At 45.4% G+C, this 283409-nt stretch overlaps 17 protein-coding genes and 1 non-coding gene across 32 annotated transcripts in view; 4 read left to right on the top strand and 14 right to left on the bottom strand.

Annotated features, from left to right (window-relative positions):
- LOC125745864 (gelsolin-like) overlaps positions 1–11080 on the bottom strand; it is a 15644-nt gene extending 4564 nt beyond the window's left edge. Inside the window, exons 1-11 of one of the 2 annotated variants that reach the window (XM_049019102.1) lie at positions 10926–11080; positions 4175–4372; positions 3760–3914; positions 3474–3635; positions 3133–3282; positions 2837–2926; positions 2495–2627; positions 1749–2053; positions 1217–1350; positions 661–751; positions 104–130 (exon numbers count right to left, since the gene is read on the bottom strand). In XM_049019102.1, the coding sequence (XP_048875059.1) occupies positions 104–130; positions 661–751; positions 1217–1350; positions 1749–2053; positions 2495–2627; positions 2837–2926; positions 3133–3282; positions 3474–3635; positions 3760–3914; positions 4175–4367 (1440 nt within the window). In that variant the 5' untranslated portion in view covers positions 4368–4372; positions 10926–11080. The remainder of the gene's footprint in view (positions 1–103; positions 131–660; positions 752–1216; positions 1351–1748; positions 2054–2494; positions 2628–2836; positions 2927–3132; positions 3283–3473; positions 3636–3759; positions 3915–4174; positions 4373–10925) is intronic. The other variant, XM_049019103.1, reaches the window with a different exon arrangement.
- A 6846-nt stretch (positions 11081–17926) lies between these two features.
- LOC125745663 (ras-related protein Rab-14-like) lies at positions 17927–32330 on the top strand. The gene is made up of 8 exons (XM_049018707.1): positions 17927–18081; positions 24721–24779; positions 25293–25346; positions 25932–26109; positions 27334–27400; positions 27927–28014; positions 28141–28171; positions 28256–32330. The coding sequence occupies exons 2-8, from the start codon at positions 24728–24730 to the stop codon at positions 28431–28433; spliced, it is 648 nt and encodes a 215-aa protein (XP_048874664.1). The 5' UTR covers positions 17927–18081; positions 24721–24727; the 3' UTR covers positions 28434–32330.
- Positions 32331–33197: 867 nt separating this feature from the next.
- abl1 (c-abl oncogene 1, non-receptor tyrosine kinase) lies at positions 33198–58506 on the bottom strand. Of its 2 annotated transcripts, none has more exons than XM_049018704.1 (11): positions 56478–58506; positions 42446–42610; positions 40611–40906; positions 39228–39500; positions 38931–39015; positions 38300–38477; positions 37730–37914; positions 37216–37368; positions 36851–36940; positions 36355–36471; positions 33198–36216 (listed from the first exon to the last, which is right to left on the bottom strand). In XM_049018704.1, exons 1-11 carry the CDS (start codon positions 56608–56610, stop codon positions 34631–34633), a joined length of 3261 nt encoding a protein of 1086 aa, XP_048874661.1. In that variant the 5' UTR covers positions 56611–58506; the 3' UTR covers positions 33198–34630. The 2 variants fall into 2 exon arrangements, with proteins under 2 accessions (XP_048874661.1, XP_048874662.1); XM_049018705.1 differs by lacking the exon at positions 56478–58506 and adding an exon at positions 46380–47132.
- Positions 58507–59862: 1356 nt separating this feature from the next.
- Positions 59863–64219, bottom strand: exosc2 (exosome component 2). The gene is given in 10 exon segments (XM_049021149.1): positions 59863–60347; positions 60746–60874; positions 61345–61491; positions 61493–61522; positions 61807–61875; positions 62332–62397; positions 62971–63060; positions 63144–63189; positions 63424–63525; positions 64058–64219. Coding segments are annotated over 10 exon segments (879 nt in total). The 5' UTR covers positions 64177–64219; the 3' UTR covers positions 59863–60266.
- A 407-nt stretch (positions 64220–64626) lies between these two features.
- Positions 64627–70044, bottom strand: LOC125746418 (PR domain zinc finger protein 12-like). Its single transcript, XM_049020358.1, has 5 exons — positions 69619–70044; positions 67502–67692; positions 67218–67373; positions 66477–66585; positions 64627–65750 (listed from the first exon to the last, which is right to left on the bottom strand). Exons 1-5 carry the CDS (start codon positions 69836–69838, stop codon positions 65299–65301), a joined length of 1128 nt encoding a protein of 375 aa, XP_048876315.1. The 5' UTR covers positions 69839–70044; the 3' UTR covers positions 64627–65298.
- A 3250-nt stretch (positions 70045–73294) lies between these two features.
- Positions 73295–92168, bottom strand: fubp3 (far upstream element (FUSE) binding protein 3). 4 transcript variants are annotated; one of them, XM_049019751.1, is made up of 20 exons: positions 91946–92168; positions 87574–87685; positions 84966–84999; positions 84611–84660; positions 84137–84208; positions 83950–84007; positions 83425–83587; positions 82823–82921; positions 82156–82254; positions 81969–82071; positions 81620–81720; positions 80217–80333; positions 79773–79914; positions 78494–78654; positions 77576–77649; positions 77384–77460; positions 77008–77076; positions 76256–76327; positions 74806–74936; positions 73295–74641 (listed from the first exon to the last, which is right to left on the bottom strand). In XM_049019751.1, exons 1-20 carry the CDS (start codon positions 92042–92044, stop codon positions 74633–74635), a joined length of 1842 nt encoding a protein of 613 aa, XP_048875708.1. In that variant the 5' UTR covers positions 92045–92168; the 3' UTR covers positions 73295–74632. The 4 variants fall into 4 exon arrangements, with proteins under 4 accessions (XP_048875708.1, XP_048875709.1, XP_048875710.1 ...); XM_049019752.1 differs by lacking the exon at positions 77008–77076; XM_049019753.1 differs by lacking the exon at positions 80217–80333 and having other exon boundaries at positions 91946–92166.
- An 11857-nt stretch (positions 92169–104025) lies between these two features.
- ass1 (argininosuccinate synthase 1) lies at positions 104026–121000 on the bottom strand. Its single transcript, XM_049020613.1, has 15 exons — positions 120842–121000; positions 119362–119471; positions 117383–117451; positions 117099–117287; positions 116702–116758; positions 116469–116543; positions 115555–115625; positions 115276–115306; positions 113181–113271; positions 111021–111105; positions 110652–110716; positions 108956–109087; positions 106915–107071; positions 104402–104467; positions 104026–104264 (listed from the first exon to the last, which is right to left on the bottom strand). Exons 2-15 carry the CDS (start codon positions 119461–119463, stop codon positions 104216–104218), a joined length of 1239 nt encoding a protein of 412 aa, XP_048876570.1. The 5' UTR covers positions 119464–119471; positions 120842–121000; the 3' UTR covers positions 104026–104215.
- Positions 121001–125630: 4630 nt separating this feature from the next.
- Positions 125631–138429, bottom strand: surf4 (surfeit 4). Its single transcript, XM_049020335.1, has 7 exons — positions 137957–138429; positions 137235–137574; positions 130539–130725; positions 129629–129705; positions 129488–129531; positions 127976–128162; positions 125631–127043 (listed from the first exon to the last, which is right to left on the bottom strand). The coding sequence occupies exons 2-7, from the start codon at positions 137280–137282 to the stop codon at positions 126777–126779; spliced, it is 810 nt and encodes a 269-aa protein (XP_048876292.1). The 5' UTR covers positions 137283–137574; positions 137957–138429; the 3' UTR covers positions 125631–126776.
- A 76-nt stretch (positions 138430–138505) lies between these two features.
- Positions 138506–143235, bottom strand: LOC125746398 (putative POM121-like protein 1-like). The gene is made up of 2 exons (XM_049020334.1): positions 142585–143235; positions 138506–141025 (listed from the first exon to the last, which is right to left on the bottom strand). The coding sequence occupies exon 2, from the start codon at positions 140930–140932 to the stop codon at positions 139103–139105; it is 1830 nt and encodes a 609-aa protein (XP_048876291.1). The 5' UTR covers positions 140933–141025; positions 142585–143235; the 3' UTR covers positions 138506–139102.
- An 88-nt stretch (positions 143236–143323) lies between these two features.
- Positions 143324–145535, bottom strand: surf2 (surfeit 2). The gene is made up of 6 exons (XM_049020336.1): positions 145254–145535; positions 144854–145005; positions 144597–144700; positions 144026–144208; positions 143708–143838; positions 143324–143454 (listed from the first exon to the last, which is right to left on the bottom strand). Exons 1-6 carry the CDS (start codon positions 145374–145376, stop codon positions 143380–143382), a joined length of 768 nt encoding a protein of 255 aa, XP_048876293.1. The 5' UTR covers positions 145377–145535; the 3' UTR covers positions 143324–143379.
- Positions 145536–145824: 289 nt separating this feature from the next.
- Positions 145825–147383, top strand: bbln (bublin coiled coil protein). 2 transcript variants are annotated; one of them, XM_049020981.1, is made up of 2 exons: positions 145825–146356; positions 146701–147383. In XM_049020981.1, exons 1-2 carry the CDS (start codon positions 146284–146286, stop codon positions 146964–146966), a joined length of 339 nt encoding a protein of 112 aa, XP_048876938.1. In that variant the 5' UTR covers positions 145825–146283; the 3' UTR covers positions 146967–147383. The 2 variants fall into 2 exon arrangements, with proteins under 2 accessions (XP_048876938.1, XP_048876939.1); XM_049020982.1 differs by having other exon boundaries at positions 145829–146356; positions 146734–147383.
- Positions 147384–147778: 395 nt separating this feature from the next.
- ciz1a (cdkn1a interacting zinc finger protein 1a) lies at positions 147779–160570 on the bottom strand. Its single transcript, XM_049020318.1, has 16 exons — positions 159114–160570; positions 158626–158772; positions 158215–158354; positions 156518–156684; positions 154774–154876; positions 154452–154539; positions 153346–153455; positions 153037–153107; positions 152523–152729; positions 152304–152434; positions 151644–151704; positions 151188–151301; positions 150525–150638; positions 150296–150374; positions 150035–150156; positions 147779–149391 (listed from the first exon to the last, which is right to left on the bottom strand). Exons 2-16 carry the CDS (start codon positions 158745–158747, stop codon positions 149212–149214), a joined length of 1809 nt encoding a protein of 602 aa, XP_048876275.1. The 5' UTR covers positions 158748–158772; positions 159114–160570; the 3' UTR covers positions 147779–149211.
- A 966-nt stretch (positions 160571–161536) lies between these two features.
- On the bottom strand, positions 161537–161609 carry trnat-ugu (transfer RNA threonine (anticodon UGU)). Its single transcript has one exon. It is a non-coding gene; the product is annotated as a tRNA-Thr (tRNA).
- A 998-nt stretch (positions 161610–162607) lies between these two features.
- On the top strand, positions 162608–218879 carry dnm1a (dynamin 1a). 2 transcript variants are annotated; one of them, XM_049019116.1, is made up of 22 exons: positions 162608–163072; positions 181739–181812; positions 182679–182828; positions 182935–183138; positions 183529–183627; positions 184441–184601; positions 184807–184949; positions 185090–185225; positions 186197–186264; positions 190350–190488; positions 194154–194240; positions 194344–194414; positions 194941–194992; positions 195478–195489; positions 197344–197457; positions 209735–209844; positions 210574–210682; positions 210959–210979; positions 211590–211757; positions 212360–212601; positions 213247–213450; positions 217404–218879. In XM_049019116.1, exons 1-22 carry the CDS (start codon positions 162912–162914, stop codon positions 217462–217464), a joined length of 2586 nt encoding a protein of 861 aa, XP_048875073.1. In that variant the 5' UTR covers positions 162608–162911; the 3' UTR covers positions 217465–218879. The 2 variants fall into 2 exon arrangements, with proteins under 2 accessions (XP_048875073.1, XP_048875072.1); XM_049019115.1 differs by lacking the exons at positions 190350–190488; positions 210959–210979 and adding exons at positions 188994–189132; positions 210830–210841 and having other exon boundaries at positions 210574–210685.
- Positions 218880–219815: 936 nt separating this feature from the next.
- On the bottom strand, positions 219816–235671 carry golga2 (golgin A2). Of its 6 annotated transcripts, none has more exons than XM_049019107.1 (27): positions 235572–235671; positions 233382–233498; positions 232839–232919; positions 232372–232515; positions 232012–232061; positions 231695–231758; positions 231443–231505; positions 230369–230449; positions 229594–229632; positions 229308–229370; positions 228898–228991; positions 228580–228686; positions 228280–228338; positions 228021–228162; positions 227821–227910; positions 227601–227708; positions 227266–227353; positions 226928–227064; positions 226310–226528; positions 225431–225544; positions 224854–225078; positions 224291–224390; positions 223945–224199; positions 223565–223735; positions 222943–223049; positions 222438–222609; positions 219816–221989 (listed from the first exon to the last, which is right to left on the bottom strand). In XM_049019107.1, the coding sequence occupies exons 1-27, from the start codon at positions 235617–235619 to the stop codon at positions 221727–221729; spliced, it is 3201 nt and encodes a 1066-aa protein (XP_048875064.1). In that variant the 5' UTR covers positions 235620–235671; the 3' UTR covers positions 219816–221726. The 6 variants fall into 6 exon arrangements, with proteins under 6 accessions (XP_048875064.1, XP_048875065.1, XP_048875067.1 ...); XM_049019108.1 differs by lacking the exon at positions 235572–235671 and adding an exon at positions 234334–235539; XM_049019110.1 differs by lacking the exon at positions 230369–230449.
- Positions 235672–236532: 861 nt separating this feature from the next.
- haus4 (HAUS augmin-like complex, subunit 4) lies at positions 236533–241618 on the bottom strand. Its single transcript, XM_049019114.1, has 9 exons — positions 241473–241618; positions 240965–241104; positions 240417–240548; positions 240054–240194; positions 239784–239880; positions 239542–239687; positions 238030–238160; positions 237837–237905; positions 236533–237287 (listed from the first exon to the last, which is right to left on the bottom strand). Exons 1-9 carry the CDS (start codon positions 241537–241539, stop codon positions 237104–237106), a joined length of 1107 nt encoding a protein of 368 aa, XP_048875071.1. The 5' UTR covers positions 241540–241618; the 3' UTR covers positions 236533–237103.
- A 199-nt stretch (positions 241619–241817) lies between these two features.
- On the top strand, positions 241818–248965 carry LOC125746487 (endoplasmic reticulum chaperone BiP-like). Its single transcript, XM_049020511.1, has 9 exons — positions 241818–242992; positions 243453–243600; positions 244186–244417; positions 244536–244673; positions 245200–245312; positions 245969–246359; positions 246605–246842; positions 246991–247155; positions 247372–248965. The coding sequence occupies exons 2-9, from the start codon at positions 243476–243478 to the stop codon at positions 247935–247937; spliced, it is 1968 nt and encodes a 655-aa protein (XP_048876468.1). The 5' UTR covers positions 241818–242992; positions 243453–243475; the 3' UTR covers positions 247938–248965.
- rabepk (Rab9 effector protein with kelch motifs) lies at positions 248933–254404 on the bottom strand. Of its 3 annotated transcripts, none has more exons than XM_049020514.1 (8): positions 254342–254404; positions 253185–253246; positions 252909–253063; positions 252312–252467; positions 251636–251797; positions 251335–251484; positions 250817–250966; positions 248933–249675 (listed from the first exon to the last, which is right to left on the bottom strand). In XM_049020514.1, the coding sequence occupies exons 2-8, from the start codon at positions 253235–253237 to the stop codon at positions 249452–249454; spliced, it is 1050 nt and encodes a 349-aa protein (XP_048876471.1). In that variant the 5' UTR covers positions 253238–253246; positions 254342–254404; the 3' UTR covers positions 248933–249451. The 3 variants fall into 3 exon arrangements, with proteins under 3 accessions (XP_048876471.1, XP_048876470.1, XP_048876469.1); XM_049020513.1 differs by lacking the exon at positions 254342–254404 and adding an exon at positions 253584–253769 and having other exon boundaries at positions 253185–253346; XM_049020512.1 differs by lacking the exon at positions 254342–254404 and adding an exon at positions 253584–253768.
- Positions 254405–283409: the final 29005 nt, after the last annotated feature.

Below are 283409 nucleotides of genomic sequence, written 5' to 3'. Positions count from 1 at the left end.
GGAGGCTTTCCTACTTGAGACAAAAATTGGTGGACAGGGGGAGGGAGGGGCTGTGTATGAAGACCTGAGAGACAGCGACTCATCTGGGGGTTTGAGAAAATACCTGTGTGGTAATGGAAGCACCAGCAACCTGAGACAAGGAACAGAGAACTAGGAGATGGAGAAGGACAGGGAAGCAGAAGGCTGAGGATGGAGGAAGAGTTAAAGGGAACAGAGTCCCTGAAGACCCCAGACACCGACAGAGAAAAGACCGATGCTCTGAAGCAGAACCGGGACATTCATACCGAGGCACTTTGGAACATGGGAGCGGCCGTCAAAGGTCCCCACCCCCAATGCTTCCCAACCCGGTCTTCAGGGACCTCCCCAGCTCCCTACCGGTGCAAAAATGTGGATTGTCCGGGGGGGGTCCCTGATGACCGCGCTGGGAAACAATGCCCTAAACATCTGACACTAAGAGTCTCAGTTATTGGCTAGTGGAGCAGCTTCTAATTGTCCAACAGGACAAGCACTGTTTCAATACCAAAAATGAGTAGTATGCTGTCTTAACCGTTAAACCTAAAGATTTAATGGCGGTAAGACATCTGAATTGCGTCAGTAGTACTGGGCTAATGTAAATCAAGCCAAATTCCCCCCCCACCCAACAGCCTACACATAAATTACCTGGACTGGTCCCCCACCAAGCTCGTCATCCAGCTGAGTAGCAAGGAGAGCAGACACTCCGATTTCATCCTGTGTGGAGTCCATTCCTTGCCTGAGAAAGACAGAGATATATTCTTTTTACCCATGAAGATACTGACCTAATTCTTGTACTCATCCTACACTGTTTCCCAATGGAAAATGTAACAGACATGCAGCTGGTGTGGTTTTACGATTCGTGTTGGAAAAAATTACCAAGGAGGACTTTTGGTTTGAACAGTGCATGCACTACAAATGCCTTGGGAGGGATTTCTAACCATTATTTAACGTGTCATATAAATATATTGTTCGAGATGAAAGTACGTCTGACATTTGAAGAATACAAATATTTGAAGTTTAAAAGAGATTTAAAAACACACTGTACTCTCCAGACAACCGACAGACAGTGGTCTGACAGTCTTTCTTTTGTAATACTGAAGGTGACCATTAAATTCATGCCTCCGTTTTAGCCAGTCTACATAACTGCTGCTGTCCTGGTTTTTATATGGCTTCCAGGTGGGGGGTGTGGCCTAGCCCCTACCAAATGTAGATGATCTGTCCTTGGCGGCCTCCATGCTGGTAGTTGTACAGGATAATGTAACTATCTCCCCCATAGAATTGTCCGTAGGTGGAAGGGTCCACGGGCACCTTGTCCCCCCCTTCGACACGCCAGATCTGTGGAAAAAACGTTGAGCGGGTTACTAGAGGGCATTACTGCCACATGATTTTAATTTATTTAATTGCTTTGGTGGAAATTTCAAAATCTAGCTTTCTTACAACCAGACTAATTTCTCCTCGTCCTATAATAATGCAGGGGTTCCAAATCCGTTCTTGGTGCACCTTTAATTAGTGAATTCCATCACTTTTATGTGTGATATTCATAATGAACTGTATAGATAATTAAGTAATGGGGGTACCTACCCCAGGGGACTGAAATCCGGCAGAGACAGGGCATGCCAGAAGCTGGGCCTGATACCCTGATGTACTGACCATCACAAAGATGGAAGGAATTCTCACTGCTGGTCCCTTGTAAGCATACCGGCGGCTAAGCACCTCAGTGGCATCTTATTTACCTGCTTCTGGCCACTACCGTCGTCCACCATTCCGTGCTGGGCAGCCATGGCGTGGGACTCGTGCAAGGTGGCAGCGTCGAATGGCACCTTTTCGATCTTAGCGATGCTGTTGGACACGTAGGCCATGCCCAGGCCCACCGTCTGGTCCACATCACGCCAGTTCTTGAAGAACTGCTTGAACAGAGGTGTCTCCCCGTTCTCAGGCAGAACCTGCACATGGGTTTGCTTGGAGTAGCCCATCTTCTTGATGAACTCGTCGGCAGCCTTCAGTGCTGCCTTCCTCTCCTCCATGTCGGCCTTCATGCCTGAGCATGGACATCGTCATCAACAACAGAGCCGGAAAACAAACACTAAGCATTTTGGAGCAGGTAGCGTCCAAGATGACGCCTCCATCCTGGCCAGTGATATACATGACCAACCTTGGAGCTTGTCTCTGAAGGCCTAAGTGTATTGAGGACCCTGAGGAGCATTTAGGGTGCTAAAGACATCAGTCTAACCATTTGAAGAACTAGCCTGTTCTTTCTTCTAGCTTTGCTGTACTTCCAAACCATCTCCTTAGTTATCAGAGTACAGACTTTAAGACCAAACGCATTTGTGTCTTCAATGGGCATTGTTGAGGGTGTTTTTCTTATATACATCACAACTGGCATATACGTTTTGCCATGGCAACCATAACAACAAGCAAGACTCCCTGCTGATCACCTAACAAACGAACAATTTTAGTCCTCCAATGACTGTACACTGACCTTTCCAGATAAAAATCTTGCCATTAGAACCATGATCAAGAATAAAGCAGTCACTGGATTCCAGAACACTCTGAGAGAACGGGTTCTCTGATGCAACCATGGCAATGGTCATTTCCCCAGTAGTGTCAGACACCTGGGGGGGTTAAAGGAAAATCACACAATAATGGAGGTAATTGGCCAGTTACTCCAAATTAATACAATGGAAGGCCAGACACTGATGTAATATCTAAAAACTTCAAGCAGTTTAACTAGAATATGGCTGTTTCACAGCCTATTTGTTGATGGTGAGATGTAAAATCAATTCTGCTTCCAGTTTTAGCCCTTCATCCTCTGATCTCGCACCTTGTATAGTTTTGCCAACTTCCTGTTAGACGCATCTGCTTTGATGTCATCAGAGGCTCCTTCGGGAAGGTTCGGCTTTGGTCCCAGAACCTACAGCCGTCCAAAATTAATATGAATGTAAAACTCATCAGGAACATCACCAATGTGGACCCTTCATGCTGGGCTTTAGAACTCAAACAGCTTTAAAATTGTTTTGACGAGATACATGTGTCATTGCTTTGTGGGCTGAACGTCATTCCCTAAACTACTCCAAGCAAACTTCAGGAAGAGCATTCACTCCAGTGCCCTGGACCTACCTCGAGTATCCTCTCTCTCTCCATCCCCTCATCGCACACGTACACCCGAGCACGCCCACTGCGCTCGTTATCACGAATACCCTTGGCGACCTGCGTAGCTTTCAGCTTCTCGAAGCGGTTGCTTTGGGAGCCACACCACTGGAAAATGTCCTGTTGATGCAACAGATCAATATGAGCCTTTAGCTGAACACGGAGAAGTAAGAATGAGGACGATTTGGAGAGTCTTTATGCAAATGACCCTCTGTACAGCTTTACAATGTATGACGACTTTGAAAAACCGTGTGATATCCCTCTACTCTCCTAAACTCCAGAAGGACCCTGTTCATCTGATGTCCACTCACATTGCCGAGGTCCAGGATGAAGCAATCTCCCTGGTTAAAACTGTCCCAGCTGACGGGGACCTCTGTTGCCCTGACGACACGACGACCTTTCACCTGCAGCAAACGCTGGACAGTAACCTCATTGGTGACGACGTGCTTGAACCCTGAAGCCACGCCCCCTTCCTAAGCCAATGAGAGCAAAAGAAGGGTTGTTTCTTTTGTGTTTTACCTTGACAACAACAATACAGGCCACAGAGGCATTTTGTTTAGACTGGATGCCATGGTGCTAGGAGCTAAATCATCGTACCATGTACTTCAGACCAGACTTAAAGTATCCCAGGAAGGCATTGGACTCATGACCCTGGACTTCACGGTACTGAATGGGTTTGCCACCGAGGTAATCATCCATCTGCACGGTGAAAATGGCTGCAGCTCCACTTTCATCCTGTGAGCAAAAATCACCTGCAGCCAGAATACAGTTTTAGTTTAAGACGTGCTACACAATTCTGTTTCTGCTTGTAATGGAACAATATTACGCTGTCACGTTTAAGCCTGCCCGTACTATTCCTCAGTCTCTGCAAAATATTTCATGGGCAAAAGAAAAGATAAAACAAAGAAAAATTATCCGGTATAACTGGTAAGGAGAATGCTGAGCTGTCATGTGACTTGAGACGACTGACAGTCCAGTCTCCACTTTCTTACCCAGAATACCCCAGTCTTACCCAGCCAGAAGTGCAGGTCGTACTGCAGGTTCCCAGAACGCTGCTTGATGGTGTTCAGGATAATGTACGCATCGCCCGTGTAGAAGCCCCCGTACAGGTTCTCGGGCACCGGCACCAGGTCCAGCTTCTCGATCCTCCACACCTGGAGGCCAGGCTGTTTGCCGGCCCGCTCGAACTCGGGATGGTACACCATGGTGCCTGGAAGAAGGAGCGTTCGGAAGACATGTTAGGAGACATTACTTCAACATACAGGAGCACCCCCGTTAGCAGATTATAGCTCGGCGCTTTTTTACAGTAATGCCAATCTCTGATTTTCATTAATGACACTTTATTGATCCCTGCGGGGAAATTCTCCCTTTTGCCTACTCCATCGTGCTCTCTGTGACACACATGTTGAAGTTGGGGGCTGAGGCTTAGAACACCGAACCACACGTTATGTATGCTATGCAGCTGTAACGTCCCAGAACCAGCTGTGAATTTTTAAAGAAACAGCATTTAAATCAATCTGCTGTCTAAGCTCATACTCAGAGGGTGCAAAACAATCATGATCCGTAGGGGAACCGTCATAAGTAATATTTTAATGCATGCAGTGTATTCGCAATTAGCTGGTAGTTCTGGCCATCCCAGTCATGCTGCAGCACACAGCTTGTTGGGGCTGGTTTTGGAATGTTAACGGGCCAGGGAACATTAACATAGCAAGAGGCCCCTGGGCTATTTGAGGAAGCGATGGTAAAAGTTGTTGACCGAGGTGGGTCCCGACGGGTTAATTTGCCGGGTGTGGGGGTTGGTGTGAATGGGCTCTGAATCAGATTAAATTGCTGGTTCAAACCAGGATACGGCATTTTACTATTCAGTATAGAACAGTCCCATAAAGTACAGGACGGGTGACTTTAAGTATAAAATTTCAGTTAAGGTCCCTTTTTAACAGGAGCCCCTGGGCTTAAGCCCAGGTAAACCTGTGCACTAAAGCGCCCCAGTTAACAGATAATACAAGAATAATCTAGGAAGGAAGTGAAGAAAATCTATAATTTCTCCACTTGTATTAATTTTGCATTGCAAACTTTAGTTAGTAGTCCAGTGCTGCACGGCACAGCAATTGCGTGTGAAATGCGCATTTATGGGGACTGGGTGCGGATCGCGAGGAATCGGAGACCATCAGCTCGAGATTCGTCTAGCAGCATCTCTCAACTGTCTGACAGGATGCCCTCAAGGTCCGCAGGCTGGGGGATTAAGCGCGGGGGCAGTTCCGGTTCAGGTGGCAGTATCTCTCTGTTACATCGCTGTCACCTGAAAGCCTCCAGCGGGCTGCTGTATCGCTTTAATCCCACGATTCTCGGGAGACCGGTTAATCTGTCTATTAACAATAGCGACGTGCCATTCATCTGTCTTTATGAGATGCAACGTTGCCAGAAGGGATGAAAATCGACAATCGCTGCATTTAAAGCAAAGGAACTCAAAGGTACTACAGCAGAAATATGTAAAAAAAACGTATTATATGAGAGTGGACGGTGAGTAAATGTTTACATACGCAAACTATTCCTTGTGCGCCCTCAGCAAATACTACTAAGAAGGTAACGTTGCAGATGTGATATGCTATTACATTTACATTTTTAGCCGAGGTTTTCGTCCAAAGAGACAAATAACACAAGTGAAGCAAATAACATTCATGTTGTCACTGAGTCGACCAGACATAAATGCAGCTAGGCCGAGCATACAGTAAATGCCCAGGTGCGAGTGTAAGCAGTGTGGCAGCTACACAAGTACACATAACTATTAACAAAGCAAAAATAAACCACTCAATGACCAGAAGTGCAACGTGAGACGTTTTACAGTGGTGATCATGTCATTTTCTGCAGGTGATCCTGGTTATAAAGGACTGGTTGTCTTAGGTGAGCACCAGTAAACAGCCTCCTCCAGTTCCACACCTCCCAGTCCCCACGTAGAGACAGCGGACACCTGCAGCCCCACTGCTCTCCAGCCCTCTGAAGCTTATGTTAAATCTACTTTACCCTGCAAAACTAAATTAAAATTAAAAAGACGATACAGGCCTTCGCAGTGGGATGTGGTTTTACATACGCAAACAGCATTCCTGGCATCTCTGATCTACAGTGCCAGGATCACAAAAGCACATCAAAGACCCAGCACTACTCCAAGGCCAAAGGATTTGCATAACAAGCATCATCTGCATAGGAATTGGAAAAGAACCCGCCCATGCCAGCCAAACCCTTTCCATGAGGATTTCCTGCAAACGCCCAGGCTTTTGCTGGATGTCTCACAGTATCTGACTCTGGGAAAAAAAAAACATGCCAGTGATTCATCCAGGGGGAAATCAGTAGGACGGCCCCCGATTGGATAAATGTGTCACGTGATCTAATAGTACACTGCAAAGCACTGGTAATTTGCAAAGCACTGGTAAACTGGTAACAGGATTGAGATACCATTTATTTATCAAAGTTTAGATCCTTTAAAATTTCCTCTAAATGTTTGAGATAGTGGAATTATAATTAACTGGCCGATTAAGACTAATAGTCATACGTGACGCTGCCACCACACCCATCATGCAGTTAACAAGTGACCCAGATCTGGATGGCCTGTCTTCACTCCTGGTATAAATAAGCCAGGTCACATGTCTGCAGCAGGCCGGCCCACTGTAGGATGGAAAAACAGGGCCGAGCTTCAGTACCCTTGGTGATTCAGGCAGCGAAGGCCTCTGCAGGGTGACTCAGCCTTGCCGACATCCACAAAACCCCTCCCCCACCCCCCCCCAGCTGTCGGGCAGAGTATACTGAGAAGGGCTGCTCTTCCCTTTTTTCAGGCCTGAAAAAAACAACTGTACCACAACCACCCAGTCCAGTTTGGGCCAGTGACAGCTGGGGAAGCATGATGATGATAATGATGATAATGATGATGATGATGACGGAAATCCACTGCTACATGTAGAACATCATTTGGATCCTATTGCCCAATTCTGTGCGATGCTGAATGAGTTTAAGTCACTACATGACTTTTTTATTAAACAATGACGGTGTTCAGAAAGAAATATCTGCAGGGTGCAATTAAATTATTTTCCTGCAGAACATTATTAACTCAAAAGACACCTCCAGATATGTTACAGAGATTCCTCCCAGGGGTGTATTGTTCTTGCTGGAACTTGATTGGTTCTGCAGTGGTGGGAGGGGCGCAGACCCAGAGCACAGACCCAGGCCTGTTTGAACGCAGCGCCCGTACGGTTCGGCAGACAGCTGTCCATTTTTCAGGCTGCAGACTTTATCTCAACTCGGAGATTATTCCGAAATCACGCGGCCCCCCGAGACTGAAATGACTGTGGAAACTAGGAAGCAGTGGCTGGCAAACCAAAGCAGCCAGCGTTCCCTGTGTATACAGCCACTGTTTATGCCTACACCATACAATAATGTTCTGTAAAGCCAGCCTTCAGGCATTCCTATTTAAAGCAACTTAGCACAGCTTGTAATATTGGACTGAGCCCTTTCACACAGCTGGGTATTTGCTGAAGCAACAGTTTGTAACCTGCAAACGGTTCCGGAAAGAGTCCCCTTTATGAAAATAACAGGAAAAAAACAACACAGGTCTCGCTGTGTGGTGATGTGAGTGTACCATGGTGAAAAACAGGGCACTGTCAACTGTTTAACTGGTCTCCATGGATCTGCACCCCCCCCACCCTATTTCATTTTTGAATGAGTCACCCATCCTGTAAAATACCCCCCGCCACCCAGCCTTGCACCCTGGAGGCTCTCTTGTCTCTCAAACAGTCTCCTAAAAGGGCAAATTGCTTTATTCCTCAACCTGGTGCATTCTAAGCATTCTTTCGATGGTAACCACCTTGTCCTGTTGTCTCTGAATTACTTTATGACTTTGCAAACATTGGAGTGGATTTCTAACGCCATACTGGGCCTTAACACACTAGTGAACATGGAAATGAGGTCAAAGTCTAACCAGGAACTAATGTATTGTAGTCATGCTGTCGTTTGTGGGACAAAACCACGCCTGACAGGGCAAAATTGCATTAATTCTGAGTTCATTTGCTATTCTCTGAAAAAACGCCCACAATAAAAGGAAAAGTCCGCAATAAGTTTAACGGTTCCGTTTGCATGCTATAAAACTATTTTAAGCTCTTCTAGTTTGGCAGCTGTGCGGATTCGTAATATAACCGCCCCACGTTAAAAACCCAAAAAGTGTTATTGAGTGCCAAAAAACCACCATCATACCCCGAAAGCCCGTGTGACCACACCCATGGACTTCAGCTCCCCAACGGAGCCTAAGGCAGCAAGCAGACTACGCCCACAGCTGAGGAATGACCCATCACAGTGCTACATTCAGACCACTTAATGAATCACATCGATGCATCATTTTGTCCAAAGGGGAAGGGTGGTATGCCCTTATTTAGAAGGCGCAATCAGGGACCAACATACTTACAAATGCACTGAAGCAGACAGTTACTGCTATTGACCTATTACTATTATTAAGTTAATGGTATTGGTCAGTGCACGACTACAGCAGCCGTCCTGACTGAGCAAATGCATCAACTGAAACCCAGAGACACAATGTTTAATCCAAAGGACTTGATTTAATGTTGACTGAAAGTCCACAGACTTAGTCTGGATAATTTCTCTAGCTGATTATCAAGCCTACCAACACAAATTCAGAATACATACATATATGTAACCTTTATAGATCACATTTCATTCATTACACATCATTTACACTCATAAAACAACTGCTTAGCATGTCTCATTGCACACATGAGAAACATGGAAAATGTTAATGTATCCGGCATCTCTCATACATCCACTCACAGCTGCAAAGACACCATTTTCAACACAAGCCTTTCTCTTCATAGCATTTAACCACCAATGGATACCCACTGTCATAGTTCTCTTTTTTTGGGGGGGGGGGGGGAGGAGGCAAGTCCACTTTTTCCCTTCCACAAAACCCAGCTTTGATCCCTCTGTTAAAATACATCTACAGATGATTTTCAGTCACAACGGAGGACGTCCAGCCTGTTATGGAATGTGTAGACTTTCTCAGTTATGTTGATGTTTGGATGTGTGTGTGTGTGTGTGTGTGTGTGTGTGTGTGTGTGTGTGTGTGTGTGTGTGTGTGTGTGTGTGTATGCTTTTGATTGCATTTCCTTTTAAGCGTACAGTGAAGTCTTTTGTGTGGCAACCAAGAGCCTCATCCTGTTTGCACTCACTGCAAACAGCTCTAAACAAATCGCAAACAGTCCATTAAAATAAAGTACAAATCTGTGCGCTATGGAAGTGGCTCTTCATGTAGACGCGCATCAAGGCATGAATGGTGTGCTGGGTCTACAGGCTAGGACATGAGCACTGTAATGCAGTGAGTAGCAGAAATGTTAGTGCTGACTGACTCTGAGCAACTTGTGTCCTTCAAGGCCTGTACAAGGGCTTTAGAGTTTCATGGGACACAAATAACCGCCTCTGACTGTCATCGTTATCGGCACTTTCTGAACACTGCAGCGCGACAGACTGACATATTTAGAACAGGACTTGTGTTTTGAATTTGTGTATTTCCATGGTGATTAGTAGTGTTTGTGCGCAGACAGGATATGTGGTTACTGCATGTGGAACGTCACAGATAACACAAGGAACTTTTAATGCATTTCACAATGGCCTTTTTAACGTTTAGCTTAATTTCCTCTCAGTCCAGACACCCTGAGGTGGCTGGTACCTGCATCGATAATGTTACTTCTGAGTCCATTTTAGCTTGTTGTAATTACGCATCACGCTCGGTAATATGACCGCAGCATTTATGTTTGTTCACTGGTGTTACTGGCTGCATAACTCATCGTTTATTTATGCATTTTTTTTACCTGCTCACAGTAACTCGATCTGCTAAACAGGATTCTCTTTTTACACAAGCTCTCTGATTATCCGAGGTGGTGCAGTTGTGATTTTTGTCATTTTTTTCCTGTGTTAAACTACTTCATCCTGTCAGGCAATACCAAAATGTGAGCAGGCCACACCTATGGAAAGCAGGCATGGCGATCGCCCAGAGGGTCATACGATGCAGGTAGACAATACCGCTAAAGGAATCATTTTAGTTTAAAAATAAATAATAATAATAATAATAATAAAATCGAAGTTGATTATATATGAACTAAGGAACTGATATGGAATCAGTTCAGCTGGAGTAAAATATCACCTGTCCATAACTTATTATGTTGAACGACATTTATATTTTTCTTAAACTACATTACCCTTAACTGACGATGATGAACTTTCCAGCCTAACAGTGATGTTCAGGTCTGAGACAGTCTATATATGGTAACGTTCACAGAATCTTTACAATTTGCTCAATAGTTTGTATCACTTTGAGTGTTTATTCTATTTATTTATTTTAGAAAAGTTACCTACGTATCACAACCATTTCAACATGGCATATTCTCACAAAAATGACAATGAAATTAGAAAAGAGTCCGCTAGTGGCTATAAGAATAAGACAATGTGCTATTCATTGGAGTATACGTCAACGGGGACACTTTGAAAAAAAATGATATAAACGCATTTTAATTATATTAACTTAAAAGTTGTAACAGATTTCGGCATCAGATAACCACAGAAAATACAGCTTCGTCGTTCTTGCAGCATGAAACTAGCGCACCGCAAATTGTGATTGAACTGATCATGCGCATTTTGCTCGTTTTTACACCCCTGGATCCATAAAACCCTAAATCGATGGTGTTACAGCTTGAAAGGGAAATTTTCTTTACCTGATGCTGAATAAGTGGAATATGTGTGAGGCTGCAACGCAGGATTTGCTTCGCTAAGAGATTTCCGCCGTGCAACAGTACGTGGCTTCTTCGCAGCAGTTTATATGCTCGGACTGGGCGACTCCCTGAGCCCAACACACTGAACACCGGCTGGAAACCCCTCCCCCTGAATTAAGAGAAAGCCTGCCGTTGGGGCTATTTCTATCTGGGCGTTTATGATTAAATACTAAGATTATTTACTTTACAGCTTAGATCGATCCTTCCAATCATAGCGCATAAATTGGTGTTACTCTAAACTTTTGGATTTAACCGAAACTATTTACACGAGAGGTGGGATTTCAGGAGCGACATTAACAAAACTTTGTTAACTTTTGAAACTTTGTAAACTTTTTGCATGCATTCGATGTTTCTCATGGAAATGTCTTTTAGGCTTTCGCCATTACATTCGACGGTAATAATATCCCTGTTTGATTTCTGGAATTACTTTAGTAAAGCTAAACACTAAAGTAGGAATGTTCAAAATAACAAATTCAGAATCTATATACCCTTTCTAAAACATAATTCATAACGAGCAATCATAGTTTATGATAAGTTTGTTATTATCATAGTTTGTGAGTTTATGGTAAGTGTAACGATAAGTTAAAAATAATTTAATAAAAGCCGATACCACGCAAAATCCAGTGTACACTTTAGACATAACAAACTTCAGGTGCTTGTCATCATCTTTGCTCTGTCAGATACCCAGTAATTTAATCTGGGCGTTGGCACTTCGTTTTGTTTGGCCTGTTATGCTTTTCTATAGCCAGATAAATCGTGAGGTCGCTGAAGCGGCGACATAGGCTATTGCATCTTGATGTGACGTAATACAGTAGAATTCCCTATTTGGTTCAGGTTGCCGTGCGCTCTGTATTATGAGATCTCATCACTTACTGTTGTTAACTTATAGTGTATTCATAATTAATACCTATAATTACCTATTAATTACAGTGTCCACTGCGTAAGAAATGCACTTTAACCACCAGAACAATTTGGGAAGTTTGAGATAAAAGACATGGTTCTGCACTCCATAGTTGCACTGAACTTCCCGCACCTGTGGACTTCCCGTTAGGTGGGGCTATTATCCTGTGACATATATGGTCATATGGAGCTATATGGCAACATAAATGCTGCTGACTGGATGTCTTCTTTTGCTTGGTTATCGTACGATTTTGTGTAAACTGTAGACACTGTAGTGAATGAAAACACCAGGAGGGCGGCTGTTTTTCAGATGCTGAAACCGCCCAGCGTAGCTGCATTTAAGCCTAGTCAGTCCCTCATTGGTTTCAAGATAAGATAAAACTTTATTGATCCCACACTGGCGAAATTAATGTGTTACAACAGCCAAACAGGAAAAAAATGCAAGAGAAAAAAAAATCCAATAGGAATAGAAATAATCATGATTCTGTGATGGGAGAAATTAACACAAAATCAAACTGCGCAATATCTTCAAGAGTATTTGCAAATGCCCACATCAACAGAGCGCATGCGTACACGTCCTCTGACGCCACCGTGGTGCGCATTCATGTCTATATTTTGCTAAGCTGCGCTGCGGGGAAGATGAGCACAGCCAATACATATCATATACCAACAACAAATATGCACTATTTGTATTCTGTTCAGACATTGTAAAGAGCGCAGATGAGCATAGTCTACCTAAAACAAACAGTAGACACTCTGGAAATGAATCTATATATTGTTCTGTTAATGTGTTTGACTGATTTTATTTGCTGCTAATGTTGAATGGGGAATTACACTAAGACTTAACCAAAATGCTTATTTTCTTGAAATGGTTCTTGAATTCAGAAAAGAAATAAAAATGGGCACTGAAATGAGATCGTCCTTGTGATATAATTAAGAAACACACAAAGTAGGGATGCACCGATTCCACTTTTTCTGTCCCAGTACTAATACCGATACCTGGATTTTGGGTATCGGCTGATACGAAATACCAATCCAATACCAGTGTTTAATGAACAAGCTGTAGGCTTTTCCCTCACTGTGTGGAACAGACTGTGGTCATTCTTTTATGTGTAAGTCAACATCAGGCTTAACTAAAACCTTAAACAAAGCTTAAAAAAATAAAGTAAAACTAACTGTGACACACACACACACACACACACACACACACACACACACACACACACACACACACACACACACACACACACACACACACACACACACACACACACACACACACACACACACACACACACACACACACACACACACACACATATATATATATAGGGGCGGCATGGTGGTGCAGTGGTTAGCACTGTCGCCTCACACCTCTGGGACCCAGGTTCGAGCCTCTGCCTGGGTCACATGTGTGTGGAGTCTGCATGTTCTCCCCATGTCGTCGTGGGGTTTCCTCCCACAGTTCAAAAACATGCTGAGGCTAATTGGAGTTGCTAAATTGCCCGTAGGTGTGCATGTGTGAGTGAATGGTGTGTGAGTGTGCCCTGCGATGGGCTGGCCCCCCATCCTGGGTTGTTCCCTGCCTCGTGCCCATTGCTTCCGGGATAGGCTCCGGACCCCCCGCGACCCAGTAGGATGAGTGGTTTGGAAAATGGATGGATATATATATATATATATACACACACACAAGTGTAGTCATATCTTTTTGGGGACCGCTTATTCATTTATATGGGAAAAATGACTATGACAACCTTAACCCCTACCCAGCCCTAATCATAACCATAAGTAATCAAACAAAATACAAGAGTTTTTGCATTTGCATTCTTAGTTTTTTCATTGCAGTCATGGATTTCTATAAAATAGAGTTTTCCCATATGGGGACACTCAGTTACACTCACAGATGGAATGGTGGAAAGAAATGAATCTGCACATGAAAGTTCATGTGATTGTATCTCAATGATTATAATATCAGATCAAACGGATAAAAGAGTTGGCAGTATGGGCACACTGCTGGCCCCATGTCAGTAGGGTGTGGGAACCTCCCGGGCCTGGATACATGTGGCGGTACGATGCAAAAGTAAGTCATACAGCCGGTGTATCCTCTCTTGCGGCAAGTCGGCCCACAGCTGTTGTAACTGGCCCTCGAGATCTTGCAGATTGGCACTGGGTCTGAGTTGACGTCTGAGCTGATCCCACACGTGCGATTGGATCGGGGGACCTGGCTGGCCACGGGAGGACCTCAACGTGATGCAGGCGGTCCATAGACACACTGTGTGGACGGGTGTTGTTTAGTTGAAAGGGTGCTGTCTCAGGAGGGGTAAGACATGCAGACGCAGGATGTCACTGACGTAGCGCTGTGCCATCAGGGTCCCCTGAATCACTACCAGAGATGACCTGAAGTCATACCCTATGACTCCCCACACCATGATGTCATACCCTATGGCTCCCTACACCATGATGTCATACCCTATGACTCCCCACGCCATGATGTCATACCCTATGGCTCCCTACGCCATGATGTCATACCCTATGGCTCCCCACACCATGATGTCACACCCTATGGCTCCCCATACCATGATGTCATACCCTATGGCTCCCCACGCCATGATGTCATACCCTATGGCTCCCCACGCCATGATGTCATACACTATGGCTCCCCACACCATGATGCCAGGAGAAACGCCAGTGTGTCTTCCCACAACATTGGCAGGATTGGTCCTCTAACCTTGGCGTATAACCAAGATTCATCCCTGAACATGATACGACGCCACTTGTCATCAGTCCAGGCCTCCTGGTTACTGCACAGCACCAAACACAGCCGTCTCTGTGCTGGTGTTACCGGCAGCCTGCACATGGAACGGTGAACCGGTAGTCTGGCTGATGTCAGTTGTCGAGACACGGTGCGTCTTTAGATATTTGATCAAATTGCTTGTGTTAAATGACATGCTGTCCCCTCCTCTTTTTGACACTTTAGCAGAACAGAGCCCTTTCTATAAAATAGAGTTTTCCCATATGGGGACCAGGAACACACACACACTCAGTTACACAGATGGAATGGTGGAAATGAAATGAATCTGCACATGAAAGTTCATGTGATTGTATCGCAATGATTATAATATCAGATCAAATGGACGAAAGAGTTGGCAGTATGGGCACACTGCTGGTCCCATGTCAGTAGGGTGTGGGAACCCCCCGGGAGATCTGCTTTACGTCTATTGTCGTCCCTTAATTTAAACTATATTGCCAAAAGTATTGGGACACCAACCTTTACACACACATGATCTTTAATGACATCCCATTCTTAATACATAGAATTTAATATGCAGCTGGCCCAAATTTTGCAGCTATAACAGCTTCAAGTCTTCTGGGAAAACTGTCTGCAAAGTTTAGGGGTGTGTTTATGGGATTTTTTGACCATTCTGCAATGAGGGCTTGGTTAGGGGTTAAGGATGCCACTGTTGGGATTAGGAATGTACAGTCCCCACAGAAGATATAAATACAAATCAATCAATCAATCAATCAATCAATCAATCAATCAGTCTGTCTGTCTGTCTGTCTGTCTGTCTGTCTATCTATCTATCTATCTATCTATCTATCTATCTATCTATCTATCTATCTATCTATCTATCTATCTATCTATCTATCTATCTATCTATCTATCTATCTATCTATCTATCTCCTTTTGAACGGCTCTCGGAAAGAAACGAGACCATAAGATCCGGCTCCTTCGAAGGTCGTTATTCCCGTCACTATTTTGTAAAGCAGTTTCTCAGAAAACACGTTTTTAATGCTTCTGAAATAATGGATGCGTATCTTTCTTCATTAGTAGTACTTTGAAGAAATCCAGAAATCCCAAACTTATGCACATTTTCAGCAAAAATCTCATCAAGTTGCATCGTAAATGTAGAAAAGACTGCTACAGAATCTAGCATCTCTACTGACACTGTAATTAATTAATTACACAACGAAATTCTGTTAGACACTTTATCCAAAGCAGTATAATAAGCATTATAAGGTGCACGTCGTAGACAGGAAAATACTCTGACAATTGTCCGTTTCCAAAGTTGATCGTGTTGTTAACTTCAACAGAAATACACAGTTTTTTTTTTGTTTATTTCGTTAAACCGTAATACCAACATAATCAGCATTGGATATGGCACGTAGCTGGTCATTTCATAGAACTCAGATAAATTGAAAGCTCGGTCTGTTTTATTGTCACTTAAACATCACCACATACAAGCTTTCTTTTAAGTTGAACACACCAGCAAAAGCCGGCTGATTCTGGAAAAACCACAAGAACTATTGAGCTTTTTATTCTCTGGTGAAAAATACCTAGAACTAATGGACCATACTGCTATCATTGTCATGTCAATGGAACGCTGCCAAAAGTCCCATTGAAATGGAAGTGCTAAACGGCTGGCTTTTAGGCTGTCCATATATATCATTGAAACGCCAACAAAAGCCCCTTGATTACAGTATCTGTGTTTTTGTTTTATAACAAAACTTTTGGTTTTATAATTCAGTGATGGCCAATCAAAATGAAATGACATTATTTCATTCTGTACTTGTACGAGGATGTTATCAACCACGGACGATGCCTTCACTCAGCTTATGACATTTGTGTACAAACATACATCCCAGCAACACTTTCACGCTGTGTGTACGTACGTACCCTTTTGGAAACTGCACCGCTATGTCAGTGGGGAGCCCATTCATTCAGCTCTGCATGTCTGTCATCTCTAGCACTGGCTATCTGTAGGGGTGCCACTTCTGGTGGAGTTTTAACCTAAAGGTGCTTTTTTGCAAATGCGGCCGGTATCAGGGTGGATGTTTCCTCATCCGTTGCTGTTCTTGGTTGACAACTTTCTTGGCATCGACGTTTCCTGTGTTTAAATTTTTTTATTATTATTTTTTTTATTATTAAACGATTCTGGGTTTTAAGTGCAAGGTCCGGGTGCTGATGATTGAAGTGTGCTGCAATGTCTCGGCGGCTTAGTTTACCTGCATTTATCTATCCTGTCGCCTGCTGACAGCGACATCACTGTTATCCTTGCAAATGTCAAAAACATTTTAATTCAAACCATATAAAGCAAATTTGATGTATCAATGTTCATAACCAATAAATATCTAAAAGCAGATCTTACCATTGAATGTCTTTTTAAATTGAAAACACGTCAGTGATCACATGATCCCCTTTCCATTTGGGATTATTGAGCCGAAGATGGCCGCCTGCAAGATGGCTGAAGGTGTTCATACATAGTTCACTTGAATACTCATCGATCTGATTCAGAATGGTATTGGTCACGTCCACCCAACATCACTCTTAAAATGTTTGAGTGGCTATAAACATTTGACCCACTCTGATTAATAAAATTAATGTTCATAGTCTTAATTTAGATATGGTCAGCTTTCAATTAACTTAAAAGCATCCTACAGCAACATAACCCATTTGTGATTTTTATCAGTTAGAGAGATATGATATTTCATAGCACAGTAATTAGTTACTGTCTATATACTTTTGTTTATTTTCCGCTAAGTGATCGGCCCACAAATTAATCTTAATAGTAAAGTTAAATTATGGCGCCATCTATTGACTAGTAATAGTGATTTCATAACATTGTAATAAAACAGATACCGCATTTGGAATTTAGAGCATTATAGTAATCATAGAAATGTGATATTTTTTTACAAGAATAAAATAGATTTTTTAAATTGACGTAATTAAGGGTCCCCATGTTTTAACTGCTTTTGCAAGATAATGAATAACATTTCAAAGGCATGTATTTTTAGGGTACTGCCAGGTATGTTCTGTGCGTAGTGGTGATTGAGAAAATTTCGTTTAAAGTGTATCCTGCCCTGGGTTATGAGGAAGACACCAAGCCAGTCATTTTCCGCATGTGCACGTCTGCCATATAAGCGTCCAGCCGATTGCTTTCATTATTTTATGATAAAAAAATAGGAGCCTTCTGACAGCGATCCGTAGCTGTAACGGGTGCGCGCACGGCGCTGAATGAGCGCGCGGCGCATCGCCCCTTTGTCCCAGAAGCCCACTGCGCGCTACGGAGGAAACCCTGTTAGCGCAGGCCGCCATCTTGGACAGTCAGACGGTACAGCTTAGGGTAACCTGCCGACCCGTCACTGAGCCGGAGACCAATTAATATTCAAACAAACAACCCAAGAAACCCCCCTAACAACGGTAAGCATATCAACACAAATAACAACGAGTGTGTGTAGCGAAGTGTCCGTGCTTCGCTGACGAGATTTGAGGAACTGCCGACACACTGTACCTGTTAGCCTGCTGGGTATTATTAGCTAGCTAGCTAGGTGCGTCGGAGCCAGAGGAGATTCTCCAGCTGTTGGAACAGGGGTTCATTTGTATTGTCTAAAGATAAAACTAAGGATGTTTGGGCTGGCTATAACCAAAATCATAAGCATGTCCTAATTTAGCTTATCAACTGAGGACCTACGGGAATGTAAACGTTCGAAAACAGTGTATTAGTGTTTTCTTCCCCCCCCAACTGACGGCCAGCCAGCTAGAATGACTTAAACAAGATGAGTTTGACAAGCATGGTGCTTAAAAGAGAGCTTTCATCGCAGTCGTCCCTGTAGGATTCCTGCAGCAGGCCCCCGACGCGGGTTAGCTAGCCGGCCGCCGATGATGGAGAGATCAGTGGCCGTTGGGGTCCCCGCTTCCCGGTGTCACGTGAACCGTCAACGCCCGATATTTTTTTTCGTACGTCGTGCTCATTATATGTTGTTATTCATTGATACTGATGTATTGCGTTTTCTTGGAAGCAGCGGTTACTCCGGTCACTGACACTTCCTGTTCAGCCCAGCAAACCGGTATCACCTGGGCTGTACGTATGCGGTGGGTTGCTTTAAATAGTGCTGGGTTGTTATTGTCGCTGCCTTAAGCCCCCCGCAGTTTTTATTTGTTCATTTTTGTTTTATATTGTCTGTCTGAATTATCGTGACATTTTTATGAAATGACAGCTTTTATTCCAGTCTTGGGTTTTTTGATGTCCTGGTAATGCGGCCTGTTTAGACAAACCGTCGTTCTTTTTCGTCATCCATTGGTGGTAAATTGTTTTTTTCTTTTAAGTTTACATGCTTGTTTGTATGATTTTAATTCCCTGCTGTGGGTAATTCACCCAGGTAGGTAGATAAATAACACGAGCCAGTTGGCTAGGGCGATCGGATGGATACGTTACGTGAGCCATTGATGTATGCAGGCCTTTCTTGTGTCGGATATAGTAAAATACGGTTAAACTACCCTTTATGTCGACTTAACGAAGCGCACCAAGCTGCCGTTTCCTCGTACTCAGTATTTAGCATAACGTTATACTCGTCCGTTTAAAGCGATTTTAGCGTGAGATTTATTAAAAGTGTTTTTGGTAGAGGTGTGTGTTAATACTGCAGGGGTGCCTTTATAAAATGTCATTTTCTTTGACTAAGTGCGTCAGCTAAACGGTGGATCGCGGATAGTTTTAGATGTAGAAATAAGATAAGGCTCAGAAGCCAGACAGGGAGGTTGTAATTCCTGGATCCTTCCAGAAATGTGATTATAAATCCTCAAATGATGTGATTAAAGTAATTCAGGAATAAAACATTTCAGTTTTGAGTTTGTTGTCCTTATCCTTAATTGGTCATAGCTGAAACTTTTGTTACATATTAGTCTAATAGACATGTTTGGCCTACTGCAGAGGCGATCCTACTGCCAGTTTTTTTCCATACATGTTATAATTCGGTTCGGGACAGTTTCCCTGCCTGTAAAGCATGTTGACTTCCAAGTGACAGTCAGAGGTGGCATTGATGACTACTTAAATGTTTAACTTAAGGTGGATGGAGAATGAATAGTAGATGGCTTGATTAAGAAACTTTTCTTCCTAAGCACTGGAGATACAGGTTAACTGTTCTTGTGTACCAAGGTTAATTTTTACCTTTGTTTAACTCTCGCGGGTTGTAAGAAAATTAATTAGGTATAATCATATTCAGAATGATGGCTTTAGCCTTTAGCACGTATCAGAGTACAGATGGTGGTCCTAGTTGCCCTCTCTTACAGTTTACACTGGTCATGTTCACTTGACGTGACGCTGCAGTATGTTGAGGTTAAACTTAATCTCAGGTCATGCATGCTAAACGTTTATTGAACTTCTAAGTTATCGGGATGTGCTAATTGTATAGGCACATAGGGACAGGAGGCTGAGGCTTAAACCACCAAAATCACATACCCTTCCACACACATCCCCCAAAAGGCGTGTGCAGATCACTTCAGGAATGGGGAAGCTGTTTTGCCCAATGACTCTGTAGGCATCATGTGCACCTCATGTGATGGTTGGTCTTGCGGGAGATTGTGGTGGAGGTTGGCGGGGATTGGTGCTAGTGGGACCCAATTATTGACGCTCATCTGTAGTGGTCACCCCCCCCCCCCCCCCCAATGCGTTATTGTAGCTGGGGATGCAATTCTGAATATGAAGGGCCATAGTTTTGAGTCATAATTCTGGAGACCTACTAGATATGCTCATTTTTTTTGCATCCCGATCAGTCAGTCCTTATTGGGCTGTTGAAATGTAGAATCTCATTTGTTGAGGAACTCAAGTTCAAGCAATGGTATAAACCTCTTCCTTTGATTTTCTGTGACTGTGCAGTCCATATTGAATATTGACTGCATATTGAATTTAGCTGAGATTAACCCAGAAATAAAAAGGCCGTTCCATTGTAGTGGTCTGTTTGGTGTCACATCCACAATGCTGGAATTGCCCGTGTAATATTAACAAGCCTTGTTAATATTAGCAATATTAACAAGTTTCAGTGTATGTCCATACATAAACTGTCATTAAGATTAAAGACTGAGAAGTGCAGCAGGCTTTCGTGACACTGTTAAATCCTTCGGTGCATATACGCCAGAGGTCTTGGGGAAAGTTTAAGAACGCCATTTACTTCTTACACACAAATTTGAAGCATGTTTTTGACTTCCAATCAAAAGGTGGCTTGAATCAAGAGGGTAAATAAGTGCGCTGATTGTATGAATGGCCTACATTAGAAAATAGTGGGATGAAACTCTGTTGGCATGGCTTGTATTTGGAGTAATTTAGGGTTCATGTGCCCAATAGCGGTTCGCCACCTCATGATCCAGTGCAACTTGATGCAAATTTCTTTTACTGTGTGTTACATGTTAGTCGCACCTCAGCCAATCCGTACTTGGAGACTTGTAAGTATAACAGATGTAACGGGGGGAGGAATGAGTCAATACCAGTGATTTGCCATGTGTATATTTAAAATCGTGCTGTAGTTGTTTTTTGGTGCACTTTTATTAATGACTGTCTTCCCAGAAGAAACCAGCAGTTGTTCCACTTGAGACACTCAGGCTTGCGTCAAAGGCATTAGTGTTATGTAGACACTCACCTGCTTACAGCACCCACTCCCCAGCGGTGGCCCTTCTGCAGATAGTGTTTGAGTAGATCGCGAAGCTTGGAGTACTACTTTATGTTAAAGTTATGGCTCTTTATTGCCACCCACAGGCATAACCGATGAAACGATGGACAAGTTCTGACGCCTCGGGGATGAGGTGTGTGAGGGTGAGGCTTTGAAGTAAATGAATCTCACACCAATAAGCATGCAAACCAAGATGACAGGTTACAGCAGTGTGAATTTTGTATCTTTCAACCTGGATGCAGTCGACTACTGGTTATATATTAAGAAGAATACACATGCACAAATTAAATGTGTGTTGTAGAGGACTTGGCATTTCACTATGACACACATTCATATTAATACATGCCAAACTATCCCTGCATCCACCCCTTGTGAAATGACACATTTGCTTGAGACTTAGTGTGGAATTTCTAGTGTGTGCTACATGTATTTAGATGAGTGCAATGAAGGTAGCCCTGCTGGCTGGTGACCATATTATTTGCACATATTATTTCTTTCAGAAGGAGGGCTCATTCATAGTGTGTTTCTTTGAGAATCCAGGTCGTCCCTGCTGTGCGTGGGTAGTGCCTTCTATGTAGATATACAATTCCAGTTTCTATGAAGGGAAAAAAATGCATCTTTATTTCTGATGTTACTGATCTGTAGAAGTAGGTAATGGCAAGTCTGCCATTGATTGTGTGGCATATTTACTTACTCTGGTTAGGGCTGGTTCATGCTTATTGTGGATGTGGACACACCACAGTGTGTACTGTAATGCCGGACCGTCCGCGTTCTTGGATGTTCACACTTTTCTTGCCAACACGCTAGGCAACCACGCCAGGGCTGGGGTGGCACTGAGGGCAAAGCATTTATGAAGTATGATGTGGATGTAATTTAAAAAATAAGTATTTTACTAAAACCTATCGTGCATTATTTACTTACAGTACATTGACAGGTTTAAAAAAATGCAAGCATATTTTATTTTAGTGTGTAGCCATCTGGGAGTCTATAATCCTGTAGCGAGAAGTCATGTAAATTATGGTATGTTTGAACTTCATCAGCCAGCTTTAATTCAAATCCACTAGCCATGTTTGCCGAACAGAGACGGTCGAAAAGGTGTTTATATAGTCTTTGGTCTGATCTCTTTTCTGACTTCCTGCTACATTTCCCCTGGTCTATGAATGATTGAGGCATGTTTGCATCACAGGACGGACCGTCCCGGTTGTTTTGATTTTCAAGTGGTGTGTGTCATCATAACCACCATATGCGCTTTGGCACATTCGCTTCAATAGTTAGTAAAGATGTACTCATTGTATTGGCCAAATATCAGTACTGGCTGGTACAGCAAAAATCGGCCATCAGCCGATGATTAAAAATGAGCCTGTATTTACCGCCAATATATGGTGACCCATATAGTTTTGCACTAAAGGTGCACTGATTCAATGTTCGGATCAGTATTGGTGGCGATCCAGACCTATTTGATTGGCTGTACGTGACCAATCCACGTCCGATAATTACTTATTTATTTTTCTGCAGTCTATAAAAAGATAGCTCCTATCTTGTGTTAAATCTGTCGCACGACAGCTCTTTCCCATTTTAGATGTGTTTTCATGGTCTTTCTGCCAATAAGTGAATGTGAGCGCACTGATTTCCACCTACTGTGATGTCATGCGCATATCTTTTGCAGTACAAGGAACATAAGAATATCAGATAAGCGGGTAACAATCTGGAAGTATTTTACCCATTTAACAACAACTAGTAGCACGGCGATTTGCAATCTCTGTAAAAGCCAAAGTTTTGAGAGGTGGGAGTGTTTAGTGGAAAATCCCACTAAACAAAGCGCACGCAATCGTGCGAGAACGTCAGTAATATGAAGCAAAGGGTGTATGATTTGGGAGTCGCTAGCTTGGGCCGTTTTGAACACTCATTGCAGCTGTTGCCAGCGGCAGAAAAATTGCGGGGAATTTTAAGCATTTGCCACTTGCTTATCCTCGCTTGAAAGATATTCGAATTGAACTGCAAAATGCCACAAAAACACTTAAAACAAGATGTACAAATGAAGTGGAACAGTACTTGGTGACATACAGTACATACAGATGAGAAACAATACATGTTTCTAGTAGCCTAATTCAATATTTTTGGCATACATTTTCTCATCTGTATTTACTAGTTTAAAAATATTTAATATAAATATTATATTAAAATATGAAGGTAAAAGAGCTCTTGTATTGGTATCGGCAATTGTGTATCGGAAATGGATTTGAACTGAATAAATGTGGATCGGCTCACCCCTACTGTACACACCTGTGTACTAAACAGTTAGAAAAAATGTCTGCTGTGTGAAATTTTACAAAAATGTTACGAGTAGGATCTACTAATAGACACAAATTTGATTGCTCACCTTAAGGTGAGACAGTAAAGAATATGAAGAGTTTCTGAAAAACAAATCCATTCCAATAATGAAGGCTGCAGTACTGCTGAATAATGCTAGTGTGTCGGTAACGCAAGCATTTGATAACAAAAGAAAATTCTGTGCAGACAGTGCAAAATCTTAAGATATTACTCTGGAAAATTACGGAGTTGATCGCACTTGATGGTCAGCCCTTCTTTGTTATGTTATAAATATACAAGATGTATACAGTTATAAAAAACTGGCAATAGGACTCTAGGACTGTTGTATTTTGGTGGAGTGTCCCTTTAAACTTATTTAAGCATAATCTCTCAATCTTTTTTTTTTTTTTAATAATCGGTATCGGCTGGAAATTTCTTTATCGTTTCATCCCTAATAGTAATTATAACCCAGCCCTTAGGGGTATACATGGACTGAAGTATACAGTAAACCAGTTTCAGAGCTGAATCAGTTTGCCTCTCTGAATGTGCTTAAACACAGATCAGCCATTATGTAGATTACAGCAATTGATCAAGTTCTCACTTCAGTAGGTGCTTTTAAGCTGGTTGCCCTCCCTTGGATTTATTTGAATTGAGTTGAGTTGACTCAGCCTCTTGTGAGATCCTATCTTTTATCCTGCAGTTCGGTAGGACTGTCACTTTGCAGTTGTTATCTCCAGGACGTTGCAGAGGGCCCTTGGCTGCTGTGAAGATCCTTGTGATTGGGAAGCACCAGCATGTGAAACATTCAGCCATGTATGCTGGGTTACGTTCCAGCACATGCCGGAGGTTCCCGGGATCCAATTGGCGCCTCATGTCGGGCTGCAGAAGATGCAGAAATGAATTAATCAAGCGAGAATGAGCACCTCCTGATTTATCAGAGGTGCCTGACAGGCGGCCCATCTTCGGCTTACATTTTTAGCTCCCCTGTTGCTGGGATGACGACATGGCAGCCTGCACTCAGTCCTCTTGCTGGGGGTTTGCCTCAGTGCCATGGTTACTCATGCCTGTCTTCCTGATCTGCCTTTTTCAGAGCCACAATGGCCACTGCACCTTACAACTATTCCTACATCTTCAAATACATCATCATTGGTAAGTGACTGTTTTTCTTTGAAACAACTAATGGGGGGTGGGATGTTCAATTTGTCTGGCATTTTCTGTTCTCTAAAGATCGTTCTTCTGATTGACTGGCACATTCTTTGATATCATTAGTTTTCCATTAGAGGATGTTGTGTTCTCGATGCTGAGATGCTCTTGGTTTTCTATACCCACTGTTGTGGAATATTTATTTATATGTTTTTAAAGCTGTGGGCTTGGGGGATGTAGTCCCTGATACCCCAGATGTGGTGCACTTTCCTCCAGATGAGTCAGCTGTGACGACGTGTCTGATGTTGGGTCAGAGCTGGCAGGCTGCTCTCATCCATTTTTAATCCCTGATTCCACCCCCCTCATCTGCCCTCTGAAGTTTCTCTGGGATGTTCTGCCCTTACCCGTACTAAGCCTGTCCTAGGTTTTGTTTCCCTTTTGGTACCATTAAGGCTAAATTTTGAATTTCTCTTATGGTTTAATGCTCTGCCTAATATAGTTGTTTCTTTCTCCCTGCAGGGGACATGGGAGTAGGGAAATCATGTTTGCTTCACCAGTTCACAGAAAAGAAGTGTAAGTAGGGTTAGAAAGGTGCCTGTATGTTATTTAGGAATGCTGGTCCATCCTTGTAGTATTTCATGGCTAATGTTGAGGGCCAAGGGGGATGCAGTGCGTGCTGTGGAAGGTACACTGGCATTGTTTTTCGGACGCAGAATAGTGTCCACGGTGAGCCTGTGATTTTCCAAGCGCACAGTAAGCCATTCATTGAGAGACCCGTTGAGTACAGAGTCTGGACACGGGGCGGCTCTCACAAACGGGAGCTTTTGTTTGCCCCGCCCCTTTTGTTTACAGCGGGACTCGGACGGCGATGATGCGATGCGGGTGTGGGGGGAGGCAGGGTGGTGTGGGTGCTGGACAGTGGGTGGCAGTGAGGGTACAGAGGACTGGCCCCAAGTCCAGAGCAGTTTTAATGGCAGCAGTCAGTGCTGGAAAGTTCTTTAATTTATTGGGGTGATTTGCTAAAGAAGGTTAGCCGCCTGCTCCAGAATCTTCAGCACTATGGCCTTAAATGCAAGTTATAAGTCTTGCTATAGGTCTTAATCACTATGATGACTTCCGACGAGCTGAGTGATCACTGATTGGTTCCCCCTCCCCCAGTTATGGCGGACTGCCCCCACACGATTGGGGTGGAGTTCGGGACACGGATAATCGAGGTGAGCGGCCAGAAGATCAAGCTGCAGATCTGGGACACAGCAGGCCAAGAGCGCTTCAGGGCCGTCACACGCAGCTACTACCGTGGGGCCGCCGGGGCCCTCATGGTCTATGACATCACCAGGTGAGGAGCCACGGGGGCTGCTTGGTAAGAATTTCAGCCCAACCTCTCGCAGCTCAGCTCAGTGTTCCTGTGTCACATGCTTGGCAGGTAAGGCAAGCGTGGAGTAAATTGTGCATACAAAGGAATGTTTTATTAGCTGATTTTTAGCTTCCCTACGATGTCTCTCAGATGATAACTTGGTCTCCATACCTCCTCATGGTGAGGTGTGAGCTCTCCTGAAGGGTGCGATGTACTAGATGGACAGGAGATAGATGGCTGGCAGGCAGTATGGTTTCTTCAGCTTCCTGGCCAGTTTAGGTTTGCAGATAGTTTGAGCGTCATGGTGGGCTGGGTGCTACACAGCTAGAATGAGAATAGAGCACAGATCTTTTGTCAGGTTTTTAGATCAGTGTTCTGTCATGAATATGAACACAGTATGCTTTTTGTGATAAAAGGAATCGGGACATTCATCAAACTTTGTATTGAGTGTCCCAAATAAAGTACAGTGGCCCTTTCGTAGACTTTAACCAAACTTTAGGTATGTGATTTTTCGCTCCTGGTGTATTAGAAGTGCAGCATTGAGCATGTCACATGATAGCGATCTCCCTAGTTACAGGAATGTAGCTCATGAGTAATGTCTGAACAGATACCATTCTTGATGTTTTGGGTCTCCGCTGGCCCAGTATCAGGTCACCATCACTGAATTGGTCTCAGCACAATTACTTCAGCCCACTAATACAGATGAATAATTGTTGAATGGATGAATGTCACATTTATGTAGCGCTTTTCAAGACACGCAAAGTACTTTACAGAACCAGTGGGGAGTCACTGCAGCCACCCCAACTGTACAGCACCCGCCTGGATGCTGTGACGGCAGCAATTCTGTGCCAGTACTCTCACCACATGGCAGCTAAGGTGGTGAAGGGGCAGGAGAGAATTCACCCATTAGATACTGATTGTGAAGCTCTTCTTATTTTGACTGCAGAAGGCTGTATTCGGCAGCCTGCGTGACGCAACGAAAAGCTAACGCTAAATGCTCGAGGTAGTGCGCGTTGGAGGTGAGTGGTCCAGTTAAGCGGGATGATTTGACATTTTCTAGTTTTAGCAGGACGAATGGGTGGAAGAGTATGGGAGACTTGTCTGTCACACTCAACAAGCAGCCATTGACCAGGTCTCAGCCCGTTTTGGCATTCAGGTTTTTTCCAATATGCTGTCATACCAACAAGTTTCTCTCTGTCCCTATAGGAGAAGCACATACAACCACCTCAGCAGCTGGCTGACTGACGCAAGGAACCTGACCAACCCTAACACTGTGAGTAAAGCCCCACTACACTGCATCATTTGTGGTCTCTTAGCCATGTTCGACTGTCCCCCCCAGGACTGGACCTACAAATATGATTATGCTTTAGTTACATATGCCATCATGGCTCCATGCTGGCCTCTTATTACATTTTCCCACTTGCATTAGTGAGCCGATAACTTTGCTGAGAGGCTTTAGCTGTGTAGTCCGTGACGCTCGCTGATCTGCTGGTGTTCTGCCTGAGTGAGATCTGCCACACGTCCAGCGTTTCCTACATGTCACAGCCTGTTTGCATACTTCTTGCTGATCTTCATTTAAATGTCATTCATCCCGTGAGCATAATTATAATGACTTGGAGCCCAAGTTGCCTTTAAAACATCTCTTCTAGCACTGAGAATACAGCCTCCCAACTCGGAAGTCTTTCTCGAAGGGTCGTATCGTATGACTTAGCATTAATGCTGGGTTGACATGCCTTTGACATGCCCACGCTTGCCGTGAAGTAAAAGCTCCCTGTCTGACCAGTGGGTGCCCCCTACAGGTGATCATTCTCATAGGCAACAAAGCTGACCTGGAGGCCCAGAGGGACGTCACATATGAGGAGGCGAAACAATTTGCTGAAGAAAATGGTGAGAAAATGGTCCTTCATGGGAAGAGCCAACTTCTGTTGAATGATGGTTATAGTTGACACTTTAGGATGGGAAGAGGACAGAGATTGTTGGTAGAGTCACATGTCGTCGTTTTCATTCTTACAGGTCTGTTGTTCCTGGAAGCCAGTGCAAAAACGTAAGTTCCCTGAAGTATATCCCTGAACCCCCTAAAATATTGCACGTGTACCCTGGAAATGACTCTTTCCGCCCCTCCTCACAGAGGCGAGAACGTGGAAGATGCATTCTTGGAGGCCGCCAAGAAGATCTACCAGAACATCCAGGATGGAAGCCTGGACCTCAATGCTGCTGAATCAGGGGTGCAGCACAAGCCCTCTGCCCCCCAGGGTGGGCGGCTAACCAGCGAACCACAGCCCCCTAAGGAGGGGTGCGGGTGCTAATGACCACCTGTCCCCCCAAGCCACCCTACCCCAATCTCACTCAGACCCTGCTATCATGCCCAACCCCCCCTTCCCCTTGCCCAAGTGCGCCTCTGCCTGCCCAGTCCCTGCTGAACAACATAAGCTGTGCTGGAGGGGGGCATGGAGTTTAAAAGAACACAAGGGATGGGCCTTGAGCTTGTGAGCTGTCCATTTTCCACTTTGCACCCCCCTCCCCCCCATTGCTGCCTCTCCTGCCTTTTGTCCATCAGTCCTCCTCCTGTTCTCTACACCTGCACCTTCATGCAGACCATCTACTCATGATACCCTGCTCCATCTGTCATATCCAAGGGACCCAAGTCCCAGACAAAGGAATGGACACAGTACCATTCAGGAACAGAAAAGAATTAAACCCTTTTTTATTTTTCATTTTATAGTTATTGTATGTATATAAATATCGGTACCTTCATGAAATTTGAACGAAGCCCCGTGAAGTAGATGGATGCTCAGTCTGACACCCTATCAATGTCTGCATCACCCATGCATGGTTTAATCTAGGACTTTTTAGGTTAAATGTGTATGATTCTACTTTGCTGTTTCAAAGACTTTTAGCTGGCGGTAGAGAACAGGTAAAGATGTGAGGTGTGACACGTGCAGGTACCCCCCCCCCCAGCCTCCTAGAGGGCACCATTCAGAGGTGGAATGGGGTGAGAGGACTTTCAGGTTCCATTAACGGGATGTGTGATAAATCTGCTCCCACCTTTCTAAATGTAGAAAGATCCAATAGATCCTGTCGAGGTACAAAGACAGGCTCAAACTCTCCACACTGGCAGGTCAGCAGAATTTCCAGTGAGCATTGCCACTTGCCCGTCTGTGTACTGGGTAAATCTGAGGAATAGTTGCAGGCACTTGAGTGGGGGAACTCTTTTCCTTCCCTGTCTACTATAAAAATCATCTTCACTATTTGTTATACTGTACTGTCTTTCATCTGTCCACAAAACCCCTGTCCATATCAATTTTTTGTTTCCTGCAAATTTTCATTTGTTGCCTTACTATCATTAAGATTAATATTAACATCTGATGCTACTCTTTGCTTGCTCTTCATACTGGTGTTCGACACATTTGTTAAGACTTTAAAAATGTTTTTTGTTCTTTATATTTTTATTGGGTATTGGACTTCGGTGGAAGTGGATCCTGTGTGTAAAAAACAAAAAAAGGGGGAGGGGGCTGTTGCAACCGTGGGAGGGATTTAAAGGCGAGAGATTCGAGAAACGAGTTTGAGCTGTAAACAGATGCTGCTGTCTTATAGGCTTGTACATTAATGAGGCAAAGTGTACTCTACCAAGCAAAGCAGGCCATTCGCAATTTATGTACCATAGAAATTAACAGATTGGGCTGCCTGTATATATATCGCTAAATATCTGTAGCAGCTATGACCCATGGATTGTTATGGATAGTGTGTGGGGGAGGGGGGGGATACAGGTGACATGAATGAGATGCTTGTAATTCCCACGTTGTGAAAACAATGGTTTCCATTGGTAAACTAATATGGTCAGGAGTCCTTTGTGAGAGTGCACACTTGCCTCACAAGTGACATCTTGTGGCCGTTTTGATTATTTTCTCCAACACTTCTGGTTTCTCCTTGGAGTCCTATTTGTAAAATGGAGGCCGAATCGAAAGCTCTGAAACCCCTCCGACCCATTTTTTTAAATCCCACATGTAGAAATCTGTATGGAGGGCCCTGTGTTGCAGACCAGTGACAGTTACAAAGGACTCAGGGTCAGGTGGATGGCATACTGTAAGCGGAGTGAGGTCAGGGGATCACATGTCCCAGGTCCTCACCGTCTAGGTGACCAAGTCTGGCTCTCTGCTTGTGACTTTAAGAAAAAAGTAAATATGTATAAATTTTGAAGGTATTGTGCTAACCTTTAAAATGCATTCTGCGTGTATATGATTTTAAATTGTTGACATTTTGATTTTAATAATAATAAAATGTCTAGAAAAAATGTTAATAGATTTTGTACAGTGTGGCTTCATTCTCATGTTGCCCTTTTAGAATGCAGAAAGTGCTCTGAATTATTATTGTCCATCCCAACTTGGTGGAATATATTGTCATGATATTTTAAGTCTTTCTCTAGTCCCCCCCCCCCCTTCCAACACTTTATCCTATTATATCTTTTAACCCTGCGCACTCTCCTTACCTGGATTTTGTGGAAAACAGCTTGAGCACTTTAAGGCAGAACTCAGAAAGTTGACAGTTTTGGTTGAGTTTTGTTCCATATTTTAGGGGAATTATAACTTGTAAGCAGTTTTTCTTTTCAGTCCGCGGCTGGTTTTGGTAAATGTAGTGTTTGTGCAGATTTCGGTGTTTCTTGGAAAGATCCTCCAGGTCACATATCTGCTGGGGAGGCATTTCTTATATCTTGTCCAAAGCACGTGGTTGCTGCTTTGAGGTCAAATGGAAGGGCTGGTGTGCAGGAAAGCTTACTTGGATTTTCCTGCTTCCTCTTTCAGCAAAGTAATCTGGCCGTTAGATGGGTTTGCTTGTTCTGGTAGCGCGGTGAGCGAGGCTGTGCCTAAGCCTTATTCCTTATTTTTAGTTCCGTGCAGTTTGGTTTCATTTTCCCTGTGCTCATTCTGTAAAGAATGCCCTCGATTCTGGACTGTGGGAGGGAGCCCTAAGAGATCTCAGCTGCACCATTAAGGCTAACTTACACAAAGGGGTTGGAAATATCGCTCTCTGATACCCAGAGGTTTTCAAACTCCATTTATTTAGCTATTGATTTGGTCTTTTGAAATGCTATGTGACTGGCCCAATTTACTATTTTGGTCATTCCATATTGTGGGAAGTAGGATTTGGTTATCTTTGTGGGTATGAAAGCTAAGAGTCCATTAACCGTTCTTCAGAGTGACTGCTTACAGCACACACATGGGAACTTCACTTTCCGTGGGCCTCGGTTTATAAATTTTTTTTTAAGCAGCTTTTTTAAAAAAAAAAACAATAGGTGAGATTCTTATGTTACTTGAAACGAATGAGGCCCAAGGTGTGGTTTTGCACACACACTGAAGCCCTTGACAACTGGAGTTCCCCCCGACCCTTCTGTTGGTGTTACACCACAAAGACATTGTTCTAAAAAGTGTTTGGTTTAGTATAGAACCTTACATGACCCGGTCCTGAGAAGAGGGTTATCTGCTGGCCAGTTCTTGGCTCAGAGGTGATGATCATTAGTGTATAATTAAATATGCTGAACTTGGGACTGTATCAGTGACCCTGATTTACAGTTTTGTGGCCTTGATCCTCTAGAACTACTGCAACCATTGCTTTGGCGTAAAAAAGCAAGTGTCTAGTCTTCCAGAAACTTGTATTGTATGTGACACCATTGGAAAGTGTCAGGGAGGGGAAACAGGGGGATGGTGTCCTGCTGGCTCTGGAGTAGGGATCAGTCAGACTGGTACTTCACCACGTTGTTTGAGGAGACAGCAGATGACTAATGAAGCATCTGAAGCATAGCATTCGGTGAGCTACACTAATCAGTCCTGGGTCAATGGTAACCCAAAGACTGAATGTTTGTCCGGTCTCTAGTCTCGCGAAGCATGGTTTATTAAAAAGGCCACATTCGGTGAGTCTTCTGACCAGAGGAATGCCAGCGCAGATCTGGTTAGGAAAACACTGAATTTTGTCATCTTTTGAACATTTTGTTTAAAGACAAACACAAAATGTAACATCTGAAGTTACTTTACATATAGTTGAATCTTAAGTTTAATGTTTTATTATGGCATCTGTAATGTCATGACACACCCATGATCTGCTATAAAACACAAATTGATAAATATTGTCTTAACTTACCCATTCAGTCATTGTATTTCCATGGACTGCCATGCTATTGGTCTATTTATAAATAAAGTATGTGTACTGTACATAGAGAATTCCATGGCTCTTTAATGTTCTAAACCTTTGTTTAATCATGCCTTTGTCTCAATATCCTTTCACCCTTTGCTGGATTTGGTTTCAGTAATTTAATGAATTTCACAATTCTTTACCCTTATCTCCATTTTATAGCAGGGTCACAAAAGCATCACAGTAGAATTTGGTAGTTTTTCATTCAGTAAAAAAGCTTCATCTAACTTGTGGAAATTGCAAGAAATGGCTCCATTACAGTCAGTGTTTCCCCTACCTTCAGCAATCAAGAATCTGCAGATTACAAGAATCTAATAAACTAATGAAAGTTTCATGTCATCTAATAACCTTTCTGCTGGTAATTTTAGTGTAGGAAGATGAAATTGCAAACCTGTTCAAACCATATTGAATTTGAAATTAGTTTCCTCACCGTTTAAGCATTTGTACTACATGGATCATATTAAATCAAATAGGTTGAGACAGGATCAGACCAGGTTGTTCAAGCCAGCGCAGGCAATTTAAACCGTAGTGGTGTGTTCATGAAAGACTTGGTTTTCCATATGCATTTTCTGTACATTCAGCTACAAAATTAAAATTTTCTTGCACTGCAGTAGGAAGCAAATGTTAGGAAACAAACAGTTAAACCAGTGAGTATCAGTTGCACTGACAGTACAGAGTTTGCAACTGGAGCAGAGACTAACAGTGCACTGAAACCTATACTGGGTAAAGGTGGTGGCAGGACAGCAGGCCAGTTCCTTGGTTGTCAGGGGGTAGAAAACAAATACAGTATTAATATGATCAAGCGTTTGTTATACCTGCAATACAATTTGAAAGATTTTAATGAAATCGGTAATTAGCAAAATAATAAAAGCACCACCACTCAGTCATCACAATTACTCTGTATTTTATCAACCAAAAAATTGCACCGGGGTTATAGAGAAGAAGAGAGGAAGGTATGTACAAGGAGGAGCGCCAAAACGCCAAGTTAGTGTTCTGAAATGGTGACACCATTAGGATGCAAGTCAAATACAGTGGCATGATGTACAAAAAAGTACCGTGTTACAAAGTACAGGCATCGCAGTCAGAAAGGGCAAGAGCGATGGCCAAGAGAACTCCAATACTGAAGTCTATGAACAGTAAATTAAAAATAAACCATATCCTGACAGGCTGGATGCAAAGTGGCACGTAGGTTTGGTATACCTTTTTTTTTGCTTAACTGTCCATCTCCTCCATGTGTAACCAACCCTCTGGCTTAACAAGTAGCCAGTGGTGTAGGTTGCTTTTTTGGTTTATCTAAAGTATAGTCTTTAAAAATGGCTCGCCAACCACCTGGGAATTTCTAACAAACGCCTGTGATGTCATCATTAGGAAGCTCCTGAGAATTCTGTGAGAATTTAAAAAAAATAATAATAATAATAAAAAAAAGCTGTCCAGAAAGATATCTGTAAATGACCACAGTTCTTTTAAGACATCAAAAATGTCAAATTATATGCTAATGCACTGCAGAATTCCCCAAGACTTCTGGGCACAAGTGTTTGATAGGAACAGGCAAGCAGACAGACCTTGTATATATCATAGACCTAATGGCTTTTACTGAATAAACATGTAGTGCAAAGCCATGTTACTCGGCTTGTCTATGCGGTCTCTGCTTTTGGGTTTATGGTTTTAAGGCACGGATACGAAAAAGTCCCACTGTTCCAGATTGGCCCCTGCTCCCCGACGCTGCCCACCTCCGTAAGCACACAAGCCTGGCTGTGAGCAATCATGTGATCATCACCGTGCCGTGAAACAAAAGGTCATTCTGTTTAGCTTAATGAGATGAGACTCCTCTGCCCTGACAGGCTCTTAGCCCGATTCCAAGCTGAGAACAGACCCCGCTGACACTCGAGGGGATGGCTGAGTAAACTGAAATAAAGCAAAAAATGAAAGCAAAAAGCACATTGATCTCTGTTCTGTAACCCTTCACATTCCCCACCGAAATCTCGGCACTATCAAATGGGCCAGAACAACATTTGGACAAACTGGAGTTTGTACCGCTCTCCCTTATACCGTATATAAAAACATCTGTATTGTGGGAATAGAAGACACTTTAAAATATTAAAAACCACAATTTCAGGTGAGGCAGACTCCAATGTTTTTTCAGAAAGATAAGTTAGTGTTTTGGCTTTTCTTACTGCGCAAAGCTGGGGATCCTTTAAAGGATTTCTCGCATTGCTTAGCACTTTTTGTTTTTTCTGGCCTGGGGTACAGATGGGGCTCCACCCCCATCATGCTACGAAGTGCTCCCTGATCACGGTCTGGAACAGCAGCACCTTTGTCGCTAACTCTGGACAATGTCACTTATCTCTTTAACGGAGGACAGCAGCTTGGTAAAGTCCTGCTGTGCGGCAGCACCCCCAGTGGTGGCCGGACAGACCTGCAGCTCGCGGAGACTGCTCTCCAGCTTGGTGACGGCCTCGCGGAAAGCGAATTTGCTCCTCATCTGCTGGATGGAGTCCACGTAGCTGGCACAGTGCTTGGACAGATTTTTGCCGGCCTCTAACACGGCACTGTGGCTGCTCGTCTGCTCGGAGTTCCGGTCGATGGCGGCCCGGAGTTGCTCCATTCCCTCCAGCACCATCTCCCGGGTGGCAGCTGAGTTGGAGTGCCGCTCCAGGGGCTGCCAGGCCTTGCGCAGAGGTCGTCGGGGTGTCACAAGGGGGGGAAAGGTGGCAGACACACCCTGCTCACTGCTAGAGGGTCCCGAAGACAAGCAGGGTGGAGACACTGAGGAAGATGGCTTTGGGGATGGCAGCTTCGATGTCCCACCCAGACTGACTTTCTTGCTGCCCTCTTGTGCCAGGGGAGACCTGCCCTGTTCACAGGTGCTGGGGGTGGGAGAGTGAGGGTCAAGGCCCTGTGAGAATGGTTTAGCCTTGGCATCGGGCACAGTGTCCTGGGAAGGGCTCCAGGCGACTTTTGCAGACTTTGCAGCAGGAGGCGGTGGAGGCGCTGGCTTGAACTTCTGTAATTTACCCTTCTCCTTGTGCTGACGTCGCAACCGGCACTCCTCACCTGCTGCCCCTAGGGCAGGAAAAACATTGGGCTTTAGCAGCTCTGCTTGGAGGGCGCTGGTCCTGGAGACCTCACCCTGACTAGGTAGTCGGCGGAGCAGTTTAGGGGTCAGGGTTAGGGGGCTGGAGCCTGGGCTTGACTCGGGGTCCCTGAAGACCTCGTCCGACATGTCCTCTGTCTTTTTGGGCAATCGCGGCGGGGGAGTGAGGGTGCCGAGGCGGGGGGCACCCTCTTGTTTATGTTCCATGGATTTCTTCTGTGGCAGGGCGGGCCGGTCGCGGCAGCCACCAAAGGAGCCTGAGGGGAACTGACGTGCTTCCAGTTTGCGAGGCAAGGTGACTGACTTTCTGTCCATGTGGTGAAAGCCAGGGTGCATGCTGGAGGCTGAGGAGGAACGCAGGAATCGCTTGGAGTTGGACAGGAGGTCATCCTCAACTGGGTGCACAGTGGGTGCCTTGCCACTGGCAGCAGGGGAAGCAGGTGCACCTTTCTTCCAGGAGTGCACCGGGAGGAGCCCGGAGGGAGCTGGGTAGGCGGCCGCCCCGTTGGCTAAGCCTCCCGCACCATTGTTGGCACTCAGGAATTTGGCGGGGTCAACGCCAGGGATGCCATCGCTGAAAAGAGAGCCGTTGTTGAACTCCTCTCCACGCATCTCTGACTCCCGAAAGGAGCTGCTTCTCTTGGGGGGAGCCGGAGCAGTCTTCTTCTTCTTCTTGATGAGGTTGAAGAGGCTGGTCCGTGATCGGTCCTTGTCTTTAGGCACCAGGCGATCATCCTCATTCAGGTTGCCGTCAGACAGCCTTTCCTTGCCAGGCAGCACTGGAGATGCGGCCATGCTGGATTCCGGTGGATCTACGGCAGGCAGGAAACCAAACCATGCTTACCCAGTCTGTTATTTTTAATGTCAGATTAATAATGATTTTACATAAACCAATTCCCACTACCGGACTGGTATCTCCCATGCCAAATTAACAGGGACCCTGGTCTCACCTGGACTGTCTCCATCTCGGTCCATGTTCTTGCGCAGGGTTCTGGTCTTGGTCGGCAGCTCTGGGGCCTGCTGAACCGAGCTCGGCTCTGCCTTCTTCCCCAGCTCCTTCTCCACCTCTGCCGGGGGTGGGGAGACAGGAACCAAACCCATGAAGAAATCCGGTTAGGCTGAGAGCAACAATTTCCACTGACTGAGGTCAACTACAGGGGGACGCAGCCTGCAACCCATTCAGCACTAGCCAGTAGTGGTTTGCCTCACCAATCCTGGGACCAACTCCCCGCTGCTGTCAAACATTAATGTCTATATAACGTCATCTATGGTTTTATTTATGTTATTTATGTTATATTCCCAATTTTTGCGAATCAGATTCCCCTCGATTGAGCTAAGAGCTTCTGCTTGGGAGCCTAAAATCATGGGACAGGACCGGCCCAAGAATGAAACCAGATCAGATCACTGACACTAAAGTGCGTGTGTGAGAACGGAGGCGAAACACACCATCGGAAATGCTGGACTCCTGGAACATGGTTTCAAATGCTTGGTGGGTCTCAGCAAACGATGGTCGCTCTGCGGGATCCCACTTCCAGCCTTAATGAAGGGGAGAAAGCCAGCAGATGGTAACAGGGAATGACATCTCCAAAAGGGGGACACTTCAGAGGTATTGGGAAATTGCAGGTAGCGCACACACACACACACACACACACACACACACACACACACACACACACACAGCAGACAATATTACCAAATAAGCCAGTTCATCAACATGACAAGAGACAGGAAATTAATCTCGTGGATCAGAGATACAGCACAGAAACGGGGGGACACAGTCCTTCATGAATGAAGAGGCCTCCAGTACTCACAGGCTCTCATGAGCTGGTAGACCTTCTCCGGACATCCCTCTGGTCTGTCCATGCGATAGTCCTTCTCCAGCAGCTCGTACACCTGGGACAGGTCGATCCCCGGGTAGGGCGACATGCCGTAGGTGGCGATCTCCCACAGCAGTACACCAAACGCTGCCAGACAGAAGGCGGGATTAAGCAGCAGCTTCACACTGGGCCATCATCACTTCTTCTACCTCAAACCTGACACTGCAAACCCCCCAATTTTCTACTTTTTCAGAGTTCTACTTCCCCAGACGACACCCAAACCCACTCAAGACAAGCATAAACTCACACCATCAAATTTCCATTTAGAGACCAACTTTCCCATCTTCTTATCAAAACATACATCATGGTGGTCTGACTAAAGCACTAAATAACATTACTAGGGCTATGTTTTCATCAAAAGCCTAAAAGATTCACAGTATGAAATTCCAGTTGTTTCTCTGTGAGACAGCACATCAGGGAGTATCATTCTGGGTCAAGCGGCTCTCACCCCACACATCGGACTTGATGGAGAACTTGTTGTAGGCCAGACTCTCCGGGGCGGTCCATTTGATGGGGAACTTGGCACCGGCGTGGGCTGTGTATGTATCCCCGGTCATTAACCGGCTCAGCCCAAAGTCTGCCACCTTCACGAGGTGGTTCTCCCCCACCAGGCAGTTCCGGGCGGCTAAGTCTCTGGGGAAGGGGACGCAGCAGGCAGCCCAGGTTAGCGCAGGACCCATATGAAAATGAGGCTAATGAACAAAAATTGGAGGTTCTTGCCACATACAAAATACTAGAATCAGCTAAAATTATCTGAATATAAAACATATGGAGTGTTCCACAAAACTGGTGAAATCCAGTTTTAAGTACTGTTCACGTAAGGAGTATTCAACTGGGAGAATATTATGATTTCAGAAAGCAAGCTTGTTTCAACAGCCGAAGGATGGGTCCGATTTTTTTGAAGACTACCTTCAGATACCTCAGGACAAGGCCACGCTCCAGGTCCCCCTAGAAAAGAACGCGCACACGCACATGCACATGCACACACACAGTAGACGAAGTGAGCAGGCAACCTCACCTGTGGATGAAGTTCTTCTTCTCCAGGTACTCCATGGCGGAGGAGATCTGGGTGGCCATGTAGAGCAGCACCACGGCATTGACCTCCTCTCGGTTACACTCACGCAGGTAGTCCAGCAGATTCCCATGGGTCATGAACTCCGTGATGATGTAAAAGGGGGGCTCTCGCGTGCACACGCCTGCAGGGACACGTGAGAGTGTCGTGTATTAACATGCAGTCGGGCAGTGAAATGGGCCGCATACCACAATGGAGAATGAAGTAATGAGCAGAGGTTACAAATACAGGTCAAATGAGTGAAACCTCGGGAATGAGGCCGCATGCTTGTGGTAAGAACCGCCTTTAGATGTATGGGTGTTTCCAGGGTATGTACAACAAACAGAGAAAACATATAGGACTGCCCTAGCTTATTACTCTTCCACAGAAGACAGTGAGGGCACATAGAATGACAGAGTAATAGCAATGCCTTTCTTACTAGGAGCAACATAAACCCCCCCCCCCCAACACATTCCACTGATGATTTTGTTCATTTCAACCCTAAATGAACACCAGCAAAGTTCCAAAGCTGTTGTTATTCCTTCCGAAACAGGTTAAGGGATGCCAGCAATGCACACACACACACCAACACACTCACCCAGCAGCTGCACCAGGTTGGGGTGCTTAATCTCTTTCATGACCGTGGCCTCCTTCAGGAACTCCTCCACCTCCATCGTGTCCTCCTGTGAGCAAGCGGACAGTGCAGAGGAGACTGTTAGCCAGAGCCGTCCAACAGACTCCAGCTATACTGAGCAGCCAGGCGGGTGCTCTCCTACTTTAGTCATTATCTGCTCTAAGTTTGCACCTCAGCATAATATCCATACTGCCTGTAATTACAGGTGCAGAATACTAGCAGTTTTCGTACATCGAGCAATTTCACCCAGGCAGAAGGTACCTTGAGGGTCTTGACAGCCACGGTGAGGCTGTACTTCTTCCAGACACCTTCATAGACCTCCCCGTACTGCCCCCCTCCCAACTTGTGCTTCATGGTGATGTCAGTGCGCTCCATCTCCCACTTGTCGTAGTTGGGCGACACTCCGTAGATGGTGGGCTTGTTGCGCTTTGGGGCGGGGTAGTGCAGCGTGGTGATCAGCCCATCAGCCACCGTGGAGTGGTGGTGCACCAGCTCAGCAAGCGTGTTGAAGCGGCTCTCCGACGATACATACAGCTGGCAGGGGAGCAGCGAGGAGCAGTGACAGGTAAATATCAGGGGAACGCTACCACGCAGGGAGAGATCTACCATCTCGCCACCCCAACTCTGCTCCTCACAATCTTACCTGCAGAGGCACAGACAGGCAGCAGCTTACGGTTCCCCCAGATCCACTGGGAGGTCAGACCAGAATATCCCATCTAACGACACAATGGGCCTTAAGACATTAACGAGGCTGCACTGCAATTGGGGCTGCATGACATCACATCAAAATTATATGATGCATGCGCAATAATCACCAGGGCTTTAGATAATGTGTAAGCATTTGTCCGGACCCCCACTTTTTGGTACCATATGGACATTAACTTTTAGTAAATAGATTGGTAGTAGGATTAAAATTATTAATGAGAAGTGAATCGTGACACTGGAATCTTAGTGATCTGTATAAATTCAGCGTATCCTTATTTTTTATTAAATTCGGTTAACGGAGCACGCCACATGCTACCGTTTTAGTAAATCATGGAAGAAAGAGATATTGTGGATAAACATCAGCGGTGTGATGGTGCGTTTTGCAGTTTAAAGTCTGACACGTTTATTAAAAGGATATGCCAAATTTATGCAGATTAACTTAATACTTTAGGCATACTTCTAATTGGCAAAAAAAATTGTAGTAAATGCCCATATATTATCGGAAAAACCGAACAAATGTTTACACCTGTCATCGGAAACCCTGGTGATTATATGGCATGCACCATATAATCTGGATGTGATACATTGCAGCCCTAACTACAATTAATCAAGACCTAAACAAGGTTTCAATACAATTACAACCCCCTACCCCATTCCCCAACAAGCCTCCTCCTTAATGTGTGCCAGGCATCCTCAGCCCCAGGTCTTTTTAATCGGGGCTAGAGGGCCCCTTAAAGATCTCCCACACTAAACCATAGCGCACCCCCCCATCCCCCACAGTCCTGCCCAGCATCACACCGGCCTATGTGCATTTAGAAGGACAGAACTTTCATTCTAAGAAGTATGAGTTCTCTTTGACAGCAGGTAAGGATGGTAACTGGGGGGTGCTGCCACGTTCCCTGTTGGACTTATCGTGTCTTTACGAGATACGACACCCACCTTGCCGTTGGAGGCCGTGTTGATCCGGTAGTGGTAGACGCGGCCCTCGTAGCGCAGCGAGATGGACCTCTGACCTGGGCTGCTCTCGCTCTCACGCACCAGGAAGCTGCCGTTGATGCCGCTGCTCAGCAGGTACTCGGCTGCGTTGCGCGACACCGGCCCGTGGTACCAGCTGTGCTTCTCCAGGCTGTTGACGGGCGTGATGTAATTGCTGGGCACCCAGCCCTGCCCGTTCTTGGTCTGCGCCTCGCACCACTCGCCATTGTGGTTGTATCCCAGCACCCGGAGCTTCTCTCCTGCAGGAGGGCATGGAGTCGATCACGACACACAGCGACTCCCATGTTAGTCCCAGTGCTTTGCGTTGTGGGTAATATGAGAATATTTAACTCGTCTATTAAGTACATTAATTTCAAATAAATTATTTGTAATACTGCTATAAAATTTTTGGCAAGCATGAGAAGCATTAAAATATTTTAAATTTTAAACAAAAAATACTTTTGCCTGTTTAGGATATTGGCTTAGCCACTCAAACTATTACAGAATTAAAACAAAACATATTGCTGAGGACTTCCAAGGGTATGGTACTTGCACTAGATGTCTGTGAGAAATGCTTCACCAGTTCTCCTTCACATCCCATTAGCACGAATACCCAGGCATGTGTAGCCCCGACTTCATGCATAGCTAGATTCAACCCACCAAGCCTTTCCAGGCTCAGCTTAAAAACATATATCTTTAAAAACATCCCCTAGATTGGAACAAGAGCTCTGCTGTTATCAAGGCTGCAGCGCTATATTCAGTTGGAGATACAGTGAAGGTGATATGGACACATTCACAGCACGCGACAGACATGCAGCAGCTTGTTTACAAGGAGGTGCCTCTCACACCATGACACTTAAATAGACCCCATTTCGCATATTAGTTTGACATATTCCTGGAAGCTGACAGGTGTCTCACACTTCAGCATGTGATAGAGCATAGTACCACTGTAGTGTGGTAATAATTTGGAACCAGCAACTTGCCCGTTTACCCCGATTCTGTTCCGACTAAGGCAGTAACAGTACACATATTAGTTGTGTAAGATTCAGTAAATCATTTTCAGTTCAGCATATGCAAAGAAACGAATACAATTATTGGCAAGAGTGAAACTTAAATTCACAAGCACATGTTCAACGGGAAAACATTACGCTAATTGTAGCTGTAAGCTGGTTACAGCTAGTGCTGGTTACAGTCAGTCATAATTGGCAGTTTGGGAACATTTTGGTTTCCCAGTTAATTACACCAGCACTAGAGAGATAACAGTTGATAAGACCAAGACTGTCTGCCGGCTCTGTTATACCGAACTCAGATGTGCTGCTGAAATCCAATATGCAAACATTTGAGAATGTTGAGAATTGTATGGCTGGAGCAGGGCTGAAACCGCCACTGGCGTTTAAGGCATTTTTGCCAGGAAATTCAGACAGGGCTAATAAATAAATAAATAGATAAATAGACTAAGGCTATAAGGATACTAGATATGTGACCATACTCCGTAGTAGAGAACACAGGATTTAGTTCATTATGATTATGTTTCATTTTTGATTTTTTAAAATTCATCTTATTTTTACAATGTGCAAATAAGTGTTTCATAGGTTTCATTATTCAGGCACATCAACAGGCGCGCTGCTGGTTTACAATGACTCCTAAATGTGTTTGCAGTTTTAATAATAATTCCAAAAGAAATTCTGTTATCCATGCTGCACTGAAATTGCACTGCGAACCCAAAAGCGAGGTTTGTTCCGAATTGTGAATTTTGAGAACCGTTAAACTCCTCGATCTGACACACAGTTTGTTCCTACCTTTAGTGATGCTCAAGGTGTTGTCCCCGCTCGCCACAAAGTCGTACAGTGCAACGAACAGGTTGGGGTCGTTTTCACTGGGCCCTGCCAACAGGTTCTCCTTGGAGTTCCAGCGGGCAGCTTCCGTAAGCCCTGGCGGCTCGAAATCGGGTCGCTGGAGAGCTTCTGTGCATGGGAACAGTGGTAAACTTTCACTCGCATACGAACACATAGACATTAAAAACCTTGCATGAATCACAAGAGAAACATCTCAAAATGTGTCCAAAATACCCCCTGAAGAGAGCACTGCAATCTAGGTTGCCAGGGGTCCAGAGCCATCAGCGGACACTATGCTTCTGCTGTAACAGAACCCCCATGGAAACATCAGGAGACCTCATGGCTGGATTGCCTACGGTTTATTTTTCATGCGACAAGGCCAGGTGGCACAGAGCCAGACAGCAAGGGGCCTAAGCCCCAAGGAAGCACAGTGCCCTTGTTATTGTCATCCTGCTTAAATTTTTGGCATACGAGGGTGCTCAGCTTCCACTCACTCTCCAGGACAATCTGCATGGACAGGCAGGAAGGAAGAGGCAGTAAACCTTTGTGATAACAGCACAGGAAAGACTGGAGCTGATCTAGTTAGCAACCTGATGCTTCAGGCTAATTTGTATGGCAGGAATTTCTGGCATTAATGTGGTTTGGGTACAAAACTCAAAAGCTCCATTTTACTGGCTTGGTAATAATTGCCCAGTTAGGTCCCTGCTGGTCATGGTAAATTCAGTATAGGGGTTCATTAAAGGGACTGGGAAACCAATGCAACTGGTAAGCCGTAACAAGACTGAGTGTGTGGTATTCTTCAAAAGGGAAAGAGTATCTTGGAGCACAGAGCACTTACAGATGTTGCAGTGAAGTCGTGAACCTCCTGGTTTCATGTAGCACTGTGCAAATCTGAAGGCAGCAGTGCTTCTTTAGAAACCGTCACCAGATCCAGTGAGTTTCCTCATGCCACCAAATGCACTGACTAGAGATGCGAGAGCGAGAGCAGCCTGGGTCAGAGGTCCATCTCGCTGCGCTACGAGGGCCGCGTCTACCACTACCGCATCAACACAGCCTCCAACGGCTAGAGACTGTATCAGCGAACTACTGCTAATCAGCCGATTTACCGGTGATAATTCCCTTTAAAATGGTGACCCATATTGCTGTCTGATGTGTGGAATTATTTTAACGTTAGCGAAAACGACATTAGAAATGCATTTTGCAAACACTGCTCTGGTAAAATTCCATGAGGATGACCGATCAACATTTCAACAGAACAAATTGCACAAATCACCTTAACTGCTCACATTGAAAAGTATGAAGAGTTTGACAAACAGATCCATTCCAGTAAAGAAGGCCACTGAATAATTCCAGTCAGTCAGTAACACCAGCGTTCAACAGTGTGAAATCAAGATATTATTTGGAAAATTACGGATACTTGATGATCAGTTCTCTGTTTTAAACGTTATGGATATATAAGATGCATACAGTTATAAAATGCAGTGCTCTGAGACTGTTACTGTATTTAGCTGGAGTGTCCCCTTAAACGTATTTAAGCAGAATCTCCCAAATTAGTAGCTGTGACAGTCTTCGAAATAATTGGCTATTGGTACCAGCCAGAAATATCCTTATTGGTGCATCACTAACACTGACCCAGTCTGGTCACGCACTACACCCCTGCCGATGTCACCGATAACTGGGGGGGGGTTGGGCAAAACTTGCTCTCTGGGACTCCATCCGCCTGTGACCACGAAGCCCAAGCCTATTCACCATGAAGTCAAAGCACTGTGTGGGCCAGCGGTGTGGTCCAGCCTCACGCCGCAGCGGCAACACACTGCTACACAGTCCCACATGAGCAGCCCGCGTTTCACAGCAATTCATACTAGAAATGTAGTCTCACACATACCTTCAGTGCCTGCTGGAAGCGGTACACCCAGACCATCAGAGAAAATGATTCAACAGATGACTTGCCACCCCCCGCCCCCCCGGATGTGTGCCAGGTGAGACAGTCAAGCCGTCCCAGACCCAGTGCCGTTTTCCACATCGGCCTGCCAAGGTAATACGGTGGTCCCAGTGCCACCAAAGCCACGAGATGAGAAGCCCATCTGACAGCATTTGGCAGACACATGGGAGTGAGGATAGTTGATGCTTTGCATTTTACATCTTTTTATAAGCTTATTGTGGGCGAAGGAACCATATGAGCACCACTATATAATTACTGCACAGACATCAAGTCGCTAATGTACTATGACGCAAATCCCCTCCTTCTTCAGTCATACATTTATCTCCCGAGGTTTCACTCCATAAGAGAAACTTCTTAGAATTTACTCTTGTTATCTGATTAATTATGGCAGCGAAGACTTGGCAGAAGGCTCGAACCTCTCAACGCAGCCCCCTACTGCGGTGAAATTACAAACACAAAAAATGCTGAATGAAAAATGAGAATCCCCCCCTCTCCTTTTTTTATTTAGCTGTTGTGAATTGCCCAGTGAGGAATATTAACATGCCAAAAACAGGCTTTTGAGCGGGAAAAGGGGGAGAGTGAAGCAAAGAGGGGTGAAGTGAGGCAACAGGGCATGGCAGTGACATCACCACGTGAGTCTCAGCAGGCCACATGCGTTTCACCACCTTTAGCTGTTTGGTCAACATCGGCAGCACCGGGAGAGATACTACAGGCCAGACACATGCCAATCACATCGATAAACACTACGATAACACAAAGTATTGGGTAAGACTGTTACATTACCCGATTACTTTGTGCCCACCTAGATGTAAGACAACTACAGCAGACGGACTGAAGTCAGATCAAGGATGTGACTCACATTCCATGGAAAAGCCCCATGGACTAGTCAGTTCCAGAACTTCCAGGATGAAGCCTCCTAAGAGCTCATTACAATTTACTTGATCTTCCATATCAGTTCCAGATATGACAAACCACTGGTTACTTGGAAAAATGATAGAGATTTGTTTTCCAAAAGATAACAGTCAAAAGTAGAAAGATAAAAAAGTCTAAGTAGAAGATGTGAGGCACCAAGCGGAATGAAAGATTAAAATAAATTCTACAGTAAAAAAGTAAAACATTATTAACATGACAGAAGTGTGAATCGGAGGTTAAACCACGCAGGCAGCCTTTAATGTTTTTAAAACATGAATAAGCAAAGTTTTGTTTGTTTTTTTTAAATGAATGAACAGCCCTGAGCTCATGACACGCTCACTGGTGTGTTATCTCCAGAGCACCCCTCTCTCACTCCAGCGGGCACATTCCACTTCATCCACTAGACCCGGCATCAGTCACCAAATGGGCCGCGTCGGGCACGAGCCCTGGGCACCGCCAGCGTTTTACGACGGAAAGCAAGGAATAATGGCTACATCTCTTACAGACTTCCCAGCTTGACTGGTTAACTCCAGAGGACCGTTTCACAGAGCACACTCTAAGCTGCGGTTTCATTTGGCCCTTCAAGTACTGGAAAGTAACAGCCAAGTCCTGGGCAGTATCTGTTCGCCTCTGATGGCAGGTTTCGTTATGCAATGCTTGGTACTCAGTCAGCCTCTGGCAAGGCCACCATTATAAATCAATTACTCTAGCCATTCATTATGTTCTCACAGACATTTATGCTATAACTCACAGAAGCCTCTCTGCCACTGCTGTCATGGCAGTCAGCAGCAGAAAGCAGGCATTAATTCTAGTGGCGTCCCCAAGTTGTACTCCACACCCCCCCCCCCACAAAACCCATCTTTGTTCCCCTTTCTTTCAGAAAACCCCAGTTGTACACAAACTCGCCAAGGGGACCCCACTAAGGGGGGGGGGGCACATCTGTCGAGCCTGCAGCTGCCAGTGCGCCCGTCGCTGCCACCTGCTTCCCAAAGCTGACACCTCCCGCCACATGCCTCCTGACCCCCCCACCAACCAAACCTTTACCTTCCAGGCAGGAGCTGGAAGAAGGGGGGAGCTCCTTCTTCGATTTGCACCCCACCAACTTGAGGCAGATCTCCAGCATTCTCATCTGTTTTATCTCGCTCCCGCTCCTGTGACCGTCCCGTTGGCTGCCTGCTTGCTCACTAGCGTCCCTCTCACCGTCACTCCTGCTCAAGGTCACTATTTCCACAGGTTTAGTAAAAATCAGCTGAATGAATTCAATGTCACTGAATTCAAATCAAAAAAGCTGAAAGAGGTTAAATCTGGAGTTTGCTGCTCTCCTCCACTTTCTCTCACTACTTCTCACAGAGACTCAAACCGGGCTCCTTTTCGGTCTACAAACTTCCAACTGCACGCGGTTCCAACATCACTCTCCGGACAGGAGGGGGAGAGGAGGAAGCACAAAGGCAACGGGGGTCTCAGACTCGGGGGCTCGGCATGGTTCAGTCCATTTCCCCGAGTGAATTCGCACCGCGTCCCTGAGCCGGAGAAACTGAAATGAGCTCAACCTTGTCAGCAGCTGCCTACAAAGGGGCCCTTTCACAAGCTGCCCGCTGGGCTGAGTGACATCAGCAGGCTGGTCCCGCCCCCACAGAGACACACTCGCGCCTGCACTCACTCACACACACACACACGAGCAAGCACATGCAGGAAGAGTGCTTACAAACGCCACAAACAACTTTCAGAGTCTGAATAAGCATCCAGTTACTCAAAAAATTTGAAAAAAAAATTAAATCAGACCCAGGTTAAGAGTCCCCCCCCCCCCACAAACACACACACACACACACACACACACACACACACACAGCTTGTCAGTTATATCATCACGGCCACCTCTCCAATGCCTTGGGGTTTTGAAACATGACACCCAGAACATGTGAGCAGGGGCTCTTCACATTATTTGTAAGAGGTGCTTGCAGATCTGACAGGCACCGCCCACTGGGCATCAACAGGCGCTCCTGCGTCACGCTGTAGATATCTGAAGTGGGCTCAGCATTGACTGTTTTGAATATTATTAACAGGACTAACAATGATTATCACCTAAATAATGTCTGGCCCTCTCTATCACATAAACTGTTTGCATCAGACAGCGAGGTCTGACCTGACTGACGACATGGTCTAATGACTGAAAAAAGGCTACTGCAAGAGGATTGAGGTACTGGACTTTCGTTGCCCTGGTAACAGATGGTAGCCGAGCATCAACTGAAAGTCACGGCACACTGACATCACCGGGGCAGAACTGCCCAGGCTGGGGACTCCAGACTGGCTGGAACCTGGGTCTCGGCTGTCTACAGAGGTGCGAGGATGGCCGAGCTGGAAATTCCACTCGCTGGGGGGGGGGGGGAGGGCGGGGGGGGTGGATGGTGCGATACACTTCACTTAAGTGCAAAATAGAAGAGCAAGACTTAGGGCAGCACAGCCACAAAGAAAGTGGGTTGTATATACCAGTAGGCTGCAGGTTTGAGTTCCTGCAGGGATGCAGCTCGTATTGCAACGTGCAAGAGAGACAATGCACCAGATCCATGTCAAAGCATCTTGAGAAAAACTAAGTGAGAGGTTTGAACATCTGAAGGAACAACAAACAACTGCATCCCCCAGAGATATGACAATAACCCATTAATTAAAATTCTTCTTGTCTAGCCTCATTCACACCAGAATAGATTTTATGTCCCCTGAAACCACATGGATTTTCATATGGAGCAGAATGATGTCAATTCTTTCTTTCTTTTTTTTTTTTTTTTAAAAAAAGGAAAAAAATATTTCAAGACTCAGGGGTACTAAAAATAGTTGAAAATCATACCTAAATATTCAAACGTTATTTGTGATGATGTCAGTAAGGGGAAGTAAGAGTGAATTAAGCATTTCAACAGAAGCCCAAACCTTTAATCCTACAACACGTTTGCCATCAGCCTTCTCCCATTCACCTGACTGTACCCACAGTTTGGTACATGCCCAGCTGACAGCCCTCCTCTCTGCAGGGTGATACGCAGAGCTCAGAGTCTAACCTGCAACCTAGGATGTGAATAAAAACCTGCATCTTCTGGACCGTATCTAAGCAACTGCATTTAGTGTGGCACAGCAGAGGGGATGAACCCCACTGCAGGACACATTTTATGGTCAGTGATTCATTATAGAGGCCACAAAACCCACTTTAAGACCGAAAATATGCTTATACACATTTAAAAGACAACTGGAACACGGCCACAGTGATCTAATCCCTCAACACATGTGCCTGTGGCGAGACAGAAAAAGATTGTTATATGTTTATTCTATACATCGCTACAATAAATCATTTGCCCATTTTTTTTGTGCTAAAATATAAATAGAGAAGGACAGTTCCCATCACAGCCCAATGGCGGACACACCACGACCACACTGCGGAAGACAACAGCCTCGCATACAACTGCGACCGAGAAACCAAACCGTATCCTTCATCCCCCAGAAGCACCGTGCAATGCAGTCCGAAGGGGGGGGGGGAAGCATGTTACTCTACAATGACCTCATCGCAGAATCACTCTTTGTGATTTATACAACCCCATGCGCAGGATCTTAAAGGTTAGCTGACGTATACGGGATCCATTTAGGATCATTCCTTCCGCCTGATCTTCCTTAAGATTCCACAGAAAAGCAAGCCTAAACACTAACATCCCCCCCAGCAGAACGATGGGCTTGAGTTCGGAACCAAAACCCTCAAGGCAAAACAGCTAAAACAACCCACTTCACAGCTTAACATAAAACCATTAGCAACTCGACAGACTTTGCTTTAGGTCTCCACCAGCATCTGACGTACTGGGAACAGAGCTGCTGCCACCTGGCCCCAATCACCCAGAGCATTCGGGGTCATGGACACCAAAACCACACAGTGCATCAGTCAGTGGGAATGTGAGTAGATCTCAGGGGGTAAATGTGTGGGGCGCTGATGGCCCTTGGTTAGTAACATTTCTGCAGTGCTGCTCTGGATGCCTGCAATACTGTGGAGATCTGGCCTGGTTCTCTCCTTCCGCAATGACTCTTAGGGGCTTTAGCGTTTACGCCAACTTTCAAAAGCGTCTAGCAAACTCACGGCAGACTAAGCCTATATTATTTGTCCAGAGAAACAAGAACATTTGCCTCTTAAAACCTATTCCACACTAATCTGTTCTGCAACGAACCCCCATTACACCAGCACCTCTGACACTACACCCCCCTCCCAGCCCAACCCAGCCCAGCGGGCCCTGGGAGACGAAACCCAACACCCAATAACAATGTCAAAAACGTCAGGCTGGCTGGCACGGCGCCCACCGGCTGCAGCAAGGGGAATAACGGGTATTGGACTGATTCCAGCAAAGGGCTCTGACCGATTGCAGCCCCATGACAGCTGCAAGGCGTGTGGGGGTCATTTTACTAAAGCCACGCGACAGAGTTTACAGAGACAAAAGAGGAAAGGAGCCCATGGGGGGCATAAAATAATGTAAGTAAATAAATGTGCTCCAGTGCAACAATCGCTGAACTTCCTGACAAACAAGCCCCACCATGCTCTTGCAGCCTATAGACTGTGATGGGTGTAGCTAAAGCCCAAGTGACTCTCGAACACAGAACAGGCCTCCGAGGCCCTTGGAAACGGAGCATTCGGCGTACGGTCGGTGCCTGGTGTCGTCGACCTCCCAGCAGGAAACCAGCTTCCTTCTAAGCACAAAGGTCATAGTCCCGGCCGTGCTAAACGCTTCACTAGCGGCTCTTCCCGTAAGCAATGACACAGAACTTCCCCGTTCTAGTGAGGGATCACGCAAAACAGATATGACAAGAGATGCAGGACATTGCTTAGTCACAGAAACAGCAGCCCCGGGATGCCATGGAACAAAGTGCCAAGTTGTGGCAGGACAGTTGTACAGTTATAACAAGTTACTCAAGTTTTATTGCTTTATGTGGGGGGGGGGGTAGAATCTGTAACAATTTAAGCAAATAAATTCAGTGTTCTCAAACTGCTCCACCTGGGGGTGGCAGGAAGCTGGATCCCACAACGTCTCCACTTCCGAATGAGCCAAAACAACTTTCCTCATTTCCCAGTGGTGGTGGGGGGAGGGATGGTGACCTAAGACCATCAACAGAGCCAAACCAAACTGATCCCAAAGAGCATCACTTGTGTTTGTGCAAGATTAATCGCCCTGGAAAGAAACTCAAATTAAAAACAAAAATCGCCTGTGTGTGGGCAAGGGGAGCGAGACGTACAGATCACACATCCCACGGAGGCCGCTTCTGGAAACCTGAGACTCGGCACATCTGAACTTAGGGAACCAATTATCTTGGTCAAAGCTGTTTTTTTATGTGTCTGACTCACATAAATGCTGGAGCTAAACTATACCATATTCGAAAGTGTACGGGGGGGGGGGGGGGCAGGCTGCTGTTCTGACTGCCTTGTAAACAAACTGGCACGGCAGCTTAAATGTTTCCTAGAGGAATTACAAAGAACTGCAAGGAGCACTTTTACCACATATAAACATAAATCTGTGTGGACATGCGTTTGTGTGTGTGTGGCGGGGGGTGGTAGTGGATGCTGTTCTTATTAAAACACAAACTCATACAGATACAGATCACCCCACTCTGAAAGCACTGATTTTTTTTTTGGCCCAACAGGTGTGCAGTTACTCAGAACAGTGTTTTGCCACTGCAGCGATGGAGCTAAAAATCCTAGAAACCCAGGTGACGTCAACACTGCGGTGCAAAACATCACGAAAATGCCGATTGGGATAATGTCCTACACGTTTCACAGCTCAGCTGAGGAATGGGTACCATTATTACAATATTGGAATTAAAAGGAGGGGTGCGTGCAAACACACACACACACACACACACACACACACACACACACACACACACACACACACACACACACACACACACACACACACACACACACACACACACACACACACACACACACGGGATTCCTAAACCCTCACAGCCCATACGGACAGTCGGCTGGAAGCCACCGCCTGTGACTGGGTGGAATTTAACAGCAGATAAAGGCTGTAGAAAAACAGCAGCTGCGTGCCCGTCATGCCAAGGAGGGCTTCGTCGGAGGGGAGCGCTGCTGTGGCGAGGAGCCCTCTATGTGTTCCTACCCAGTAAACGGGGGGGTGGGGACATGCAGCTGTGGCATTCTGACCCTTTGTTATGTCAGTGGCCCAGCCACGTCTCACAGTCACAATTCAAGGACAGCAGGCACTCAGCCACATCTCAGCCATCAAATTCATACAGAAAGGCCTAACTGGCAAATAAATCAGACAGATTGAACGACACAATGGACCGGCATCCCATTTAGGGGTGCCCCATGCTGACTGGGATTGGCTTAATACTCCAACCACAACTGCGCAGGACAAATGATTGGAAGATGGATGAATGGATTGACGAAAGAACACACAAAGCAGGGCACATGTTCAGTTTGAGCTGAATCAGAACTGTCTGAAATTCATACCAATGGCACACATTTTTAAACCTTTATCCATGATCCAGTAAAGAGCCACTTGTTACTATCTATCACCTAGTGTGAATGTTAGTGCAGTGAGGCCAGTGAGATGGCCAAGCAACAAATCGCAAGTCAAGCTTGTTGTCACCACATGACCCTTGTATGTATATGTACATGTGTGCGTGGAGCATCTACTTATTTGTGCACTGTCATGAACAGGCATGTACAGCAGTGTTTCCAAATCGGGGTCTTGGGGACCCACAGAAAGTCCACGTGGACTTTTTGGCAGGGAGCTCGGAGGACGCAAAAACATGGACCCACTGTGGGTCCCTGAAGACCAGATTGGAAAACACTGGTTGTACAGGGATGAGAATAAGGGCCACACACATGCAAACAGCAGGACTACATGCCTGACAGAGTAAGAGAGAGGGTATGGAGCAGCAGCTATCTGAAAAGGGAATTCTTAGAGGATAACATTCCTGTCTGCATTACTCTAGCTTGCCCAGAACTCCTTGGCCTCCCCACCAACCACAGAACCAGCAGCATTAATAAGGCAGCAATTCTCTACCAGGAATTGACAACACCACAACAGCAAGCCCAGCTGCTTCACCATAGTGATAGACAATAGTGACAATGCTGAAAATGAGCCAATCCCTTCTCCGTCTGCTATAGAGTAAGTTGTGAAGATGAACACTACGCACAGGCCAAGCAAACCCAGACAGGCGGACGACATCATTAAAAGGACAGTCAGCCAAAGTCAAAAATCAGCCAAGCGGCAAAACTTGCAAGGTATTGCGGGAGACGTCAGCAGCAGTCCCCTTCCAGGTGGTCGAGTTCCCGAAACCACACTGGCTCGCTGTGTGGCAGGAAAACCAAGTGCGGCGTGAGAGACACGCCACCCGGAATGTGACATGCTCAGAAGCTTGCATTGCCAGAAAAATAAACAAAAAGAAACCAGAAGACATGATTCCATAGTGGTTATTATTAGGGGGGGAATCTCATACTGTGGAAGGACATGTAACCCACAAAAAAGGAGGAAGGAAAGGGCAATGGTACACAAAACAAAATCAGTCATGAGAGGTCAGTACCAACAGTGAATCCAAGACACACATCAAGCCCCACTGGTCTCAAGTCAGCAGATGTCTTAAGCAGCTCTATGCAAGTGTCAATAATACTAATAATGGGGGGTTGAAACAAGAGCAGCACTGAAATCGATGCCTTGAGGCGTTATGCATTTACAGCATGCCTAGCACGTGGTGGTATTTTACACTGTTAGACAGATACTCACTGGCCTCAAGCCAGTGAGTGTGTGAGTGCCTTGCTGGAGGACGCACGTGTGCACACCACACATGCACACACACACGCACGCACGCACGCAAATGCCTTGAGCAATCAGAAATTACAAGTCAAACCAGAGGAGGAGCCAGCAGCCAGTCTGATGAGCAGCCAGTTACAAACCTGACAATGCAAAAAAAGGCACCTGCCCCCAACCTCCCCGTGGGGGGTGGGGGGAGAGGGGATGGAGTGTCTAGACTATGCAGATTCCAGGAGTTCCAGCCAACAACTTAAACTCCAGGTGCATGACCCCCCCCCCCCCCCCCCACACACACACACACACACACACATTCAGCAGGTGTCAATCAATAACTCAGGGCTTCTGCATGGTGACATGAGGACCTTAAATTCACAGTCAGATGAATAATTTAACCAAAAAGCAGCCTGCAAGCTTCTGTTAAAACACTGCCAGACAGCTCAAACTTGTGGTCATACTAGCTTTTCATGAGCGGTAAAATACAGCGTCTCCGCCACAGACCTCCCGATTTTGTTTTAAAGTAAGGTGAGAAGGCAGAACTGTGAGAGCTTAGCCCATCCCATTCATTCCACAGACCTCCCGAAAGACCAAAAGGCCAAGGACCCCACACTCCCCAAGGACAGAACCCACCATTTGCCGTACTGGACACTGCAGAGCATTCTCATAGGGGATCCCACCCAGAGAGACAACAAATCACAAGACCAGGAGGTCAAAGAGTGCTGACATGATATGTATAACCCACCCATCCATCTATACCTATATGTCTACATGTATGTCTACCTATATATATGTCTATCTATAGCAATATGCCTGTCCATCCATCCATCCATCCATCCATCATTTATGTAGCCATGCCTCAGGGCATATAAATTGATCAAAACAGTAAAGGGAAAGCACTCAAAATATGCTTCCTGAGGGCTTCCCTTTCCCCTCACTATCTCTAAGTTGAGGACAGATGGTCCAGATCCCAGCACAGGCCACCAGACACCGGAATGGAAGCCGAGCCACTATGACATCTACACTTGGTGTACTGCCGTACACTGGCTGACCAAAGCTGAATGGCAGGGCTCCTCAAAGGGCCCTCGATTCCAAATCCAGGCCTTGTTTTCAGGTCTCCCAGGTAGTTCAATAATTACTGATTCTGATTGGGTACAGAGATTTGTAGACACCTGGCTCACAGATAAAGGAAGGCTGGGAAATCAGCAGTGCTTGGCCCTTGAATACCGTGATCTGAAAGCCCTGCTGTATGGGAAGGGGAAAAAAATACATGAACTGATGCTATTATACTGAAAGGTTTCAGAAAAATACAAAGCTAGCTACAGAAAACAGAGAAATGTATTCTGACTATGCAGGTAGTGCCAGACCAAAAGCTCCATTTTAAGGAAATACATGCTATAAATGAGGAACCATCCTCTGTATCAGGGCATTCTGCAAAAACAAGGTACTTCCTCCAAAACCACTGCACAGAGCATGAGCTGTTCTAACCTTTGACCGCAGCACACACTGTTTCTGGGTATCTGCTAGCCTCCAAAGAGAAGTTACAGTGCTGGACAGCATGTTACAAGAAGCCTTGGAAGGGGAAAAGGGGCAGAGTCCTGCCAAGTGACAAGAGTAGTCTAAATGTTACTGGACCGAATAGACAGCACCAGAGCTCTGACACCCTTCATAGCTGCCCAACCAGCTATGAAGTTACTGTTTAATTAAAAGCTGAAAGAGGTTGAGAGTTAGGCTACCTGAAACCTGCCACCCCCCACACTCTGCACACTGAAAAAAAGCAGCACAGAGAACCGAGGACACCTCAGGGTGTTCTCGCAAAGATGGAACAGGCAAGAACATGGCTGATAGAACAAAAGCCTACAGGAATCAAACTGGAATACCACTGCAGGAGAAAGCTGCAGAAAGTCCACCCACATCCCTGAGCCAAGCCACTATCGCGCAAACAAGAGTCTATGAGCCACCTTCCTGTTTGGAGATTGGCAGAGAGGGACAACACTTCCTGACAAACATTCCTGGGAGCCCCAATCACATGGCTGCTTTTCTCTCTTTCAGGTAAGTCAGCACGCCTGCGAAGGGCGGCCAAGGAGCTCCCGGCCTTTCATAAGCAGTGTGCTTGATCAGAGAGATCGTGCAGGCCCTGCAAACAGAGGCACATGGGCAGGTCTCTACTTGCCCTTTGCTGGCTTTTTTCCACCCCAGCTCCTCTCCCCGCCAGTGGAGCTCAGAACTGGATGAGTGAGAAGCATCGTGCAAGCAGCTGCAGATGCCAGGGGAGAACTGGGAATGGTTGGGGGTGGGGAGGTTCATGAATTAGAGATCCGAAATTACTCTCTCTCTCCTCCTCCTTTCTCTTTGTCTCACACCCCCACTCTAACACCCCTGGATCAGCAGATGGCCTACCCCCCCAACCCATGCCCCAACATCCATGCTCTGTTCTTAGACACATACAATGATAATGTACATGTAACAAAACCAGAAAACATCACTTCCAAAAATATTAGCTGTCACACCCGACAGGTTCACACTTGACCCACGTATACAGAGCCGAGGGTTAGAGAGATGAAGCAATTTAGATTAAGAAATTATGCTCAAGAGTACCAAAGCTGGACCTCATTTTGGCCAAGAACCAGCAACAACTTCTGGCAGTGAAGCTCCTTAACCATTGCTCTACTGACCAGCCTTGTACCGGTTTTGGGGTTGACAATGAGTTTTAATTTGTACCAACAGCTATATGTTTGTGGCTAATTTGAGGGAAGTTGAGATATAGTCAACAGTACATAATTTAAAAACCAAACAAACTTACTTGACTGTATAAAAGTGTGTTTTGTGCCAACTAAGCATGCCTTTTCTTGTACCCTAACGTCTGCTGCTGCTTTTAGCTTAATTAATCTGCTTCTCTGTTAGCACACAGACCAATGACAGACTGAAACCACCAGTGGGGCTCATTCTAAAACAAGACCCCAGAAAGAGCAAAGCCCTCCCAACAGAAACCAGTGCAAAGTGCCTCCCCAAATCCTGCAGTCTTGTAAAACAGCTGGTGGCTACCGAACTGCCATGTACCCTGTCACATACTGGCAGGAATTTCGTAAACACATACACTGGACAAGTTGCAGCAAGAACAGAGGGCATACTGAACCGTTATCTGGGGCCAGAAAACATCAGAACTATGACTCCATTGACAACTGGCTATTTCCTAACAGCAAATTAAAGGTCAGACTTTATGAAGTTGTTGTATGAGACTTAAACCACCCACATATAAAATCTCACTAAGTTTGGACCTAGACTGCATGAACCAAAAAACAGCAAACAGGTCCAGCATATAGAGCTCAGAGGGTTGGGTTCTTACCGTGTACAGCGAAGACGTTGCAGGGAGGGGCCCCATGGCGCTGCGGCTCCCGCCTAACTACCTTGATGAAGGGCAGTGCTGCCAGACTGGGCCTCCGCTGCTCACTGACAAACTTCCCCGGCTGCTGCCCCATAAAGGCTGGAGGCCGGGATTGCGCCGTAAGCGCTCGCTACTGCGGTGGGTGTCTCCCTGGTTGGATGTTGGGGACTTTGGCACCGAGCAGTCCTCTGCGTGGTGATTCAACTCTTGCTTTTGCTGGTGCACTCCACAGGCGTTGCCCAAACTAGACCAAAGATCCAATAAAGCCAGACTCTGGTGCGGCTGGGAGGCCTGAAATCCAGGTCATCAAGGAGCCACTCTGTTCTACCGGTCATCGACTGCTGTGACTGTCCGGCGCCCTACCTGTATAGTGCCCAGTTTCATTCATGTGTTCTAATGCATAGAAATGAATATCTTCACAGTACAAGTGTGTTCAGAGTAAAATTCAGGATGCTGCAAGTACAAGCTTATGTTTTGGCTGTTATACTTTGGTTGCAGATCCACACATAAGGCCACTTGATTTAAACAAAAAAGTGTAATCAGTTTTGCACCATATTGGGTTGGTTAAAAGGAAAGGATTTAACATAAATCATGATCCAATTACAATCAGCAGTTTTCCAGAACAAAGCAAGGTCCTAGAGATACCTAATCTAGTGTGACAGGTGATTCTAGTAAGACTATAATTTCTAATGATAGTGTTAAAAACAAGTTTAGGGCAATAATCCACAAGTCATTTAAAAAAATGGTCTTACCTAAACGTGATCACGGTGTAACTACATTAAAACCATCTTAGCAGCCAAAAGCCAAAACTTAAATAAAACGGAATGACGAGCATTTCAGCAAGGCACCCAGGTCATAATAAATAGACATATTTAAAAGGCAATGACACGATCCATGGCTGTGCATAGATTTCTCTTAATTACAATAAATGATATTTCACATTAGTGGATTTCAGTAATAAATAGGCTTTTGAATGCTACACCGTACATACATAATAGTGGTCATTAATATCTAGTTATCACCTCTCAGTTGGCTCATTACTAGTTTTATGTCAGTATTAATGAGACAGCAGAAAGAAGTAAAGTGACTGCCGATGACGAGAATCAAAATTACACCATTTTCCCATGTAATGCTTTTCTGACTCCTGCAAAAACACACTTTAAAAGCTGTTGACTACAAAGTCAATCCCATACTTGATGTACAGTCACATTCCCGATCAACGTTTAACCATTCTGATTCCAAATTCACTCCCATATAATCCAGTTTAGCTAAGGTTAAATATCCAATCAACGGGAAATTGAGAAGTTCATTCCTTGTGTACTGTCATGAAGGTTCAGCTGGTTATCGAGGCGACCCAACTGCGGAGCGACACACCCAAGAACGCAGCTCTTAGCGCGGGGACTGAAGCGTATACCAGCGTGCAACAGCGCATGGTAAGAAGTCCAGCGGGCTCCTCGCGCTGCGGCGCGTGGCTTTTATTCAACGACCGACTTTATAGGGGTCGCGCAGTAGCTTCGCATCCACCGACGAGAAGGGAGTCCGGACAGGCTGCTGTGTGGACGACACGACATCAGTCGACAGTCTCCGACATACCAACCTCCTATCCAGCTAGGCTCGACCCTCCTCTTTCCGTGTCCGCTTTTTGCCCTCCCACTCCCCGACCCCAGTGGTGGTCGCTCCCTCGAGCTCCACGCGTAGCTACAAACACCAGGGCTCCTCTTCCTAAAGTAGACGACACAAAACGCCTCTTCCGAGTCCACCAGTGTCCTGTCAGTCAAATGTCGCGGTTCCCCTGCCGCCTCAGGCGCTTTACTGACTCTCAGCCTTTACAACGTTGTGCTTTCCGACGTATTTCCTTGTCTGTCCATTTAAAATAAGACCATTCGAATTTTAATCAAATTCGAATCAAAGCCGCCATATTTCCGTACGAAGGGTGGTTTACCAAATCATGGGGGTGCACACGTTTGACGTCAGCACGCAAATGCATGTTGCGTACGCGCGTCTGCGCATTTCGGGCTGAGGGTTTTTAAACGACAGCGGGGTGTATTCCATGCAGAGCTGAATCGTACATATGATCTATTTACCGATAGGTACCTTTTTAGATTGTAATCCAAAGGATAATCAAATCCTTAAAAAAAAAAACCGGCAACATGCATTGTTGTTTTAAAAATTGTCTTAAAGCACACTGACAAAAAATCAGTGTTTTAAAGTTGTACTTTTTTTAATAACAACGGAAGAATATTGGAGGATGAATAAAATTTTACATTTCATACGAAAGTATAGCACACATAGGCTGTAAGGAGGCGATCAGGTTCCTGGCAGTGTGGCGTTACTGTCAATAAGACCAAGCTTTTGGTCATCGATTTATAGAAGTAGGAGTCAAACCATGCTCTCATCCCTGCCACACAGTGGAGAGTGTCAGTAACTTCAAGTTTCTGGGAGGTGCCATCACAGACAAACTTGCACGGACACAGCACACATCAGCAGTGCAGAAGGTATGCCAATGTCCCCTTCATCAGACACCTGAAAAAGGTCCACAGGTCACCAGCAACCCTCACCAACCAGTACAGATGCACATTGGAATCCATAATCACTAGAATTATTATGCTATGGTATTGCAGCTGCTCAGCTCAGGACCACAGGGCACTGGGGAAGACCTCTCAGGTCATCACTAGTACTCGCCTGCCTTCACTGCAGGGCATTTTCACCACATGCCTTCCCAGAAAAGGGAGGGAGCCTTATCAAAGACCCCAGTCACCCTGTGCAGCCATTTTCTCCCTCCTCCCTTCTGGAAAATGGCACAGAAACATCACCATTCGAACCAAATGGTTCCAGGAACGGTTTCTACCCACAAGCCAAGAGTTACTAACCATATGAAAAAGGTACTACAGAATTAGCACTGGTCCTATGCACAGTGCCATCTCCCCTCTCATTTGCTATTTATTTGTGATTGTTGTGTTATTTATTGTTTAATGTTCACCGTTACTTTCTGTTCCTGTTGTCACTGATGCTGCAATTTGTTATCCTTTAATGTACTGCAAACTGATTGGGGGGGGGGGGGGTATGAGAGTAAACATTTCACTGCAATAAGTACTTCAGACGAAATTTTACTTCAGATACTGGAAACCGTACAGTTCAAGGGGGAGGGAAGACATGACTTTGGTCAGAGTGCTTCGCCATACCATCATTTTGAAAGAAGTTCATTGGATAAATCCCGTATCAAACAGGAAAACCCAGTAAAAGAAAAAGGTAGAGCCCAGCAACCTCCTTAAGGTCACTTTTTCTTAAATCAGATTAGTAACAGTAGTAACATATGGTACAAGTGTGACAATAAAATATGACCAGGTGCTGTGATGGTTTACTTTATTTTAAATTCTGACAACAAAAATGTTACTGTACAGTTTTTTTCTTCTTTTAAAAAAGGGTCCTGCTATCACTTTTGTAAACATACCTAAGTAGAATTACCACACAATTATTCATCTTGGAATTATTTACATAGGTTAAGTAATTATTTAGGATGGCACTCAGCTTGATCCACTCATTAGGTTTCAGTCACTGGGGCAGAACCAGTAGATGCAGCTTCAGGTAACCCACCTCAAGGTATTTACCTGCAGAGGTAACTGATGCCCCCGCACCCACCCCTCAAAGAAAGTGAGACAACTGCTGTCCACTGAGTGATGGAGCTCAGTACAAACCAAAATCAGGGGCCTGGGAGGATTATGTCACCATGCACCCATGATTCATTGCTCTCTACCCAGCCTGTTCAACAAGCCGCTGTCGTGTAATCATCACGACTTCCTCCATCACCTCTGGTTTCAAAAGGTCCTTGATCTGCAAAAATGAACAAATATTGAAATATATAATGAGTATGTCAAGTCACAGCGAAGAATTCGGATACTACAAATTATACATTGGTCATGTCAATGATACTTATAAATTTAAAATAATGCAGCATTAACACAATAGGGAAACTCCTGATTTTTTTCCTCCAATGTTTAAGGTGAATGAGGTGGTAAAGGTGGGTATATACTGGTATATGGGGTATACCCGCCTCTAAAAAAGGAATTTACTGTATGCCCATCTAAAAATTGGCAGACATGTATCAGCCAGTGAAGTGTTTACTTTACGGTATAATACATATATATACCCAACTACCAGGACACTACACCGCTGAAGGTAGCATATACTATATGAGAGCTGAAAACATACTTAGAAGAACGGCACATCACCTCATGTGGTCGGGAAGACTCATAGCAGTAGAGCACGCTGGTGTCATACAGCATGACCTTATGGGTGACCAGAGCTAGGATGCAGTTCCTCAGCCTGGAGATCACCTCCCTGTCAGACAGAGAGACAGGCTGGGGGAGCAGGAGAGGTGAAGGGGAAGAACCAAGGTCAGAAAGGAGCAGCAGACAGGAGCAGGTAGAAGGAAAACAAGAGGAAAAGTGATCAGAATGCAGCTCTCCACAAATGTACATTTCTTGGACATTTTATGGAAACTTAACTGAACGACACAGTGTGTACTTGTACATTTCTGGGGAAGTGAAGAGATGCATTCTGAGAAGTGATGACATCTCCCAGCATTGAGAATAATGTACCTCAGCTTTATTTTAGATAAGAAAAAAACACCAGCTTGTAATGTCCTCTTGCATCACTGAACCCAGGGGTGAATAGCAAAGTTCCAGAAAGTAAAAATCCAGACCAAGGTTTTGTTTCGACCAACCAGTTGAGCGTAAAGAGTCACAGTCACAGAGCACTCAACTGGTTGGTTGAAACAAAAGTGTGGATTTTTGAACTCAACTAGATTTCATTCCGCCGGAGCCCATACCTCCATGCTAGTGTGGAACCCGCCTGCCTCGTCATCCTGCTGACCTGGGGTAGGGTACAGCCATATGTAACCATTGTTACCCAGAATGATGGAGGCACCGCAGGGAAGGTTGTGGAAGTGAGTCTTCTGTCTTTTCACCAAAGAGGGGGGACACCTGCACCAGCACTCCCTGGCCCAACTGGAGTGGAGCACCAGAGAGACAGAACACAGGGGGGCTCAGCGATTAGCCATGGAAAACACTGGGCTTAAAGGTCAAAGGTCGTTTGTCCAGAGCCCACTTAGGAACTACCATAGTCTAAAGCAAAGCACGCAACCTCAATTCCTTTCGTAAAACACACTCTAATTAAAGGCTAATTGTCCATTTAATGCAGGTTATATTTTCCAAGCAAATATGATGTATAAACATGCATAATGCGCAATATTTATAAAAATAGGTGGTTAGGTAGAAAAGCTGAAAGTCACCTTTCCGTATTTAAGACTGCGAGTGTGGAGAGAGAGAGCTCCATCAGAAAATACAGACTGGACCTCTGCCTACGATGGATGCAGTCAAAGAAAAAACACGAAGGACAAACTGCATTTAAGCCTTTAACATATCTAGTGGTGGTTTTGCCTCAAATACCTGCATTGATTGCAGCAGATTTGAAAGTGCAAACAATCTGCCAATAAGCAACAACATAAAAAGGTACTGCAGACTTCACCGGTGTTTCTCAAACCGGTTCTCTGGGGCCCTCAGACAGTTCATGTTTTTGCTCCCTCTCGGAGCAAAAATGTGGACAGTCTGGCACGGAGCTGGGAGAGTGTAAAAACGTGGACCGTCTGGAGGCCCCCCCAAGCAGTGGGTTGAGAAATACTTGTCTAAACTGCTGTCAGAATGGCAGGTTAAAATCAAAAAGGGGGTGCGATTTTTAATTCCTGCAGTATCTCAGTACCGCAAGTTTTTTTTTTGATGAATCACTATTTCTTGGCTGTCAGTCATTCAGAGGATACACTGATGAGGTCGCCCTCCTGGAGATAGTCCCTCATGGCCAGCTCATCTTCTGCACACCTCCTCCTCTGATGGCCACACAAAGTGAGAGCTTATCACCACACATGCCTCTGAGGGATTCGCAGTAAGCGACATGCTAAAACACAGTCTCAACCCCACTCAACAACAAAAAAATATTATCCCCGGTGCATAAAAAAAAACCCAAAATCCCAGACAGCAAACCTACACAAGAGATAAATTAACACCCCGCGATGATGAATCTGCAGGTTTTCACAAAATCTTAGCCTTAAGAGACCACAGTTTCATGGAACACAGTAAGACACGGTCGCCGTTTATTGACATCATTCTGACGGCGGCTTTCTGTCATCTTCTACTCCAAAACTTTCCCAAGTAATTAAGTAATACGTATACTCAATATTGCCCCCTACCCCCCTGGAGTATAAATAACAATTTACAGCATGAATGACAAGACTTGCCAGTCACAGTCATACCAAGTCAACTTGTGGCCATTATATATATTCAAATTAGTAATTAGTAGTGTAGTGTGACAAGTCATATTGTAAAGAGCAGTAAATATGGTCAAAATATGCAGATGGGGGCTTAAGCAGCCATATTCTTCAGCTTGTCAGTGCAGTGCTCACCAGCTCACCCCCAGGCAGATTTACGGAGGACAGCAGAAGCACCGAGTCCAGGCGTGAGTTGGTCTCCACCTTCCAGCGTTTCTGCTGTACCTGCAACACAAAACACGCAAAAAGTTAAGCAGCCGCATGGCTATAACCCCTGGCAAAGCCTCCGCTGGCCTGCTGGTACCTACCTCTGTGATCCTTCCAACCACCACGTCTCCAACTTCACCATAGAACCTAAGAAGCAAAAACAACTTAAGACCTCTCGAGCATCGATGATTTTTGGGTGTTGGATGAATAATTTGTTGTTTACAATCAATATACATATAACCTGCAATAATGCACTGAAGAGCTATGCTTCTTAAAATACAACAAATCAACATAAGAACCATATTCGTTGTGCATAAAACTCAAAATAAACCTTGATGCACAGACCGATTTATATTAAAAAAAATTACTCCACTGACTCACCTGGTCTTTAAAGGACGTACACAGATGAGCTTGTTGACCCTCTCCACTTCCCCAGCCACCGAGGCCGTTAGCTTTTCTTCATCCATATATGTGCCATGGCCCCTGAAAATGTATGCTTCCGTAATGAGGTCACATACCATGCGACACGAGGTGCGACCTATTGGCATTTCTGTAATACCCAATGGGCTAGTCCAAGTTTTTAAACCCTATAACCACCAGTAAATTTTATGTAAAAATTCAACCCAGTAATTTTCGTGTGCAGATCGAAAACGGTTATGTGCATCATGCAATATGAGAAAACATCACAAATGCGATGACTGGTAACCAATCAACAAAACAAAAAAACGAACCGCTATTATTTATTTACAGTATTATTTATATTGCACACGTGCTTGGGATTTAGCTTAACTTATACCATAGTCAGTGTAGGCTACGTAACCAAAAAAGCTAGTAAAAATTTCGTCAAACAACTGAATGTAAAAAACATACAAAAGATAGTACAAAGGAATTTTAAGTGATACTGGACAAATAATAACAGAAAGCAACTAGTTATCACTGTAATCCAAAATCATTATTTAGACCCCAGCTTTGACTTAACGGATAATTAACTACTCAACTAAAAATGGAATTTTACCGCATGAAGCCAGTATCAGATGTGATAACATCTCCAGGAACAACGAGACGTTTTTCATTTGACTCCGATACCGTTTCTTGTTTCCTGAAAACGGGTAATCGCATCAAACCGGCAGCCATGCTTTCTCCTGTCGCTCGCGCCTATAGATACGGTCGCCGTTTAATGACGTCACTACAACATTTTTTTTTGACGGCCACTTCCTATCTTGCTCTACTCCCAAACTTTCTCGAGTAATAATAGGTATACTCAATATTGCCCCCTACCCCACTGGAGGATAACAGAAAATTTACAGCACGAATTGTCACATTAAGCCATCGTGGATAAGTTATCTTGTAGCCATTGTATATATTGAAATTAGTGATTATTCTTAAAATATACGGTATTCTTAATCTCAGAGTGACTTTTGCACACAACAACAATAATTGTTGAAGAAATCATTATAATTCAGACAAGGGACAAGGAAAATGTAAGTGTTTTGGTCAAAATATTTACATATCAATGAAATATTGTTGAGAAACCTTCCTATGAGTAAATGGTTTGATTTCAAATGATATATCAACACAAAAAGATTTTTGTAATAATGTATTTAAAATACAAGGTAGTACAGTTATTTTATAATTGCATACCATCATATAAAACAAAATGTTTCTAAGTGATCATGTACACGTATTTACAGTGTTAAAGTGACTACACAGAACCTGTCAAAGCAAAGCACACAGAAACTGCATTCTTTCCCTGAGCAGGACAGGACATAAAGGGGCTCGTGGAGTCTCAGAGAAAACATTCAAATGGTTTCAAATAGGTCTTTTTATATGGTTTAACTAGTTAGTTGCTTTTGAGGGTGCATTGCCCTCCCAGTTGAACTACCGTTGCATTGCTCGTTGTAGCAGATGACACCGATTGATAAGTCTGTGGATGGGAAGTGCAGACCAGTTTATGCTGGCTCAGACCAGGCCTGGCCCACCCAATCACAAGCTTGGCTCAACCCCAAATACCCCCAACCTTGGCCCCTTCGGTGAATGCTGTAGCCCACACTACAACTTTGAGCTGGAACCAGGCCCAGCTTAGACTCTGACTGACTGTAGCCAGAGTCTGACTCCTTGAGTCTCCCCGTTACAACATTGATGATCAGATGCACACCTGAGATGAAACTCAGAGAAGGGTTATAGGCTTACACACTTCAATGTGCATCAGCGTGTGTGTGTGTGTGCGTGTGTGTGTGTGTATTCATGTGTCCTTCTTCACAATGCCATGGGGGGAGATCCCGAGGTGGTCACATGAGGCACAAAGGCTGTTGCTGAGAGGGTTAGGCTCTTTGTCGTCGTGGTGACTGTTGCCACAGCGACCGTTGGCTCCGGCCGGTGCCTGGCGCTCTTCTGGTGTGCCCGCAGGCCCGCTAACTGGGAGTATGCACTCTGGCAAACATGGCACTGGTACGGGCGCTCCCCTGTGTGCAGGCGCACGTGGTTGCGCAGGGTAGAGGACTGACTGAAACGGCGCCCACAGAAGCGGCAGACGAACGGCTTGTCCAGTGTGTGGATGCGCATGTGTGAGCGCAGGTTGCTGCGCGAGTTGAAGCCCCGTCGGCAGATGACGCAGCGCATGCGACCAACCATCACTGATGAAGGAGGAGAGGAAGAGGAGGAGCGGGGGGAGGTGGACGGTGCAAATCCATCACTTGTGTGGGTGTCATCTGTGCAGAAGGAAAGGAGTCATATTGTGTTCGCAACCTAGTGTTGAGCACATAAACCAACAGCTGACGTTCATAATTAAAGATCTACACTAGAGGCCAAAATTGTGGAAAGACTTCCAATTTATAGAGACTGCAGAACTTTATTCAACTGTTGCTTCACTTACTTATTTAATCGCCCAATGTATCATATTTATAACATCCTTTGATTGTTCATGAACATTACTGCTGATATTCGTGTAGTACTTTTAAAGCATAATGCCAGAAATGCTGGGTGTTTCCATAATTCTGGCCACTAATGAAATTTTGTTAAAACAGACATTCTTAAAAATGCCTGCAAAAGCAACTGTCCAACATTTCCACTTCCTCCTAGGAAGCCCTACAGTACCGACAGAGACTTTATTGATAATAGGTTTGAAATAAATATGGATCTCTGGCGATGGGCTGGCCCCCCCGTCCTGGGTTGTTCCCTGCCTTGTGCCCGTAGCTTCCGGGATAGGCTCCGGATGTCCCGCAACCCAGTAGGATAAGCGGTTTGGAAAATGGATGGATGGATAAATATGGATCTCTGCCTCAGATGAGGGAACTGTCCCAAATGAGGCATTTAAGCATTAATAGAACCGGCAACAAAGCAAATTTTGTCCACTTAATGGATCCAACAGCAGTCATTTCAGCCGAATCATCTCCGCACCCAAAACCCCTTTGCCCCAGCGACAGGAAGTGACTCACCCATCTTATTCCCCCTTTCGTCCTGCGGTGCAGGAACCCCGGGAATTCCCAGGAATGTATTGTGGGAGCTCCCGTACCAAACCAGCAGCTCCTGGTCGGGTGGGATGGTCTGGTGTCACAAACAGGAAATAAAATGCACAAAATGACATAACATAACAAAACACGACATGCACTGCACTCCACAAAATGCAGATAGATGGAGAATGATCTAGACATAAAGGATTACATAAATAAATCATTATACCTTACAGACTTAATCTGCATCTAATCTGCCAACTCCAGTTATGTATAGATATAAAGGATTAATGCAAAATCAATTCAATTCAATTCAATTCATTTTTATATAGCGCCTATCATAAGAGTCACCCCAGGGCATTTGACAAGTGTGTGTGGCCGTCCATTGTTAAATCATTCATACAAAATGAAATGGAAAGAAGGAGAAAGGAGAGAGGGAGAGAAAGAAAGCTAGAAGACAATAGAAGCAAATGACAGAGCACATCAGACGACACTCAATGCACCAGTCTAGAAAATGGCCTTAGCTGAGTTTGGGACTATAAGACAAAGGCAACAAACAGGGCTGTTCTAAGGCACAGATGACAATGATCAATTCAGCCATTCGGACAGCCCAGTTCTAACTGTATGGTGCAGAAGGTTCTGCATGTTCTGCTGGCCATGAGGATGTTTCACCGTGCTCATAGGGGAGGAGCAGAATCAGGCAGGAAGTCAGCAGGGTCCTCTCACCTCCACAGCCCTGTAGAAGATGCTGCCCCCAACCTGCACCACCTCCAGGTTCTGCTCCTGCTCGTTGCGAGCGCACTTGATATACGTCATCCAGCCTCGGTGGTCCTCCTGGCTGGCATCAATGAAGCAGCGCACAGTTCCGTCGTCATTGAAAACCTGCAAGCACAAGAAACTCAAATGTTAACACAGTCCCATCTGAATTTTTGAGGAATGTTCCTGAATGGCTCCTACAAGTCAAATAGGTCTTTAATGTCAATTTTAATGTCAATTTTATTGGGGCCCACCTCCCACATGAGGTTGTTATTCTTGTACAGATCTACATGCTCGGGTGCAATGATCCTGCCGGTAAATGGACCCATCTCCGTCCCGGCCTTGATCCACGTCTTTGAGAACATCCCAAGTCCCTCGCCGGGAATGGAGCTCTGGGCGATGACGACCTCGCTGGGTAGCACCAGGCTGGATAGCTTCTGAACTTCTGTCATCAAACAGGCAGTGTCTCAGAACACAGATTTGTATTGCATTTCTATTCGGGGACAGGAGTATTTTGGCCCATCTTTTGCAGGCTTTGTAGAAGGGGACAATCCGTCAAATGAGCTGCAGGTCTGAAGACTTATTTCCCCCAAAAATCATATTATTATTATGTATTGAATGCATAAAATAAATTAATACATGAATATATAGGCCTAATGCAAATCTAATAATAATAAGCTGGCCGTGAAGAATATATAGCAAGAAAATATTCTGAAGACATATTAAGATTTACAGATTGGCGTTGTGGCTATATGCACATTACATGAAATAGTCTGCATACTTGCAGTGAAAAATCACTGTATTCTGAGAAAATGCATGCTACCTGATGCATAGGATAATTAGGCTAATAATTATTTCAGATATTACAGGGTGAAAAGGGGTGAAATATTAATTAATTGGGGAAATATGCCACAATAAAACCCTTCAATTTATTGGATTATTTTCAACGACAAAATCATTCATTTGAAGAAATTTAGCAATTTTAGGCCAGTTAACAAAACCAAAAGCTAGGCTATTTCTATCAAACAAGACAACTAGACCGCAATACCCCAGGTTAAAAATTCAGTATATTTTGTTGCAGTTTTTTTTTCTCAAATATAAAATATTGTCCGTCTTCTCTACGGGTATATAAAGGAGTTTGAAAGTAAACGTTTTAAGCTGGAAAAAATGCAAATTTCTTATTTAGGTAACGAAAAACTATATCTTTACAGCATGTTAATTCGATTAAATGGATTAAGTGAATTTGATTGTTCTGATGGATAAAACGCTTGGAATGCATTTGACACTAAAGAAACGCTTACTCTCCTTTTATGTCAAAATCAAAGAAATTTTATTTTTTTGGGGGCCGGGGGGGGGAGTAGGCACAATGACTGGCTAAATGGCCCACTGTTACTCATGGTCCAGCAATTTGCCACGCTTTAGATGTGATATTCATTAAACTCATCTGGGAAGAGCGGTCAATTCTAAATTCATTATCTCTTTAAGAACTTAGTAGCAATAAATTCGGACTGATTGAAATGCGTGCTTGTTTAAAAAGCCTGAGTTTGTCTTACAAAAAAAATGGATGGGAGATTAGTTACTTGACATGGCGTGAATGGAAAAAGAATTAGTCTTCATGGCATATTAGCTAAGGAACAGCAATCTTTCAAAGCCGAAGAAAGCGAATAACGGAGGAGCCCCATATCTGCCAATAAAGAGAAAAAGAGCGTCCGGAGATTGATGAATGAGAGATAAAGCCAGGCACATCTTAAAGAAAGGGAACTTTTTTTCAGCTTAAATCGAATATTTCTTAGGTCAAGCGCAAAGTTAACCAAATGAATTTAATACCCGTCCTCAGTGAGTCAGCAGCATTTACACGCCTAACAAGCGTCTAAATGCAAGGTTGCAATGCGCTTAAAACGGGTTAATAGAGCAAAGGGGTGGAAATGAATGGGCCAAGTGAGAAAATAATGCAACACTAAACTGAGGGAAAATCCCGGTGTTCTGGGAAAATACATGTTATCTGCAAGTTTGTCGGTGCCACTTTTGCTAAATTTGGCAGTTCAGATTTTAACAACATTGACAGTACATCATATGTTAAGACCTTTTAAGAAGACTTAAAAATTACACAATTTTAATACGCAGTCACACATAGACGTCATTATCCAAATATACCAGAATATTAATATTTGCCCTCTACTCATTTAACTGGAAATCTTAACTTAAATTTTCTATATAGATTATTAATTGAAGGCTACTTGTCAATTACCAGTTAGAAACCATAGAACTCAGGAAATCATAGAACGATATCAGCTTTTAGTCATGTTTAAAAAAATACATAGACTAACTTAAAATAATTTAAATATTTAATGGTTAATTTCTTTTTACTCACCTCCCGAGAAAGACTGTGCGAGGACTTCCGCGGTGAAGGCAGTTTTTCCACTGAGCGCACCGGTCTTTGCCCCGCAGAGATGCTCCCCAAGAACGTTTCTCCATCGGCCGTAAAGGAAGCTGTGCAGGATGTCCGACGTAATAATTTCAGACAGCGAGAAACTCTGCGCTTTAAATCCAGACTTCAGCACCAGAGCGTCAGCGGGAAATACCGAGCCCATAATGAAACTTCTTCACACAAGACCGAGATATATTATATTGAAATAAGTCGCGAAGGCTACTGGTGTTTTTTTTTCCCTCAAGATGTTTTGCGTTCGAAAGTTTGTTAATATAAAGTAAATAACGATGCCGATAAAAATAAATTTCCGGCGATTACAACTGATATGTTTTCACTTTCTCTACTCCTCGTATGCAGATGTATGAAGCGCTAGTGGTTATCAATGTCTATTCTCCTTTCTGAAGTTCTTCAAGAAAACTACACGTCCTTTTTGAGAAAGCATCCTTTTGTATGCGATGTATGGGGGGGGGGGGGGGGGGGGGGGGGAGGAGGAGGGAGAGGGAGGGAGAAAGAGAGAGAGAAAATTTGAGAATTTCATTTGGACACTCGAAATAAACCAATGAAGAGCACAGGACACATAGACATGGACGGGATGATCAGCAGCATATTTCAGAAATGACACACAAGAAATGTTTAAGAGCTTATTACGTGCTGTTTGGGAATTATTGCACATACTATACTATACTATATGTTCTCTTTACCGCAAAAATAATAACGATTATGATAACAAGAAACAGTGGTTTATTATATTTTAATACAGGCCAAAGCAATAAATAACTTTAATATATGCAATCTTAATTGGTCTATTAAATCTAATAATTTTAAATATATTTGAAAAATCGGGGATCTACAAACTGATTCACGAAATCAATACTTTGGCACTTTTGATTGATTATTAATCCACCACCAACCATCCAAAACGAAACTAAATGAATATGCAAGAAAATAGCAGCATATTGCAGAAGGAACAAAATCGTGATCCAAATCGAATTCGTATCATTTGGTAAGTTATCTGGAAATTATCCTTATAGCCAAATTTTACGCAAACAAGAAAAATACCCGACTACTAAAAGCGGATAATACGGAAACGAATTTTAACAAGCAAATTTACACAAAATTCAAGCTGGATAAACTAATATGCCAAAACTAGGACGTTTTTTTTCCCAGTTCCAGCATTTGTTCAACTCTGTAAATTACTGCAAACTTTTTTTAATCCGACTTTACCATGAATCCAGTCAGTCATTATATATATATATATTTATACTTGATTATAATGTCGACTTGATTATAATAACTGGTATAAAAATGAACAGATTCAAATTTCTGGTCCGAAAAAGTCGTTTAGACAGAACTTACCTTCTCATCCTCTTGAGGTCGTGATCGGATGTTAATATTAAACTTTCAGTAGGCCTATAGTGTGACATTGTTACGTGTTTAGATGGACTGTCTTTCAATGGCTGTAATTCTTCACAATTTTCTACGGTATATTTTTCCAGGGTGACGAAGTTGGACAAAACGGGCACTTTCCCAGTTCTTCCAACAGTGAAAACATCTTTATTCCATCCCGCGCTCGCGGGTTTCCTATTCAGAGCTCTCCGAAATAATGTCAGGCAAGATAAAAGTTCCTGCAAATCAATCTGTCACGGTGTTTTCAAGGGCAATTTGACATCCATGCACTTCTCTCTTTCAAACTATAAGACGGGATGGGTCGAGAATCGGGACAGCACCGAGGTGCAAATATGGGGTACAAAAACTTAACAGAGGACAGGAAAGTGACAGACCGCATTAACGAAGATAACAGGCCACGCCAGCAACGTACCACTTAATCAGAATATTCATTTTCAGAGGATTCCCTAGTGTAGTGTTTCACTATACAGTCTACTTAGAGCTGCGTTGACCAATGTGCATAATTTCTCTCAGGTGGATAGAGATCATTCAGTTTTACGTACGAACGTAAACTCGTCCTTGCTTGTGCAAAGTATGAACGGATTAACGTAAACCAGCCACAGGTAAAAGGCTATTTCTATGGTCATATTTCGCGTGTAAAAACAATAGTAAGATAATTTGATAAGAACACATATGCTCAAATAACCAAGTGCTGTTCCATGCATATGATATACCCTATACAGTATAGCATCTTTAAATTTACACACATTGTGTATATATATCACACTTATGCAAATTAGATTTATTCCAAAAAGTAAACGAGTAGCCTAATTATATTACATAAATAATTAATGCATTAAAAGTATCAATGTATGCCTATTTATTGTATTAATTAAAATCAAGAAAATAAGGCTATGGAGATCGTAGTCATGTTTCGTAAAAAAAAAAAAAAAAAAAAAAAAAAAAAAGACATTAACCCATATGTCCCATTTTAACAAACTGACACTAAGCAGAGAATTTGCATGTCCAGAAATGTGAAAATACTGAAATTCGTGTCATCTTCCAAAATAATGCTCCCTTTAAAAAAAAAAAGCCCGAAAAAAATCCGAAATTCCTAAACACGAAGGCATTTTGACAAGCATCTTTTAAAAATATCACTTTGAATATCGATTTTCACATTCATTCATTTCCACGCACTGCAAGAATTTTGCGGATCAAAAGCTGATTTATTCACGCTACTTGGTTTTTAAACAAGCGTGAAATTACATGATTTACAAGCTAAGAGAAACGTAACATTACTGTGCATTTTAAGTGGCGTGCATCCCTCCCCCCATAAAGACGTAGTGCAAAGATGACAGGCAGTCGTATTACACACGAGTACAGGGTCAGTATACCCCCCTCCCCCCAATTAGTGGTCTATTAAAGGCCCAGTCAGGGTTACTTTGTAATTTTACACTAATGTATAATCCAGATTGTGTTCGTGTTCAGCTGTATTCTTTTAAAACGTTTTGACGACATTGCTTACACAATTACTGTAATAACGCGCCCCAAATAACCTAACGGATAAGTTTCACAACTGCCTCCATATTCGCTTGAAACTTCAGCGTAAAACGAACCATTAGCGTAAACAATGAATGGTCCCGTGAAACCATTAAAAAATTGTTACGGATTAAATGAGCAAGGGGAGAGAAAAACTGTAGACAAGTAGCTCTCACTTAATGGGATCTGACGTCAACGGGACAGACTGGTGCACGGCCACCCACTGATCACCGCATATTACACGTATACACAAGGTACAATAGTACTGGCTAGTCAAAGAGAACGACACTATGAAATAGTAGGGACAGACATAACTTCGTATTTAGACTGTAACCGTCTATCCGACTATCGTGCCATATCGAGGTTCTGGAAATAAGCATCTTGAACACGACATTCAAGTTCATTTTTCATTGTAGACGTCAGGATTTAATCGAGTGCACAGAAGATATGAAATTCCAAGAGGTGCAGCTTACCGCTTAACATTAGAAAAATAAACTTGTTTTCGCCACAAGACGGAAGTTAAAAGTATGCAGTTTCTGTATACATAACAAATAAAGCGGCACATTCTATACGTTTGCCGTTTCATGGCAAGTCCAGAAACCAGAAGATATTTTTCAGACAGAGATGCTCCAGGAAGGTAAACTAGGGGCGAAAGGGGGGGCATGGCGGGAAAATCATTTAAACAAAAAAAAACTACTTTTGACTTTTTAATACACATCTGTACACATGAGAAAAACTAAAATTAAACATTTTGAAATTATAATATCCCTTTTCATTAAGTAATGCAGTTAATACTAGATTCATTTCATAACTAATCATACATATATTAGATCACACGGTAGAAAGAAATATTTAAAAACTTATTAGCATCGAACTTTGAATCAGTGTAATGGTTGGGGCTCCAGGGATTCTGGCTGGTAGGAAATAAGACAACTTTGATCTTAATACTTAGAATATAAAAAAGCTATTAATTATTACACAGGTAGATTTCAGAGGCCTAGCAGTTTTGAATAGTCAAAGCACAGAGCATACATAAAACCAAGACATTATAGCCATAGCAAGATGCAACATCAGATTTCAAATTACACATTCACAATTTAAACATTTTTCAGTATGAAAACAGAATAGGGATAGTTTATGAAACCAACAAACTCTGATTTAATTATACATTTAAATAAAGTATTTAGTCAAGTATGAGCATACTTACATAGTTTAACAAGATAGCAAAAGGCAACTCGCAATATAGCCAAATACCCTCCCACTCCCAATATCAGACCATAGTAAAAAAAAAAATTATCCAATACATTTTCAAATACTTAAAAAAAAAAAAAAATCTAAGAACTACAAGTTAAACGCCCATCAAAATATTAGAATCCATCTTTGTTTCAAATAGAATGAAATGAGACATTGCACCTTATTTAAACCAGAGTACAACAGACAAAACGCATTAAATTAGAAACTGACCGCTATGTCAACACAACTGGTATTTTGTAACAAAATACATTTCCTGTAACGAAATATCACAGTTTCATTTCACTGAATTAAAATGTGTTATGTAAAAGAAACAAAAAAAAAAATAATTTTACACATTCTTAAAACATCAGTTCTTTCATGACAAAAAAAAAAAAACCCAAGACCTATTCAAGACTGCTAAGCCTATATAATCACGATTTTTATTGCAACAGAACTAGAAAAAATAGATTATATTGCGATTTGTTGAAATGTTACAACTCCGGGGTACATTTTGGTTGTTTTTTTTTCCCATTTTAATAAAGAAATTTAAAAAAAAAAGGAGTCCAAAATGGACCCCAGATATTGTCCATTCAAAATAATGATGTACACAAGTATTTAGTAATTAAACGTTCCTGATTTAGAAATATTTTAATCGTTTAAGTCATCCTACAGCTAGTGTTTCTCACTAAAAATAAAGTCTTCAAGGCATCGCAAATCTAGAAACCTCCATTACAAAAGGTTTTTCTCGGTTTTTTCTTATCCTCTTGATTCCAAAATCTTCAACTAAAAGGACTCCAATCTAATGTTCCTGGAAGAAAAGTCGGAGCAGCAAATTAAAGGAAAAAAGGACACACAACTAATAGACTAATAATGTCTTCAATCAGAGTGGAAGAATGCCTATTGCAGAGGGTTGGGTGGGGCAATGAGGGGGCAACCATCAGTTTGGGGGGAGAGCTCAGCACACGGTCATACCTGAAGACCTGGAGCCAGTCCCTGCTGTGCACCTTGCCCATAGTACCCGCCCTGCTGTCTGTAGTATTCAACCCAGGCAGCGCTGTAGTCAGGGGTCGAACTCTGCTGGGAGGTGGGGCCAGTTACCTGACCTGCAGATGGCAGCAATGGAGGGCGTCAACCCCAAACCCCAAGACGAAAGGTAAACAGGCTCGCATCTTGGAATTTATGTAGCTCCTGGCCACTTATGTGGTGTTAAAAGCAGCACAAACAGGAACTGGGACATTAACGCTAAATAAGCATGGGAGACGCAAAACGTTTGTGGGTTAAACTTCACACACAATTCCACATGAAACTACACAGTCACACCACAAAAGGAGGATAAGCAGGTTGTTTTGTCAGTTATTTGTTAGTCACCGGGGGGGCAATCAAATCAGTCAAAATGGGAACCAGTCTTTTATCTATATTTTATTTATATAAGCCGTGACACGCTCATGATTATTAAATCTGGCCTGCAGATCGATCTTTCATTTAAAAAGAAAAGATGTAACGCTATCCTGCTAATAAATGCTAGCAAGTTTCACTTCCAGCACCAATGAATTAGACAAAAAGTATACTGGTGGGTGACCAAATATGCAAGCAAAAAAAAAATATTAATTGATGCATTAAAATGTACAAAAATAATTCCATTTCGCTCAATTTTCTCTTTACATGCACTTCCATGCAACTTCCACGTTAGGGCCGGTCCTTGTGGCTAACCAATCAGCAAGCCATCACTGCCTCCGCACTAGTTCATGTTTGAACAAAAAGTACCTCGCCTGCAGCAGGTACTAAATCGTTCTGGATTTGAAGAACTACAAAAATCGGACAGAGTTCCTGCAGTCTGAACGGTCCCTGGTTTTGGAAAAAGGTTCTGGTTCCAAAAAAATGTTTTGGCAGTGTGAAAGCACGGACTATGGTGCAATGGGATCAGCTGCTGTTTACAGGCTTTCCTGACCAGGGGTGTGTTATCCATACAATGGACATTCACACTGAACTAACAAGGTACAATGCCTCATTAAACTAGAATCTGAAGTATGATACTTTCCCAAAGCTGTTGTAGCCTGCTTGTACTACTGTAGTTTGAACCTGCATAGCTCAAGCTACAACGTTTCCAATTCCGCAATACGGTGAGGAATACTAAACAGTTGTATTTGCCCACGCAGTCTTTCACAGAGTGGTGAACCTCTCCCCATCTTCGCTGCAGTGACTCTGCCTCTCTGGGGGGCTGTATTAAACTAAATAGTTGCGAGATATTCAACAAATGTGTTTTGTTTTGGCATCACACTACTTTTCCAGTCTTTTGTCACTCCTGTTCTCACTTTTTTAAAACGTGTTGTAGGCATCAAATTCAAACTGAAAAATGTTTCCATTTTCAAAACCATTTAGAGCTGAGCCCCTACTGGACCAGGGCTGAGAACAGTGTACCTACTCTGTTTCTTGTAGTACTCCTCCCATGCCTTGCTGTAGTCGGGGCCTGTGGTCTGGGCTTGGCTTTGCTGACCTGGAGGCAGAGGCACAAGTCAAGCCGACTGCTCACACAAATGCCAGGTGCCTCTCTCCTCATTACATTAGCCGCTACCGGCACACAGCATAGCCACTTCACAGGACAGACCACATACCCGACCCAACACTACAAACAAAAAGGTGATTTTTTGGGAGAGAAAGACAGACTCAAATGGACCATTAGCTTAGAGTGGACATCTGAAGGCAGATCAATCAATCACCAGTGTTGGGGAAGTTACTTGCAAAAGTAATCCATTACAGAGAGAGGCAGAAAGGACAAATCCAGACCAGGGTTTTGTTTCAACAAACCAGCTGAGAATTAAGAATCATAGTCAAAGAGTACTTGACTGGTTTGTCTGGATTTGTACTTTCTGTTCCTGAACTTTCCACCCCTCTCTGTAATGGATTATTTTTGCGAGCAACTTCCCCAACACTGTCAAACACTCACTGGGAAGTTGTCTTTCAGGTGCATCACAACCGACATTGACGCCAAGACATGCGAAATATTGCAGATAAAGCAAGCAATGTACAATTTGGTTTGAGAATAGAGCAACCTGGGATATCGTAATATGGAACCACAAACGGATCACTAAACTGAAAATGTTAAGACCAATAAAATGGCTGTTAGAGACCAAGGCAGTGGCAAGTATGTTTGTGCCCGGCCCACAAGGCACTTACCGAGCTTTTTGTAATACTGCTCCCATGCTTTGGAATAGTCGATCTGTCCAGCCTGAGATCCATTGGGACCTGCAAGCAGACATGGTGCACTGCATGTAAACAGTCTGCGTGAGGAGTGATGCATTCACTGCCTTCTCACTGCCTTGTCTGGCTCAAAATAAATCCCACGAAACTGTAGGCCTTGATCTCTTCATAGCATCATCCACTAGCAAAGTTGCCCACTGCACAGTCTCTACATGTGTGAGTTACAGGTGATATTCCCAGTGTTGCCCCATTGTCAAACCAATGATGGTTAAAGCCTCAAGCTTCCCTCTCCAAATCAATCCCTAGAGCCCCAAACCTGCAAACCCCCACCATGGCTCAGCAGAATACTTACTGGGATCCTGTTGCCCCTGTGGCTGCCACGTCTGATACGTTGCCCCCCATCCTCCTGTCATGAACGTCTGTGGGCCGCTGGCCAAGAGGAGGAAGGGGACTCAAGTGAGACAAGCACCACCGTCACGTTTTAAAGGGAGCGGGACAAGAACAACCAATTCCTTCAGTAGTAAAGGGGAACACTGCTACTTACTTTTGGTGAGTGGTGGCTGGACCTTGGGTGAAAGGGCTAAGTCCAAAGCTACTGCTGCTCCCCAGGCCTGTGCCCTGAACATAAGAGGAGATTTAAATGACAAAGGAGTTGGCTGTGGGGTGATACTCCAACCTGTACACCTATATCTGCAAACCAAGTCACAAAATTAACCTGCTTGTAGTTTTTGATCCATTTTTCAAATATCAACGAAAAGCAACCAAGGCTAAGAACCAAAATCACATACGGGTTTCTGCCGGTTCTAAAACAAAATCCTTCGTCACAACTGATGGGTACTGAGCCACAGAGATTGATGGCACAATAACGTACTCATGAGTAAGGTTGGGCGATATCATACTAATATTATATCGTGCATGTGCAATAATCTTCAGGCCTTCAGACAATGGGCAAAACATTTGGCCGGACACCACCTTTAAGGTACCATGCGGACATTTATTTACAACTACAGTTTAAGATAAATTGGTAGCATGGTTAAAATGTCACAAAACGTGATCAGGTTGGGTGTCACAAAACGTGATCAGTATAAACTTGGCGTATCTTTATTAAAAGATGCACTTGAAGTGGCAGCGAAGAAAGGAACAGCTCAGCAGCTATGACATCTTGTAAAAGAGGAGATCTTGTGGATAAACAAGGTAAAAAGGTGTCGGCGTTGTGGCAGTACTGTTTGCAGTTTAAACATAAGATTAAAGATTAAACAGAAGAATATGCCATAGAATACTGAAAAGCTGTTGCCCAGCCAAATATTCTGCCTGTCGCCTGAAGCCCTGGTGATTTCTGCCCACGCGCAATATAATAATCGACGCGATATCGCCCAGCCGTACTCATGTGTACCAGTTTAACTCGCTAACATTCTTCAGGTCCTTTAAACGCGTGTCCCTGCACCCTGGCTGCCGCCTTTACCCCAATCTTCTCGTCAATCAACTGCCGAGCCATCCCGATCTGCTGTGGGGTGCCCCTGATGGAGAAGATACGGTGGTTGGGGTCAGTGTTGGGTGGCGGGTTCCTCTGCAACTCCACGTGGGCTCCAGACTGCTGGTTGATGTTCTTGATGGTTTCCCCACCTGCCGGTCGCGATTCAGCCACGCAGTGAGCAGGGGAGAGAAGTGACGTCTCCATTAGATCACGGAAATTCACTCGGCGTCAGACATGGACAACTCCGGGCGCCTGTTCTCTTGGAACAACTTTACATGTGAGAGCATTCATCAGAAGTACTGGGTACGTGATCACAACTCTAGCCTGAAAACTGAAACCCAGTCCATTACCACATGAATACATGAATGTACAGTACTTTACAGTACTTATGCACAAAGGAGTGAGTATAGTGACCTAGATCCAGGTCAAGGGATTTCACCACACAGGCACATGCAGATGACGCAATTAAAATGTAAATCACACACAGCAATGGTATGACGGTACGACAGCGTCACCTGAGACATTTCACACCCAGGCACAAGGCTGTGAAAGGTGATGTTGCCACCATGCATACCTCTGAGGTTAGTGACAACTGGTTTGGTCATGAGAACCAGCACACAATAGACTCAGGCCAGAAAGAACACCCCTGCTTGTTTTTGCTTGCAGCGTCTGTTAGGAGCCTTTGATTTCATATATGTGACCTGTTAAGTCCGGGACTCCTTACTCATCTTAAAAGAGCATCAGACAAACAAAGTCGAGTTCCATCCCAACACAAGAGAGGGGGGAGAAAGCAGCACTATTACCATTACTCAAGTAGAAAAACATATGGAGGTGGAGAGGCTTAGGTAAGGTTTAAAAGCTTTTCCATGTGACAGGACTGAGCCCTCGCTCATCGGAAGCGGTGGAGGGAGGAATGACTTCGGAGCTGCACTGCATTTTAAATAACAAGGCTGGTCCTGCTGAGAAGCACCATGACCACAGGCTTATATAGGCAAGATGGGTTGCTGAGTGGCCCAGAATCTCCTCTGACGCCACCGATCGTTTGCACAATGTGAATGAGTGAGTGAGAGAGAGAATCTGTCCTTATATTTCTCTCATGAAAGCCAAAGTTCCACTCTAGCGCAAAAGCTTCAGAAAATTTAGAAAATATATATATTCGTGACACTCAAACTCTGACCACTGCCTACCGATTCACTTGTACTAAATCACAATAATATGGGAGGTATATGAGAACGTTACTTGGAGACGATAGGACATGCTGACTTACCTTTACCTATCACTAGGCCACACTTGTCAGCAGGTATTGTGTAAGTGACTTCCTGCAGGCCGCCGGGCGACGCCATGTTCCACTCGCCACGGCCTCGACCTCTGCTCCTGAGGCCGACCGGCCCGCCAAAGCCGTCACGTTCCTGCCGGAAGAAACGCTTGCGGTCACTGGGGCACGAGACCCCGAAGCCACCTCCCCCAAAGAGGAGCACAGAAGTGAAACCGAAACTGAAAACAGCAGAACACACACCAGTGGCTGAACCCATAACTGGACAGGAAGAGTCTGGTGCAGGAATGCCCACCTTCCCAGTGAAGAGCTACACCTCCATGGCCAGAGTGGCAGTGCGTGACAAACCGAAACCATTTGGGGAGGTGGGCGGAGGGGAAGAAAAACGTGTCACTGAGAAAAAGGTGGCGACCGAGACTCCTGCACGTGCCGAGGTACCTGTTGGAGGAGCTCTCCACTCAGCAGCAGGGACAGGGGGTCAGGTGCCTTGGGCTGTGGCGGGGTCAGAGTCACCCCACCCAGCAGCCACCCCATCAGCGAATGAGCCAAGGAAGGCTGCATAAGTGACAAGGCTTACATATCAAAAAAAGATGGGCGGGGCTCAGGTCACTAAGCGACAAGAAGTGGGGCTTAGACACAGGTTACTGGAGGCTCGTCAGATCCCTGTTCAGCAGGAAGTACAGTGAGCGCGCAACCACAAATAGCCAGACAAGCTACACTCTACACTATTTGAACCAAATAAGCACTACACAAACATGAAAGTTACAAAGGATTACTCCTCCCATGTGTGTGTGTTAATCTTGGGTAACACTTTACGTTAACTACCATCATAATGTACTTATTATGCATTTATAAGCAGCATGCAAGTTAACCATAATGTCAAAGCACTGCGTTTATAATACATTCAAAGAAAGGTCATGACAGCTGTAATGTACATTAATAATCAATCATGTTTGTTGTTAATGTATATTAAAGTTGCTCGGATGTTAGGGTACATTTACATGCTGCTTATGAATGTTCTCTAAGTGAATTCCGAAGATGCACTGCATGTTCTATGAATGCATTATAAAGACATTATATAAAAGGTGCAGTTAATGTTAAACATTACCTAATCCTGTTTGGGCGCTCACTGCAACCAAGAGTGCACTTTTATTGCACAATGCTTAATTCTGTCATAATGCAGGTTAAGTACCTGAAGGAGAACGTTAGGTCAGGAACCAGACTGCAGCACTAATCTCTGAAGGACTTGACCTTGGGAAGTCTTGGGAATCCCAACATTAAATCCAATTTAAAACGGGCCGACGAAGGACACTTCCTTTAGAGCCGTCTAAGCATGAATTTGCGGAGAGCTACAGAGGACTCCTTTTGCATCATAACGCTACAAAGCACCAGCTGATTTCAAGGCCGAGGATTTTCATTTCTTGACGAGGGATGACGAACCTTGAAATCCCACGTCTTGGCCGTGTTCAGACGCTGCTCGTTTCAGACCAGTTAAATCCAGGGGGACGGTGGCTGAAACAAGTCAGCCATTTGACCGTCTCACAGGGGTCAGTGAGATTAACCAGCTACCATGCCAGGACGTGAATAAACAGGCTGGTGAAGCGCGACACGCCCGGCGAGCGGCGGGTGACCGGGGAGGAGGAGGCAGAGCTTACAGATGTGTGACGCCACGAGAAGCCGGCAAAGCGCCGTTACACTCACTGTAATGGCTTTCCTGAAGACTCAAGCGTACCAAAATGAGAAGCATGTTCTCTGACATGTTGGATACGAGGGGCGAAGCTGTGAAACGGGAGGTCCCGGGCTGGTTGGTTATTTTGAACGCCCCCCTCCCCCAACCTTACCTGTGCAGTGTGGACGAGCTCATTGATGAGGTGGACTGCGTGCTGGCACCTTTCCGGCTGGCCCATCACCTGAGCAACTCTGTCAGGGCTGATGCCATCATCTGTGTGTTTAGGGGGGGGGGGGGAGATTCAACACCAAACTGTGGATTGACTTCAAAGCTGTGCCAGTATGTAGGGAACCTCTACAGAAGATCTATTTTAGAGAGACTCCCATTCTGTCAAGGTCAACTTCCCTGAACCAACAACCACCTGGTTCAATTCCAGTAACTACACTAGTACAGCTAGTGCATGCTCTGCTTAACGATACTGGAAATTGAGTGTCAAACCACAAAGCGCATCATCTGCCTACCTGGCTTGAACTGAATCCGGACTCCTGCATCGTTCTGAATCTTCTTGATCATTTCGCCATTCCTCCCGATGACAATCCCCACAGCGAACCTGGGCACCGCTACCTGTGTGTGGAGAGGAGGCTGACATGTTTGCTATTCTGCAAGGCTTTCTAACATGTGATGAGAGGAAGAGGAGGGAAGGCTCACATCCAAGCTGCTTCCTCCCAGCCTGGCCCCGAAGTCGCCCCTGCCACTGCGAAAGTCCCCCTGGTCCTTGATGATCTCCACCACCAGCTCTCGCGCTTGCTGCACATGACAGGGAACAAGACTAGGCATCAACTCCACTGCCCCCCCCATCTCCGGTGATGGATTTGTCAAGATGGGAGCCACAGCTGGGGCTAAAACTCTAACTTGTTTTAGTCTTTGGTTCACAAGCAGCCTAACTTCCAGCCTAACCCACGACTTAATTCCACAAGGAGTTCCCACTTGCGTCTTCGTAACGGCCGCTTAGACACAATGTCCCGTCATGCGAAGGTCTCTGCCTCCAAGTACCCAGATAACGTCAGTGCTCAAGAGCAGCGTGGTGCCAGGGACCATCTGCTGTATCCACCACATGCCAAGCCAGAATATACCTCCATTCTGTCCTTCATACAATATCTACGCTTGCATAAGTGTTCGTTCCAGCCAACATTAGGTCACAAATCACAAAATACTTGGACTGACATCAATTAGCTCTTCATAGCTTCTGATTGCATCAACACAAGCTTAGAATGTAGCTTAGCAACCTCGGCTTAGCATTAATGTCAGTTGCCATTCCTGAACTCAATCTGAAAGAGAGGAACGCGAGGACTGTGTGACAGCGCGTGTCACTCACCTGCACTTTGAAAGGATCCCCGGTGATTCTCAGCGGCTTGTCCGCGCCCGTCGGCATGGGACCGTCCTGGATCATGATCATCTTCACTCCCGTCCTCTCCTGCGAGGAGACGGATGCCATCAGCACACGCGCATGCTGGCCCACTGCAGCCCGCATGCTGGCCCGCAACTCAATACAGCTCTTAAGCCACTTGAAAAGGCGCTAAAATGCAGCGTTCTTTTTCGTGCGTGTACCTGCTGAGCACTACTGCCCCAAAGCATTTAAGGATCCAGCAGAGGAAGGCAGACAATGCAATCGTAACAGCGGAGAGACTGCAGGGGGAAGTTTCTGGCTTTTGACAACACATTGAGGAGATTACTAAGGTTGCCTCGAGAAGAATTGTTCCATTTCACTCTAGCGTAAATCTACCACATGATCAATTATCGCTAGTTCAGGGGAAGCTACGATAGAGACAGGTGGAGCTCAAAGCTGTAGTTTGCTTTGGAGCAGTGTTCCTCAACTCAGTGCTTGGGGAACCCCACATATTTGTTCCCTCCCAGCCCCTCCCAACACACAGGTTATCCACTGGCGCCTGGATGTTCACGTAAAGAGTGGCCATTAACCTGGAGGTGCTTGATGGTGTCCCCTCCCTTCCCGATGACCAGGCCCACTTTGCTGGCTGGTATGAGGATCTCCTGGACGGCACTGGCGCCCTCCAGCTCACTGTGGAAGCCGGGTCCGTTCCGGCAGCGGTCCACAATCTGGCTCAACAGCCGCTTTGCATGTCTGGTGGGCAATGAGGGGAGGAATGAAACGCTGTTTAAAGATGCTGATGACTGAGAAGCACGGGAAGGCATGGCTTTAAAACGAGGCTTTACAATCAGAGCAGCTGAACTTCAAATTTACCCTCAAAAGGGAACGAAATACTGGATGTGCGGCCAAAAAGCCATTTTTAAGACTGAAACCGGCACTAGTGGAAGGAGAAAGGCTGACAAAGCAAGTCTGTGAACAGTTCCATCTACTGACTTAAAGGGGGAAGCTGATACCATCTGTATATCTGTGTAGTGCCTTGAGATTATCTGAGACCACGGTGCATTTGCTCATTCGCAGGTTCTGCTCATGCCCAAGCGCATCACCAGTGTACTTACTCAATGTTCTCGGGGCTTCCCGTCAGCGTGCAGGGCCGGTCCATCATACCGGCACTGTCTAAGGACGGACATGGCGAATGACACGTTAGGACAAGGTCTGCACCACCAGCAAGACTACATGTGAAAATGCACCAGAATAAAATCAAGGGATTAGGCAGGGGCGCAGGACCGCAGATGCGTATTTTACCTGCTGCAATCTGAATCTTGCAGCCGGATTCTAGCTGAATCCGTGTAATCTGCTCTCCTCCACGGCCAATAACTGCAGGAACAGCATGAGAAAGATGAGTGGAAAAACCTAATAGCAGCTTAGAGCAGGGCTACTAGAGAAGGCCTAAAGAATGGCTGCGGGACATCTACCCTAACTGTGCACCACAGAACCAGAGCATGGAACGCTGACTAGCTCCACCAAAGCTGCTACATCAACCTACCCTGAACTGATGAGATGGCAGTAAGATGTTTAAAGTCAGCAGCGCAATCTCCAGATGTGAGCAAGGTGGAGAGCATCTAGCAGTGCGAGCTTAACACTGCCTACCTGACCTCTACACTAAAGAGCAGACTTCCCCTTGAGCTTACTGGAGAACCACAGCCAGTAAAAAAAAAAAAAACACACTGAATACCCAAACCACAGCAATTTAATGTAGTAAAATTACTATACACTTACTGAATCCAACCATCTTATCAGGCACTTTGAAGTCCTCTGTCACAATAGCCCTAACGGGGGGGAAACAAACAAATTACAGGTCAAATCCAAACCCAGGCATCATACAACGTATTTGAATGCTACTACTCAGAACCTAACATTACAGAAAATACGGCGATCAGGCTGAAAGTTAGGGTAGAGGCCCAAAAGACCCCCACCCCCCCTCTCCGAAAAAACAAACATACTCCTCAGTAAGAATGGCTGGCAACTGAACCATCTTATTTCAGTTTGACGAGCCTGAGCAGTACTATACTACATACAGTAATTGATGAATGAATTTAGACCCCGAGTAAGAACATAAACAAGCGAGGCTCACCTTTGATGTACCATTGCACCCAATTGGCCTCCCACTGTAGAGCGCAGAATAGAGGAAGCATTATTAGCGAACATGCCAACATATACATACAGACAAAGTAGCATATATGCAACATTACTGTTCATAATGGTTCATGCTTAAGGTGCCAAAAATGCAAATGGTCTGCAAAAAAAGAGAGTATCCTGAGCATGTCACCCTAGAGGATGAATTCTCCCAATCCAAATTGGGGGCGTAAGTAAACATTTATGTATTTCCAAAAAACCGGTGCCACGACAAATGTTTACACCCATCATCTAAAGCCGAGATGATTGAGTTTGCGCTATGCAAGTGCAATTTGATATCTTGCAGCCCTACTTGCAAGTCACGACCAGTCTGACATACAGATTAGTCCTTAATGGGTTACAGCCCCAGATGTTAAGGCCCACATTCAGAGATTCACGTCTAAACACAAGGCATGTATGTCCATAATTTCTTACACAACATCTAGCCCAGGGCAAGGACCATGTGCAAAGACCTTGTTCTCTGCCCTCCTCTAAAACCACAGGCCCTCCATGATGTATTCATACTCTTCCCCAAGTCCAATTAGTCTGTTCCTCATTGGGATTGATAAACTGGTGCTACACCATGAGTAATTTCCCCAGAGCAAGATCATGCAAGCCAAATAGCACCTAAAGTACGACGCAGAGAGCACAGAAATAAAGCCACCTTGACCGTTTTAGATCAATGCCAGCAACGAATTTAGCCCATCTAAGGAAGATGATTAGCCCTTTATATAACATCACATAACAGGCAACAGTCCAAGTCATATGCCAAATCTGATTGCACATCACAGCATTTCCATGAAGTCTGTTCTGCAAGACCTCCCTGGTGCAGCTTTAAATGCGGGCCTGTTGATCTGATTCAGCAAAGAGGCTGACAAATTAAGAGATTTTTACTGACTTTTTCAAACATTTTGAAACTGAAAAACATGCCAGAGAAAAAGGAATACACCAAGTGCCAGATTACAGGTCCATAAAGCTCTGTACTGAAACACTGACATCTGCCACAACTGAAGCAAGTGTCTTCGATCTCAGCTCCTCCTCAAAAACAGCTATATTCCACAATTAATGATTTTTCCAAAGACTGAACGGCCTTCATAGACCATTTAACAGTTCTACAAACATTTGATAAGTTACCAGTTAGTCAAGCTTCCCGGAGCTCAACAATAGTACCGAGCCAATATTAAATGCACTTTTTTGGCAGACAACTTACTTCAGCAGCAGCAATTTAATGTGCACAAATTCATTAGCCATTAGTGAAGGGCTTTGCTACAAAGGTGCCTGAATATTATCAGCGGCATGAAAACCAAGAAGTGATCGCAGTCAAAGCTGGATTACGCAACTGGCTAACACACCAATAAACCAGTCGACATCTAAGCCCTGCTGCTAATCTTATCTAAAAGATCGCAATATGCTCCAATGCCCTCATTGTCTCTTATTAAAAATAATTGCAACACACGTGGAATATTATCGACTGACTCGGTCTCACTCAAGGCTGCTGGAATGGTTTCAGACAGACAAACACTTGAGGACCTGCCAAGTGCCCCTAGCAGGGGAACGGCACGCAGCTCATGCATTACAGCAGAAGGAGCACTCATTCTACACAGCACAGCAAAGGAACAGGGCCAACCTCCCTTTTGTACGTTCATTTCTTCTGCCCCAGTGACAACTCAGTTCTTTTGGAGCCTAAAAAACCATGCCTGACCCCAAGAGCTGGGGCAATTTGTACTCAAACCAAACAGCAGAGTCATTTTTAAGCCTGTGCCCAACACAACCCATCGACACTCTACAGCGATCATCTCTGTATTGCTTAATAGCTGTTTAAAAAATAAATTTAACACCACTGCAGTTGTTCAACCAGTACAATTATTCAATCACCATATGGAGGTGCCAAATGCTGAAATATCCACGAATAATACATAAAAAAAATACTAAGATAATAATTAAGTACCCTGAGGAGGACATCACTAGAGTCCCACCTGTAGATAGAAGTTAAATTCATGTTATAAGAATACGGTCTGACAGCTAAACAGTCTGACCAGAACTCAACTCAGATGATGTCGATCAAGCAAGGTTCTGGTCTTGCTCCAAGACTTTGTCAGGAATCACGATATCCATAAAAATTTTCCGCTGAGTTAACCCTAGCAGCATAATAAGGAACACACTGTCCCGGACAGGCAAAGCGAAAGATAGGAGAAGGCTACTGGCTCTGGTCCAGACACTCAGACTCAATCCTCCAGCAAATCCTGACAATTACAGTGACAATCATGGGCCAAAGAGCACTTGGCACAATCCTGAGAAAATAAAAGGGAAACCATTCCCAGTAACATGGCAGTACAGCACCAGTCCCACACAGTATAAAACAGGGCACAAGTGCGCGCACACAAAGATCAACTTGAGAAAAATTTACGTAGACACTGGAGTATCCAAGACAACCACACAAGCACGGCAAGGACAGAAGAACTAAACAAAAAAGCTTGGGGTGGGATTTAAACCTATAACCCAATGGCTGTTTTGACTCATTTTACATGTGCCACTATTTTAAATATCTCAAAAACAAAGTGACTTACCTCCCTCCTCCAAGGTTCGCTTCTGTCCTCCATAGCCATACAGGGAAGGATCTACGACTGGCGAGGAGTTGTTTAAGTGGGTCATCTGGTCACCTCCCATTTTAGCGGCAATCTAGAGGAGTATAGAAGAAATGCCTGAGTCCAGAAGGATACAGACTGCTGGTGTTCCTGTTGGAGGACGGGATCTTGAGGGCTTTCATGGACTTGCAGACACTTGTGGGTTCCCCTGAATTGGTGCTACAGCAACCCCATTTTGACGTGAAAACCCATTTGTAGATACTGCTCCCCAATTACGACTTGATACACTGAGAAGGAAAGCATGCGTATAAAAATTAGCACAGGAAATGAGCACAAAGCCTAGCTAACCCTAGATCTCTCTTCCATAACAGTCAAGCAATGGCGGAAGCCAAGTTACTCACTTTTGCTGATGGCTGATAGTCCAGTAAACCTGCACAGAGCAAACCAGCTCACCCGAGCAACCCCCCCCAAACCCCCGACACACAAACACCAAAGAAACAACCCTTTTGCCCCAATCCATTTTGAAGTATACTGTTACAGAAAATTACAGGCAATTGAGAGCTCCCCCTGGTTATAAAAAACTATTCTGAAGTATTAAAAACACAAGGCAACCAACAAGAGGCTTCCGGTACCCGGGGGCAAGTTTACTTCAGCGTTCCCGGCATGTGAATGACGAAAAATGCTGGAAAGGGGCTCCTCGGTTGGGATCTTATCTCTGTATGGAAATGCTGGATAGAAGTGGCACATGAGGAGGAGGGGGTGGGGGGCACAATTGGGATAGAGGAGGGAGCTCCTCCTCTTCCCTGGAGCGAAACCTCCTTCCTTGGGAATGCACAAATGGAATGCCGACAATGCGCGAGAGTCGATAAATCAAAACAAGGAGGGGAGCGATGGACGCGAGCGGGCGGGAATTCTCTAAAACAACCAGGAAGTACGCCTGGCCCGCAAAACAGGAAGAGGGACGCAAACCCATCAGCTGCAGTAAGGGAGACTACACCTGAAGAAGGTCAGGGATGCTTTAACATGTCATTGGTACAATACCTGACAAGCATAAAACTGCCATATGCTGTATTACAAGGAAACCGTGGACAATTCAACCTAGTTCTATATGGAGAAGCCGGAAACTTTTCTGCAAGTATTTACGCACCAATGAGAAATGTCATGATTACTGAACCTCTTCAGCACATCATGAAGGTAGTGACTCTAAATGAGACTAAGTGCAACCTTTACGAAATTCGTTATTTAAAAAAAGCATTTCCAGCTCAACACATGGATTTTATGACCATAATAAAAACACTATTACCAGGCTACGGGAAAGAGGACAGCTATTAAAAATCACCCAGAAAATAAGCTGTATCATGGTTAGAGCAGTTGTCCCCGCAGCCCTGAACATGACATTTATAAGCATGCATGCTCAGTCATACCCTGACCACTGCAGTAATCCCCACATCAAGTGCCCTCCCTCCACGACGCTGACAAAAAGTGAACATTTAATCTCGTCCTCTCGTCTGAAAGAAGCAACGCAAACAGGGGAGAGGAGTGGCAGAGCTCAGCATTAAGTAAACCAATAAATACCAGAGTAAATGCCTCATACAGAGAGAACAACACAGGGGATTGTTAGCAAAAACCATGCCACAGGGGGGCCGAGTCCAACGAGACCACTGATTTGCAGTGCCATACCCAACAACACTATCATGACGAGGATCAACTTCAACGTTTAAGCCTGAAACGCGCGCAAATTGTACAGGCACATTACAACCGCTTGGTTTAGGTAATCCAAACAGCTTGTTTCCTCTATTGCCCTAACTGCTAAAGGCAGTAGTTGACCTGAGAGGGGGTATCCATGCAGATCTTCCCAACTCTGGAAGCCCCTTATAATCCCTGTTCAGAGTAGGTTAAATTAGTGTGATTTGGGCAATAATTAGCTCAATTTAGTGCTGTTCGGAAGGCCGGAACTCTGGACAATTCTGCCCGCTAGGAACTACTTACAGATTGTCAAATATTTGTTTCTAAAATTGTCTCCGTGGAAAATTGTCTCGTGAATCTGGTGCCATGAGTATGGCAAACAGGAGTCTCACCCCTGCAATTCTGTGATCAGGGCAACGCGAGAATCACAATATCAAAAATTAAAAGTTTTGCGGCAGAAATATTTACTACAGATTTATCCCTCAACTATTTTCCACGATATCATTGGCTAATGGAGGAAAACATCTGCTTCAGGGGGCAATATGTACCACAGTATGTTGAAGTAACTGGTTTGTGGCACATGTCTGGATTCACACCCCCTTTTCTGTGGCAATATAATCTGCTTGGCCTTGTACCAGAACAGTATGTTAGACTGACAGCTTAAGCTTGTTTTGTTCCCCCCCCTCCTTGAATCTCAACCATGAAAAGAATCGAGAATTGAGACAGAACGCTATAGCCCCTACAACTTACGCACAGGGAGGAGGGGACAATCACCAGACGCTCGGTCAGACACAGACAATCAAGGATCACGTTGTTGCATCAGAATTTCAGCGTGACTTCGATAAGATGTAAATCGAGTACGGCGAAAACCAGTTCTACTGGAAATGTCAGTGCATGCAGTGTAAAGCAAGCCAAGCAGTGTAAAGCTGGCCTGTTCTACCAAACCCAGACTGCAGGGTGCCAATACAGACAGAAAACTTTTGTGTCTGTGCCCACAATAGGCAATGGCCGAGGAGAATATTTAAAATCTCACCCTCTCCAGCGACAAAATCCACAAGAATAGCAAACGCTGTATATAAGCGGCATTTCCCCTGCCCCCATATGGACTCCTAATTGGCAGCATGGACACACATGGCATTGTCAAGCAGCCAACAGAGTATCTGATGTAAGGAACAGTATCTAAATCCTCCTTCCTACGTGTTGCAACAGCTTTGCAAACAAAACATTCAGAGGGCTCTCATCTTAATGCCATCGAGTCAGTAACGATCGGATTAATGCTTTATATAGTTTGGCAACAGTCTGACAGCATCCACAAACGTACCCTTGGCACGTGAACCATTTTTAACTTACTTTAGCGCATACGGCTGGTTTACGGTGGGCTGCCGCCTAAAATATGAACAAACCGTATAACACCCCCCCCCCCCCCCCGCAAAAAAAAAAACTGCATTTGGGAAATTTACAACACACGGAACGGCATGTGAATCAAACATTTAGGTTGTTCACTCCAACTTGCAGACTGCATGATCTTCAGCGCTGGTTTACGAGGAAAGAAAAGAAATCAGAGCTGTTTTGATGGCGAATTTACGAGGTAGGGCAACAGCCTGTCGGCCCCTTTACTTTGTAGATGAGATTCCGAGGGTGGGGGTGGGGGAGTGGAATTCAGGAACTTCCCTTCCTTGACAAGGTTAGGAAATTAGGATGGGGGGTCGGGGAGATATCACACTGCCATTTTGGAGAAACAGCCGCCGTTTGCCATTTTGCCAGCGTCGAATTATGCGCCCATGTGAGAGCAATCTCGCAATCGGGCTCCGAGGACGGGCGCCGGCCGGCCTCCGCCCGGACGTCCCCATAAGCCGTGTGCGGGTCGCAGGCAAACTGCTGGACACGCTGCAGTTAAAATATAACAACCAAACGTGTGTAGGTGCTGCAAAATTGGAAGCCACTTCGAGGTGTTAAAGCTGAGCCCAAAACCCGGATTGAGGGAGGATTTAACCCCGGGCCGAGCCGGCCCAGACCCCCCCCCCCCCATATCACCCAAACTCTCAAAGACTTCAACAGCTTAGAGCGGCTGTTTTTTTATATTTAACTAAACGAAAAACAAACACGCTGCCGTGTATTAAAGCAGCTTGTTCTCCAAACGCGACGCCCTGTTAAGTAGGATTTCAGATCCGTTTTTCAAATTTATTTGAAACGCAGTGAGAGGAGCGAGGGGAGATTATACGGCGGCAAACAAGCTGGAGCGGCGTGCAGGACAGATTTAAACTGTTTTGCGAGACAGCCCAGATATGCAGCTACCCCGTTGGCTACACGGAGCGAAGCTACAGGCAGCGCTCACAACTTCTGGGGCTTAAATAACAACAGGTTGCCGTTTGTTGCTCGGGCTCCGGTCAACGAAAGTTGATCCACTTCGGCGAGCTGAAAGTTCGAGTTCAGCATTAAGCGCAGTAACGTTATAACTGTGATTTTTTTTGGCACGCGGCTCCTGTGTCTCCCCGCACTGCCATGCGATATTAAATCTGAACCTTGTGCATGTGTGTCGAGTGTTTTCGGCGAGGGGGGAGGGGGGGTGCTGGTTAAAAGTAGTCTCCCCCCCTCCTCTTTCACAAGGGCCTAGGTCGCTTAAGTCCCATCGGAATTCAACGGGAATCCCTTCCCGTGTTCGCGTTACCTGTCGGGCTCTGTGCAAGGCGTCGGCGAACCCGTCTGCTTTCATCCCAGGCTGAGCCACCGAGGCCTGTCCCTGCACCAGCTCCGCCATCGTCATCATCCCTACAGCAGCTCTCGGCAGCACACCGCGGAGGGGAGGGGGGAAGCCTCGCAGCAAGCGAGCAGATCGAGAGAAACAACACGCGCCGACCCCAGGAACCGGAAACCGATCACGCGCGCATAAAAACTCGCGGAAACACCGCGAGAGCTATACCTGTGCGTCTATAGCACGCTTCCGAAATTCACGTGACCCCGGGCGAATGGGCGGGACATAAAGCGGAAGAAGAAAAGTTAAATGCCCCTTACACCTTCTCTCAACTAAGTAGACTTAAAGTGCCTGACTTAAATATTATGGTTGTGTTCCTTTTATGTTTAAATGCTTGCTTGTGTATTTCACGCAAGAAGCAATGCCAATTATCAAATTAATGAAACTTTATTTGTGGTGTATGTATATAAACAGCATGTAGGGAATATGGAAATATATGTCACGTTGGTATTACATGCATTTGTGTATCAAGTGAATTACAAATACGGTGGAAAATAAACTCCAAACAATGTTTTTCCTTTCCAGTCAACACTTTTACGTTGCCTATAATGCAGTCATTGGCGTCACTCGCATCTACTGAAAAGAAATGCTGGATGTAAGACAGGCTACAATTGGGAATGTGAGTGACAATCACAACAGTATATAACGTCATTTTCTTTTTATGCGACAAATGAACTTGATTGTTTTCAGTACATCAGAGATCCTTAATTTGACAAGTCCATAATGGCTGCTAATTTCATTTTCGCTCCAGTTGACTGTGCTCGTTAATTTGGAAATCGATAAGCATTTCCATTTGGACTATTGACATTTGCGCTGATTCTTGAATAATAGCGTAGGGACAGTGAACAAGAGAAAATGATTAAATATTAAAGCGCCGGAGCGTTTTTAACTTTTCCCACATGTGGAAACATGTATATCCCTCTACATCTGGTGAAAGGCTGTTGTTGGGAGGATAGTTCATTCAACACGTTAAACTGCTCACCAATTTCTGGTCAATTTATGCAAAATAGTTAAAGACTCTGGAACCTTCCCAGACGTGATATTCTAGCTGTGAAATACTTTTTCACATGTGTTTATATTCTGCTGAGAAAGAATCCAAAATGCTTCATAATTTAATGGGTTCAATAAGTACCTGAAAGGTTTGCCGAATATCTAATGCGTGTTTTTCTTTTTTTGCATCAGAATCAAGCTCATTACAGGTAGAATATTGCAAGTGATAAAATATTGGAAGTCCCAGTAAGTCAATGAAGAAGTTACCTGTGAATTAGGATATTTCATCATTCTGTGCTTTTCAAGTTGCCTGTACAAAATCATCTTGGGATCTTAGGGTGTCTTGTTTGATGGGTCATGTGTGGGTCATAGACTACTCAAGAGTCCAACTAGACAGTTTTGGCACAGAGAGAAGTAGGATCAACATGATCAGCAACAACAAGGCTGTTGCCCTGCAGATTAGAATGGAATAGAATGCCTTTTATTGTCACTTTACATGTGTACAATAAGATTAAAAGCAGTTCCTCCATTGCAAACATGTATGTAGAACACACAACAACCAATAAACAAATAGTGCAAGAAGTTCTGCGGCGCTATATACATAGCAGCCTCCTCACCAAATTCATTTAGTGTAACGCACAGGGCCGCTACATTCAACAAGGACTTTTGATAAAAGTGCATCGTTTTCATGTTATCAAAATGTTTTGCTACAATGTCAGTATCGTTTAGTTTGTCACTAATGCAGTCTTCTATCCAAATGACAACATTTTGTAATTGCAGTAAAACCTCTACTTATTGATCTGTCTTCAATATCAAATATCCAGGGAGCTTGCATATTTTACAATTTACAAAATGTTTATTTTATATTATAAACATTTTTATGTGCATTTGAGATCTCATGGTTGCGTTAGCTGGCAACGCCAAGCCAAGTCTACACTGAGTTTTATCTCCTCCGAACATAAGAAAGTAACTAAATATGAAGATTGGTTTGGATACTTTTGTGTGTCTGTTGTAAGTGGATCCACAGAGACATTTTGTTTCCAGCCCTCATACCCCAAGGCCTTTTATGCACCCACCCCCGAAAAATAGAATGAAATTAAGAGAAATATAAAGAAGGTTACCATTACCGTAGTCATGCTGACACCTCTTAATGAAGATCTCCAGTGTAGCATGACTGGAATGTAATCTGGCACGTTATTGCTAACATGTGCCATATAGTCTACGCCGACTGTGGCAAAAGGGTGAGCAGGGATGTCAAATCTTCGGCATCAAAGGCCGCACTGGGTGTGAGTCTGCAGTGGGGAGCTGTTATGAATGCAAGTTCAAATGTCCCTTGTGGATGCACCGGCAGAGGGGCTATGCAAAGCAGGTGTAGGTTTCTGGAGGACTGCCAAGATACTCTTTGCTATGATCAAGATTGCAGGGCAAAGTTGGGGGGTGGGGTGGGGTGGTGAATTGTTAATTGTGGCAGCACTGAAAGCGTTTACCGTTTGGGCTTAAAACAGCACCGCCCCGCCAGGTTCACTCCTGCAAGACACCCGCAGGGATGCAGAAATTCGAACCCCAAAATCTGCATTTGAAAATTATTTTTTTCTCATGTCCAGTACTGTGCCATGTGACTGCCTGTCTGATCACCTGGCAACAGTCCAGAGAGAGATTTAATGCAGGATAGCAGGAAGTGAATTTCACAAAGCATTGTAGTGTGTTATGTACATTTGAATATTGTACGATATACCTTATAGCGCAGGAAAAGTGCCATGTTAAAATCTAGTTCATTAATCTCTTTAACTGGTTTTATTACTCCATGTTATGAATATCAATCCATTTAGTAGAGATTTGAGTGTCGTTTTATTAGTCAATAGGTGAAATATGAGGAAAAGGGATCAAGGATTTTTATTTCTCACTGTGCAAGTGTCATGCACCACCCGTTTGGCCTCAGACAGCAATCTCTGATAAATGTTCATGAACCGTACCGTTTGATGCTGACTGTTAGGGTGCCCAACATGGCCATTTTTCATTGGACATTCATTCATTCATTATGACCCAATCCCCTTTCTGTAAAGCCCCAATCCAGTGAGGTTTAAATGCTACCACTAATTGCATATTTATATCCAATTAAGACACCTGTGAATAAATAGCAATTAAGCCACTTAACTTTGACGAGAATTTTAATTTCAGCATTAAAAAAAAGTCTGTAGAAAATTTTATCAAACCTGGCATAGTCTCTGAATCATGCTAAGGCTGAATTATAATCTCACCTTATTCAATGAAAAGAAACCGCCCACTGGTCAGGAGCTGGTCTTTCTAAGTCTGTACAAACAAATGACAGTGGGATGCAGGACGCATCAGCAGGACAGCGGCACTCCAGCAGTAGGCAGGGCGACCCCCAGTGTTTCCCAATCTGGTCCTCAGAGACCCACAGACAGTCAACATTTTTGCTCCCCCCCAGTTCCCGTAGAGAGAAACAACCGGGACTGTCTGGCAGGGAGCTGGGAGGGAGCAAAAACATGGATCATCTTCTGGGTCCCTGAGGACCGGATTGGGAAATATTAGTTCAGACTGTTTTGTGCTTAACGTTTCTTCTTCAATCGGTGTTCATCAGAATTTTGTTAGTAAGTTTTTCTTAAAGTTTTGATGCAGGCAGTTAAAAACACATGCACACACACACACACACACACATACACACACATGCACGGTCCATGTATTCATAACATTATAGGGACTCCCCATTCCTTTCTATGGGCATAACCCTAATCACAAATGTGATAATCTTAGCCCCTACCCAGCCATAACCTTAACCATAAGTAACCAAACAAAATACAAGTGTTTGCATTTTTAGTTTTTGATTGTAGTCACAGATTTTTATGAAATTGAATTTGCCCTTGTGGCAACTGAAAAAATAATCCAAAAAACGTCAAAATAACAGGTTTTTATCATATTGTGGGAACATTTGGTCCCCAAAATGTAATATATATAACCCCCCCTCCCCTGCCACCCCCCCCCACACACAGCTACTCCTTGCATTAACAAAAGGAAGGAAGCAATTGTTAAGGCAAATCACTAAGTGCAGTTTATAACTCGTTCACCAAGCACTCTCTTCTATGACCATTTTTCTTCCTTTCATGAATGTCTCTGTATTTTTACAGATTCAATTACACTGCACCCTGCTGTGAAAATGAAGGATGTTTTTGACCATTTTCCTCCAACGAAACACCACCGATTCCCCCCCCCACCCCCACTCCCTGCCAATAGCACCTACTCCACTTTTTTCTTCCTCAGCATCTCCTCAAAGCCAAATAGGCCCAGATTGCTGAGTGACTGTCAGCAGAGGGGGGGGGGTACACATTCAGTCCATGAAATGGGCTGTTTACCAGCCCCCCGTGTTGGAGGTGGAGGTGAGCACACTCCTCCGCCGCCTTTTGTCCACAGCATTGTGCTTGCGCCTCCTGATCGCACTGTTCAGTGAGCTGCTTGAGTGACAGGACCCAATGGCTGGTAATCTGTGCCGAAACGTATCGCGGGGGAATACCTGCCAGTTTTGTGAGTGTCGTCGGCAGTTTTGTTCAAATCAAACTCTTTCACTTTTTGTTCTTGATTATTAGTATTATTATTAATTTGGTTCTTGAAACACCCAGAGCATGCAGCTTGCCATCTGAGCAGCGGAGAAGGTCATTGGCTCCCATCTCACCACCAATGATTCACTATACACTCCAAGAACAAAAAGCTGACTATTAAACTATTGCCCATCTGCACTTCTTTCTATATTTATGTTTATTTGCAATAGGTAATTTCTTTCTGCTTATCTATATAACTTATCCTCTTTAGGTTTGGTCTGTGTTTCTGGGTTGATTTGGGTGAAATACAGCATGCATGCATGCATATTTGACTTATAAATATTTTTTAAACGCCAGCCATAAAATTAAACGTCACTGGTAGGCAATGCAGCTTAGGATCTGAGTTGAGATATTTGCCGTTGTGCTGTTGTGTGGGGGTCGCCTTTCGTGGATGTAAACAGGCCACGCTTTGGCATTGCTATTGCTATGGGTGATAATGCAGTCCAAGCTGCAATTAAAAAGGTAATTTATAAATGACAAATGCTTTCCTTCTCATTTCTAGAATAATGGCAGGTTGTGTTTGCCTGCTCTAGTCTTACTGTTACCTTGGCATTCCCTTTAATTGCCACTGTCATTTGCTTTGGGCGTAATTACATTTAGAATACACAGAAAATCCACTCTCACTTGAAGCTATTGTTCCCCATTTATGAATCTATGCCTGCTTTCAGTTTTTGGTGGTTCAACCTGTTCCACAGTCGTCCCTTCTTTGTGTCCATCTTTGTATCCCATTCCCCATGCCGGTCCGTCCCTCGTTGATGCCCTGATGGTCATTAGGCCGTGTGTGTGCTCTCTCACAGGTCTTCTTACACACGAACAGAAGTGCAGCGTTCATTTTGGTTTACAGGGTGAAAAATGGTTTCATTGTCTGCGGAGCCCCATCTGTGGCCACCAGTGTTTTTATGATCATTAACATTGAAGTCATTTTGTTTCATCTCAATAGGGCGGAAAAAAAATATAGAGCCGAATTTAGCATAGAGGTGAACCGAAGGACATCGTCTGTGTCACATGACTGTGTTTTGATTTGAAGAGGTGTTCAAGATCCACTTACCCATCTGGCAGTTTCCCCATCATAATACCACTTGCCTAATCCCAATTTGACGTGAGGAAGCTGGCTCAGTCATCCCCTTCATTAATGCAAGGCTTTCAAAATTAGAGAAAATTATATCTTAAAAATCTTGTGTTTATGAAAAAACAAGAAAAACTAGAAAGGAAGAAGCCACAACAACCAACTGATACTTGCAACTGTGTGCTCCCTCCCCAATACACATACCTTCAAAAAAATAAAACAATGAATCTGAACATCCTGTAGCTAATAGTACCCCCGCCAGCACCTATGGTCAAACAAAAGCCCAGGAGATCCTGTAGGCATATTGACTCCTTACGGCTAGTATCCACAACCCTCCTGTTCAAAAATAACTGTGATTCATACTTGTTTTGTTTAATAATGCTGTATTGTAATTGTATAATTACAGAATAGTAAGTAGCACAGTAGTGATACTGGTAAACATGTATATGTTTGTGTGATTCTTCTCCATGAATGCTCCTCTTCTTTCCATTCTTTTTCTATGATTCTTTCATGCTTCTGGCTGACACCTGTTTGTCAAGTGTGACTGGGCACTTGACTGGCAAATGCAAACTTTTCCTAACGATTCTGTGCAACCCCTTGTCTGGGCCTCCAGTATCCTGGGGCCTAAATCCATCTCTGTGTCTGTCAGTCTTGCAGCTGAGTCAGTTCCCTGGTTTTCATGACCTTGACGTGATTCTGTTAATTTAAGTCCATTCTTTAGATGGCACGTAATAGTGAAAAGAAGCACATGATCCTGGGCTTGGACAGCGAATGAAACTGACAGCTGAGCAAACGGAACATGCTTAAGAACTTCTGGAGGTTGGGGCACACATGGAAGTAATGAGCTCTCCAGCCCTCGTCACCTGATTCTCCTTTCTGGGAAGGCCACGCTCCCACTTCTCACCTTCTCTTTGTGAATTTAGTTCACAAGCATCTAAAATTGATCAAGTTTAGTAATAATTTCTCAGTATTTGGTCTTACATGCAATTCTGACATCAGGCAAGTCAAAACTCATGCATGGACATCAACCTCTTCTTCAAAGGCGCATCTTCCGAAGAATAAATATAACTTCAGTGTGTCAGGATTTGTGCAAACCTTCGCCTTGACCCTATGGCTTTTTTCGGCACTTGCAAGCTGCTCCAAGCACAAGCCGAAAAACATAATCAGGATGCTTTGCGAACGAACTCATGGGATCTCCCCAGGGACTAAGGGCAAGTAGAGGTTCCCACTGAAGACGTTACATCTATTGACAAAGACGTGCAGGATCTGCATTAGTGTTACCCTTGAGAGTCAAGAGGGCTGGTTTTGTTACCCGTCCAGTGCCCAAGATCGTCCATTGGCCGCTGGAGAAATAAGCCTCCTTGGAGGTAGGGGTTAATGAGTGTGTGTGGAAGCAGGCAAGGGGGTGCCTTGTATTCCTGGGAAAGAGGATTTTTTAATAAGAGAAGGTAAGAACTGTGTAAACGAAGAGGGAGTAATCGGGGTTAAGCTGCTGTGCCTTTGCCAGCATGACTGTAGTGGGATGAGGTTGGTCAGGCAGTAGTGTGACCTTACATACCTGCCAACACTCCCCATCTCCCTGGGTTTTGCATAAAAGCACCCGGGGGGGGGCCAACTGGCAAACCATTGGGGATCATCGGGGACCCCTCCCCATCTATCTCCACAAATCCCATCAGTTAGCAAGTGCTTTCGTCAGGGAGTCCCCCCCCCCCCCCCCCCCACCATCCTCACCGAAATCTCATTATTTTTCGCAACCTGGTCATAGCAGGCCAAATGACCAAAGCTGCTGCCCCCCTCCCCCACATAGGAATGAATTTATATTATTTTGGCTTCCAAACTTCTCCACAACATCCTGTGAGTTGATAAGTTCAGCCATTCCCCATATAGCATCCTCCTTCATCTTCATTTCAAAGCCATCTATTAAAAGCATTCACCTCTCTAATCTCTCTGTTCCTGTCAGTGGTCTTTTTTTCTTTTTTACATCCTCAGCTGACTTTAAGTGATTCCTTGGCCAGAGCCATTTTCCATCTTTTCCCCGTTGCATTTTTGGCGGTCATACAGCGGTTAAGAATGAGGTTTTTAGTCCCTGAACCAGTGCATTTGGAGTTTACATGACCTCGTCGCATCTGTTCGGGTTCCCACACACAATACATGCACAAATCAGTTTTGGCAAAGTGACGTTTCTCACAGAGCACTTTTCCATCGCACCAGGTTCCGTTCATTTAATACAGTACTTTCAGTACGTTCCCTTTTCCATTGACTTCCGGTGTATTCATACCAAAAGTTCCAGTACCTAAAGTACCAAACCAACCACGGCACTTTTTTGGTACTTCAGTACTTTGGAGAGGAACTTGCAAACGAAGCAAATAGCCTGCTTCTTAAACACAGGCTTGGAAAAGTTACAAACCCAGAAAACAATGATAAACAAAGTAAAAAAAATAAAGAAAAATAATAATGGATGCGTGGACAAATGAAGAGACCCAAGCTTTAACTGCGATCTGGTTGGAAGAACAGATGACATCAGGATGGTATGACAAAAACAAAGTATTCTGTATAATATCCTAGGGCAGCATGTTATTGGGAAATTTTCCGATATCACAAAGTGATTTTGCTGCAACAAATATTGGGGTGTTTATAAAGCAAAAAAGTAGTTGCACATAAATTTGTCATAAACCCGTCTAGGAGTGATTTAAACAGCAAGGATGACAATGATTATGATTGTGATTGTCTCTGAGGACGCATGCAGAGCTCTTGCAAAAGCAGTGGAGGTAAACATTAAACTGATTAAAAAATGTAGGTCTACTTGATAATCTTGAAAAGTATAATCATTTAAATGGCAAAGTAAAATTAACAAACTTTAAACCCCTGCACTGTAATTTCCATAAAGAATCTTAATCTGATCTTAATCTGACTAGCGATGTTACATGCATGTGCATAATGTGCGATGTTTGATATTAATGTACTGTAATGTACTGTAGCTATTTTTCAAATTCAGTACAAAATACTCTGCCTCACCTTGTGATGTCATTTAACGCCAATACCAGTTTTTACGCCAGTGGAAAACCAACACCTTGAAGTACCGTACTTTTGGTACTTTGTGGAAGTACTATACAGTATCTCGTGCGGTGGAAAAACGCCCATAGCACGGACCCTGTGTTAGACTGGCATCCTGCCTAAGATGCCTGCTGCTCTATAGCTTGTTCTTCTCTAGGCCCCAGGTTCACCTTGACCCTCTACTGGATAAGTGGTTATGGAAGATTGATTGATGTACTTGTAAAATATTTAAGATCTCTCATAGGGAAACCAAGAAATTGATAAATATTGGTGATCATGCTTTCTGTTTGCCAGCTTTGGGAGCCAAATTGATTTTTCCATGTTAGAAGCAATACAACAGCCCCAGGTTGCTATGTCGAGTTAAGTCAACAGACCCAAGTCTAGAGGCCTCAGTGACAGGCGAAGGTTTGACATGACGGCCAGAGAAAATGCCGGAAAGTACTCACCGCACCGTATGGCCGCTGAGCCGTTCCATCTGATGCGGCTTTGCGGGCCCCACTGTACGAAATGATAAGAGGGAATCGATCGCTTGTGATCCCATGGGGTGAGACTGACAAGTGCCTCGGTGTGCTTAGTGTAGCAGCCTACTGTGTAAATTGATGTAACAGGAAGGGGGGGAGTACATTAAACCCGCTGAGATGGGGAACATCAGGCAGGAGGCAAAATATTTCCACGTTTCCATCAATATTTAATCCCTGGAACAGAGCCCCGGCTTTGACTGTAATGGCCTCCCATCTGTTTACGGAGCCTGAGGAGAGGCCTTTGACCCCACCGTGCAGGGGATGATGTCTTGCCGGCGGCTGAGAGCCTCTCTCGCAGCCCGTGTCATCCGCGATAAACCGCATCAATCTGACGTCTGTCTCTACCTGTGGAAAAAACGATCCCATCAACACTGAGGATAGTGAGTTAGTAACATATTCCTCAGTTCTGGAGCCATTAACAATCCGAGCGCGCCGGAGTTAACCCTTCGCCCTCCAGGAGGCCGGCAGGGACTGAAAAGGCCGTCGGAAGCAACAAAGGATGCAGACAAAGCCTTCAGTGTTCTCCTACAATGGCACTACCGTCAGATCCATCGGCCTCTTTATACCAGGCTAGGTGCCTGTGACGTTCACCACAGAGGTTATGAAAATGGATGCTGAAAAACCTCTGGAAAGACCCTGTAGTAAAAACTATGCATTTCTGAAGAATGGATTCCTTCAGTCAGTCCTGGTCCACATGAAGCAGCAGAACATCTTCCTCTGTTAGCATCGCACTTTTTAAAGCATATATCAGAAAGCCAGATGTAATCACCTGTGCACCAACAATGTCTCCAAGCAAAAAGGGCCAAGCAATTGTGCCTTTTCAAGAGCTGGATGGATTGTCAGAAACTGGGGAATTGTCTCTGGGGGTGACAAAGGTGCCTCAAAAGATTCAATTCAGCAACAGCGGCGATATCTAATCCGCTTCCTGTGTCATTAGACCCCTTGCAGAGCCTCAGGTGAGATCGCTAACGAGGGATAATTGCCGTGGCTCAAGGATTGTTAATTCTCCATTTGTGTGACACTGGTGTGAAACGTGGGAGCCTGGGTAACTCTCCCAGCCCAGTACCCATCATGCCTTGCTCTGTTTTGCAACTACTGCACTTTTCAGAACATTTTTGGTGATTTTCCCCAAAGTGAGGTGATTACACACAACCTGCTGTGGACTACGGTGTACGGGGGATGGGGGGCAGATTGTAAATGAATGGGTGCACAGAGATGCCTGGAAGGTAAAAAAGCAATTCGGGTATGGGGGGGGCTATTGGAGAAACTGAAATGATGGGGCTGATGTACCGCTGAGTGCAGTCGTTACCAGCAGGGAGTGGCTTATTTTATCCTGGGGGGTATCGCTGACTCTCCAGCCACCATAAAACGTTACCACACAGTCCAAAAAGGGTTTTGGAAAAGCCCAAACAAGCAGCAGTACAATAGAACAACAACAACAAAATAGACTCTTAAAAAGAACCTAAATGAGAATCATTTATTTAAATCAATTTCCTATTTGTGAAATGTGCTACTTCGTATTTCTGTTCTCCAGGCAAAACACGAAGGATAAATGAAGACAGGAGCCTGCATAACATTTTGATTTGTGATTTAAATGTCTGCTTGAAACAAGTAGAACTAAGAAACAAAATAAACAGAAGAGCAAATGTATCGGTGCAAGACGGAGAATGTGCATGTGTCCCGAGAGACTCACGGTCAGGTGACAGGCTACAGTCAGGTGACAGGCTACAGTCAGGTGACAGGCCACGGTCAGGTGTCAGGCCACGGTCAGGTGACAGGCTACAGTCAGGTAACAGGCCATGGTCAGGTGACAGGCTACAGACAGACAGGCTATTCATCCTCTTCACCTGAGCGTTTTTATCAGTCATATAAGATGTGCTTTTATTCCTATGCATAGGTGCCCCAGTGCACATCCTGTTGTTTCAGGTCTCCCATTAGCATCGGACGCTCACGATAACAGGGAAGGAGTAAATGGTGACACTTGCCGCTCCAGGTTTCCACTCTAACCCTAACCCTGTGCCACAGTGCAGGCTGTCAGGGAGACGCTGTTATTCATCTCATTGCACTGGTAGACTATGTTTCAACAGTGGGCATTTGCTGCAGAGCATCGACAGAGTCCGAACCGTCCAATAACTTTCACTGGGGCTCCTTGTTGCAGATGGCTAATGTGAGACAGCAGCAATCGAAGCCGAGTGCTCTCTGCAAGCCACACTTTTTTGCCGATGCCGATCAAACCGTTAACTTGTGACAATGAGGTCACAGACTCTGGCGTCTCCGTCTCAATGACGGGTTGTTTCTCAGTACCAAGAATGCAAAGATTGTACTCGTGGTCTTGGCAAGAGTGGCGTCGCTAACTTGCCTTCCAAGAATGTACTTGGGCCACAATGAATCATGGGATTGGTTTCATTCGGAGAGGATGCAACTGTTGTAATATGGTAATAATAATGATATATGGGATGGGGCAAGAACAACATCTGGGGATTTTTACCATCCTCTGTACTTCTGTTCTTGAGTATTGGAACTGGCCTTTGGCAATGGAAGGTGATGTGAAATGGGTGCACATATGGTCAAGTATGCATATTGAGAAACACCCAAAGACTCAACAAGTAAGGGTGGAGCCAAGGACCATGTCCACACCCATAAATTTAACTGGTCCTTGATGGCCACCCCAATCAAAATCTTCTTCAAACACCCCTGTTAACAAAAGATATTCAGCTGAGGAAATAAATCAAACCAAAGAATACAATGAGATTTATTAGACCACTAATTCCTTTATTCCGTAAGATCCTTGACAACATTATACTACTACAGCGTAGCAACCAGAGGCAGGGTGAGGATGACAGGAAAGTGGGTAGCAGGGCTTGGCAGGTTCCTGGCACATGGTGGCATGAGGTGACAGTCACATGGGGCAGCATGAGGACTCTGACCCCACACTGACCTTTCAGTCCGTGGAGTCAGTCTGACTCTGCAGCCTGTTGTACTCCTTCAGCCTGGGGCAAGAGAGAGAGCATCCATCAGATTACCTTTTACTAGCACCTTCTCAAGTCAAGTCAAATCAAGATAAGACTATACTGTCTCCTTAGCTCCTCTCCATCACATCTCACAGCCCCTTGGGGGGGGCACTCACCTGACGGCGTTGATCTTGATGAATCCCGAAGCATCGCAAGGGTCATAATTTCCTTGGATGTCCATGCTGTTATGGGAGGGAACAAAAAAGCACAGCTAAGCACAGTAACGTCCACTGTGTTCTGTACAATCAGAATAGTAGCATGAGTGACACAATTGTAAGACTGATATTAAAGCAAACGCACTCACCACATCTGCACTAAACATACAGAGCGAGGATTCCCAGCCTTCTCTCCACTGTCAGGATTCTACCAGTTAACTTCCAAAAATAAGCTATATATTTTCAAACTGCACCTTTTTTTCAGACTGCCAGCACCCCGCCCCCCCTCCCCCCAACAAGTTCACCGCAAGCTCCTCATTCCGCCTGCCCCTGTATGCCATACAACGTAGCCCCTTACATGGGGCATTCGAAGAACTCTACCGATCATTAAGAGAAATACACACAACAACTTTATTCATATAGCTACATATCAATAGTTAAATTACAAATGAATATCCATCATGGTACCCCAGCCTCATGTCCTCTGCTGTATGGGCTCCTAGGCCCAGGATAAGTAGTGAGAAGATGAATGGATTGATGGAGGGATTGATGGATGGATGGATGGTTGGATGATGGATGAATTGATATATGGATGGATGGACAGATGGACGGACGGACGGATAGATTGATTGATGTGTAGACTTGATACACTGAAGGCTATCCAATACAAAGAAATTCTTTTGAGCTCTGTAAAACCTGATGTCATCAGTGTAACCTTACACAGATGCTTAAGGTTAAAGGAAATGCTGTGAACAATGGATAAAGACCCATGATGTCTGACCCCAAGACGGTGACAGAACGAGGCAGAGGTAGTGCCTAAGTAACGTGGTTTGTAAGAGTAGGTGAGCAGTTATCATCCCGCTGATGTCCACTCCCCTTCGCCGTCGGCTGCTATGGTATTATGAATAATAAATACATTTGCATATGATAAGTAAGTGTGATTGGCATCCCGATCTCACAAGGAACCTCTGCTTGGCCTTTCGGGGCTCTCTAACAGGGTCCCACTGCACTTATTGACTAACCACGTTTGCCATAAATCACGCTTGATGGGGACGGATCCTCTGACATCACCTGTGCTCTTGGTGAGGGATTAAGCAGCTCTCTCAAGATGTTTACACAGCACGGTTATATGGCGAACATCAGCAGAGTTAGGTATATCGCTGCTTTAGTTATGCTGTATCAATTATTCACAACGGAGAAGGGAGTTAATCTGCCCGTGTGCCGGCAGTGGGGGATGTGGGGAAATCTCAGCATGATCATTTTGGTTACAAACAGCAACCTTGAACTGAAGCTAATTGCAAATGATTGTAAAACACAAATCATGCTCACAGAGTCATGTCTTTGACGTCTTCCTTTCATGTGAACATTTTTAAGGCTCTATGAAAATCCAGAGTTTCACCTCTTGCCCCTCTGTTTGCTGATGGGGGAGTCACCACAAGGTCTATGTTGAGTGTGACATCATTGTTTTTTGATACCACTCTCCATAACATTGCTATCTACCACACTTGCAATATCAGAATCAGAATCAGAAAAAAACTTTATTGATCCCTAGAGAGAAATTGCGTAATATCTCATCCAGTACCAATGTGATTTCTGATTGTGGCCTTCCTGTGATCCTGGGGATTCTTCTTGATTCCATCTTCTCTAACTCCCAAACATTACAGGAGGACCAGATTATGGAATCAGCTACACACTACATTCTGACATTCATGGGTAATGGGATGAAAAGCATCTACTTGGACTGATGCTAAAGACTAAAGGCACCATAGCCTAGAGTCAGTTGTGGTTCTTTGTCTGTGTGGGTTATGAGTAAATACACACACACACAGACACACACAAACATATATATGTAAAGGTTTATGGGTGTCGTGATTGGGATTATGGTTTTGCCCATAGAAATGAATGGACAGTCCCCACAAAGATATGAATACAAATGTGTGTGTGAGTGAGGGGGGGTCATCATGTACATTTATGAATGAGTGTGAAATATGCCACAGCTAAGTGGGCATCACCCTCCCTGGAGGCCTGGCGGACTCTCCATCATAATGGAACTCTTCCCAGTACCCATCTGTTCACTTGCCCCCCCTCCCCTCCCCCCAAGTTCCCTAAAATGCTGCCCTTAGGATGTCTCCGCTCAGTTGGACTGCTGCAACTCAACACCCAAAGTCCCACTGAGCCCAAGTGTTTGAGCTGAGGGGGGGGGGGGGGGCTTTCATCTGTGCAAACGTTAACCGATGTGAAGAAGGTCCTTCCCACGGCTTCCTCAGCTTTACCCTTGGCTGTGAATGTCACACGGTAAACATGGGACAGACTGGCCATTAGCGCAGCCATTCTCACACTGTCCTTCCCAGTGACTCAACCCCTGACTCCACCCCGAGGGTGAAATTGGTCCGTGCCTGAATGGGGTCATTGTGCAGAGACTCCATCAACGTTAACGTTTAGAGAATAAACGTGCACACAAGACGATCCCCCACCTGACGAGCTCCTCGTTGTACAGTGACTTGGGGGACTCCCTGCCCAGGATGTACACCTGCCCCTTGAAGACCGAGAGCTGCACCTTCCCTTCCACGTTCTCCTGGGACTTGGCGATGCACTGGCGGACAAACTCACACTCTGGACTGTACCAAAAACCTGAAGAGGGAAGGGGGGGGTGCAGTTCACATGATATATCCAAAGGTCTAAAATTTCATATTGATTTATACATTTAGCCGTTTTGCCTAAAGATCTGTACAAAAAAGGAAAGTTTGAGGTCAGTGAGTAGGGTCACCGTGGAGCAGTTGGGGATTAAGGCCTTGAATGAGGGCCCTATGTTGACAAGACCTCCCTGCCAAGGCATTGAAACCCATGCCAGAGGCACAGACCCCCCCCAGCCCAATCACCTATGCCATCTATCTGTGATTTAGGCAGAGCGCCACAGAGACCACTGTGATGCCCCCACATCTGCCCCACGGTAAAGTGGAGTATCACATTCCTCTTTTTTTCCTGTCTGATATTTGCTCTGAGGGAACTGGGAGGCCTGCAGGCCAGAGCATCAAATAATAATTCAGTGGATGTTTGTGTGTAGAATTCCGGAATTTTCCCCATAATGTGGAACGCCAACAGCTTGGGTGCGTGCATCTGATTTTCCGAGAAAAATCCCGCACAGACATTCCCAGGGAGCACCTTGCCCACTCTGGCAACCCCAAGAGAAACACCAGCTACGGTCTTAATTGTTATAGTTAACGACTAATGAGGTTAATCCACGACCCCTACGCAGTCTTCATCCTTCGCCTGACCCCCCCACGGCGGCTCGCACCTTTCCAGCCCCCGAGTCCCATGTGGGCCTAATTGCGGCGACCCCCGTAAGGAGTACCTAACAGAAGAAACCTCATTACAAATGTGGGAGGGGGAGGGGACCCAGCCACCCTCCAAACAAAGGGATGGGGACACCTGAGCCGGGCCACCGCGGTGGGGGGGCCATTTCTGGAGGTGGGGGGGTGGGGGTGCCGAGTATCAGCTGGTGGCAGCTCTGAGAGCGGCCCACTTAGAGGTGGGCCTGGCTGGTACTGCGAGCTTCGCTTTAATGAACGTAATGAGCGAAGGCAGGAGGCCGTATTTCGGGCAGACAAAGCATCTGACTCCCTGAGTCCCATTACGCAGCTGGGCTCACACGCCTGCCCGCTGACCTACAGACCTCGCAAACAGGAGTAAACACTCTGCGCCGCGCGGGGAAAGGACCCTCGTGCAACTTTCTGGCTCAAAATCACATTGGTCCTGTGACCAAACCAAATGCCCCTCTAGTCAACAAGCCCTGATGAATCTGAAAATCCCATTAATTTCTCAGATCGATTCCCTCCACCCATCGCGGGATTCCCACAGGGTGGTTTTCTGCTACCCATCTCATCGAGGCATTCCCCGCCTGGTCTGCCCTACTCTGGTCTCTGAGAAAAGACCGCAAATCAGCAGTGAAGTCAAACACCATCGTGGGGTCACACCTCAAGACAGCAAACCTCTATAGCAGTGGAGCCCAATCTGGTCCTCTGGGACCTGCAGACAATCCACGTTTTTGCTCCCTCGCAGCTCCCGCAAAAATGTGGACTGTCCTGGGAGCTGGGAGGGAGCAAAAATGTGGATTGTCTGTGGGTCCCCGAAGACCGGGCTGGGAAACACTGATCTATAAGATGGCACGAGCTGCGATTAAGACTCAGAGCAAGCAGGATGTGGCTCATCCCAGCATCATGTAACTACCAGGGAGCCAACATAGGGGATGAAGCTCAGATTTACTTAGAAGGTACAGAAACTTCCAACTTCCAAAGAGGACAATAACATATAACAAGAAATATCTGAAATCATGGGTGTAGCAAGGAATTCTGTACCCACTGATAAAATATCACCTTCAGTTCATTCTGTTGACTAAGGTTCTTCTCGGTAGGTCGTTAGTCTTTAATTCTGAGCCCCTTTGAGTCCAAGGCCCAGGAAAACCACCCCCCCAAAAAAAAAATTTATGACCGTGTGCACAGCATGCTTTCAACCTACCGTTGTAAATAAGCTCTGACAGCTTGACCCCCAGGCCCTGCTTGATCTTGCGAACCTCCCGGTCCATGGTGAAAGTCTCGATGTCCAGGTGAGCGTGGAACAGGATGGTGCCTCCAGGAGTTTCATAGATGCCTGAATGAAGAGGAAATTAAGAAATGCAGAGAATAATAGAGAGCTCAGGCCACACAAGACCACACATGTGAATGTTGGGGGCTGAAAAGTCTAGTTGTAGTGAAGGAGGCCTGAGATCCAAGGGAAAGGTCAGAGCAGTGTTTCCCAAGCCAGGGCTCGGGGACCCCCAGATGGGCCACGTTTATGCTCCCTAATGTGAGTTGGGAGGGAGCAAAAACATGGACTGTCTTGGGGGGGGTCCCTGAGGACTTGGTTGATAAACACTGAGTAAGAGTGTTCAATGAATCATTTTGTAGGATAACAGACACAAATCATAGTCATGGAATCATGGCTCAGATGAGAGCAAGGTCAGAAAAAATCCAGAGAATTATGCAAAGCAGGATCAGAAGATGGGTGAGATTGTAGATGCAGGTAGTAATCAAAGAGAATCCCTAGGAGTCAACATGATTCAGCAAGGAGCAAACTCAGTACATCACAAAGGTTATAATTCAATGAGGTTCTCATATTACCCTTAGTCTAAAGATGGGGCATTCTGCAGGTTTTGTGTTCAGAAATGTGGAGGGGAGGGGGTAAGAGGCATGTGTGACATCAGCATTGCCTCAGAGTATAGAGAGCACAGGACTCAGAATGCAGATACCAGAGATTTTCATCAAATCAAATTACATCTCGTAAATAATGAAAATGGCACATAATTGTTCTATTCGTGGAAAATGGTAACAGGTTAAATGACAGAAGGCAATCTGTATCTACTCAGGTGGGAAACCCAGCACAAATGTCCCTGGTAACTGCAATTTGGATAACTTTACCTGGTTAAATCCCTGCCTTGTGAATGTGGGCCCTGTGAATCCCTGCCCTGTGGATGTGGGCCCTGTGAATCCCTGCCCTGTGGATGGGGGCCCCGTGAATCCCTGCCCTATGGATGGGGGCTGCGTGAATCCCTGCCCTGTGGATGGGGGCCCCGTGAATCCCTGCCCTGTGGATAGGGGCCCCGTGAATCCCTGCCCTGTGGATGGGGGCCCCGTGAATCCCTGCCCTGTGGATAGGGGCCCCGTGAATCCCTGCCCTGTGGATGGGGGCCCCGTGAATCCCTGCCCTGTGGATGGGGGCCCCGTGAATCCCTGCCCTGTGGATAGGGGCCCCGTGAATCCCTGCCCTGTGGATGGGGGCCCCGTGAATCCCTGCCCTGTGGATGGGGGCCCCGTGAATCCCTGCCCTGTGGATGGGGGCCGCGTGAATCCCTGCCCTGTGGATGGGGGCCCCGTGAATCCCTGCCCTGTGGATGGGGGCCCCGTGAATCCCTGCCCTGTGGATGGGGGCCCCGTGAATCCCTGCCCTGTGGATGGGGGCCACGTGAATCCCTGCCCTGTGGATGGGGGCCCCGTGAATCCCTGCCCTGTGGATGGGGGCCGTGTGAATCCCTGCTCTGTGGATGGGGGCCCCGTGAATCCCTGCCCTGTGGATGGGGGCCCCGTGAATCCCTGCTCTGTGGATGGGGGCCCCGTGAATCCCTGCCCTGTGGATGGGGGCCCCGTGAATCCCTGCCCTGTGCCTTGTGTCTCCTTACCCCGGGACTTCATGCCGATGAAACGGTTCTCCACTATATCGATGCGGCCGACGCCATGTCTCCCGCTGCACAGAACCACAGAAGGTGTATAATCATGCCCATGGAGACACGACCCCCCTTAGCTCACTGCTGCGCCAGACCCACCTTAATCACATGGCCTGTCACCTGTCTCCTGGGGGACAGTTAGTTTTGTCCTAACAGCACAAGAACTGCAAAAGCAATTACTCGGCTCAAGGCAGAACAGACTGATACTGAAGACAAACAGTCTGCACAACAACACAGCTAAATATTCCGCTGCAGTCATTGGGCTTCAGTACTGCTTTTGGACAGAAATATTGCGCCTCCTTGTGGAGGGGAGGGTCAATTTACCCAATCTCATTGAGGTATGTGAAAATCTGCAGGGCTGTGTCCACTGACTTCCCCTCCTTCAGATGAGTCACCTTGACTGGGACACCTGTGGACGAGACAAGATGGTGATGGAGACGGAATCTACCCCATTTTATTCACTTCACATTACATTTATCCATTTAAACAAATGAGAATCCATGTTTTTGTTCCTGGAGCTGACAGATAGCAAAAATGTGGACTCGGAGGGAGCAAAAACCGACTGTGGGTCCCTGAGGACTGGAATGGGAAACATTGATCTAGGGACATTCAGAGTGCTGAGGATATATATCTGCTCGCCAGGGTTTGTCAACAGTCCTAAAATGCCCACCATTGGTCATAGAAAGTGTCCAGAGGAAGGAATGGGGAGCAGACAGAAGTGCAGATGAATTAAAAAAAACTTGTCGCCCCCTTCTGGATTAAGCCTGTAAAATAATTCCTAGGTCGATCTCTTTGTCACCCCCACCCTCCCACTTGACTCATCTCAAATTTTCTCTGTTCTGTGTTTCCCGCTCAAGCTACAGGAATTCATGGGCCTATCCCTCGGGTAAGAGTGACAGTGTGAGAGTTCAGGGCTCGTTGGCAGGACGAGTGAAAAGCTCTTGGGAAAGAAGGACACAGAAAAGAATCTTTGTCTATAATAAATCTATTAATCCGTGTCTCATCGGCGGTTAGCGATGGTCGGCTCGAGAAGTTTTCATCGCCTTTCTTTACCCGACGAAATGCAAACGATGTAAAGAACAGCTAACACAGTAAGCCAAAAAAAAAAACGTGAGAATTCTCATGATCTGTCCTCGGCGTGTTAATAATCTGATTAAAACTCTGTATAAAGAATGTGTCGAAGGGAGCTCCATTATCGGGATGCCGTGTCCCTCCCCGGGTTCGAGGATTTGGGGCGGCCCTTTCTTCGGTTCGAGATGGGGGGAGCCACACAAAGGGGCAGCGGACACAGTTGTAGGAAAAATTACGCCATTATGTTTCCCTGCCCACCCCCCAATTAATGCAAAATGCCGGAGAGAAAAGGAGGGAAAAAGTTCCATGGAAAAGTAAAACTGTCGGAAAAAAAAGGGGAGAGAGAAAAGAATAATGTGTCTCAACTGTGGACTGAAGGAACAGGGCGAAAAGAAGTTAAAAATTAAAGGTGCACATCTGTGGGATTCCAGGCTTTCAGATCAGCTTTAAAAAATTACTTCCCCACTCCGACATTGAAGGGGATGAGAAAACATAAGACACATTTTAAAAATATATAAAAGGAGCATATTCTCTAGGATTCGAGCCTTTCACTTCAACACAAAAGCAGGCAACTTATGCATGCAAATACTTTCACCCCCCTGCCCCCACCCCTGCCCCTGAGCCCCCCACTGCCCACCCAAAATACACAATGGGCCAATTATAAATGCAATAAAAATCATAGCTTCACTTGTCAGTTTAATTAGTATCTCTGCCTTTAATGGGGAAATGAGGTGAGGCACTGACTGAATGGAGGAACACAGGCATCTTACAGATCATTTGGGTTGTTTAACTCTGGTTCTTGTTGTGGTTCTTGTTGTGGTTCTTGGTAGTATAACAAGGTTTTTTATTATTAATACATACACAGTCATCTGTCAACTGATGTCCTTTTGAGTAATGTCTGACTGTACTTACGTCCCATAAGAGCCTGATTAAAATTTATCAAGAGACGTCTGAAGCATAAGTAGTTAACGTTAGCAGACGAATTTTACCATGTGTGTGGTATGCGGCAAGAACCAAAACAAACCGGCTTCACTGCCACTATAGAGGTTTGGTTAAATGTGTGTGATATTATATTTTCTGTTGTGCTGTATATTTGATATCTGCCCTATAATGATCGAGATTGAACATAGCCTGCATGTAAGTCGATGGATACCTGTAGCTGTAACGGTAAAATGCTGACATACCAAAACATGCGACTGTGACTGGCAAGTTGCTGAACAGCTTGAAGAAATCATCGGATTTATCAGTGCATTACTATTGGCTGCTCAGTGTCCTGCCCACTGCAACATCACTGCAATCTCAGCACGATAAACCCACTTATGGGATTGGCCTTCAGTCATCAGTGAGGTACTTGCCATCCAATAATATCTAGATAATAAGGAGACAGTGAAGAGGATATATAGGGATGCTCACCTTTGCTGAACTCGATCTCCAGCATGTCTGGAGTGTTGGGAGAATCTTGTGGGTTCTTGGTCATCATGAAGAGATCAGAGGGGGCGTGATTCTGCAAGACACAAGTGTAGATGTTACAGATGTTATAGATGTTACAGATGTTACAGATGTTACAGATACCTGGCTGAGGTTCACTAGGCAGGAGGAATGTTGTGTTTCGGAGACAGTCTCTGATCACCAAGGATCACCAGATCAATAACAATAGATCCAATAGATCCAGCCAGCCTGTATTTCTCTATGCATGCATCTCCTTTTGTTAAGTGTGTTTCACAGAAACCTTTAGATACAGTATTGTGCAGTAGTCTTAGGCAGTCAAAGAAAATGTTTAAGGCTGTTTATCGGGGTAGTAAATGCAATAAAAATATTCAAATAGGACAGTAGCACAATAAAAACTGGCTAATAAAAGCCAACAAAAATTAGGTCTGTTCTCCAGAAAGGTTACTACTGTGATATCCTTTTAAGTAGCAGTTGGATACAGGTTTTCCCACACAGCCATTCCATGTATTTGTTAAAGTTCACCACCAGCTCAATTAATTCATTTACTTAGTTAAATAACTCAATGAGGTACTCATTAGCCAAACATGACTGTAGGAGACTTTCTGGAATGGCTAAGCTGACACACTTTGACAGACATAATGTCATAGTTTTACACCGACATGAAGATCACTACACGGTACTGTACCCCTGGAGTCATGCTACATATTAATGCTTTGGGACTGCACAGACATACAGGCATGCAGAGGGATTGGGAATGTGCAAATATGAAAAAGAAGGGTCATTGGTGTGTGGGGGCAGAACTCATACCAATAATGTTCAGGTCTGACCTCACTTTCGGGAGAAGCCAATAAGCGGCATCCTTTCACATGCACTGCCGGAGCCTTCAGGCTTTTCAATAAATGGTAAAATAAGTGAGGGATCCCATTGCCTGTTTCCACTCCCTTCATAGCAATATCTGTATGACAGCAATGGAAACCTAAATCACAGAACTCAGCAGGCTGGATGGCGACATCTCACAGATGAACAAGGGCTTTTTAAAAGTTATAAGGCATAATGTCTCTAAATAATATTCAGCTTATTTGTTGGCTTAAAATAAATTCCAGGTGCATTTTTTACTACCATAATTCTTGAGGAATTAGTCATTATAATATTTTTATTATAGTGTGACACTGATCTAATATATCACGACTTAAAAAAATTGGTTTAGACTCCTGAAGGTATATTGCTACCGGGGGTTACATTTGTCTACAAATACGCTGGGGTGTTAACACATTAACACAACAGGGGGGCAGTTCTTCATGCGCAGCCCGGGCATGACCACAGCAACAATGGGAGGGGGGCATGCTGGGGGTCCGGGGCCAGCTGACCGGCCGGCCCCAGCCCTGCAAGCAAACTCCCATGAAATCGCTAATTACCAGAGCCGACCCTGATAGACCAGTGCCTGTCTGTCCCGACTTCTTCCCAGGGGATGTGTGAGTGAGAATGAGAGACAAAAAGGGTGAGGAAGAGGGACAGGCCGCTACCAGGCTAGCTTATCTGGAGACTTAAGGGGCAACTCGGGCGTCACTGCGTGACCTTTGACCCCCAGGGATCCCCCTCTCTCAGAGTGCAGGAATGTGTCCAGACAGTCTGGACAATGGCTCTTAGGGTCTTTGAAGCGAATCATGCAGCTCCTGATTCTTTTCTCTGGGTATCATCCAGTGAATTTAATTTTTTCTACTCAGAAATACATGAAACGATAAACAAATGAAATCTCCTAAAGCCAATTAATAGCGAACTATATGAAGTACTGGTTTTGTACCTTAATTAGTTCAACTTCATCCACGCCTAGATTCCAAGGTTTATCATCTTTACTATTTTGCATTAATTATTATGAACTATTTCACTGAATCCCTCACCGTAAATCAACACTCTACAGTCCACCTCACCGCACCATGTCACAGAAGACAAAAACCGTTTCCTGTACCCAGTGCCCACAACCCACAAACGGCAGACTCCTGTTCTCTGTGTCAAGTTACTGCGAGCCACAGGTTCTGCCAGTACATCTACAGACCCGTACCTTTGGGTTCTCCAGGATCCCGGACTCATAGCTGCGGTAAAAGAGAAAATAATGTCAGCATTACAGCAATAACATGTATGAAGACACAGGCACAGCACAAGGGGCTCGAACCGCTAATCTGTTAAGGCGTAAAAGGCTGCAAACCTGCAAACATGTACGACTGAAATGCAGTCCAGTTCAACAGTGTGATAATTACCATAAAAATGATCATTATTATTATTATTATTATAGCCATTGACACATTAGTTGGTGCTTTATGTTACTGAGGGTGGAGCCCACCTGATGTGCATCAGGTTGGCATCCATGCTCCACGGGGCCTTGGGGGTGACAGGGACAGGAATGCCATTTTTCTGCAAGGTGAAGTGTGTATTGGGGGGGGGGGGGGTGTTAGAGATACAAAGTAAAGCAGTGGCTAAAAATGCAAGCGAATATAATGATAAGCTGATTAATTTTGGACAAAGAAACTCCTAGTCACAGATAGGATATGTTGCACTGTGTTGCACTGTGTTGCACTGTGTTGCACTGTGTTGCACTGTGTTACACTGTGTTACACTCAGACAGGTGACTAGCCACACAGATCTTTCTGAGACGGGAAATATCCAAGCTCACTGTGAACCTGAAGCCTTGCTTCACGAAGCAGGATTTTTTGATTAGCCAGATAACTTGTCGGATTTAAGGCAGTCTGGTATAAATGTAAGGGAACGAAGATAAAGTCCATTTAAAGTCGGGTACCGTACATTCATCAAGTTATCTGGCTGAGCAAGAAATCCTGCTTCATGAAACAGACCCCTGGACTGGAAAACAAGGAAAACAGATGGACAGACAGACAGACAGACAGACAGACAGATACATGGGTGGAAAAAGCGACAAGCTCGAGACAAGTCCAATGCATGTTTGACTAGTAATATATTATAGCTGCCAACAGCTGGTACCAAAGAAGTATTCTCAGTCATCACAAAACATGACAGCAAAAAAAATCAGGTACATAGAAACATTATGAGCGCCATCCAGTGGAGAAATAACATATATACCATGAGCATAACACTTAATGCTGTATTCAGCCATGAGTCGGCGTGTTACAGCTTAACATGGCTTTCATCCCCAAAAACCCACAAACAGATGTGAACACATTGGGGGGGGGGGGGGAGCAGTGCAATGGTCTCGGGAGGATGGGCGGGGGGGGGGGGGATTACCTGCGCATACTCCATCAGGTCCTTCCTGCCTTTGAAGCGATTGTAGAACTCCGGGATCCTCCAGGGGGCGATGATCTGGCCATGAGCAAGGCAAAGGCAATAAGGCAATAGCTCAAATGTAAATTTGCCTTCTTCTGTACTTCTGTTTCCAATTATGCCCCCCCTCCCCTCCCCTCCCCTCCCGGGACACTTATTCAGGCTGCACAATTCATTACTATTGAGGAGTAATCTACCTGTATGGCTGGATAAACGGCGTAGTAAGTCAGTTCAAATCGAATCTGATCGTTGCCCTGTGGGAGAAGAGGACATGATTAGTAGACCAGCGATTTCTTACCATCGGCAAGTTAAATTAAACTTTTCTAAACAGGCTGAATGAAAGAAAATTCCTACAAAATGCCTATCGGTAGTATGCACTTATGTTTGTTTACGCTACAGTGTGTCATAAATCTTATGCAATTTCCACAAACCCTCTGCTTTGTCTCCACCTACTGGTCTACTTAAACTATTGCATAATATCTATGTGTTAGTTTTGCAGGTCATAGACAGTAATCAACTGGATTTATTCTACTAATGACCATAAAAAGCATATATGCATGATCCATGAAAAGAGCAAGGGGGCTGTCGGGGTACCTTTCCCGTGGCACCGTGGGAGACGAATTGCGCCCCCTCCTGTTTGGCGATTTGAACCTGCCGCTGAGCGATGCAGGGCCGGGCGATGGATGTCCCCAGAAGATAGCGATCCTCATAGATGGCGTTGGCTTGGACAGACATCCAGATAAACGCTGTAACGAACTCCTCCCGGAGATCCTCAATGAACACCTGCGATGGGGGAATTCGGAGGGGCGGAGCTTAAGGCGCTACAATATTCCCCACCCCCTCTGCAGTACAAGATACGCTACTATACTGGGCCATACCTTTTTTGCTCCAAGAGCCTCTGCCTTCTTCCGTGCCGCCTCGAAGTCCTCATCCTGACCAATGTTGGCCTGTGGAGCAATAAAACCCAATTACTGTACAAATCTGTCTACCCACATAGTTATATTCAAAGCTCAATTGTCCAGATGCAAGTACAAGTGCAAACATCAGAGCAGTGATCACACATAGTGTTAATGAGTAAATGTTCCAGACAGGAAACATACTGCACTCAGCACTGCCATCCTGGAAAGGACAAGCAGTTAGAAAATGGATGGATGGATGAACATTGAAGGCTATGCGATCCAGTGAAGTTTTCCAAAGTTCTGTAGAACTGCTGTAATCATGCAAGAAAAACAAGAAAGCAAGACTCGATTCCATGACATAAAATGTAAAAAACAAAATTAAATTAATCAGATTTTAAGAACAAAAATGTGGGTTATTAGGTCCTTTGGGAAAAAAAATGCTCCTATCCCAGCCAAGGTCCAAGCAGTCGGTCCACATTTTTGTGCATCCCCCCCACTGCCCCCCCGCCAAATGCTGTACACTGACATTGGGGATCCATGTATATAATGTCAGTTCATGACTCACAGACAAGATTAAGAAATCAAAGAGTTGCTACTAAAGTCACTGCAACTACTCAAGGTTTGTTAATCATTCAAATATGTTCAATTTCCGTTTCCTGTTCTGTTATCAAAATTTCAACGAGCTCCACAATAAAAGCAAATACAGCTGAATCCCTCACTGGCACATGGGGGTGGGAAGACAGGATTATTGCATATGCTACCCCCCCCTGATGCGGACAGCTGAGGTCCAGAGAGTACAAATCCAGACCAAGATTTCCTTTAGCCAACCAGTTGAGTCTCTGTGACTGTGACTCTTTATAGTCAACTGGTTGGTTGAAACAAAATCCTGGTCTGGATTTTTACTTGGATCCGAACGATCCACCTCTGTACTCTGCCTACATTTACCGTAAAGATGAACATTTTTGTCTGTTATTTCCTGCTGAGAGCATCACCACTGTCTGCTGGCCACTCAGTAAAAATCTTAAGGGAGAACATAATTATACTAATCTTTACGGATTTAGAGTACAAAGCATTTCTAGGTAAAAAGAATTAGTCAGATTACTAGGGGTAGGAAGGTCTCATATTTATTACAAACACCCCCCCCACTTGGATTTATACTTCTGAAATTTAGAATTTTGCCAAGTGGTAAGGGGGTGGCTGGCCTGGAGGGGGTCAGGGGTCCCCCTTGGTATATTTTAGTGAGCAGGGGTATATTCTAGGGCCCCTGTAAAGTGTTAGGGCCACTGAACCTGCCAGGGTATCCCTGCCCCTGCGAGACCCCTGGTGGCCAGTGGCTGCAACACGGACTTAAAACAGCCAGAGATGGACCCACCTCTCTTTTTACCTGAATTTGTCTGGGCTTCCTCTCGCTTTCTTTGAAACAAGGGAGCTTCAAATAACGGCTGTGGCAACCGGCCATAGTGCCCAAGGGGACAGGAGGCGTGCTCACACAAGCCTAAGCCAGCAGTCGTAGCGCCTCCCATCCTGCGCCACCAGCGCCAGCCAGTGCACTCGGGTGTGCACGCAGAGAGAGCGTACTCTTCACAGTGCAGCCATGCACCGTACCCTAGCATTCCGCAATTCCCTGTAACACTTTCTTTGACAGTCTGCACTGTTTTAGTTGTTTATGTTCTAAATGTCTGTTTTACTCTTTAAATGTAACCATGCTATGTCCTTAGGGGAGGAGGGAGGGAGGGAGACAGAGATAGAGGGAGAGAGGGAGAGAAAGAATCTATCTATCTATCTATCTATCTATCTATCTATCTATCTATCTATCTATCTATCTATCTATCTATCTATCTGTCTATCTGTCTGTCTGTCTGTCTGTCTGTCTGTCTGTCTGTCTGTCTGTCCCGTCTCTCAATGTTGATGCGGGAGGGACAAAATGTGGCTGCAACCCAGACTCTCTTGCCTCTTACCAGGTAAGCGATGACATCATATCCTTGCTCCTTCAGCCAGACCAGGATACAGGAAGTGTCCAGTCCACCGCTGTAAGCCAGAACTACGGTGCCTTTTGACATGATGTGAGCTGATGGGAAATTGCCAGGCATGGCAGGTGGCGGGGGGGGGGGGGGGGGGGGTTTAAGGCACACAGGGGTGGGGAGACAGGATCATTACATAATCTTCTCCACCTACATTTACTGTAAAGATGAATATTTTTGTCTGTTATTTCCTGCTGAGAGTGTCACCACTCTGGCCACTCAAGGCCCAACATAATTTTGACTAATCTTTACTGATTTAGGGTACATGGCATTCATGGGTACATGGCATTCATGGGTACATAGCATTCATGGGTACATAGCATTCATGGGTAAAAAGAATTCATCAGATCAGTAGAGGTTGGAAGGGAGTCTCATATTTATTACAAACACTATTAATGCCTACTGATATGATCAATGGTATATTTATGCATTTTAAAGAGCAACAAATGTGTATTATCCATAGATTTTCAACTCAGATTACATCAGAAATGCCTTCTTGTGATGCCAGAGGATTACATTTTATAGCTTGTTCTTTTTCTCTGAACTGCAACATTCCTTTTCTTATGTGAAATATTTTGTCGTCGTAAAAATAACATTTTGAATCATCCTGTATGGAACTGGACTCACCCTAACCCTAAGCTTTCATCTGTTATTTCCTGCTGAGAGCATCACCACTGTCTGTTGGCCACTCAGTAAAAATCTCACGGGCATCATAATTTTGATTATTCTTTACTGATTCAGAGTACAAAAATACTGTAAATCAGTCAACAGCATGGAACATTCCAGAGAACATTTTGATCAAAATGCAATTTTTACCACAGACTTGGTCAATGCTGGTTTGGGATTAAAATTTGGCCTAGGAGTTTGGGGTCCCACACGGCCAGACGGTAAATTTTACCATCCTGCATATCCATCAGCTCACTGGGAAAATACCTGGCATCTACCAGACAACCAGTCCAGCCCTGAACATAGTATTTAAAATCATTATTTTATTTTTCTTAATCAAAACATTTTGCCACAGACATGTTTGTTGATAAAATCTGGATGCAACACATTAGCTTAACTTGCATTTTCCTTAAAAATACAAACGCTTTTCACAAACCCATGCTACCAGTCCATTCAGTTGGGGTTTATTAAATTTATTAAATAAGGTACATTTACTTGTGTGATTGCACAGGAGATTATGTATGGCTATCACAGAGCAGATTATTCTTTTAACTGATACCAAAGCCGATAACTGATAAAACAGAGGTCTAAACTCGCATCAGTTATCGCATGATGAATGTCAGATACATATCAGTGCTCAATGACTGATAAATAGCTAACCAGATGACACCAGGCAGGCGATAATCATTTAGTCTAACATGCTTCACAGGTATAGATCCAAAAATCTGTTATTTAAAAAATGATATCTTACCTTAGAGGTATTTTTTATATATATAATTGCAGATGTTGCACCTGAGAAATGGCTACAAGGCTGATTTGCACTGGGGATAAAAGGAGTGAACAGAGCAATCTTTGAGACAACCACCTCGATCCTCGGCGAGTTTGCAATTGGGCAACAGGTTGCAGTAACAAATTTCCTAGTTTTGGCTTTTCCTTGCCAGTGGGGCGTTGCTCCCTGTAAGGTGTTGTCAGTGCATTCTTTGGTTATAATCATTCACTGCAGTGAGTGTAATACATTATCTTGGAGATCCAAAGGGTACTGTATTGCAGTCTTTGTAATGAAGGAAAATTGGTCTACAAACCACATATGTTTAACTTAATAGTACCTTGATAGTGGTAGTTTTATGTAGTTTTATGAGTTCACCTATGATTATTGCAGGATTGCCAAGTCTCAGGCATCTCACGAGACACTCACGTTTTCAGACTCACACACTCATACAAGAACTTAAAATTTGAAAATCTCACTCCAGCCAGCCGGTCAAAGTCGGCAACACTGACTGATCACGCATTAATTGCGGCTGTTACATACGGCGGATTATGAACAGCGGCACTGTTCTCGGTCCACTTGTTGTCTAAGCTGTGGCATCTTTCCAGTAATCAACAGACTGATTTGTGGATCCACGGACTGCCGCTTTTAAAACCCTAACCTGGAAAAATACCCTTTGTTATAACGGCACAACGACAAGATTCGTTGGCTTGTTGGAATGTCACTCGTCTTACCTGTTACCCAATTTATCAGTGACCATGATACCAAGACACAGTTCTGATGACATGAGGACATTATTCCCCCCTCCCCCCCCAATCTTGATATTCAGTTTCAGCTTGAATAATTTATCACTGGTACAAAAATAAATAAACAAACATAAATATAGTCCAACAGCCAGAAATATTTAGTTTAATATAGTTGACTTAAAATTCCTCACTTACTGCATAAACACATACCACGAGTGATAGTTTTAACAACAGTTATGATTATTTTAAATAATGAAGCTTGACGGGAAGCTGCCCGCCCATTTCGCTGGCAACGCATTAGAAGCAGAGGAACCTGTTGAGTGAGCACTGACAGCCGGACCAGCAGGCACAGGAGGAAGAGCACTGCAACAGGGACTTTCCCTACCTAAGGTGAGGAAAGTAGGCACTGCTTCCGAGGGGGCCATTTCTGGAATGAAAGCGGGTTTATTGCGCAATCTCACACCAGTATAAACTGGTCAATCTCCTTTCTAAAATCTGATTAGATTTAGATTAGATTATAAAATCTGAGCGTCACTCAGTCACCATGGCAACTAATGCTCTGAATTTAATTTACAAATGCATAGGTTTAGCTGACAGAAATGTGGGTTTGCCGGGCAGGACTGCAGTTGCAGAGTTTGATTTGGCGAAATCATTTTTTTTTCAAGAGATGGTCGACATAGCAGTGAATTTAACCTCCGGTTAGACATCATCCGCCGGCAAATATATTTGCGAAAGGTACCGTTTCACATCCAAGGCTGAATGACACTGAATCACTGCGTCATGTGAAGAGTAGCCAATAGCAGCATTTTCCTTTAGCGGCGTTTTTTCAGCCATGGTGGCAGTGGGGGCCTTGATTAATTTAATAATGTTTCCCTGGGATCAGTAAAGTTTAATTTACATACAATGAGTGATAGTTTTAACCACAGTTATGATTATTTAAAATTCTTAACTTAAGTTGAAATTATTATGAATTATCATTATTATTATTATTATTATTATTCTTGTTATTATTATTATTGTCACGGAACGCGGTCGGGCGAAGCGGCGATCGTGCGAATCGGCAGGCAGGAACGAGCAGACAAGACGAATTCAGGGCTGACAAGGGGTTTATTAAGAGATCCGGGGCAGGGAACATAGAACGGCAACTGACATCAATGACAGACAAGGCAAACAGGTAAGACCAGGACTTAAATAAGACAGGACCAAGCAAAGTAAATGGACAAAGCTGGAGACGATCAGGAAAGCACACGTGGGTAATCAGGGGGCGTGGTACACACGAGGAGCGGACGGAGCGGGCGTCACAACTCACAATTATTATTATTAATATTATTATTAAATTTTGAGAAACCTACACTGGACACTATGAAATGTAATGTCCTTTGATGTAACCAATATTTTCCGTCTGATCCATCCATCCATCCATCCATCCATCCATCCATTGTCTGGTTGAATGACAAGAATTAGGTTTTTGTTCTATTACGGAAACTGAACCACTTCCAACCCCGTTTTCCCGTACTCAGTCTCACCTTAAAAGTAAAATTACCTGGCTGCAATTTCCAATCACCAGGTGTCAAACCACATTTCAGTGTTTTTATGTATTATTGTCACGGTGGCGAGGCATGGTGCAGGGCGAGGAAGTGAGGGTGATGATCCAAAGATCCACATTGTACTACACCAAGAACAATTAACAAAGAACTAAAGAACAATCAGGAACAGAAGTAACTAGAGGGCAAACTTAAGACCAGGAAATCAAAGTAAAATGTAACTAACACGGGTTAAACACAAAACCAGTAATTACTAATAACAGACCCATGACCAGAGGCTTAACAGTTTCTGAGCCACGTGCTCAACCCACTCAGCTATGCTGTGCTCCAGGGAGCAAGGAGAACACGCGAGGGTTGAAGGACTATACGTGTTGATTGTGCTGAACTGGACATCCATCCATCCATTTTCCAAACCGCTTATCCTACTGGGTCGCGGGGGGTCCGGAGCCTATCCCGGAGGCAATGGGCACGAGGCAGGGAAAAACCCAGGATGGGGGGGCAGCCCATCGCAGGGCACACTCACACACCATTCACTCACACATGCACACCTACGGGCAATTTAGCGACTCCAATTAGCCTTAGCATGTTTTTGGACTGTGGGGGGAAACCGGAGTACCCGGAGGAAACCCCACGACGACATGGGGAGAACATGCAAACTCCACACACGTGACCCAGGCGGAGACTTGAACCCGGGTCCCAGAGGTGTGAGGCAACAGTGCTAACCACTGCACCACCATGCCACCCCCTCAGTTAAGAATCATTCATCTTAAAAAATGTCAGTGCTCATAAAAACTCACCTTTAACAGTTAATCTTTTTAAAAGATTAATGTGCTCCACCTGGAGATCACACTTTCCTATTTGCTTCTCCGAATGTGTATAGTTCCTTAACAGACAACCGATTTTTTAATTCAATGAGGTGGTGTTATTGCACATTCAGGCTGCCTGCTATAAAGCGTGCATTCCACCAGATGGCGCTGCGTAACGTACCGAAACAAGCAACGCAATTCCATTTGATATATTTAGCTTTTCATTAAGTGGAAATTATATAACAATACAAGGCAAGAAATACATCACATACAAGTTCTTACAAGAAACCAGGACCACCAGGACTCTAAAGACTTGGACTTTTGTCTTCTTACAAAGATATTCAGAGTCTTACACCCCTTTCCAGCAACATCATGTTCTCCCACTAAGTCCACTGACTTCATAGGAAGAGTCACCTGAGACCATGTCGCTGCTGAGTGCACCTCTTGATGCGGTCAACATCCCCTCCGTAGACAGACACACTGCTGAGGGCTGTGCCCAGAGGTCATTAAATGCCCAGACAGTGGTTTTTATCTTGGACACTTGTAAGCACAGACACTCAGACTCTTCACACATTCGCTCAAGAGCCCGGATCAGAGCCTCCATTGACTCTGTGAAGGTCACAGCATCGTTGGCAAAGTCAAGACCAGCGAATCTTTCATCATCAACACGCCCCTAAGCTGCTGCACCTCACAACCCTACCCAATATCCAGTCCATACAAGCATTAAACAGAGTAGGAGCAAGAACACACCTCTGACATACCCCAGAATCAACTGGGAAGAACGCATAGGTTCTGCATCCACTCTGCACAGCACTCACAGTACCAGTGTACAGGCCGGCCATGACGTCCGGCAACTTCAGGGGCATCCCACAGAGTCTCATTCATGGATGTTCCATAAGGGAGCTTGATCAACCGAAATTTGAACACTTTTTGAAAATTGACAAAAAAAAAAAAAACTCATGTTTATATTCATGTTTGTGCCCGACGAAATGCCTCAGTTCCAGGATACAGTCGATGGCATGCCAGGATGCCAGTCATAAAACCAGACTGCTCTGGTTACTGATAGGCAAGCAAGTGATCGTAGATCTTATTGAAGATGACCCTAGCAAGGACCTTACCCGTCACCGAGAGCAGAGTTACCCGACTGTAGTCGGCACAATGCAGGCGATCACCCTTCCCTTTTCAGATAGCGACAAGAAGTTCCATTTTCCAGTAAGTTGGGAAGACACGCATCTCCAAAATGGAAGCGAAGATTGCTTGCAATGCCAGGAGGACAGCCTTACCACCAGCCTGAAGAAGTTCACCCCAAATTACCAGGTTACTTTAATAATATCACGATACTCGCATTGGACCGACCTGGTGGGTTTATTACATGTTATTCTGAAACCTTGCTCTACTTAATTAACATTACCCAGCGTTGTCCTTTACACTGCCGAGAATAGTTCATTAACAGTCTTAAGCATGGAAGTACCCGCTGGTTGTGGATAATCACCAGCCACACTCTGTATTTCACGTGGTGCTCAATAATGTTGAGGTTGTCTTTTATACAACTGCTTTGATTGACAAGTGTTCCACTCACTGAACTCCAATAGAACATCAAGTGATGTATCCAAAAGCCTGTACACACAGGCCAAGCGCGACTGGAGGAGGTCAAGAAATCAACGAGAAAGGAAAAACACTGGTTTGCCATTTTTATTTTGATTTTTTTCCTCATTTGCAAAAAAATAAGCTTCTGAAAAAATCTATACACTTAGGTTTTTTCTTATCTAAACTGTTATACAGAGCAAAAACACTGGGAAACACAAAATTCAGAAGACCACATACTACCTCTCCTGTTCTGCATGATACTGTAGACGGTAAATGATTTCAAACACTGTAAATTAAAAAAAAAAAAAAAACCACAAAGGACAGTATAATTCTTGAAAGATTATATACTGAACCGACAAGAAGCTACATCTGTAACTGGCAAAAAAAAAAAAAAAAAAAATCACATTCTCATAAGCCAATCAAGTTTTGATTAAACTCCATTTAAGTATGACGAGTGAAGTACACATAGCCCGCCCCCCTCCGTTGCCTGGTACTATGGAAACGGGGGCGGAGCTTTGAGAATGAGCCGAGACTACGAGGGAATAGGAGTAATCGACACATCGTGGGGTGGACGACCCATTGCCTTGCAGCAGAGAACATCTCTGTCACACACGGGGCAAAGATGTACCTTGTGATTAGAGACATTCCAACATTATTATCAGCTACCCTTCTATCCTCCTGTCAACCACACAAGAACAAATGTTCTTCATTTTAAAGAGGATTTACATGAACAGCAGAACAGGTACATATAGGAAGGAGTATAGAGAGAAGTATACCTTCCCTCTACAGAAACTCTGAAAGTTTCTACCGACTACTGCAGAAATGTATACTCAATGTCTATAGTTGCTTCACCCACTGCATCCTGTAGAGGGCATCATCATCAGTATTGACTCCTGGAGATGTGAACTAAGAACTTCAGTCTTAGTTCTGATACACAAGTCATTCTTGGCATCTCATAGGGTTTGTGCAAGTGTGTGTATATGTATATAAATATGTATAGGTATATATATATATATATATTATATACAATTGCACACAAATTCAATGTATAAAAAAAATATATAAGCTGTGACAATCTTATCTAATAAAACCAAATAAAAATTAGGCATAAAGAAAACCTTGAAACTATTATAAAAAAAAAAAAAAAAAAAGACAGTAGCTGGTCAAACGATGCCGGAGGAGTCTTCATGGAACGCAGAGGTTCTGTTGTCCCCAGGAAGGCAGGTGTGGATTTGGCTCACCACTCTTTCTTCTTCTCGTCCATGGACACGCCACCTGGTCCCAGTGCCACCACCAGCAGCAGGCCCCCGATGACGGAGGTGGTCTGGAAGAAGTCGTATTTGAGGAAGTCGTGCATGGGCCTGTAGGCCGGCACCGTCCAGAAGGCGTTGAAGTAGACGTTGATGGCGAAGAGCCACACCACCAGCGTGAGGGCGGCCAACTTGGTCTTGAAGCCGATGGCCACCAGGATAATCAGGGCTGTACCCACCATGTTCTGTAGGATCTGGGGGACGTGTGAGGGGGGTGGGTGGACATAGGTAGGCGCTTCTTTAGAAAGATTAAAGGCATTAGGGGAAATCGAAAGCGACATTTCCACGTTAGTCAATGCGAATGCTGAAGACACAGACTGCATCACCAAAGACACCTTCATTAAGTACAATCTGTAACGTAGTCTGTCCAATAAGCCCAAACGAAACGATATACACTCAGTCTGCACTTTAATAGGTTCTTCTATCAAGTACAAGGTAGGATTCCCTTTTTGTCTCAAGATTCGCTTCAAGGGTCGATGAGCCGTTCAGAGATGCCTTTCCTCACAACACTGCGGTTATTTCAATGCCTCCTGTCACCTTTAACGAGTCTGCCCATTCTCTCCGCCTTCTCTTATGAATGCGGTGTTTTTAAGCCACAGAATTTCCACTGACTGGATGCTGTATTTTTTATATATATCTAACCATTTTCCCTAAACTCTGTGGTGCATCAAGATCCCAGTATGGTAGCTGTTTCTGAGATCTGTAGCCAGCAATCATTCCACGTTTAAAATAACTGGGATCACGTGTCTTAGCCTTGCTAATGCTCAGCTGCGCAGTAACTAAATCGCTTGTGTGCTGCACGTATTCAGTTGCAGACACATGATTCACTGTTTGGAGAAGCTAGCCGTTTGTGTTAAAAAGCAGGTGCACCTAATAAACTCAGTATATATTGGTAAACAAAAATAAAACAGAAATAACAGCTTAATATATCTGCTGTAGCAGAAAATAGAATGAAGTTTAGGGAGCCCTGAGCGGGTGGGATTATTGGGCAAGCGCTGCCAATCAGAGACCAGTTCTGATGATTGACAGCACACATTAATCCCACCCAAAGTGGCTGTCAATGCCTCATTGTTCCTGCCTTCTGTAAATGAAGCCCTAGTCTTTGAGGGTAGTATGAGGTACTTACGGAGAAGAAGCTGGCGTCTAAGTGCAGCAAGGTCATGAACATGAGCACTAGGAGAACACGGCCCCCCAGCTGCATGTACTGCTTGGGGGAGCTCTCGCCCATGGAGGGCACTCCCGCAAACATGCTCTTGCCCTCCGAGCGCGACTCCGCAAGCAGCAGTAGAAGCCCACCACCAAGGGCCAGGTTCCTGAAGAGTGACATGGTATAGAGTTAGAAGACAACTGCAACACAGAACACCAACTAGTTAAGGGGGCGTATAGGGCATTCCCAGCATTATGGATGTGCAAAGACAATGCCTCGGAGCATGGACAAGTTTAGTATCAAGGAGGCGATTCGAGGGGGGGGTACCATCCTAAATGTTAGCAAAATTTTTTAAATGCATCACCCTCCACTCCCCAGTAGAGGGAGCACTGCCTGTGTTGTAATCGGTTAGTGCTAGAGCTGGGCAGTATGAGCAAAAATGTATATCACGGTATATAGGTTAAGTTGTATCGGTTTCACGGTATACAGCGGTATTTTTTAAAAATGTTTACCACATTTTACAGGACACATTATTGTTTTACGTTTTTGCGGTGTTCCCACATTAACTATATTATTATTAGCCATTGCGCCTATCCGCTACCTTAATGATAACATACGGCTAAAGTGTTTGTTAGCCAATTGCTTATAGATAAACGGCTAATGTTAAGGTATGCGCCGGCCAAGTTAACATTTAAATTAACAGGGGCTGCACAAGTGTGTGCACACGTGCGTGGACGTGCGCCTATGCTGTAGTGGTGCTGCGTGAAGTGTGGCGAATGAGGTGGAAACCGCACTGCTGGTATCAATAATGGTGAAAATGAGTATCTAATCAGATACTAATCGATATAAAAAATTAGTATCTGAGAATTGATACTATGGCGTCAGCTATATCTTCCATTTCTGATCTTTCGCGGTTATTTTTAGCAGTGCAGCACAGAAAAAGATCCCCCCTTAAACAGTTTCCAGCTGTGCCACTTTCTGAACTTTGTGTAGGCTATTTCAACCGGTATTATATCCTGAATTTGTGAGGAGAAAATGGCATGAAAGAGAGGGAAAACAATTTAAAAAATTTCCAATCATTGCAGGTTTTTTCCCCTCATGTAATTAGATGTACAGAGTCCTTTGGAAGGTGTACATTTTGCTTGTATGTGTATGTGGAATGGCTGTGTGTGGCCAGGGGCGTGCCCCCCCCCTCCCGATAATAACAATCAAATCACCTACTTTTAGCATCAGTGCGTCAATTCGAATCTCTTTTCATACAAACTCGTCAGTCAAACATACAAAAACATAATATATTAAGTTTACGTCAGAAACGCATAGCATTTTGAGTTATGGATGACGCCAAATGGACCTTTGCAAGGGATTGCTCTGTAGGTAAAGTCTAATTTCATATTTGTCTTAAGAAGCTTAGTTTCCATGTTGTAGAAAAGCAGATACCTGTAGGACCAAAAAGAACTTATCCCTAACCTGGAAAAGAATCACAAGACTCACCTCATCAAGAATTTAAGATCCCATAAAATGCTGTAGGCAACAGTCTAAAAGGAGAAAAATGACACAATAAACACTTTTCTTAGCTAAAAACATACGGGGAGAATGGCTGGAAGCACACAGAGCACTGAAGTCTGGACTTACCTGTAGAGCTATGATCCCAAACAGCCCAAAGCAGGCATACTGTACAAAATTCCTACTGAGAACCAGGACGCAGCCACCTGTCAGTGAGAAAGGTTCAGCTCAGTTACACCGTCACTCTCAAGGGTTAATGCACAAATACCACAGCAATGAAGAGCCAATGCAACTTCCTGTTAATGTTGGCCAGTTCTCAAGGCGACAATAATATGACTCGAAGGTCATTGAAGTAAAAGAGCTGGATTTATGAGCGAAAGGCTCAAAACTATTTTTCTGGGTACTTTCATCAAAAAAAATCGTTTCGCTAATGAGTGATGTTAGGCACCACAGTGACTGTCCTCGCAAACTGGTTTGGGTCCAGCGTAGTCTCAACCCACCAGCCCTTCCAGCAGGTTAATGAAAGAGCAGAGAAGATTGCTAGGACCACTCCGGCGGACATCTACAAAGGCTGCTGTATCTAGAAGATGATCAAGGAGCCACTGCACCTCGCCCCCAAAACCTCTTTGCTCCACTGCCAAGTAGTAGGAGGTTCGGCCTCAAAGCCAAAACAGTGAGGCTTAAAAACAGCTGTATAGGATGAATGGGCCCTTCGGACAAGTTAAAAGAACTAATAAAAGGACTAACAACCCTGAACTCATAGCTCAGAAACCACAACCATGCATTTATTGCACATTCTGCTTCCATGACAAATATTATCCATTTACAAAACTGGGCTCCTGAATCTGGAGCGATGCAGGTGAAGCATTTTCTTGAAAGGTACCACAGCAGGGCATCTTCTGGGATTTACACCCACAACCACATGTCCTTGACAACTACATTAATGCCCCACAGCAAAGTGTAACATCTTGTCAACTTGAGGAGGAGAGCTTTTTTCGGGGCAATCTTCTCCCCAAGCCATCTCCCGACCCCACCTCACCTAGCTGGCCCAAGAGGTTCAGGAGCACGAAGCACGTAGCCAGGAAGTAGCCGCAGTTCCAGGTGCTCTCGATGTAGTCTCTCTGCTCGTTCCACTGGAACCACATGCGGATGCCATCTTCAAGGAAGGTACTGATAAGGCAGAGGCGTGCCAGGTGGGGCAGGTACTGCTTCGTCACACGCAGGAACTGAAAGGACAGGAAGCTTGATGCTCAAATCTGATAAATCGGCTTCTGGAGTCGATGCAACAACCAGACTCGCATGAGGTGCAATGATAAATGCCTGTTGATAAATGTTTAGTTAATCCAACGTTTTACCCTTTCACCTCAGGCACTTTTCGTGAAATCAGACTAGTTTGGACAATTACATTTGTACCAGAGTATCTAGAGGAATCCCCACAACGACATGGACGGCAACATGCAAAATCCACACACATGGAATCATGGCAGAAACTCGAACCCTGGTCCCAGAGGTGTGAGGCAGCAGTGCTAACCACTGCGCCACCGTGCCACTCCTAATATATTTGCATATAGCTAAAGGACAATCTTCCCCTCACAACCGAGCTCTCTGCATGTGATGCGAATGCTCTCTCGCTGCCCTTGCGTTTCCCTCAAATATTAGCATCAACAAGCAAGTCGTGTAAGGGAAGACATTAGCGTGAGGCCCTACCATGGTCTGCTGACGTTTACAGAACGTTCCCGCAAGAACTTAACGAACAGATGGATGAACACCGAGGTTACTCACGTGAAAGGCAGCCATGGGGAACAAATATGAAATTATGTTCAGGCAGTTCGAGCTATGAGCCAAGACTACCTTTGCTTGTGGTAGCTCCTGAGCTCCTGCTCCAATACTGCTTCCACTTGTACCTGGGCTTTCACTGGAAGCTCAGCCTAGCTAGTTGACTGCTTGATGGCATGAATGTTTGCGATGTGATATTTACCTCACTTTCGCATCGCTTTTGACAAAGGCGTCTGCTGAATGTAAATGCAATGCAAATGTTTCTGCTACTTCCTGCAAAAGGCACTTAGTCCTAAAGCTTGAATTCAGAACCTCAACCTTGACATTGATACGAATGAGCCTGAACCAAACGAATCATCACAGAATCATGCATGCATGCGAGTCTGATGCTGGATTCGGATCAGACGTAAGACAAGCGCTCAGCGTTGAAAAGTACCCAATCACTGTTCACAGTGCACGGCGATTTAAGCTTTCATTTGATTTTTGCTCTCAAGGCCTTTTGGCTGCTAAGGAAACACAGCACTTTGATCAGACAGACCACGTTATCAGAGAGAAATATTAATGAATGCATGATGCATCTTATCTGTCAGAACTAGCTTTGATAAAGCAACGAATTCAATGACAAATACCCTAGATGGGTCCTAGATGTTTGCATTTTAAAACCGTTACATCATCCAGTGAAGGACAGACAAGAGGCACAAAAAAAAAAAAAACATTTCAAGGACATCAAGGACATTGTGGCTAAGAGCATATGAACTTTTGTAAAGCTAAAATATCAAATGCAACCATTTGAAAAATGACAGTCATGCATCCCTTAATGAAGAAGATACGTTCTGAGATACGAGTTGTTTTGTCATTGTGCAAGAGTATATTAAAAGTACAGTATAGTACATACATAAACCAGTGACAAATATCACTATCAAGTATTATGCACTGTACCATAACCATTCGTACTATACTTTTATAAGACTGGCAGCACAGTAGGTTTGTTTACACCAGCATCTCCACAAACTGTGAGATATCCACGGCGCTGTTAAGGCTACAACGTCGCTAGGCGATAGTAGAGCTGCAAAATCCCTAGAATCTGATGAGACCATGTCGTAGATCTAGTGCATCGATGACCAAAACGTCAATATGCAGCACAAGACTGCATTCAAAATGTGAAATCAGAAATAATGTCCTACAGACAATTCCCAAAGCCAAAGAGCCTGCATGAAGGTGCATCATATGGCAACAAAGCACTTATGTGGGACAGTGGAGGACAGGCAGGTAGCACCTAATTCTATTCCGGCTATTTATGACCAAAAACCTTGGGAGAGTTTTAATGGACTGTTGCTAAGATACGCATGGGCGTCTGTCCACACCGGGGCTGCTTCAAGAGCCACTTTCCATAACAGAAGCCTTGTTTTTGACGTCAAGTATATTGATTATTGATAAAAAAGTTTCTGATGCAGAAATATGGAGATGCATGTTAAAGATAATCATTGATGCATTAAATGTAATCAAGGTACAAAAATAATTCCATCTGCTCAATTTTTGCTACACTACTTCTATCCCTTTTTCCCGCACTTCTGTGTAACTTCCAAGTTAGCGCCGGTGATCTCGGTCAACCAATCAGCAAGTCAAATGCAATAAGCCCCATTCCAGCAGTTTGTGTTCAAAAGAAAAGTACCAAGGCCAGAGTAGAGACCAAAAACATGTTCTGGAACTACGTACAACAAACTACAATCAGATAGAAATCCTGCAGCGGGAACCAGCTGGAAGTTGTTGGTTCTTGGGAAAAAAAAAGTCCTAGTTCTAGAAAAAAGTTCCTGTGGTGCAAAAGCACCTATTCTTCCAACTGACACCCAGAGCCTGTTCCCTGGCATCAGTGGAAAATGCAACCATGGTATGGCAGAGTGACAACACATATGGAAGTTACATTAATTAAAAGTGCATCTATAGAGTTGACACACGTTAAAAATGGTAGCCACACGCAAGAAGGTATGACAAAAGTACAATTTTGTGCTTGGCCCAGATCATATGCTGTATTTAAAGCAGGCCTAATCTAAATTTAAATCCAATTTATTTTCTGCCGTTTCAGATCCAAACTCATCATTCCCTGATATTTAGGTCAAGAACATTTTCTGGAAGCAAACACTGAACAAGTTTTTAAATCATTAGAGACGACCTGTTTTAAGAATAGTGGTTAACTGGGATAGAACTACTAACCCCACTGCCACATAAACTCAAGCTAGTCCACACACAGAAAGCTTCATTTGGAACTGGCCCCACCCACCAAATCCACCACATCAGCATTGCCAAGCCTCGGCAACCAATCAGAGCTCAAGAAACTCCATGTGAATGGGATTGCAGGAGACCAGTTAGAGTGCACCTGAGCTGCTGCAAGTTTATGCACGTGTTCATAAAAGTTAGTGTGCCCTAGCATAGATCCAGTCGTAGATCAGCAACATGCTCATTTTCATTTAGTCACAGCATTCCGTGAAAAACACCCATTAGCTGTTTTTATATCAGGTCAAAGGATATTGAATTACATTTTAAAGCAAATTTCCTTTTTCTCTTTGTTTATGTGGAGCTGAGGAAGGATATCACTACTTCTGTTTACTAGTCTGTGACAAAGTTTGATTAACCTCCACCCTAAGCCTCACCTCCCCCTTCATAAGAAAGGCATCTTCTTACTATCAAGTTTTTAATCTTATAATCAGTTTTCTGAGTGTTTTAATGAACACACCCATGTAAAGTGCCTTGAGGCGACACTGTTGTGAAAGGCGCTATACGAAAATGAATTGGGTTGAACTTAGCTGTATACTGTTACAATAAGCATACAAGTACAGACCTCTTTTAAATGTCACTTCTGGACATAACCGACATTAGCCCCTGTTTTTAGCACTTTGTTTCAGTGCTGCTCCTAAAATCACAAAATAAATTTTACAAATCTCTACATGAGGCAGGAGTGGACAAAATAGATACGACTGGTGAAAAGGGGCAGGGGATAGATCTCAATCTCTGATATCGACAGCATAGAGAAAGAAGAGAAATTGCGAAGCATCCCACACAACTGTTGTGAAAATGTTGCGATCAGATTCCCAGATGAAAAAGGCACCAGTATTTTACGATGCTGCTTAGCGTCCCCATAGAAACAATGTGCCTCATTTGCTTCTAAACCAAGACAAACAGAGAAGGTAAACAGAAAATGGCCATCCCTGGACTGTGCCTTCACAACACTGCGGACTTTCCTCCCTTCATGGCAATAAGTCAATAACCGCAGGTGGGGTAGGGCAGGGATCCGCGATTACATCACAGCGTGAGCCCCAAAATGTACAGCAGGAAGATTAAGACCTTCATTCACACACAAGGGTATGGGCGTCTGAGTTTTTGCACACAATCTTATCCATGCACTTGGGAGGGTAACCTAAACTGAAGTATACGACCTCTGTCCCCATATAGAGCAGGAAAAGTGTAGAAGGGATACAGTTACGTCCACAGAGGCACAGCTGATTCAAAACACAGGGAACACAAAATGTGTCAGATTTTTACATACAGGCTGTATTTTTCATCCCTGGAAGGATTGAGAGAGAAAACTTAGCATTATATACTGAACAAAAATATAAACGCAACACTCTTGTTTCTGCTCCCATTTTTCATGAGATGGACTTAAAGACCTACAATTCATTCCAGATACACAATATTACCATTTCTCTCAAACATTTCTCACAAATCAGTCTAAATGTGTGATAGTGAGCAATTCTGCTTTGCTGAGATAATCCATCCCACCTCACAGGTGTGCCACATCAAGATGCTGATCTGACATCATGGGTAGTGCACAGGTGTACCTTATACTGCCCACAATAAAAGGCCACCCTGGAATGTGCAGTTTTTTGCTTTATTGGGGGTCTGGGGTCAGAACCGGTCAGTATCTGGTGTGACCACCATTTGCCTCATGCAATGCAACACATCTTCTTCGCATAGAGTTTATCAGATTGTCAATTGTGGCCTGTGGAATGTTGGTCCACTCCTCTTCAATGGCTGTGCGAAGTTGTTGGATATTAGTGGGAACTGGTACACGCTGTCGTATACGCCGGTGAAGCACATCCCAAACATGCTCAACGGGTGACATGTCCGGTGAGTATGCTGGCCATGCAAGAACTGGGACATTTTCAGCTTCCAAGAACTGTGTACAGATCCTTGCAACATGGGGCCGTGCATTATCTGTCTGAGTGGCTGGTCTCAGACGATCTTGGAGGTGAACCTGCTGGATGTGGAGGTCCTGGGCTGGTGTGGTTACACGTGGTCTGCGGTTGTGAGGCCGGTTGGATGTACTGCCATATTCTCTGAAACGCCTTTGGAGACGGCTTAAGGTTGAGAAATGAACATTCAATGCACGAGCAACAGATCTGGTTGACATTCCTGCTGTCAGCATGCCAATTGCACGCTCCCTCAATGCTTGTGGCATCTGTGGCATTTTGCTGTGAGACAAAACTGCACATTCCAGGGTGGCCTTTTATTGTGGGCAGTATAAGGTACACCTGTGCACTACCCATGATGTCAGATCAGCATCTTGATGTGGCACACCTGTGAGGTGGGATGGATTATCTCAGCAAAGCAGAAGTGCTCACTATCACACATTTAGACTGATTTGTGAGAAATGTTTGAGAGAAATGGTAATATTGTGTATCTGGAATGAATTGTAGATCTTTAAGTCCATCTCATGAAAAATGGGAGCAAAAACAAAAGTGTTGCGTTTATATTTTTGTTCAGTGTACTTAATTTGATCATAGGGCCATGGTGACTAAAACCTGGATTGGTAATGCCGGGAAAGGCATGAGTTCCACCTGTGGCATTAGAAAGAGGTTCTCCATGAAGAGGTTCTCCAGAGCTTCAAGCACACACAAGACCCATACTGTTGGCAATATAATGTCAACATATTGTTGATGTGTAAATTAGCTCTGCATCAAATGCCTGAGAAGTTAATTCTGTCAATGCAGAAAGGTATCAAGGATCTTTAAAAATCTTTACCTGAGCATGGAGCAATCACTGGATTAAGACAAACCTTGGAATGAGATTACTTAATTACACCAATACCTGCCAATTACTTTGTTTCATTGCGCTCTTGTTGTGCCTCTATATGCACTTTGCGTGCACAAAACAAGTCTGTGACAACAAAATTTCCCAAAGAGCATTTTCTTTAGGTACTGCACTTTAAAGATCAATGTCAGAGCAAGGCAGCAAGCAAGGCATGCAAGTCCCTCTGAAGTAAAAGGTAATTTTTGAGAGGAAAAAGAATCTTGCTGCTTGTCGATCTGCATTATCTGTACTTCACATCACAGAAATACGTCTGGTTATACTGTCACAGTTAGGAATTCATTCGATGATGATTAAAGCAAATAATCTGTTACCTAGTTAAATTTCCATTATGCACGACGAAAAAAAACGCGAGATATTTTCCGGTGAACTAAGAAGCCCAATCAGTCTCTGGACTAAAACTTTTCACCCCCTCAAGTAGCGGTTCTGCTAAGCATGCTGGTCAGGAGACAAGGACATTGATCGGATTACCAGTTATTTACCCATCTAGCACAAATCTTCAGATTACCATTCAGCTCTGTAAAGCTGCCAGCCATGTTAATATTTTACTCAACAGGTATACTGGGATTTTTATAGCTAGCTGCTGATTTATTTTAATTAGAAATCGCCCCATAACAAGTGTTAGATTCAAACAAAAAGGCGCAATGAAATGAAGTTAAAGCTTGTCGAGCGTCAGGCTGCGTCGCCCGGCGCCCAGCTGAGAGAGCGTCGTGCTCAGGGGCTAACAGATGCCAACTGGGCAGTACGGCTCTCCCGCTAAGGCCCGGTTAATCACCCCCAGCCGCGGCCACCCCCCCGTACCGGCTTCCCGAGCCCCTGCCACACTCCCGCTCCCGTCTCCCCCCTCAGCAGCCTGTCAGACCCCCCACGCCTTTACCTGGTCGGCCACGTCTTCGGCGGCGCTCATTAAAACGTCCTGCCCCATCGCTTGCAGTCGGCGTCACGCTTCCACCCCGTGCGGCGTCTCTCTGGACTCTTCACCCCCGCCCCAGTACCAGTATTTAGTCTCCGGAGCTCGGACTGTCTACGCTGGAAAGGCCGCCTCCGTCCCACAATGCTCCGCGCCCACAGCCCCGCGTCTCGCGGCTGCCGCTTGCCACGTGTACCGAGCCGGAGGGGTCACTCCCCATGGCTGGGCATCGGCTGAGTGTCTCTCCGTCTTCGGCGTTAGTAAGTCGGCGGTCGGCTGAGAGCTGACAGCAGCAGATTTATGTCCCCTAATACAGCCAGGGGCCACGAAACGAAAAGTAAATCAAATCAATGCGATTAAGACACATAATTTACACATTATCTGAATATAATCGATACTGTATTTGTAAAAAGTAATATAATTTGAACCGAAATATCAGTCTGGCTGTATATTTCATGTTTTTCAAATACGTAAGAACAGTATTATAGGGTTGGAAAAGCAGGACAGTAAAAATCGTAAGTGACGACTGTCCTTTGTTTTGCCTGATTTTTATTCCAAATAACTTTTATATATAGTATTGCTTCTACCGTGATTTTTAAAACTAATAATAGACTCGTGTCCAATACAGAAGCAAAAAGTATTGCCATTTAAGATGCCATCGTACACAGCTTTCTCTACCATTAGCTTACCAGGATTTCTATGTTTGTGTCCGTATGTTCTTTTCGTTTTGGTGAAATGCATGTTCGCGGCAGGGGAAGGTTTGCTGCACTTAGACGTCAATGTCGTAGATTAGCCAATAGACACGAACCAGGTACACGCGAATATAAAAATATAACCATTAATACGCTATTTACCATGACATTGATTTCACCTTTCCTCGATACTGACACATATCGTTACCCATTAATGACTTTTTTTGGTGGCCGATATTGTACGTTCTACCGACTTGTATACTCGAATTCATATGTCGAACCTTTCGCTGTTCGTTTTCACTACTGGTGTAAAACTAATGTTCAAAGTTACGCTTAAGCCATGATTAAACTGTACGGCAAAAAGCATCCTACTTAGGAGGGCAATGCATCAGTGGGCACACATTCAGCCCTCCCCTTCGGTAACAAGCAAGTTCACACCTTCTGATTGGCGGACACAGTGGACCACAGGAAGCAGGCTGTTGATAATGAGCTATAAATTAAATGCCATGGATTCTACCTTTATGATGAGTTTATATATACATAAAGTATAAAAATGCACAATTTATTAAACACGAAATATTGAAGAGGTTCTCCAATTAGGAGTCCAGCAGGAACAAGTGGTACCAGTTAAGAGTCAAACATGAATCACAGAAGAGTTATCAGTAACCAAAGGAAACATTCAACCTGAGAACATCTTTTGTTGGACTGTGTTAGCCAATGAGGGCCATAAACATACATTTAACCCACAATCAACGACTTAGAATGACATCACCTTTTTCAGAATGGGCATTCCAGTATCCTCAATGCCCTTCATTATAAATATTTAAAAAAACATCCATTTGTCTTTAAATAACAGGAGTTGACACCAGAGTGCTTTTTAGCAGTAATTAGAGGTCATTTATGCTGTATTTCTGTAACTACATAAACTGCCGCAGATGTACATGTACACATTCAAAGATTTCAATCTTTTGTCAATTTTAAACCAACTGCCTTTTCTGAAGGCTGGTACACTTAGACGGGACATCCAAAAACTAAATGTGAATGTACAGCCAGTTACAAAAGTTATGTAACAGAAGTGTTTTAACAGAATTTCTGGATTCAGTTGTAAATTTGATTCCCTCGCCTCCCCCAGTCAAGATTTTTTCATGTGTTCTGAGGTGCACATGGTACTTCCTGCTTGCACCGGTCCTCGGTGGATGTGGTGCCCGTACCGACCTCCACGGTCTGACAGACCACGTAAGGAAGGTCTGCTACTGTCGCTTTCAGGGAATCGGTGTAGTTGGTCTTGGCCATCCAGACCTGCCTCCGGATGGCTACCGACCCCGCCATGACCCTGCCAGAGAGCTCAGCCTGGTGGGAGGACAGCTGGAAGGCAAACTGACCAATCAGCTTCAGCTCGTTGAGAATGGTCACGAGTCGCTCGGAGGGAGCATCCTCAGAGACTTCCTGCAAGAGATGCTTCTGGTAGTCCGAGAGGTATCGCAAGTAGTTGGCAGTCCTGACCAGCATTCCAGCAGTCTGGTACATGCTCTCTGCTTGGGTCTCAGTGAAGCTCCAGCCCTTAGCTGGCGGTGTTGCCTCCCTGTTTTCTGTGGGCTCCACGGCCTGGAAGATGGCTGCCATGAAACGTCCAACTTGGGGCATGCGGTCGTAAGCCGGGGCTTGGTTCTCGTGCAGCCGGTACATCTTGCAGAATAGCTCCCTGAAGGGCCGCGAGCTGGCAGGGTTGGACCACGTGCTCTGGACCAGGCTCTCGAACTCGGGAACCATGGTGGGACACGGGGAGGTAGGGTTGGCCAGTGTGCCAGGGAACTCGATGCTGAGGTACTTGGCGGCACGGGCGATGAGAGCCTGAAGCTCAGCAGCTGCGAGAACATCCTGCCTAGAGATGGGTTCCTCAGGCAGGTGGGACGCACCTGCATCCCCAGTGGGGCCCTCTGCCTTCCAGCCAGTTGAGATGGAAGCAGGTTCCTCCTCCTGTTTCACCACTGCGTGAAGGATTGGTTCCATGGTTGGTCCCACTGCACGCACGTTATGCCGCTCCTCTGGCTCGTCCCGCTGCCCCTCGATTGTTGGAGGGGATTCAGATACTGACTGTGGGGTTTGGCTGGGGGTGGCGATAGGGAGTAGTGGTGTTGGCTCAGAGGCCCTGGTCTCCAGAGCCTCAATACGCTTCTCCAGGAGGGTCCACTGTGCCTCAGCAGCCTGCTGCTGGGCTTCCAGCTTCTGCTGCACCATCCCCAGTAGCCGCCTGACCTTGGACTCTGTCCGAGGAGCTTTCCGTGACCTCCCCTCTTGGAACGAGGCATCCGAGGAACTCCAACACGACGAGCTGAACGAGGAGGAGGAAGAGGAGGAGGACGAAGGCGATCGTCTGCGACAGCGCCTGCGACTCCGCTTCGAATACTTGGATCGCCGCGAGTGGCACGTGGAGTGCTTCCGTTTGTGGGAGCGGTGTGTTCCTGCAAGAGTACTGGGCTGTCCCAGAGGAAGGGGCAGGTCAGCAGACTGCTGATTGGCCAGCGGAGACACATGGGCACCTTTCTGGACAGTGGGATTGGAGTCAGCTTGTGAGGTGGGAGGGGACAGGATGGTGAGCATCACTGGAAGAGTGGAGGACTGCACGGTCGTAGCGGGTAGAGGCGCCAAATGAGGCAAGACCGGACCGGGTTCTTTCATGGTTTTTGATTCGCTGAGGGTGGCTGGGGTGGTGTCCGCCTTGGATGCCGATTGGGCAGCTTGGCATTTCTTCTGCTGGTTCTCACGGTGCAATAACTCTTGCACCTTGGTGAGCCGGTTGATGCACGTGCTCCAGTCCATCATGGCGCAGTGTGGGCACTTGCCATATTCCAGCACGGCCTCCTTGGCATGCTGTATGCCCAGGCAGTGCAAGCAGCGTTCATGAGTGTCTTTGGATGGGATCTTGTGCTTGTGGCAGGGGCACCACATGAACTTTGGGGAGGAGGTCGCCATGCCGTGCCGAGGATGGCGACCTGGTCTTAGGAGTCACTCTTGGGTTGCCTTCAGTTTAGGGGCTACCGGACAGAGTAGAGACTGCAGTTTCTCCTACAAGAAAACGGCAGAATTGCTTTGAAAAGGTGTCTGCAATGATAGTGAACATCAAATCATAAGGCTGCATATTTTCCATATAACTAGATATTCATTCATACTACAATCGCACTCCAGGAACAAATGCAAGATTCAGTTAAAATTCAGTTAATCCTTTAATATGATTATGCCAGTAAAACCACACGAAAACCTCACAAACATCTGACCCTGGTTCCACAACGATTGTTCTGCAATAATTTCATCGTACCGAGTACCTATGGCCATATGAAAACTTTGAAACCTTGGAATTTCTCAGCGAAATCCTGAGCAAGCTTGACTCTTCACCCTGAGTGTGGGAGCAGTTCAGTGTTTCTGAGTTATTTTGACTGCGTCTTCTCTTAGGATACACCCTGCGCCTGTCCCATTTCCAGTGGGACTCATACTAAGGAAAGGCAAGACCATGGTGAAGCACAACAAAGAGATATGTAGACGCAAGACTGTGAGCTTAGCACTAGGTTTCACAAGGCTCACAACACTAGGAATGGGCACTGGAGATGAGCCAAGCTTGAGAGAAGTTGTCAACCAAGTGAAAACACTGTACTTCAGCTTCCCAGACCAAATAAAACTCAGTGATTATCAGTGTGATAATGCGACTCGGAACCACCACCAAGGTAGAGTTTTCAAAGGGCTATACAAGCAGGTACAGAAAGTGGATGGAGAGACAGACAGACAGATGGATGAATGTAACGGTCTAACCTGCCCTCTGCTGAGCATCTCTGTGATAGCAGGACAAGTGAATGTGCTAGTATTTTTTTCTCCAAAAAAATACTTATATTTTTTGGAGGGAAAAAAACAACCGTGTGTGTGTGAAATATGGGGGTAAAAATGACAGCAGGGGAGTCGAGCGTAGCTATTCTGTGATCTGGCATGTCTTTTAATCTACAAACGATCATTCCAATTGAATTTATTATTACCGTCAATAAAGTCTAAACAACAAAAGTAAACCGTTGTGAACAAACGCATTACATTACACTGAAAACAGGCGTTGTGCTGGAAAATGCCATGCGTTCTCATTCTCTCTCTGTTGGAAAGCGATTACTTTGGCTTATAATCATCAGTAACAAGGTTGCATATATATTTTATTCATAATTATTAATTTAACATCCAGCCAAACGCGGAGAAGAAATTAAAGGTTCGGGTAGCCTAAAACTAGAATTTCAGCTGATTATTTCTTCGGATTGCACGACGCTGTCCATTCACGTTCTGTTTATACATCATAGGATTCGTTAATTATGTATCATACATCATTAAATTATAGTGTTGGCAAGAACATTTTTTTCTGATAAGAACAGTAATACAGATATTCATGCATTGTTGATTTTACATATATGGTTACTTAATCAAAACGGATATTAAAAAGAAACGGTCCCTTTGTGCTCTCGCCTCTTAATACCAACTGATTGCAAAACACAAAATCTACTATAGTAAAGCATGCTGCTGTTGGTTTGTCGTTCCATGTCGCGGTGTTATACGATCCCTTCGCGGTACAAATGCAGGGTGATTACATATGATCTTACCTTTTTTAGACCTTATTATTTATGTGCTCTCTGTAGCACTTTGTTTATTCGTCCCGGTCGCGTCCTCCGCCTCCTGTCCGCAGCGTTCAATTCGCACCTCGCATTTCCTGGTGCGCTCCACCACAGCGTAGAAATCCCAAAAAGAACTAGATCAGTAGCAAGAGTAGCTCGACTGAAACTAGTTTTTAAACGTAATACTACTGGATTTTACAGAGGATTTCTACCGTTTAATGAGTACAGTTAAAACGAAGAAGCTTGCGTCCTAAGCTTTTCCTGAAAATGGTTATTAAGCAAATATATTTCACTTATTTTGCCTGAGCGAAAAACAGTTCCATTGTTTCAACTCTAGTTCCTGCATAAAATCTATGAATCACCCAGAGTTCCTAAAGATGACGAATGATGCATAGATGTTGGTTCATACCGCCGCCTACTGCAAAGGAGTACTAATAGAAGAGCCACGCTACTCCGATCGTTGGGTACAGCATGTCCTATGTATGGTGAAATTTCTTCCAGAGAATCCATCAAGGCACATACACTCACTCACATACTAAAGGCAACTTAGGAACAACCAGTCTCTGGAGTGCAGGAGAAAAGTGAGCAAACGCATCAACCTGACTTATGAAGTTATTTTCCAGAGTGATCTACTGGATCTATGTGGACTAAAATACATGCATTATGACACTATGATGCACTAATCATTTTTCATTGTACATGTCCAATTTACACTAATATCCAACTTTAGTGATAAATCATATTAATTTATTAGAAAAACAACAAGCTTTTTTTTTTTTAAACTCAAACAATTTTATTGTTGCGGTTTCGTTTCTTGTTCTTGCTCTTGAATTTCTTCTTAAAACCTGAAGCCTGTCCCTGTAATAAAGAAAACAAAACCTTTAAGCTGGCAAGTTCAGAGTCACGTACTTGATGCCTACAGCCACCATTTAAACTGTCATTCATAATCCCAGTAAGACAGTGCCTTTCTCTTAGGATCAATACATCAATAATAACTAGCATAAATTAAGATCATAAACAAAAAAAAAACCAAAACAAATCAGCTGTCCAGATCTTAAGCTCCTCCGATCCCCAAACAAAAATGACCGATGAGCATGACTCAGAGGCTGACCTTTTTTCGCTTCTCAGACACTGGTTTGTCCACCTCCATTGGCGAAGCCTCTTGATCCTCATCAACCGTCTGAAAGCCGTCATCGCCATCCCTCTCCACCTCACACTGCTTTTTCAAGGTGAACATGGACGCTGTAGACACGCAAAGCGCCGGAATGAAGTTGCCGTCACAGGTGCACATTAACTGATTTTACTGTTCTTATATCATGCATTTAAACTATGACCATAATCAGATATGTAGTGCATGATCAACACTGCATTTCATAGAGTTTTCTGCAATAAGTCACACACAGTACATTCCGGATGAGCTGGTACTGACAAGGATAGAGGTCACTCAAGCTGTCCTCTGATTCGCTGCCATCTTCTTCATTGGAACTGGGCGCCCACACTTCATTCCCTCGCCTAGAGCTGGCCTGCCTGCCTTCTCTTCTACCTTCTTTAGGCTTCTTGTGTTTCAGGCTTGCAGGCACAAATTCTATACCTTTTTCCTTGCATTCATTATCTAGAAAAGGGGATAGGTTTGGTTGGTACATTCCAAACTGGAAAAAAACAAGCAAGATTTTTGCATGTGATTATGACTGGACAAAGACTGCACCATATTAATTCAAAGAATAAAAATATTTTATTGTCCTTTTAAAATTTAAAATGATGTACAACTTCAATTATCTTGTTTTTCGTAGGGGAATGCCTTCATCATTTACTCTAAACAGAGGAATGGAAACATAAAATTTAAATGTTCGGCCACAATTAAAGAACAGAATAAGAGAACCCCACAGGGGACAGTCTTTGTAAAATAATACTTTTATTGTAACTGGTTGCCTAGTACTTGACAACTTTTTGGGACAGAGGAGCAGGTTATTCTGGGATGGAAAGCAGAAGACCATACTGACATTGCCGCAGAGCCCGTTGGTAACGCTTCCCGTTGACGTGCCTCAAAACATGGTGAGGCATCCGACCGATATGGCGGAGAGTCAACTTGCAGAAGAGCTGATTGCTGTGAATGGGATAAAAGTCCATTTTAAAACAAATTTAAACAACAAACGCAAATGCTGTACACATTTGGTTATATCGTCCTGGTCATAAATAAAAAAGTATATCTGAGTCAGTCACGATATACAGGACACCTTGCTTCTCACAGCGTACTCACGGTTGCTTGGTGCTCGGCACCACATGTGGCTCATATTCACTGTAGTTAAAATTTGCCCGAGTGCAGAGCTTTTCGTACTTCTTTCCGGAGGCAAACTTATGGAGCTCTGCTACATTTAGAGGGATTTCGTGACCATTAAGTGTACATTTTATCTGAGGAAATAAAGAAGTTCACATGGCACCGTCAAAAGAAAAGATTTCGATATCACGAGGGGGGGGGGGGGGAAATCTGCTGCATTAATTACAACTATGACAATTCAAAAGATTGATCGATGTAGTTATTTAGGAATCATGTAAAAAGCGTGGCAGAAAACTCTGATCGTCTAATATAATAATAGCGTTCTTCTATAATTTAAGACACGAGCAGATGGCATAGAATAAATCACTGTGGTCTCACGAACCTTTTTAGCTTCTGTAACCTCTAAAAACGGGTGTTCCCGAAGGAACGCCTTCACATCTGCAGGTATATCCTCCATAGCAGCTCCATACACATTACCACGTTTCCATATTTTCCTGTGAGGCATGGGGCACGTAATTTACAATCTCCTGCGTTAGCAAGCACCGCCACCTGCTGTATTGGAGACTGAATTGCAATAAGAACAGCATTACCGGTGCTAAAACCCACGAAGACGGTACTTTTATTGATCAGCTATTAAAATAGTATCTGATGATAGCAAATGTTTGCTTGTCACCAACGAGCTAAAACTATATAAAAACATAAAAAATATTGGTTAGTGAGTGCTCTCAGATTAGACGTCCTCTTTAGGTGTCTATTAATATGCCTGAATGATTCCAGTTTAATACTGCTGTTAAATCAGTATAATTAAATAGTTAATTAAAAATAAAATATAACATACATTTTTTTCTCGTTTAGAAATGTATCGCGTTTTAAACAGGAAAACTTTGCCCATGAACTCACATTTTCTTCGAAAATATACTCAGGACTTCGTGAAGGATAGCCTGGTGAGAATTATTTTTGTCAGCTGATTCACGCTGTCACGAGTTCGGGATGAATTTTTAAAACAGAAATGCGAAACAAGTGAATGGAGGCTTTGGATTGTTCATAATATGGAAGGCGCTTTATAGTAACGGGGGAAATATACTATATTCTGTTATCTACAGGACAGTAGATATTCAGTTCAGTTATTTTTGTACTATGTGCATAGGAATTGTGTTCAGTTCAATCCTATTTTGGGTTTTTCTCTGAGAACAGGGTATTATTAAGTTATCTGTTAGATGGTGTATAATTATATTTCTACTCATTTTTTGTTAGCTACAATATACCGGTGGACTCTATGCAGCAATACCAATAACTAAAGAATGTGAATATTTGCAGCAATAGGGGGTGAAGTTTGTCATAGGTAGGGAGATATATTGCTACCAGTTTGCTCGATTTCGTTTCGACAACGTCCGTTTGTTTGTAATACAAACATGTCTGGACCAAACGGCGATCCAAACATATCGATCGACGAGGATGTGGATGAAGATGAATTCAACGACGAAGGTAAGTAGATGCATGTATTAAAACGATTCCGATTAATAGTCTCAGACCAACATACTCTTCGCTAACCCCTCCCCCCCCCAAGCAAAATTTCTGCGCAAAATAAGTTTGCTTACTGTCTTATGAAACCATCTGTTTTAGATGAAAAAAAAAAACCTTCAGATAATTAAACCTTCACTGGCTAATTATTAAGATATACATAGCATGTATTTGCAGATAAAATAAGATTTTTTTGCGTTTAAAAGTTTAATGGTATCCAGGATAGTTTTAATTATTCATTTTCTGTTGGCCTTCTAAGTATAGTTGCATTAATGGCGGTGTCTGTTTGCCGGATGGTCCGCCTCCAGTTAGCGTCCATGTATATCCTCCTACGCTTCCAGAATACGCCGCCATCAACTCCATGCTGGACCAGATAAACTCTTGCCTCGACGACCTGGAGGAGCGCAATGACGCCCTGAACGGCAAACTGCACGAGCTGCTGGAGTCCAATCGGCAGGCGAGGCGCGAGTTCCGGGAGCAGCTGACCGGAGCCTCCGCGGGGGCAGAGGAGCCCCCCAAAGAGCCCCCAGAGGAGCCCACTGCTCCTTCCGAGGGGGACCCGGAGCGGCTCTGATTCTGACTTGCACTAAAATTTACCTCTGGTCTATTGATTGTTTTATGTCGTGCAATACCCTGTCATTCATCTGTCCTCCCAATGCTTGTGTCTTTAGAAATGCTTTTACTGTCTTGATGACTTGGGGTAAGAGCCATACGTCTCTCCCCAAAGATCTACAAGACCTTGTTACAGCGTCTCTGCTGTGGATGACATTCAGTTGTTATTCCTGCACAATGAAAGCTGAGCCAGACATTTCTCAACAATAACATGGGCATAACATGCTGCCTGCTTTACGAAATCCAAATTTGTATGGTGTCAGGCTCCTTGATATACGGGAACGTTAAAATCTCATCCCGACTACTTTTCACATTCCTTCATGGTTTGCAACTGTTGTATCATGTAATACCTAAAATATAGTGAATTATTTAAAAAGTTTTTTTGCCTTTTAGGAAAGGGATGTCGAGCGAAACTGCTTTGTTTGCAGTTTGTTGTGCTTAACTACACCACATATCTACACGATTTTCAATTACCGCTTCAACCTTGCTCACTGTAGCTTGTCCAGATATTGTAATGCAAATTAATAACACAAGACAGGAAGTGTGATGGATGTCCTGTGATTTTAAAAAAGGAATTCTAAACGCACACCTTCTTTTACAATCATTTTGAGCATAAAAGCACATTATATGAAAACCGTGCAGCTTTGCCATAGTTCTATTAATTCCTGTAGTCAAGCATGTGACCCCTTTGGGGCACAGAAATCTGACTTGTAGCCAGTATTTTATTTTTTGTATTAATGTGTCATTAGCACTATCCAGATGACCTCACTAAATCCAGTGATGTGTGATTAGAGCTTAAGGCAGATTTACCCTTGAATCCTTGCATACTTCACTATGGGAGCTCTGTACGCAGCCTGATTGTTCAGTTAAACATTCTGTCGTATAACAAACAAAACTGTTAAACTTACTGCTACCCAAGGAAAGAAGTACCTTTATATCCTTGTAGGTTCACTTTCCATTTCCATCTTCATTGAGTAACGATGCCCTATTTGGACATTTCCATACTAGATCATACTCTTAAGCTTCAGTGGATTTAAACAACAACCTGATGGCACATTCCTGTCCTTGGCTGTGTGGTTATAGCTGTTCTAGAAATAGATCCATTCTGTGAGCCATGATGACCTCCGGTGTGTATATTAGGTACAACAAAATGGAAAGATTCAAAGCTAATGGGGAACTAGAATATTGTCCACAGTCAGGGCAGGGGCAGCTCAGAATGATCAAGACTAATTCTGAAAAAGGTAATTTTCTACTTCGATATTGCTGTTAGAGGTTACCTGGGTTAATGGTTGAATATATAGTTCTTGGTGCTCGTACCACCGCATTTGATGTCCTGGTACATTTGTTATCCCACATTGTGTATTCATGATGACCGGTAAATCATTTTAATACTGGTATATATCCTTGTTGTTCGTGGAACTTGTCTAAAGACATGTGTTCATTTTTTTTAGAATTCTGAGTACCTCAAGTTCCAGAAATGGGTGTTAAAAAATTACAAAGCAACACCTGGCTTGTAGATTTCACACAGCAAGCTTGATGCGTACGCGATCACTGCAGCTTTTTCCAGCATTCATGCATTAAATGGTGACCACAGCACAGCAGATGGTCTAGACCGGCATGTTACTCCACACAACCGTAGCGAATCATAATCTGTAAGTGCATATACCATCAGTAATGTGAAATAGTGCCTTGGTAACTGTACAGAGTGACGGTGATCAGTGCAGATACTTCTGTTTACCCCAGAGTACAGGGGCTCCGCCCCCTACAGCAGCTTGATACAGAAACACAGTTATATCCATCAGCACAAAAAAAATATGCAAGAGCTACATGCCAAAATGGCTAATGAATTAAATCAACTGAATTTTGGTCATACAAGAGGATCTGGCTCACTGGGGGATGCGTCATGCCTAAACGCCCCACCTAGCATGTGCGTCAGTAATTCTTAAAGGGTTCTCTTGGGTTCCGCGCAACTACACTCTAAAATGTTCCGTTAGCATCACAGCACGCCCTCGCTGCTCCCGCTTCCAACTCTGTGGGAGGCCGCAGGAGGGAGTTTTACCTCCTCACCCATCCATCCTTCTATTCTAGGGGGTTGGGTGGGGAGTTTTTGGGTCCATCACCATCCTGGAAGAGCCTGCCTGCAGCCATGGAACTCAGCTGCAGGGTGTCCCTGCAGCCCTCACCTTCAAGCTATTTGAGCGCACAAGTCAGGAGCAGGGGTGGGTGTGGCCAGAGAGCAGCCTATCAGAGCGCATGCTGGTGTTGTCACCCCCATCCAGGTCTCGGTTCACACTGCTCTTTGTGCTATTGGCTGCTTCTCGGTCGCCCAGGTGATGGCTGTCGTTTGGTGTCCTACTGGACGCGATCTGCCTCAGGCCTCTGTATTTCTGTCGGAAGTGGAGAGACGTCAGAAGGGAACGTGGCACAGAATCTACTATGACTGGTAAGCAGGGACCTTATCAAACAATGTATTTTAACAAGGTTTTGAATCAGGCTGGGTATTGCCAACTAGCCCACAATACAGTCACAATACCAGTGTCACAATGTTACCATTGAATTCTGATGATTAACAATCCCAACACTGAAATAATGAAACTACTGAAATTTAAAACACACCAAATTGAATTTATAGGCATTAATAGCTTTCGGCTATCAATGTCTAAATAAACTCAAAGTTGCATACACTGCGTTTCTTTGTACATAAAGTGCAGATATGTTTTTAAAACAGCAAACGCAGAAAAAAAATATAGAATCAAACACTTGTGTATTTCACAGGTATTTCACTGTTTTTTGCATTGCAGTGCATTTATATTGGTTACAGAAACAGCATATTTTGAATCAGCAAATGACGAAAAAATTGCATAAAACATCCTCTATTCCCATCTACTGGTGTTACGCAGTACTGCAATAAACACGATTAATTGCCCTATTGCAAACCATTAAGCTCCAGTTCCTGTCGCAGCAACGTAACTGCGAAAGCACATTGCAGTTCATATCTGTATAAGGGGGCTGTCGCTGTCTTCCTCCCACCTGCACGTTCTTGAAGTGTCTTTGAGACTTGCAGTGGGACGACCAGGCCTTGGAGTTAAAGTCGTAAAATTTGCGACACAGGCGGCAGAGGAAGCCCGACACCGGCACCATGAAGCTGGGCCCTGAGAGACCAGGGGCAAATGCATAAACAAACTTATTATCATTATTCTGATTCTCAGACCTAACAAAAGCATCCTTTATCTTTACTAGGTTTGCATGGCTGGGTGAAAACAGCGCCCCCTAGTGTCATGGGACACTCACCATACTGCGTGTCTTGGTCATATTCTTCATTGTCACCCATATCTTCTAGTATAACCTCTTTTTCAGAATTGATTCCTTCCTGGTGTTAAAGGAGACAGGAGGAGTAACACCCACATAGTAACATCCATCCATCCATCCATCCATGCATCCATAATAAAACAATGATTATTGCTCTCAGCTGCATGCTTGTGTAATGTGTTTGTATCCGTATCACCACTTGCACCCTTACCTGGCTGTGGAAGCTGCCTTCATCTTCATCTTCACCAGCCTCTCCCTCATAGTCTTCCTCTACGGGTCCCTCAGCACCGTCAGCCAAGCAGCTGGCTCCGCCCTCCTCATGCAGCTGCAAAGTCACGAATTGGAAAATTAAAAAATTAAAAAATTGGATCATTGTTATAGCTCAGCAAGTTATGCAGCAATAAAGTGAAGTCAGCAGGTTATGCCTCCATCCATCTTCAATGGATTGTTTCTTTCCTAACGGCATGGGGCATATTCCAGGACGAGAATGCCAAAGTCCATCAGGCTCGAATTCTCAAAAAGAGTGGTTCAGGGAGTGTGAGGAATCATTTTCACGTATGAATTGGCCACCAATTGAGTCTTCACCTTAACCTCATTGAAAGTCTTTGGGATGTGCTGAAGACTTCCCAGAGTGGTTCAACTCACTCGTCAGTACAAGATCTTGGTGAGAAATGAATGCAAGCCTGCGTGCAAATTAACACAGCCAGCATCCATAAGCCTGTAGAAACGACGCCATGACAAATGTGCAGCATAATCAAAGCTAAAGGCGGCCCAACGAAATATTCAAATGGTGACTTTTTTTGGCTGGGCACAATTATTTGCCGTTAATTCTTCAAACGCACAAGGCATCTCACACACGCACGGAGCTCCTCACCGCCAGCATCCTCTGCTGGTGGTCCAGTGACTCCATGTGCTTCATAAACCTGTAAGGAGTTTGGAAACGCAATCTGCAGACGGTGCAGGAGAGGCAGGCGGAGCGACTGGCGAGCTGTCCACAGGGAACGAGGAGAGAAAGGCTTTGAGATGATCTCCTAGACTCCAGGCACAAAAGCACCATCAGTTAGCAATATATCGCTATTTGACATTTAGCTTAGAGTGTTACCCCTCCCCCTCATTTACGGTAATGTAACAGTCTATAATTCTACTTAATACTATTTCATAAAATGTCAAACAAGCCTTGGATTTCCCATCTAGGGGTTGACCCTACCACCTCAGTGACAGGGGGCAGATCTTTAATCACTGCACCACCCGCTGCCCAGCCTTCTACTTGCCCCCCCCCCCCCTTCTCGGCCCTCATCCTGAGCTCCCTGCTCCTCTGGCACTCGCTCACGTTGCTAGCGAGGTGGACCTGGCATGTGGAGCGCCATCTCTTCAGGAATGGTTTTCCCTCCCTGCAACAGAAGCAGTATAAACATCAGAGGTGGAAATTTCATGGCCAGAAAGTAAAAATCCAGACCAAGATTTTGTTTCAACCAACCAGCTGAGCACAAAGAGTCAAAGTTACAGTTTCCACTTCTGACAAACATCACTAAATAATGTCACGTTATAGTCATACTGATACCATGTCCTCTGTCAAGGGCCCATGACCCAGAAATATATACGCTACCAGTGAAAAGTCAGGGCACACCTACTGAAAACTGGATTTTCAATAAGAAAAGGAGGCTATGCAGTAGGTATTAGAGATGGGGTGCTGTGACAGATACCCTGCCCCCACAATCCCCCCCCACGTCCTAAACCCTACAGAGCTGGTTTGGGATGAGCTGTATTGAAGAGTAACTGCAGGGTAGCTAACTTGGGCTTTTACTGTGAGATAAATGACGACGCTAAATGCATTAAAAGCAGGCGTGTCTAGACTTTTGACTGGTCCAGTAAGTGGTTATGGGAGATGGGTGGATGAATGGAAAGATGGATGGTACAGTTGTAGGGTGTGGAGCTGCCCAGCCCTATGATGCTCTGTGATGTAGACACTGGTCTACTGGTAGACACTAACCCTTCTCCGCACATCCCCAGCAGCGACTCCTGGACGTGGGGCAGCAGAGTCACCAGGCAGGCGCTGCTCGCATGCTGGATCTCCATCATGCGCCGCTGGTGAGTCAGGCCGGTCATGTGACTCCGGAAGCTCTGCCGGAGACATTCAGGTCACGAACGAGTCGAGAGCTGCAGGGCAGGACGAAGGGCAGCAGCTCGGCTGCCTTCCACGGAGCCACACCTGCTGGGTGAGGCAGGCGATGCTGCAGATATAACAGAAGAGGCTCCTGGAGGCGTCTCCACCCGTGTCCCTGTTCTCATCTAGGGCTTTCGCGAGGAGCGCTGTGCCCTCTTTGGCCACCGGGGGCGCCCCTGGCCCTGCGGCAAACGCACGGCTCTCGTTATCTGGCTGTAAGACAGGGTCATGGGATGCTGCTCCGCTAAGCACCTGAGGAGGGGAAAAAAATATATAAAAAGGACAATATCTTCCAGGAATACAAAATGGTACAGGCAGTGTATTCAGGTCCATGGTAACCATGGCGATAAAAAGAAAAACAAAGGAAGAGGTCACTCAGCTCCCAAGCAGGAAACAGTGCGTCCATAACTGGAACTGGACTTGCGTCGTCCAAAGACTATAGGCTCAAGTTTCAGAAAGCGGCTTAGGGCGAAACATTCAGGTCCTTCAAACAATATTTAACGAACAACGTCTCGGTTCTGGATTTTGGCTCCAGCCTGACGGTTCCCACTTCACTCACCCCTGCCGCTTTGCTCTCTTCCACGGACTCTGGTCCAGCTGTGCTTCCTCCCTCAGCCAGAGTTCCTCTACCTAGATGGCCCAAAAATGGGGGATATATAGATGAAAACGCCTAACTGCTCTGTACCAGTATGAAGGACATACTATAATGATTTAAGAAGGTCAGCAGTTAGAGCTTGGCAACAGAATATTCCCTTTGGCACAGTGCTGGATCTTTCTGAAGAGATAATCGATTTGCTCCTGTTCAGCTGCAGACAGCCTCAGACTGGCCTCTCTGGGGAGACGGAGGTGCCCCCCCACCTCCGCTCACAGACGCTGTCCACGGCACGCACCTCTGGGATTGCAGACTTCCACGGGGCTCTTGCATCTGCTACTGGGTCAGCTCCGGGCCGTGGGGGTTGATCTGCCTGCTCCTCAGGCCTGGGGACAGAGGAGGAGCAGAGTGAGGAGCAGCAGGAGGATCAGCGCAAGCTCAGAGGAGGACCAAGCTTCAGATTCCAAAACTGTAAACCATCTATTCAACACAGTACCTGGGCTCCCTCCCATGCTTAATTACAAACTCTGGTTCCATTTCATCACCGCAGCTATTTACATGAATACAGTCGTCCCGCGTTTAATCAGTTCCAGACTCTACCGCGAAAAGTGAATTTCCGCAAAAGTAGGATTCTTTATTTATAAATTGAATGTTTTCGTAGTTAGAGAATAAAAAACCTGTTTACCTTCTAAATACGGTTTTAAACATTATTAGACATGAAATAACACCCTTTAGTCACCATTACTGTTATTATTGCTGGACACGGAAGCTGGAGCAGGGAGACGAGGAATCAGAATCGAAGGGTTTATTTGGAATCACTCCAAATGCAGGACACAGGACCATGTAACATCAAAACCTCAATGACAGACCTGGGGTTACAGACGCTGACTTGGACTTAAATACACCGGACGAGTCAAACTGACAGAAAACAGCTGGTCATGATCGGGGTTGCATATGTGGGTAATAAGGGGGGCGTGGCACATAAGAGGATCGTACAGGCAGGTCATGACAATTACACTCGTTTTACCCAATACAGTAGACAATTAGACATTAGAAGTTACAAATATATTATTATTATTATTATTGTACATCTAATTACGAAGAGCAAAGCTGCTTCCGATGCGTAGCGATGTATCATTTTCACTCTCGATCAACTTTTGAATGAATATACAAAAAAACCGCGATAGAGTGAAGCCGCAAAAGTCGAAGCGTGAAGTGGCGCGGGACGACTGTATAGACAAATGTTTGGTAAACTTAATTCTGAGCACGCTCTGATCATCCACAGCTCCATACCCTGGGAAAGCTTTGCCCTGGGAGCCTGACATGCCTCTTAGGTCTGCACCTTCATTTGAAATCGAGTGTGAGAGTCGGGTCCCGTTTACCTTTCGCTCCTCTGCTTCTTCGCGGGAGGCTCTTCCTGTTGCCGTGGCGAGAGCTGTGTCTGTGCTCCCTGTACTGCCACCACCTCCTCTGTCAGGCCGGAGGAGAGGAGTGATACGCAAATCTACTTTAGTATATAATGACTGCATGACTCCCTGGGTGAATTAGCTGCCAATGCTAGCTCGCTGCTCCAGACGTTTAACGCACCCCAGACTCTCAACCAGGAGACACATGGGTAAAAATGTAAAAACTCTCATTATGTAAAGGAGACAGGGAGGAGGAATTGGATCAGTACTTTCAGTCACCCTGCAGGGGGTACAGTACCTCTGCAGACGGCCCTGTCTACAGCGCCCTCGTCTGTGCCAGCTACCCTCGCCGCTGGCTGCTCACTCTCACGCATCCTCTCCATCTGTCGTGCCACAAAGTCCTGCAAGGAGAAGGAGGAGAACATCTAGTTCCCAGACATCACAACACCAAGAGACCAAGTTGCCCCATCCTCAGAAGCAGTGTTTCCTAGCTGCTCACTGCTCCCTTCCAGCTCCTTCCCAGACAGTCCACATCTCTGCTTCCTCCCAGCTCCTTCCTAGACAGTCCACATCACTGCTTCCTTCCAGCTCCTTCCCACAGTCCACATCACTGCTTCCTCCCAGCTCCTTCCCAGACAGTCCACATCACTGCTTCCTCCCAGCTCCTTCCCAGACAGTCCACATCACTGCTTCCTCCCAGCTCCTTCCCAGACAGTCCACATCACTGCTCCCACCCAGCTCTTTCCCAGACAGTCCACATCACTGCTTCCTCCCAGCTCCTTCCCAGACAGTCCACATCACTGCTTCCTCCCAGCTCCTTCCCAGACAGTCCACATCACTGCTTCCTCCCAGCTCCTTCCCAGACAGTCCACATCACTGCTTCCTCCCAGCTCCTTCCCAGAAAGTCCACATCACTGCTTCCTCCCAGCTCTTTCCCAGACAGTCCACATCCCTGCTCCCTCCCAGCTCCCAGTAGGTAAAACCTGGACTGTCTAGGGCTCCAGAGGACCAGACAGGGAAGCAGTGCTCCAAAAGAAAGAAACACCCGTTATTCCTCTTTTCCAAAAACCTATACGGGTAGATTAAAAAACTTACTTCATGGTGAAAATGCCCACAGAACATGAGAATTTGAGGATGGAATAGGGTGATTTTTATGGATGTGAGATGAAATAATCATTTTGTTCTCTAACCTGGATTAGCCAAACTCATGAGACCCTAACCATCAGATAACAGGACACATCTATTATGGCTGTGTATACTGCCTACTTCACATGTACAGTGCTTGGGACAAAAGTAAATGCTACAGAAATATAAATGTAGAATGTAAGAGCGACTACATCACAACCAGATAGCCAGTAACTTACCAAGCTAGTAAATTTTAAATTTAATCCATCCATCCATCTTCTGTAACCTCTTGTCTTATTCACACGGGAGGTCCAGAGCCTATGCTGGAAATTATGGGCGCAAGGCAGGGAACAACCCAGGATGGGGCACCAACCCATCACAGGGCACACTCAAACACCATCCACTCACACACACACACACACACACACCTATGGGCAGTTTGGTAACTTTAATTAATTTCAGCATATTTTTGGATGGTGGGGGGGGGGGGGGAATCGGAGGATGCAGAGGAAACCCCACAGCGACACGGGGAGAACATGCAAAGTCCACACACACATGGGAGTCATTGCAGAGACTCAAACTCTGGTCCCAGACATCACTGCACCACCCACTTTTAATTTAAATTATTGAGAACTGAAATAAAAAAATATTCAAAAACAATCAAGAGTCTATGTGACCCCGCACAAGGTAAATGTTGGAAAGACGGATGGATGGAGAATCAGATCCACACTGCTATGCTTATGTGTTAGCATTGGTTAGAGCTTAAATCGGTCTAACAGGTGAGGTTGACATTTACCAAAAATGGTCTATGTACAGATGTCTGAGGGGCACTTTAGAGCCGATGACGAATAAGCTGGAAACTCTGCTCTGACTGAGACCCAGTATAACCACAGGGTTCATAAGAGCTGGGTCCTCACATTGCTGCGGTAGCGAGTGTGGGGGTGCGCGGTACGGGCAGGGAATCCCGCCAGGGGGGTCTTGTTGGCGACAGCCAGTGAAACTGGCCCAAGGAGGGAGGGTCTCGCCCCCGCTGGGAAGAATTGTGGGAATTGGTGTCCTCCTATCGCAAACCCCCGTATGTTACCTAAGGGGAAAAAAACAAGGAAAGCAGGAAGGAAAGGAGGCCGGAAGTCATTATTTACTGTTTCTCAACCCTCACTGTACAGTCAGAAACAGGCTCAACTGATGAAGGGCATTCTAGCTTTACGTGCTTGTTTCAGGTTTTTGCATAATTCCCCAGAGCATTCTGGGTAACTCAGAGTAGATTACAATATATTATACAACAGTTATCTTACTGTTTAGTGAAAACTGTATATTGGCACGGTATATTTTGTTGATGGATGGGGGGGTTGTTACATTCTACCCACTGTTATACACCTGTTAAATGAACAAGATAAAATGATTTGTGTTCATTACATTTATTTATTTAGTGGATGCTTTTACCCAAAGTGACATACATTTTTTGAGAAAGTGGGGTCAGACAGTCCCCGGAGCAACTGGGGGTTAAGGGCCTTGCTCAAAGGCCCAACAGTGAAATCACTCTGCCGACGCTGGGATCTGAACCAGCGACCTTCCGATCACAGGCATGGTCCTAACTCGCTAAAACACACCTCCCGTCGTTAGCTCCCTGGCTCAAGTAGTAAAACGATCCAAGTCAGAACCCTGCTGACTGTGACTGATACGGACCAGGAGGGCAGGAGAGTCAGTGCCGAATCAGTGCCCCCTACAGGCCCGGCAGATATCTGCGGGCTAGCTGTGTCTCCAGAGCACAGTGCGACCTGCAACATGTGATGGTGGGCTCACCTTGTCTTTGAAAGAGACGTTAGGCTACAGCAGACAGTCTGATACAGTTGGGACGGGTTTGTGAAACCAGCTGAGGGGGACCCTCACTCACCCCCCACTGGTTGGCAAAATGGAGGTCATGAGTCTCTGGCATTTATTTTGGGGGTTCAAAAATCTGATAAATTCAAGAAAGGAATCTAAGGCAATAACTAGTCCAGTAATGTTAGTACGCCCAAGGGGGGTTGGGCTGCCAGTTGACCTTGGACCCCCAGAGGTTTTTTTTCCTCCCTACTTAGGAGTTTTTCGTTCCTCTCCTCTGCTGTCATCTGGCTTTCTCTTTCATTTTTCCATTTTCACTGTTTCTGTGTTCTGTCGTTATCTCTGTTAAGGATGTTCCACAACACACTCCTGTGAAAAGCGCTATATAAAAGTAAATTGAATTGAATTAACTGTAGTCAATATTGCAGTTATAATACAAGCATCACCTGGAGATGTTATATAGATTCTGGACGTGCTCATAACATTCCTGTAGGAGTAGTAGTAGGCAAAGAAGTATTAAAACAATGTAAAGTGTCAAATAATTGGTCACGACAGGCAATGATTGAGCTTTATGTTCATATACAGCAGGGTTCCCCAATTCTGGTCCTGAGGGGCCAGGAACCAACACAGTTTGCAGATTTCCCTGCTCAGACACACATACTAAATCTGGTAATTAGTAGATTAAGGCATGTTTGAGCAGAGAAATCTGCAAACTGTGTTGGATCTTGGCCCTCCGAGACCGGAGAAGGGGGGGGGAACTCTGATATACAGTATGGTAATACCAAGGACAAACCTTGGACCTGCTGCATCAGCAAAGCCCCCTGTAGCATAGGATTTGGGGCGATGATGGCAGCTGGGGGGACGTGGCCCAGGCTGACCACTCGGACCGGGGGTGGTGGTGGAGGCACTGGGACAGCCAGCGGCCTGCTGGTCCTGAAACACAATGTGGGTTTACAACAAATTTACACTTCCAAATGATTTCAGAGCTTGTCTGGTTTTCACAGTGGATAATATTACTTCTGTGTACAAGTTATGCGGGTATAATGTAACCTGAGATGTTCACCAATGAAGTGGCCAATTACCATTTAACGAGGTTAATTTGGTAATTAATAACTGTCTCAATCAGCTATGTACTTTCAACATTACATAAAAGAGCCTAGTTTACATGATTTGGAACCGTGCACTATCTTAATAAGTGGCTCACCGGCCTCCCTGGTGCTGATGTGGGACGTGATGCGACGGCACCCCCTGTGGAGGCGGCGGGTGCTGCTGGAATAATTGCTGGAGCTGCCGTAGATGCTGCTGCTGCTGGTGAGGACTGAACATCCTGCTTGATCTCGTTTGCAAGCCGCTATACCGTAAAAAAAAAAAAAAAAAAAAACAATCAATCAAGCAAACAAACAAACAACATTCACCTGAGTCCTGATGGGGAACATTTTTGAAATTCTGGAGATATTTTTTCTCGTTTCCCATTTCGTGACAATCGAGTAAAGATCCGCTATCTAATTAAACTTTAACAGATACCTCCACCACAGATAAGATTTCTAGGTAGGAAGTTTCACGTTACTTAACCGATTTGGTGCTTATAATCGGAAACCTTCTGTCTTTTATGATTTAAACAGACAAACTCAAAAGGAAACTACGGACCATTTTCTGAGATACAAATAAAAGGTCGACTTTTTTGATGATCACCTGTAACTGTGAACCACGCCTCTACCCTTGTCGCTTTTCAGCGTCTGACACAGACACGCGGCTTGGACATTCAAGCTGGCTGCAATAAAAATGGAGAGATTATTATTCTATTTTAAATTAATCGGGTTTTGACGTTATTTCCCTACTATTTCCGTGATTATGTCGTTTCATTATTCTAGCATACCGGTATTATCGCAGACACTTTGCTGCACCGGCAAGATAAAACCATCTCAAGCTTCTGTTGTATTTATTTTCGTTTTTATATGTCGCCCCCTTTTAGCACGGAGGTTGAAGCGCAGCACATAATGCTGGTAACAGCTTGGGGGCGATGTTGCTGGGCTTTCTGTCACTGATTATTTTTCATCCCCCTGGATTTTGTTTTTGCGTGGCACTGAGCTAAACCAAGCAGTGATTGATGTCGCACGGCAATGCCATCCATCATTAATTTCAAGTTGTCTGTTCTTTTGTGGGCTATTCTTGGAAGTACCCGACCTCATGTATTTTCAGGCAAGAAACACTGAATCACTGAAATTTAATAGTGGTAAGACCAGAAAAAAGTTGTCTGACGAGGTCCTAGGAAGGAGACCAGTTGTAGCACCGCTGATCAATGTGCCAGAATTGACGTTACAATATATATCTAAGCAGCATTTGCTTTAAGTAATTTAACAAACGACACCATTAACAGGGATAAGACTGTGTCCTCAAAATGTATAGTTATACTTATCTGGTCTGATATGTAAGCAAAGCTAACTGTTAGTTTTGCTTTAAATGTATGAAATATTTAAACGCGCTGTAATATTTCAGCACCATGGACAGATCATTAATCTAAACCGATATCTTCGTTTTATCCGTCCACCCACCTATTTGCCGTACCTGCTTGTACTCGCCCAAGTGTCATATTTTTTTTTTTTTTTTAGTGTGGGTGTTACTGTGTTGGCTGTAGGTGATAATATTGCAGTGCGGTGGGATTTGTATATCCCAACATGCTCGCGGGCAACTGCAAATAGCCCCTCTCTGTGCACTGTAAATAGCCTGGTGTTGTACTGTTGTTGTTATTAGTTTATTAGATTGTGTCGTGTATGTTTGTCCGTTTCTTATGTGCACCCTCTCCGATCCTCGCATGTCCTTCGCTTTGTATAAATCTTCGTGTACCTTACAGTTCAGCGTCTGACCTCCCTGTTTCTCGAGTACGTATAATTTAGAGTTTATTGGGTTCCCTTAATGGTCCTTGTAAGGACTGCAACAAAAGAGCGTGTTCTTCCCGGTAAGCCAGTGTATTCGTCCTTCGCTGCTCTTGCGATGCAGTGTATTTTATGATTTAAATTACACATTCACTGAATACTGTACTTTGGCTTCCTCCTGCCGTCCAAAAACATGCTGTTTGGCAAACCGGCATCTGTAAATTGCCCTGTGTATGAATGTGTACCTTCTGATAAACTGCCACCTTCCCAGCGTGACACTAATCAATAAAAAGATGACGAAGTGTGTAAGGACTTGTGTTTTGATTCCAGTGCGATGTCATATTGCCAGTGATGTGAGATGAGCTCACCTGTTGGTTCAGGCATCCGCTACACACAAATTGCAGTTCAGACACCAGCTCAGACACCGTGAAAATTGTGCCTTGTCATGAGTCACTGAAGAGGAGGCAGGCGTACAGTAGAAGTGCCAAGAGAGCTGGGGAAGGAAAAAAAGGATGTGAAACAAAAATTACGAGACGAAAATGGTATCGAAGGGAGTGAAAGAGACAGCTGGTGAAGGGAAGAGAGATCAAAGGTGGACAGTGGTGGAAACTAAAAAAGATAATGATGGAGGTGTGAGGGAAGAGTAGGAGAGTACAGAAGTAGAAGAAAGAGATAGACCAAAAGACTTTGGAGATGTTCCAAGTGGAGTCTGACGGACAAGCTGACAGATTACGGTCCCACAGAGATAGGACATGGAGGAAATCCAGAACGAGGACTCTTATGATGTCTTAAGCAGCTTTCATGGAAATTTCTAGATCATTTGGCTCTGTAAAATGATGGGAAAAAAATTTCCATGGAAGCAAATGGCAGAATTCTAGTGAAAGCCTGTGGCAAAAACAAAGTGGCAGCCAACAAAATGCTCTACAGAACATTCCAAAAAGCTATCGGAAATGACCACCCATATGGTAACCTTTAAAAACAGCGTTCTAACTCCCAGTGACACCAGTGTGTTTGGCATGAGACAATGATCCTGGTGGAAGTGTGCTCAGAGGCCCTAATAAAACCCTTATATGAGTCAATTAACCTTTCTGGGGGGAGAATATAAATAGATGCAGATATGTATATCTAAAAAGGGGAGCTTGAGAAGGGAAAAGCTCAAAACATGGTTAGCATGGATGGAAAGGGGAGCAAAAGCTGAAGAACCTGCGGACAGGCTTAGACAAACACAGGCTTAAAGATGTAAGGCCCCAGTGAGGATTGAACTCACGACCCCTGGTTTACAAGACCAGTGCTCTAGCCACTGAGCTATGAAGCCAACAATATATACTGTAGTATACAAGTAGTGATGATTACAAGACTCCAGTGGCCCACTTCACTAAGCTGGAGGAAGGAATGGAGGGAGGACAAAAATCAGGTAGAAGAAGCAAGAGCAGAGATAACTTGACGACAGACATAAACACATTTAGTTAGATCCACACCTATCACCGTGGTAATAGAATAGGGTAATTAAAGATGGTGGTGCAGGATGTAGCGCTATCGTCCAATAACCGCAGGGTTGTTGGTTTGAGCCCTGGTTACTCCTGACCCCAAAGTGTCCTTGAGCAAAACATTAAACCCCAACTTGCTCCTGCTGTGCGGGATGGCAGCCTCCACCACCTGTGTGTATTTAGTATCAGTATTTTGTAACATATTACATTCACATTACAAAATGTCAAATAAAATAGGAGTGTATGAGAGAGCTTTAGTATGTAGAGGAGGCAGCAGTTCAAGTTGCAATTAATTCATTTCAAATTGCAGACCAGTGTTGTTATTCATTTATATTTTTATGAACAAACATAAGGGAAAATGCACCAGCATAGAAAAAAGCTGCGAATCAAAGGGTAGTTACATAAGAGAGGATAGTAATGTGACAAAACAGTTCTACAGTGTCTCTTGCTATTTACAGATCCATCCATCCATCCATCTTCTATAATTGCTTGTCCAATTCAGAGTAATGCATATCAGCTGCATGATGCTTCTGTAATAAATAAAAATAAACAAATAATAAATATAGTACTTAAGTTACTTAAGCTTAGTCATTTTACATTTTGAACTGTTTTAGCACCATTAAACTTCATTCTATTTTAATTTTTTTTATTACCAGTTTCTGTAAAGGGTTAGTGAAAATAGTTGCCAAACGGCACAACCATTGCCAATTAAAATCCACGGCACGCAGACATTTCGGTAACAATAAGCATTGTCACATTACCCAGCATGCCTGGAGGTTTTCGCTGCACCGTCACTCCGCCCCCTAGCGGAGCATAAGCGGCTGCGCCGGAATCTCCCACTTTATTGTGAGGAAAGCAGAGATCATCCTTTTCGCTTGCCTCACAGACAGCACGGAGGGAGGAGCGGGGGAGGTGAAGAGTAACATTTTCTACGAAGGGGACGCCGGTAGAGGGTAATCAATGAAGACGCATGCAAAAATAAAATAGACGGCGGAGGTTGAAAGCATTCATACTGTGACACTCTGACAGCAGTAACAGGGGCTGAAAATAGGGATAGGTGCTTATTTAAGAGGCAAGCGGTCTTTCTATTATTGACATTATAGGAAAGATTCGTCCGCACCTTTGCAAAGATGGGTAACCGGGGAATGGAGGACCTGATTCCTCTGGTAAACAAACTACAGGATGCCTTCTCTGCTATCGGACAAAACGCCAACCTAGATCTCCCCCAGATCGCTGTTGTCGGTGGTCAAAGTGCCGGGAAAAGCTCCGTACTGGAGAACTTCGTAGGCAAGTAAGTGATTCCGTCTTCCCGCATTGAACAGAGAAGCACATCATTTAACACCTGCAATCACTAATCACTGTATCCCCCCCCCCCCCGTCGCTCCGTAATACTGGAGTTTACAAGCTATAACATGTATATGCGACCTTACAGTGATATTGACCGTCGCAAATGTTGATTGATTGCAGCAGAGACATTAGTTATCCGTTCCCGAAGTCGCGCACATCATCGTTCTCTCGCAGCGCAGTCTGCAGGACTGGGGTTATTTTGTTACATAAACCGTAACCTTCTGGATGACTGCCAAAGTGACATGACACAACACAAAAAAATATAATACACCGTAATGCAATGTCTTTCTTTTGGGATCCGTCACATTGCATTGCATCGTTCCATTTACATCGAATGCAGCACTGCTTTTAAACCAAGGTCACGCATGTGGTCACGGAGCGCAATGTCGCCATTAGAAATTATGAAAAAAATATGTGCAGTATAAAAATGTGGGAAATGCCTTAAATTACCTCGTTATTTGTTTGTTTCTCTATGTATTTATTTATTTATTTGGTGAGGGTGGTGTCGTCCAGGTGGTTCTTGTCTATTCGCTGGACTACCTGCTGTTTTTCTTTTCTTACATCATGTTTCCAGTGCAATTAATATGCTCAGTGATCTTACAGTGAATATCCCAGCGTTTAATCCTCCCAGACACGTGCAGCTTTGTGTATCTTTATTAAACTTTAAGATGCATTCAATTCTGCAATAAAAATGCAAAACCATTGTAATATTTCTTGCTGATTTCGTAGGAGGGCATCTGTCTAGGCGCACAAGAATAGATTCAGGTTATTTGAAATAAGGACAGCGATAATAATAATAAAAAAATCTGCATATGTATTGCAAGAGGGTGAATCCGTTACGGGCCACTGATATAACCCCGGGCGTCTTATATTTTTATTTTCATGGGCTGGTCGCCGCTGTTTCCACTTTTTGGACACGTCGTAGACTGGAGATCCAAGCACGTATAAAACACATGCATGACATACAGAGGATTAAAGACGTTCACGCTTTTAAATTCTAGCTGCCATTTTCTTATTACCGAAAAGGCAAACAATGATTGGAGTCAATGATTGGTGTTAAGCTCTGACCTTCAGTTATTTAACAAAGCAGCCGAGGACAGACGCTTGAAGTAGCCCCGTTAGGGCAGCTTTGGCAATAAGGCAGGATCGTTATGGAGGTTTACCCAGAGGTCACCCTATCCTTTGATGCGCAGGCTGGGCTGCCCGATGATGCGCTCAGCGTGACCTTGCGGGAGGAGGAACGACGCGCCCAGAGGCACAGCATCCCTGTTATGTCGTGCTGTGCACGAAGCAAGACACTTTCATATGATTTTCACTCCTACGCACGTTGCCCTGTGCTTTCACAAGCTCTCTGATTTTTCTTTATCTGTAAATATCTAAAATGAAACATCTTAAGCGAAGAGTCACGCTTGCACTTCAGTGAATCTTTGAATGTGATTGAGCGATGAACAAATTTATTGCGAAGCGTATTGGTGAAACAGAAGAAAATTAAAGAATTTATGATGAAAACGTGTAAACAATTGATGAATAATAGTAAATATTAATTTCTTCACCTCTGCGGCATTTTGTATTCCAAATTTAAATGAGATGTTATTATTGAGATGTAGAGAAATATTACACGCAACATGTTAATCGCATTGACAAATATGATGCCTATTAAAACTTCATCGAGTCACACAGAAGGTGTATAACAAGCAGCGTAATTATAGGTAGATATATTTGCGCGCTTTGCACTGCTGTGAAATAAAACGTAGTCTGGGATTGTCCATGTGAAAATCAACAATACTGTCAGATTTAATGTTAGACAATGTGTTCACTTTGTGGGTATGTGCGTGCGTGGGGGGAGGGGTTCTATTATGAAGTAAATTGAAATGTAATGTGAAATCCATAGGGTGACCAGCATTAAGTGCAATGGAAATGTATTGTTGCAATTAAGAAATGCACTCTGCATCAGCTCCCCTTTAGTCTGCCAGAAGTATTTACTTGACGAGATAATCTTTAAACAAAACCATTTTCTCTGACTGATTAAGGCATTTGTGATGGAGGCTGCATCTCATTCTGACTGTGGTCGATGAATATAAATCCTTTTTCTCTACAAATGACCCATTAAGATTTATACTATGGTATGGGGAAAATGACAGCTGATTTGCCAAAATCTGTTGCTGAAATTGTTCTGCACTATTTCTGCATGTGCTGTGGAGAATATTCATTTTAATTTAACACTGTACAGTCGAGGTTCGTTTTTTGTATACTTGCAGCTTAATCTTGAAAGTGAATTATTGTAAAATTCATCCACAGGAGTGGGAGTCTCACTGCCTGTCGGCACCAATTACACTCCACCCTCCACAGTCATCATTTCCCTTTGAACTGCAGAAATTTCACCCCGCAATGTTCTATAATGTCAAAAATAACCGTGAACATTCAAAGCACTGGTAACAATTGATTTTCGCACTAACTAATAGATTAACTACAATTTTCCGGCGCGGAATCTAGACCTTGCAAAAGTTCAATTTTGTGAGCATATTACAGTTTATGCAACATTTTTAAGAACAAAGATGGCTTCTCTCAACTTCCTTTATTCTCTGCCTTTCTACACTACAGCCTGAAGTCTCTTCCTCTTTCCTCCCAGCATCCACTGACCTGTATGTGTGGTTGTGTTTACACATCTATGGAAAAAATGAAGAGACCGAAGCACAATTGTTTGTTTCACTCATTTCTCAATTTATGGATGTGCGTCTGTGAATAATATATATATATATACACACATATTTTGCACACTCCAGCCTGACTCTTCCCTGTTTCTCATTAACGAAGGGCTTCTTCCTTGCTTTCCAGGACTTCAGTCCTGCTTCTAGGAGCCTGATACACACTGTCCTAGCAGAGCACTTCACACCTGCACTTAATGTTTCCCGTTCCTGTTGAAGGTCACTCGATGTCATCCTACGATTCATGAGAAACTGTCGGATAAGTTAACGCTCATCTCTGGCATTAGAATGTCGCTTCCGCCTTTCACCTGGCTGCTTTCTGCTCATTCCCAGTGTCTCCTGCTTCACCTTATTCTTCTGTCCTGCTGTTTTAGAAATTTTGAACCTGGAATCAACGTGGTGCTCAGCGTCGCCTTCTGCCAGCTGAAGCAGGATTAAACCAGGATGTAAAAATGCAGACTTGTTTAAAAATACAGAGGGGTCTCTTAATTTTTTCCATGGCTGTATATCTCAGCCTGGCCCCGCCATTTTTGGCCCTCCTCTCTTACCGTACTTGTTTCCTCTCTTCTTATACTCCCTTCCTGGCTCCGTCTCTCTTGGGGAGCCATTTAATTCCCTCGCCAGGAGCTGTAATCTGATGTCCGTCTTTAAGCCTCTTGCTGTTGAGCCTTTTACTTTTAATAGAAACTGGCAGTGGGTTGGGGGAACTCTTATTTTGGCAGAGTGAGTCTGGGGCCCTGTCTTGACACTCACAACAAGGGTTGTAGGTTTGGTTCAACTATTTTTTCCTTGAAAATAACCTGCTCAGTCCTTTCCCCTCCAGTATTGACTGCATTCCAGATGCCTGCTTATTCTTCTGTATCTGGTGTTGCTTTGTCTGTAGGTGGCAAAGTGGTTAAGCTGCAATCAACTAAATGATTAATCAATGAATTCATGAATGAATGAATCAATCAACAAATCAATGAAACAATCGATCATTTCCCCAGGTGCCTGCCTTTAAACATGCAGAAAGCTTTGCAAGGCTACTAGTACACTGGGTTTTGACACAAACTCCAGTGTAATCGTCCTCCACGCCGAGAAACCAAATTGCATGTTGCATCTTGATTAAAATATGCATCCAGGAAGTAGCATGTCAGAAATAAAGTGTTCGGAAGCATATTTATGGTACCACTGATCTCTAACTGGGGGTGATTTATTTATTCCGTTTCAGAAGACGTTCTCTTGGGAGAGGACGATTAATGAAGCTTCTGGCCAGAGGAACTGTCGCTTAATATCGGCGATGTGTTCAGAGATCTAATTACAGCATCTATTCAGCATTTGGTCTTCTGATCTGTAACGTATAATTAAGTAGGATTGTGGGCCTTGCTTACTGTCTCTGTACACATCGTAACGTGTGGTTGTAACCTGTGGGGGGAAACAGGTGCAAAATGTGTTAAGTAAACGCGCAGGAGTTTAAATCTGAAACTTTCGTTTTGCGGAAGCTACCTATGAGTGCTATGCAGATTGTGTATATATGCTGGAGTTAGTAGTTTCACTACTTACATTAATGATCCACGAGCAGAGGAGGAAATTTCAGGTCCAGAAAGTACAAATCCAGATCAGGATTTTGTTTCAGCCAGCCAGTGGAGTACTCTGTGACTGTGACTCTTTATGCTCCACTGATTGGTTGAAGCTAAATCACGTTCTGGATTTGTACTTTCTGGACCTGAAATTTCCACCTCTGTCCACGAATCAGAGGAGAGGGTGACACTGTGGCGTAGTGGTTAGCACTGTTGCTGTCTCTGCCATGGCTCCATGTGCGCGGAGTTTGCACGTCCTCCTGAGCTGTGTCCGAATTCAGGGGCTGCTTCCTTCGGCAGACATGGTCTGTGAAGGCTTAGCCTTTGTAGTAGAATAAATCACTGATGGTAGAATGGAAAGCATTATCAAATGGGATGGTCTGGCCGTCGCTGACTGTTCCCGCCCATACCATTGAGTCACAAAGTGCTGCTCCTATCGTCTAGTTGGGACACACCCACTTTACCTCTGTGCAATGAATCTTGGGATATGTTGAGCTGTGAAGGATCCATCGGGTGTTTCCTTCGCGGCTCAGCAAAAGGAGGACGTCCGTCAAGACCACATTTGAGGGATCCTTCAAAATGGGACAGTCATGACCCTGTCGGTCTTCGAATGCAGCCTTACAAGGGTGCAGCCTCTGAATTTGGCCACAGTAATCATGTTGCTGTGGGGTTTCCAGTTTCCCCCCAAGGTCCAAAAACATAACCGAGGTCGATTGCAGCCCCCAAAATTGACCGTAAGTTTGGTGCCCTGTGACGCGTTGGGGCTCCATCTTGTGTTGTTTCCTGCGTTGTGCCCGTAGCCTCCAAGATAAAATCCAGAACCTCTGGGACCCAATGCAGGACAAGTGGGCACAGAAAATGGATGCAGTCAAAGGAGATGGAGAGTAACAGATCACTAGGAGTCTAAAAGCCGCACTGATTTACAACATCCTTGCTATTATTCTGGTGGCACCAGTAATTACAGACAAAAAGAAAAAAATTCCATAAACTAGACATTCTGTCAGCATGCTGGAGATTAAGAACAGCTGCTGCTTTGTCACAACCACCTGCTATGCAAAAGCTTTTTATTTTGATCTTTAGTGAAAAAGGTCCATTGAGTAATATAATTTAATGATCTTATAATTTCTTAAAAACTTCCATATTAACATTCCTTAAATGTCAGAAGAGCTATTTTCTTGAGCATCCTTTCTCTCGTTTCCCTGCTACATTTGCACATACCCTTCCTGTCTCTTCTGATTTCCTTATGCTCCGTCGTCATGGCTACTGCATCATGTCATGCTGCAGCGAGCATCATCGATTTCACTCGTGGATGCCCTGCCAGTCCAAAAACCCATGGCCCGTCTGCAAAGCACTGATGCTGTTTGCAGGAGAGCAATGCCAACCTGCCAGAATGTTCCAGAACATACTACACCACTTGTCTTAGTCCTGGTGTTTCTCTATCCCCTGTGTGACTCCAATCCTGAAGCCCTCTGCCCACAATGCAAAGCCCAGGGCCTTGATGCAATGCGGAAGGCTGCCTAGGTGAGAGTTAACATCCTCCAACCTCCCCATCTCCTGTTTTAAGGTCAGATTTCTGTAGAACGTCTTGCTTCATGTCACGGGTCAGCATGAGAGGGCTGTCTCGTCAATTAGTCAGCCTGTAATCCATAAAAGAAACCTTTGATTTGGATGGCAGCTCCACTGTGACATCTTGCTTGCAGAGGCAGCCGGACGGCCAGCTGGTGCCGCGTGCAGTGATGGTCCCAGGCAGGATGTCTGAGACTCACTGAAAAGTCACTCAGAGGAATTTTCAGGAACTGCCGCATCTGTACAAAATAACATCATTATGTCTGTTAGGTACAGACTTGTAGATTTCTGCTGTGATTTTTGTACAGCCTGTAAGGCACAACCCAATTTCCATCTATTATTTGTATTGAGTTGACCTGTTGTGAGTTGGAGGGAGTCTGGAGCCCATCCTGGAAGCTATGGGCACTAGACGGGGAACAGCAGAGGATGGGGCGCCAACCCATTGCAGGGCCAATTCACACACCATTTGTATGGGCAATTTTGGGAACTCTAATTCACTTTAACATGTTTTTGGACTGTGTGTGTGTGTGTGTGTGGGGGGGGGGGGGGGGGGGGGGAGGGAGTGCCTGGAGGAAACCCCACAACGTCACGAGGAAAATATGCAAACTTCACACACATGGAGCCATGGCAGACACATCATCACCATCATCATCATCATCATCATCATCATTATCATCATCATCATCATCATAATAACAGCAATAACAGTGGCATTATGGTGTATCTGAATGAATTTGTCAGGAAAATCCTGGATACATATACTGAAAATCATGGCCCTCATAATTGTAGGTAGCAACCTTAAGCAGACCTCGAGGTGATATAATAAGAACATGGAAAGAGATGGAGTGCTGTGACAGATGGCCCTGGCTCCCACAATCCCCCAGCCTAAACCCTATAGAGCTGCTTTGGGATGAGTTGTATCAAACCGCAAGAGCAAGGTAGGCAACTTGTTCCCAGAACTTCTGGGAACTCCTTCAGGACTGTTGGAGAAACATTCCAGGTGGCTACATTAGGACGCTGATTGAAATAAAGCCAAGAGTCTACAATGCTGTCATCAAAGCAAAAGGGGGCTATTTTGAAGAGTGTAAAATTTGAGAAAACTTTGAGTAGCAGGATTAGTTCATGTGTCATTTCCCCATTTGGCCAGCATGTGTCGCTGGTCATCCTGGCTCCCATTATTTCCCAGGTTTGTTAGCTCCTAGTGCTTTCCTGTTCCTTTGGCCGCCTCCTGCCTTAATTGGTGAAACAGGTGACTTTCATCCACCCTTCCTTTTTTGTTGTGGGTTCGAGGCTGGTCAGAGACCCACCCAAACTATGTTTGTAATTTTGAATGTTTGTGGCTTTATATTCTTGATCTGTGTATTTGTGTTAAGGTTCCTTGTAGTTCCTTGATTTTATTACTGTTTATTTCATGTCTCCCTTGGCATTTTGATCCTCTATATGATAATTGAAGTCACTTGCTCTTCATTGCCCCTAGTTTGTATTTGTCCACACCTGTCCCTTGTTAGCCCTTGTTATCTGTGTGCATTTCAGTGCCTGCCCTTATTCTCCCCCACAGGTTGGCATTGTAGTTGCTTCCCAGTCTTGCTCCACTGTTTGGCTCTGTACCGTGATTGTGTTCAGTTGCGGTTGTTTCTGTGTGTTAGTTCCTGAGTTGTTAGTGTTCGATCCCCACATTTCTTCTTAGTTGTATTTTTCGTGGTAGATTTCTTTGTGGTTACTTTTAGTTAGTCCATGTGTCACCTGTTATATTTTGACCCCTCATGGTCCCCTTGTTCTCTCGGTCTCACCTTGTGCTCTGTTTTGTTATATAAGCAGTCACTACAAGGATCATCCCTTCGCTGCATCATGCCTCGCGACTTCTCTTTATATTTTCATTACCTCGAAGCCTTTTACTATAAAATATGTAATCTAACAAAAATAGAGACTGATGCATTAAAAGCAGGTTTGTCCAGACTTTTGACTGATACTGTATATACACTGAGAATAAGGAGCCTGAGTCCTCCCCCCTGAATCACACAGGAAGGCTTGTCATTCTGTCGCTTCTCCGCCTCTGCGTGCAGTTGGCGTTCTGCTAACAGCTCCTCGAGCGATTCTCCTCCATGTCTAACAGCATGACGTCAGGAGGGCTGTGTTTGTGCTCAAGACCAGAGGTCCCAGCCACGTCTCATTCCAGCACCCCGGACAGTTCCCCACCGCCTGCGCTTTTGGAAAGCTAGGAATTCCACTGCATTTTTTTTCTCACTTGCTCTAGACCCTCTGCTTTTATATTAAGCCCTTTTAGGGGAAGCAGATGGCATGGGTAGCCCCCCACCTGTTAAGTTGTACAAAAATCAATCCAAAATCATGCCGTTAGGCAAATTGGTGCTTCTGCGATTGTTTTTATGCGAGTGCTTCAAGATGGACATGCATCCCATCCATTATAAGCCCTTTGTTTTTTGGGATAGACTAGTTGACCCTGTTCTGGATATAACTGGTCATGGATAATGTACGCTTGTTTAGTGATACAGATTCTTAGCCTAAACGCCACTGGCCTTTTTGCAGCAGATGTGAAGATGGGGTGTATTCAGTGAGATATGCCAGTAGTTCCATGCAGGATCACCTTTAATCTGAGGCTCTGTTTTCAGTGAATAATGTGCAATCCCATTGGCTGTTGAAGACATTCTAATCTGTAGAGTGGAGTACTGTTTACAAATGACAGCCAATCCACTTTGCTCCTTCAGTGACCCTAATCTGTGTAGCTCCCGAGGGCAGCGGTAATTTCATTTGCTTTCCCTGTGGTCTTATGTTTGTTATGAAATTATTATATCAAAATGCATTGAAAGCTCCCGGTATATCACACTTATTTGTCAGTGACACAGTAAACAAAAGTTTTTTGACGATTTTGTCACTTTTTGATTGGGTGATTAAAAAAATGTATTTAAAACAAAATGTACTTCCAAACAAAAGTTGTTTTGCGTTATGTAAAGTGTTTGAAGTCAGTCTTCAGGCTTCTCTGCTCTTAAACAAAAGACAATCCTGCCTTAATCACTTACAGTACATTCTTCAGTGATACATAATTGTATTCTGTTGTATATTTTTACGTAATCTACAGAGATGCTCTCTCCTAAGATTTGAATCAATAACCTTCTTGGTGGATCCTTAACCTTTGTTTTGTTTCGTTGGGGGTTCAGTGACTCTAACTGCTGGCGTGCGGCTTGGATCCCTGCCTGGGTCGTGACCTCTGTGGGATGCCCTCCCGTCGGGGGACCTGGCACACAGACAGCAGCACCCTCTGTACTTGCTGTGTCTGGGCGGGTCCTGTAGCATGGGGGCTGTCTTCTCAACCTTCCTGACATAAGGGACTAATTCCCCTGTGCCAGCTGCTTGGGTCAGTCAAAAGGGGGGGGGGGTGAGGGGGTCTTCACTTTCTCACCTTTAAGGGTCAGATCACCTGCACCTTGCGACCGCCAACCTTACGGCTGCAACCTTTGTCTCTGATTCCTTACCTTACTGCATCTCGGAGTGACGGATACATGCGGGATGCCAGCTGAGTCACGGCTTCAGTGCTCTCTGCCACGTCACTCCAGCGTGGGGGTCAGGTCTGCCCCCAGTGCTGCTGAGGGCTTGGTGTGACTCGGCTCCGTCGGCGGATCCCTGGCACGGACCCGAGGCCCGTGGGCTGGGTCGCCTCCTGAAAGCCATATAGCCTCAGGCGCTACTTCCAGCCGGGCCTCTGAAGCTGGATGACAGGATCGGCTCTCCCTCTGCTCCCAGCTCCGCCTCGCTCTCTTTAAACTTCACTTTATCCTTCATGCTCCACCTCTCCTTCTGTCACTTTCCTGCCTCTATGTCTCTTTCCCTCATTTTTTTGTCACTCTCTCTTCTGCTGTTTCCCATTCTCTTTCTTCTTCTCTTCTTTCCTCCGCCACTTCCTGTATCTGTGCGCGCTCCATGCTTTCCCATTCCTATATGTGCAGCCACACAAGTGTACAAGGCAGGAGGAGATGTTTTGGAACGGAAAACAGGACAAGACAGGGAGAGAGAGACAGATAAGTTCCAGTTATAATTGGAGGGTGCGCACAGCAGGGAGTGAAAAATTGGCATTTCGGTTCTCAAGTATGTCTTGCACATAAAATATCTTTGACCTTTTGATCTTTGATCTTTCTGATAAGGGCTCAGAGACTGATTATACTTGACAACAATTTAAGGGCGTGGCCAGTGTTGTTGTACTCAAATTTTGATTGTCCCTGCTGTGGGAAGATTGCTTAAAAAGGATGGACTCTGGGGAGCATCTCTGTCACATTTTCAGGACTTCAATGACAGAGAGAGAGAGAGAGAGAGAGAGAGAGAGGGAGAGAGAGAACGAGAGAAGCTTTGGCTGTCGAGTGTGTCAGCGTCTGTACGGATATCCTTGCTGTTTTGGTGAGCTTGTTGGCCCAGAGAACCTCCACGAATTAGCCCTTGAAAATGTCTCTTAAAATCACACTTCCTTAATGCGTTTAGTGGGTTGTAAAAGCCCCCCCCCCCAAGTCTAGGGTGAGCCAGTCCCCAACTGCCCCTCAGGGTCTTTGCCCCCCAGTCAAAGGACTGGGACGGAGGGCTGGTGTGTGCCTGCCTATCGCATATGGCTGCCCCATATGCTGCCTGTTCCTTTTTTTTTTTCGCTGGAACGGCGAGGAGGGTGGGGGTGCGGAGGCGGGGAGCACAGTTGCTGCCATCTGTCCCTCACTGGGTGTTACTGAGGAAAGCTGCAGGTGACAGAAGAAGCTCCAGCCCGTACCTGGGTCCCCTTCACCGGCCCGGTTCTGTTCTGCTAGGTTTTTGTTTTCTGTTCTCATCTGCCGATAAAATCTGGCAAAATCATGGGACGACTACAAGGGGTCCTGAATTATTCCATTGTTAATATACAATTAATCAGTGTTCTGACACTGATGATGTTGATGAGCTGTCATTGATTCTGAGTGCATAATGTAAAAGAATATTTTGATGGCTCCTCCCACATTGGTGTTTCAGAAAAGTCGTTTTGATCCAGCTGTGCTCCCACATCCAGTCGGCTGATTTATTTAATAGGTCATGTGTCTCCCTGGACCAGCTAGTACACCAGCATCTGTAGTTTACAATGACAGTGTTAGTTTGTGCCATATGAGTTCAAAGGAGGAAATTTAGGCCGTCCATATTGCTTAAGGGATCATTTGTGCAACCTTCATACATCGAACTGGAGTCCTCAAGCCACCATGAGTCTGAATTAAGATGTACTGGCCTTTTTTGGTCTGATCTCATTCCAGACCACATGGAACCACCCCAGGTGATTACAGCAAGTCGCTCCTTTTTTTGACCTTCTGAGTTGATGACTGTTAACTAATGTTACATGGACGAACATGGGCAGACCGGCAAAAGAAGGCAGAAGTGTGAAACTCATCTGACATTTAGGAAGTTGGGGGGCATATGAGGGACCATAATTCATACAGAGGGGCCAACCTTATCATTAGCCAATAATATGTTGTGAATTGTTGAGTGACAGGGGAAGGGGCCAATCAGGTTTCAGCTGAGGCCAGTGAGCCTGCAGCCCCAACCCTGTATACGCCCCTGGACGGAAGGTATGCCAGCTTGGGATTATCTCCTCAGGACCGCAGACCTAGCCAATCAGTGAGCACTTAGGCAGGATAGAATGCCCACGATAACAGTGCTGGAGATGGCAATGCAATGCTAGCTGTCGTGTCTTGATCCACACTAAACTGCAAGTGACTTAACACCTTGGTTTGCTAACAAAGCAAGTCGCCCTTTGTGATATTTTAGAACTTCATGGTGTTCATCACCTTTTCCTCAAAATATAAAGAACTGCAGAAGATTTTCAGAGCCTGAAGAGGTGTATGCTAAAAAAAATGATGCTGGGTCATGGGACTCGTACAATCCTGAGTGCGATGTTGCCTTTTTTATTGTTTCAGCAGTTCAGGGAACATTCAGTCACGAGGGGAAGCAGAAACCACCATGGACATTATATGATATGGTTCAGAACATCTGCAAAACACCCAGAAAAAGTCACAGTAGGCATGAAATATAATAACAAATATACCCTTATTCATTAATTCCCTTCTTCCTTCATGGTTATGGTCTTACTTGTACACTTAGAAAGGGCCGTAAATATAGGATGTATTCACGTACAACACGGTCATGCTATTTGGAACTTGATGGTGCTGGTATGTAATAAGGGCATTCTGGGTAATCACACTGCCAGCATTAGCGGCAGCACTAATCATCGTCAAAGCAACACATCCATTAAATAAACGCTCGTGCTGAAAGGCAGTGTTTTGACAACGCGATGTATTGCAGAGGCACGAATGATGGGGTGGCATATGGAATAAGGAATTATGAACAATTCATCTTAGCGCCCAGCCAATGAAAGGCCTTTGTTCTCATCTTAGAGTGCGTCTGGAGTCTGAGGAGTTCTGCAGAAGTTGTAGCGGGTGGATGTGAGAGTGGGTGGATGCGTGGGTGGTTGTGTTTGGGGGCGGGAGGGGGCAGTAGCTGCTCATTCAGCGCCTCCCACGACAAATGTGCACCACCTCTGACCAACGTCAGTGAATCTCCCCCCGCAGATCCGAAAAAATGAACAAGTGAGTGGGGGTGGAGTGTTACCCAGCATGCTGTGTGATTCCCGGAGCGGAGCTGATTTGCCAGCCAGGTGAAAGTTACCATGACTGCGTAAAACAGAAAACATTAGAAAGACACCTAGTTAGATTATCCAAGCTGAAGTACATCCCCAAAGCATTCAGGAACAAAGAAGGCCACCTCAAACATAGACATGAAGCCAAGCGTTAAGTATGCAAAGGAACTCATCTTGGACGTGCTTAACCTGTATTGCAGTCAATGTTATTGTGCACAGTTTCTATTAGGCATGGGGGGGGGGGCTGAGCACCTCTATAAACGACTGAATGTGCCCCCTTTTGATACTTTGATAATCTAAGACGACAGATTTACAGAGGAGGCCATCTCCCCAATTTACCCTAAGCCACACCCCCGTTAAACCACCCACCTGTGCCCTACACTGATTTGCATTTTTACCTGTACAAGCATCTTTTTGCAACCTCCGTCCGTCCCCATAAGTACTAATCCCAACAGGGTTATGTTGATGATCGGCAGGGCACACCCTAGACCGCATGCTGGGCCTTTGAACGACAACGTCTTCTAAACAAAGCAGGTAACAACAGCAAACTGATCATTCCATTTGGTGGTTGTAGACACGTTCCAGCCTAAAAGTGCCGCTGATTCCAAGTCTCTTCTGACTGTTCATGTCCAGTTAGAGAAGGTCCCAGTGGTGTTGGCACTCACTGGGAGTAGGGAGCTCTTGGCCGATGCTGGTAAGCTCGCTGTCCTATACTTAGCCATGGGCAATGACAAGATGTGTGTCTTCTCCCCTTACCAGCACACTTTAAAGAAAGATCTGGAAAGCCACTGAGATCTGTCTGCAAAAAAAAAAGTGTGATGCAGACCCTGGGAACATTCTGTGACAGTGACGAGTGGGAGATGATGGTTTCGAGCCAAGCTGAAGTAGGCTGCAAATCTGCAAAGTGGAACTCATGAAAGGATTAAAAGACATTAGCGGGCCCCAGAAAAAGCATTTTTTGCACCCAGCTGAATATTTAATTTCTTCTGTGGTCTGTCAGCAAACTGGAAGCTGTAGGGCAGCCCTGGACCTGCTCTTTGAGGAGTGTAGTTCAGTTCATTTCCTTTTATTATGTTTTAAACGAGTGAAATGTGAGGGGCCACTTTGGGAGCCAATCAGCTTTCAGCTGGGGTCACTGCCCCTGTGCCCCCCTCTATATACGCATGTTGGCAGTTAGGAAGTTAAGCTGTTGGCAGGCAGGTGGGCAGGTGAGCTGGCTTAAGGCATTCGACAGGCAAGCAGGGGGTTGGGGGGGAGGTGGTACATAGAGGCAGCAGGCCAGCAGAGATATGGGAGAGCAGGTGGTCAGGTAGTGTACTCCCCCGTATGTAGACCTCTGAGTGGTTCTGCCTAGATGGGAGGAGGGAAGTGCTTTAGCAAGTGCAGAACAGACAGCGACAACACAGTACAGCAGGGGCACTGGCCCTAGCTGAAAGCTGATTGGCCCCGAGAGTGCCACCTCCCCTGTCACTCACTAATTCAAGACGGGTCATTAGCTAATGATAAAGTTGAACCCACCAAATGAATTACGACTCCTATTATACCCCCAACTTAAAAGGATCCAGGAATCACCCCTGTCTGAACAGCAGCTGTCCATCAACAAATGAGCAACAATGAGACAACACTGAATTCAGAGGTCTGTGGGAGAATGTTCTTTGGTATAATGCAGCCCTTTGCACTCTGGGAATAAATAGATAACCTGGCCCTTAAAAGCAATGAAAATGAGGGGAGTTGTATGGAACTAAAAGATCCTAAATTTGGCAGAATTCCTCAGATAGAAGTGTGCTGTCCTACTGACATTTCAAAGGTGAGCTTTAAAAGACAGATCTGAACCAAATATGACGCAAAGATTTTTAGCCCATGGGGGTGCAGTGGTTAGCACTGTATGGGGCGGCATGGTGGTGCAGTGGTTAGCACTGTATGGGGCGGCATGGTGGTGCAGTGGTTAGCACTGTTGCCTCACACCTCTGGGACCCGGGTACGAGTCTCCGCCTGGCTCACATGTGTGTGGAGTTTGCATGTTCTCCCCATGTCGTCGTGGGGTTTCCTCCGGGTACTCCGGTTTCCCCCCACAGTCCAAAAACATGCTGAGGCTAATTGGAGTTGCTAAATTGCCCGTAGGTGTGCATGTGTGAGTGAATGGTGTGTGAGTGTGCCCTGCGATGGGCTGCCCCCCCCATCCTGGGTTGTTCCCTGCCTCGTGCCCATTGCTTCTGGGATAGGCTCCGGACCCCCCGCGACCCAGTAGGACAAGCGGTTTGGAAAATGGATGGATGGATTTTTAGCCACTGCGCTAAGTTTGATAGAAAAACCACCAAGTTTTATGCCATTAAGCAAACCCCGGGCTACCCTGAGGCCAATTAGCAGTACTTCCATTTCATATGGGTTCTGTTGAACCTTGAAAACCTGGTGATCAGATTTGCAGGGCAGATGAGGACCTGAGTTAAGCCAGCAGGTGCTTGAAATTGAATGAACCTTAGAGACCCGCATGCCAAGGCGTGACGTTACGTGTAGCTGCGGATGTGATTAATGTGAACCCCATGGACCCACACTTTGCTTTGCTGTTAAAACCCCAATGATTCCGTCTCAGCTGAATAGCGAGCTGGGAACTACTAGTGAAGAAGTCAGCATGCATGTTAAACCATTGCTTCTCCTGTTGTGTCTGGGTAGAGACGATTTTTTTAAATAGCACCCCTCCCCCATGCCACTGCAACACTGCCACAGTTAAATATAGCAAAGAGGTGGAAATTTCAGGTCTAGAAAGTAAAAATCCAGACCAAGATTTTATTTCAACCAATGAGTTGAAATAGGATTTTTGTCTTCTGGACCTGAAAGTTCCAGCTCTGCATGTGACCCAGCAGTGAGCCCAGAGCTGGGGGTCTCGCCCTGGACGTTAGCAGTGAGCCCAGAGCTGGGGGTCTCGCCCTGGACGTTAGCAGTGAGCCCAGAGCTGGGGGTCTCGCCCTGGACGTTAGCAGCGAGTATAATTTACCACGCAGACATTTTGTGCTTTTCCCTGTTAAGATCAACATCCGCAGTGATGAATGTGTTTTATTCTGTTTCATTTATTCTGTTTTCTTTTTGTTGAGTGACGCTTTTCCTGAAGGTCCACTGTGTGTGTGTGTGTGTGTGTGTGTGTGTGTGTGTGTGTGTGTTTTAAAATGTTCCGCCCCCTGTTTTAGAAACATGTAAAATGGACACAATTTGTCTTTGACCAGTTGGTACTTTATTATTTTGCTATTCTTGAAATTTTGATATGGCTTTCGGGTTTGTCAGTGTTTTTCTGTCCTTCAGTAGGCTTTGTTTTTACAGTAGTATGTGGTTACAATCGGGGTTATTATTATTATTATTTTATTATTATTATTATTATTATTATATTGTTATTTTGCGAGGTTCTGGCTTGTTCTTCAAAATCCTCATTTCCGATCCAAATTCTATGGAATCTTAGAAATTAGGATTTTATTACCCCTTTGGGACCCCCTTTATTACTCTTGTGTTTATTACCTCTTTGGGATCCCTTTATTACTCCTGTTTTTATTACCCATTTGGGACCCTCTTTATTACTCCTGTGTTTATTATCCATTTGGGACCCCCTTTATTACTCCTGTGTTTATTACCCCTTTGGGACCCCTTTATTACTCTTGTGTTTATTACCCCTTTGGGACCCCTTTATTACTCCTGTTTTTATTACCCCTTTGGGACCCCCTTTATTACTCCTGTGTTTATTACCCCTTTGGGATCCTCTTTATTACTCCTGTGTTTATTACCCCTTTGGGACCGTCTTTATTACTCCTGTGTTTATTACCCCTTTGGGACCCTCTTTATTACTCCTGTGTTTATTACCCCTTTGGGGCCCCCTTTCTTGTGTTTGAGCCTTTTGCTATGAAGCAGTGAGTGTGTGTCTCCCTCCTTAAATGCACTTTTGTGTTTATCATGTTTGTTTGGGATTCGTAGCTGTTCTCTAGCGTGTCTCTGTATGTGGCCCCATATGTCATCCGAGTGTCTGTAGTAGTATGTTGGTTTTGGTCACACCTCTCAAATACCATTCCTTCCCAGTCAGATCTGTTAATATTTACAGACTCATTCCTGTCTTGGCTGTGCCCTTGATTTGCATGTAAACCTGACAATTGAATGAAAAGACATTCTGTTAGTTAAATATGCAATAACTGGAACATTTTGCTTCGGTACATATTATTCTGTTGTCCAATGGCTATTAATACTGCTGTAGTTTCGATGTTTGCAGGTACATTATCAAGGTTTATTGTGAAGATGACTGTTTCGGCTGCTGTGGTGTTGTGCTTTTCAACAAAGTCATACAAGTCCTCTATGTAACTTTAATCTTTTGTGGATAGTGGGATTATGAATGTAGTTATTCTCTATGACTCCCATAGTTTGACACTGTGGCTCTCCCAGCTGGAGTTGACCTTCTTTGCAGGTCCTTATGTATTTTCGGTAATAGTTACAATACTCTTTGTCTGAGGCTATCTATCTTCATCGCTCAGGGAGAAACTCTGTTTGTGTGAGTTTTTCTTCCCATGATTGCATTATTTGGTTGATTTCTCTGGCTGTTTCCAGGTATATCAGAGTTGTTGGATCTCTGTAATGGTGGGTGTTGTTTACTCACCTCTCTGCTTCCCAGACACACTATTCCCTGTCCATTGTCACCACTGTGGTTCCTGTATTGTTTTCTCATTTTCCCAGTCTTGATAGGCCTTTGCCTGTCCTGCTTTTTGTCATTCGGTCTAGTGGGGTTTTCTAGTTTAAATGTTCGATTTAGTGGTCTAGTTTTCCCCCTGGTATCCTACTGCCACTCATAATCATATTTTTATCCCAGTCTTAGCTGTAACACATAAGGCAACCTTAACATTAACAGTAACCCGAACCCTAATGCCAACCCCACCTGTAACCCTAAACTCTATCCCAACCTAACCCAGATGCCCTAAGCTCCACCCCTAAGCCTAACCCAAACGTTTTCCCTAATCCCTTGACTAAAAAAGTGCAGAATTTTTGTGGTGTATTATACTCTCAAATCATGCTTGTTTAGCCTACTTTGCTGTAGCATAGCGCCACAGAACCCCTGAGAGGTGGGTGAATCAGTGGGTTAGTGCCTGTCATTGGAAGGTCATCAGTTCAACTGGCTTGGCCATTCGAGCAGTCATATCAACATTGATCCCTTGAGCCAGAACCATAATTCCAACTGCTTCAGGTGCTCTGGGTGAACGGCAGACCCTGACCTGACCCCAAACTTTGCTGTCACCTGTATACAGTAGCAGTCAGAAGTCTGGACACGCCTAATGATGCGACAGATGACCTGGCTCCCATAATCCCTTGACCTAAGCCCTATAGAGATGGTTTTGGGGTGAGTTGGATTGAAGAGCAGGGTCGCCAAGTTCTGCCCAGAACTTATGGAAACATTTTATTATGAGGTGAACAACGTACTACACCAGTCGCAAAAATTGTGGAAACATTTTCCAATTTTTTGAGTTTGCAGAACTTCATTAAACTGTTGCTCTAGTTATATGATATTTATAGCATTCTTTGATTGTTTATAAACATTATCGCCAACATTTGTGGTAATTTTTAAAGTTTAATTCCAAAAATGTTAACATTTTGGCCAACACTGTAGCTAAAATAGAGGCAAATGCATTAAAAGTAGACGTGTCCGGACCGTTGACTGGTACTTTCTGTCTGTACTTTTTTTTACGAGAGTAAAATGGGATAAGTGAAGACGGAAATTTCGTTGTACTAATCTCGGCGTTCTCGGCTTGGTTCGGGACTCGCAGCACCTTCCGTATGTGGTGCCGAGAGGTGCTGGCATGCTCTGATAGATCAGTGCAGGCTGCCTATCGCAGAAAAGATGCCTTGAAATCGCTCTGGTTTCCATAGCAGAATATGGACACCTGCTTCCCCTCTTGCATGTGCAGGAACATAAATGGCATCATTAAGGCAGAATCCCTCTGACACAGGCACTGAAAAGCAAAATGAGGCAGCCATTACCCGGACCACCTCAACGAGGTGCCTTTGGGCTATGACGATCTCACCTTCCTCGAGAGTGCTGAGGGGGGTGGGGCTCTGTCCTGAAAAGGGGGTCACTTGATTGGTCGATGCTAATGCTTCTCCCATTTGTGTGACAGGGACTTCTTGCCACGTGGCTCGGGCATTGTGACCAGGCGCCCCCTGGTGCTTCAGCTTATAAACTGCCCCACAGGTGAGCACTGCTATTCCCTCCATCTCTTTGACCCTAGTGTAACCTAATTCCCATTGACTTTTTCGTGAAAACTGTAATGTCGGTGTGTTACTGTTTCACTGCTTACCAACATTCTAATGTAAGGTGTTGTACCACTGTGTTTGCATTGATTTAAAAGGTACAGATTTACGGTTCCTGCTGACTAAGAAATACCCCTAAAGACTCTATCCCAGGGCTGTTTGCCTGGCTTAGTTTAAGCATCTATTCCTTCTTTTTTACACAACAGATTTTATTTATCTCTTGTGTTTTTTTCTACTGTCATAGCAAAGAAATACAGTTAGAGAGCTTATATATTTACCGCTAATGTTTTTATGTATGCGGTAAAAGTTCTGCCTGACAATTGAATTTTATAGATAGTTAAATGTTACTGTTGAAAAACACTGAATTGTAACACATTTCATACACTTTCATCTTTTTATACACACGCATTAGTGAATATTTACTGTTATTTTAAGCCGGATATTTCAATAGATCACAAGAGGTGAATTAAACAATAGCCAAACACTGCTTGCTCAGGAGCCGTACATTTGCCACACAATGTTTTTCATTGTTTTTTTAATTTTTAATTAGAGTTAATGGAATAGCGTATTTTACTTATTATCATGATTTTTTTTTCGGATACTATGGAATTATGCTGGTTGCTTGAATGTGCCATTATCTGAATACCAGATATGAGTATCTTTTACAGTGCAACCTTCTATTTTGAGGAAAGATCCTTACTAATACTGCCACCTAGTGTCAGGAGGCCCACTAATTTAGATTGGGTTTTTTTCCATCCTCCATTGCAATTTTATTCTTCCTCTCTCATCTTCTCTCCTTCTTCCCAGAATATGCTGAATTTCTCCAGTGCAAAGGAAAGAAGTTCACAGACTTTGATGAGGTGCGGCAGGAGATCGAAGCGGAGACGGACCGTCTCACAGGGCAGAACAAGGGCATCTCCCCAGTACCCATTAACCTGCGTGTCTACTCTCCTCATGGTGTGTTGCCCCATGTTATGCTGCAGTGCATTCTGGGTTACAGATGATGGAACGTCTTGTTCATCTTCTCCTCATCTTCCTGCTCTCCCCCTGTACCCACCCTAAGTCCTGAATCTGACCCTGGTTGACTTACCGGGGATGACCAAAGTGCCGGTTGGTGACCAGCCGGCCGACATTGAGCACCAGATCCGCGACATGCTGATGCAGTTCGTCACCAAGGATAACTGCCTGCTCCTGGCTGTGTCACCTGCCAACTCGGACCTCGCCAATTCCGATGCCCTCAAAATTGCCAAAGAAGTCGATCCACAAGGTAGTCACTGACCATCACACGGTCTGCAAACTAGCCACTTAGGAACAAGCTATTCTGAATTCATTTATGCAACTGGGTTCTTTTCAATTTTAACGGAACGAGATGTATGACCCAATAACCTTAAGGTTAAGATAGTTTCTCCAGAACCACTGTTACCTGCTTATGCACAAAAACAAGGGAAGAACAACCTTGGTGGTGTGGGAGGAATTTGTTCCATATTGTTTACCCTGTTTTGTTTCTTGTCGAAATTATATTACTTTATTACAAATCTGCAATTTTATGGAAAAATAAGAATTAGAACCAGGTGAATAAATGATGGCACTGGAGTATCTGTACCTCTGACTGAAACATTCCTTCTATGTGTGTGTGTGTGTGTGTGCTTGTATGTAGGGCAGCGCACGATTGGCGTCATCACCAAATTGGACCTGATGGATGAGGGGACGGATGCCAGGGACATCCTGGAGAACAAGCTGCTTCCGTTGCGGCGAGGTAAGCCCCCCTATCCCTGGCTACCAAGAGAAGCGGAGCCCAAAAGCGGGAGACTGTATGTAATCACTATATATGTGACACCCAAACACACAATGGCACACAACACATGACAACAACTGAAATTTAAATGACCCATTTTTTAGGTGATTTATGGCTCAGTGGGTCAAGACAGAATCTGTGCTTGAGATCAGAAGGTTGTTGATTCAAATCCCAGACTTGGAAAAATGATTTTACTCTTGGGCCCCTGAGTTCTTAGCCTCCATTTGCTCCAGGGACTAACTGACCCTGCTTTCACTTACACTTTGAATAAAAGCATCTCTTAAATTAATGTAACGTCATTTTTTTCACTTGATTCAAAAATGGTGCAGTCTATTCCTCACCACAGCTCCCTCTGGTGGCCATACGGGTATTGCGGTGCATTGTCCGATGTAAATGGAAGGAGGAGGCGTAAAACACGAAGTCCATGTTTCAGCGATGCATCTGGAAAAGTGCCTCGGCCCGCCTGCTGCTTTGTGCTGAGCTCCGCAGAAGCCAGCATCTATGTGGGAAACCCTGTAATGTAATCTGCCGATGTGGATTCTTTCAGTCTTTTCCGCTCGAGCTTGGCTACAGCTCAGCCCCTTGTCCCCAAGCTCTGCTCCATGCTCCCCCTCCCCACCTTTTTTTTCATCTTGTTTTTTTTTTTTTTGGCTACACCCCCTGGAGTCCAGGGAGCAGGGAGACATATATCATGCTTAGCATCATGCCCCCAGCATTCTAATACATGTCATGTGACCTATGACCTTTGACCCCTTCCCCTTTCCCTCTATGCAGGTTATATTGGCGTGGTGAACCGGAGCCAGAAGGACATTGACGGGAAGAAGGACATCACAGTGGCCATGGCTGCCGAGAGGAAGTTCTTCCTCTCCCACCCCTCCTACAGGCACCTGGCTGACCGCATGGGCACCCCCTACCTGCAGAAGGTGCTCAACCAGGTGAGCTGCTACGGTAACTATGGAAACACAAGAATTAGGGAAGAAGGGGAAGGGGGGGAGGGGTCTTCAGTATTTCAGCAATGCTCAGGCAATTGCAGCGTAAATGCACTCCTACACCTAGAGTGGGCTTCAAACCGTACAGTTCCAGTGTAACAGTAAGATTTCTAGAGCGGCTCACACTAATAGGCTCCTCCCCCTCGTACAGCAACTGACCAATCACATCCGGGACACGCTTCCTGGGCTCAGAGCCAAGCTGCAGAGCCAGCTGCTGTCCATTGAGAAGGAGGTGGAGGAGTACAAGAACTTCCGACCTGACGACCCGTCCCGCAAGACCAAGGCCCTGCTTCAGTGAGGGGCCGCTCATATGAATGCGTGTGTCCTCATGCCAACACAGGCATCACCGAGATCTTAGCTTGGCTTTGGTCATTGGTCATCACCCTTTTTGTAGCTAAACTCTCTCTCGCTCTCATCCTATCTGTGTCCCTCAGGATGGTGCAGCAGTTTTCGGTGGACTTTGAGAAGCGCATTGAGGGCTCCGGTGATCAGATTGACACCTATGAGTTGTCAGGCGGTGCCAGGATCAACCGCATTTTCCATGAGCGGTTCCCCTTCGAACTGGTCAAGGTGCGACACATGACATGTGCACACACCACTGGCGCCCCCTGGCTGCCATTAAGTGGCATAACCCTAGAAGAATGGGCATAAGCCTAGGGTTCCACGAGTATAATCTGAATCCCAACATGATGACCTTAACCCCTACCAGCCCTAACCTTCACCATAAGTAACCAAAGAAAATATTAGACTTTTGGCATTTTTAGTTTTTCGATTGATTTCTCAGATATTGTGTGGCCATTCGGTTCTCACCGTGTAATATACCATACATAACCCACACACACATGCACACACACACACACACGTTCACTAGTGCACATGCAGGCGTGCAGACAAAACAAACAAAGGATTCCTGTATTTTACGGGATGTTCCGGCAAACAATGGTCCTATGTTTCATTGATTAGCAGTGTGTTTGTGGCCTGGGGCACAAGGCTGAGAAGTCCTCTCCCCGTACGCAAGCTTTCCCAGTCAACCTCCCACCCCCCTCCATTTCCTGAATGTGCCTCTCATCTTGGGGAGTGGGGGCCCTTTGCTGTCAGTTAGCCAAAGCAGACAGGGTGACTCATAGCTTAGGATCGAGCCCCTGGGCCTTAACCAGAGGCTTTATGACTAAAGTGTTCCGCTTTCGCTCTCTTACTCTCTCCTCCCCCCTCTGTTTCTGTGGAAAAAATAATAATCCGCACACATGCACCGTCTGGGCGGCCCGAGGAGAGTGCAGATGTGGAGTCAGATACACACAGGACCAGGGGGAGTTCGGATTAAAAGCACGATTAATACGGGGTCGAGAAGCCCAGGTCACTCTGTACGGCCACAAACGCAGCAGGAATCGCAGAAAGATCAATAAAGTGTGAAGAGTCACAAGCCACAGGGTGTGTTAAGCCAGTGGTCTCTTAGCCAATGGGAGCACTTCGCTCACAGGGAGACTGAGGGCTCATTCGATCGGTGGCTCACAAAGTCCTTCGCATGTCCTTTCTTTTTCTAGATGGAGTTTGACGAGAAGGAGCTCCGTAAGGAGATCAGCTATGCCATCAAGAACATTCACGGCATCAGGCACGTTGACCTCTGACCCCCTCCCTTGACACTGATCATTTTGTAGGCCACTCTAGTCTTCGTCCTCTTCGATTTGGGGGGGTCACGTTGACTCAAACCTATTAACTATCTGATCACTGGCACAAAAATTCATTATACATCCATTCATCCATCTGTACAATGGATGAGAACACATTTCTGTAGGTTTGTGCCTAGTGTGACCTGTCATCGTTGCTTCCCCGCATCCTGCTCCATAGTGAAGTTACATTCCCCTTCTGTGGAAGCTGATGCCCCAGACTACTGCCAAGCTGTTGTCACCTCTAAAGCTTTGCTGAAACGTCAAGGTCTGCAGCGCTCAGATCTTGATCTACTCCCGCCGCTCACTCCTGTGCTACTTGGGCAGCTGGGAAGCAAGGGAGGAGCAGGCTGCGATTGGAAGTAAGATGATTGGTTGGCTGCTTCTGCCCTCTGTTCTGGTTGGAGGTGTCAGAAAGAAAAAAAGGTGGATTTAATTGATCAGCTGTTCTCTGCTATGTTCTTCTATCCTGGAATCAGGTAAAATGGCATAGTCTGGAAAAAGGCATCCTTCTGTATCAGACACACACATACACGGCTTGGTATCAGATCGCCCCCTACAGGGAGGGGACCGCACTGCAAATTCGGTATTGTGATAGCAGTCCAGACTAGACTATGAAAGAGGCAGGAGAGGGATTCTAACTATCCACATCACATGCAGGTGTTTTTATGACTAACTACAGGATGTGCACAACGCCGTCTTTGTGCTTCCTATGAAGGAGCAGCCACACTGCCCAAAAAAATATTCACGCCTCATGCACTTATATTATAGCTGTGTGCCACAAAAATCAGATCGCTCACTTCCAACAGCAGAGCCATATGCCTGTTGCACATATAAAGGGGTCCTGTTCATCTACCTGCAGCTAAGAACATGGATCTCGCAGTTAGGCTGCACGTGCAACAAGAACACAGCTCAGATGATAGCACAGAAGACCTTGGGATTTTCCCACTACAAATATGTCACCGTTCATATTATCCCTGCCCCCGGCTTCAGAGTCTGCAGTCTTGTGGAAATTAGTACATGCAGCAATTTAGGGACGACAACAAAGCCAGTAGATAGTAAACAAGATGTCAGCACACAGTGTGATGGACTAGCAGTTGGATTTCAGTCCAGCAGTAGCTCCTGCTGTTATACTGCTAGACGCAGTGTTTAGACTTTGTCATTTCTGTCATTTGTTATTTGTCATGCTCCTTGAAAGTGTTTATATCTAAAATAATATTGCTTAAATTAGATATTTATTATTAATAATAATAAATATGTAAAATAATATTGCCAGGACACTTCTGAAGTATTATAGGCTGAAGCACAAGGAAGCTGTTGTCCACTGAGCAGACAATGGGCAAAACCATGGGAAAGATCTAGGAAAGATATAGATAGTTTATCACAGACCCTTCTATGATCAAATTAGGGATCAGGAACATCTCATGGACCACATGGTGCGGTCAGATGGCGCCGGGATATAATTCTTCTACATGTGGGTGGGGTCAGAGTGCTGTCTCAATGTAATGCTATTGTTGGGGGGGGGGGTCATGGAACAATCCCATATGAAAAAATCTGCACACCTCAGACGCTGTTTCTGACTGCAATGAATATGAATCAGACTCATACAGGCCTGAGGTTCCATGCAGTGAACCCCCCCTTCAAGGCCCCGTCACACCCTTTCTGTGGAACAACATACATAAATTGCTCCAATTAAACATCCATTATGAAATATAGATCACGGATCTGAGATGTTTTAGATCAAGTCATTTAAACAATTCAGTGTGTATATATATATATATATATATGAGATGTACCTTGTTGTCATTTGTCATTGGGGGGGGGGGGGGGGGGGGGCTGGTGGCCACTGGACCTTAAGCAGTTGCTTATGTCATGGCCCGGCCCTTCATCAATATTTCGTATAAACTGAAAAATATTATCTGGCATGGCTCCATGTGTGTGGGGTTTGCATGTTCTCCCCATGTCGTCGTGGGGCATCCTTCGGGTACTCCGGAGTCCCCCCACACACACCAGAAACATGCTCAGGATAACTGGAGTTACCAATTTGCCCATTGGTGCGCAAGTGTGAGTGAATGGTGTGTGAGTGACTGGTGTGTGAGTGACTGAGTGTGTGAGTGAATAGTGTGTGAGTGAATGGTGTGTGTCCTGTGATGGGTTGGCGCCCCATCCTGGGCTTTTCCACTGCTTTGCGCCTGTAGGCTCTGGGATGGGCTCCAGACCTCCGCCCCCTGCAACCCTGAACAAGACAAGTGGTCACAGAAAATGGATGGATGAATAGACGCTGACACATGACAAGTGTGTTAGAGGGCAAAAGGAAAAATGATTGGTTGGGACAGAAAACCAATCAGATTGCAGAGGAGGTGGGTCCAAGCAACTAGAGGGAGCGTGACCAAACAATCAGATGTCTTAGTCCCATCTCCTCTAGTTGCTTGGACTCATCTCCTCTGCAATCTGATTGGCTATCTCTCTAAGCCAATCATTTTTCGTCTCTCCCCTCAGAACATTTTGTGTGTAAATAAAACTCCCACGAGCTTGTGTCAGTTGTAGATCTTTTTCGTATGGGATGTTTCCACCCTGACTGGGATGGGGTGGGATGGGCAGGTGGGATCTGTCGCATTAACGCCTTCTCTTTCTGCCTGGCCTCCCCCCTTCTCTCTCGCCGCCCCGCGGGCAGGACCGGGCTCTTCACCCCGGATATGGCCTTTGAGACCATTGTGAAAAGGCAGATCGGGAAGATTAAAGAGCCCTGCCAGAAATGCGTGGACATGGTCATTTCTGAGCTAGTCAATACTGTTAGACAGTGTACCCGGAAGGTAAAAACCAGCAGAACACCCCCCCAGTGTCCTCGAGAGGGGGGCCACCCCCAAACCCCTGAAAGAGCACCACTCCCTCTCACCACCTCAAACGCTGTACCCTTCTGCCGTTTGAGGATGTGCATAAGAGCCAGGATGTGGAGGGTGATTTCTGGGAGAAGGTTGGGTGGAATGGGGTCAGGGGGGTGAGGGGGGGCTCACACAATGGCCACTGTATCTTGCCAGGGGCGATTCCCAAAGTTTTTTTTTAAAAGTAGGTGGCATAAGAGGGGCATAATTCATGTAGGAGGGTCAACCTTATCATTAACCAATGATATGTTTTTTAATCAGCGAGTGACAGGGGAGGAGGCATTCCAGGGGGCAGTCAGCTTGATCAGTACTCCTGTGGCCCCGCCCCTGTACACGCCCCTGAGCCTTGCTGAGTGGCAAAGGTGTGTCTGGAAGTTGGGTTCCAGCCATTGTGAGGCTGCCGTAGTTTACCATGAGCTGAATAGCTCCCTCTTCAGGATATTAGCTGCTGGTCCATTAGACTGTACTTCTGACCCTTATTGATGCTAAGTGCATAGCGGTGGCCTCATTGTGGCACTCAGCATTCAGACATGCTCCCTGGGAGACAGCGGCCGCATCCCTGGCACCGGCAGCCTGACTGGGCTCGACTCCTGGGAGTCAGACCTCGAATGGGTTGCCGGGTTTCCGGGGAAGTTTGGCCAGTGTCTTGCGTGTTCTGGTCGTGGGTGTGTTTGGGGGAGGGGGGTGGCGGTTCTTGGGCTGTTGGCTTGTTGACGTGGGCTGGCCTGAATCCTTCTCTTTCCTCATGGTAGGAATGCTGGGGGTGCCCTGATGTATAGGGGTGGGGGGGGGGTTGGAAAGAGAGGGAGACTGGTGCTGCCCCCTATTGAATGGCTTATGGAGATACCAACGGTCTCACATGCCTTTTCTTTCCCTCTGTGCTGTTTACCCTCCCTTTTGCCCCATCACCCTCTCTTGTTTCATCTACCACAATCTCTCCCTCACTTCAATTTCCCCCTTTTACCCCCCCCCCCCCCCACCCCCCGTCTCACTTCTCCATCTTGTACGGCTCATGCCCTCTCCCCGGTTTATTCTTCCCCTACCTCTCCACCTCTCTTCTTTCTCCTCTCCCCTCTGTGCTCTGCCATTTCTTTCAATCCCCCCCCCCCCCCCCACCTGGGTCCTGTGCCCACCATCGCCCCCTACAGGACGGGACTCTTTACCCCTGACTTGGCCTTTGAGGCTATAGTAAAAAAACAGATTCTAAAGTTGAAGGAGCCCAGCCTGAAGTGTATAGATATGGTGGTGAGCGAGCTCACCTCCACCATCCGAAAGTGTAGCGAGAAGGTAACCAGGAGCTGAGCTGCTTCATTATCCTGCTTCACTCGCCCAGGCAGAGCTAGACCGATGGCTGGAATTAATCAAGGACACATCCATTAAGTGAAAACGAAACTCGATATGCTTGACTGCTATTCCTTCATCATACAGACCTGCTTACCAATTCAGTAAGGCTACGAAACGTGGGACATGAGGCAGAGGGCGCCCTGGAGGGAATGCCAATCTGCTGCAGGCACATGTTCAAGCACTAGAGGCAGTAGAGACACCTGGTGGTGCAAGATGAAACCTGGAGAAAGAGAGAGAGATCACACACAGCTTAAAGCAGGATTCACACCCTGACCCCTAATGGTGTGGGGCATTAATGCAAACCACTGAACCATTATAACCGCTGGACTGCTGGGTCTCCCCTAACACACAGAAAAGCATTTTCTTTTTTCCACTTTCAACTTATTGTCTTCTTTTCACTTTCGCACGCAGTGCATTGTGGGATATCTGTTTTTGGACTGCCTATCCCTTTTGAGGGAATGATAGTTTTTCATTCAATCATAAATGGACCACAGTTTTCCAGAACATGCTAGCTCCTAAAATGATCGACAACATTTTATATTGTCACTGGCACTTGTGCTTTTTGCTGGAAAATGTGGATACAAGCTCAGCTATGATGCCATAGTTGAATTCTGTTGTAATTCCCCTCGGTTTCTCTGATGCACCAGGAGAAAGACAGACGATGCCATGTAGGTCTATTTGAGAAAATCCTGGTCAGCTTGGAATAGTCAGTCATCCAAGCCCAGATGTTTAGATCATTGTAGATTCTGAATTCAGCGTTCGAATGCGTATCAGGATCCTCGGCCAATGGCGTTAGGGCGACTCCTTCGTCACATGACCTCCGGCGGTTCGCCCCGTCTTCAGGACGTTCTAGATGCGGTTCTGTCCCATTTCCCACTGGCATCCTTGCTGTCCGTGTTCCTCTCGCAAGGCTTTCTTAAGGGCAGAGCAGAAAAACAACGATTTCTTTTTTTAAAATGGCATCCATAGTTTTTAAAAAAAAAAAACGCAGGAGATTGTGGGAATTTTGCGCACCCTTAAAGACATGAACATGTTTTTCAGCATTTTGAAAAGCAAGAGAGTGAACGGAAATAAACTTACTAACCGCACCAGACATTTATAATCATCCAGCCTCTATCGGTCTATCCTTGCCACAGACTTTATCGCTATTATCATTTTTATTTTTTAATCTGTCATCAAATTTCAGTTCGTATTTTTTATATATTCACTTGGAAAAAATCTAAGCATTTCATACTATTGCCACAAGTGGAGCCATTACTGTTTTTTTTCATGCATGTGGGTAAAATCTCATTTAATTCTTTTTAACTCAATTATGCAAACGGTTCCAGCCACGTTTTTTTTGATTTTTCATTTTGTTTTCCTGTGTTCTGTCCACACCGGCCGTTTAGGTTTCCGTGTTGATTTTTTGTTTGTTCACTGTCACGTGGTTTGAACGTCAATATGTGCTGTTGGCGTCCGGAGCTCCTCCGCTGAGCGTAATCTGACTGAAACAGCCGGGAGCCCTCAATCCCGGCACTTTTTCAAAATGTACCCCATGTAGCCCATCTTTTTTTGTCCCACCTTTAGTGTCTCACTTCCACCTCAACCAGGCAAACTAAGAAAAGCAATTTGCCCTTCTGTGGATTTTGTACTTTATTTTGAGTCTGGAAGAGGATGGCAGGGTTAAGACATCTGTCGTGTGAAGATGATGGCTGTTGAATTACAAAGCCAAAGTAATAGTTCGTAACCGTTATCAGCTCTAGGAATGACTTGAAAGCTCCAATGAACTTGCTTATTATCTGCCAAATTTTATTACCCCTCCTGTCTATAGGGGTGCAGATTAAAGACCTGAATATCAGTCATAAGCGAAAGAAGTCGTGCACGATTATTACCAAAAGCGCAGCAGAAAGAAGTCACATGACCTGCCGGGAACGAATGAGCAGTCTTGTTACATGACACATGCTTTGGTTTTAAGAATCAGATTGCAGGGAGGCCCTTAAAAACAAATGCAGCTTCATCAAAAAGGTAGATAAGCAGAACTGGTTGGACTGTTGTGCCATAAAACAACTAAGGTCATGATGCTAGAGGCCTCGGTGCTGAGTATGGGTCTGCTGAGGAATGGTTAGCAGATCTTGGGATGAAACACTGGTACTGGTATTATAATGTAATGTTATAATGGTGGAACTTCTATCTGAATCATCCCTCCTCAGCGATCGGAAGCAGACCATCATTAAACAAATCCCTGTGAGCATAACCATAAGCTTGGCCTTCATCCCTGTAATCACAGAACCAAAACAAAAGCCTTTGTCCTCCGGGTTCACGAGGGTACGTGCGAGAAAACCCCGGTGTTGTTTTCCGTCGCCACGGAGAGAGACGCTTACAGTTTCAAGCAAAAATCCACAGAAGGACATTTGGTCAGGAATTCTGAAGCCCTTCGCCCCTCAGGCCACCTTTGTCCCTGTCCTCTGTTACTCTGTAGAGTCCCCCTCTACCCCCCCATAGCATCCCGTGCCCTAACCCCAACCCCAACCTCCAACCGTACCCGACCCCAACCTTAACCCTGACGTCCGAATTCTTGTCTGTCTGCTTGTCTGGCTGACTGACTCTCCAAACTAAACCTGGCCACTCATGTTACTCTGGTTCGCTCACATCGTTACTGCTTGTTCCCGGAACGTGCCATGACTCTCCTCTGTTGTTGTGTGGCTTCAATTTTTCTTTTGCAACATTTTCTTAGCCAGTAGCTGTGGTGCATCTTCGTTGACCAGTTTCTCTTCTTGAGGGACGAACAGAAGGGAAACCTTTGGCTTTCATGTCTTCTTATGATAATCTTACTTGTAAAACCTAAGCAACCTCCTAATAGAGAACAAAAACAGTCACTAATTACAGTTACTAATTACACTAACCAGTCTTTACTAGTTTTACTTCTTTAACGATGACAGATTCCTGAGCTATTCTGTCGTACCATATGCTTTTTGTTTTTTTTTGTTCAAAATTTCTAGTAATCGTGATGAGATACACCACAGCTTTGAAATCCGCATGCTCCCCAGCATCTAAAGTGCCCCCCCCCCCCCCCCCCCCCCCCACTGCTCTACGTGGAAATGTGCCGTGCACTGGACCGATATTTGTTTTCTTGTGCATAGGGGGTGGTGGAGGGGGGAGGGGTCGTTTCACAAGGATTCGCCTCCCAGGGAAATGGCCCCCTGCTGGCCATACAGTACGGTGATATTGCTGTCTTTGCACTAGAGTTGGCCGGTTGGCCCTTTTAAAAGGGTGGAGTCCTGCCCTGACATCACTTATGATGTCACTCTGCCTTGGCTTTTTATTGGACGAGCTTTTTAATTTGGGCTCATGATCAGCTCGGGGGAAATTCTGAATGTGCTTTAACCATAGTGTTTGATAATAATAATAATAATAATAATAATAATAATAATAATTTTTCTGGATTTTTAATCCTTTGTAACTTTCCCCCCACCCTCTTCACCACCTCAGTCTGATATGACACACATGCTGTCTGTTTTTAGTATTTCTTGGTGTTTCGTATATCTATGAATTTGTGTGTGTGTGTGTGGTGCTGGTGACTGTGACCCACCCCAGCTTCTGCTCTCTGCCCTCCCCCTTGCCCCTAAAAGCTGGCCCAGTACCCCCTGTTGAGGGAGGAAATGGAGAGGATTGTAACGCAGCACATCCGCGACCGCGAGAGTCGCACCAAGGAGCAGGTGGGGCCCGTGGCTGATGGCGACCGTGTTCCACGGCGGTAATCTTACTATGAGGCTGCGTGCCTGCGTGGAAGTGAGAGTGATTGGATGTTGCCATTGCTAGGTGATGCTGTTGATTGATATTGAGCTGGCCTACATGAACACAAACCATGAGGACTTCATTGGATTTGCCAAGTAGGTAGCCCCGCCCTCGGTAACACAAGCACCGCCCCTTTCACTCACATCAGGCTTAATTATATAGGCAGCGAACATGGATAATGAAAATTAATCGACTTTGATTTAAGAGAAGATATTCTGCTTCATAGTATTTCTGCTGGCAATTTCTGCTTGGCTATCTCTGGATACATTTAAATGCCTGTTTTTCTCATCCACAGATTTTAAACATATTTAAACTTTCACTTTTGATATATAAGCCCTACAATGTGATGTTTCCTTAAAAAAGGCCTATTTATTTGTAGCCTCACCATGAAAGTAGAATAGCCGATAGCTGATAGCCGATAAAATGACTGCAGCCCAGTGGCTGTAAATATCTTTAAAATGACGTCTGAGCTGTTTTAGCATCGGTATGGAAGCTTGTAGAGAAGCACCAGTATCATCTGTGCAGCAGGGGGTGTGGGGGGGATGGTTCTTGTACCGCGGATCAGGTGGGGGCCCCTTTGTGGAGGAACGATGGGGGTTATCGTTTGGGGTCTCTCTACAGCGCCCAGCAGAGGAGCAGCCAGATGAGCAAGAAGAAGGCAGCCGGGAATCAGGTGTGTGTTTCCATGGAGACCATCAGGCTGGGGGTGAGCTGAACGAGAGCCATTAATCACTCATTTTAAGCAGCTAAAATTATTTAAAAAAAAATAATAAAGCCACCCTTTGCACTTCAGATGTAATTCATCCACACTGTCTACTAATATTATTCATATTCACTCAATTAATTTGATGAATTGTTCTAATTAATTAATGATTAAAATGTCATTCGGGACAGGAGATGCTATGGGCAGTGTTGCCACTTGCCAGGACCATGTCTGGGAAACCTCTCAGTGCAGCCTTTCACTTTCACCATCAGCGTAAACACTTCCACGTGCTAATTTGTGTTTAATGCATCCATTAAAGACACTGCAGGTTCTGCGTGGCCTGGTCCTGGCAAATCGGTACGGCGGTTTGGACTTCCGCGCGGCTTGCTTATGAACCTGACTGTCTTTTTTTTTCGTATTTTGTTCTCCCCATCGCCATGGTAATTAAACCTCAGGATGAGATCATGGTGAGTGGACCGAATTCCTCCATGTTCGTGTTTGTGCAGGCTGGCGCACGCGTATGAGCGTGTGTGTGCGTTTGTGCGTGAGACAGGTCTCATTAGCATGGCCGTCCTGTGACTGCTCCTCTTTCAGCCAAAGATCAGCTTAAACTGTGCTGGAAAGGATCCAGTCAGACATTATGCCTCTGTGACAGACTATAATGAATTAAATGACTAATAAGCCATTCAATGACACTGTGGACATTTATCTTCATACAGGTGGGGTCTTACAGGTATGTTTACAGTTAGATAGGTATAAATGTACAATCTTTGTGTGAGGGTAATGTATCTGTGCTCTGGTAATTCTCTCTTTTTGCGATATGTTTAAGCACACGTATGGTGGAAATTTAGAATTCTGAATTCAAAATGACCGTCGTTTCGTAGTTTAATAAACACATTCAGAGTAGAGAAACAAGTAAAGGTCTCCTACTTCCAAGCCAACCCCATAGTATAATATCGATGTGCAGATGACCGATTTAAAGGCTTGCAGTGCTTTGTGAATGTATCTCCTCACACAGGGGAATCGTTCCTTCTCCAGCTTCTTGCCAGGACTCAGTAAAAGCAACAAAACGCGTATGCCGTGATCTAACAACAGCCCTAAAAGTAATGATTTATAAGCTTGGAGGCAATCCTGAATCCATCTGTTTTCCCAATTTTCTGTCTCGTTCGTGTGCTCCATCTGTTGCCGTTTGGCCCTCCCTCTCATAGGACAATGGCTCTTCTGACCCCTACAATCATCGATTCCCAGATGCAGACCGCTTCACTCGCGTTAAATATTTTTTTAAATTTCATTTTCGGCCCTGAGTGACTGTCCATCAGACATGCATGAGAATATCTCTGCGATTCCATGTCTGTCTGAATAGTCTCAGAATCATCACTGTAGAAGGAATAACACTGAACAGAAGTTCAATACAGTTGAAGTAACTTACTTTACTTTCTTGACTGTGCCGTGCCACAGTAGGACCCTGTTCATGGAAGATGGATGCATAATTAAGAGCAAAATCATGACGTGTCCAGATATGGTCCAAAAATTTCTGGAAGATCTGGCACCTGACAAGAACTGTGAGCGGCCTTGGAAGTATTTGCCTTTTGCTTTTATAATGGGAGGTTTTCGACCACACCTTTTAATCTAGCCAAGAATAATTTTTATTACTTTTTAATTTCCAGTCTGTGTGGAGGGCTTGGGAGGGGCTTTACCTAAGAAGGGTGCCCCACAGAGCCAGGGGGTGCCACTGAGCTTTGCCAGCCATATATCTGCCTGCTGCTGCTTTTTCTCACCAGCTGGGCTTCTCTCCGTGGTTCACTCTTGACTTCTGTTCAGCGATATCTCACAACGCAAGACCCATTCATGGCTGCAATGCTCTGTTTTAGGAGAAGTGTGGATCAGCCCCTTTGACATGTGCAGACATAATTAATGGAAACTATTTCTGCAGACTGGCAGAGAGAGAAACTTGACCAACAGCGTCTATGTCTAAGCCAGTACCAGTTTGTTGTGTGCATATTTTTGTCATCCACTAGGGGCACTTCTGAGTCATATTCGGCACACAAATATAACGAAATATGGTTTCAATATGTGGAGTGTGTAGCGTACTTCAGCGCTGAGCTGGTGTCTGGGCCTCATGGTGTCCCTGTGGTACAGGCCTGGTAAATTTTAATAGACCTGGGCTCATTTGCTTCAGATCTAACATCACGCTGTTTGGCTTCCGTAACTTAGCAACCGCAACCTTGCCAGGTCAATGGTTTCTCACCAGACTTAAGGATGGAGCTGTTGCCGTCGGCTTTGGCCTGATGGCCCGTGTCCCCTCCCTCTGTCCCTACCAGGTGATCCGGAAGGGCTGGCTAACCATCAACAACATTGGCATCATGAAAGGGGGGTCCAAGGAGTACTGGTTCGTCCTGACTGCCGAGTCTCTCTCCTGGTACAAAGATGACGAGGTGAGCATCTTCAGCAATCACTGCAGCTACAGCATGGTACTCAAATCCACATTTTAAGAGCTTATAGATATGCAGTTGTCTGTTTCAATAGGGTGGTATGCTGGTTAGTGGTAAGCATAGTGGTAAGCACCTCTTACCAGGCACTACGTAGTGGAGTTTGCATGCTCTCGCTTTGTAGTCATCGGGATCCCTCTGTGTCCTTCAGTTTCCTCCGACAGTTTGAAAACATGCCAGATTGTCCATAGGTGTGAATGTGTGTGTGAATGGTTTGTATGCCCTGTATAGGATGAGTGTGTATAGATGGATGCAATTCCTGACTTTGGAACTGCATATACAGTACTGACCTTTACTTCTAAGGTTTAGGGACAATTTACTCGGACTACACATGACATATCATGCTGGTTACCAGTATGCCCAACCGATTGGCTTTGGTTAGTGGTTTTAAGCACTTATCGGTGCCTGAATGTGCGTCATGGTTATGCAATTCATTTCAGTGGAGTGTCTCTGCTGTCTGGTATTACTTTACTGTTCCTCTGTAAAACGTCTGAGATACCCCCCCTCGCCTTTGTCTTCATTTCTGCCAGCCTTTATTATTGCCTCAGAAGACTTCGGTAAACGATTTTCACGTCCCGAAATCCTTGAGTTTCCAGAGCATGACCTGAAACCCTCCCCCCCACCCCCCCCCCCCCGAACATTTCCATATTTGTGGTGTTGTGAGAATTTCAATCATCTTTGGTGAAACATTTGGGTCGGCATCCAGCTACTGTCTCATTTTACCCATTTACCTCTACTTTGGGGGGGGGGGGGGGGCAGATGGGTAAAGAATGTGTGAGGACCTCGTTGGGTGCTGAAGGACACTGGGGGGGGGTTGGTTGGGATGTGGGTGCCCCCACCCTCCACATATGTGCTCGCTTGGAATCCTGGGCTGCTTCTTATAAAAGACTGGCTGGCTGGGGGGTTGTGGTGGCAGGGTGAGGGGTGCCCCTTCCTTGTGGACAGGGGGTTCCGTAATGAACACCACGTGGAGGGGAAGGGGGGGTGAGGGGCCTCTTTCATCTTCTGGGGAACAAAAGTCTGGGTCTAACCCCCCCACCTCTCCCTTCACCCCGACCTCCACCTAAATGACTAACACACTCTGACAGCAGGACCTGCCATAGGACCCCCTCCCCACCTCTGTTACACACACAGGCACAGACCTGTACTCATATCTTTGTGGGAACCGTCCATTCATTTCTGTGGGAAAAACTCTAATCCCAACCTTAACCCCCACCCAGCCCTAACTGTAACCATAAGTAACCAAAGATAATACAAGACTTTTGGCATTTTTAGTTTTTTGATTGCAGTCACAGATTTTTATAAAGACATATCTAAGTGGGGACCGTCCATTCATTTCTATGGGAAAAACCCTAATCCCAGTCACGACACCCTCAACCCCCACCCAGCCCTAACCATAGCCATAAGTAACCAAACAAAATACAAGACTGTTGGCACTTTTACTTTTTTGATTTCCTTCACTTATTTTTATAAAACTATCCAAATGGGGGCCTCAAAAGATGTCCCCAAAAGTAGGTAAATTTCAGGTTTTACTACACTATGGGGACAATTTGGTCCTCCAATGTGATCTATGCAAACCCACACCACACACACACACACACACACACACACACACACACACTCCCCAACGCGTCCAGCCTCTGCATGTATTTATTTAAACTCCAAATCGGGATTGTGGTTCCCCAGAGATTGGGGCCCCAAAACCAACACTGCCAGTTAGGCCACTGTTGTCACGCAGAGGAGGCGGATCGCTTCCACAGCTTTTGTCCGAGGCGGCGGGCTCTGCCGTTCCCCGAATCCCGCTTCAAGAGTGTCCCCGGTGGAAGAGTGTCCCCGGTACTGGCACCATTCTTTCATCAGATTCTGTGTAAAGCATGTAGGCACTGTAGGCACTGCACATGTAGGCACTGCGCGGCACTGTGTTCCAGTGGGTGTGGCCAGCCAATGGATACCACAGACATGACCGAGTACTGCTTTGTGACAGAACCTTCCGGAATATCACCTCCCCTGCTTGTTCGCACTACACACACACACACACACACACGCACGCACACACACACACACACACCACGCACGCACGCACGCACACACACACACACACACACACACACACACAATCCAATACATGCAGTCAATGCTCAAACATAACCTCAATCAGACTCACCCAAACACACCCTCAAATGTAGACCTACTCACACCACATACTCACAAAGAAACATTGCATTTATATGACAGGGTTGTGTCTCTCCCCCCCCCCTCCCCCAGTATCAAACTCTCTTGGTCACACACACAAGCCCAGTCAGACACTCACACCATGCAGCTAAACACACAGATACACATGGCGCGGGCACTCTGCTTGCCTCGCAGAAGCGTAACCGAAGCAGTTACGCAGGCTAGTGTTCCCATAAAGGCTGAGACTCTCTCCACTGGGTGGGGTGAGGGGGCGCGTGGACGTCTGGGGATGTGTTGATAACCCCGGCCTTGTGGCTCGTTACCCACTCTGGGAGGGCCGGTGTTCAGGCATGGACCTGACTCAACACTGCGCTCCCCACAAATAATAATAACTTTTAGTTAGCTGAGCTGTGGCGGAAGGGTGGCCTGGCCGAGGGGGGAGGCAGCTGGGGGGGTCCTGTTTTTCATTAGCAGATATGTCAGATCTGTGAGACGGCAGCTGTGTTTTCCCCAGAGTCTCATAAAGAGGGTGAAACAGACAGAGTGGCCCAGTCCTGTGGTCTTTCCCCCCCACCCCCCGCCCCGCTACCCTTCTGACCAACCACACTGTCCTCCTCGGCAGGTAGACACGGGCTCACACACACAGACACACACACACACACATACACACACATATGCAGACACACACAGACGCAGACACACACAGACACACAGACGCAGACACACACACAGACACGCACACACACACACAGACGCAGACACACACACACAGACACACAGACGCAGACACACACACACAGACGCAGACACACACACACACACACACACAGACGCAGACACACACACAGATGCAGACACACACACACACACACACACAGCCCTGTTGGTCTCCTACGACACAGACCAGCTTTCCCCATCTGTATTCCTTCTGAATGCCCCTGGGGGCCTCCCTCCTGCACCCCCCCCCAGGATAAAAGGTTAGGGTTATTCCTTTGAGCCCCCTTCCGCCTGGCCTGTCTCAATGCCCACACCGGGGCATGTCACTGGATTGGCGTTGGACGCAGACGCGTGGGCTGAGAAGGGCTTATCTCCTGTGGTGCTTTGACAACAGCAATAATGTCCAAATATTGTAAGAGGGACACCTCAGTGCGTGTTAGTGCCACCAGAGGGGGGCGCTGTGACATGGCTGTTAATGCTTAGAGGGGCTCAGATATGCCGGAACCCCTTTAATGCCTGTAAGAACAGAGGATAAGGAGCAGAGTATGAACGTGGATTGGATGTCAGGGGTTGGATGAGGGGGGCAAATAATGCTGGGGTGGGGGTGGGGGGGCATATAAACATATAAATGAGATCACCTGTAGCCAGTGACTGGGGGAACCTGCATCATCTGCGTGTTGGTGACTGAGCCCGTCAATGGGGCTGGCACCAGAATGCACCAGGGCTGTGGGCTGAGTAATTAAGTGTGCGTGCATGTGTTTGTGGACCCATGCGTGTAGGTGCGTGCCTCTGCATATGCAGTCACGCGTGTGCACACGCTTGTTCCCGTGTTCGGTCTCGTAGCTCCGCCGGACTAACGGCTGCGGTTTCTGCCGTCCTGGCGGAGGGAAATTCGCCGGCTCGCCTCTCTTATCGTGCGAATACTTTCTCACATGTGGAAACGCTGCCATTTTCTTTCTTTCCTCGCCGCCCCCCCCGGTTTAAAACGACTCTGCACTAAGCATCAGTGTGTGTGTGATGTGGGGGAGATGAAGGACCACAGCCTCTGATTGGCATGCGGCCGCAACAAATCAGCAGTAAAAGACCAGAACACAGGGTAGAGAGAAGCTGGACCCGGGTTCGAAGGCCAGAGGGAGCCATGGTGGGGGGGGGGGGGGGGGCGGGGGTTAAATCTCTCGGACGGTTCTGCTGGCTGATGGTTCAGTTTGTGATGCACTGGATTGGGTTTTGGGTTAATGCCACACAGCAGCACAGACGATGGTCCATAAAACAGCAGACGACCAAACCCCCACATGCCACCGTCTCTCAGAACACAGATGGACACCCCCCCCCCCCCCCCTTACCTACTTGGTCCAAATCCCATAGTTGTCTCTCTACTGATGACTGGATTCAGATTCCTAGAGTCTGAAAAAACTCCTCTGAGACTTTTTCTTCGTTTTGTTTATTTTCAACTTTATTTCAAGTTCAACAATGAGAAAGACACATTATACAGGCATTAGTTGAGTGTAACCCAAACAGGTTACATTAACCAGTGTGATCTAAGTTAACGTTTCTAACATGAACAACTCCTAATGGAATGACATTTTAAACTGTTGAAATACAACACGACCACCCCCACCCCCCAGCCAAAAAAAACATACCTCTGGTTAATTGAATAAACAGGCCCTGGAAACTCTTTCATGCACTGATTTCACATGGGGGGGCTTTCTTCACTGGAGTATGTTTTACAGAGCCTGGATCTCAGGCTGCAGGACCTGGAACGGACCTGAGTCCAGCTAAGGGTGGCGTTTCCCCGTTGCCGGTTTAAGCCGGTTCGCTGGTCTTCGGCACAGGGTTTGGCCCAGTTGGTTCTGCGTCTGGTTTTCCCACACAGCCTAACCAATGTGCAGACTACTGTACAACCTCTACTTCCTGAACAGGTAGTCTGAACACTGGGTAGGCGGAGCAGGTTGGTTAGCAGCATGGTGGATCGGTAGGAGGCCTGACCCAGGCGGGAGACCCAGGCGGGAAACCCGGGCTGGTACAGGTGCCCCGGACACGCACAAAACTTTCCCGTCACCGGTGAACCAGCCCTGCGTGTTATGAAGCCATTCACCAGCAAGCTCCTCCCTCCAAACCCCCCCCACCCCACCCCACACGCAGACCACCCCCCCCCCCCCCCACCCCACCGCCACCTCACCACTGCGTGACATCTGCTTCTGTTCAAAGCTCACAGGAATGAGCTCCAGAGCCGGCAAAACACATCCCAGCCACGGCTGGCTTTGGCGGCAGGCGGGGGTGGTGGTGGTGGTGGGGGAGGGGGGGGGGCAGCTCAAACCCGCAGTCGCCTCGGCTTCCAGAGGATAATGATATGCCCCTGGGAAGCTGGCCGCTGGAACAAAGAGGCTCGGAGGAGGATAGGAGGAACAAAAGACAGACAATGGGCAGAGGAGTGCTGACTGCAAGGGCAGCCTGCTGTCCCCGGCCCCCAGTAACCTCCCCCCCTTCATAAATGACATTTCAGGCTCACTTAGAACATTCTGGTCTATATCCCAAACCCACCACTCTGGAATCAAAAAAATGCTCAGATGCAGATAATTATACCAGCATTGGAAGGCATCTCTACCACAATAACAGGGGAAAATGCATAAAAGTGGCTGTAAGAAGCCCTGAGGCAGTTTGGGTTAGACTCTCCCATCAGGATGGAGATCAGTCATACACTGCGGAGTTCGGCGCGGAGACACGTACTCACACCACGGACTGGCCAGAAACTAAAATTAAATGGGGGGGGGGGGTCCCCCTGCCTCGTGCTGGATGGGACAGCCGGTCTACATCTCACTGGTTGTCGTTGCCCCCGGTGACAGTCTGGGAGATACCAAACAGACACTCTGGGTGGGATGGACCACCTGAGCTCCTGCTTCTCCGCTGACCGTCTCGCTTCCCATACCCTCCCTGGATGGGTGGCATTAACGACCCCCACCTTAGCATCATGTGGGGATGTGTGCCCAGGGTTTCCCCATGCTACAGCTCACCTTCATGGGACGCCTTCATGAAGTGGAAGGGGGGTGCCGGCTAGTTTCCTCCCCGGACCCCCCCTGTCTTGTGGGTCTCCTGGTCCCTTGTCACACGTCCGGATGCCTGCGAAAGCTGGAGGTAGACTGGCTGGGGCCCGGGGGCGGAGGGCAGGTTTGGTGGCAGGAGGCAGGAGAGGTGGAATACCAACCAATTGGGGACGATCACAGGGGGTGCAGGAATGAAGCAGCCTTGTCGCCCCCCTCCTCCTCCTCCTCCCCCCACCTTCACCCCAAGATTACCATACCTTCAAATCAGGTGAGGGATCTCCAGGATGGGTTTCGGAGTAGGTAAGCGCGTTCTTTCTGAGCGCCGGCGAGATGAGGCGGATGGTACCGGAGCAGCACACAGCCCACTGCGGAGCGGGGACTTGCCGGATTGACGTGGCAGAGTTCCGCTAACTAACTTTGCTCTGTCAGAGAGGGAAAGAGAGAGGGAGAGAGAGGAGGTGGAGTCTTTTTTTTCTTCTTCCATCTGGGTTTTTGCTCCCCCCCCACGCGTGCTTTCAGGGAGGCAGCAGGAAGTGGAAGGTCAGAGGTCAACAGGAAGTGTGATGTATTTGTTTCTGAATGTGTGTGAGTGCGCGTGTGTGTGTTGGATGGGGGGGGGGGCGGGGGTTGCTTATGGGCTGCAGGGTGTTTGTAGGGCCTAGAAGTGTGTGTGTGGGAGTTGGGGTCGGGGGGGGGGGTTGGGGGTGGGCTGAGTTAAGAAGCTCCGTGACTTTTTGTAGCCAGCGGAGGAATGTCGGTGTTCGCTGGCATGGAGGCCGGGCTGTAGCAACACCAGATGTGCGGCCCCGTGGGCTCCCCACTTTCACTCCTGTGTTTTCCCTCCGAAAAACCGATTTCCTCTCCTTGACTGAGAGGGACCCGAATAAAAGCTCCTTTATCCTGCCTGATGAGCCTCAAGCACAAAGGGGAAGGGGGAGATTTCTGGCAGTCCTGGAAAATCAGAACCGGGAGAACAAGGCAGACGTTGTGGGAGATGGGAGACGGCACCGATCGTCTGGATCAATAAATAATCAACCTGATGCCCTTGGATTAAAGACGGCGTGTAACCGGCTCTGTCTGTCTGCTGGGCAAATTGAATTGGCAGTAAGAGTCACATCAGTGACACGAAAAGGAAAAAAATTTATGGTCAAGGATTAAAGATGAAGAGGTACAGGGGGTCAGGTTTTAAAGTAGTCTGCTGCTGCTACCACTGGACCACCATCAGGTTCACGTACACAGACCAAGGTCTGTGCAAGTCCAGAGGCCAACAATGTAGCATGCATCCTGTGCCCCCGTGGTGAAGCATGCTAATACTGCCTGCGTAATGCAGCACTGCGTGTTAGCATGCTAAGTAGGAAGCTAACGCTAACATCAAGCAGGGGCACAAAGAATGATATTCTCACGTAACGTGTTAGCATGTTAAGTGGGACACTAATGCTAACCTGAAGCAGGGGCACGATGGCATTCTAAGCGGGTAGCTAACGCTAGCCATAGGACGGCTGCAGAGATGGAATCGGCGACGAGGCCCTGGTCCAAACCGGACCTGGTAATTAATCTTGAACCTGCTGTGCTTCTTCCGGAACCAGACAGAGCGAGAATGACACAGAAGGAACATGGGCTGCTGCTGGTGGAGCCTGGAGTTGGGGTGTTGAGGGGGGGGGTGACATCCTACCAATCAATGCCAAGCCTCTTTCCAGTGTCACATTCCAGTGTGTTGATCCTGATCCCCGCAGCAGCTTTACGACACGATTCTGTTTTTTAACTCTGCGGTTTCGTCATTGCATCATTTTTCCACGATTCCTTCTTTTCCATTGTTTTGAATGGATAATTGTCACTTTCTTTGAACGCGATTCTAAGCACTTCAGAGCCACGGTATTTGCAGCCAGAATAATATGGGACCTTTAACCAGTATTTTTGTTTTTTCAATGTTAAGACATAGTTATGTCAGTAGGTCCCACCGAAACCCTACCTGCACCAAGATGAGCCCAAAGCCAGAACCCCAACATGGCTGTTTTGGGGGCAGCACTGTAAGTGCTAAACACTGCAGCTGTTGTGGTTCTCCGAGCGTGACAGCCTTGGTCAGACCAGGTTCCAAACCCACATCCTATAAACCTGTGCATTTTCCCAACAGGGGGGTTGGGATTAGCTGGCCATGCTAAAGACAGAGGGGGGTGATGTGGTGATGTCGCTGTTACGGCAATGAGGTCTCTGGGCTTTGCAATTCCAGACATGCCATCCCAGCCTCAGCAAACAGAGGGGGGCGCCGGCGTGCCCATGCCACACAGATGGAGGTTGGGGGGACGGGTGGAGTCTGGGCCCACAGCGAGTCCCCTGTCTAGTGGATGGTGTCAATGAGCCAAAAAAAAGGCATTCTTGTTTTCAGGTGTCCCTTGCTTCTGCGCCAGCAGTCAGACAATGAGCAGAGGCACGTGGGCCGTTCCTGGATGATCACATGATCTGAGTCTATGGCTTGAATTAGCCAATAGTGGTTCGGCAAGAGGGACAGCTAAAGCTGGTCTTCATTCTGCTAAATATGTTTATATATAAATCACCTTTGATCTGGTGGATTGCATCCATCCATCCATTTTCCATACCACTTATCTACTACAGCGTTACTGTTAGCCTGGAGCCTATCCCAGGAAAATAGGGCATGAAGAATTCAGGTCCAAAGAGTAAAGGCCCAGACCAAGATTTTGTTTCAACCAACCAGTTGAGTATAATGAGTGCTGAACTGGTTAATTGAACCAGAATTTTGGTTTGGACTTCTGCTCTCTGGACCTGAACTACCCATCGCTGAGGGTGATACAGAGAGGATTTGGAAGCATTTGTTTCATTGTGTACTGTGACACGCTAACCCCCATAAAGAAATTATAATGATTCCCTATAAACAAATATAGTTTGTCCTTGCTCTGAATACCCAGCTGCGATAGTGAGTAAACCTGCAAAAATGTTGTTGAGAGGACATAGGTATGTGGAACCTGTTCTGAAGTCGCAAGCAGCCAGTTTGATGGAGGTCACGTGACCTGGGAGACTTCTGAGGCATTCTGGGGCGCAGGCCTGCTCCGTTCATAACCTCCGCCAGTCGGTCGAGCAGAGTGCTATTTCGAGGTGTCTGGGAATGTGTACAGGCTTTTATGGGTGGAACAGGATGGTCAGCTTGTGAATCTCCACCCCCCTGCAGTCCTCTGCTGTTGGTCTTTCCCATGAGAGTGACTCTTTAGCAGTGCGCTGGGTTCTCCGCAAACCCTGAACCTTACTGTCGGTGGGATCCATGAACGCAGTTCTGCCTGTGCTTTAGGTCCTTGGTTCCGACACTCCCCAGTCGGCATGCGATCCCCTGCAGCAGAATGGGACAGAGCGTTCTGAGAAGGTCGCATCTTAAGAGACCCCCGTTCAGAAGCCATCTTCAGCAGCTGCATGGGTGCTGCATTTTATCGCCGCCATTAATTTGTTTTTAATGATTCACTTTTCTTTAAGCTCCCTATCTCAGTTCCTGCATCATATTCTCGCTTGTCTATTTTTTTTGCCTTTTTCACGACGTCACTTTTCAGATGCAGCTTGTGCTGTGGATTTCATCGTTTTACTCGTGGTGCACATTTGCTGGCGTCTGGACGACGGCCCGGTGCTGTGACCACAAACGGCCGCCGTCATCCTGATGGCGAGATCAACACAGTCACTTAATCACTTAATAGCTTAATCACCACGGTACCAAGGGCTGGTCTTTCATATGGCCGTACAGAGGTGCTGTAAATGTTTCTCATCGAAATAACTGCCAGCCCCGTCTGCCTTTCTCCTGGAAGGCACTGAGGATTTCTGAAGGAAAGATGTATACTTGAGTATTTGGTGCCTATGGAATTTATGAGAATGAACTCAATGCTTTACAATCAGGGTAGAAACCCAGAATCCCATCTAACATCCAACGTTGCCTAGAATATTCTTTAGAGCTGTCGTTTGGCTGGCCCTGCAGCACACCTTAAACAGAACCTTTAAAAAAGATAAAGAAAATCTTTGAATTTTTAATTCAGAAATGTATCGGCTAGCTTATACGTGAAATATGCATCCCAGCGATGTGCGGCTACTGTAGAGATGTTTCTTTATTTTGCGGAGAGTCACAAACGGCGTCCGTCAGACAGATTAAGGCAGTGCTCTTCTAATGCTTCACAGACGCAGGGAGTCTTCCCGGCGGCATAAATGGGGCGCTCCCAAAACACAGGCGGGAAAAACCGGTCGGGTTTATGTGGAGGTAACGTCTCGGAGGGGGTCGCGCTAACCAGGAAGTGCTTGGCAGGGTGAAGCCAACTCTAGCGAAACGGCCCACGCTCAACGGATTTACGGGCGACTCGAGGAGAGAAAGAGAAAGTCATAGAAATATGAGCTCTCTTAAGAATAATGAGGAGAGCCAGAACGTGCAGTGGGGGAGCAGGTCCTGAAATGGCTGTTGGCCCTGAGCCTGAGGCAGGGTCTTTGTGGTGATGACGGGCCAGGGGGGGGCATTATTGCTCCCAGATGTGGACCCGTGCCGCGGCCACCTTTGAAGCGGCCTCCATGCGCCAGCGCCTGTCAATCCTCCGCAATAGATGCTCTAGGGTCGTCGGCTCTTAAAGGGACGGCGCACCTCTTAAAGGGACGGCGCGGTTCTTAAAGGGACGCCCCTCCCCCACGTTCGCCGTGTCGAGCCCCTGCCGGCTTTTATTTGATGATGTTATCGGCGCGTATCGCTGAGCCGGTGTCTGCTCCTACAACCCGGACGGAGCAGGACACGGGACTCTGTTTATTCTTCAGATCATTGCTTCCTCTGGCTTCCCCGGCCCTATCAGCCATAACAAAAACAAAAGAGCGGATGGTAACCTATCTTGCAGGAGGGGTTGGCTGGGGGGGGGGGGCTTGCAAATGCTTTTTTTTTTTTCCTTTAACAAGGGCACCAATGTCATTTACCTTATCGGACGAGACCTGAAAGCTGATTGGTTGAGTGCGACTGCCGGACAGCGCATATTCTCTTGTTTGACAGTTAAAAAATAAAAATGAGTAACCCTGGTGTAACCCTGGGCTCATGGCCCATTTGGCTGTCGAGGTGGGTTCCAGCGTCCCGCCTGAACACCTGTGAGGTCAGGGGTCAGGCTGGCTCTCGCACATGGGGGTGGGGCTGGGGGTGTAATAATCTCCCCCTCCCATTCTAAAGGGAGTGCTTCACTAGCTTCTCTCACTCGTAGACAGCATGCAATTCTCCTGACATGCTGTCTGCTGCCCCCCCCCCCCCCCCATCCCCCTGCAGTCTGGGCACCCTGGCTGCTCTGACCCAAGCAGCTGGGTGGTCTCCCCCCCTGGCCCAGACCTCCCTGCCTCCTGACACTTCTCAGCGAGATGAATGAAGCCTGAGCTTTGCTCCTGAACGTTGCCGCATTTTCACCGGTGCTGATTTCTCCTTTACGGACGTCCTGCTATTCATCTGCTCTGTTTCACTGCCCTACCCTGCCTCTCGTTTACCATTGTATCCTGCCTGCAGCAATGAGAAAGCCACGCCCCTCTTGGCGAGCGGTCCACGGTGGGCCAGGCTGGGCCGGTCAGGGCACCGACGACATCGACGCTGATGTCATCGTGCCAAACCGACTGAGACTGCTTGTTTAGTTCACCGGGTCTGGAAACATGGGGCGATGACTCTTTTGGGCCGTGAGCCGATGAAGCCGGGGATTACCAGGTCGGCCATGGAGTTTATAAACATTGCCGGAAGGTTCTGTCGTTGTTGCGCAGGGGAGTCTCACAAACACAACAGAACATGAAACACTGGGACCTTATGGTCATTCAGCGATTTGTAACACACCAGAAGGGTGTGGGTTCATACCCAGTCGGAAGTTGCTTTCATACATATAGGATATGTGGAGAAAAGTTTGCACCAGTGGTGAGGATCTCCCAATCCCAGGAATGAAATGGGAAGTGGTCTTTCAGGATTTTTTTTTAACTTAATGCAGACGCATGATTACCAGGGAAGCCTCTAGTCATAGAACCTTTTTTAAGAGTTTTGTAAGCAAAGCGTGGGCCCGCCGGGGGGGCCAGGGGGGTGTAGTGTGTGTGGCTGCCCAGCCGGCTGTGGCCGCCCCAGTCGCCCACTGGAGTTTTATTTTAGATACGCAGCTTTTAATCAGTTCCAGGCGACGTGGTGGGTTGTTGTAAAACGGGATTCCAGGCTCTCTGCATCTCCAAGCCAGCCTTGAAACCAGCACCCCCCCCCCCCCCCCACCCCAATCGTCTTTTTTCCTCCCCCTCAAACGCCGACCTCCTTTGTGCGTCCCCTGCAGGAGAAGGAGAAGAAGTACATGCTGCAAGTGGACAACCTGAAACTGAGGGATGTGGAGAAAGGGTTCATGTCCAGCAAGCACGTCTTCGCCCTGTTCAACACGGAGCAGAGGTCAGCCTTGTCACCCCTCCCCCGCTGTGCACACCCAGCTCACATCACGCATCTCGCAGGACACGTGGTTTACATTTTCGCCATGCAATTTAACATTTCATTCATTAACTGGTAACATTTCTGATGCTGACTGATGTCACACAAGAGCTTTAATATCCTGCACTGTTATGTATTTACACACTCAGCGGTCAGTAAATGATCTGCACCTGTGCATTAACGCAGACCGGCAGTCACGCAGCTGCAGCTGAATGCGTGCAGCAGACAGATGGGGTCGAGAGGTTCCGGCGCTGTGTGGCTAAACACACAGAAAGGTCTGGAAAAACGAAACACATCCAGTTCTGTGGCTGCAGACACCTTGTTAATGGGAGAGGTCGGAGGAAAATGGCTCGTTAAAGCTGACAGAGAGGCCACAATTTCAAAAATAACAGCTCAGTGTCACAGTGGTGTGCAGAAAGGCTTTTCCGCCTCCATCAAGCATTTACCCTTGACGTGAGTCTGAAGATGAAAGCGGATTCTGCCTGTTACTGGCTAGGCATAGCCCATAAAGCGGCTTCTGAGTGTATATTTATTTTAGATAACCCCTAAAAATATTTGATCGTGGATTAAGTACTATTTTCTGGGTGTAAAGGAAATAGGGAGGTTCACTTTAAAAAGGTGAGAGGGTCATCGAGTGAGATTATGGGGCTGGAGAAGTAGATGACAGGCCCCCCCCCCCCACCCCCACCACAGGAACGTGTACAAGGACTACCGGCAGCTGGAATTGGCCAGCGAGTCACAGGAGGAGGTGGATGGCTGGAAGGCATCTTTCCTGAGGGCCGGAGTCTACCCAGAACGCATTGTGGTAATGTCACATGACATGCTCTGTAAACGGCACCTCTGAGTACACTAAAACCAGCTTCACCTTTCATACTTTTGATTAGATATAATCAATCACTACAATTTCTAACATCTCTTTCCACTTTGTCTCCGCTGGACGCTGCCACAGGAAAAGGATAAGGTATGGTATTGCCTTTCATCACTTCGCCCCCTATTGGTTTGACCCTAAAGGACAGTGCTGACTTAATAATAATTAATAATAATAATACATACATACCCAAGGAATTGCCAGGATTAGCCTGATTCTACTGAAAAGGCGGTAATGGGTTTGGCTGCAACTTATTTTGGAGCCTCCGTGTGAGTTACTCCCTAAAATGGACTGAGAGGTGACCTTGTGGTTTTGGCCGGTTAGTTTAGCCTGACTGTAGGCAGTGATGTTTGGTTCCTGGCTGACACCAACTTCACCAGCCTTTGATTACTAAATGTTTGTTATTGCACCGATGTTGTGATGTGGCGTGCAATGCAGGTTCAGCTTGTAGGAGTTTTACTTGCTCTTGGGGCAAAACAAAAAATGATTGGTTCAGAGAGACCAACCAGAGACCTAGAGGAGGCGGGACTAAGACATCGGATTGGTTGGTCTGACATCTGACCAAGATCTTATTGGTTATTTCTCTGAACCAGCCATTTTTCATTCTGCCCTCAGAACATTTTTAGTAAGTAAAACTTTGATGAGTGCAGGTTCACGTCACCCATTCCTGTTAGTAGTCTATCGTCTGTTGCCTCTTCATCCAATTCTACATTTTGTCCCTCTTGTCTTGTTTCCCTTTTTATGGCACTTTTTTGGCCCATCTACTGCCTTGACTCCACCCCTTTTCCATATATGGCTCTGCCCTCCTAACTTACCCATAACCTCACTTCCGCCCTGGCAGAATGACACTGAGGATGGCGGCTCGGACGGCTTCATGCACTCCATGGACCCGCAGCTGGAGCGCCAGGTGGAGACCATCCGGAACCTGGTGGACTCCTACATGGCCATAGTGAACAAGACGGTGCGAGACCTCATGCCCAAGACCATCATGCACCTAATGATCAACAATGTGAGTGTCCCATCAGCACGGAAGGCGTCCTTCAAGCTCCAGCCTTCCTGTAACACTGCGGTTCCTGGTCGTCGCGTTTAGCTGTCCAGATCCTGCAGAGTTTGGAGAACAGGGTACCAACAAGCACTGGACTGACAGGTGGAAAACCGGGAAAAGCAAGCGGGTTTCCAGCAGATTTCAAAGGCAGCGATGTGTCCCTCTCTATGGGGTGTTGTACAAACAGCTCATTTATGCATAAATTATTTCTTAGATGAAGTAATTAAGCACTGAGACCATGCAGAAATACTGTCATCATCCATGGGGTCATTGGGGTAACTTTGTAACAGTTCCACTCACTGCGTGAGCTTCCCGAAGATTCTGTGGTACATTTACTTTGTTTTACTTTCCCTAGATTGGAGTGCGACTGCTTGTACTTCTTGGAAAGTTACAACCAGGTCTGGCTCTAGCTATAGGCAGAATAGTCAGCTGCCCAGGGCCCCTGCGGAGGAAATGAAATGATCCTCGATTTTCTTTTTAGTAAAGTATTTTAGTAAAGTATTTTAAGTACAACCAGCTCTGGTTATACTGTGTGATTCCCCCCCCCCACCCCGATGAATGATCAGACAAAGGAGTTCATCAACGCGGAGCTGTTGGCGTGCCTCTACTCGTGTGGCGACCAGAACACACTGATGGAGGAGTCGGCGGAGCAGGCCCAGCACCGCGACGAGATGCTGCGCATGTACCACGCCCTGCGGGAGGCGCTAGGCATCATCGGCGACATCAGCACCTCCACCATCTCCACTGCCCTGCCCCCGCCTGTCGACGACTCCTGGCTACAAGTTGCGGGGGGGCCGTCCGGGCGCAGGTACCTCACAAGGGGGCATGTTTGGAGGTTGGGCGGGGGGGGGGGGGGAGCGGCATACAGTAAATATCCCGACTTGATGGGTTACACAAAATGGGAGAGGGGTTGAAAACCCAGCATAACATTAACAGAATGGTGATGGTTTATATGAAAACAGCGATGAAGTGGGCACTGGGAACATTGGTGAGGTGGCTCCCTCTGCTGGAATAGAAAGAAACAGCTCTCTACGCCTAGGCCTACACGGTGGAGTGTATCACTGGGAGGGTGTGTGCTAACTGGTCAGGCCCATATGAAGAATAAAACATAGAAATGACAAGTTACTCACACTAGAGCATGACAGCATGCGTAGAACTTTCCAGGCCTTAGGAACTTGGTTACGTGGACTTAAGAAATAACGCAAGTTTTGAGGACCTTACTTTGTACACTAACCCAAGTTACTTCAGTAGATGTCCAGTAGAATGGGTAAGAAAACAGTGTAGGTCACATCATCTGGACTTTTCTTTTCCTGGCGATCCTTGAGGACCCCCCGACGGTCCACGTTTTTGCTCCCTCTGCCAGACAGCTCAGGGGTCCCTGAGAACTGGTTTGAGAAACGCTGCTTTAAATTATTATAGTGATTGTTCTACCCCCATTCCCCTCCTCCTCCAGATCGCCGGCAGCCAGCCCCACCCCGCAGCGTAGGGCGCCCCCAGGGCCTCCCTCCAGGCCCGGCTCCCGTGGCTCGGCCCCTGGGCCCCCCGCTGCCGGAGGTCCCCCTCTCCCCTCCCGACCTGGGGCGTCTCCGGACCCCTTCAGTGGGGCCCCCCCACAGGTGCCCTCCCGGCCCAACCGCGCCCCCCCGGGTGTACCCAGGTAAGTCACGTCAGCGAACTGGTGGTATGAATAAAACTGGGGTGCGTGGGGGGGGGGGGGGGTGATTCTGGACAGCAGTCTCTGCCCAATCAGAGGAGCATTTTCCTCCATTAAGAACCAGGTTGGGAGGTTCGCTGCCCATTTCACCTCAGACGCAACAGCTGGGAATTTGGGGGAGGCGTAGAAAGAGAGATAGAGGTGTAGCTCCTTAAAGTTGGAGGCTTCTTAGATGTCTGTGACCCCTAGACTTCTGGCACCATCCACCTCTCTGCCCTGCCACTCTTCTCCCTCCCCCACAACGCTCTTCACTGCCAGTGATGTCCCCTTTCCTCTCTGAGGGAAGCCCTTTCTTGACATCACATCAGTGACATCACGGACACCCCGAACCACGATTTCACGGCTGGTCGGCCCCCACATACATTTCAGTCTCTAGGCCCTGTCAGACCACCCCAGGCTTCCACACTGCCTTTCGCTGAATTTATTATTACACTTGTTAGGCGAAATGATATCTGGGGTGAAATTTGGAACATTTGACAGCTGCTTTGCTAAACCAAAAATTCACGGTATTCTGAATTGCCTGCACAGAAATCATGCAGGATGATTGATAACCTTCAGAAAATTCTGCTGCCTGCTGCTACTGAACATAAAGCTGTAGGAGCAGATGGGCGGGATTAAGGGGATTCAGGGGAAATTCCCCCAGCTCTGTACCATAAGTGTGGGAAGCCCCCATTTGGCAGGGTGTTAGGAGCGCCACACGTTTTCCACGTACACGTTACCAGTGGAAGATTAGCGGGCAGAGCTGTTTGAAAACCATGACAGGAGATTACATTACACCAGGAAATGCTGGGGGGGGGTGACACCCTCCCCCCACCAGAAGCCTCTACCTTAATTCCATATTGCATCCCTTCCCCCAAAACCACCACCTTTGAGCCTTTACCTGCTCCTTCAACTGTCTGTGCTTTGTGTGTCTATCGCATCTGCTCAAGCCTTCAGAGAGAGAGAGAATGAGAGAGAGGAAAGAGGGATAAAAAGAAGATTGTGAGACTGTAGGACTGAGATTACAGGTAAACAGAAAGAGAGCCTGTTGCTGAGGTTGTGAGCTGGACTGACATGTACCGGATCGAGGCTGAGCTGCGTAACGTCAGAGAAACACGCCACTGAACTCTGCACTGGGTCAGGAAATGGACGCTTTGCGGGGCCCCGCTGAGTTTCCACCTCTGCGTTAGTGCAGCGTTCAGGCCACATTACTGTCTGCTTCCCCCTAACTTGTGATGATGCACACCCCCTCCCACCCCCATGCCCTCCCAATCCTTTCCATTGATTATGGTTATTCTTTCAGAATTACAATCAGTGACCAGTGAGGACTACCGCTAAGGGTACGTCTGGTAACCTCGTTACGAGTCTCCCACGTTGCTCGCCACCTCGCTGCATGACCGTCAGTCACGTCCACTCATGCCGTCAGACTCCGCCCCTGAGAAAGTCCCCCTGTAACCTGACCCCATCTTCCTCCACCCCCCCACCCCTACCTCACCCTCCACTCTCCACCCCAACTGGTGGGTAGCAGGCGAGGAGGCAGCTGCTCATACCTCGGCCCCTGGGCCTGCACACGCGCCCCCACCCTCGCATCTTCCGTACAGTGGGCGGAGCCTAACAGAGAACGTGTAGGGCAGACCCCACACATACCAGGTTCTCAGAGTCCAGGGTTGATAGGGGTGTTGACCGTCACCATGTAAGTGGTACGTGCTGGTCGGACTTCCCATAGTAACCAATCCAGGTTACTGTCTTTTTTGTCAGTAACACAGCCAATGGCTTATTCTGTAGCTCATGAGCTGATGATCAAGGGTTAATCTGAAAGACTGACAGGCCACGTTCACCTGAAAGAGTTAGTAAGCAGGATACCTTAGGCTTGTAAACACTGCCATTGTTGGTTTATATATTTGCTCTCGGCCTCATTGCATAAAGTTATTGCTGGCTTTGATTAGTCATTCAATGGAAATATACAGTAAAGTTTTAGGATGTTAGATGACATGTTTTCTGTCCTTTTGACAGACTGGCCTCCTGTCTGGGGTATTCTCTGCCTTGGTGGGATAAAATCCAGGCTCACTGTGACACAGTATCAGATTGGATGAATATCGACTGAGGCATCTTCCTGTTACTTGTATTTTACCACACAAACTGATGACACAGACATTGCTTAACACATTTTTACACGCATTAGCCATGAGTCACATGATGTTCACTCACCTTTATTTAAGCTGCTGGAGAATTTCTCCTTGACATAAACCTAAATGTAGAACAGAGTGACAGAATCAGTTAGGTGAAAGTCCAACTTACGGAAATCTTCTGTGAATCCAACAATCTTAATTATCTCATTCATTTGTGAAGTCTGCTAGAACATAATTTTGAATTCACAAGACTTTAATTTTGTGTCACGTCCTCGTCTGTCAGCGATACTGTCTTCATCGTCGTCCCTACACTGTCACACATAGCAGGGCATGGCTGTGTGTGTGTGTATGTGTGTGTGTGTGTGAGAGAGAAAGAGAGTGTGACTGTTCGATGTAGCACCATAATACTCTGAGATCATACCTTCTGACGGCGTCATGTCTTCTCTCTGTCTGTCTGTCCCCCCCCCTCCCCAACCTCCTCCAAACCCCCCCCCTCCCCCCACAGCCGCCGGCCCAACAAACCCACAGAGAACCCCCTCTTAGACTTCTGAGCCCTGGTTCCTTGGGGATTGAAAAAGCGTGGACACGACCCCGTCCTTCTAAGACCTGTTCACCTGTTTTCCCCTATGCACTATTTCCTCATGCACACACACACACACACACACACACACACACACACACACACACACACACACACAGACAGAAGAAAATTAGCTATGTCTAGACACTTTGCACAAATAAAGTGCAAAGGGAAAATAAAACGATAAAGAACAGCATAATAATACAGTAATAGTTTCACTTTCTTGTGCATTGTCCTTTTCGTCGTATCTTATTTCGGTAAGGGTGCTTGGGTTTTTATTTTCTTCGTAGATGGAGATGCTCGTCTTGTGTTTCTGAAACACCCTTGAATAAAAACATACACTTAGCTACATTTAGCATGGAATACTTGTGCGTCCACCAGTCCATCTGTATATGCACATGTCCACCACAAACCGTAGCCCCCAGTTTGCACCTACAGGCCAAACCCACTCAGCTTGTGCGATTTCTTGAACCGCCCCACACACCATGGATTGGGAGCGGAGCGACATTCGGACACCTCCCTCTGATACGTTATGCCTCCTGGGCATGCGCAATTACTCTGGAGAGACAACGAGCGTCACAGCTGGCTATCACGTTCTGTGCCCAGACTGCTGTTGGTACTGCGAGGGAACACCACTCCCCCTACTGGCGGTGTGCTGTAATGCAACCTCCCCCATCACATTTCTTGTTCATTTTCCTCTTTGTTTTCCTGCTCCATACATTTATTATTGGAGTTGTTTACTCCTACGCTCAATGCTGTACTCCTTGATCATCATTTGTGTTTTCGAAACACATCCCTTGACTTCAGAATCCCGATGCATTATCAGGATAACTGCATCTCTCACACTCACTGCCACCCTTCTCCCCATACCCCCGTCCCCTAACACCCTGGCCCGATGACCCCTCGGGTCCAGCTGAGGGATGTGCCGTTTGCAGCCACACGACGCGAGCAATAAAGTTTGTACAAAACCTGCCAAGCAAAATAAAGCCGTAAGCAATAATCTGTACATGAGGGACCATGATAGTGTGCCGAGTAATATTTCAATAAAGTAAAACATTAAGGACACTAGCTCTGCTCGGTGGCCTTGCTGTCCTTCGTGACGCCTCCCTCAGCCTCCTTCTTGCAGGCTGTCTCTTCTGTTTCCACTTGCATTTCTACGTTTTTTCATTCATTTTTACTTCTCCCCCCCCCCCGCTTTGTTTTCACAGTCGTCCGGGTAAGGGCAGCCCCTCTCGGCCCGAGAGCCCCCTTCCTCCGTTCGACTCTTAATCATAATTTCCGGCCGTTCTCCTGCATCCCGCCTCACCCCAACCCTGTTCCTCTCACTACCTCCCCCTATTGGTGTTGAAGATTATAAAAAAAAAAACAAAAAAAAAACAAGCAAACGAACAAAAAAATGACAAGAAGCCTGGACCCCCCCCCCCCCACATCCCCACTACTCACCATGGAGACATTTCCCACATTTTATGAAGAGAAAACAGGAAGAGCATCTAAAAGAAACATCTAAATGACCACCCCCCCCAGCATCATGTGATGTTGTGATGTCCTGCACGGCTTGGAGAGCCTCCTGTAAGATTAGCCCCCTACGTTTTTTTCTGTGACGGCGGACTGAGTACATCTGGTCACTGTGAAACAGTCCCCTGCGCCTCGACTGTCCCCTGTAAGTCTTCACGTCCTCCCACCCAGTCAAGAGCTCCACTCCTTCATTAGCGAGACGTTTCTTTGCAAGGCGGGGCCAAAGTAGAAAGTGCAATATCTCCGCGGGAAGGCTTCGGTCGAGCTAACCGCTTTCACGCCAGACACACCATAGAGGTTCAGTCTACGAGGACGTGAAGACGGCGTCCGAAACCTGGGGCACCTTTGGCTCGCCGTGTCCGGTGGGCTGGCCTGGCATGTAACCACACCTCTCGGCAGAATCCCAGGGTGGAAAAAAAATCATTCCAAGTCAGACGTCTTGTAAGCGTTCCAGTGTCTCTTTCTTGTCTCTCAGTGAATCAAGGGTCGAAAGACATTATCAGGTAAACAAAAAAAAATAAATAAGTGTCTATGCATAGATTATTGCAATTGTTTGTTAAACATTCCTTGTCCTGTTGACATTGAGGACAAGGTAGACTTGTGTCTTTGTGGTTGTTGTACTCTGACCCTGTTTGTATTAATTGTTGGGCATGGCAACCTTCTCACATTTAAACAGCTGTGACAGGTCAATAAAAACAGCGCCCCCCCCCTCCCCTGCACAAGCATCCAGCTCCACCAATCTTAGCGACATCATTTACAGATTAACTACAATTTAAGAGTAAATAGTTCTTTATGGGCATATCTTAAGTGTGTTACATATCTTTGTGGTGCATTATGGGAAATTGTGCTTCCACTGTTTAGATTAGTCGACATGTAAGATTAATGAATATTAAATTATTCTGAACACGTGAATATGTGTAAAGTTTTATGTATGATAACGTGGATAAAATGATCACAGTATATATTAAAAAATGTGGGAATCTATTTTCAGTCAATATTACATATTGACACTGCTCAGCAGATGAGTAAAGAAAGGCTCCGCCCCCCTGGAGAAGGAAGAGCGAATGGGTGTTTATTTCAGCTGACATGTGTCCTGTACCTTATTGCTGTTGGTTGAATGAGTCTGTGCAGCGAGGTGCTGTCAATTAAAACAAACAGAAAAATGGGTACCAGCTTTGTTCTGTGAGTAATTTCTTGCCTCCAGCAGGTTATAAAAACAACAATATAAGGAATGTACCAGCATCAGCACACAATGCGTTGTCGGTTTAATTAGCTCAATCAATTTATTTAGAAGAGAAAAAAAAAAAACTTACAGGATGAACCACATCAGAAATATACATCTGAGAGATTTAACCCCCCATAGTGTTTAAACAGTATTTTTCTTAAAGATGATTAGTTTTATTATTTCAAATAAATATATATTTAGTTACCATCTGTAATAAACAGACTGGCCCACCCAGGGTCCCCCACTCCTATGTGTCCCCAACACCACAGAACGATTAAATGTACAGATTTCAAACTCTAACCAGCCTGCAGGTGGAAAATAGCACCCACCCCCCGCCATTCACTGCAGACCACTGACTAAATGTACAATATGTTACAGTTGGAGTATTTACAGGTTTCCTTTACAGGAGAGAGGATCATAGAGAGAGGATCACCCTTCATTGTGATTGGAGTCACTGGCCGTCAAGGGGGAAAAAAAAAAACCAGTCACATTTGAGAACCTGTGGATGAGCTCTGAGAAGTGTGCTGATAGCGTTAGCCCATTATATATATGTATGTATAAGCCATGATGCGCACGCGCACACACACACACACACACACACACACACACACACACACACACACACACACGAGCCAGCCACGCCTCAAGTTCTCATCCAGTCTTCAGTTGTGTCCCACTCCATCTCCACATCTGCTCTTTTCAAACTCAGGGTGCAAAACCTTGCACGACCACACCCTCCGTGCTCACCGAAGGCCAACACCGACGGCTGCTATACTGCTGTCCACATACAAGATTCACACGGAAATATTATGCTTTTCAACGAAACAGTAGCTGGATAATATTTTTGATATAAATATTTTTGGGGGAAAAAAAAAAAAAGAAAAAAAAAAAAAAAAAAAAGAGTATTCATGTACTCCAAAAGGTAGTAGGTAGTATATGGCTAATATAAAGTTTCAAAACTTAGGAAAGGCCGACTTTGGAAGCATGGTGATACGCTAACTTCATTACAAAGATTGACTATTACATCCCACACTAGTTTAGTGATGTTAAGTCCAAACATACCATCTGTTCGGCTTTCGGATCAGCTGGATGACCCAAATGAGTATAACTCCCAGGGAACACCAATCAAACTGCGCACTGAGGAAAGACAAGCTAATCTCACTCATTCTGACAAGCAATCATGCTGAAGGTAGGTCTGGTCCAATCTGCCCACCACAGCTGAATTAGCGGGTGAAAGTCGGCTGAGGTTAACCGGAAGGTGATGCAGAACATTAAACAGACATTATTTCTGAAATCCACTTTGTGAGACAACATAGATAGAAATGGAGATGACAGAGCAGAGAGCAGGATCCTCAGTCCCCAGGTCAGCTACACCAATTCGCAGGCAAATGGATTGAAGTCATTTACTGCACAGATTAACTCAAAGAAGATGCATAACCAAGCATCCCAGCTTGGGACCTCAGTCCTTATCCGCTATGACACGTTATAAGTTCAGTACAACCAAAGAGCAGCTTTCAAGGGCACCATAACCCTGCCTTAACAAATCCGGCTTCTACTCTTCATTGTCTGTGATTCCAGTTAATGATTCATCAAAACCAACCGAAGACTTTGCCTGTGTGATGCGGCTTCGCTTAAAACGGATGGTCCAGCATGACTGACGTTCAAACAACAGAAGATATTTCAGGCATGAACCAGATCACAGACAAGACAAATAAATCCAGTCTTCTGAGCTCCAATTGGAGAATATACAAAAGTAAGCCAATATGAAAAGCCCAATTACCAAGCTCTGTTCTCCAAGCACATCGGAAGGCATTAGAACAGGCATTCCAGCATGTACCCATTCCAGTTCCTCTACACCTACTCATAGATAACTCATTGGACATTAGTATTATCCTCCATATCTTCCACCTCTTCCATTTAGTTGACATGCTCTAACCAATCAGGACTCACGCTTGACCTTCAACCATTCAATAAGGACTCACACTTGACCCCTGCACCCTGTGATACGTGAGAGGCAATCCTATTCGTCGAGGGGCCTGAAATTCCACACTGTCCTTCAACCCAGTGCAGCTCCGCCCCATACTTTAATGAAACTACAATGGACTTAAAGCCAACTGGAGAGGAAAAAAAAAAACTAAAATCCACATTATCAGGGAGTAAATGCCCCCAGACAGTTCTAATCCGATCTGCTCTGCTCTCCCTAAAAACTGGTACATTGTCAAAATCAAGCAGAACCCATATTGTAAAGTGCTTTTCATTGAAACAGTACATGTGCACAGAGATGGATACATACAAAAAAAAATGTGCATGAAGGGGGGGGGCACTCTGTCACAGTCCATAGTTCACAGCTGAAGTCACCTCTTTCTCTAGGCATGTGCTATGCCACCCTCTGCCCCATTTAAGTACCAGAAGGGGGAGCTGGGCGGGACCACACACACAATTCAAAGATGACATCACAATGACGTTACTGCTGCCATTGGATTTAATAAAGTGTGTGAGTGTGGGTTATGGTGGAGTGGGGGGGGGAGGGAATTCCTCAAATCACGCACTAGGACTGAAGCTCGGCAGGGTCTCAGACCCCCTACCCCAATTCATTTGCTTCACCCAATCACTGTCAGTCACTAGCCAGAGACTCAGCCGCTGGAACTGTCCGGTAGCAGGAATAAATAACTGATCTGAGAGCAGGACGCTTGCAACATCTCCAGGGTCTAGGAGGAGGAGGATGAGGAAGGCAGTAGGAATGGGAGGGGGAATCCCGACTTCATCCCTTTTCAAGAGAGTGGGGAAGCTCTTAGACCACCAGGATCTTGACTTCATCGTGCTCATCGGGACGGTAGAAGAACGGGATGCAGGGGTTCTCGCCCAGGAACGGCACCGGTCGGGCCTGGGGGTTCTGTATCTCCTGCAGCAGCTGCATGATTTGCCGAGCGGTGCCGTCTTCGCGGGGGCGAAGCGTAGGCGCCCCGGAACTCTCCATCGCCCCCTGGAGACCATCTACCTCTGACATGAGTGCGGGTCCGGCCGCAAAGTCCACCGAGCTCAAGTCCATGGACTCTGCAGGTAAGGAGGACAGTGAAGAACGATTACACTTAGCGGGTAGACAGTGAGCAGATCCGCTTAATTAGATAATGGCAAGAACACCAACCAAATTAAAGCAGCGCCACAGTTCGAAAACTGACAAACATAAATTAATGTTTCAAAACCAGCTGTTAAAAAGTAAAAAGATATACAGAAGAGAGAGTAATACATTTAAGGTAATGTTTCTCAACCCAGCCCTTGGGGACCCACAGAAAGTCTACAGAATTGTTCCCTCTCGGCTCCCAGCACACCTGAACCAAACAATCCAGAACAGCCAGTTCCTGGTAGAGGTGTTCATGGATCTGAGAGGGAGTAAAAATGTCTTTGGGTCCCTGAGTACTGGTTTGAGAGAAACCCATTGTGGATTTAAAACAACAAGAACAACACAGCATGGCCACTGGAGGGCGCTCTGCAGACGGCGCACCTGGTCCATCCACGGCGTTGAGCTCCATACGCCTGTGGGCGCCGAGGGCGGCCGTGGTCGTGCTGTCGGGCAGCAGGTCGGGGTCGCCCGTGATGCCCACATAGCGGCTGTGCCACTCGTTCCGCTCGCCCACCAGCCGCAGCACCAGCTCCTGCAGCTCCGCCAACTTGGCCTGGGGGGCAAATGCCACAATCAGGCCAACCCCACATAATTATTTAAAATCGCCATGAGGAGGGCACTGTTTCACTGGGGAGCTCCCCTCCATTCAGAGGAGTCCAGCTGACCAAGCTGCCCCAGAACCCTAATAAATCCACCCATCCATCATTCTGCTTATTCATTCCCATTCCCTTAGCTTATCGGCCAGCCGGTAACCCTTCATACAACTATCATAACTGCAAATGGCACACTCACTGCTATCATGAAGTGTCAAAAGCATAAGCAACATTCCAGAAGCCGAATCTGATAAGAACATTCCGGCAAAGCGTGACATCATCAGGGGCTGTACCTTCATCTCCTCTTTGTCTTTGGCCAGCATGTTGATGTACTGGTCCTTCTCCATGTGCCTCTGCTTCATGACGGCTCTTTGGTTCTGGTAGAGGGCGATGTACTCGCCTGCACACAGACCCGCAGACACATGCAGCCTTATTAGCGTGGAATGCAAATAAGGCTGCTTTTACCAAACTGGACCGGTCACAGTACTACAAGAGCACAGTTCATCCCTTTCTTTTTGTCATGAGGCTTTGTCCAGTGTGATGTTCCTATCTAACTATGTTTCATGTTATGGACAATGCTGATTGGACCTTACCTACCATGCTGTACCGAAAGCCTGCCTCAGTCGTTTGGTCATTAAAAATGATTCTGGGTAAGTGATTAAGAGAATTTTACACTTTTTCTAACAACCGACCAATTTATGGCCTAGAACCTGTAATGGATCTTTTAGACAGTTTCAGAACCACTTCACCCCAAACCCAGCTGTGCTCTTAAAACATCGGAAGTTGTTAATGATACATATAGTGATTTATTAGCTGTGTAAGCTGAAGCGCTGCAGGGTTATACTGATCTACTTTAGACCGGCTGACTGGGCTGCATTTCAGGAGGCCCGGGTGTTATGGGACCTCCGCCCTCACCGATGGTGTCCGTCTCCCCAGACAGCTGGATGCAGCGGTGCTCCAGCTCCTCCACCCGCTCCTTCAGGTCAACCTTCTCCTGCATGAGGGTCGTGAAGCGCAGCTGCAGCTTCTCCATGGCCGCCCGCAGCGCCTCGTGCACCTCCACCGGCACGCCATCGGTGCTGGCCTCTGGAAGGGGCATGGCCAACAATCGCCATGTATTAGTGGATATGAAAATTAAATATGAAAATTACGTGATTAAAATTACTTTTGGCTGCAATTGGCTATAAGTGGTTGGAAGTTGGATGGGAAATAACTTTTGTACTCCAAAGGATTCTGGGATTGATGGCATAGGGGAGAATCCCTGCTCACTCTAAAACACCCATGGGTGATCCCACCTGTGCTTGCATGGGAGCTGTGCTGCTGATGCTGCTGCTGCTCTTGACTCAGTGCCGCCACCTGGTGTATGGCTGCCTGGCGCAGGCGCTGCTCTTCCTCCATCCTCTGGAGTGCCTTGTCCCGCTCGCCCTCCAGCTGGGACACTGTTGAGCGCAGGAAGGCCGCCATCTCTTCCTGGCTGTCAAAGTCATCCGGGATGGTGATGGAGGACGTCTGGAAGCTCTCTTTAAATGGCCGGCTTTCCAACCCATCGCCTAGGTCACGAGAGAGGAGACAGACGTCTATCCACAGCTATGACCAAGCACAAGATCACCAAGCCACGCCGCAAAGACCCAAAAATAGCACCTTGGTCGCGGGTCTCTGTGGCCAGCGCTGTGCTGCTCAGCAGATCCCGAACCTCCATCTTCAGATCTTCGTTGTCTTTGACCAGCTGGTTTAGCTTCTCCTGCGTGCGACACGGTTCAACATGGTAGTGTGTCCAATGGGAATAACATTTCATCACTACTAACTTTACATATTTTCCATTTCATTTACATTTAAATGTACACAATTCAAAGGGCTTCATCCCAATACTTTTAAACTCCTATAAAATATATCAGATACCTGAAAAAGTCACAAGTACAGTTAAGAGGCAACCTTTAAGTCAGAAATATGGTTCTCTAATCTCTATACCACCAACAGGAGTGTCCTGTGCCTTTAAGGGCAACGCGTAATACAGCCATTAAGTCTGAAATATTGGTTACCAGGCGAGACCGGATTTGGCTTTATTTAGTAGACCGTCCAGCTAATATCTCTGAATTCAAGTGGCACCTATGTTTTGACAGCTGCCGCTTTAACTCGAGTGACTTCCACATATAAACTTGCCCACAGTGCATGCCCTTCGCCATGGCGCCCCCTGCTGGGCTCACCTGGGCCTGCTCCAGCTGCTTGTGGCTGATCTCCAGCTGCACCTTGCCCTGCACCTCGTCATGCTGCAGCCTGTCCATCAGCTGCATCTGCTGCAGGAGGTGCCGGTTCACCTCCTCGCGCTCGGCAGCCAGTTGCTGGTAGCTGGCTGTGTACTGCTGCAGGTGTACCAGGTACTGGTCTCGCTGCTCTAAAGCCGCCTGGGCCTCCTGGCTCTTGGCCTCAAGCTGCCAGAAGGGGAACCAGAGGGAGGGGTGGGGGTGGGGGTGGGAGGTCAAAACATTCTCAGATACTTCCAGGAGGAGTGGGGTAAAAGAGTATTAACTACTAAAGCAGATGTCTAGAGGAGTAGGCTCGGGTGGGGAGCACAAGTCAAAGCCGAAAGCTAATTGGTCCCTGAAGTACCCCTCCCGTTACTCACAGATTGAAAACATATCATTGGCTAATAAGGCTGGCCCCATATCACTTATGGCGCCTCTTATGACCCCCAGCTTAAAAAACAAAATAAAAATCCTAGAATCACCACAGCAGATGAGTCTGCAGTCCCCTGAGGATGAAAGCTGGGGGAGGGTCCCTCACCTGCTCCCGGACATGGTGCAAGTCCTCCTGCAGCTGCCCCATCTTGCGAGCCAGTTCCTTCTTCACATGCTGCTCTGACTGCAGTCCACTGGTCAGTTCCATGTTCTCATTGGTCTGCCAGGGGCAATAAGGGGGGGGCATCTCAGAAACACCGCAACTGATAGGGGTCTTTCAGGGGTCTGATGCTAACACAGAGCGGCCGGTGACTAATACAAGGACGCTGTTGGATTGTGCTTAAACCTTGGCTATAATTTAGTGGCACAGGTCTAAACGACGTTTTCTAAAAAGCATTCAGGTGTGGTAGCCGTCAGCGTATAATGAGTGCAGGGAACGACTTCTCACCCACTTTTTTGGTTCATGGATATATTAATAGATGAAGATGTGATACTACTTCCAGGTTTCAGTTTAACGGTATATGAATACCCGGCCGTCTGACCTTGTTGGACAAGCTAAGAATCATATCCCGCAGGTATCTGATTAACATCTAGTCACAGGAACATACAGCAATTCCCTTTGAACAAAATCTGACACTAACCGGCAACAAACCTGCACCAGATAACTCTGATAGAGAACAGTAATCCAGCAAATGACTGCTGGTTTGTTCATATGGGGGGGGGGCTGCCATCATCACTGCATAAGCGATGATGTAAGCCCATCATGTCAGCCTCGGTCAAACAGCTGGGATGCTGGCCTGCACCTCAGGAGAAATGGGCTTCCGGAGCGGCTGAGATGAGACCCCAGAAAATGCTTCACCAGGTGTCGGTGGAGGGAGGGAGGATATGGAAGTTGGACCTTAATCCTAAGGACGTCATTAAGGCTGACGGCGTCCCCGGACATCCTGCCTAGATGGGGCGCCCCAGAGCACACCGCGGCCCTCACCAGCTTGACAAAGCCGTTCTGCAGCTCGGCCAGCTGCTCCTTGAGCTCGCGGTTCTGGGTGAGCGCCCGGCTCAGTGTGGCCTTGTCACTCTGCACGTCCTCCAGCATGCGGCGCCGGTCCTCCGCGTCGGTGGCCCGCCGCTCCCCCTCGCGCTCCAGCTCGGCCAGCCGGGTCTCCTGCTCCTGACACAGCCGGCTCAGCTGCTCATTGTCTCGGACCTGGGGAGGGCGGGGGACACAGGAGCGGTGATATAACACAGGACTAAAAATACCTGGGAACAAAAAAGAAAGGGAACTCAACTACTGCAAACAAAACAGTTCCACTGAAACCAAACACTTATGTGCAGGAGCCACATAGACACACACGTGCATGGACACACACACACAGACACAGACAGACACAGACGTCAAGGACACTTAAATCTCATTTTCTCTGCATTTTATGCTGATTGGTACAGGCCAAGTAAACAATTCCAGAATGTGATAAGATAGCAGTTTGTGAACGACCTTGAAATAAGCATCTCCCCTAACAGAGGATTCGACAGCTCTAACCTCTAAGGAATGGAACCACGGTCACTCCCCTTAGACCCCCTAAAGTATGCTGTCCGCGGCCATTACCTGGGCTTGATACTGCAGACTGAGGGCCTCCTTCTCCTGCTGCATGGTGCCCAGGGACTCCTGGAGGGCTATCTCGCTCTCTGAGAGACCCACCGGCTGGGCAGGAGCCTGGGGTTCTACTTCTTGGGTCAACGGCGCTGGCAGGAAACCAGACATTAAGCAACTTACTTAAAACCCTAAAACCGCCTTGTTGAAAACAATGAGCGCTATAAAAAGGAACAAAGCACGAAGCGAGAAGCTGCGCGACGGTAAGTGTGGAAGCAGCTGTGTAAAGTCACCTGCCTACGCTGCACCACCTTCCAGCAATGCACCATGGGGTTAACCTCCGCAGACCTTACCTGCACTGTTCTTCAGCTCTGTCATCTGGGCCTCCAGCTCCCGGACCTGCTCCACAAAACCATCTCTCTCTTTGGACAACAGGGTCACCTGTTCAGGTACACCAGTGCGAGTTACTGGGCAGCTCAGATCATAAAACATTCACTATTATTGGGCACATTTTCACAGTGAAAACTCGGCATTATTTATGGGCCTTATAAGCACAATAAAGCACCCTAGACCGAAGAATTTGGCATTATTTACAAAGCGCCTCTTGCATTATATACAAAATGGAAGTGCTGGGGCCTGTGTGGAGGGTCTGAGTCCTCTCGGATAGCAGGAGCAGCAGAGGTTGTACCTGGGACAGCAGCTGCTCTGTCTTCTCCTTCCATACCAGCGCCTCCTGCTGGATCTGTGCGACATACTGGTCCCTCTCCCTCTGCAGTTGTGCAATGGACTCCTGCAGCTACAGCAAGAAGGGGAGTAGGTGTTACAGGCAGGCGGCCTGCAGTCACATGGCCGCGCAGACATGCACAGTCAGGCACACGGGCCGAGCATGCTTATGAAGTGTTTACTACCTGTGCTGAATGAGCCTCCATCTGCAGCTTCTCCTCCAGAAGCATCGCCACCTGCTGGTCGGCACTAGGAGGACCAGACTGGCTGGAGAACTGAGAGCAGGGAAGTATAGATATATAGTTAATAGAGTGACCTGGCCACCGCAGATATATCCCAACTTCACAGACATGCACAAATGCAATTACTATGAGACTCCGCCCACCTGCTGGATCATGAGGTCGGCCATCTCTAGTCTCTTGCGCAGGTCCTCCAGGTTAAGCTGCATGGCCGAGTTCTCGTTCACCTTCAGCTTCAGCTGCTCAGCCAGTTCCGAGCTCCTCTGATTGGCCTCTTCGCTCGCCTGACTGGGGGGGACGGGGGAACGAGGAAAGGTACGCAAGTCAGGAGCCAAAAACTGAGCACGACAACTGCAGGGTGAACAGCAAAGGTCAACTGGTTCTCCCACCCAAAGTAGCACTTACCCGAGTCTGTAGACTTCAAGTCTGAGGTTGTCTCTCTCTTTTTCAAGCTCTTTGTTATGCTGAAAGAAGGAATAAAGTTTATTGTAGCAAGAAGTTTTACTTTATGATAAGACCAATCATAACCCCAGCAGAAGATGTGGACACGAGGCAGCGTACAGAGCTTGTGCCTGTGTCCGGAAGGACATGGGTTCAAATCCCATGGCCAGCAGAATCACCACATCACCACTGTACTTAAGCACGGCTGCCTCCAGACACTGTAAAAAGACTGACGGCGTGATGACAGCTCGCCGTGTGCTATACCTTCTCAAACTGCTTCTGCTGCGTGGACACGGACGAGAGCGTCCTTTCCAGCTCCGAGATCCTCTGCTTGCTGGCCTGCAGGCGGGAGCCCAGCTCCTCGGCTTCCCCTGGGGACGTGAACATCCATTTGCTCAGAGCTGCCATTTCACTTCCTTTATTTGAGGGCAGTCGCGCAGAAAAGTGGTCAAAATCAGGCTTAAAGACTTCGGTCGCAAAAGGACCTGAATACCAAATGGTACGGGGTTCAAACCGCCTACCCCCCTCCCAAAACAGCTTTCAGGGGTTGTTCATATCATGACGGATGTTAGAATAGGCCACCTGTCCTTTGCCTGGCAGCCTGCTGGGTGTAGGATAGGGCTGTCTGCAGCTCTGACTTCTCTGACACCAGGATGCCGATGGTCTGAATGTGGACCTATGAGAGAGGGAACAGACCTGTCAGTCATCGCATGGGGTGGGGCATAGCTCAGCCCCATCAAACTGATAATACTGCAAAAACAGCAATCTCTGTCACACTGCTATCCATTCTGCCAAGCATAAATGTTATATTTTATCCTAGAAATACCGGGAGGGTAGGTACTGTCACTCTAATACAAATCATTAAAAAAAATAAAAACTAGCATCACTTTTTCCTCTAGAACTGACTGACCCAAGTTTGGACCGGATCGGGTTTTATTATAGAGATTGCATTCTACACCAGAGAGAAAAGTCCTCCAGTATCTCTGACTCACCTGCAGCTGCTCTCTCATGGCTCCCTGCTCCTTCACAAACTTCTGCTCAAACTCTTTGCGCTCCTTAAAACACAAACATGACACGGGGATCAGAGCCATCACAAAGGGCTACTGAAGGGGAAGTGACTCGAGTCAACATATGAAAATGCCCAGACAATTAGACGATTTTCCCACAATTCCTCTTCTGTATTTCAGAATGAATTTGAGAAAGGCAGCCATTTTTTTGCTAGTTAATAGTTAAAGGTGTGGCTAAGGGCTCAAGAATGTCCACTTTCACTCCACTCACCTTCTGAAGTTGGTCTGTCAATTCCTGAGTCTGTTGCGTCTGTTATGGGGGAAAACATGGATCAGGACTGAGAACTACAAATCGCAAAAATTCTCAGATGATCCCAACCATTTTCACAAGAACCTCCTATGACATTATCTGGGTGAGAATGACCTTTGACCTTCGCAAACCAAATATAGCAGCAATACTTCCATTTTAAGCAAGCAATGGAAACCCAACAGTTACACTGGATCTAGGCACGGCTGACAGACCACTGAAAGAATTCCAGACTAGTGCTAGAACCCATTCTTGCTCATATCAACACAGAAAAAAAAACATAAATGCAGCAGCCACCAGTAGTTAGTATGGGTTAGTACTCAGTGCACAAGAGTCACAGAAGGACACTAAGCTTGGCAGTGTGTTTCCACACAAGGAAAGACCACCACAAAGGCATCGGCCATCTTGGAAACCCGCCCTGGGCTCTCGCCATCAGGCCATTGTTATATTGTACGCAGTTGAAAGAAAATAGGCATGCGGGATTGGGAATGTGCATTCAAGTGGGCACAATGCTGCCGTGAACAAGGTGTGGGGGGGTAGGTGGTGGTGGTGGGGGGGGGTTATACCTTCAAGCACGCATGATGCCTTAAGTGAGGACATCTGCTGGGGTCTAAGCCAGGGTGGGGTCACTTGACATTAGAGCTGGAGTGGGCAGCAGGCGTGCCGTGGTAGGATTAGCCACAGATGGGGGGGGGGGGGGGTGACATACACTTGCACACAACCAGACAGACACTCTTACCAACTGGTCTAGCTTTGCACTGAGCTGGTTGTTTGTTAGATGGCTGGAGTTGAGGGCGGCTGCCAGCTCCTGGTTTTGAGCCTGACGTGCAGGCATGCAAAGGATGGGAGGAGGAGGAAGAAAAGAAAAGATAAATAACAAAAAGAAACGGAGTGAGAGATGGGAGGGGTGGTGCAAGGCCACGGGGCAGAATTTTAGAACAGGAAAGGATAAAGACATCACTCGGAAAATCCACAAATGACACAAACTGTCATCTACCTCTGGAGGAAAGCAAAAGAGGAAGGGCTGTTTGTGTGCGAGCCCAGTTACAAAGAGAAATTTATACCCTGGGCAGTAAGAATGGGGGAGGGGTGCTTTATTAGAATAAAGCAAACACAATTACATTATTGTATACCAACTTTTTTCTGTGAGTTTGGGAAGCCAAACAGCTGGACCAAATGATGACAACATGCTGCCATCCGTCAGGAAATTTAAATGGACACAGCAGCAAAATACTATTCTTTAAAAGAGTGGAATAACTTTTTCCAGTATCTGGGCCAGGCTGTGGGTTCAGATGCACATACACACAGCATGGATATCTGCCATCATCGCGGCAAAACTGACTCATTCCATGCAATTAGCAACTGAACTTAATTCTCCAATTCCATTCCAACAGAAAGCCAACTTTTCCTTTCCCACCAAAAAACAAGGATTGTAGAGATTATATAAGCTGCAAAAAAAACAACATATGAGAAAGAAGGCATGAATTAAAATATTTAAAAAAAATCGAAATACAATTCTTAAAAATAAAGTCATCTTTTAATATTCGTGGCAGAAAGGTTGAACTGTGAGGCGAGAAATCTCATGTGGAGGGAGCGAAGCGGAAACTACTCGATGAGAAGAGTGAGGAGCCGAAACCCAACACGGTCAACTGGCTGGAAACTTGGTAACCTGGCCACCCAGTCATGTGATATGAAGGTGGAGCTCCGTCAAGAATAACAGCGGTAAGATGAGGGGGTGGGGCATAAAGCAAAGCACCCCCCCCCCCCCCCGATGAAAATAAAAATGCCAAAAAAACCAACCAAGGCTTCTTACCTCCAGTTCTTTTTCATTGGGGGGTGATACGGCACTGTCGCCATTCACATATGATGACTGGGACTGTCAGGAAGGGAAAAAGAGTTTTTTTCCTCCGCCATATTTGCTGACTTGTTTATTTATTACTTTCCTCAAACAAACACTGGTGCTGCAGAAACTGTTTACTCCGCACCTGCACTGCTTGGCCCCGAGCCTAACAGACAACACCTAGAAGACAGGTTCCAGGCGGGGCGGCCCAGGAAGGACCCCTACCTCGGACAGTAGGCCGTTGAGCTGCTGAGAGAGCTGCCGCAGGCTTTCCGTGGAGGACAGCGGCCTATGAGGATAGAGACCTGGTCAGGTCCTCTGCGAGCTTAGCGGCCACTGACATCTAAAGCACAGTTTCTCCTGGAGCACTGAGAGCAGTTCTGACCTTAGGATTTGAATCGCAGACCAGTCTGTCTGCACCTCCCACTGCCTCTCATATACACAGCATGCGAGTCACATTAAACAAAAGGGGCAAAGAACAGGCTCCCCACTACCCCACCCAGAGCACTACCGGGTCCATTGCGCACAGCACTGCCGCTCACCTGGGCTCCTCCGATGAGTTTTCAGTGTGGTCTGCATCAGGGTTGGAGACCTGGGGGAGACAGAGAAGGGCACTGTGAGGACACAGACCAGAGATTCGAGATCCAAGATGCATAGGAATGCTTAGTCGTTCAGCCTGACTGAGTGCAAAACTATACAGATAGTGAATAGAAGGTCCCAGAATATCCAGGGTTCTCATGAGTGCACAAATCACATTTACCAGAAGGGGGGGGGGGGGGGGCGCTTTGGAAATTACATGGATGGATGGATAATCGAATCAGAGTAATACCAGGCAGTGGACGTTAAGTGAGTTGTTAGTAACCATGACAACAGGGGGCTAACTGACAGAGACACAGACAAACCTGGGTCACGGCACTGCTGCCGGTACACTCAGAATTAGCGGCGTTAGCGAAGTTAGGGGTGGGCAAGCTGTAGGCAGGCTCCCTGTGCAGGCCCTCCGTGGCCGGGATGTCCGGGGACCCCCAGCCGCCCCCATCGCTCAGAGCCTGGCACGACACACATGGCAACGAGGCGTGATGCACTGACAGACAGGGCACACACACCTCGCAAACGGCAGGTAGCAAGAAAACCGAACACACCCAAAGCTTCGGGGCAGGTGTGAAGTTTATTAAATATAAGAAATGAACAGCAATAGCTTAGAAATAGCTATTCCAACTGAAATATAATACTGGCTGAAAAGTAAAAAAGTAATTCTAATCTCTTAATCCCCAAAAAATTTTAAAGAAAAGAGTCATGCCAATATATGGAGAGTCATGCAGAGAGCAGGAGGCAGAAAAGGAGAGAGAAACGGAAGGAAAGACCAGCTCACCTGGCTGTTAATAAATGGAGGAAGAGTGACCCCATTAGTCAGAGTATGATCAGACACCAGAACTTTGAGAAGGTTCTGAATCTATAGGAGAAAGGGGAGCGGAAGATCGGCAGACCGAGTGAGGAAGAGGAGGGGCGACGCACTCAGGGAGAGTGACAGAAGACACGGGGTAGCGAGGGGTGCGTTACTATGACATCAGTTATTAGTATGTACCTATCAAAAAGAATAAATGTGCAGTATGCCTAATACAAGCAATATTAGGAAGTCAGACCACTACAGAGATTTAACTCCTCTTCCAATAAACAAAAAATGGCCATAATATCAAACTCATTCATTGCTTTGACCACACAATATTAAAGAGAGGACAAAACCATAATGGAGGATCTGTGCACTTTCAGAAAAGGAAATATCACCATATGAGACAATGAAGATAATCAAGAAACTTTCTTGTGCTGATCATATACTGCTGAAGTAAAACCTCAGTCATCTCTAAGGCTTGGGAGGATGGTAACTGAGTGCGGACCTAAGGGGGCGGTCACTCACGCTGTCAGGGGACCTCCTCTCCTCGGTGGGTGTGTCAGCCCCTCCCTTCACCTTCCTCTTCTTCTTAGCCCCCGCACCCCCAGTTGGAGGTGTGCTCTTTTGCTGAAACTCCTTCAGCTGGTGAGAAGGTGTTGGTGGAGGGAGAGTGAAATTTAATATATAAATTTAAAAAAAAAAACACAGGTTTCTCAAAGTAGCCAGTCACTTGATGATTACAGAAATAGGTGGGGGGGGGCACACAAGGATTTTTTTGGGAACCACAGCGTGTGAACTGGATGCAAATTTTAAACAGGGTTAAATACAGAGACACATTGCACTGCCATTCATGCCAGCCCAGAGATTATGTTTCAGTCTGGGTCACAATGACCAGTCATGTGTTCCAAAATGATTGGGCGTGCCAGTCAACAGGCAAACACTGGCACTATTTGTCATGTAGTTCATAGCAGAGGACAGCTTACTTATCTCTGTTGTTTGCTTAACAAAAGAAGACCTACATTCACATATTTGAGATACTTCGTCAATTTCAAACCATGCTCAAGCAGAAAATAAACCTACTGAAAGCTCTGAAAAACAATCTCATACAAGCAAAAACTCCCTAACAAATATGGGGTACATCAGATATACACTAGTGGCAAAAATTGTGGAAACACCTAGCAAGTTTGGCAACGCACTTTACAAATTCCAACACAAATATTGGCGACAATGTTTATACATTATCAAAGAATGTTACACATATCATATAATGGACGATTAAATAAGTAACTAGAGCAACAGCTCTAAATTGGAAATGTTCCCACAGTTTTGGCCACTAATGTATATGGGTCCTACCAATAAGATTAAAATCTAACAGTCTCCTCTGCAATCACTAAAAAATGCATGCCCAAATTTAGGATTGTGATCATTTTAAAACTGAAAGCCTTATAAAATTAATATTTATGATTTATCTACTCACCATTATACGTAAAGGACGGCGGAAAGTAACGAAACGTATAAAACGGATGTTTGTAGTTTCATTAAAACGATGGCATGTACTGACTATGAGGACTGTCTCATCCTACACGGAGTAGGATTTAAATCACGACAACGTCCACGGTTGTCACAAGTGCAATACTAATGTGCTTGATTTGAACTTGTCTGTATTTCTCACACCTCAAGAAAGAAAAAAAAATCAGCCAGCAGAAGAGAAAAGGGTGCCAGAGACGCCCCTTGGGCGCGATGACAGCCCACAAGCCGCGTCCAAACCGGATACCGGTAAAGTTCAATGTGCCAGACGGGGTTGCGACAGCTGTCATGGGGAACACAAACTGTAAGAAGGACCGACATGGACAAATTCCTAAGTTTGCATTCCACACTAACAAGGAAGCTGGGCCTTTAAAAACGACAGAAACTGTGAGACTCGACGAGGTACGGTTTCCGCGAAGCGGTCAGTAATACATAAGGCGGTCTCGGTTCCAAAGTCAGATCATTTCGGCTTAGCCCGGTCAACAAGGTACGGCTTTGGCCGCGGCAGAAACAACGGCCGTAGAAAAACAAAAGAATATGCTTTCTACGCCAACCTAGAAAGTAATGCGAATATCCTGGGCTTTATCTGGTCAGCCATCGGGGTGGCGTTGTCAGCCGGGACTGTCATCCTTCGTTACGCAGACGGAGAGGTGTCCCCTGATACACACAGAGCCGTTCCCATTGCCAGCGGAATATACTGGGCAAAAAAAGCATTAATTTGGCGACGGGGGGCAAGTTGTCATGTTTCCGAGCGACAACGCTAAATGCCACGTCTTAGCTTCAGTGCCGCCCGGCCGCCTCCTAACTCTTAGCACCGTAATGCTAACACCAGGCTGACAGCCCTTAAAACCGCCAAAGTTGACAGATACCCAAATATCCAATTACGCATTTCTTTAAAGATTATGGTATTTCTATCTTTCTTATTGTTCAAGTCCCCACACTGACTCCTGAAGCAGTCACTCCCTTAGGCCGGAGTTAATCCCCGGCATTTCAGTGGCAAAAGCAGCCGAGAGAATGGCCTCCGATAGGACGGACGAACGCTGATGGAGGAGCTGGCAGATGTGTAGCTCGGACAGCCTCGGGATCCGCCCGGCGTTGCCCAGCGGGGACAGTGCAGCACAAAACCAACAGGTCGACAAGTTACCGAATAATGTGGTCACAATTGGATGGAAAAAGCAGATTTCGTACCTTTTTCTTGGCCGCGGCGAGTTTGGTTTGCCTGCTCTGGTCTGCCATTCTGCATCGTCCGGGACAGCAAACGGTACCACGTCATCAAACTAGATTCCGCACTTTAGCGCCCCGCCATGTTTGTAGTCCTTTCCCAGGACCAGGCCCAATCTGCGATAGGCGAATGTGCCATATTTTGTTTTTAAAATGTGTTTTAAATTTAGTCACCAAAAATTTGTACTAGGATCTTCGGTCACCATCCCTCTATGATGGGCAGTCACGGATGGATGCGGTGACGTAAGAATCAAAATCTGAATCAGAATCATCATATTCACCATCTATGAAAAGTACCAGGAAATTGTTTTGGTGGTGGCAGGAGTATACAATTTAAACATAGAGTCAAGACAAAAAAGACATAAAAGAAATTGAATAAAGATTTAAAAAAGAGAGATAGAAAATAGGAAAGCGTGCTATTAATAAACAAACAAACATGTAGTCATATAAATAAGATAGCAAGATGTGGTACACAAACAGCTTTAATTGGCATATGTGGAAATCAGCTTCGAGTGAGTGGGAGTATAAAAGACAAAGTATGGCAAAGTGGCCTCTTTTAGGGGGGCAACAGGCAGCCGTATTTGGACTGACGTCTCAAAGCTTTGTCCGCAAACGGAGATACTGGAAGAGGAAGTGACCAGCATGGGAGGTCTAGCATAATTTTCTTAGCCCTGTTTTGTACATCACAATATTCACTGCTTGGAGCACAAAGGTGCATACCCAAAACAGAGTGCAATAATGCATTCTGTTGCAGCAGTGTAAAACTGAGCCAGACGTTCGTAACAGTTTGGATCCATATCTCCAGCTGTTGCAAATAAAACTGGCACTGCTCAGTTTTCTTAGTTAAGCAGGTGACTTTGGGTCCCATTTGAGGTCTACCTGAATGGCTTGATGTTTAATTTAATAATGTGCTCTCAGAACACAGTAATGACACTTGTCACCAGTTATTTTTATTATGCAAATTATATATGTTTCACAATTCATAATTATTTCCACATTGTCATTTTAGAGTTGCCATTAACTTGTAATGTCCAAGTCATCCCATCTTCTTGCACAGGCGATACACGTTACCTAATACTGTACTTGGAAAACTAGCTTGACCAGTCACTGCAGTTGTGGAATTACGCTAAGAAACTGTTCATTGTGCAGTACATCTGGCTCAAATACTGTATATGACTATCGTGTGCCGTAATTTGGCTTCATTTGAAACCAAGACAAAATTCTTAATCATATATATATACCCTGCCATGGGATCTCAGCAGAGCCAAATGAAACAGCTAATTATGACCATTCAATAATGAAGACAGCCGCCTCTATTTTGAAGAAAAAGATGCAAATTTCATACTGACTGAATGATTAAGTCACTAGTTGCCTAGAAATCTAGCACTACACATTTATAGCAGTGACAACATAAAAAGGTACATCTATGCAGCATATTCTATTTATTTCAGCACAAACAGCGGGTTTGTTCATTTCAGTCCAGGTGCAGAGCAATTCTTTCAGTGACTGTGCTTGGAGAACTCCTCTAGGGCCCAGCGCTTGTTCTCGATCTCTAGCCGGAGCTGCGAGTACTGCTCCACCAAAGCCTCGAACTCCTGGCCCAGGATCTCGAAGGATGACAGCGTGGACTCCGCTGTCTGCTTCTCGGCCTGGGCGGCCTTTAGCTCCACGTCCAGTTTATTCCTGAAAATGTAAAAAAAGATGTAAAAAAGGCAGTATGGGAAACACAGCACAAAGCTATTAAAGGTCTTATTGCAACTTAACTAAAATAAAATCTATTTTCCATAGAATGGATTGTATGTCTCGCGGGAAAGAGGGGATACGTTTACATTTTATGCATTAAGCAGATGATTTCATCCAAAGCAACGTACAAGTAAGACAAATAGTACATTACAAACATATGTGCTGTCAAGGAGTCGACTAGACACAAGTGCAGCCTGACTGAGCTTCCAATGAAAGCCCAGGTAGATGTGTAAGCAGTCCTGGAACAGGACTTCTAAAACAAGAAGCTCAAAAGACTATTCAAGGACCAGAAGTGCAACATATTTGCAAGGGAACGTAATGAGGCATCAGGTTAGTAAAGAGAAAATGGAACAGATGGTCTAGGGGAGTTTCTACAAGATGGAGAGAAACACACGAAACAAATACTGTGAAATATGAAATATATACAAAGTACCATCTAAAATAGATCAACTCGCACTTTTATTTGAAGATCATTCCCACTCGCCTTACCTGATTACGCGGTGGGCGCTTATTTTCTCTGTTGTATAGATATCTACCTGAAGCCGCAGCATCTCAACTCTGTGAGGGGAAATGACCAGTTAGGGCCATTAAGTGCTCCGCAGCAATCTGCAGCTACAGCAGTATTGCAGGGCCCACGCAGCCAGCCAGCACGAGGCGTGCTTGGCGAGGCACTGTCCCCCACCTGATCTTACAGCACAATAGCTTGCACTTAGCTTCCAGATACTCCACTTTCTTCTTGTCCAGATCTCTCTGGGCTTTCAGCCGATAATCCAAGATGAGTGACTGTAAGATCTGGATGCAGCCCATCACCTCCTGTAGACCAAGGGGAATGAGATGGAAAGGGCTCACAGCAAGGGTTCTATACTATACTAATATGATTTTTTTTAAATAGTGAAGATTCTGCATGACACACATTGTCCATAAGGCTTCTTGATGCTTATTATCCATCCATTTTCCAAACCGCTTATCCTACTGGGTCGCGGAGGGTCCGGAGCCTATCCCGGAAGCAATGGGCACGAGGCAGGGAACAACCCAGGATGGGGAGCCAGCCCATTGCAGGGCACACGCACACCTACGAGCAATTTAGCAACAAATGCATCGTTTCTCAGTCCATCCATCCACCCATCCATTTTCCGAACCGCTTATCCTATTGGGTCGCGTGGGGTCCGGAGCCTATCCCGGAAGCAATGGGCACGAGGCAGGGAACAACCCAGGATGGGGGGCCAGCCCATCGCAGGGCGCACTCACACACCATTCACTCACACATGCACACCTATGGGCAATTTAGCGACTCCAATTAGCCTCAGCATGTTTTTGGACTGTGGGGGGGAAACCGGAGTACCCAGAGGAAACCCCACGACGACATGGGGAGAACATGCAAACTCCACACACGTGACCCAGGCGGAGACTCGAACCCGGGTCCCAGAGGTGTGAGGCAACAGTGCTAACCACTGCACCACCATGCCACCCCCTTCCCTGATAATTATTTTTTTTAAATAAGCATCTACATTTTCAAAATGTTACATAGCAGAAATACACCTTTCAAGACATAAAAATACATTTTCCAATTTGTGTCCATTTCTTTGACCACCAATCAAAAACAGGATCGGGGTACTGGCATCAGCTATAGGGAGCTTTTCCGATGCACCAGGTACCCAACTTTCTCTACGCAACTTACATACGTGTTTACTGTAGGTTAGTATGCAAACAGCCTGCCTTGCAAACACAAAATACAACTGCCATCTTCTAAACATTTAGTTAAACAAAAAGTAAATAATAAATGGATTTGTGAACAAGTGAAGAGACCCAAGCTTCAATTTGAATCAGAACAGATCTAATGACAACTGGATGGCATGACAAGAAACACAAAAGTATTTGCTATAATAGCAAACCGTATGGAAGAAACGGGACACATGCGCAAGTGGTGCTGGTCGCTGAGGTTATAACACTTATCCAAACTGTCCAAACAGAATAAAATATGATGCATGTAAATGGGATTGGTCACCCATTCCCCTTCGTTTATAATGCCCCAAATAATTTATCGAACACATTTGTTTACGTCAAGCCAATATAATTGTGCACAGAAACTGTTAGTTGCTTAATTGATTCATAGTCAAATGTGGCTCCAAACAAAAGAACAAGCACATAATGAAAACGTAGACAAGTACGTTACTGAGATCCAGCCAGCACTTACAGAGAGATAGCAGTGAGTCTGCCGCTGCAGCAGGGCGGCGCCCTCCCTGGTTCTCTCCTCCAAGGCATCTGCTCTCTTGCTTTCGCTCTCAAGGATCTCTGGCAGCTGCGACAACTTCATGCTTTTCAGCCCCTCACTCTCGTCCTCTGGGGAGATTAACATGAACCGTCAGACTGGGTGTCCCGAGGAAGCCACGTCAGAAAAAAACGTGTCCAAAAAATTTTTGGTAGCACTAAGTTTACCCCAATCAGGCTGGTAGTATGTAAGAATGTTAAAACACTTCTTTTTCAAATGCCCTTCCAGCTCCATCAACAGTCTCTGCTTCATTCGACGCACATCCTAGGGAGAGTGTCAAAAGGTCAGTTTATACCTTGAATAACCCGTCCAGGCACTCAAGATAGTGTTGTGCAATTCTATTTTTAACATGGGTGTGTCATGCATCTGCAGCTACATTCATTCATGCATTGAGATGTAGATGAGTCCAGATTCACTGATGTTTGTGGTTGCTGCACCTGCTCAGGGGGCATGAGGTCCAGCACGTGCTGAGCAGACAATCCCAGCAGGAGAGGCTGGTCTTGGCTCGTGGTGCTGCTGGGGTCTAGCTGCCTCACACACTGGGCCACCAGAAGACAACGCTCCAGGGTGTCATAAAACTACACACGTGTGGATAAAAAAAAAAGAGAGTAAATTTTAAGGTTAATGGCCAAGTCATTGCACAGCAGATTTCACTATTACACATGATTTTGAGAAATTGGTTTGAAAACAGGTTTTAGGAATTCTATTTCAGGTGCGTTACTGAGTGTACCTGGTTTCAGAATAGTATACTACAATATCTGAAAACATCCAACATCTAATGGAGATGTTCAGAAGTGGACCTTGTCATCCTCGGATGAGGTGCCACTGCGGTGTTTTCTGACACAGTGGTCCTGGATCATCTCCTGCAGCAGCCGGTTCAGGCTCTCTGACTGCAGCCAGCGCAGTCTCTGCGCTTGGAGGTCTCTCTCAGCCTGCACATGCCACACGACATCAGCTGGTTATCAACCAGGAAACACCAAGAAAACCACACAAGCTGGCTGGAGTTTTTCCATTAAATATCAAGCTATATAAATGCCCCAAGAACGTACTGTGCACTACTTCAAGATAACGACAGATAACTATAAAATATAACACCGGAAATACATCATTATACATAATTATATCATAACTCAGATCTTAAATGTTGCACAGATGCTTCTAGTATTTAAAACACAATCTAAAAATGCAATTAGCTTGGGAACACAGGCTTCTGTTTTTCCTTCAACCAGACAACATTAATGATGAAGTCCTTCCTATACGCGATCGTTGACATTCACCCAAAGGTGCTTACCAACAACAGTGACAATGAACTGGAAGGGCAAGAGACTGTCCAAGGAAATGGCCCTACCTTTTCCAGTTCTTTCTTCAGGGCCACTGTCAGCCCGGTGTGGTCCACATGCTTGGACAGTTCCGCCAAGAGGTTACAGAAAAGCGGGTTTTGAGCGAGGTCCTCTTCTGTCATTTGGCATAGTGGGAAGGAAGCCAAGACTGCACGGGAGGCAATGGGATATAGACTGTTAATTCGGCTTTTGGACCTCAGATCCCGCACAAAAACAGTTTTTTCTTTTAACAAAAAGGGCATCAGGCATGTATCAAACAAGGGTCTGCCCTTCATTCCGAGATGGACTATAAATAAGAAATCTTCTGTCGTGGGTTAAAGTCATACTGTCCGTACGAACATGTCGCTAAACTGGAGATTCAGTGTAGATGTCTATTGAAGTATTTACTTTTAATTGCCGGAAATTGTGCGAAACGTCGTGAATTGATCAACTATACTTCATTTCAATTTGAACATGACGTTTTAAAATACATCGGAAGTATAAGTTAAACGATGTATATACATATCACACGGCTACCTTGCTGATGAAGATTGTCCCCTTTTCCCAAGGGAGGAACGGATGCTGTATCTGGACAGTCCGCCATTACAAGACAACTTCTTTTATGGGTATAAACTTCTCCAAACGAAACAATAAATCGTCAATCACTGGGCAACACCGAACATCCCAACATCGCGCGCTTTTAAACATTTATTACGTCATATATCAGGGGTGTGTACCTAACTTTAAATAATATATTAAACAAAAATGATTTAATTAACAAAAGAATATCTTTATTTTTATACTTCAAATTACGTTATTTATTAATTTGCTCTGCAAAGTGCATTTTTCTTATATGTACAATACTTTGTGTTTTTTCTTAAATACTGACTCCCCCTTCGGAGGAAACATTGTGATCGTCCACCGAAAGTGACGTTGAACGACAACAAGGAAATGCTACAAGAGTTGCATGTTGTTGCTTCAGTACCATCGCCTGGTAATATTAGACTACACAGTATTGTATATTATTCAGTACTTTGTGCAATGTATTGTCCTACAATGCCTTATATATTCTGTATATTAAAGAACAAAAAAAATCCTCATTATGGGCTAATTAATTTAAAAACATAAGTTAAAATCGTCTTAAAAGCAGCTCCCTGAAGCTCGCAGAAAGATCCCTTCAGGATCTGGAAGTCACATGCGAAATTAAAATAAAAATACAGCTCCCACATCATTAACAGACAAACAAAAATAAAACAAATGTGACTGCAAAAGTGATAAATAACTGGCTACATTCATAGATGTAATGTGCTAATCATATTTAATGTTGCAATTAGTAAGACTAGTTGGATGATCTTTTGAAGATGAAATGTAATTTAGTTTCGAACAAACTCATCTAAAATTATATCTCAGAATATTTTAACCAATAACTCAAAATATTTCATCGATGACAATATAATAGAGATACTTTATAAATGCCTTTTCTTAAATAGTGGACAGTAGCATGACAAGTAGTATGGCATTCACGTTATAGAATGAGTCATCATCTTTTGGAATGTATGCAAGCGGTCTGCAATAATGATGATGCAACGTACAGTTTGAATATTCCCTTAAATTTGCGGTAGTCTCAGCCAGAACTATATGGTATCGTTTTATAAATACGTGCAATACAAAGCTGATGTAAACTATAGAATAAAACATAAGGAGGGAAAATAATGTAATTAAACAATACAATACTTTTACGTCATCAGCAGGTAAAGTTAACAGACATTTCGTCACTGCTAATGAAATCGACGTACAGTATTTCGTTTCCAGATGAGCAACAGGCAGCCAATATCTCCTAGCCAATGGACGCCTTCCAGATATTTCTTTTTTTCGACCAATGATGGGCTTCCACGGTGGGAAAGCGGTTTATATAATTGAATTTTGTTCCATCCAAGGATGCTCATATCAAAAACCTCATAGCTAGAAAAAAAGGGACATTGAAGAAAAAAAATAAGAGACATTCTGCCGGGCTTTTCTACAGCTTTAGAGGAGATCACTAATTGTCATACATTAAGGTATGTTATTTTATTATGTGATTTTTTAATGTTTATGCTTGTGAAACTAGCTAAGAGGAATTGTTGCATTTATTATTAATTGTTTATAATAGATCATTATAATTCTTATCGTAATTATCGTAAATGAATTAAGTAATGAAATTTAACGAATACGTGAAATGGTTGGAGTGCCCCTGAACATAGATTACTGAACCAAAGCTATATTTTTCCCTACATCTAACCAGATATCATTAACTTTATTGAGAACAGAAGACATGTGTTTCTTTTTATTGTATGACTGCTGACTGTTCTGTTAGTTAGTTACCCTAAATACCATTAGCTTGGTATTTTGCACCGTTGTCAGTGTTCCTTATATATGTACTGTATTAATGCTACTGGTTAATGGGATGATACTTGGTCAGATAATAGACTGCACTCTTGATGTAATGAATTAAACCTGTGTGTGTGTTTAACGATCCAGCTGAACAGTTGATTACCTCAAATATGAGAATACTCTGCACATTTCTACTCATCGCTGCCAGCGTGTTTGCTGACATCACTGATAGTGCCAACAAGAAGGAGAATTTGGGCACAGTAGTGGGGATCGACCTGGGCACAACCTACTCCTGGTATGCTTGACTTCATTTGTTACATTTTGTCGGATTATTACACAATGGGGGGCAGCATGGTGGTGTAGTGGTTAGCGCTGTTGCCTCACACCTCTGGGACCCGGGTTTGAGTCTCTGCCTGGGTTACGTGTGTGTGGAGGTTGCATGATCTCCCTTGTCATCGTGGAGTTTCCTCCAGGTACTCCGGTTTCCCCCCCCAGTCCAAAAACAGCCTGAGGCTAATTGGAGTTGCTAAATTGCCCCCAGACAGTCTATATTTGTATTTGTTTTGCATTTGTTGTATACAGTCCATTCAGTATCCTCGGAGACCTCCAGACGCTCCATATTTTTGATTTTGCAAGTGGACTGTCTGGCAGGGAGCTGGGAGGGAGCAAAAATATGGACTGTCTGGGGGTCACCAAGGACTGGTTTGAGAAACTGGCTTAAAGGAATTCACATTAAGGTGAAAAGTGAATTATCCATCAACTTTTTTAGGTTTATAGAATTGTATCTTGGCAGAAGTATATTAATTACCAACCTTGATAAGAATTTCAACCGATTGCACCTTTCCAAATTAATAATACCGCTATCTTTTCTCAAATACAGTGTCGGTGTATTCAAAAATGGCCACGTTGAGATCATAGCCAATGACCAGGGTAACCGCATCACACCTTCCTACGTGGCCTTCACTCCAAAGGGTGAGCGTCTCATCGGTGACGCTGCCAAGAACCAGCTAACCTCCAACCCGGAGAATACAGTGTTTGATGCCAAGAGATTGATTGGCCGCACTTGGAATGATGGAAATCTGCAGAAAGACATCAAGTACCTTCCCTTTAAGGTGGGATGCATTTTACGAGTTTATCTCCTTGTGTTCCACGTGATAGAATAACTTTGCTTGATTCTCATAAAATTCAGTTAATTTATGTTCCCAATGACTGGCTTGATGTCTTACCCAGGTTATTGAGAAGATGAATAGGCCTCAAATTCAGGTTAATATCAGTGAAGGCCAGACAAGGACTTTAGCTCCAGAAGAGATCTCTGCGATGGTGCTGACTAAGATGAAGGAGACAGCAGAGGCATATTTGGGAGAGAAGGTATCTTTTTTTTAATCGAGGGCATCATGGTACAGTGGACTGTGGTTACCGTGTGTGTGTGTGTGACCAGGTATACCTTACCTTATGGGGACACAATGCCCCCACAACGTGATGAATACCTGTTTTTTCCCTTATGGGGACCAATTTCCTAAATTACTCAATTTAATAGTAATCTGACTGCAATGAAAAAACTAAAAATGCAAAAACTTGTGTATTTTGCTTGCTTACTTATGGTTATGGTTAGGGCAGGGCAGGGGTTCAGATTGTCATAGTTAGCATTAGCATTTTACTCATAGAATGAACGAGTGCGGTCACCATGAAGATATGTTTACCTGACATGTGTGTGTGTGTGTGTGTATGCACAATGCTGTACTGGCATCCAGTCCAGAATGACTAAGTGGCTGGAGAATGGATGGTATCTTTGGCTCTATAGCTTGGAGTATATTAATATGGTAGTATCAGTATAACAACTGGAAGCTTTAACTCTTACTAAACTTCTGATTTTCCTTTGTTGTATTTCCTGCAGGTCACCCACGCCGTGGTCACTGTTCCGGCTTACTTCAATGATGCCCAGCGCCAAGCCACTAAGGATGCAGGGGTCATCGCTGGCCTTAATGTGTTACGGATCATTAATGAACCGTAAGTTATGGTGTATTGCCGATGAGCTAAACAGCAAAGACTGGATATGTGTCATTATTTATTTGGAGTGTCTGTTTGCGCCTGGGTGCAAATAGCATTTGCTCCTCTATTCGGCTATTTACAGCCGGCCTCCTCAGGCCCCGCCCCCTGGCTCCACAAAAAACATAAACACTGTGCTACATGCATGGTAACACATCACTTCATTGAATGTCTGGTTTGGGTCAGGTTGTCTGAGAAGTGAGTAGGAATTATTACCTTCCCAACAAATTTGGTTGGTCTAGGTCTTGCGGGTTAGGCTGCCTATTTCATGTAATAAAATAAATAAATAAATAAATAATGATAATAATCTGCCTGCTACATACACCCTGATGCAAATAGCATTGTCGGCTACTGACATTTCTGTGCAAAGTATTTAATGGTAAAGGTTTTTGCTTGGTCCTAGAGGAAACCTAACAGTTATGCACCTTCCTGGTTTGCTGCTGGACAAACAAAAATTCTCTGATGCCTGTTCAGTAAAGTTCTGTCTTGCCAGAAGAATGTTGCATCAAGGATCTGCATTTTGTCAGTCTTTAATTTGAGCTATAGTTTAGAAACAAAATGACATTGCATTTAAAAACTCAACATAACTTGTTTTTTCTTGCACTCTTTCACTTCAGAACCGCTGCTGCTATTGCCTACGGCCTGGACAAAACTGACAAAGAGAGGAACGTCCTTGTGTTTGACCTGGGCGGCGGCACTTTTGACGTGTCCCTCCTCACCATCGACGACGGGGTGTTTGAAGTAGTGGCCACCAATGGAGACACCCATCTGGGCGGGGAGGACTTTGACCAACGCGTCATGGAACACTTTGTCAAGCTGTACAAGAAGAACACCGGCAAGGATGTGCGCAAGGATAACCGTGCCATGCAGAAACTGCGGCGAGAAGTGGAGAAGGCCAAGCGCACGCTGTCCACGCAGCATCAGGCCCGCATCGACATCGAGTCCTTCTTCGAGGGCAAGGATTTCTCAGAGACTCTCACCAGAGCCAAGTTTGAAGAGCTCAATGTGGTAATTGGGCTTAAACCTGGGTTGCGGATTGTTGAAATCTTTGCTTTTCATACACAAACTTGTGAGTGTTGTCTTTAAAAAGACCTTACTGAGGCAGCAGTTCACACCCATTAATCATAATATATGATATGGTAGGATGAAATATACTTTATTGATACTGAGGGGAAATTCTTTTACATAACGTGGCAAGGATAATCCTATGTTTAATCCCTGCCTACCCTAATTCTACTGTTTTCCTCGCACAGGATCTGTTCCGTGCCACACTGAAGCCTGTACAGAAAGTTCTGGAAGATGCTGGCTTGAAAAAGTCAGATGTTGATGAGATCGTGCTAATAGGTGGTTCCACCCGGATACCTAAGGTCCAACAGTTGGTGAAGGAGTTCTTTAATGGGAAGGAGCTCTTTCGGGGCATCGACCCAGACGAAGCTGTAGCTTACGGGGCAGCGGTGCAGGCCGGAATGCTCTCTGGGGAAGAAATGAGCCGTGAGTTTCAAGACCTTTGGTGATAGACATGTGACACTGCTTAACCACTGCAGTATCAGTTGGGTCTAATTCAGGGCATAGAATGCATGTTCACTAGTGTACTGGAGGAAGATGCAAAAACTACATCAAATGTTATTGATCTGTCTAGAATTCATTCTACTGGATGTTTGCCCACTGACTTTGGGTATTGAGACCGTTGGAGGTGTTATGACAAAGCTGATCTCGAGGAACTCTGCTGTGCCTGCCAAGAAGTCTCAGATCTTTTCTACGGCTTCTGAAAACCAGAACACTGTCACTATCAAAGTCTATGAAGGTGAACTCCTTTTCCATGTTAATTAGATTATGAATGAACGAATGAACGAACGAACGAATGAATGAATGAATGAAGGCGATATATTGCGCTTTTCAAGACACCCAAAGTGCATCACACAACCAGTGGGGAGCCACTTCGACCACCAGCACTTAGATCATGAAAAGATGTTTCTGTTTTAAAGGGTATTTAACCGATCTTCCTCTTCTGTCTCTTCAGGTGAGCGTCCCATGACCAAGGACAACCACCATTTGGGAACTTTTGACCTGAGTGGGATTCCACCTGCTCCCCGCGGTATCCCACAGATCGAAGTGACCTTTGAAGTCAACGTTGAAGGCATCCTGCGAGTGACAGCAGAGGACAAGGGGACTGGCAAAAAGAACAAGATCACCATCACCAATGACCAGAACAGACTGTCGTCCGAGGAGATCGAGCACATGCTACGGGACGCAGAGCTCTTCGTCAAGGAGGACAAGAAGATGAAGGAGCACATCGATGCCCGTAATGAACTGGAGGCTTACACCTACTCTCTGAAGAACCAGCTCAGTCAAGAGAAGCTGGGAAGCAAGCTGTCTTCAGAAGACAAGGAGGCTATCGAGAAGGCTGTGGAGGAGAACATTGAGTGGATGGAGTCTCATCAGGATGCTGAACTTGACGACTTGCAGGCACGGAAGCAACAGTTTGAGATGGTGGTCCAACCAATCATAAGCAAGCTATATGACAATACCAGTGTACCACCCCCTGATGGAGAGCAGGACCAACATAATAAGCACAATGAGTTGTAGGGTATTAGCCCTACTTTTCTTATTGTAAATATACACACTGGATTATAATGAACTGCTTCTGAAATTATGCAGCCAGGAACAAGACTGGAGGCGTAAATCATCTGCTGTAAAGTGAAACTGTAAAGTTTACATGTTTCAGGTGCCCAGCTGATTTCACAACCCAAGGAACACTAAACTGACTTTTAAGCATAACTAATATAATATGCAATAACTGGCTTTTGTTTTAATCTTTAAACAATGCAACCAAGGCCATATTAAGCTTATGATATTCCCTTGTGAAACTTTAAGACACATTTAAAAAAAAAGTTGCCTCTCTGAAGGTCTTGACTGGACAAATGGCCAGCAGACCTGTCATATTCAGGCAGGCGTCACTAGCCAGTTTGCCCGAAAGTGTCTCCCAGTGCGTGAATCTTCATCCATGTTTTCGATCTAGTTCCTCTCCCCAGATTTGTGAATTAAATTAACATTTTGATCTCTCAAGCATGTTTTGGCTGGCAAAATACATGCGTCAGTGTTTCAGTATTACCTACTGTGTATCACTTCATTCAGCTTTCAAATAAAACTAAACTACGTTATCCCACCATATGTGACAACTTTCTTATTTCACTTTTCTGAACAGGTATCCATAAAAAAAAAAAAACGTTTAATGTTGCATGCTGTCACGCCCGGCTCGTCCGATCCTCGTGTGTGCCACGCCCCCTGATTACCCACGTGTGCTTCCCCAATCTTGCCCAGCTGTGTCTGATTATTTTCGCCCAGTCTCGTCTATTTCAGTCCACGTCTTGCCCTGGTTTTTGTCCATCATTGATGTTAGTCGACATGAGTACTAGTCTTTTGTCCCGTGCTGCCCGCAGCCTTAATAAATCCCCGTGTTCCCCGACTTTCCCCTCCTTGCCTTCTTCCTGCCCGCTTGCCTGCCCGTCGCAAAACCCACAAATCTGAGACCTGCTTAGCTGAAAAAAATGGGCCAGAGCAAAGAGACAGTGACAGGCTGGTTTGATTGTGCCTGGTTTGTTCGTTCATCCAACTATAATCACATACAATTTGTGTGAATTTGATTTGGAAAAGGGTCATATTGCTGTACTTTATAAATCAGTACTTGTTTTGACACTATTGCGTTTGCCCTCATATTAAGCATGTAAGACATTGTAAACAATTATTTTTCTTCTCTTTGAACCATGTATTTTTATTTAATAACTTTAGAAAAAAAACGTAAGAGGATGTAAGACAGACACCCATGCCTCAAAGGGGTTGTGCTTATTTGTCATTCTTCCGTGCAATCATTTGCTCATATATTTGATACGTAACATGACAATTTTTTTCATATACGCATCTATGGAGTGTGGATGTGTGTAAGGTCTATGTAATTTCTTTAGACTTTTTTTGCCATAATTTGTTGCATTCTTATAACTTTAATTTACGTCTTAGGCGTTTGCACTGTAATAAAACAATTAAAAAACCATTAAAGGTAAAAAGAAGCTTTGTATTCGGTGTTTTCCTTTCAGGGATATGCCTCATGTCAGCACGGTAACAACACAATCGCTGTGAATCACGCCCTCTGTGTCCATACCGCCAAAGGCAAAGCAGAGGAACACAGTGTCCGGTTTGGGGGTCCCGGCTTGCTTCTCCGCGCTGCTCGACTCAGCTCGGAGGCGCCAGGGCACCACGCACATCGAGTGGTCCAGTCGGTTTGGGGGGAGGTGCCCCCTGAATTTCATCAGGGCCCAGCGCTGCCTGTCTGTTCGATCGCGAGGGAAACAGGAGTGAATGATTAGAAAACTCAAACAGAATCTCAAGGCTGCTTATGCTAACCGAACCAGGAGTGCCGCTGGAATTTTTAGGCCCCATGAAAGCATTTTATATTGTGTCCCCACCCCAGAACAATCCAATTTCCAATAACACTGCAATTTTTTAGGGCTCGTCCTCTCCCCCCTTCCCGTTACAGTGCCCCTGAACTGAGATATTGTGGGCACTAATCCCATTAAATCCTGCTTGATTTTTTAAACAGTAATATTCAAAAGTCTTGGGCAAACAAAAAAAATTAAAAAAATAAAAATAAAATAAAAAAATCTTGGTAGTGTGCATTTCCTCGAAAAACAAAATGCACAATTTAACATTGCAACATACGCAAGTTAACAGCAACAGAATAAAAACCAACAACTTCTACTTTGCTAAAAGTTACTTACATCTTGCTGGATGACTAGAATACCACTTCAGCTCCCAACCCTCTCCTCAGCGGCACCCCAGCCATTCAACACATTCACTAAATTTCGCTACTAGCTGTTAATCGATTATTCTAATTAGGAGGGGCTGATTTTTCAAAGACGGTGTGCTAGTAGTCCAGCTAAAAAGTACACAGGTGTATGAAATGGTTGTTGCAAATACTGGCGTGATTTTCGGAAAGGTTTGGAAACGGCTAAGCCAACACACTTTGACGGACATAACGTCACAGTTTTCTACGAACAAGATCATTTAGGCATTCAAAGAGAAACTGATGTTTAAGTCAGTGAAGCCAATCTTATCCGTAAAGGGCCGGTGAGTATTCGGGTTTTTGGGGTAACCTTTAGGTCAGCTGTTCACACCAAGGTGTGAGGACTCGTAAGCCAATCAGTTCTCTAATTAGTAATCTAATTAGGGTGTCGCAACGAAAACCTGCACACACGGCGGCCCTTTCTGGGCAAGATTGGCCACCCCTGGCCTAAGACATTTGCATGGTACTGTATGTTATTGACAACATGCTAATTCATAAATACACTCCTGAATGATGCCACATTTTCGTCGCTGTGCAACTCAGATGCACTGAAATAACTTGACAACCTTTAAACGAGGAAAAATGCAGAACCTCTGCAGAGAAGCAGCAGACGCTGCCTCACCCTCACCGGTGTGGAACCTGTACATGGCGTTCGTGGCTCCGGCTGACGTCATGCCCCCAAACACGTAGATGTTCTTCCCGACGGCCACAGCTGAATGGGAAGCCACGGCCGGGGGGGCGTCACCTCTGGATGTCACCCGCTCCCACATCATGGTCACTGCAGGGTTGACAGAACGCATGTGTGGCTCAGTGGCGCCCCCATCCCAGAAAAACAAACACTGCAGCTTTCATGAATGTTATCAGAAATATACCTCCACATTTGTCTCAATTCGTGCTACTTATGCCTCCCTATAAGCATGTGATGGAAATCGTACTTGCTTGAGATCTATTCTATTATCTATCTAATAACAGAGAAATGCATATAAAAACACAGTGAAATAGGATTTTTTTTAGCCTATTCCATCCATCTTGCTTATCCAGTACATCTCATAGGTAGCTATTTTCTTGAACTAAATGATATATATTCCCACTCTGACATTTTTCAGGGAATGGTGGCCTGGAGATGTTTTGTTAACTCGGACCTACGGGTGTCTAGGGAGAACATGTCGCTGTGGAACTTGTCCCCCGACAGCCCTCCATGAACGTAAAGCTTGGAGCCGACCGTGACCACAACGTGACCGTGCCTTACGGACGGGGGTCTCCCGTGGGTCTCTGGCTGAGACCAGGTCGAGGACCCTGCGTGCGGATAAATGGGAGGTAAGTTTTAAGCGTGCACATTCGTGTCACAAAACTAAAAAAGGCGTGGTGATCCTCTGATAAGACCTCAGACAGAATATTGTTTTAACAAATTATCATTGTTACTTTTAATATCTGAAGTGATGAAGACCTGTGTCAAAGACATGAAGCTGGGGATCATTCACAGGTGCGGCTCCAGCTTCCCCCCCAGAAAAGACGAAGAGCTTGTCACCCACGCAGGCGGTGTTGGTGTGGTAGGTCCTGGGTGACGGGGGGATGCCCGTCACTGGCATGGTTCTCCACGACCCCGCTTCTGAGGAAAAAGGCTTAGGAGTCAAAGCTTTAAAATGATTCCCAGCAATCCTCAAGAACCATTTGCAAAATATTTATCCAAATGTCAAAACTTTACATAAGGCAAACTAAACCGCCCACAACTTGACAGCTCAGTTTGTTAAATGCTCAGTGTACAGTTATTTTTTTCAGAGCATTACTTTTTATTACAAAAGTACACAATGCTGATATCATAAACATTAACAAACAATGTATAAAGAACGTGGAACGACACTCACAATCAATGTCATCTTGTGAATATCATGGATTTGACTAGGGAACAATAGCTTCATTCTGTGAATTTTCTGAGTACACGCTGCTTTAGTGATAATAAGAACAAGAAAAGAAACAGCACCGTACTTTGATTTACAGCGGAAATCATGTTTAAGACATTAAATTGCTTTTGGCATTCGTGAAAGACCGTGTTGACGTAAGAAAAGGAATACATTTGCTCATAATATTTGCCATATGAGAAGACATATGGGTCTGGCCATTACCTTCCACGTTTATGGACTGGATGCTGTTGCGGTTGCCACTCTGCTGAGCCCCGGCAAACACGCAGAGGCTGCGCGGGCTGCTCGCAGGCACGAAGCTGCAGTGCTCGTAGCGCGCAGACAGCCCGTCCCACTCGGGCGAGTCCCATTCGTGGCGATCTGCCCACGGAAGGCACGTCTAGGTTAGGGTTAGGACCTTAAAGTAAAGCCCAGTCTGCGATCAAGACGGGAACAAGCGGTAACGCGATTCGTTTTGGAAGTTACATCTGTATCTCTCTCATACACATAATCAGGGATACGCATAACTGGTATGCAAGTACTAATTCACCTTTAAAAGCGATACGTGCGGCAGTCGATTGTTGTAAAAGCGCAAATGTGTCTATGTTATGTACATTTGCGCTGATATGACATGATATAACCGTGCATTTTAACCTTTATACCGCAAATGAAGTACAAATTACCATATAAAGGTTCAAATGCACGGTAATGCAATGCCGCGCATATCGCTTTTAAAGGTGAATGCGTACTTGTGCAATTATGCGTATCCCTGCATGTTGTTATGCACAATATAAAACACGTGTAAAGTTCCGGTAAGTTTACCAAGGTCTATGACATGGCAATCTGAGAAACTGCCATTGGGATTTGCCCCTCCGACGATGAGGATCTTCCCCTTTCCTTCGTCTCTGCTTGGGATGTAAGCACACGTGTGGCCCACGCTGACGCCGGGACCCCCTCCCCTGGGGATCAGGGCGTACCTGCCGAGCAGCACCGGCACAGCATGAACACGCAGCTAATGTCGTTGGGAAAATGAGATTTAAAAAAACTAAATACATAAGTAAATAATGAATCAGTTGTCAGCAACGTGCTGGCGTTTACCATACACCCTCCCGTGGTTCGTCTTCCGGTTCAAGCACAGGAAGGATCTCCATTATTGTGCTCTGTTGGGATTGATATTGTATTTCTTTTACTGTTTACTGTAGACTGCCCAGATAAGCAAGCATACGTTGGTGAAATGCTGTCACACTGTGAGAAACGTAACTATTAAAAGAAAGAGGTTATATTGCACAGCGATTGCACACTGAATTTCATGTCAAACCTGAAAACAACGCAGCAGCAAAAAGTGCGATATGTCATTCAATGGATGCAACCAGATTTTTACCCGATTACCGCAGCTTTTTAACTGCAAGCAACAACGTGGTGGCTGTTTAGAAAAGTACGAGCAGGTCAGTGAGCGACTGCCACGCACAACCAAACAATAACTCGAGATACTGTTACCTTGGTGACTGAACAGCCAGTCAGCTAAATAGATACAGAAGAAACAACTCGTCGCATCTTAGTTACGCTGATTTATCGTTTTGGAGCATCCCAAAGTTGCATCCGGCGCAGATATTCTTACTAAATTAGATGCATTCGTCAGATTAAACCACCCCCACTAGGGCAGGGAAGGGGTGGATCTATGACGTGGGTGGGCCTCTTGGCCGGTCAAACAATATTCGATGTCCTAAAATAACTATGTGAGTCTTGCAATTAACTGTATTTTGCCATTAGGTAAAATTGTCATTCACAAATGCATTTTTTTTACATTTTTCTCCATTTTGGTGCATTGGTCTACATGTACAGGAAGATCGCAATGAGACTCTTACGGCTATCTAAGGACTTTAATTTGTTGGAGACCTCTAATTGTTCTTTTTAAATCTTTTGTTTTGTGTTGTTCTCATTGTGCTCGAATATTGTTAATGCTATGGATGTTACACGAATGTTTTGTGCCTCTGTGTATAATTGTATTTTGGAGCATTAATTAAAATAAAATAAACTAGAATAAAAAAAAATAAAACATACGATGTTCCACGCAAAACAGTGTAGTAGTGGGAATAACGGCTCTTTGGACGGAGCCGGGTCTTATTGGCACAATGAACAAATATAATGGACTTTTGGGCTAAATAGATTTTAGTGCCGATCACATAGAACCACTTATTTGAGAACTCCGAAAAGTGTTTTTGCAAACAGCAAGCGGCAAATCCTGCTCATCTTACCTTAAGGAACTGAATTCGTTCTCGTAACGGGGAGTCGGAGTGGATTTAGGGCAAAGTGTCGAATCGGTTCCCTTCGTTCGTAACGAAGAGCAGTTAAAACGATTCGGATCGTTCGCGTCCGCCATGCCACCAGAACAGTGCCTGCGACTCCCTTTAAACAAATCGCACATCTAGGTCCAAAAGTAAACCGGATTTATCGATGCTCGTTTATTCATGCTGGTCAACAAAATATATTATTTCTGAAGAAAACACATTTGAACGTGTATGAAAAGCGACAAGTTGCACATTTTTTTCCAGCTAAATTATTAGTATAATAATCTGAGATGGACTGAGAAACGACGCATTTGTTTGTGCTATTGAAATGACCCCGCCGGCAGAAATCATTGCACAAATTGTACCGTTTAGCTGGTTTCTTGTACAGTATATCTCCGAGACGGCAGTATTTCTTTGTTACGAGATATTACCTCACGAGGGCGCCATTGGAGAAAAAGTCAAATCAATGTAAGCTTTTCTTTCCGTCGGTTCCACCCACAACATTTGACAGCAGAAGCAGCACATCCTGAGAATGCTTAACATAAGTTATGGCCATGTACGGAATTAATTAAGACAAACCACATAGATACCTAAGGACAGAAGCGAAGCCTCACCAATCAGTATACAGATATACCTTATTGGTGTGTAAACATGTTTCCACACGTAAAATCTTAACCCCATGAACAAATTGAATACAAGATATTCAGGCTTTAGTAGTCATACTTAAAAACAAGGGCCGATTTTTTTTAAAAAAACAAAGCCACCTAATTTAAACACAGCAATATGTTATGTTGAAAAAAGAAAGAAAAAATAAACACATTATTATTTGCCCTGGTTCTCCCTATCAGATTGCAATGTGGAGTCAGAATGTGGTTTTCATGGCGATTTTCCTTACCGTGATAAAATGCAGTGCGTTTCTTACGCAAATGATATGGCGAATCTTCCCAGAAAGGTTCCCACCGTAATCAGCATACCAAGCGTCTTTTTCAGGTTCTCAGATCAGGTCACCATAGGGGCTGCTGGCACCACCATTAGGGGCACCTTTGCACATTCACTTAACTGTTTTTTGGCATTAAGTATTCTTCCACTTGTTCTTAACTTTTTTTATTCCCAATGATGCTTGTCACAACTCAGAGCTTACAAATTAAAAACAAGTTAAATCCGGTACGTGAAGGAATATGAAGTCCATTTAAACTGTGGTACCTTAAATCTGACAAGTTACCCCGATAAGCCAGTTACCCGCTTTGTAGTACAGGCCACTGGTTGTTGCACCTTTTTGGGTTCCCAAGTTCTTGGGCAGGGTTCTCAAGTCTTCTGTGAATGAGTCTGGGCAAAATGTACGTGAACGAATATGAAGTCCATTTAAACTGTGGTACCTTTAATCTGACAAATTACCCCGATAAGCCAGTAACCCCACTTCGTAGTACAGGCCACTGGACACACACCAGTGACAGTGCATCAGCTGTGGAATATCAGCTACTTGGAACCATGACCCCCCCCCCCAAAACCAGAAACGCAAAACAAGATGCTCGTCAACAAGAACCGCAGCCCCCTCAAGTCATCTAGAACCACCAAGCCAGTACCTGCCGGCACAAAGGAAACACGCCTATTCCTAGCCCCATAAAACAAACTTCTGATTGAGAGATAATTGAGCGCTGTGCTCCAAGAACAACAATAGTGACCATACAGTAAGAATTACTCACTGCTCTGCTTGAATAAGGTTGGGCTCTAATTGCCATCGGCCCAGAGCAGGTTCAGTTACCTGATTAGTAGATCAGGGACAGGTGTGACAGTGCTTTAAATGCACTCAATGGCTGGTGTTGGTGCCTGGTGGGTAAAGTACAAGCTAGTGATTCATTAATCCAGAGGTTTGGTTTTGGGATGTGAGTCTGTCTTTATGTTAATTTGTATTCTGTGAATTTCTACTTTGGTTTCCTAGTATATTCAAGTGCGGTTTCCTGAAAACAGAGTTTGGGGGTGTTTTACCTTTTGTTTAAAATACTGGGCAAGATTGCAGGTGTTTCCTATTTGAATTTTTATCTCTTGTTTGGGTGGGGTGTCCTGGACGGATTCAGCTTTTTTTAAGCAAAAAATTATTTTTAGGATACATTGTGAGGATCATCTGAATGTTCCTGCAATGACCTGAGTTGTGGAATGTAGATGTGAAAAGATAAATCCTGCCTATTCAACATGGAAAAATGAAAAAAAAAAACTTTTGCAGTGTTATCACCTGAAGCCAGTTTTCCAACTTGGTAGCTCCATCACAAATAATGGATCTTTGCAGTTCCCACATTTAAACTTATTTCGTAGATTTTTGAATTATGTCTGACATCATCACACATAATATCCTTCGTCAGTTTAAACCTGAATCACCATATTCCAGATTAATCCAATCAAATTCAGTAATGTGAAAATCAGATTAACAATACTTAGTTGCATAACTGTATGCTAGCCAAAGATATAGAAGCTGGTGGACCTTCCAGTCTATGAAGAAAATATTTTCAGATGGAATGTGTCAGAACAAGAAAAAAAATGGGACAGAAAGATTAGGGCGGGAAGGGTGGTTTATCGCAGCGTGAGACAGGGACAGGTCGCACACCACGCTAACACAAACACCAAAATGAAGAAGCAATTTCAGCAGGTGAGAAAACAAATAAAAAAATCGTGAGAAATTCGGGGGGGTACCTGAGGAAAAACAAACATCAGGCTACCGATCAAAGTTACTCAAACTGTACCCACTTGTAATCTTTTTGGGGAACCTGTGCCCAATGGAATTAATCAACACAAAACCTGTGGCTAGATTCCCCATGAATATAGAGTACGGTATTCATACGATGGAATGGTACATACTATTGGGTCTCACTCATAAGACTGCCTGCAGAGTGTTGGATTCAGTTGCATTAATTTATGGTGTCAGTGGCACAGTACAGTAGCTCGCTGGGTAGGTCTGAATTCTTGTCCCTTCCTGGAGCTGGGGTTTGAATGTCATCTCTGTGTCTGTGGAGTTACCATGTTCGCCCCATGTCATTCAGCTTTTCTCCTGCCTTTTCTCCTTTGTTCCTCCCAGTTGCCTGTGATGTTCATGTGCCCTGCAATGGATTGGCCTGATGTCCATGCTGTTCTCTAGCCTTGTGTCCTGTGCAGCCTGAGACAAACTCCAGGCCACCAGTGACCCTGACCAGGACAAGAAATTTGAAGATGGATGGCATTTAAGCTGCCATTTGCTCAGAAACTAATGTATGTGATGAGTTTTTCCACTACTGGTACCTCAACATTAATCTAAGTCTACTCCTCAAGTAAAAGTAGATATGGTGGCCTTAGTATTTATGGCTCTGAGGACCTTTTATCGGGGCCAATTTCCACACGGCCTCTCCGGTGGTGATTGTGGACTGAAAATGTTTTAGGAGATTAACAAAGCTGAGCGATACCATCAGCCACAAGCACAAACTCCAAGCAAAGTTCTGAAATGCAATAAATCATGGAACACTATGTGAAAATCCCAGCATTAAAGGTATCAGTTGAAATTCTTCTGGATGTTGAGACGGGCTGAAAACATCACTCATCGTCGCAGTCTGGAACGTGTAAACCGTAAAACACGCAGAACTGGGCTTCGAGTTTTTCTGGATTTACCTGCTGGAAGGAAACCGGCGTAAGGATCCAAGGACTCAAAAGCTTCATTGTCATCTGTACCAGTACGAGTACAATGACATAACTGCTTGTGTACCTCCCTGCAGACAAAACAACAAATTGCATCACCAGATGAAAAGAAGCAGTCAATCAGAGAAGCCATTTCAGTAGAACCAAAGAAGGAATCACCGTAAGCTCTCCCACACACTCGGTCTCCTCTTGCCGCTACTGATAACATGTTGACCAGTCAGTCCTAGTAAGGTGTACTTCACTGACAATGTGCTGTGGGCGTGGGAGTCTGACTGAGACGTTCAGTTGATCGATGATCAACCTGATTTTGGCTCCCAGAGAGGGGAAGGGGTATATGGGTGAGGGGGGGCTCTTTTGGCATGTCAGCATCCTCACCGTAAGGAATTATTACGACAGAGAGGATATCCTCTGTCTCTTGACTGGTGCAGACAGAGGAGAAATCTTTGCACGCTCTTAGGGCTTCTTCTATGGCATCCGTGATTATTTTAAGAGTTTTCAAGTTCGGAAGCGTCGACTTCCTTGTGGTCTATTAATGAACGTGACTAATAATCCGCTCACCAGTCTGAAGGAAGGAGGTTCTGACCTAGAGCCGCTGAGCATCTGCGCAGATTCAAATGGTACATTCTTAATATTTGTTGTAAATATTAGTAAACAGAGATTGCTTGCAAAAAATGGATACTATTTGGAATTTGTTATAACGTTGGACATTTGCTGGAGGAATTAATGTTTAGTCTGAGAAACCCTTGTCCAAGGGTGTCACTAGAGATTTGGGGCCCCAATCCAGACCATCCCTGTCACTCAGGGGCCTTTGGAATCGTCCTAACTTTCCCCACCTTCACGGTGGCCCTGCCTTTGACATCCACCCCCTTGAATTTAAAACTGGCACATGGATAAAGGAAGTGAATCGTATATGCTATGATGATGGATCTTATTGGTAGTTTTTGGGCAGAGATTGGAATAGACGTTGTTGATTTTGTGCTGCTGAGCTAAAGTCCGCCTTGAGCTCCTCCATGAGGTGCTATTGATATAGGTGCGTGCCGGTGTGTTCAGCAGCCAGAGTGTGGACTGGGACCGGCACACTGGGTCCGCTCGCAGCTGCAGTGCGCTGTTTGTTTTCGGCGAACTTGCGGAGGAGGGACAGGCGGTCGGAGAGGCCGCCTCGAAATGGCCGGCTGTCAGCTCCCAGTGTTTATCTTCACCTTGAAATGGCTCAAGGACTGCACAGCCTACTTCTGAAAGTGTCATTGAGGGAATTGCCAAGAATGTAAGCTTACCAACATTCGAAGAACTCAACCAATAGGGAAGAACTCATAATCTTGCCATGGATAATGAACAGTGCATACAAGAATTCCCATGACCTTGTTTGGGAAGGCCTGAATAGGTTACCCATGGGAACAGAGTAATGAATGATTTTATTACATAAATGTTGTTATTTCCCATTGAATTGCACAATATTTTTACTTCACATTATTGGACAGAAGAACTAATCAAAAGCAAAGGATATACCTGCTTCATTAGAGAAATGAGGCAAGTGGATATTAATTGTGGTCAAACTGTCTTTTAGCATTATTTCCCACACAAGAGCAGACAGCAGTGAGATTGAGTTTGTACTCAGTGCAGGAAGGAAACTAAAAGTGTTTTGTAAATCATGGCATACACACAAATATTACATTTACTTGAGAGTTTTTGGTTCCTCTCTTCTTGGCATTCATCCTTTCCATCTTCCCTTTCATGCAGCATTTTGTATAAATGATGTAATAATGGACAGCCACACACTCTCGTAAAAGTGTCTTGGGGTGACACTGTCGTGAACGGAGCTGTATATTAAAATAAATTTACTCCAGAATCCATAGAGACAATGATGTATAAAACACAAACATTCTTAAATTTCTGTTTTTTTTTTTTTAAGCCTTAGGCAGAAAAATTGCCTGTGAAAATGACCCCAGTCCCCCATTCTGAGAGAAGGTGAGTGCACAAAAGGTTTTTGATGTTGTCTGAGTAACTAACTAAACCCGGCCATAAAGGTAGAAAACCTCCGAAAATCATTGACGCTCCATGTCAGCTGTATCTGTGGTCCACTTCATATTCTCATGGGAGATCCCCAGTGTTGTTGTGCGGATTCCTAGCCACGAATAATCAGCTACTCTTTTAAGAAGCTCCTGATATTGCTGAGTCTAGACACTTCCACCTAGTGAAGGACGTTTTGGTCGTGAAGCTGACGGTGATCAGAGTGACACGATGTAATTTTTGGATTTGCCAGGATGATAAATCCTTATTTTGAGCTTAAGACGATGAAGCCTGTCACATATATTGAGGTTGTAAAGGCTTAATATCTGGTTGAAGTGATGAAGAAAGGCAGCCATCTCGGGAAAAGCTGTTGTACAATAAAAACGAAGAAACCTTTGCCTTCAATGTTCTAAATCTCCCAGAAGGATACATTGAAGCCTAGAAATATAAGGTTAATTTATATAGGTCAAATTTAATTGCACCAGATGCAAATCAGCTCTCCTACATCCATCCCAGCCATGACCCCTCCTTTGCCATGTTAAGGGTTAGCACTGTTAGCCTCCCAACCTTTAGCACTACTACCGTACAGGCTCCGGCATCATGTCCCACGTTAATTCCGCTGAAGTGATATTTGTTTACTGGTGTGGTCGTGACCACAGCTGAAACAAGCCTTCTAAACGCTGAGCTTTTCAATTATTTACCCGGGCTGAAATTTTCTGAGGATGAATTGTAATTAGTGGAGACCACAACTTTTTCCCGCAGCCCTTGGGTCTAGATATTAAGCAGAAAAGCTCGTTCCGTTGAATAATAACCCGTACAAAGTCCTGTAAGGGTTAAAGTTTTCAGGGTCGGTACATCCGGGGAGCGGCTGTGCATGGATATGAAAAGACAATAATCTGCAAGGTCAGTGTTTAATTAGAGATTTCTTTTTAATCTTAAGGTATAAATGATGACAAAACCAGTAATCTAATCAAGCACAAGAACTTTGTGACCTTTTGGAGTCTTATTGGAGTAATCGGTGGTTTTAGTGGGAGTAGCCAACACTAGCCACAAATCAGGATGGGTTAGTAGCTATTGTAGTGCAGGTACTGACCTTCATTTAAGCTATTTAATATATTAACGTATCTTTATATAGAGTGAGTGTGGTCATGCTGTGTTCATGGAAATGGCTTGAACAGTCCTCTACAGCTCAATAACCCCTCTTCGGAGATCCCAATTTCCCTGATTGTACACATCGGTGTTCCAATATTTTTGGCCAAGTAGTGAAAAAGGTATCAAGTTGCCGCTCTTCCCCATTCTTCATTCCTATTGGACGTGCTCCGAATCATGTTTTTTTTGGTTGTTCTTTTCAGAATCTCTTCCTAATCCCTCTCCTCTGTCTGTCTGGAGAGCAACCGTGAATGAATTCGACAGAATCTCTGCACCTTCCTGTCTGGAGTCCTTCTGTCTACCCAGGTCGAAAGAGGAGAGGTGAATTACATCGGAGTTTCACGCCATGCCCCGTCTACGTGTTTGAATCTTAACAGTAAGTGGCTCCACATCAGGGCATCTCTGTCCCTGCACTGGTCTGATGCCTCTGTGTGTTCCTGCTGTAGCTTGGCTGAGCACCTCCGGATGCCATCCTCCCCAGGGGTCCCTCATTTCCTCCTCGCCCCGCTGCCCATCAGGCACATAGCCACATAGTAAAATAACGTGTTTGAACCTCAAAATCATTTTTATTGGTATTTCAGCACGTGGTAGTAAAATTGAGTCTGAACCTACCCCCCTTGAAATTTGCTTCAGATCCTGGTCAGCAAAATCCACGGATGGCCAGTCCGACACCCCCCCCCCACCAGTTAGCATAATATACTATACTGAAGGTTGCTGCCCCCCCCCCCCCCCGAAATTTATTTCTGGTTATGGGTCTCCTGCCACTGAAGCTTGAGGGTTAAACTAGACTTGGAATCTACACTCAGTGTAACAGAAACATGTGCTATAAGCATTGCAAAGCCACATGCCGTGAGCCCGGGAGAGGAGCTCTTTATCAGACACAGTATCAGTGCTTTGGATCTTATTTCCCTCAGGTACTGTGGTATTTACTCTGTGTTTGTCATCACCACAATTCTCACCTGGAAAAGCAGCTTGAATAGATGGATGAAAGATGGATGTATGGCAGCCTGATAAGCTTGACTAAAGTGAAAGTTGTCCGACCCAGCAACCGTTTGATGATACCAGGTAGGGCTGTAGCACATCTGATCAATCATCACACCACATGCGCTATATGGACAAAAGTGTTGTCGTTCCATTACACCAACAGGATCTTTTATGACATCCCATTCTAAATCCATAGGCATCAGTATGGAGTTGGTCCACCTTTTAACAGCTGCCACTCTTCTGGGAAGGCTTTCTAAAAGATTTTGGAGTGTGTCTATTAGGGTTATCTTCTTCTGAAGATACGCTGGAAACCAACTAGTCTCTGAACACAGAACAACACAGACAGCTGTGATGACTTTTTACTTGCTGCAAGGGAAGTCCGGTCCTGACGAGGAACTCCGCTCGCAGTATCTTTTATTGAGGTACACAACCAGGATGCAAGTAACATTCAACATTGTTTATCACCATGTATGGGGTGGAAATATTCAAGCGACAGTTCTTAAGAAGGGTTATTGCTAAATTATGATCAAGCTGCTGCAGGGTGTTATTTCTAAGAAATGGCATCTAGCAAAATGACAATAAAAAAGTACATATTTCTCTAACAGTGTCTGTGGGATTTTCTTTTGCCCATTAATCCAGAAGAGCATTTGTGAGGTCAGACACTGATGTTGGACGTGAAATCCTTGCTCACGATCTCCATTCTAGGTCATCCCAAAGGTGTTCAGTGGGGTTGAGGTCAGGGCTCTGTGTTGGCCAGTCAAGTTCTTACACACCAAAATCTAACTATGTCTTTATGGACCTTGCTTTGTGCACTGGGGCACAGTCATGCTGGAATAGGAAAGGGCCTTCCATCCCCAAATTGTTCCCACAAAGTTGGAAGCATAGAATTGTCCAAAATGTCTTGGTATGCATATCGAGACAAGACAATGATGAAAAAAGGAAGAAACACTCAAATGTGAGTGAAACAATGGGTGCATGAAATATTGACAAATATAAGCAACATTCTTATACAAAATACAGTACATTTCTATACGGCAAGTGAACTTATGATAATCACTAAAGCAGCCATATCTTATTGGACACAGTGGCTCTCATAACCAGCCTGAAATAATCAGTAAGTGCCAAGTATAAAACATGAAATATATTTTTCCTAAAATGTATTGGGAATAAATACAGCAATTGGATCACAGCATAATTACGAGATGATGTCATGATATCAAACAACTTTTCGTAAAGAAACTGGCTTTGACAGCAGAGAGTTCATCTTATAACTTAAAATGAACTCAATATACATTCAGAAAATAATATTATGTAGCTGTAATAATTTGCAGCCAGACCGAAGACTCGCTCTGTCGTTATTTTTAGACTGGTGCAGTTTTTTTGTAATGTTGAAAAAACTGAAGCCTATGTATGTAACTTTTCATATTAAAATATTTCACATTTGCAAATAATGAGGGATAATTAGCATCACTACAATGACAACCCCCACTGTGTTTCATTACTTGCTGTAGTCAAAGCTTCATTAGGCCCAGCTGAATTTAGATCGCATTTAAGTCGGAATTAAATGCTGTCTTTCAATGAAACAACCAATTTGAACATGCTGTCTGGGTCCCTTCCTCAGGATGCTCTCTGAAGTGCCTTGGCAAGTTTATAACACAATAAAAAAAAGCTAAATTTACATCAGACTTGCTTAAATACTTGTTGAATTAAAAATTCTAACAAATATGGTAATTTATTGACAGTGGGAAATGTTCTTGGAGATGGCATTTTTTCGAAATATGTACAAATATATTTTATCACCCCCTAACACCTTCTTCTTCACTGATTATCTCATAACAAAACAGTCTGGGAAATTTTGAACACAGACACAGATGTACAGTAGATATATACTAGATCTCCCTTCCTCTGCTGTTCCATTTTAGATTTGCTTTCCTCTGCACTTCCATACTAAATCTGCCTTCCTCTGCTGTCCCATACTAGATCTGTATTTCTCTGCTGTTCATCCAATACCAGTTTTAGTACTTACTCTGTCGTGACAACAGCTTGCGGCTTCCCTGTTACCTACGTTTCTGAAGTTTACTTATTTTCTCCAGAAGTTTTTTCTTTGAAAAAGAGTAGCATGCTTTACATATTGCGGCTTGCTGCAGATGACTCATTTTTTGGTGATTACTGAGCATGCTTAAGGATTTCATTGCCTTAAGCCTTTGGACTCTCCTCTGCATTCGAACACTTCACAGCCTCCTCAGGAAGTGTCCATGCAATTAAAAAGGACAAATGATGAATGTGTTATTAGGATTAAGAGGATCTTCAGGCCTGCTTGGGGCTTTAACTCCGACAGAGTCCATCTAAAGGTGGATTGGATGGTCCTATCAGACTGGCGAGTTTTTGCTGAGCATAGAGTTTTGGTTCCTGACAGAAACTCATCGGAAGTTAAGGGCACAGACTTAAGGACAACATCTCCTAGGATTATGGCAGCACCAAAAATACTATGAGGTACATTCCTGGTGCCAAGCAATGGAGAAGGTGAAGTCCAGAAAGTAGGGAGAGTGAAGCTGTTGGGGGTGGGGGTGGGGGGGGGAGTGGGGGGCAGGTAGCTGTCACAATCCAAGCAGGTGCAGAGTGAACGTGAAAGCAAGAGTCAGAGATAGCAGCTGGTTACTAGGTTACCGAGTGTGTCGGAATCTCTGTAATTGGTGTCAGAGTGGGGCTGCCTCGGTGCCGATACAGATGGACTGGGGGCAGATGACAGGTGCAGGATGGAGACATACGAGGTGTACTATGTGCCTGGACATTTCTGACCAGGAATTCGTTATTTAAGAGTCGATGTCACCATCCCCTGTTGCTACATACACCTCAGGGCCCAACACGGTTAGACAGAAGTGTGTCAAGGAGCACAGCGTGTAGGCCTCGACACCCACCGTCGGACATCTCTCTCTCTCCCTCTCCCATTCCCTGTCCAATAGGAACGAGGCAAACAGGGGCTGCTATCGCCCTCTTGTTATGTGTCTGAACACGTGACAATATCTGGAGAAACCCGATCGATACGAGCTTCAGGTTAATAAAATGCTGTGGCGGGGGACAGCGGCAGTAGGCTCCATGGGGGGGGGGGTGTGGCGGTAAAATTAAGTTTTGTTAAAATCCAATAACCGGCTCCCCTGGAATCAGCTGCATGAGCAGCCCCCCCCGTACTGCTGCGAGATTCATAAATCACAGCTGTATCTTTGATTCCCAGCGCTGCATGAATATTAAAATAAAAAACAGAGCTGTTTCAGGCAGCAACAGCTACGTGGCTTTAGTTCTCGGTCTTACTGAAGCTGTCATCCTCTGTATATAAACGGACCAACCCAGTAAAATGATTCATCATCGGATTCAACATCGTTATCGACACTCGAGATTTCACAGAGTTCGGCTAATTAAATGGACTGACTACCTTTGCCTGTGAGTTTTATGTATCGACATATAAAAGGTACAAAGGAAAGAAGCTAGAAGATAGAATTCTGAGGGTAAAGAGATGAAGATACCATGAGCACACTAGTGTAGTGCCCTCTGAAGGTTCTCAGAGCAACGGCTGGCAGGTATGAGGACAATGGGTGGCTTACCAGGTTAGGAGGCTATGTTTGAGAGTGGATGATTGTTGGGTCAAATCCCACCATCAGCCAAATGGTTTTATGGTTGGGCCTTGAGCAAGGCCCCTAACCCTCAATTGCTGCATGGACTGTCTGACACAACTTTCTCAAAAAATGTACGCTGCTTTGGATAAAATATGGAAAAAATATATGAATTTAACTTGAAAACAAGCTCAGTTAATCATCTATGATGTTTCTTCCTTTTTCCATAATGTTGTTTTTTGTCCTGTCCTCTTTATCCGTTTATCTTGCTTGGAAAAGCGAACGAGCAAACGTCTGTCGCAGATTCCCGCAGCCGTGTTAATAAGACAGTTAATAAACTTTCCAGCCGGCGCGCGCGTGAATCCTCAAAGGAGGACGTCCCAGAAAATCACAGGAACGTGAGCTTGTTTACAGACGTGGTTCTCGGTGAGGCACTTTTTAATCTGCCTGCGGTCTTCGAGCTTATTGCAGGAAATTAACTTTGGAGGCTCCGTCTGCGAATGGCGACGAATCCGTTGGCCGACGTACGTGCTCTGAAATAAAAACACGGAGGGGAGGTCGATAAAGGATGAGCTTGCTGTGGAGTCTTGACAGGGCTTGGGATGATGAAAACCCATCGTCATCCGGAGACGGGCTTCTCTGAGGGATGGGCGAGTCCTTTTCCATCTTAAAATTGTGTCTGATTCTGCATGGTGCCCATGCTGTTTATCCCATCGGCTACTCTGGGATCACACTGAGGAGGACTGAATTCTCTCTGACTTCTGCTAACTTTTGGAATCAGGTCTCTTTGTGAGTGTGTAAGAAAGACGACATCAGCAGGGGCGTCGAAGGGGCGCAGAGACTCTGGCAGATTCATATCTTTGTAGACCACTGAGGCATAGTTTTACACTCTGAGTGCTGTGGCCTCCACTTTTCTCACCCCAAGCTGACAGCACAAAGACAACAGACTGCATTTTTTTCAGCCTTGATGCTCATTCTACTTGAATTTACCTGGAGGCCAATTATCTTCCACCAGAGCTACATAACCCCAAAAAATGCAAAGATTTAAAGGGCGACACGGGATATCTACAGTACCTAGAACTTAGCAATTCATAGCGGCCCCTAATTCTAAGGATTAATAATTATATATCCATCTGATAAATTCTATTGTGGGGACCCCCCCCCTCCCATTTAGGGGCCCAAGGTGATATTTTGTCAGGGGAGGGCCAGGATTTCTACCTACACCCCTCAATACGCTTTCTTCCAGCACGTGTCACTCCAGTTCCTCCAGGGCCCAGGGCAGACTTGTCTTTCTTGTTCCCACATCTCACCCTAGCTGGTCTTCCTTCGCTGTCGGTCCATCAAAGACCCAATCAGGTTCTCTTGAAGGTGGCTTTCTGAGCATTGGTATCACGTCATCTCACCAACACACCCCGCGCACATCCAAAAAATCTCAGCACTCTGCATTTTCTTTGTCTACAAACTTTGGCATCTCCAGAGTGTGGGAAGTGATGGTCTTCTTATCGTTTTGATCAGTGATAGAGAGACCTCAGCTCCCAGTAATTCAGGGCTTTAAAATCTTCACCACTTGTGAACAAATGAGGAAAAACCCACCTAGCAGTATTTAACCTAGATTTGCAGTAGATATGCCCATATGATTAGTAAACCATGCTTGTATCCATCCAACCATCCATCCATCCATCTTCACAGATTCTTGGGTGCTCGTATACTTTATTTACTTTATTTATTTACTTTAAATATACTCGTATACTCGTATATTTTTATTTTTGGGTGCTCAGGTACTTTTACTGTACCTGTGACTGTACTTACTCATTACTCAGTACTTATGCTGCATATCGTTAAGCCCCTTGCTGTAGTATTTGGATCTAGGCTGCAGATAATCGACTGTCCTTACAAACCTTGCTTGAGAGTTTGTGATCCCCATTATTTTATGGTAATATGCCATGTTTGCTATGGCCAAACACTGCTGAGTGAATAAATTACGGTGTCCATGGTGACAGGTGGTCTGTGTCGGCGTCGCGTGCCGTTTAAAGCGTCAGCTTGTGTTTAGGTGCTTCTTTGTCTTTGTGTGAAGCTTTAGGTCCTTGTCACCCTCTCCTGCATCCCTTAGGAATCCTCCACCCCCAACCCACAGCTGTCACATGGCTGCATCCCTGTCTGCCGTCCCTGCGCCAGCGCACGCCGGGATCGTGGCTCATGTCGGCACTCTGTCTGGATGCAGGGCATCGCCCCTGCGCCCTCCCTTGCCCCCCAGCCCTGACAGCCTGGCACTGAGAAGCCCGTCTGGATCCCAGCCTTCGCTGCCCCAGTCTCTGACTGAGTTGGATTTGCTGCCATCACACACCCATCTCCCCCCACCTCCCTCCGGCATCCCCCACCCCCCCCAGAAATTTTCTCTCCTGCCTCCTACCTCCAGATGGGGCTTTCCCCTCCACTGGTTGGCTCTCTCAGCTCTTCGGGAATTAAAAATGCCCCAGTTCCTTCCGGCTAAGGGGTGGGGGCGGTCAGCTCTCGTTTCCCTCTCCCAATAAGAGAGCCCCCCGCCCCTGCTTCACGCCACCATTTGCAGCAGACCTGATGGGCGGTGGGTCACGCTGGTGCATTATAACAAAGCCAAACTGAGCATCGCTTGGGGTGCCACAATGAATTTATGCTCGTGGAATATAACTCTAAAAACTGAAGGTTATATTCTGCATCCGCTCTCCCTTTATAGACATTTATCTTCACCATTATCTCATATATCTTATTTCAAATAAACTTGAACTAAACTTGGAGCCTTTAAGTGCATCTTAATTGCAGTTCTTGGCTCGCTGGTGCTTCTTAAATCATTTAAGGTGAACAAGTCTGGAATATTCCGGGGAGCTGTCCTCATAATGGTGGAGCACGGTCTTGGTACTTTGTGCTGCTCTGCATAAGCATGTATGCGTGTGAGTGTATATCTCTCTGTTTCCCAGCAGGCATTGCAGCAGTCAGCCACAGACTTTGCTTATCTGCTACGCTCTATTAATTTTCTGTTGCTATGCCCAAGCTGGAACCGCACTTTCAGAAGAATAACCGCTACTGCCAGCCCCCCGCCTCCCTCAAGACCCCCCATCACCCACCTCACCCCAGTCAATGCCCCCCCCCTCCCTGGCAGAGCCTTTACTCAGCCAGCAGTTGGAACGTCACCGGTCACACTACGCTAAGTCCTGGGGTAATGAATATAATTACAGAGTATGGCGTTTGCTCTGGCAGGCAGCTAAGAATAATCACCTGAAAGGTCTGAACGGCTCTTCGAAAAGCCATGGGCAGCCCATCTCCGGCAAGGCCCGGCTTGCCGTTAGCGGGGCAGCTAAACGCAAAGTGGCTAATCCCCACGTGACACGTGGCTAAATTTTAGCTGACAACATGATTTATGATGTCTTTCAATTCGGTCATTTTTCTCCTTTTTTTTGAAAAAAAAACAACAGGGTTCTCTTCTCGTGCCTGTTTGGAATAACCACAACAATCCCCCCCCCCTGAAAATGTTAGCCTCATGACCACGGCCCACAGTTTGTTCACAGCTGAGGATTCTGGAGTCACACGAGGACACAGTCTTGCCCTCAGATGCCGTTTTTATTCTCAGCTTACATAATGTTCTGGAGTTTAATCACATTTTCAGCTAATTTTGCTCTCATCTCGAGATTATTTTTATGATCTGTCTATCCTTCTGGTTTTGCCTGCCCCACAGTACTGGTGTTAGTCACACTTCAAGTATGTATGGAATATTGTGTCACCAAGGTACTGCTAAAGCGTAGTACCTCTATGTTTGTTGATGTACTTTGAAGTAAACCTGTTGAGATTTGTCAGTTTAAACAAACTGTTAGAAAATGTCTTAAATCTTTATGGATTCCAAACTTTATGGAGTTTGAGGCTATGTTGTAGGAACATAGACAATATCTTGTGTCGCCCTTTAAATCTTTGCGTTTTTTGGGGTTATGTAGCTCTGGTGGAAACTAATTGGCCTCCGGGTAAATTCAAGTAGAATAAGCGTCAAGGCTGAAAAAAATGCAGTCTGTTGTCTTTGTGCTGTCAGCTTGGGGTGAGAAAAGTGGAGGCCACAGCACTCAGAGTGTAAAACTATGCCTCAGTGGTCTACAAAGATATGAATCTGCCAGAGTCTCTGTGCCCCTTCGACGCCCCTGCTGATGTCGTCTTTCTTACACACTCACAAAGAGACCTGATTCCAAAGCATTATATGAAGCATTATATGCCTTGCTGACAACCAAATGGTTTTTGCAGCAGGCAGCTGTAGATAGACGTTGGCATTCCATAATCCAACTCACCAGGCAATTGGAGATCCAGCAATTGCTGATCAGGATCATGTCTTGTCCTGCCTTCCTGCCCTTCTACTTCTCCTCCTAGGATGGTTTTAACGAGCCACCCTTGTTGCCTCTCGTTTCAGCCCTCATCTGGGTCACTCCAGCTGCCTCTCGTTTTCTCCCTTATCAGTCCTGTATAATAGTATTTCCTAGTCATTCTTATTGGCACCCAAACATTCTCCTGTGTGTTTTGCCCCCTTATTCGTGGTCAGTTTTGTTTTTCTGTGTTTATTAAAGTCCCTTTCCTCTGAACCCTTGTCCTCGCCTCCTTCCCTTGCCTCGATGAGACAGATGGAACCTCAGGGTTTGAACTGTCATTTGATATATATTTTTTGTTCCTTTAACGTTTCACTTTATGTAGTTTTTGTAACGTCTGCTGTAATATTTAACCCACTCAAAATGAAATAGTGTTTCTCTCGGCTTTAAGTTGCGAAGGTAGCTTCTTGAGGCGAGAAGAATATTTCCCCTGAAACAATGATTCAGGCATCACTGCTTAATATCATTATTTATGAGGTGTTTTAATGGATACTAACTGTTTTCATGTCTTCAAATAAAGTCCCAGAAGCCAGGGGGCTCGTGGCAAGAGAGAAATGGATATGTCAGTCCTATATTACTGTAAATGACCTCTTTTCTATTTATTTTCAATTATCACACTTAGCAGTTTGCATTGTCCCTTTGACTAACTTTCAGGCTTATTATTCTAATGGATAAAGCTCAGAAGATGAGCATGATGTGGTATTATTTTGCATTACTTTCCCATCTAGGCCTTAATGTATTGGAATTGTATTACATGCGGTGACTTGCAAAGACAGACGAACTGGGGAACTGCTTCCATTATTCAAGTCACAGATGAGAGGCGTTTGTGCCATTTAACAGAGCAAACCTTATCAGTGACAGCGTTAATGTTCTAGGACCTCCGAGTGGCACCTGTCAGACCTGTCGCTTCTCTCTCTAAATGAGCCATTTGATGTTAAGTGGTTCCGCCTATTTTCTGGACACCACTATGCAGAATAAAGATGAGCAAATGTGGAATAAAACCCTTAAAGTCTGCTTTGATCAAAAGCGTTTGTGGAGTACCAGTGACTGTAAGCGTTCAGTGGGTTGTTTCAGTTGTGTTTTTCATCTTATTTACAGCATATGGACTCCTGGCCATTACACCTACAGGAACTTTTATGGCATCCCATTCTAAATCCACAGGCATGAATCTGGAGTTAGTCCCCCTTTTGCAGCTATAACAGCTGCCACTCTTCTGGGAAGGCTGTCCACGGGATTTTGGAGTGTTTGTGGGATTTTTTTTTATCTATTTATCCAGAAGAGCATTTGTGAGGTCAGGCACCGATGTTGGATGCAAAGGCCGTGCTCTCAGTCTTTGTTCTAGTTCATCCCAGTATACGATGCGGTTAAGGTCTGGGCTCTGTGCAGGCCAGTCAAGTTCTTCCACACCAAACTCATCCAACCAATGTCTTTATGGACCTTGCTTTGTGCATCGTGTTGCTTCTAACCACTTCCACTTTGGAATGATACCACTTACAGTTGACTGTGGAATATCTAGCAGGGAAGAAATTTCACACATCCTTTTTCAGGGGCCTTTAAGGGCCAATACGGGGGTTTGAACCAATGACCTCCCAGTCAGGGGCATGGCAGCCTAACCCTCAGAGCCATGCACAGCCCTAGTTTTGATCCATTTTGCGATAAAACAAGCTGTGCAGATGCTTGGCGAGGAGGTGGCGGCATTGCCGTCCTTCTCGTGCAATCCCTTTACCCCATCTGCTTGTTCCATCCAGCAAACTGGGGGCAACGTGTGCTTTCGTGTCCCCCTATGATGGTGATGCCACCTGGCAGCAGGCCATAGGCTCCCAGAAGAAAGGAGCAATGGGGGACTGCGAGAATGCCGCCTCCCATTAAGATTCCATGTTTTTCAGCTGTCGTTTTCGTTACTATTCTCACGCTGACTCTCACCACCATATCAAGTCTGTTTTTCTCAGTCCTATAATTAGATTCATCCCTGGTTCCATCACACCCATGGTTGTGGGAACCATTATAGGAAGCAATGAGGGTGACGGCCATCTGCAAGCATTAGGAGATGTGTGATGTCCATTGAGCATAACCTAGTGCTGTGAGTGACACGTCCTTGTTGCCGTAAAGGCTGGTGACAGGGAGCAGGGTCACATGACCTGGCGGCACTGACATCAGCCCTTTTTCATGCCCTACTCTGCGCATATCCAGACTGTCTCTTGGCCGTGTTTGGACCCTGGCAGTGCCGGTGCTCCATGCTGAAGAATCTGCTTAGCCGGTTATTCTCAGCTGAAACGATACAGTTCAAGTTTTTTCTAGAATGTTCCCCACCTTCAACAGGTCTTTGTGTCTGTCTTCGGTCCAGCTGTGCTTGCAGAGGGCCATACCTGTGCCACTGTTGATGACATCAAAGGCGTCATGTCTGAGTGAGTACCAGGCTGCAAACAAACAGCCCAGCAATTTGGGGTGGGGTTTCCCTTGGTATATTTTGCTGCTGACCAGCGGGGGTGGGGGGGGAGGTTCCTCTGGTATATTTTGATTATTGTGATCAACTGGTTGGCCATCATCCATCCATCCATCCATCCATCCATCCATTTTCCAAACCGTTTATCCTGCTGGGTCGCGGGGGGTCCGGAGCCTATCCCGGAAGCAATGGGCATGAGTCAGGGAACAACCCAGGATGGGGGGCCAGCCCATCGCAGGGTTGGCCATCAATGAAATATAATGATTACATAAAGCATTCTCTGTTAACCATCTCCTTCGATCAACTTCGAAACATTCCAAGATCGATGGACGGGTTGGACACCCCTAGTAAATAGGTATATAATGCTGGGGTTGGAAAGAAAGACCATCAGGAAAATCCCTGAGCTTCCTTATGGTGAGTCCATGCCTGATGCATGTAGATACTGGTCATGGGGAAACAGCATCGACTTGGACTCTCTAGACTCCTTCAGAATTTGTTTTCCATCTTAAGAGATCAGCGGGCAACGCTGTCCCTCAACCCCTGGACAAGAGAAACATCTCCGTTTACACAACATAGGACTAGATCTAAGCTTTTAGCACCACGGTGTCAGAAAGGCTGGCAGGCAAACTCAGGGTCCTGGACCTTCAAAATGGTTTTCTCAACATCACAAAACACATAGGTTTTAGGAGGCTTTAACGTTATATTGTGAATGCAGTTTAAATTACTACATACTGATATCTCAGACGAAGACACTGCAGGCTAGAACTGCAATGAATTCTGTGCCCACATTAACTTTCTTGCTGGTTTTTGCATTTTTTTTTAAATATAATGTGTTTTGGGTCAAGAGGAATGTAATTGTGTAAAATCCTGGCAAAATGCAGCTGTTTTCATGAACGGCTGGCACTGCCTGAGTCCTTAAGGAAAAAAAAAATTGAAAAAAAAAACTTACAAGGAGATCCAGCCATGGCTGGACGCCTACTGTTGCCCCTCATTCTGACAATTGCTGTTTAGTGCCTGTGGTTAAACTTTTAATGAATCGTGCTCACATTGGTCATGCGCCTATCGCAGCATCCACTGTGCCGTTAAACACGGAAGGCAAGAGAGATTAAGTAGGTGTCATCAGAAACAGGAAATACTGATGGAGGACTGACAGCTGTTTCAGCTACGTAAGGGGGCGATCAGATCGAATCCTGGAAAAACGGGGGGTGCATTAAATTTTTAGCTAAATGCCTACTGTAACCAGGATTGCAAAAGGATCACTCATCGTCCTTACACTTCTCCTTGGGGACGTTGTCACGTTGGGACTTCTCTAATGGATGCATTAGACGGTGACAAAATAGGAAAAATGAGACAGATGGCACGGGATTGGGCAGAGCTCGGGACAGACGGGACCCCGGGTGAGGCAGCCAAACAGCCCATAGAGATGCTCCTGACACAACTCACACTCATTTTAAAAACGGGAGGTGCATGAGACATCATTGTTTCCCTGCTCTTTTGTGGAGGAATTAATGGGTGTGGTGGGCGTGGCAAAGCCCTTGGTTCATGGAGCCTCCTTAAAAGCTTTGCAGGAACAGTCTGGGTCATAAACATGAGAGTGGAATGTCTGGACTCAAAGGGATGTGATCCTATAGATAGAGTTAGAACTAAAAGACATGATCTTGATAATAGAAGAGTCATTAAAACCAGTGAGTTGTAAGTTCAGTGCTCTGCATCTTCTGGACGTTTACTGTTGGACCTTTGAAAAGGTCTTGCCTGATTCTGAGAAGGTTCAGCAGAATTGTTAGATGTGTACTGTACATGGGACACAGTCAGTGCTGAATTTAGGGAGGTGCAGAGCACAGTCATAAAATTAACCACGCAACCTGCCTTGCAAAAAGGACAGACATCCATCCATCCATCCATCCATCCATCCATCCATCCATCCATCCATCCATCCATTCATCCATTCATCCATTTGTCAACTACTTATCCAGCAGAACAGTGTTTCCCAATCCAGTCCTTGGGGACCTGCAGATAGCCTACATTTATGCTTCCTCCCAGGGAGCATAAATGTGTAGTGTATGGCTGGGTGCTGAGATAGAGCAAAAATGTGGACCTTCTATGGGTCCCTGTGGATCTGATTGGGAAATACTGCAGCAGAAGGTATACTAGTATAGTAAAATAAGCAATGCATGTCATAATGTAATTAATGAGGACAGAGCTCAGAAACAGTGCCATTCCAGGTATGTGCTGTCTGACTATAGGTTCGGATAGGATAAGATAGGATAGGATCAGATTAGGTTCAGATAGGATAGGTTTGAATAGGATAGGAAAAGATAGGATAGGATCAGATTAGGTTCAAATAGGATAGGATAGGATAAGACTTTATTGATCCCACACCAGGGAAATTAACAGCAGGCTGTCACAGCGCTGCAATGACATGCCACCATTGCCTTCAACGTTCTCTTGTCCTGTCATTTCCTGTGGTTGAGCCATGTCCGTCGTGCCACTGCGTGGGCGCGACTGCAAATGTGTCCTGGCAGCTTGCTGCCCTGTATGCATGACGTGGCGACACCCACAGTCCACCAGGCCAAGGCCGTGACTTAACCGTGCCCCTCTGCGTCGCCAGAAGAAATCCGTAAGCCACCCCCAGTGTATGATGTCAGAGCCATCGATCCATATTGCCCTAGTGCGTGTCTGTTTTTCTTACTGGATTGTTCCACCTTGACTACCTAAATGCCATGTGGCCTATGGTGCTGATGAGGGGTATATACAGGGCCGGAGCCAAAGAGGCCCCAACTGAAAGCTGATTGGCTCCCAGAGTGCCCACACACTGACTCAAAACATATCACTGGCTATCTGCATGAATTATAGCCCTTCTTATGTCCCCCATCTTAAAAAATCGCAGCATTGCCCTGGTGCTGACATAATGCAAGATGCAATATCGGTTCCATTGATACTATTCAAACCATGTCCAGACTGGAATAATGCCCACAAGCTGAGTGAGTTCCTTGTGCTGTAACCCTCCAGATGGTGTCTCAGGCAACCAAAGAGTTATAGGAATGAATGTCTGGGCTTTTGAATCGAAGACACTGCATACCATATACTTTGGGCAGTGCACATGTGCAGTGTCACGTGTGCAGTGTCATGTGTGTAATGTCACGTACATGCACACATGCATCCTGTTGCTGTAACAACCCTGTGTGACGTGAGCCAGGAACCACCGGTGAGTGTGTGCCCAAGCTGCTCCTCCGCCCTCGTTCAGCATACTCACTGGATGATGGAACATGCAAATTTCATGCCAGTAAACGGTCATTGAGAAATTTAACTATACTGGCCATACCTTTAATCTAAAATTAACAGTTTAATAGCCGCTATTATTGGCTAATCACGGAACCCGAACTGCCCCACAAGAGGACACCTACTTACTGCTGTGAGAATGAAAAGCATTCTTTGAGGGAAGAAGAAAACAGACACATTGATTCTGGAAGTTTCCACAAGAGGGCTAAATTAGATTTTTTTTTCAAAGCTCTCGCTGCAATGTGGAAGGGCTCATGGACATTTCGTGTTTTGGCAAAGTCCAGAGCTAGAATTGCTGGCCCAGTGTTTGCTTTTTCCCAGGATTCCTTGCGGCAGAGTGGAGGAAGCTGACCAAACAGTGAATGGATCAAACTGACATTAACATCACATTTTTCCGGCTGAGTTGATGTCAGTGAGCCATCATCCAGCCTACTCTCCTGTAGGGCAGTTAGGATTCAGGGGCCTTTCTCAAGAGCCCTACGGGGAAATTACTTTGCTAGCAATGGGATTTGAACCCACAACCTCCCAGATACACAGATGCCTAACCTGAGGAGCTATACACCAAGATGACCACTCCAGCGTTGATGTAGCTTACGTCTAGCAGCCTGATTGTCCTACCTCAGTTCTGGATCGATGTACTCACACTCATACACGTGCACCCATCTGCCTCCCTCTTAGCCTCCTCCCCTGACCCAGCTGGCCTCTCAGAAATGGCACAGTGTGCAGGGACCGTCTAAAAACAGGATAACTTTTAACAATCCCAGCCTGCTCCCACTGGCCCTTCTGAGCACCATGATTACTGGCGACGGCTCAGCCCCGGCCGCCTTTACTCTCTCCTGACAGACCTCGTCTCCCTTTTGTTGGATCCATGTCTGTCTTTCTCTCCGACTCCCTGACACACTTTCTGCCCTTTGCCAGCCCTGCTGGAGGCGGTCCTGGCCGGCGCCCAGGCATCACGCTCTCCGGCCTTTCCCAGTGTGGTGCTGTGCCCCAATCCATCAGACCACCTTAGGGGCAGGATCCTTAGGCTTCCGGAACATTCCGTCCGGAAGCGGTCCACGCTTCCCTGGGTTTTGCCAGGCCGGGCGAGGAGGGTTCCGGGGGAGGAGGCATCTGGTGGGTGCGACCCCCTCATGGTAGCCATCTGAATATACCTTCTGGCTCGTCTCTCGAGGGACCACCCCCCCGCTATCACCCCAAGCTCCAGTCTTTGTTTTAAATCATCAGTGTCAGACAGGAAATGATTAGTGAACGTGTGTGAGCGACACATTTGTATACTAATCTGTACTGTTAGTGTTTAACTGGCTTTGTATGCTAAGTCAGAATTCGGACTTTCTGTGGGGAGGGCAGTCATTTTTTCCCTCCTGACCTGACATTTGTCAATCCTTTTTTCCCCCCACTTTCTCTCTCTTCCTGGCCCTGTCCCCCGCAATTAAGCTGCGGTCACAGTTTATGGTTAGACTGCTGAGCCCCTCACGCACCATGACCCCCCCCCCCACCCCACCTCAGCCTCTGCAGAAATCTGCTTTAACCGCTGATTATCATAGCGGGCTGCTGCAGCCTCAACCACAGAGGGTGCAGATTCAGCCATATTCCCGCTCCCCCCCCCCACCAAAAAAAAAAATGAATAAAGGGAGGAATTGGGAAAACATCCAGCAAGAACTGAAACTCCTGATCTGTCTGGCTCTGAAAGTCGTAAACCCGCCGGCCCCTGACAGCCACTGCATGTGCCCGTGTGTGTGTGCATGTGTACGTGTGTGTGTGTGTGTTTGTGTGTGTGTTTGCCCAGGGCCGACGGAAGTTTCTGGCATTCCGGGGGGATTAACCATCAGACCTGTCTAACACTGATGGTACGGTTTTATGTAACAACCAACCGTCTGGCTGCTGGAGGACCAGGGGGAGGCAACAAGCCCTGTCCTGATCGGTTGGATAGTGAGCGGGATATAGGCAGCTCTGGGGGTGCTGGATCAAGGCAGGGGGGTACACTGCCCTTATTTGGTATTCGATTTTTCCTCTTGGTTCATTTGGGTTTGCTCTGCACTGGGAATAGACAAAAGCAGAGAAACTCTCTCTCTCTCTCTCTCTCGCTCTCTCTCTCTCTCTCTCTCTCTCTCTCTCTCTCTCTCTCTCTCCCTCCCTCCTTCTCCCACGCTTACACTCACGGTTGCACAAACACAAACACTAAGCCTCGCCCAAGTCTTTTCTTTCCCTTCTTTTTTCTGTCATTTCCCTCAACTTCCGCTCCGACACTCCTGCTCCGACGGCGCCCTCCTCGCCTCCGTTGCTGCTGCGGGACACTAGTGGACGCTACCCTTTCGTCGCCCGCTCCCGAAAAGTGGACTTTGGGTGAGTTTGTGGCTCGGATGCCCAGATGCTGAGGGTCTGAAGGATGTGGTGCTGATGACAGGGTGGGTGGCGCGAGTGATGGCTGGGGGCATTCTGGTAGAGGACTGGAGATTGATGGGGGCTCGAACCAGGATGGGACAGTGTTGGAGGTGGGGAGGTTAACAGGGGGTGGGGGTAGCGGCTGGACGCACAGATAGTAGCAGGGTTTTGCGGAATGTGCGTACTGTGTTCCCATCTGTGGGGAACGAGATGCATCAATTTCCATAGCTGTTGGCCCCCCGTTTTCCCTCCGGGTTTCTGCTGTCTTTGGTCCCAATTTTTTTTGTTACACTTTTTCATTTTAGCCCTCAACGGGAGCACCTCTAGGTTAATGCAACACTATGCACGCAGTTAGTGAAGCCTTCATTAAAGCTGGTCGGCTGGTTAAGTAGTGGTTCGTTAATTACAGCAAATTTCAGTGGAGAGTGCTGCCTCTGTGTTGATGCACCTTCTTGGTGTTGATGCGGTATCTCTGTGTTGAATCCTTGTCTCTGTGTTGATGCCTCTTTTCTGTGTTGATGCACCATCTATGTGTTAATTCCCTGTCTCTGTAATGATGCCCCATCTATGTGTTGATGCCCCATCTCTGTGTTAATTACCTGTCTCTGTGATGATCCCTCATCTCTGTTTTGATATTGCATCTCTGTGTTAATTCCCTGTCTCTGTGCTGATACCCTGTCTCTGTGTTAATACCACATATTTGTGTTGTTGTGTCATCTCCCTGTTGATGCCCCTATCTTAGTGTTGAGGTGCCATCTCTGTGTTAATTCCCTGTCTCTGTGCTGATGCCCCTTCTCTGTGTTGATGTTGCATCTCTGTGTTAATTCCCTGTCTCTGTGCTGATGCCCCATCTCTGTGTTGATGCACCATCTCTGTGTTGAGGCACTGTATCTGTGATGATGCGCTATCTCTGTGTTAATGCCTCGTCTCTGGGTTAATTCCCTGTATCTGTGTTAATTCCCTGTCTCTGTGCTGATGCCCTGTCTCCATGATACTGCACCATCTTTGTGCTGATGCCCTGTCTCTGTGTTAATTCCCTATCTCTGTGCTGATGCCCTGTCTCTGTGTTTATGCCCTGTCTCTGTGTTAATTCTCTATCTCTGTGCTGATGCCCTGTCTCTGTGTTAATTCCCTATTTCTGTGCTGATGCCCTGTCTCTGTGTTAATTCCCCATCTCTGTGCTGATGCCCTGTCTCTGTGTTAATTCACCATCTCTGTGCTGATGCCCTGTCTCTGTGTTAATTCCCCATCTCTGTGCTGATGCCCTGTATCTGTGTTAATTCCCCATCTCTGTGTTAATTCCCCATCTCTGTGCTGATGCCCTGTATCTGTGTTAATTCCCCATCTCTGTGTTAATTCCCTATCTCTGTGTTAATTCCCTATCTCTGTGTTCTGATGCCCTGTATCTTTGTTAATTCCCCATCTCTGTGCTGATGCCCTGTCTCTGTGTTAATTCCCTATCTCTGTGTTAATTCCCCATCTCTGTGCTGATGCCCTGTCTCTGTGTTAATTCCCCATCTCTGTGCTGATGCCCTGTCTCTGTGTTAATTCCCCATCTCTGTGCTGATGCTTTGTCTCTGTGTTAATTCCCCATCTCTGTGCTGATGCCCTGTATCTGTGTTAATTCCCCATCTCTGTGTTAATTCCCTATCTCTGTGTTAATTCCCTATCTCTGTGTTCTGATGCCCTGTATCTTTGTTAATTCCCCATCTCTGTGCTGATGCCCTGTCTCTGTGTTAATTCCCTATCTCTGTGTTAATTCCCCATCTCTGTGCTGATGCCCTGTCTCTGTGTTAATTCCCCATCTCTGTGCTGATGCCCTGTCTCTGTGTTAATTCCCCATCTCTGTGCTGATGCTTTGTCTCTGTGTTAATTCACCATCTCTGTGCCGATGCCCTGTATCTGTGTTAATTCCGCATCTCTATGTTAATTCCCCATCTCTGTGTTAATTCCCTATTTCTGTGTTCTGATGCCCTCTATCTTTGTTAATTCCCCATCTCTGTGCTGATGCCCTGTCTCTGTGTTAATTCCCTATCTCTGTGCTGATGCCCTGTCTCTGTGTTAATTCCCCATTTCTGTTCTGATGCCCTGTCTCTGTGTTAATTCCCCATCTCTGTACTGATGCCCTGTCTCTGTGTTAATTCCCTATCTCTGTGCTGATGCCCTGTCTCTGTGTTAATTCCCCATCTCTGTGCTGATGCCCTGTCTCTGTGTTAATTCCCTGTCTCTGTGATGATGCCCCGACTCTTTACTGTTAAGGGTGTTTCGGATCTGACACTGAGGCTGTGAGAATCAGTACTGTCAGAGTGAGACTTTTCCATTTTACCCATCTGTGCAGTGGTTTCTCTGACTTGTGTCCGTGGGTGTGAGACATCCGAATGCCGGAAAAACAGCCCTGGTATATATCAGGCACGTTGGAGCGTCAGTGCAAAGTGTGACCATGTCATCTGGTCAGAATGGAATACAGTCCCAATGTGGTGCCCATGGGTGGCTCACATTTCATTCTCACGCAAATGCAGATCAGTTTCTTTGCCCTAGGGGAGAGTAGAGGCAGCGAAATAAACCCTGAGCCACTGTCCGACGTCGCTGTCAAAGTGTCTCTAGAGAGCCAGCTTCACCGATCCAGGTCCAGTTTCCCAGGGGCGTATACTGGGGCGGGGCCAGAGGGATACTGGCCCAAACTGCAAGCTGGTTGGCCCCTGAAGTCTCCCCACCCATCACTCACCGATTCAAAATATATCATTGGCTGATAATAGGTGCACTCCACCGTATGAATTATGACCCCTTTTTTGCCCCCCACCATAAAAACTCCTAAAATCACCCCTGCTGTTTCCAGAGTATGTTCAGCATGGAGGGACAACTGCTGCTTGATACATGCTGGAGATGGGGTCAGTGTTTCTTTACGTCCTTTGAGAGCCGCCCGGTTGTAGGACAGGCACCACCCCTGACCCCAAACCGGACCAGTTAATTCAAAGGTCCCTCTTAATTAGAATTTTTCTGTCCTCACAGGTTTTTAATTTGCAATTAGTTGGTTTAGAGTCCTGTGAGCTAAGAAATGCCCTACAGTCTGTCTTCGGTTATTATATAAAGTGTATACCTCCCCCTGGCATCTTTCAGCTCTGTGAGCTGCTAATGTGCGATATACAGAAACCTCTGTAACCTCTTATCACAGTGCTATGGTTATCCAACTAATACAGTAAGTGTAAGTAGGATTACAAACGGAATTATATTACCCTATATCAGATGTATAGGGATGCTAACCTCAGTGCTTCCATGCAGCGGGTGGTACCTCAGCACCACATGAGTCTGAATGGAACTGTGCGAGTTTTTCCAGTGGCAGGAGAGCCAATCCTGCCACCAACACCCAAATTTTCCTGCAGCTTGGAGGACCTGCTTACAGGGCCAGATGTATAATGACATCATACCCAGGATGAAATAATTGCAGGCTATGGGTCTGGCTCAAGGGCCCAATGGAGTAGAATTACTCCTGGCATTTATGGAATTCGAATTGGCAACCTTCTGATTTCCAGTACAGATCCCAATCCTCAGAGCTCAGATAGTTATAGTTATGTAGAATATGTCATGAATATAAAAATAAACAAATGAGCAAATTAATAAATATGTACACACATAATTTAGGTAACATATAATATATTTTGGCCATTGTAAGCTACCTGGGGCGGTGTGATACCGCAGTGGTTGGCATTGTCACCTCACACGAGTTTCTGCTCTGGCTTCATGTGTATAGAGTATGCATAGATCTTTCCATTTTGTTATTGGAAAAGTCCAAAAAAACATGCTAAGATTAATGAGGTTTGCTAAACTCCCTATACATGTGAATGGTGAGACTGCCCTGTGATGGGTTGGTGTGATGTTTACCCTCTTCAGTCATCCTTATATCTTCTTCAGTTTTACTCCTGAGTGGCTTTGGCAGATTGTTTCGGTTCATTCGGCTGGCTGTTCTTCCGATGCAGCTTACTGTATTTTTCATGCACTCAGGCCCTAGAATGTGCATCAATTCGGTCTTCAGACGTAACGGTTTTGACTCGTGTCAAAATAAAAGTCCTGCTCAACTATGGACTGTCGTCTTAACTGATTTGCCATGAATCCCCCAGTGCAAGTACTTTGAGGATTTAAAGTCAGCATGATGTCTTTATGAGTCAAGAGCCGCACTGATATCGCTGAAATCTGTGAAGTCACCGGAGAGCTTCACAGTTATGCTACATCATTCTGAGACAACATGAATGAACAGCCTGTTATGCGAATAACAGAAAGCTTACTGCCTGTTATCTGTTAAGAAGTGTCTGGCAAATATCTGATTGGTTACTAAGTCACTGGGGGAGGGGGGGGGGGCATCCGATGTCAGAGAGGTGCATGACACAACAGAAACAGGACCTACACAAAGGCAAAATATATCGTGATGGATATGCAGTCCAGAAGCCAGGGTTTTGCATCCACAAAATAGTTGTCATAATCATAGGAATTAAAAGTGGTACCGACTGTCTGTGGCACTTGGAATCATTTTAGATTAAATACTATTTATCCAGCAAAGCACACTTATGCGTCAGAATCACCGCTAATGTGACTGATATTTTCCCAATACTTTGAAAGACAAATGCCAAGGGTGAGTCGCGGAAATCAGTTTAAGGCATGAATTCAGGTGGCTGCAGCCAATGGATCCATGGTGAGATGGCCGGGGGGGGGAAGGGAAGCTTTAATGGAACTTCGATTTTTGGATTAACGAGAATTGAGCGAGAAAAGGGTTGAGACGGAATGCCTTCCTGATGAACTTGAAAACTAAGAGAAATAAGTGGGCGGATGTGTCAAGAATGAAAGGAATTGATTGTGTGGCTCTTGGGATTGTGTGGAGCCTGTGCTCCAAGTTATTGGCCTGGGAAGTTGGGAATAAACACTGATTTGTATAATTTAAAAATGAGGGACTTGTGGCTCTAAGCATCCCTCTACGCTTGTGGTCAATGATCATTGTTCCTTTAGTGTTTGCCGAGGGCATCACCCATAAAATAGCAGCACACAGATTCAGACAGGTAACAGTTAGCAGGTCCATGGTAGCAGGCAAACAGAAGGATTGAGAATATCCAGGCCTCTGAGATGGGATGCAACAGCCTGACCTGCTTCAACAAGTCCAA

The sequence above is a fragment of the Brienomyrus brachyistius genome, chromosome 7, assembly GCF_023856365.1.
Source record: "Brienomyrus brachyistius isolate T26 chromosome 7, BBRACH_0.4, whole genome shotgun sequence".
NCBI classification, from domain to species: domain Eukaryota; kingdom Metazoa; phylum Chordata; class Actinopteri; order Osteoglossiformes; family Mormyridae; genus Brienomyrus; species Brienomyrus brachyistius.
This window is presented reverse-complemented; position numbering and strand designations above follow the sequence as displayed.

What these genes read in the sequence shown, in the direction of transcription:
- LOC125745663 (XM_049018707.1), top strand. Translation starts at nt 24,728, where the DNA reads ATGGCCACTGCACCTTACAACTATTCCTACATCTTCAAATACATCATC. An exon ending in CTTCAAATACATCATCATTG is followed by an intron (nt 24,780 to 25,292) that starts GTAAGTGACTGT and finishes TTCTCCCTGCAG; the next exon opens with GGGACATGGGAGTAGGGAAA. An exon ending in CCAGTTCACAGAAAAGAAGT is followed by an intron (nt 25,347 to 25,931) that starts GTAAGTAGGGTT and finishes CCCCTCCCCCAG; the next exon opens with TTATGGCGGACTGCCCCCAC.
- abl1 (XM_049018704.1), bottom strand. Translation starts at nt 56,610, where the DNA reads ATGGGGCAGCAGCCGGGGAAGTTTGTCAGTGAGCAGCGGAGGCCCAGT. An exon ending in CAACGTCTTCGCTGTACACG is followed by an intron (nt 42,611 to 56,477) that starts GTAAGAACCCAA and finishes TCCCATGCACAG; the next exon opens with AAGCTCTCCAGCGACCCGAT. An exon ending in ACACGGCCTCCAACGGCAAG is followed by an intron (nt 39,501 to 40,610) that starts GTGGGTGTCGTA and finishes CTCCCCTGCCAG; the next exon opens with CTGTATGTATCGTCGGAGAG.
- LOC125746418 (XM_049020358.1), bottom strand. Translation starts at nt 69,838, where the DNA reads ATGGGCTCGGTATTTCCCGCTGACGCTCTGGTGCTGAAGTCTGGATTT. An exon ending in CGCACAGTCTTTCTCGGGAG is followed by an intron (nt 67,693 to 69,618) that starts GTGAGTAAAAAG and finishes GTTTGATGACAG; the next exon opens with AAGTTCAGAAGCTATCCAGC. An exon ending in CGAAAGGGGGAATAAGATGG is followed by an intron (nt 65,751 to 66,476) that starts GTGAGTCACTTC and finishes CCTTCTGCACAG; the next exon opens with ATGACACCCACACAAGTGAT.
- fubp3 (XM_049019751.1), bottom strand. Translation starts at nt 92,044, where the DNA reads ATGATGACGATGGCGGAGCTGGTGCAGGGACAGGCCTCGGTGGCTCAG. An exon ending in TGGGAGGAAGCAGCTTGGAT is followed by an intron (nt 82,072 to 82,155) that starts GTGAGCCTTCCC and finishes CTCCACACACAG; the next exon opens with GTAGCGGTGCCCAGGTTCGC. An exon ending in ACAGGGGCAACAGGATCCCA is followed by an intron (nt 77,077 to 77,383) that starts GTAAGTATTCTG and finishes GTCTGCTTGCAG; the next exon opens with GTCCCAATGGATCTCAGGCT.
- ass1 (XM_049020613.1), bottom strand. Translation starts at nt 119,463, where the DNA reads ATGTCAAAAGGCACCGTAGTTCTGGCTTACAGCGGTGGACTGGACACT. An exon ending in CCCACGGTGCCACGGGAAAG is followed by an intron (nt 116,759 to 117,098) that starts GTACCCCGACAG and finishes CTTCTCCCACAG; the next exon opens with GGCAACGATCAGATTCGATT. An exon ending in ATCAAGATCAACGCCGTCAG is followed by an intron (nt 104,265 to 104,401) that starts GTGAGTGCCCCC and finishes CTCTTGCCCCAG; the next exon opens with GCTGAAGGAGTACAACAGGC.
- surf4 (XM_049020335.1), bottom strand. Translation starts at nt 137,282, where the DNA reads ATGGGGCAGGACGTTTTAATGAGCGCCGCCGAAGACGTGGCCGACCAG. An exon ending in TTGGGATCATAGCTCTACAG is followed by an intron (nt 129,532 to 129,628) that starts GTAAGTCCAGAC and finishes TTCTCCTTTTAG; the next exon opens with ACTGTTGCCTACAGCATTTT. An exon ending in GATCTTAAATTCTTGATGAG is followed by an intron (nt 128,163 to 129,487) that starts GTGAGTCTTGTG and finishes GTCACTCTTCAG; the next exon opens with GAACCTGGCCCTTGGTGGTG.
- LOC125746398 (XM_049020334.1), bottom strand. Translation starts at nt 140,932, where the DNA reads ATGGCGACCTCCTCCCCAAAGTTCATGTGGTGCCCCTGCCACAAGCAC.
- surf2 (XM_049020336.1), bottom strand. Translation starts at nt 145,376, where the DNA reads ATGCCTCACAGGAAAATATGGAAACGTGGTAATGTGTATGGAGCTGCT. An exon ending in AGGTTACAGAAGCTAAAAAG is followed by an intron (nt 145,006 to 145,253) that starts GTTCGTGAGACC and finishes TTATTTCCTCAG; the next exon opens with ATAAAATGTACACTTAATGG. An exon ending in CCAACGGGCTCTGCGGCAAT is followed by an intron (nt 144,209 to 144,596) that starts GTCAGTATGGTC and finishes CCCCTTTTCTAG; the next exon opens with ATAATGAATGCAAGGAAAAA.
- bbln (XM_049020981.1), top strand. Translation starts at nt 146,284, where the DNA reads ATGTCTGGACCAAACGGCGATCCAAACATATCGATCGACGAGGATGTG. An exon ending in AGATGAATTCAACGACGAAG is followed by an intron (nt 146,357 to 146,700) that starts GTAAGTAGATGC and finishes GTCCGCCTCCAG; the next exon opens with TTAGCGTCCATGTATATCCT.
- ciz1a (XM_049020318.1), bottom strand. Translation starts at nt 158,747, where the DNA reads ATGTTCAGTCCTCACCAGCAGCAGCAGCATCTACGGCAGCTCCAGCAA. An exon ending in CATCAGCACCAGGGAGGCCG is followed by an intron (nt 158,355 to 158,625) that starts GTGAGCCACTTA and finishes ATTGTGTTTCAG; the next exon opens with GACCAGCAGGCCGCTGGCTG. An exon ending in GCTGATGCAGCAGGTCCAAG is followed by an intron (nt 156,685 to 158,214) that starts GTTTGTCCTTGG and finishes TTTTCCCCTTAG; the next exon opens with GTAACATACGGGGGTTTGCG.
- dnm1a (XM_049019116.1), top strand. Translation starts at nt 162,912, where the DNA reads ATGGGTAACCGGGGAATGGAGGACCTGATTCCTCTGGTAAACAAACTA. An exon ending in CTGGAGAACTTCGTAGGCAA is followed by an intron (nt 163,073 to 181,738) that starts GTAAGTGATTCC and finishes TTTGTGTGACAG; the next exon opens with GGACTTCTTGCCACGTGGCT. An exon ending in GACTTCATTGGATTTGCCAA is followed by an intron (nt 194,415 to 194,940) that starts GTAGGTAGCCCC and finishes GTCTCTCTACAG; the next exon opens with CGCCCAGCAGAGGAGCAGCC.
- golga2 (XM_049019107.1), bottom strand. Translation starts at nt 235,619, where the DNA reads ATGGCAGACCAGAGCAGGCAAACCAAACTCGCCGCGGCCAAGAAAAAG. An exon ending in TGACAGACCAACTTCAGAAG is followed by an intron (nt 229,371 to 229,593) that starts GTGAGTGGAGTG and finishes TTGTGTTTTAAG; the next exon opens with GAGCGCAAAGAGTTTGAGCA. An exon ending in CAACGCCGTGGATGGACCAG is followed by an intron (nt 221,990 to 222,437) that starts GTGCGCCGTCTG and finishes CCTTACCTGCAG; the next exon opens with AGTCCATGGACTTGAGCTCG.
- haus4 (XM_049019114.1), bottom strand. Translation starts at nt 241,539, where the DNA reads ATGGCGGACTGTCCAGATACAGCATCCGTTCCTCCCTTGGGAAAAGGG. An exon ending in ACCTCATGCCCCCTGAGCAG is followed by an intron (nt 239,881 to 240,053) that starts GTGCAGCAACCA and finishes CACTCTCCCTAG; the next exon opens with GATGTGCGTCGAATGAAGCA. An exon ending in CTATTGTGCTGTAAGATCAG is followed by an intron (nt 237,906 to 238,029) that starts GTGGGGGACAGT and finishes TTCCCCTCACAG; the next exon opens with AGTTGAGATGCTGCGGCTTC.
- LOC125746487 (XM_049020511.1), top strand. Translation starts at nt 243,476, where the DNA reads ATGAGAATACTCTGCACATTTCTACTCATCGCTGCCAGCGTGTTTGCT. An exon ending in AGGCATATTTGGGAGAGAAG is followed by an intron (nt 244,674 to 245,199) that starts GTATCTTTTTTT and finishes TATTTCCTGCAG; the next exon opens with GTCACCCACGCCGTGGTCAC. An exon ending in AGTTTGAAGAGCTCAATGTG is followed by an intron (nt 246,360 to 246,604) that starts GTAATTGGGCTT and finishes TTCCTCGCACAG; the next exon opens with GATCTGTTCCGTGCCACACT.
- rabepk (XM_049020514.1), bottom strand. Translation starts at nt 253,237, where the DNA reads ATGGAGATCCTTCCTGTGCTTGAACCGGAAGACGAACCACGGGAGGGT. An exon ending in TTGCCATGTCATAGACCTTG is followed by an intron (nt 252,468 to 252,908) that starts GTAAACTTACCG and finishes TTCCGTGGGCAG; the next exon opens with ATCGCCACGAATGGGACTCG. An exon ending in GCTTCATGTCTTTGACACAG is followed by an intron (nt 251,485 to 251,635) that starts GTCTTCATCACT and finishes ATCCGCACGCAG; the next exon opens with GGTCCTCGACCTGGTCTCAG.